Source organism: Oncorhynchus mykiss, chromosome 10, assembly GCF_057628025.1.
Source record: "Oncorhynchus mykiss isolate SJ-2025 chromosome 10, ASM5762802v1, whole genome shotgun sequence".
Lineage (NCBI taxonomy): Eukaryota > Metazoa > Chordata > Actinopteri > Salmoniformes > Salmonidae > Oncorhynchus > Oncorhynchus mykiss.
The window spans coordinates 40,392,100-40,680,457 of NC_143031.1; the positions used below are offsets into that span (position 1 = coordinate 40,392,100).

Consider the following 288,358-nt stretch of genomic DNA (forward strand, 5'->3'; position numbering starts at 1 on the left):
AAGCCGAAAGCTGATACCTAGAGAGAAAAAGTCCTTGATTGTCGGGAAAGAGTGTCTAGCAGTGAAGTGGGTGCTAGACATTCTCAAGTATTACCTGTCGGGCACCCATTTCATCTTGGTCACAGACCATGCTCCCCTGGTCTGGATGGCCAGGGGAAGGGACACAAACGATCGGGTCACAAGGTGGTTCTTGTCCCTTCAACGCTTCTCTTTTTCTGTTGTGCACAGGTCAGGGGCGAAGCATGGGAATCGCGGATGCCCTATCGAGAAGGGAGACATACATCACATTGATGACAGCCCCCTCCCCGACCGCAGGTTAGCCACCAGGGGGAGACTCGTTGAGGCCTGGTGACAGACGGAGTCTACATCACGCGGTGATGTCTCCCTCTGCTGGACTTTCCAGGTCTTGACGGGCTCTCCGGCCAGGACTGATTGCTCACCAGCTGGATGAGTCCCATAAAGCTGCCAGAAGGGCAGCCCACAGGGTAGGGACTGAGGAAGAGAGGTTACTCCCATATAGTCGTGTGCAGTAGCAAAGATAACGGAGGGAGCTCGGTTTTGTTCCCCACAGGATACAGCAAGAGCCCAGTTGACGGTTTCCTGGGGGATGTCTCCTGGTGGAGACCTATTCTTTTCTCTTTGTTTGTTATTTAAATAAACACCCTTGAATCCGAGCTAATACAATTCTGTCCATGTCTGATCTGTGTAAACATCTTGACCAAACCCCCTGGTCTGCCACAATAGATTGAGGAGGAAAAAAGTTAATTTAATACATTTTAGAATAAGGCTGTAATGTAACAAAAAAAATCTATGGGTCTGAATACTTTCTGAATGCACTGTGTATGGGCTGTATAATGCAACTATAGGCTATTGATAATTTGAGAAAGTTGCAAAAAAAAGTTTGTTGCCTCGGGGTTGACACACTATTCTTTCATCAAGTGATCATATTTTCACCCATCAGACTATTCTCAATTTAACCTTGTCTTTATTAATATATAAAATGTGTTTTGATTTAGAATGGCCCATTGTTAATTGTACAGGAACAGGGACAGGGTCAGGAACAGGGTCAGGAACAGGGTCAGGAACAGGGTCAGGAACAGGAACAGGAACAGGGGCAGGAACAGGAACAGGGGTAGGAACAGGGGCAGGAACAGGGGCAGGAACAGGACCAGGGGCAAGAACAGGGAACAGGGAACAGGGAACAGGGAACAGGGAACAGGGAACAGGGAACAGGGAACAGGGAACAGGGAACAGGAACAGGGGCAGCGGCAGGGGAAAAGACATGTCATCTGTATGCATTCTAATAGCGAATGGAGGCTGCTTTCCTGCTGGTTGCTTTTTCAATGATGCCTGTTAGGCTACTCCAGTTATTTCACTCCATGCATTAACCAAATCAAATCAAAAATCAAATCAAATTTATTTATACAGCCCTTCGTACATCAGCTGATATCTCAAAGTGCTGTACAGAAACCCAGCCTAAAACCCCAAACAGCAAGCAATGCAGGTGTAGAAGCACGTGGCTAGGAAAAACTCCCTAGAGAGGAACCAGGCTATGTGGGGTGGCCAGTCCTCTTTTGGCTGTGCCGGGTGGAGATTATAACAGAACATGGCCAAGATGTTCAAATGTTCATAAATGACCAGCATGGTTGAATAATAATAAGGCAGAACAGTTGAAACTGGAGCAGCAGCACGGTCAGGTGGACTGGGGACAGCAAGGAGTCATCATGTCAGGTAGTCCTGGGGCATGGTCCTAGGGCTCAGGTCAGTTGAAACTGGAGCAGCAGCACGGCCAGGTGGACTGTGGACAGCAAGGAGTCATCATGTCAGGTAGTCCTGGGGCATGGTCCTAGGGCTCAGGTCCTCCGAGAGAAAGAGAGGAGAGAATTAGAGAACGCACACTTAGATTCACACAGGACACCGAATAGGACAGGAGAAGTACTCCAGATATAACAAACTGACCCTAGCCCCCCCGACACAAACTACTGCAGCATAAATACTGGAGGCTGAGACAGGAGGGGTCAGGAGACACTGTGGCCCCATCCGAGTATGCCATGGGCTCTTCAAACGTGTTCCTGCATCTATCCAGTGCTTAATTTCTGAAAATAAGTTAAATCTGTTCTGGAACATCGAGAGTAACATGTTTTCACAACAAAGCATATTTCATTAAACTGTTGACAGCCCCTCTCTTGGCGAGCTCGAGAAAGAGATGAAGGAGAGAGAGGAGGAGATGGAAAAGCATGGTGCTGAGATATTCTGCAGCTAAAGGTCAGCCTCATAATGCCCTAGGCTATCAAATACAAATTCACTGTAATTGTAGGCTAACTCTGTAAGCCGCCCTGCACAATCAATTAACCAACAGCGTCACCTAGGCCTATACGTTCTCTCCCAAACTCATGGATAGAATGTTTGGAGCATAGCATAAGGTAGGCCTAACCAGTCCATCCAGTTTGCATAATACTCCACACTCAAAGGCAATTACTGGAATTTGTTTAATTTTTTAGTATAGGCTAGACCAACTATGTACCAAAGACACCTTAAATCAGTAACAAAATATATAGATTTTTTTTCTGCCATGCATAATATGCTGTAGGCTATTTATTGTATAATAGCACAATCTTTTAAAATTCCGGTAATTTTTGGGGGGGCATGCATAAGCTCTAATATGCATGTGAGTGTTTTGAATTAATCATCACCTTACAAATTGCTGTACATTTCATTGTGTCAGGCATTGAAACAACACCCACAATGACCATGTTTTCCACTCATTTTCAACCTGTTGTTGAACTACTTTCTTCAAATTGATCATCTCAGTGAGAAGAGTTTTAAAAGAACGACACTGTGTTTGAGTGTTTGATGTGATTTTGGATTGCATTGACATCAGAGTGGTTAGAAGGACCACAGGGCCCTGAGTACCAGGGCATCAGATCATTAGTTAGTTGGCTACTACCAATGCATGTCCAGAGTGCATAAGAGGAGATTACCTTGACGGTCACTTGGAATTTGACTGCGGTCATGACTCCTGACTCCCGGTGTGGTGGTGATATGGTCAATGCAACATCCCTAACGTCAATACATTATGGAATTCATATACATTCTATTTGGAATGTTATTAACAAGGTGTTTGATGTTCATTTTGGACTTGTCAAGCTGACATTACTGAGCTTGGGGATACAGTGGATCTCATTAGCACAGTCTGCTGAATCGATTGGCAGAATCCCACATGACCGGGAAGACGCTACTCACCATATATATGTCAGATAGAAGCATTGATCAGGGAGCTAACAGATGCAGCTCCCAGATGCAGAGTCCATGGGGTCACAATCACTATAGTTCAGTGTTGGGACTGACTGAGCAGGCTGGACAGGATGCCATACAGACATCTCACAGCCTGCTGCCATGGAAAGACAGAAGGTTTTTGGGAGCAGCAGCACTTCCTACAGATGTGGGATCTTAATTTGAGTCAGTTTTCTACAGCAGGAAAATAATCCTGCGTCAACAGGAAATGTGAATTATTATGTGGATTATTATGAATGGACATTTTTTGAGTTTTTGTGTTTTAGTTTTAAAAAGGCTTCTAAAGTTTGTAATTTCCACTTTGAAAATTCAGACTTCATTTGACCAAACGTTTGGTCAAATGAAGACTGAATTTTCAAAGTGGAAATTACAAACTTTAGAAGCCTTTTTAAAACTAAAACACACTACAAGTTTCCATTTTCTGCTGTGTAGAAAAATTGTCAGCAACAAAAGAGTGATCAAATTAACATCCTACATCTGTAAGTGCAGAATGCAACGTCTATATATATTTACTTCCCCTATCCCAGACGAGAGTGCTCAGTTTGATTTGGATGTGTTTCATCAGTGCATCAGCAGGACCAAGTTACGAGTCAGTCTTAGGCTAACAACGGCTGGGAGCCATTAACACATTGTGCAACCTGCTGGAGCCACACTGTGCGTAGGCTTGGGTTAAAGGGCTTCCCACCTCTCAATTCACACAGCCCTCCTAGGCATGGCCCCTATATACAGCTACATGATGATTTATGCCATTAAACCCATAGTGTGAGCTCTATAAACACATTCTCTAAATACATCCCTGTTCAGCAGGGCTGTAAGGAAGGAAAAGGCCCAGAAACCGAATCACACAAAGCCCATATAGAGGGCACAAACACTAGCCAAGGCATGGGTGAATCAATCGGCGATGGTGTTCACCGAAAAGCATCGCAAATAGATTGCATTTTCTGGGGAAATATTATTCAATTCCCTTGTTCTGCCAGATGGTCCGTGCAGCTAGAACGACTTCATCAGGAAGCGACTGGTGATCTATCCTGCGTGGAGAATGGGAATGTATTCAGGGGGAAAAGGAGCTTTATTAGAGCTCTGTGAGGGCACTCCAGCTTATTGAGACAAATACGGCTGGCAGCTGAGGAAGGGAACAGAGCCTGCAGCCGGGGGCCTGGAGCCCTAGACCCTGCAGACTGGAGCAGGCCACATTTGGGGCAAATAGGAGGGGAGGGCAGAACCACTTCCTTCCTGCTTCCTGCGTGTTCTCATCCCAGCTGAGTCAGGTGGGTAACCCTGTTGTTTTAAACTAGCCTCATTCAGGGTGACTCAGCTCCCATTTCTACTGCTCAGCTGGAGAAAGTCCATGCATTTAACGCAACTTGATGATGCACAGCAGTTTTTAACACTGGACTGGGCGAGAATGACTCCTCCTCTACGCTGCTGATGTAAGGAACACAGAATAATATTGCAAATAAGTTAGAAGCTAATGATAACCAAACTCAGGATAGAGAACATCTGTGTGCATGGTTATTCATTCAGAGCTAATAGATTTCTATACAATGGCCTAATGGCTGACAGTTGTTCAGTGAAAGTATAACTTAAAGGGGTTGCAGGAGTCAGCTCTATGGTATGAATGTGATGGGAGCTGATTACCCCAGCATGCTTTTAAGAAATCCCCTGGAGGGTTAATTCTAGTCTGTGTGGGTGGTAAGAGGCCCTCTGATACCATGTGACATCCTGTTGTCTGGTTTGGCTGAAACACAACAACAGTACAGATAAACATCTAGAACATTGCCTCCAGTTTGCATCTGTTGTGTGTCAGTTGCACGTGAGATGAAACGCAGTAAACCCCAATTACAGAAAACCTGGATTGCTGATGCTATATAATGGCAAATGAGAAGCTTTGAAGTCACTGGCCACCATAGGAATGAATGGAATTCTACGGTATTTCAATAAAATGTTTCAAAGAATGTTTCAAAATTACATATATGTATTTGTTGTAGTGGGGACAGTTTTTTTTTTTTTACATTTTCATGTTCAGTTCTTAATATAAAGCATGCATTAAGGTATTTGTAATAGAATAAAGTTGTCAAATATTAATGTCGACATTAATAAATGCATTTCTATAGCTTCCAAAATATATATATTTTTTACAATGTGGGGGACCAATATGGCTGCTTGGTGGCTTCAAAACAACACCACCCTGTCAGTTATCTAGGGTTAATACATATCATTGGTAAGCCCTTACTACCAATGCGAGAAGTGAGCTCAAGATGCTTTTAAAACATCATGCCATCGAATATTACCTTAATGCTTGTAGCAGCATGCCACTGATGTGCGGCTCATTACCTCTAGACATTGGCCATTTCATTTCACGGGCTCGGTTTTCATTAGCTGTCCGGGCCTCCTGCCCATTAACTAAATTAAGGCTTGGATGCAAACTTCTGGCTCCAAGCAAGACCTCTGGGCTGCTTAACTGGGCCAGTGAGCTTCACTGACAGAGGGACACATTTATTCCAAACCAAGGCCTGACTCAGCCATGAGAAAGGGGGTGGATGAGAGAGAGAGAGAGACAGGGAGAGAGAAAGGGAGAGAGAGACAGAAAAAGAAACGCAGAGAGTAAAAAAAGAGCTAGAGAAAGCAACGGAGGGGTGTGTCTGAGATGACCATAACATCCAATTTACATACATTACCGTCACACAGCCACAGGAAATGAAATAAACATAAGTCCCAGCAGAGAGTCCTAGCCAGTGAGTTCTTAGTGAGTGTAGATATCCCTTCTAGAGGAGTGACGGTGTAGGCAGGCGCTGCCTAGTCATCATGACACACCACACCTTCACTTATCAAGAGGATGACTGGAATGTCTAAGACAAATGGCTGTGGAGCAGCTACCAGGAAGAGGAAAAACATGTAGCTCCATGTACATTATGGCTTAATTTGGTTTAATGTCTCCAGTTAGGCATGATGCTGAAATAACAATAACTTGCATTCCTGGTACATTAGATACGATGGGTCCTGTTTGCTCCCTGTTAACCTATAGTTCCTGCTTCCCAGTCTTGTCTTCCTCTCCGTTTCTTTGTTCTTGTGAATGTTTTTTCTCCTGCATGATGGACCTGTAACGGCATGCACACCATTTCCGTCTCTGCACTACTTTATGCGCAGGCACATGGTTACTAATACTTTAGGTGGGAGCACTGAGGCTAAGTGAGTACATCATATGCATTGTATTGATGCAATCCATGTGGTGTCATAGCTCAATACCATCAAGGTGAGATTCCCACTCGGATGTGTTAATCCATGATTCAGCTTGTGAACCAGAGTCAGGCTAGAGGTGCATTTAACAGACACACATGGAAAATAAACCCATCTCACCATAGGAGCATGAAAAGAAGTACCTAGTGAACTATTGTACAAGGAGATACGACTACTTCAATACCACAGTGTACATGAGGCTCAGGCAAGTTGATTTATAATGCAGAATGTCCTCACTATTTCATTATTGCTACTGTCCATCAAGACAAGAGGCTACAGGGGTTTAACCACCAACAATACTTTATAATTCATGATTGTTCTACACAATTGATGAACTTTCCCTATACTGTTGGTTGCCCTTTTTAGTATTCAGTGAATGTTATGTGAGTTATATAAAACACTTTTCCCTTGTTGTTAACAGTAACTGATATAAATTACAACAAACACTGGAATGTAGCTATTGCTCACTTTTTTAGTTTTGATATATGCTTATCATCGAGTTCTCAAAATTATAGCAATAACATGCATGCATACATGCCAGAGTCATTGAAAAGTTGAAATATCTAACCACAAAAAAGCATGTGATTTGTTGCGCATTTGAAATGCACAGTCCTATACGGAGTAGTAACTTTTCCTCGGGGCGGAAGTTGTACCGTTTGCTGACGCTAGGAGCTGTCCATGGTGCTGAAGCGTCAGCACCGTATTAGCTGTCTTGACGGTGCTGACAGCACAGAGAGCCAGGAATCCGTTTACTGAGCGTTACAATTAAACGGGCTCTGCGTTTCAGTTGATTGTTGTCAGATCTACTTATTGCTCGACTTGCTAAATAAGTGCAAAAGCAGCACGGCTTTTCTCTGTGTTTCACAGACCTCACGGACATTTTATTTATCCGTTTGCTTATTTTGCTCTGGAAAGTATTTAATACAAGGACGTATTCTGTGAGCAGAGAGCGACTTCGACTTCAGTAGACATGTGTATAAGAAGAGACGACCAATTACACGTCATCTTTACGGTGTTGGTTCTCGCTGCTGCGGTGACAAGCATACATGGGCAAGGTAAGAAATAGATTCAGTCCTACGTGGAGTTCTGGGGAAAAGTACTATGTTTTAATGTCAGTCTGCTACGATAGTAGACTATTTGCGAGATCAGCCCCTACTGCTCTGCGTACGGTATCAACTGTTCCTGGCACCAGATCTACAAGTGTGTTTGTGCTCTTAGTATAGATCTATGTTTATATGCATAAGTCCATTAAGGACAAGGATCTGTATTCTGTCCCTGATATCCCCGCATGCATCCCAGTCTGCCTACAATAAAGTAAAATCCCCCAAAAGCCCTTAGTACTTGGAAGCAGAAAGAAAACGTCACAGGGACTTAAGTTACTTACTTAATTCCTTTAAAACATGATGTAATATTCAAAAATGTTTCACTGGGTGTGTTTGCATCATTATATACATTTAATCAAGCTAGAGCTCTACTTAGTCATACTAAACTCATGGAACAAAAGTTAAGCATGCCCTTAGTTAATAAATAAATATATACTATAAATATATGGAATACAAATGTAAATATTGCACCAAACATAACATACACTCTCAATTAACATAGTTACTGATCATATTGCTTAATTCATTCAAATGGGTAAGGGGTTTGTAAAAAAAAAAACATTTTAGGAGTCTACTTTGTACTCTCTATCAGTTTTTGACAACCGGATTCAAAGGACAACTGTAATGGAATATAATAATTATGGCATATAATACTGCCTTTCTGGTTAAGAAACATCAATGAAAAGTCCTATTCAATAATATAGCATACAATTAGGAGTAGCCTAGAACAACATTTTACGCAACACCGGGGTGAGCAGACCTTTACTGTTTGTGTGAGATGGTCCATGTGGCAGACGGTGAATAAGAGTCTAATCCTCAGGAAGATGAAGATTACTGACCGAGCTGTTTGACACAGTTGAGTGCTACAGCGGGAAGCGCCTCTACCCATTGCACAGTGCAACTGTCTTTAAAACAAATATATATATATGTATTTTTTTTTTATAGGTGCAATGGTCTCACTTATTTATGTTCTGTCTACACAATTTTATAAAGCCATGTCACTCGAACTTTGTAGTCTGTAAACAATATCCCAATCTTTCTTCAATTATGTGACTTTTAAATGTCCTAAACCAGTTTAGGCTAGTCTACTATTTTCTCTCCACAATAGTCATCCCCATGATTATGAGAAGCCACATTATTTTTTCCTTTTGCCTCTGAGCAAGTGAATATTTAACCTGTTTGCTTTCACCTGCAGATCTATGAGTTTAGTTTTTCAGTCGTCGTTTATTTTTCATAGAAACTGGATCGATATTGGACACTGCCATGAACTTCATCTGAGCCAGTCTATGCATCATGAGACATGCAATTTATTCTGTATCCATAATGCCATGTAAATAACTCATGCCATGCACTGTTCTGGCTCTCCACACAGAGATCCCATCAAATACTTTATGAATAAGACCCTATGAATTGCAAATTCCCCTTTGTGTGAAACCATTAGCTATTTGTCTAAGGAGCTTAGAGGATTGCGTATAGAGTACGAACTGTGAGAGTGTATAAACAGGCCGACAGGCTGCGTCAACAGCTTTCCCACTCTTCTCTCTATTGCAGTCATCCGGTACAGTAGACCAATATGTTCAAGGGGTATTTCAATGTCATACACTGATTTCTCATCGGCATAATGTGTTGTGTACGTTCCCTTTATTCACAGATGATGACATACCAATAAATACTTATATAACTAGATTTAATTTTTAAAAAGTCTTCACTCCTGGTGTCAAATTATGACAACTGACTTTACAAGCTATTGATTTGGTTGACCGATTCAGCTGACCAATTATTACATTACCAAAATAACAGTTAAAGACATGATATGAAGTCACAGTAGCTGTCAGCTGACACCAGGCATAACTGTTTATGTCATATGTTGAGTCATTATTATGACTGCATTATTTAGGCCTAACGACGGAGCATCAAGTAAACAACAACTTCTCAGTGTCGTGACAGCCCATAGTGCTTAGTATGAGATCAAATAATTGCTGACTGCTTTAAAGAATTACAACAGCCTCCCCGTAAACACACCAGCTGACCAGCATCCCTCGCTCACCGCTGAACACTCCTGGAAGAAGGAACAAAATGCACACATTATTTTTTTTGAGCAAAGTACCTTTGATAGTTTCCATTAGTGCATTCAAGGCTGAAGATATTTAATGATAACAATCAGCGGTGTAAATGGGCCCTTGTGGTGTTTTTTTCTGTGTAAACTTGAGCAATGTTTTTAATGCATGAGACTTTCACGGAGCAGAAAACCAAGCCTTGCTTCACTTTCCTTTGTATGGCTGATGTCAGCCTGGATTCAAAGCTTTGGCTAGAGACAAATTGCTTAACACCTTGAAATACAATGGAATGGTATTCATCTTGACAGGGTAATTACTGCTCAGTGATCACCATCTATCTTAAGCTATTTTAAGGTCTGACCTTTCACCTTTCTCCTTTGTCTTTAAAGAGCGGCTATCATGCATGCTATTCATGCTCTCTACAATACGTACGCACGCACGCACACATGCACGCATACACGCACGCATACACACACACACACACACACACACACACACACACACACACACACACACACACACACACACACACACACACACACACACACACACACACACACACACACACACACACACACAAACGATTTCCCTTTCTTTGTTTGGATATCTTGGTTTGTGTGTGGTAGTTTGTGTTTCCAACATTTTCACAGTAATTCGGAGCCCATTATCTCTGTACAGTGTCCCACATTATCTGAATGTGCTAACATGTGCGGGGTGGGATCTAGGAGATTGAGTTTGGGGATGTTTTATGTATCCTGCAGCTCATTAAATGAATTACGAGCCCCTCCTGGTTGATGGAGCTCTCCTTGACACGCCACTGTTGGTTTGATTATTGTACCAAAGATGAAAGTCTATGATTAGAATAATGAGCCATTCAACAGAGCCTTGTTGTGGAAGAATGGAGGATTATTACCCATGGTTTGTGCTAGATGGGGGTTCAGGGGCTGGAATATGTCTGGAAACAGGTACTCATTACTCTAAGGATTGCAAATAAATTTAAATTGCACAACAGAGGTTTTCACTAAAAGTCCATATTTTATTTTTGCTCTTGGGGACACAGTTATCCTCCCCAAGTTTTGTGGGAGCTTGATATTGAGACAGGGTGTGGGGTAGCTAGTTCCACTTTCAGATAGATGTACTGTAGACAACATAGAAAATAAAATATTGACAGATTCTCAGTAGAATTACAAGCTTATGTAAATTGATGTACTCTTAATCGATAGCATGCAGTCATTCAGTCTATAGCCTAAAAAAAATTCATAAAGCCACCATCAACTTAGAGATTAATGAGTGACACCCCCACCTCATTTTTGAGCGAGGAGAGAAAGCCTGTCATTCATGGTGATCTGGAGTAATTGTTTCCTCACAGCGTTTTTAGGAAGGTGGTGGGAGGGGGTGGCACACAGGCAGGCAGCAGACGTCCCATTCAATTATACTGCACGTTCTTGAATTCTGATCATCCTGTAATTTCAGAGGAGGGGATAGAAAATGTTCAACACCTGTTTTCTGGATTACTGGTGATTAACTTCATCAAGGGCCATTCAGCATCTGCACGCTGTCATAATTAGTTTCGCTTTCCTTCAGCTTGTCAATTGTAAATGAGAGTCATTATGCCAGAATGACCCCTTTTCCGGGCTTGGCGCCTGACAGTGCCGTTCTCTGCCTCTCTGCCTCTCTGCCTCTCTCAGCCTCCCAGGTGCAGCATACAGCCTGGCTTTATGCTGCCATTTGTCAGGCTTTCTGCTCTTACAGTATGTCACGTGCATTGTAATGTCCGTCATCATCTTTTTAAATGTGGTTTAAAAGGTTTATATTTTTGTGGAAACTATTCTGTAAATATCTCTTTTAAAATAATCTACATTTTATTTTACTCTGCAATGATTCTCTCTATTTGACATTTTGTTGCTGTATGTACTCAATGTAGAATTAATTCCGTTGTTCTGGTATAAATAAGGGGTTGCTTTAGTCGTCACAACCTTAGCCGAGAGAAAACAGCCTTTCATGGCTGTTTACCATTGCTTCACTCTAAGTGGCCCTGGGTATGGCTCTTTGGTGATAGATAAGGATTTGATGAGCAGGTTCTTCAGGAGGACTTATCATCCGTTTTCAGATCGTGATGGTTCCTCTCGTCACTCTCCTGGTAATCTCCAGTGGGGTGAAGCACATTTAGAGGGTTCACACCGACCGCAGCCCATTTCACCCGGGCCATGCGTGCAGCGACGGAAATAAGAAATCTCTTCAGAGGCGGATCCCATCACTCACAGCCAATCCTTTTATGATATATCACTCTCAACAGAGAGGGTCGAGGCAAGAAGCGGTTGAGAGAGGGTCAGGGATTGAAAAAACGTGACTCGCCAACATCAGTGGCAATGTAGATTAAGTGGATTCTCCCTCCATCTCTGCCTCTCGTGTCCACCTCCATTTGACCTCTGACCTCCATCTCTCAGCTGAATAGAGTGCTGCCTGCTGCTACCTCGTCAAGGCAGAGCAGAGTGGGCTGAGCTTTTAGCTGCCGTCCCTTGGGCCTTTTGCCTTATCAATCCTACAAACCTTGTCCCACAAAAAAAAACAGTCAGTGTGGTGAGCCCCTCCCCCAGTCCCCCACCCCAGTGTTCACGCTCTGCCAGGCTGCGTACACACCTCTCTAATCAGGAGTGGCGTGTGCTTGGGCTGCAGAGGAGCTGGCTCTCTGAAACAATTAAGCCCAGGGATAGCTCCAGCTCTCTTCCCCCTGTTCTGAATGCCAGATCCCATCTAGAAAGCACTTCATCTGGGCCGGCACAGAGGCCCTAGCTCGACTGGGTAGCACTGTGTGGAAGGCAACAGGTAATAGCTTGTGTAATGTGTTTGGAGGAGTAGTTTTAGTATTCACAGCCAACGTTGACCTCAGCCAGGCAGGGCCACCCCCACAGTAATTTCCTCTGAAAAGATGTAATTGAATTCATCAGGAAGGGTAAACATATTGTAAGTAGCAGAGTGAGATAATGATGTTGTGGATAGATCATGGAATGGGATAGCAGCTTCACAAGTAATTGAAAATGGGCAAAGCCAAACACAATGGTATTGGTAGTGTGTCTGACTTACGCACTTTTCTTTTTCAGACAAGCTAGCTAAATACTACCACACTTTGTGGTGTCCTACATTGACTCAGATGGCAGATTTCTTTTTTTTACCACACCAGCCATGGGAGCTGACTACGAAATTCAGCTTGACTACTAAAAAAGCTCACTCCAATCACTCCCCCTCACAAAACTAATTACATTTTAGGAGAACCTTTTTGTGATTTGTTTAAAGGAGGCAGTTTAAAGGACACACACATAAGCAAACACACACAACCGAACCTGCACACCCTTGCACAGGTACGCATTCAGACAACGATTGCAATCGGATAAAGCAGAATATTAGATTTTGGTTATCTGTTTTCTGTAGATATTGCTGTTCAAGTACAAAACAATTCAGGCTGTTATCTCAAACTGATTGACCATTGCAGAAGAGCTTTCTTCCCTGAAAAGCAGGCAGTCCAGTGGATGCCTATCCATCCAATCCTAATCTTAGGAAAATAAAACATATTAGTTTATTTCCAACTTCATACTACTTCTTGCTACATATCTATATATTGATTGTGTTGTTGTCCCCTGTGTAGGTTTGCTTGGCTTTTCTGTTATAGAAGAGTGCCACTCGGTTCCTGCCATTTACCTCCTATCATTCTCCCTACCTACCATTCTCCCTACTATGATGTGGTTGTGAGCATCTCATCCCTGTGTTGAGAGGTATTTAACCATGATCCCAGAGGATCCTGCCGCATGTATAATTGAGAGGTTTTCACATCTGCTGCCATGTCAGAAATATTGAACATTGTCGCTCAGGGGAACCACGGGGCAGCCTGTTCTGTTCTGTTCTGTCACTGCAGACTGTGCAGTGAGTGGCCTGTAATTAGGACGCTCTTCTTTCGATTAGTTAGCAGAGGAGCCGGATCTCTGTTAGGCCCTCACATTGATTGGTCTATTGGGCTTTTTTCAGGTTAAATCCGTCCTGTGGTAACCTAACGTAGCAGGCGTGAAAGAAATGCCTGAAATTACATGCTCCATATTCTGGTCATGACGAGAAAGGAAAAAAACTGTCGGGGGAGGTTCTCTTCTGCGCTGTCGTGTAAATGTGGAGGAGGAGTTAAGATGGAGTATCACAATTCCGGATGGAAACAACTTCAGAGAGCCAGCTAGCAAACGTGCCATAGCTAGCTGCTATACAATATGTATCACTGGGACTGTATGTAAACAGCGAGGCGCACGTCCAGAAGCAGAAGACGTGTCACAGGCTGTCTACCTTTTCCCCTGAAAAGTGGATGTTGCCTACTCAGCTGAAGGTGGTCATGTGGTGCCAGACGAGCCCAAGGCTTTCTGCATTTATTAGGCTATAATGACAAAGCCCAGCTGAGGTCTCCTGTGTCCCTCGTTGTTGTTGATCAAATAAAAACGTAAAGAGATGTATTGTCTGCATTCAGTCATTATATCATCGCTTTCATTCATTTAGGAATGTTTTCATCACTGAGTTGACCTATTGTTTTACCTTTCTTTTGGTTGACTGATTCAATATATTATGTAATATGGCTGCATTGGCTAAAAGTCAATTTTGTTGTACTTGTAAATAACAAACTAATAAACAAACCAATCAATTTTCCTTGGACTACCCACATCATTCACACTGAAACAAAACCACACACTCCCAGGACAGCCACAGCCTATATTTCTGTAGAGCAGCCACTGCAGTTGAGAGGATTGTATGTGTGTGGTGAGATGAAAGCCTGGTGTATATAGCCATTCTGCCCAGCCAGCGCCAGCAGCCCTGACGAACAGCGAGACAGGCAGACAGTGCTAAATGTCAGTGTGCTGAAGCTCCCTCTCCCTGCTCATTGCCAATGCATTGGAAAACAGAGAAAAAGCTGCCTTGGAGGCTGGTGTGATTATAGCGTATGTGAAATAGTACTCTTCTCTCCAGCCATGTTTAAAATGTATTATCTATCTGCTGTTCCTTGTGGAGCACTTGTATGTGAATGTGATCAGCCTACTTCACTTCAGGGACCTGGCTTTGAGTGGATGGCTCTCCAAGTAAATGTATGTGTGTTTTTATTTTCTCAAGCTAGATGATTCACAGGTAGAAAACAGAGGGAAGGGAGAACGACATGGAGACAGTGGTTTGTTTTATGATTTTTTATTTTCTTCTTTTGGTGTTCAATGATACATGTATGTGAGTGTGTTATTTTCCCAATCCCGCCCAACACCCACATAACATAGAGAAGTTAGGCTATCTGGTAGGTGTGTGTAAATCAGACCACTACAGACAACCACACAGGCTACACCTCTACATGTATATTGTAATTGTAAATCTCTGTACAGTTCATAGATCATTGGATTTAATGTGCTTGTTGGAGCCATAATTATTAGCTGTAGACCTTGTCAATAATTCACTCAATACAATTTAGTCTGCAGTTTATTTTCTAACGTATTACTGCAGTGTGATTTCCTAAAGTCGAGACAGGAACGTCACTCTATCGAACAAGCCTGACCGTGATGGTAAATCCTGTACTCTTGCATATTTATTTTTTCATTTGTCATGTTTTATTCACTGTTCAGAAAATATTGCAATATACAAAGCAACATATGGATGGATAAAGTGTGTGTAGGTCCGTGTGTGTCTATGCACAGGTGTGTATGTAGACTATTATGCATGCATGCGTGTATGAATGCTTGAGTTTTCAGCTAAATTGAATTCCTTGTATTTTTAATTTTTTTATTTAGCCTTTATTTAACTAGGCAAGTCAGCTAAGAACAAATTCTTATTTACAATGACGACCTACCCCGGCCAAGCCCGGACAACGCTGAGCCAATTGTGCGCCGCCCTATGGGACTCCCAATCACGGCCGGATGTGATGCAGCCTGGAATTCAACGTAAGATCATCAACAATTGCCACCATGTCATTGGATTTAGGTTAAACGTTGGGTGAAAAAAGACAAAATGTCCTTACAATAATGACTTTTTACAAATCCAATCAGTTTTCCACGTTGGTTCAACATTATCATGTTTTTTGTTGTTGTTGAAATGATGTGGAAACAACGTTGCTTCTGCCAGTTTTTGCCCAGGGTGCAGTGTGCGTGTGTGCACTCAGGGTCTTTCTGTCTGACTCTCCGTGCATCTAGCCCTCGGCAGCGTGTTATCAGCCCTATGTCGGCAGCGTGTTATCAGCCCTATGTCGGCAGCTTGTTATCAGCCCTATGTCAGCAGCGTGTTATCAGCCCTATGTCGGCAGCGTGTTATCAGCCCTATGTCGGCAGCGTGTTATCAGCCCTATGTCGGCAGCGTGTTATCAGCCCTATGTCGGCAGCGTGTTACCAGCCCTATGTCGGCAGCGTGTTATCAGCCCTATGTCGGCAGCGTGTTATCAGCCCTATGTCGGCAGCGTGTTATCAGCCCTATGTCGGCAGCGTGTTATCAGCCCTATGTCGGCAGCGAGTTACCAGCCCTATGTCGGCAGCGTGTTACCAGCCTTATGTCGGCAGCGTGTTATCAGCCCTATGTCGGCAGCGTGTTATCAGCCCTATGTCGGCAGCGTGTTATCAGCCCTATGTCGGCAGCGTGTTATCAGCCCTATGTCGGCAGCGTGTTATCAGCCCTATGTCGGCAGCGTGTTACCAGCCCTATGTCGGCAGCGTGTTATCAGCCCTATGTCGGCAGCGTGTTATCAGCCCTATGTCGGCAGCGTGTTATCAGCCCTATGTCGGCAGCGAGTTACCAGCCCTATGTCGGCAGCGTGTTATCAGCCCTATGTCGGCAGCGTGTTATCAGCCCTATGTCGGCAGCGTGTTATCAGCCCTATGTCAGCAGCGTGTTATCAGCCCTATGCCGACAGTGTGTTATCAGCCCTATGCCGGCAGCGTGTTATCAGCCCTATGTCGTCAGCGTGTTATCAGCCCTATGTCGGCAGCGTGTTATCGGAGACATCCAATCTTGTCACATCAAGCGAGGCCCCTGTCCCCTGCCACAATGGAACAGACTGACGTCTCCTGGCCGACGAGACATAGTGCTGTTCTGAGCTGTCATTTGAATGGCAGATGACAGCCCGTCAGTCAGTCACAGGAGAGATGCGTCGAGAATAGGGATGGCCAATCATCACATAGATGGCCTCACACCATCGCCTCTGGAGACACACTACGCCTCAGCAAGGGCAGGCTCAGATTCACACTCACAGCAGACACAGATTCTATTATAGTTTCTAATCTGGAGAGAAACACACATGCGCAATATTTCGTTGATGAAGCATTTTGCATGTTATTTATTTATTTGAACTTTTCCAAGATCAGATACACACACTGTTATTTTACTTGGCGATGACATATTCAGCTCTTTCTTGTCTTGTTGTGAAAGAGACAAAACAAGTATCAGTGAGTTTGTTATTTTCAATCAACTCCTCCCTGAATTGTGTGCAGGTTAAAGGGTTCAGTGCCCAATCAGAGGGAGGATGGTAATCAGAGGAGCGTTAGACCCTGTCCTGCTCAGTGAGATGTGGGGTCTGGATGGTTGAGCTCACTGGAACATTATCCAGATGTACCATGGTAGCATCTAGCTAACCCTGTCTCATAGTCTGCTCCATTAGACTACAGGCCTGTTATTGTAGCACACAGTAGTCAGAATGGCAGAGGCAAACAGACAACACCCTGAAGACTGCAATCTACTGGTCCAACCCAACATTGCAAAGTTTGTTAGATCAATTTTAGTCTGGTGTTTGGGAGTCGGAGTTACTCAAAGGATATTGTCTCAGATGTTCTCGACTCTATGAGGAAACACAACAATGGGCAATTGTTGTGTCAGTTTACGTATCACAATAAAAGTTATATTATAGTAGTGTGAGGGAAACCCATGTTGCAACACAGAGCTGTTCTCTCTCCAATATCATTTTAAGAGGACATTGAGATGGGAAATGAGGATAGTGGGGACTGGGGTGTATTGAGAGTTACCGAGCGAGTGTGTCTATCAGGCAAGTGTGGGGGAGTCTCTGCACATGAGCCTTTGCTGTGTGTTCATTCCAGGATTAAATATGGATTATGAAGGCAAACAGAGAAAGAGAACTATGACAGTAGGGGATGATCCTGGCCAGGGCTGGAGAGTGGGCTGCCCACAGTTCACACACAACACACACTGTCTGTATGCGGGGCTGGGGTAAAAATGCTTATTCTCTTGTCTATCTGTTAGAGAAAATAATATAGTTTGTTTTTAAGCTTTGCTGTTACAATTGGGAGTCAGGTAAACACCAAAAACTGCCTACCATTGAGACATGCATCAATTCAAACCCTAATATTCTCACATTGTGAGTCATCTTCTGAGAATGGTGGGGAAAGTAGGGAGGAACATAAGAGAAATCATTTTAATGGACTACGCGAGGCCCCAAAAGGCATGTAATGTCATCCCAAAAAGACAGTATGTACTATAATTGCTCTGGGTTGTTCTAACAAGCTCTTAGCCAAAGAAGAAACTTGCAAAAATATGCCTCTCTAGCAGATGGTGCCATTGTTGCCCTCTTGTTGCTTTTCACCAATAACATCAGTAGCATCATAGACGTAACTCCTGTGCCTGGTAGCAGGCACTTCTTTGAAATGACTGCTATAATGGGGAGCCCAGATGTTTATCGCAGACTGGCTGAGGAGCGGGACGTGGGAACGAATACTGTGCCAAAGATCATCTGAAGGCTTGATGTCCTTGATGTCGCTATCAACTCATCTCACATGCTTTTCCTGAATTTGCACAATTTGCTGCATTTCCCTGTAAAACGTCCCTCTCCTCTTCTCTGTCCTTTTAGCAGAACAAAAGGCTGCTATCACAGTTGTCTGTCAGTGTGTGGTGTGTGGAGAGGCCCAGAGATGGTCCAGGTACAGAGACTCAGATAAACAAGGCATGTCTCTTATCATTCCTCCCAAAAGACAGGGCCGGCAAAGGGCGGATTCTGTCCATCGATATGTGTTTTGTAATATTTTTTCTGTTGCTATTTATTTACCACAGTAGCACCAGATGTATCATAGCACACCATACACACACACCACATAGAAGCAGCAGATTTCACACCAACGTAAGTATAATAACATCTGTAATAAGATTACAGTAGTGGAGGCATGTGTTGCATTTTCATGGCAGGAATCGCACGATGGTTCATCTGAGGTGGAAGTTTGTAAACAATTTGACAGAGAAAGATAGTGAAAGGGATGAAGAGAGAGAGGGAAGCAAGAGATAAAGAGCGAGAGAGAGAGAGAGAGAGAGAGAGAGAGAGAGAGAGAGAGAGAGAGAGAGAGAGAGAGAGAGAGAGAGAGAGAGAGAGAGAGAGAGAGAGAGAGAGAGAGAGAGAGAGAGAGAGAGAGAGAGAGAGAGAGAGAGAGAGAGAGAGAGAGAGAGAGAGAGAGAGAGAGAACGTGGTACATACCCTTTGGGTAGGATGCCGACTCATTCTCTCTTGGGGAGGTGGAGGTTGTGAACGTGCTGTCTGAGATGGCACCCCCATAGGCATGCCTGTCATACAGTTGACTGCCCGTGCTCTGAGTCAGCACAGAGTCTGGCGACCCCTTTGACCTCTCTAATGTGGGGATGACTTGTTTCCTTTTTGTTTACTGCTATTAGCAAAACACAACTCCTTTATAGTCGCCTTCATTTTGAGAGTAAGTAGCAACCCTAGAGGGTTTTGAGACACTCGAAGATCTTACCAAGACGTGCCTGCCTGCCTGCCTACCTCACAGCTCCAATGCAATTACCTTCCGTTAATAAAGCTTCCCAGTCCTGAGGCTGGGTCGCCCTCCCCTGCTCCCCCCGTCCGTCCTCGCCCCCTAGACACTCACTGTGTAATCAAACTGACGAAGACCTCTGCTCGTGAGGCGCCAGGCTGTTTACCTTTGCTGCTGTGTGGATTGACGGCTGGGCCGTCTGACCTGAGGCATGGCTTGATGTGAAAAGCTCCTCGGTTTCTGCGGGATGGAGGGAAAGGCAGGCAGAGGCAGCCCTCCTCTGAGGGGGTAGGCTAACTGAGTTTGACAGAGCTGTTTCTGCTGAGAGGCTGCAGGGATGCTGCTTCCTGGGCCAACTCCAGGACCCTCAGCTTTGTGTCTGGATGTGGAGTTGAGGAAGTGGTAAATGGTAATGCAGAGGGAGGAGGCCCAGTAACCCCTCTGTGGACTGTCAGCGTGCAGAGGGCAGCAGCACATCACTCACTCCTCTCTGTGAATCTGCAGCCTTTCTGAATGTTCCCCTCTATTTATATTACACTAAAATGTTCTTGGTTCCCAAGAGCTTAAGTAAAGCTTTCATTTAGAAATCCTGGGCTTAAAAACAAAGGTGTCATTGTAAAGCTGATGATTCATGTTTTCTTTTAAATCCACAATGTGGATCCCGCCGCAGCCTCATAGAGGATCTAGACACGTTATCTAACCTCTCTGGAGTGTACTATATTATGTGTTGGCTCACAATTTTTTAAAAACTTTTACACTATCGTGTAGTATACCAATAAAATGGTCTGATGGTGATGTGGATATACTCAGTATACATATCCCAAAAGAAAGAATTAATCTCACTCTATTTAATAGAAAGTTAACAAAAATAGATAAGATCTTGCTGCCATGGAAAGGTAAATACCTGTCTATTTGTGGAAAAATCACCCTGATTAACTCTTTGGTCATATCCCACTTTACATATTTTTATATGGTATTGCCTACACCTAGCGCACAGTATTTTAAATTATAAAAAAAAAAAAAAATTTTTTTTTTACTTGGAACGGCAAGTTAGACAAAATTAAATGGGCTAATTTATATAATGAATATGAATTTGGAGGAAAGAAATGATTAAATATTAAAGCATTACACCTTGCAAAAAAGGCTTCAGTCATAAAAAAGTTATACTTAAATCCAAATGGGTTCTCTAGCAAATTAGTAAGAATGTCTCATCCTATGTTCAAGAATGGCCTTTTCCCTTTATTCAGATCATCTCCCAAATATTGCTATTTTTAAAACAAGCCGTTGGTTGCAATTTCAATTTTATCCAGCAGAAAGGACAGCACAAATTACACAACAAATATTGTGTTAAAACTCAAATATACTACAAAAAAAGGTAGAATCTTCATGAATTATATCATAGGACTGGTGAATTTATGTCATACATGCAGCTAACTAAAACATATGTAAATGTGTGCTTTACCCAAAATTACAACCAACTAATTACAGCATTACCGCAAAAATGGACGAGGAAGAGGAAGTAGAAAAAAGTAAAGAAATGGTCTGTCGGCATTAAAGACCTTAATTGGTTAAAGAAAGTATGCCAGTTTCATTTAAGGACCAAAAAATGGACAGGCGTGCCACATAGATCAATTTAAATTATTGTACAGAATTCTTGCAAACAACATAATGTTATTTATATGGCGGATACAACCTTCCCAGCTCTGCAGGTTTTGCTGCGAAGAGGCAGAATCATTAGATAATTTGTTTTGGTACTGTCCATACTGTATGTAACTTGTTTTTGGTCACAGATCCAGGAATGGCTGAAGAATTGCAATATTTACCTGGAGCTAACCCTGGAGATAGCTCTACTGGGCGATCTGAAAAGTCATAGTCAATTGATCAATAAAATAATAATATTTTTTGCAAAAAGTTTTATTTTCAATTTACAATCTGTAGAATCAATGAGAATAGAAAGGTTCAGAACTTTTCTGAAACATCACAAGACAAACATATGGCAAATATAAATCAAATATGGATGGCGTTAAGAGATAGATGGGAGGGGTTGAATGGAGCTGAAGGGTGGGACTAATAACAACAAACAATAACAAGATAACTAATGTAAACATACTGTGTCCGTAAAACGTTTATGGGTTAAGAACTGTTGTGAAAGAGCACAGTTTGAAAGATATGGCAAATATAAATCAAACCAGATGGACATCAGATATAGATGGGAGAGGTTGAGGGTCGAGGAAGGACATCAGATATAGATGGGAGAGGTTGAGGGTCGAGGAAGGACATCAGAAATAGATGGGAGAGGTTGAGGGTCGAGGAAGGACATCAGAAATAGATGGGAGAGGTTGAGGGTCGAGGAAGGACATCAGAAATAGATGGGAGAGGTTGAGGGTCGAGGAAGGACATCAGAAATATATGGGAGAGGTTGAGGGTCGAGGAAGGACATCAGAAATAGATGGGAGAGGTTGAGGGTCGAGGAAGGACATCAGAAATAGATGGGAGAGGTTGAGGGTCGAGGAAGGACATCAGATATAGATGGGAGAGGTTGAGGGTCGAGGAAGGACATCACATATAGATGGGAGAGGTTGAGGGTAGAGGAAGGACATCAGATATAGATGGGAGAGGTTGAGGGTCGAGGAAGGACATCAGATATAGATGGGAGAGGTTGAGGGTCGAGGAAGGACATCAGATATAGATGGGAGAGGTTGAGGGTCGAGGAAGGACATCAGATATAGATGGGGGAGGTTGAGGGTCGAGGAAGGACAGGAGTAGAAATAAACAAAATATACACTTGAAGTCGGAAGTTTACATACACCTTAGCCAAATACATTTAAACTCCGTTTTTCACAATTCCTGATCTTTAATCCTAGTAAAAAGTCCCTGTCTTAGGTCAGATAGGATCACCACTTTATTCTAATGTGAAATGTCAGAATAATAGTAGAGAGAATTATTTATTTAAGCTTTTATTTCTTTCCTCACATTCCCAGTGGGTCAGAAGTTTACATACACTCAATTAGTATTTGGTAGCATTGCCTTTAAATTGTTTAACTTGGGTCAAACGTTTCGGGTAGCCTTCCACAAGCTTCCCACAATAAGTTGGGTGAATTTTGGCCCATTCCTCCTGACAGAGCTGGTGTAACTGAGTCAGGTTTGTAGGCATCCTTGCTCGCACACGCTTTTTCAGTTCTGCCCACAAATGTTCTATAGGATTGAGGTCAGGGCTCTGTGATGGCCACTCCAATACCTTGACTTTGTTGTCCTTAAGCCATTTTGCCACAACTTTGGAAGTGTGCTTGGGGTCATTGTCCATTTGGAAGACCCATTTGCGACCAAGCTTTAACTTCCTGACTGATGTCTTGAGATGTTGCTTCAATATATCTACATAATTTTCCTCCCTCATGAAGCCATCGATTTTGTGAAGTGCACCAGTCCCTCCTGCAGCAAAGCACCCCCACAACATGATGCTGCCACCCCCGTGCCTCACGGTTGGGATGGTATTCTTCATTTTGCAAGCATTCCCCTTTTTCCTCCAAACATAACGATGATCATTATGCCAAACAGTTCTATTTTTGTTTCATCAGACCAGATAATTTCTCCAAAAAGTACGATATTTGTCCCCATGTGCAGTTGCAAACCATAGTCTGTTTTTATAGTGGTTTTGGAGCAGTGGCTTCTTCCTTGCTGAGCAGCCTTTCAGGTTATGTCGATATAGAACTAATTTTGCTGTGGATATAGATACTTTTGTACCCGTTTCCTCCAGCATCTTCACCAGGTCCTTTGCTGTTGTTCTGGGATTTATTTGCACTTTTCACACCAAAGTAAGTTCATCTCTAGGAGACAGAACGCATCTCCTTCCTGAGCGGTATGACGGCTGCGTGGTCCCATGGTATTTATACTTGCATACTATTGTTCGTACAGATGAACGTGGTACCTTCAGGTGTTTGGAAATTGCTCCCAAGGATGAACCGGACATGTGAAGGTCGGCAATTCTTTCTTTCTTTTTTTTCCTTCTTTTTTTCTTTTCTTTAGATTTTTCCATGATGTCAAGCAAAGAGGCACTGAGTTTGAACGTAGGCCTTGAAACACAGCCACAGGTACACCTCCAATTGACTCAAATGAGGTCAATTAGCCTATCAGAAGCTTCTGATGCCATGACATAATTTTCTGGAATTTTCCAAGCTGTTTAAATGCAGTCAACTTAGTGTATTTAAACTTCTGACCCACTGGAATTGTGATACAGTGAATTATAAGTGAAATAATCTGTCTGTAAACAATTGTTGGAAGGATTGCTTGTGTCATGCACCGAGTAGATGCCTTAACCGACTTGCCAAAACAATAGTTTGATAACAAGATATTTGTGGAGTGGTTGAAAAACGAGTTTCAATGATTCCAACGTAAGTGTACGTAAACTTCTGACTTCAACTGTAACTATTGCAAAATAGACTGTGTCCATAAAATATAAATAGTATGTATAAGCTGGTCGTAGAGGCCTAAGCGTTGTTGTTCACTCGTTTGCTTCAATTGAGGGAGGGGTGGCAGTGTTAGAAAGTAATAAAGGAAAATATATTGAAGAAAATATGTGTATATGCAGTACCAGTCAAAGGTTTGGACACACCTACTCATTAAAGGTTTTTCTTTATTTTTACTACTTTCTACATTGTAGAATAATAGTGAAGATATCAACACTATGAAATAACACTTATGGAATCATGTAGTAACCCAAGAAGTGTTATACAAATCATAATATATTTTATATTTGAGATTCTTCAAATAGCCACCCGTTGCCTTGGTGACAGCTTTGCACACTCTTGGCAATCTGTCAACCAGCTTTTCCAACAGTCTTGAAGGATTTCCCACATATGCTGAGCACTTGTTGGCTGCTTTTCCTTCACTCTGCGGTCCAACTCATCCAAAACTATCTCAGTTTAGTTGAGGTTGGGTGATTGTGCAGGCCAGGTCATCTGATGCAGCACTCCATCACTCTCCTTCTTGGTCAAATAGCCCTTACACAGCCTGGAGGTGGCATATCGCTGCAGAATGCTGTGGTAGCCATGCTGTTTAAATGTGCCTTAAATTCTAAATAAATCACAGAGAATGTCACCAGTGACGCACCCCCAAACCTTCACACTTCCTCCTACGTTTTTCACGGTGGGAACATGCAGAGATCATCCGTTCACCTACTCTGCATCTCACAAAGACATGGCGGTTGGAACAAAAAATCTCAAATTTGACCAAAGGACAGATTTCCACAGATCTAATGTCCATTGCTCGTGTTTCTTGGTCCACGTCTCTTCTTCTTATTGGTGTCCTTTAGTAGTGGTTTCTTTGCAGCAATTCGACCATGAAGGCCTGATTCACACAGTCTCCTCTGAACAGTTGATTTTGAAATATGCCTGTTACTTGAACTCTGTGAAGCATTTATTTGGGCTGCAGAGGTAATTCCGGGTCTTCCTTTCCTGTGGCGGTCCTCATGAGAGCCAGTTTCATCAAAGCACTTGATGGTTTTTGCGACTGCAGTTTAGGAAACGTTCATAGTTCTTGAAATGTTCCGTATTGACTGACCTTCATGTCTTAAAGTAATGATGGACTGTTGTTTCTCTTTGCTTATTTGAGCTTTTCTTGCAATGATATGGACTAGGTCTTTTACCAATTAGGGCTATCTTCTGTATACAACCCTACCTTGTCACAACACAACTGATTAGCTCAAATGCATTAAGAAGGAAAGAAATTCCACAAATTAACTTTTATGAAGGCTTACTATATGATTCCATATGTGTTATTTCATAGTTTTGATGTCTTCACTATTAATCTACAATGTAGAAAATAGTAAACATAATGAAAAACCCGTGAATGAGCAGGTGTGTCCACACTTTTGACTGGTACTGTATGTACTGTATGTGAATAGGTTTGTATCTATATATATCTATATATATATATATATATATATATGTATGTGTGTGTATGTATTAATATAATATTTGCAAAAAATATATGGGGGATTGGAAGTGATTTTCAATAGGTCAATTTATCCATTCCATAACAAACAAGTCCATTAAACATACAGCCAGACACACATTCTAGTGATTACCCTGTTTTGCTTTCTGTAGTGATGAGAGAGGTATATACAAATGCTAACGAAGCTTGCAGTATTAGTTGGCACGAGGCCATCCCTCCCTGACTTAACCATCTGTACCTGGGTATGGTCTTTCTCATCACTTCATAGACCTCTAGCCATAAGATTAAGGCTACAAAGTAATGCTTTAGCCATCACCATTTCATTTTCCAATGTCTGGGCTATAGGAATCACCATTCAGCTGTTCAATGTTTTGTTCTTTGCGTTTGTCTGTTCTCCGTCACAGAGTTGGATATGGATAATGCTTCCTGTGTTTTGGGACAGGGGATTGGGCAGGTGACGAGGCACACCAGACTTTTTAGGATCAACCAGCTTGTGACTTTTACAGACTCCCAACTGCCAAGGAGAGTGGATTAGCCGCCCGCTGTTATTTTGGGCTCAATTTATCCCCCTTTAGAGAATGGTCGAGTCGTCTTTCCGGCCTCTTGTTCTTGTCAGGCGCTCTCCCTCTCTTTGTTCATATCCATTTGTGTTGTCCCGCTGTACTATACAAAAGAAACAAGGGTAGACAGGGCTGAAATTACTGCAAAAAGCCAATATTTTGCTACTTGCCAAAATGTGTAAGTCACCAGCTACTTAAAGTGCTTCGTTTTCTGTTTCAATTTCAATACTTTATAAGTGATTTGTTTGACAATCAGATGAAACCATCATGACAGGTTGTGTTCATACCACATTAAAAGGTCATACATTTGTACAGTTAAATTACATGTCTTTCCTATAAAACTCACACTAGAACTGCTAAAGCAGTCATTTGGACTGTTCATTCATTTAAAAAAATATTACTCTGCCATTTTTAAAGTCATGCCCCCCTCTGTCCTTGACTTTTTCTGAATCAGTCTATAAAACACACCGTCTTTGTTATAATCTTAATATCACAAACAGAACTGGTGTTATAACCAGTTTTAAGAGGACATCATTTTTTTAATGGTTTTCCTCCATTGCCCCTGCTTCTCACGAACGTAGTTCTCCCGATAGTTGAAGGTGCCATGCCAAGTTGATAATTACCCCAATAATTGCCTCAAAATTTCACCTAAAAAATACCTAAACTAATTTCACACATACAGCACCAGTCAAACGTTTGGACACACCTATTCATTCAAGGGTTTTTCTTTATTTTTACTATTTTCTACATTGTATAATAATAGTGAAGACATCTACACTATGAAATAACACATATGGAATCATGTAGTAACCCAAAAAGTGTTGAACAAATCAAAATATATATTATATTTGAGATTCTTCAAATTGCCACCGTTGTGGATTTTATACAACTTTTGACCAGTAGTGTATATTTAAATTACAAAATGTGTATAATTTCAGCAAGAAGTTCTGCTTCTGATCTCCATGACCTTAGCTTTCCCTCTAGTGTGAAAACAATATCAGTTTACGGAGTGTGTGAGAGATGAATGTAGTGAGTGAATGGCTATGTGAGACCCAGATTAAATTGAAGAATAGATGAGTAAGCGTCACCTCTTCCTGGAACCCCTGCCTGTTTGTCTGTCTGTCTGTCTGTCTGTTTGTACCAGACAGACAGGAGGACTAATCCCTCCAAACAACCTCCCATGGAGCAGCAGCTTGTGTAACATTCACAATGAGATGGTAATCCTCCCAAATAAGAAATTCAGAAGGTCTGGCACTGTAAATATACAGTATGGCATCCCAGACAGGTAGATTATGCTAATGATGTTCTCCATGTTATTGTTTCATGTCAAAGCTAGATTAATGTTTAATAGCTGAAAAAGGGGTGAAATTAAAAGGCCCCTTTTGAGGTCATGAGGTTATTTCTGATGTAGAATAATCAGATAGATTAGAATTATCCCCATAATGTAGACCACAAATGTCATAACTGAACACTACTGTTCATTTCATTTCCAGAAACAGAAGCCCTGAGTGCCAAAAACAAATAAAATACCATACACAATGAGATACTCACCCAGAACCACAGTCTTTCTCAAGGCGATATGTTCTATGTTTGGGAAATTTTACAATAACAGAATGGCTCGGAGACTTAGATTTGTCACTTTAATAGTGTACCATACAAAAACCATTCATTGCTAAGTTAAACAAACCATACAACTCTATGCACAAGGACTACCTTTAACAATGTTCACTGAATACTATTCAAAAACACAGTGCAAATATCAAGTTTGGTAACAGAATGACGGTAAAATGTCCCACCTTTTTATATTTGACCATGTTTTCCAAAAACTCTGTTAAATATCTTCTCGGAATTAGGATTCAAAGATGTCTGCAGACACAATAGGGTGTCAGCTTCCCTACATGACCAAAAGTATGTAGACACCCCTTCTAATGAGTGGATTCGGCTATTTCAGCCACACACATTGCTGACAGGTGTATAAAATTGAGCTACAGTATGCAATCTCCATAGATAAACATTGGCAGTAGAATGGCATTACTGAAGAGCTTAGTGACTTTCACGTGGCACCGTCATAGGATGCTACCTTTCCAACAGGTCACTTCGTCAAATTTCGGCCCTGCTAGAGCTGCTCCTGTCAACTGTTAAGTGGTGACAGTGAAGTGGAAATGTCTAGGAGCAACAACGGCTCCGCCACAAAGTGGTAGGCCACACAAGCTCACAGAACGGTACCGCCGAGTGCTGAATCACGTAGCGTGTAAAAACTGTCCGTTCTCGGTTGCAACACTCACTGTGGAGTTCCAAACTGCATCTGGAAGCAACGTCAACACAATAACTGTTCGTCGGGAGCTTCATGAAATGGGTTTCCATCATGGGTCCCTGACATGTAATATACAGAAATGCATTATTTTGAATGTCATTCTCTTCATGATGATGTATCCTGAATAGGTACACAAAGGTAGACATGTAATATCCTTCTTTGCATGTTTAGGTATTATTCTACACACTGACTGGCTATAGACGGGTTGGTCGTTTAGCAACAAAACCGGAGCGGGCGCAACTATGGGGCAAAACAGACAGGGTTGGCTTGGACTGTTGACAACATGTCAACCATATTTCGTCTCCATTGTTTATTGAAAACAAACACATTTGCATAATGTCTCTCATATACATTGTTACCGTTGTGGGTTAGCTAGCGAATTTGAACCATTTCAGTATAGACGTGATATCAGTCAAAACGCCTAAAAACAAGACATGGTATGAAAACAAGATAAATGTAGCTGAAACGAGCCAGCTATGATTCCCCACATGGCAGCTTCTTGTCATTGTTGCTAGCTATCCAGAATCACAACCACATGCGGCCTTCTGCCCCATTGAAACGTGCACATAGTTTTCATGACGTTGTCAGCTACCTGTCTATGATTCTAATGAGCTCTGGCCCCAAACAGTATCAGATTTGTACCAATCATAGATGTCTATGTTTCACAAGTTTGGACATCACAGTACATCACACTAGAGCACAGTAGAGTACAGTACAGCACACTACAGTAGAGTATAGTTCAGTGCAGTAAAGTAGAATATATTTCAGTACAGTAGAGTTCAGTACAGTACAGTATAGTTAATAAATTATATTGTACTCTACTCTAGTGTGCATGTAACCCGATTACAAAAATAATGTAACTGTAATCCGTTTCAGTACAAACAAAAATATTCTAATCAAATTACAGATATTTTTGAAAAACTAGATGATTACTTAAATTCAGAAAGGATGTTTGTGAAAAATACCTTCTGAATGACATTCAATTAAGATTTGAAAAAGGTGCAAGTTTGTTCCACCTGAGCCAGAGACCGCTATGATGTCAGAGACCACTATGATGACACACCAAATTCAATTGGTGGATCCTTTTTGTTTTCTTATAATGCCCATAAAGGGAAAAGTATTCCAAAAGTAACTGAAAGTAACCAGATTACTTTACTGAGTTATGAGTAATCCAAGAGTTACGTTACTGATTACAATTTTTGACAGCTAACTAGTAACTGTCATGGATTACATTTAGAAAGTAACCTACTCAACCTTAAAGGGTTTTTCGACTGTTCCCATATGAGAACCATTTGAATAACTCTTTTTGGGTTCCATGTAGGGTTCTACATGGAGGTAATCAGATTACTTTACTCTGAACCTGTCATAGAAAAAAAGGTTTCTAAAGGGTTCTTTGGCTGTCCCCATAGGAGAACCCTATTTGGTTCCAAATTTCATCTACTTTTCTACGTCCATGGACATCCGGTGTTGATCGGTGCTCAGTGGGTGAGAGAGCTTGTTAGAGTAAATGGAAGGTGTGGGGCTCATGGGTAGGTGTCAGTAAGAGCCGGAAGAGTTGACATTAACAGGAGAGAGAGAGGGATGTTCAGACTGTTTTCACACTCTTGCTTTGACCACCATGTGACAAAAATAAAACATTGAGCTGAACATAACAGTATGCCAGTGGAAGGGAGGACAGTAGAAGGTCACCCAACTGTGTTTTGTGACTACTATGAATTCCCATTGTATCCAATTCAGTTGCAGCCATTATGTTACTGATTTTTCTGTCATTCTGTTACCGATTTGGTAACCTAATGTAGCAGGTGTAAAACAAACGCCTGAAACTAGGTTCCCTACATACTGGTCTTGACGAGAAGAAAAACAACTGTTGGGGGATGTTGTCTTCTACACTGTTGAACCAATCTAGTAAATGTGGAGGAGAAGTTAAGAAGAAGAATTGCCTTGGTAACCTCCAAAACGGGAAGTTGCGTCACAGGCTCTCTTTCCATTTCCCCTGAAAATCAGAACATTCGGTTGTTGGGGACTCAGCAGAGGCTAGTAACAGAATGACACGTTTTAATTGTTTAATAAATCATAAACCAAATTGTTATCACTAAAAACACCATAACTAATTGGTATGTCTACCTTTATTTCTTACTTCAGTGAACTTTCATTATCCTCCCTCCTCATAAGGGAGAGAAGTTAGAAAATATCTAAAAGATATGTGGGTTTTTGGAAACAGAATGACATTACACTAGGCAATATTTCTTAAACTTACAGAAGGCAAACAATTTCTGCATAACTAATTATAAATGTTGATATTAGTTGGCAGGCGTCTTCAACATTATTGTGTTTTGATGTATTTTAATACCTTTTAAGACCTTTTCTGGTCAACTTTTTCTAAGACCCCTTTTCCATCCGTTTGACCAGAAATCAACAGTAAATTGACTGTTAAAAGTATCATAAGTCCATTTGCTGTGATCCGGTCATGGAACTTGTTCCAGGGATGCATCTGCTCCACGTCAGTGACCACCCCTGGTCAGCCCTGGTTGATTGCATTGGCATAGGCATAAAGGAACTGTGGAGAGGAGACAGACAATAGGTACAGCAGACGTGCCAGTTTGGCTGCAGGGACACAAAGGAAATGACTTGTATTACAAATTGCATTTGCTGGAGGTTTAGCAGCTTTTCGTCTGTCATGGGGGGTAAGAAGGAAGGAAGGAGAGAAGAGAATACTGTCCATTTGGACTGGAAGGGAGAGAGCAGTTATATAAATTGTATTTAGAGACTAAAGAGTTGGCAAAGGTCTATTCATCTGTAGGATGCCTCATCTACAATAGCCTGAATGGAAGGTTGCTCTGGAATTGGACAGAGAGTGTATTTGTACAGTATCTTTAAATTTTGTGAATTACACAGACAATGCTGATTTTTTTTTTTACAGATTTGCCATCCAGAATTTGTCCTTGAGAAGTCTATAAAGTAGTCTCAAGTGTTTTCTTTCCACAGTGATTTATGCTTTGTTCCTTATTACCAAGGACAGCATTGAAGGATAAATATAGTAATAGTTGATCTGATTGATTCATTCTCCTCTGCTCTATACAGAAGGACAAAGGATGACTCACTCACTCACTCACTCACTCACTCACTCACTCACTCACTCACTCACTCACTCACTCACTCACACACACCCTCATAAAGATAAAAGAGCTTTGACTGTGTTGCCAGTTAATGTAGACTGTGGTACATCAGCAGACCTTTCTTCTGTGTAGGGACCACAGACTAGATACTCTGCTTCTCATCTATCAATTGTATTTCATTCTCTGTGTCTCTTTTTGTCCTCTATATTCTCTATCTGTATATGTCCTCCATATTCCTCATTCAAGAGAATTCCAGTTTATCACAATACAGTCGCCTTCACCCATATTTTTCCTGATTCATTTGTATCATTTATATTATACTGTAAATTGTTAGTTCTACTCATGAGCATACACAAGCCTCCTTCTCCCTCCCTAGTTGATATTCATTTGTTTAAACTAAGTTTGTTTCTTCCTTGTTTACCTAGTCAGACAGACAGACAGACAGACAGACAGTGACACAGTGAAGATTCAAATTCACATATTCATTATTCATTGCATAAATTGAATGGATCCACTGGGACAAAACTTAAAGTTGTTTCCATGGTAACTCAAGGGAGAATTCTCAACAAAGCAGGACCCTGAGGGGAGGTATAAATAAACTGGCAGAGAAACTTGAGAAAGTTAACAAGACACATAGGGAATACAGACACTACCATTAGCAGCAGAGCAGTCTCATCATTTCATGATGTCTGATGTTGGATGACAGTACAAATGACTGTTGAACTTCAAGTCTCCAACTGATGAAACCAACATAAACAAACCTCTCTCCATTCTTTGATTAACTGCACAACTCTGAACAATTATTTGTCATTGTTTTGAGAGAACCAGCGCAGCACAATAGCTCATCTGTTTTGTGTTCAATTTGATTTCATTGAGCTGACTGCACTTTTGCACTTTTTTGCTATGGCTGTATTCATCAATCTTGCAAGATAGCAATATGTGACCGACCGGCTCGTTTCGGTCTTATGTACCAACATTTTAAATTGTGTTTTTTTTTTACATAGTTAAAAAGTAGAGCTAGAAAATGGTATATCATACATGACAGTTAAGAAACAATGGGAAAGGATTTCTGCTTTTAAACTTGTAATCTCACCTTTGAGGAAATGGCACATAAATGTTTTGGTACACCTATTGGAGAGCTATTCTTTGTCTACACCCATTCAGCACAGTTCACACCCTCTTAAGCCTTAGCCCCACCCAACTCTTGAAGGATTCACATACTGTATGAGGTCATGTGCTAAACAGAGTGAATACGGTAGTGTACTAAACAACCAAAGATTTCAAGACTAAAGGCTGGTTGAAACTACGTCTATCCACATGTCTGTAGACTGTTGTCGCAGTGACATCGTGAACATTCGATTGTCATCCAAATAACCTGTCGTTGTCGTTATGACAAAGTATAAACACGAAAAGTACAGTCTGCATGACATCAGAGGCCTGGTGGTCCAAAATGGCATAACTGGTATATCTTAACATCAGTTCAAATATTGACCATATCATATTGCTGATCATGTCTTAACTTTAGCAAATTTGTATTCATTATTACAGGAAAATAAACTCACAACAGGATCACTATTTACAAGTTAATGGCGAGCTAATTACAGAAAAAAGCTAACGGTTGTGAGTTCTGAAGAAGACTATTGAAGGCCGAAATGTCAATCTTTTACACTTGTCTAATAAAACTCTTAATTTTTAATGGTGAGCGAGCTTTGCGCCTTTTCCTGTCCATGGTTGTGAGTGTGACGAAAAGCAGGGCATTTTACCTGAGAATTTTAGAACATGGACACTGTGTCGTTGGCCTAAAGTTATATCCTAATTTGACTTTAGTGCAGGTCATGTTGTTATTCACATTACTGTCTCTGGTAAACACACACTACATCAAATACAATCTATGTTTATTTGTCACATGAACAGCTCACAGAAGGTGTAAACAGTACAGTGAAATGCATAGTAATGAACCATAATCCCAATTTACTACCCTTCATGAATCTGCATGTGGCTAACCAACTAGGTTCAATGTTAGCTAACTAGCTACAATTAGGCTATAACTAGTAATGCAAATGGCTATCAGATACAAATAATATTACTACACAGATTATAGACGTAACGTTATCTAGTGAGCCAGCCAGCTAACTTTAGCTAACAAGCTAACAGTACTCTTTGCAATGAAGCCAAATTTCTGGCAAAATTTGAAACGTATAATATTTGAAAATGTAGCTAGCTAGACTGTCTGACCTGTATACATGGATGAATGATTCACCCTCTCTGTCATGGATGCCATGGTTGCCCTTAGTTTGAAGATGTAATACGGAGACAGGTGTTTTATAAAACAGCCTTCTGTGTGTTCTCTTTTCTACTCACTCTGCATATTTGCAATAAAACGCCAGAATTTTCTACATTTCCCTAGCTATCATACTCTGATTCCCCCGGGCATTCCACTGATTTCAAAACTCAGTCCTTCAGAAAGCGGAGAGCACCACTGTTGCAGTTCTTTGTGATATCTTTAAAAAAAGCCACCTTAGAAAGGATTAGCTACACATACTGAGGAGCTCATGTTATAGACAGACTCGTGCTACAGGGCAGACCAATCCGAACACATCTCTCGGCTTGTCCAGCCCAACCATTACCTCAGCCTGTCATGGCTAGCAGAAACGTTCCTGTCTTTTTCTGCCGCAAAAATTACTAGGCTTGTAATTGAATTTTTTTATTTGTATCTACAGATGGCATACACCTTTGTCATTAAGCCACATGAAAGTTCACATGTTCCAGAAGGCATTTCTGCCCTAAAACGCATTTTCTGTAAAGTACATGCGACATATGCCTAGTTTCCTGTAACGAGTAACAAATTGTGAATAATGTAGTTGTTTCCCCAACCCATAGGATCTAGTACAGTGGTTCCCAAACTTTGTATAGTCCCGTACCCCTTCAAACATTCAACCTCCAGCTGCGTACCCCCTCTAGCACCAGGGTCAGCGCACGCTGAAATGTTTCTTTTTGCCATCATTGTAAGCCTCCCACACACAAAATGTACAATACATTTATTAAACATAAGAATGAGTGTGAGTTTTTATCACAACCCGGCTCATGGGAAGTGACAAAGAGCTGTTATTGGACCAGGGCACAAATAATACTGTAATAATAATCAATAATTTTGTTCTTTATTTACTGGAGGCAGGGCATGAAAGAGATAACAAATTCAGTTGTTTGTGTCGTCCATTTCGGGAAAGTACCTGCATAATTGCACACCCAGCTCACTCAGGTGCTTAGCTAAATCACATTTGACATTGTCTGTATGCTTGAGTTCATTTGCACACAAAAAAATCATACAATGATGGAAAGACCTGTGTGTTGACTTCTGCCAAAGTCGATGCCTCTCCTTGTTCGGGCGGTGCTCCGCGGTCGACGTCACCGGTCTTCTATCCATCATTGATCCCTTTTTCATGTTCCATTGGTTTTGTCTTGTCTTCCTACACACCTGGTTTCAATCCCATTCATTACCTGTTGTGTATTTAACCCTCTGTTTCCCCTCATGTCTTTGTCAGAGATTGTTTTATGTCAGTGTTGTTTATGTTTGTATAGGTGCGCGACGGGTCCTCGTACCCATGTTTATTATGTATGTACATTTAGTGTTTGGAGCATGTTTAGTGGACATATATTAAAACGACTCCATTACACTCGTTTTACTCTCCTGCGTCTGACTTCCCTGCCACCTATACACACGACTCTGACAGTTGACAAGGGGAAATGTGCTGTGAAAAGAGCTCTTTTTCACTTTTTTTGGTTCATTGTAAGGATATGCAATGTGTCTGCCTCATACCTAAAAATATTTTTGAGTTCCGCAGAAAATACATTATTTACTTATTTAAGGTTTAATTAAAAAATTTTCATACAGGTATGAAAGTTATATATTTCGATCCGCATGATCGAGAGGAATCTGAAGAGTCCATAGCCATGTCTGTGAGTGACTCGGTCTGTATTACTGGTTTTCTAAGGACCCCTCTCTCTCTCTAAGACGCAGTTATGCAGAGTGATGGAGGGAAACATACTGTAGATAGGGGGTGAGAAAGAAGGAATGGGTGGTGGGGTGTGTGTGTGTGTGTGTGTGTGTGTGTGTGTGTGTGTGTGTGTGTGTGTGTGTGTGTGTGTGTGTGTGTGTGTGTGTGTGTGTGTGTGTGTGTGTGTGTGTGTGTGTGTGTGTGTGTGTGTGTGTGTGTGTGTGTGTGTGCATGCACTGTTCTTTCCCGGAGGAGAGCCAGTGAGTGGGGTGGCAGGTGGACAGGCTGAAGGGAGAGTGGGCTCCATCGGAGTGCCCTCATGCCTCCTCCCTCTGCCTCAGACCCCCCACTATCAGATGGCAGGCTTCTGATATCCTACAGCCTCACTGGCTCTCGCTGGCCCTCATGGACACACTGACCACTGAGACATGGGCTAGGAGAGAGCTCTCTGATGTTGGCAATTACTGGTTAGATTAAGACAGACATTTATTTTGATATTTTAGCACACAGTTCTACCAAAAGTAGTAAAAGTACTGCTTATACGTGTTCCATTGAAATGTCTTTATATTGTATCCTTGACATTATAGCAACATTTCCATTATGAATAACATGACATATTATACCTTCAATAATATGTTGCAGGTCTTTGCAGGTGCTCATCCTTGCTGCAATATTAATATGGGATTAATAAGTATCCCAAGCTGACTTCAGTGCTTTATACCAAACAGTTCCTACGAGAAAGGATATCGAAATTAATTATGTTTGCCTTATGAATAATTGAACTGTGGAGAATATAATTTTGTGTTCCACAGTGTATGAGTCAGGCCATTGTGGGTGTTTAAGCAGTGTGCTGTGCTGCATGTCTGGCTGATTTCACATTAAGAGTGTGACATGAGCATTAGCAGACAAATGTGCCTCCTGTTCCAGCCCTCCCCATGACTAAATTATTACCACTGATTGTCTCCTTACATGTGTCATTCTAACAAGTCCATGCTATTCCTGTAGCAGACCCACGTTTTCCCCCCTGCATCATTCTACTGGGTTTAAATTGCATTATAATAACATCTGAATATGGAAATAAAAGTAGTCATCGTAAGTTAAAGTAAAACATGATTTAAGACACTCTGGGGTCAACATGCCTACTTCATTTGCAATAGGAGAAGCACAAAAGGGTAATGAAGGATCACGGTGGAACACAGAGAGATTTAATTAGCTAAAGAGAACCATGCTGTTTGCAGCAGTATTGACAACTTTGGTACTGTTGCTATGGAGATTGAACAATCATTCAAATGGACCCAGCTGTCTTGGAGTAGACCATGATCAAAGTAAAATCTCTCAACTCCTGTATTCCTCTGCAGGGTATACAGACATGTCACTGGTTAGGGTGCAGTGTCCAGTCCAAAGAGTACCATGTAGTTCTAACTTGGCTTAGATCAGTAAAGATCCACGAATAGAAAGGGTTGTTGTATGATGCTCTGAATCTAATGGGATAAAAAAAACTTGACTAGATATGAAAAACATCTCAGTATCACTCTGAGCCTCTTGATAAAGCTTATGATGCAAAAAATAACACAACCCATTTGCCATCACAAGAGACTGTCATCTAAGTTTAAACTGCTGTTGATGTCTCTGTTCTCAGAGATAAAAATAGACTGTTCATCCGTGCTTCAAACTTGTAGTGGATTCAGTATAGCAGGAACAGAAACAGAGCTGACAGTTTCAATCTTTACTCCCCCCGAAAGTACATGAACATAATTCTGTGTACATGCACGCATGCTAATTAATAGATGTTATGAATAAAAACACTTTGATTATAAAAAAATGGTTGCCCTCCACCTCCTTGTGGGGTTGTCATTTGTATGAGGACACGTGTGGTGAATGACTAAAGCATCAGACCATCAGCACTGCCAGGAGCCTGCAGAGAGACGGCTCCAGATGCCCTCCATTGATTAAATCTCCCCCAATGTTTTATTCAGATCCTGCTGCATGCCCCATGCCCCTGCTGCCTGCCCCCTCGCCTCGCCCTCTGATTGGAATGGGTCGTGCCAACATGCGGGGCAGGGACAAGTGGAATTACGGGGGGGGGGGGGGGGGGGGGGCTGGTCAGGGGTCAGGCCCACTGACACCCTCATTGACAGTGCTCGCACCCTGTACCCCTTCACCAGGACCCTCCTGCCCTGTCATTTACTTTGACTGGCTCCTCTGGCACCATTGTAGCACCATGTCTTCTCTTTTTCACATTGTCTCCCTTACCTCTACTGTAGTATCCTGTGGTTCAGTTAAAGGTCTAAGAATTTATGTGGAAAGTGCTTATTCTTTCCCCATATCGTGCACAGTCAACATCGTCGTTGCCAATCTCGTCATCATCATGTCCCTCACATGAGACAGATTGCACAGCAGACACATGATTGTTGACGCTGTTGGGTTTCCTCATGCTTTATCGATCATGTGCCTACTGCCTGCCCGATAGCAGACCGTCATCACACAGTGTTGTATCTATTGTCCCTAAGCTGCCACTGATCGCACTGTGTCAACATCTGGTTCCCAGCCCAGCCTCCTCCTCCTCCCAGAGGGACCGGGCCCCCCTGAAGGAACCATCTGTATGTTGGACAAGGCCATTCATCAAGCTCCCTGTAGCGCTCTATATGGGCCTTTTCTGCAGACAACCTGTGGCAGCAGGGAACAGCTACATGTGTGCTTGTGGCGTATTGAGAACCCTTAAAGCCTCTGGCGTCTGGACTATGGGAAATCACTGAGACCCACCATCCCCTGGGTTGAGCCGAGCGGTACCCCTGCTAGTTCACCCATCCTCTTCCGCGCTAGCTCAGAGGAACTTGGCTAGATGTCTAATGGTCCAGATAGCAGCTCAGACGGAGAAAACAAAAAGCAATTAGCGCGTGACGGAGAGGGCAGTTGAGTCCTCCAGGTAACCCATGGTCTTGATGTCTGTCTGAGGGAAATAGTCAGTTTACTCCCCCTTCAGACTTCAATGTGCTTAGTACTGCACATCACTGTCTGACCTGACCATCTGTCTTCATTCCAAAGTGTTTATGTTACAGTTCTGCGGAGTGTGATCCAACAGAGAAACACTTCATTATATTGTGTTGGAGAAGAAGACACGTTCAGGAATCAAACAGCTTCAAGCCGGCAGGAATATACAACCAATGGCTAACTGTTATCACCTCCCTAGCTTTAAAGCAGAAACAGGAGACCTCTCGCCTTCAAGAGCCCTCACTGAGTTTACTGGGCTTACTGTCTTCATGCTTTACAATAAGTCCTGTGATATTTGATTTAGCTGAAGGAGTGTGTTTATCCTGTCATTGGTGTGAGTTATCCGGCTGCAGCATCCTCATCCTGGTCAAATCCTGTCTCAGACAAGTGTCTGCACGGCCGGGGCTCAAACCCTGTCAATAATGCATTTATGTGTTATACGAGAGAGAGAGCACTGAGAATCCACATGTGTGGCGCCTAATTCAATCAGCTTTAGCTGAATGGAGCGCGTTGACCGCGCCCCCGGGGGGCAGTGGGGTTTGGAGATGGGAGAAAACACTGCAGGAGAGATGGCAGGTTGGCAGGTGAAAAACGTCATATCCCACTGCTCTGGCCAGAGGAAGCTGCTTGCATTACTCAACTGACTTGGCCACTCACACACTAGCTATAGCATCACATCTAAGCTGGCCGAGTGAAGCCAGGCATTCACACACACAATGTATTCTTTTACCGTGTCCATATTTGTCAACATTAAATCACATTCTTTATGGGATTGTGCTCAACCCCTCTCACAACAGCCCAATATAATACCCAGGCAGGCAGCTGCGTTTCGGGCCTCTCAAACCGCCACACAACAACAACATCTCTAAATTGTTCTCCTCCCTCCTGTTGATGTGATTTGTGGTGATGGTCTTGCACTGCAACTGTGTAAGTGTTGCATCATGCACACACATGGTCTCTGAGAAGCACGGAGGTCCAAGGTTTATACGCTGGGATGGGGCAAGGAAAACCACGCATAGCCTCAGGACATCACATATAGAAAGGTATCATACCAAATTACATTTTCTGATCAATGCGCAACAGTAGAATATTTCAGTCTGTATTGGAAATCACGCTAAATAGCACTTGGAGTCGCATCCCTGTTGATACATATTAGCATGGCATGGCTCTGGAAGTAGAGGCGGGTAAGACTCAGTATGAGGCTCCCACACCTGTCAAATCACCTTTTTAAGAATGTCTCCTGACTGAGTTGCCATTACATGTCATTAGTGTGAAGAGAGTTATCCACACTCTATGGCTGTAGATGGACTGACTCAGAGGAGACGCAGACTCAAGGTCAACTTCGACTTTCTCAGTCAGTCTGTTACTTGCTCGGTGTGTCTAAGAGTGCACCAGTGTTCTTGCTCCTTTTCTATCTTGATCTTGTGTGATGTTCAACATTAAATGTAGCCTAGCTAGGTAGACGATTTAGTGAGTTGGAGTGAGTGATACCTTGAAATACACTATATATACAAAAGTATGTAGACACCCCTTCAAATTAGTGGATTCGGTTATTTCAGCCACACCCGTTGCTGATGTGTAAAAATCGAGCACACAGCCATGCAATCTCCATAGACAAACATTGGCAGTAGAATGGCATTACTGAAGAGCTCAGTGACTTTCAACGTGGCACCGTCATAGGATGCCACCTTTCTAACAAGTCAGTTCGTCAAATTTTTGCCCTGCTAGAACTGCCCCGGTCAACTGTAAGTGCTGTTATTGTAAAGTGGAAACATCTAGGAGCAACAACGGCTCAGCCCCAAATGGTAGGCCGCACAAGCTCACAGAACGGGATCGGCGAGTGCTGAAGTACGTAACGTGTAAAAATCGTCTGTCCTCAGTTGCAACACTTACTACCGAGATCCAAACTGCCTCTGGATACAACGTCAGCACAAGAACTGTTAGACGGGTGCTTCATGAAATGGGTTTCAATGGCCAAGCAGCTGCACACAAGCCTAAGATCACCATGCGCAATGCCAAGTCTCAGCTGGAGTGGTGTAAAGCTTGCCACCATTGGACTCTGGAGCAGTGGAAACGCGTTCTCTAGAGTGATGAGTAATGCTATCACCATCTGGCAGTACGACAGATAAATCTGGGTTTGGCAGATGCCAGGAAAGCACTACCTGTCCGAATGCATAGTGCCAACTGTAAAGTTTGGTGGAGGAGGAAAAATGGTCTGGGCTGTTTTTCATGGTTCGGGCTTGGCCCCTTAGTTCCAGTGAAGGGGAATCTTAATTCTACAGCATACAAAAACATTCTAGACAATTATGTGCTTCCAACTTTGTGAATACAGTTTTGGGAAGGCCCTTTCCTGTTTCAGCATAACAATGCCCCCATGCACAAAGTGAGGTCCATACAAAAATGGTTTGTTGAGATCGGTGTGGCAGAACTTGACTGGCCTGCACAGAGCCCTGACCTCAATCCCACCGAACTGAACACCTTTGGGAGAATTGGAACGTCGACTACGAGCCAGGCCTAATCACCCAACATCAGTGCCCAACCTCATGAATGATCTTGTGGCTGAATGGAAGCAAGTCCCCACAGCAATGTTCCAACATTTAGTGGAAAGCCTTCCTAGCAGACCAACTCCATGTTAATGCCCATGATTTTGGAATGAGATGTTTGACCAGCAGTGTAGTGTACGTTTATTTTTGGATTTGCAGCACCTTGCTCAGTTTTCAAGGTCTGTTGTGGTTTCATTCTATTCTCAGAAGACAGAATCTCTCTCTCTCTCTCTCTCTCTCTCTCTCTCTCTCTCTCTCTCTCTCTCTCTCTCTCTCAGTGAATGGCAGCTGGACGCACAGTGATTTGGAAGGCTTAACTTAATTCATTGATGATAGCTCGATGGCTTATTTTCATGTCATCAGCAATGGTTTAACATGCAGAAGTAGCAGAGAGGAGTGTGGGCCTTAGAGTGAAGCTGCTGGATGGGGAGAAGGGTGGGTGAAGTGATGGAGGGTAGGGGGTTGTCTATAATGGCGGAAATTCAATTTCTGTAAATAAACAAGAGTGCAGAGGCAACCACTGCAACAGATTGACCACATGTAGCGTTGGGTTTTAATCTATTCCTTCTCCCACATCAAACACAGGCTGTGAAATTAAACGCAGCACCCGCTGAGGTGATTGCTCTGGTTGTTTGGAGGGATGCACAAGTGCGTACACACACAGCAATTCAATTAGTGCATTTAATCATCTTCTCTACTCTGATGTGGTGTGAGATCACCATAGAGGGATATAGGCTGCACTTCACAAAGAGATGTTACGTGTTCATTAGGAGCTTTCTCTCCAATCCCTGCTCAATCAGGAACTTCATGAACTTCTTCTACATACTGTAGGAAAGTATGACTCCGATTTTTCACTTTAAAATATATGCCAAACAGAAATCATAGTATATTTCAATTCACATTTTACAACATTTACACATGTACTTTTACTTATTTTTTTTAGCAGAGTATCTGTAAAATCGCCCTCAGTTATTCTGTGACTACGTTTTCCAAAAACTCAAAGATTCAAAGATGTCTGCAGAAGGAATTGGGTGTCAGCTATGACATGACACCTGGACTTAAAAGAAATTGAACAGGAAGTGAAGTGGATTTACACCTGGTAGCAGAAAGACATCATGGGTCCTTGATCTGTACTATATAGAAATGTATAATTATGGATATGAATTTCATTCTGTTCATGGCAAAATACTGTAGCCTGAACAGGTACACAAAGATAGAAATATGCACTATCCTCCTTTGCATATTTGGGTATTATTCTACACACTGGCTATTATTTTAATGAGCTCTGCCCCCAAACAAGAACAAATTTGGTTGGTCGAGACCGGAACAAATTTGAACCAAGCATAGACTTCTATCTTTCACAAGTTTGGACATCAAAGTAAAGCACAGTCTAGTGTACTTTATAGACTGGGTGGTTTGAGCCCTGAATACTGATTGGCTGAAAGCCGTGGTATATCAGACCGTATTTTTACTTTTCTAATTAGGCTGGTAACCAGTTTATAATAGCAATAAGGCATCTCTGAGCTTTGTGGTATATGGCGTTGCGTCGTGCCAAAAACAGCCCTTAGCCGTGGTATATTGGCCATATACCAAACCCCTTTGGGTGTTATTGCTTAAGTACAATACAATACAGTACAGCACAGTACAACACAAAAGAGTAGAGTAGAGTTCAGTACAGTACAGTAGAGTTCAGTACAGTACAATAAAATACAATACATTATACTGTACTCAACTCTAGTGTGCTCTACTCTACTGTACATTACATTACAGAAGGAGATCCCAAACTTTTTCACTTAGACCCCCTTTCAGTATTGGGGAACATGCCTCGACTCCCCTAAGCGTGTGCACATGCTACGTCTATTTCTATGTGCACAAGCACTGTTCATGACACAAACTGTTCACACCACTCTTGTTGGTGGAGAGAACATTTTGCAGGTTTAAAGCAAATGTTCTTGCAATTCTATACATTTTCCCTTGTCTAATGTGTATTCATGTGACATTTGAGTGACTCAAACATTACAACACAATCTATGGGCTAAAAGACCTAGCTAAAAAATGTTAGTTGACGTGGGCTAGTTGATCTGCACATTTCTGACAAGTTATAAATAGCTCTCTTAGGTATGCAATGACTGTCACGACGAGGTAAACTGATGATGCACTTCCCATTACACCTTGTGCATTCTACTATTACAAATTTCAGGAGTAAATTGAAAGTCGGGCTGAGTTTCTTTCAGAGTTCAGGTTGAGTTCAGTACAGTAAATTGCAGTACAGTACTTTACTCTACTATACTGTACTCTACTACTGTACTCTACTGTGATCAACTGTACAGTGCTGTGCTGTCCAAACTTGTAAAACATCAACGTCTGTGATTGGTTCAGATATGGTCTGGTCCGGACTGGACCAAATCTGAGCCAATCATGGACGTCTATGTTTGAGCCAAATCAAGACCGATCCAGAACTAAAATACTAAAATGATGTCTGTGGACTTTAAAATCAAGGCCAGAGCAGACTGACCAAATTTCAACTACTTTTCAACATTCATGGACGTAGGGTGTTGGTCAGTGCTCATTGGTAAGGATGCCAGCAACCTGGTTATAGTAAATGGAAAGAGAGGGCGCTCATGGGTAGGTGTCAGTAAGAGCTGGGAGAGGTGATGCTAACTGGAGCGAGAGAAGAGAAAGAAGAGAGTAAGAGGTAGAGAGAGAGAGAGAGAGAGACAGAGAGAGGGGGAGGGGGGGGAGGGAGGGGATGTCCAGACTGTTTTTACTCTTGCTTTGATCAACAGATGACAGAAAGAGAAAGAAAACAGTTATGAGCTGAACATAACAGTATGAGAGTGGAAGGGAGGACGTAGCAGGTGACCAAACTGTTTGTTTTTAAGAAGGAAAATGGTTGAAAAATGTGTATTTGCCTTAAAGGAAAAATCCACTCAAAAACTGTTTTGGGGAATTTCTGTCATTAGTCCACAGTTTATATAGTCCCAAAATGCTTTGCATGTCAGCAGCCAAGTTTTCAAGATATGGGACTTTCAAAAAACGTGTCACTTGCCACTAGTGCTGAGCGATTAGGGCTTTTTGAGATTGGTTCGGTTTCAGTTATTAAAAAAGAATCACGCTTTTTGATTTTGGTTTCGCTAATTATTTTTAAACATTAAATGCATGATGAAATAAGTACGTTACAATTATTTAAGAGCTTTTAATGAAAATTCCAAAGCCAAAAATAATGAACCTTCAATTGCCAAAACATTGAAAACATTCCATTGTCTCTGTCAGGTCCACATTGGGTAGATATCAATAGAAACATAGGAAATTACTATGAAATAATACAATATTTCAGTTGTGTATATTACTTAGCTTTTATTTGATGACTTTATTATTTTTAATTCCTTCAAGTCGTCATCTCATCTCATCTCAGGTATTAGCAGCCAACCAGACAACCATCTAACGCTCTCTGTGCTCCCCATACTGTAGTCTTTAAGTCATCCTATTTAGCTAGGCTAGTAACTTGCTCGTACCTGCCTATGTATGCTGCAGAGCAGTCTGACAAAATAATTGTACAAGTTTTTCAAGGTACATAAGTCATATTGTACTTTCAAGACTGCTTCTTACAAACTACAAAAACTATCAATCCGGTAGTCTCTATCCCTGTTGTCTTTGGGTTGTGCACATTTCTCTCTCATGGGTCTATGTAGGCTATCCATCTGTCTGAGCTGGGTAGAATAGGCTCAATGGTCAACTAGTTCAGCACAGAACTGACCACATTTGAGTTGAATATTTGCCTAATGCAAACTACAACGCCCAGCGTCCCACATAGTTCTTGACCTAGTGGGCTCATTTGAGTGGTAAGGCTGAAGCAACTGACTGCAGATGAAAGTCGGGGGAGGTGCATCTGCTACAGACAAAAGTTGGACGGTGATGTGGTTTTCCAACAGCAAGGCTCAGTGCATGCAACGTGGCAGTTTTCCCATTGTATATAAAAGTGTTTCTTTGTAATGTCGAACATTACAACCCCATATCTCACATTCACAACTGTAAATATATGTGTACATTGTACTATCAATTGGGGAGAGAGAGCCTCAAATATCACATGAATTGTAGATATCCACTGTATACTGTACATATGAATCGAGGCAAAGGTGCTTCTTAATGCAGTCACATCTTTGGTCCTGTTTGCATGGGTCAAACAAAAACATTCTAATGATTGGTTGACAAATAGTGCCTCCCACAATGCACGTGATGGCTGCAAGTTGCAGCTGGTGAGGAGAAACTGAAGAAAATGTAAGTCGACTGCAGTCGAAACCTCATGACCTTTGATCACATGGTTGTTGTAAAGTTCATGCAGTCGACATGTAGGTGCAACTCTGACAATTTTTATGTCCATAATGCAACACTCTTTGAAAGGTGGTGGCCAACGATGGTCACCGACTTCACAAAAGTGATGCGCTCGAACATGCCCAATTTCTCTCATGAATGATTTGATTTCTCTCTAGAGAAATGGCATGTTGAGCTCACAAAAAAGCAGAACTAAATGGAAGTAATTGAAGCCCCCAAAAAATGGTTCATCGCTCAGCAGTAATTGATACATCATCATATGATGCAAAATATATTATGCAAAACAATTTGCTTTATGAAAGTCCTATATCTTGAAAACTTGATTGCTGACATTTATAACATTTTGGGAATATATCAATAGTGGAGTAATGAAACAAATACCAAAATATAGTTGTTTTAGAGTGGATCTTTCCTTTAATAAAACAATACAATACATACTCTTAGCTGTCATTTGACAGCAAATATGACTTAACATGGAAATTACTTGGTGTCATGGGTCGTTTACATGGAATTTACTTAGTGCTCTTGGGTCCTTTACATGGAAATGCCCGATAAGAAAATTCTAAGAAAATGCATGAAAAATTGAACTATAGAAACAGGACTCTGTGGTCCCCAAATCCACTACGAACCCTCCATACTGGTACCCCCCATCTTGAACTGGATTCAATATAAAATATTATGTCAGTGTTTCTGAGGAAGGCAAGTGGGCTATTGAAATATCAGAAGGATTAAGTTAGAGCAGGTAGGAGCGGGTAGTGCCAGGCGGCAGCAGCCTGCTTTACTGGAGTAGATACTCCTCCATAATAGAAATGTCAAAATGGGAGGGAGGAGGGGAAGCTGGGAGGAAGAGAAGATTAAGGATGGGAGGAGAGGATGAGGGGAGGAAGGGAAGATCGGAGGAAGGGAGGAGCAGGCAGGGGGTTGCCTTTCTCTTCCTCATTGCGGGGTTTAAAATCACAGCTGGCATGCAATTCATCATCATCTCTGCTCTCCTAAAATTGCCCATAAGACTGCATTAGCCTCTGGTCCTTTCCATCTGAATATTTATACAAGTTGAGCATGACAGTGAATTGGAGAGGCCAAAACCCCTGTTATTTCAGCCGAATTTCACAAATACACAGATCCGTGGAGAAAGGCAGTGTGATTGTGCCTTGATGCTTTTTAAAAACATAAGGAGCTCTTAAGTCACTGCTTGGTATGTTGCTGGAGGTATTCAGACTAGACTCAATGTGATGTCCAACATGGGAGCTGCTTGGTATGTTGCTGGAGGTATTCAGACTAGACTCAATGTGATGTCCAACATGGGAGCTGCTTGGTATGTTGCTGGAGGTATTCAGACTAGACTCAATGTGATGTCCAACATGGGAGCTTGTCAAATATTAAGATTATTTTGTATCTTATGAGAGTAAAGATTAAGCGTTTATGAGGCAAAGGACGCACACATTTTTCAAAATACTGCTGTTGCTACAATAGAACAGTTTATAATTCTGACTTGGCATGTTTTATATTACTCATGCAGTAAATCAGGTTATAAGTGGGTTATGTCTACTCTAAAAGTACGTAAATCAAAGCCTGTTGCTGTCTCGTGTCCATGTCACAAGATCCATGTCAATTAGCTGACATAATGTAGTATATTACTGGTTTAACTAACAGCCACGTTGAATAAGTGCTTTACTCGTTTTGAGACCAGAGTGGGTGTTGTTTCAAAGCCCTTTTTTTTTGCTCCTTTTATATTGTTTTATCTCTCCCTGAGCGATCATTTTGTCAGTATCAGTAATGCCAGTAAATCCTACAGTGGCAGGGATTTGTTTGGGAGAAGTGGAGCAACATTAATTAAAACTGCTCTCTCTCTCTCTCTCTCTCTCTCTCTCTCTCTCTCTCTCTCTCTCTCTCTCTCTCTCTCTCTCTCTCTCTCTCTCTCTCTCTCTCTCTCTGATTGTAGTTTTAAACCACTTACAACAATTTTATGATCTGATATAGAATGGAGAACTGTGTGCTATCTGAAGGGATGATAGGCTGGGGGTGAAAATTAATAATGGGGATAGTTTGGAAAAAATAAAACTATCTTATCACTATGGAGCTGTGGGGATAATGGGGATTATGGCAATGAGTACTGTTACCCTTGAACTATAAAATTAAGCTCCTGAAATCTGAATTCTATCACTGAACATTTTCTCCAGAATGTTGATTTAAAGTGGATTATTAAAAAAAATATGTTATGTTCTGACTTCTGAGGGAATACCAGCTTATAATGTTAAAATAATTACCATGTTCAACTTGTTTAGTTTCAACAACTTCATTCTGTTCTCAGACATCTGCCTGGTTTACAAGATAACTCCAAGTTTTCTCGACTGAGACAAAAAAATGATAAAGTCCAATCAGTCATGCACTCATTGATTTCAACTTAAAAGGCTAAACTGACTTTCAATGCAGCAGAAGACACACTAGTACATACACAGGTATCATTGCAATACGTGAAATAACTGGGCTATGTACAATATAGATATATATATTTTAATAGGTATATTACATGTTTTGTCCAATAGCAATGTGTTTCTATGGGCAATGTTGTTTTTTTATGTATGACGTACAGTATTTATGTGTTTCTGTTTTTGTGTATAATGTTTCCATGTCTAGATGTTCACCTATATCTAGATGTATATAATGTTTCCATGTCTAGATGTATAATGTTTCTATGTCTAGATGTTCACCTATGTCTAGATGTATAATGTTTCTATGTCTAGATGTTTATAATGTTTCCATGTCTAGATGTTCACCTATATCTAGATGTATATAATGTTTCCATGTCTAGATGTATAATGTTTCTATGTCTAGATGTTCACCTTTGTCTAGATGTATATAATGTTTCCATGTCTAGATGTTCACCTATGTCTAGATGTATATAATGTTTCCATGTCTAGATGTATAATGTTTCTATGTCTAGATGTTCACCTTTGTCTAGATGTATATAATGTTTCCATGTCTAGATGTTCACCTATGTCTAGATGTTTATAATGTTTCCATGTCTAGATGTTCACCTTTGTCTAGATGTATATAATGTTTCCATGTCTAGATGTATATAATGTTTCCATGTCTAGATGTTCACCTATGTCTAGATGTTTATAATGTTTCCATGTCTAGATGTTCACCTTTGTCTAGATGTATATAATGTTTCCATGTCTAGATGTTCACCTATGTCTAGATGTTTATAATGTTTCCATGTCTAGATGTTCACCTATATCTAGATGTATATAATGTTTCCATGTCTAGATGTATAATGTTTCTATGTCTAGATGTTCACCTTTGTCTAGATGTATATAATGTTTCCATGTCTAGATGTTTATAATGTGTCCATGTCTAGATGTTCACCTATGTCTAGATGTTCACCTATGTCTAGATGTTTATAATGTTTCCATGTCTAGATGTTCACCTACGTCTAGATGTTTATGTTTCCATGTCTAGATGTTCACCTATGTCTAGATGTTTATAATGGTTCCATGTCTAGATGTATATAATGTTTCCATGTCTAGATGTTTATAATGTGTCCATGTCTAGATGTTCACCTATGTCTAGATGTTCACCTATGTCTAGATGTTTATAATGGTTCCATGTCTAGATGTCTATAATGTTTCCATGTCTAAATGTTTATAATGTTTCCATGTCTAGATGTTCACCTATGTCTAGATGTCTATAATGTTTCCATGTCTAGATGTTCACCTATGTCTAAATGTTTATAATGTGTCCATGTCTAGATGTTCACCTATGTCTAGATGTTTATAATGTTTCCATGTCTAGATGTTCACCTATGTCTAGATGTTTATAATGTTTCCATGTCTAGATGTTCACCTATGTCTAAATGTGTATAATGTTTCCATGTCTAGATGTTCACCTATGTCTAGATGTGTATAATGTTTCCATGTCTAGATGTTCACCTATGTCTAAATGTTTATAATGTTTCCATGTCTAGATGTTCACCTTTGTCTAGATGTTTATAATGTTTCCATGTCTAGATGCTTATAATGTTTCCATGTCTAGATGTTCACCTATGTCTAGATGTTCACCTATGTCTAAATGTTTATAATGTTTCCATGTCTAGATGTTCACCTATGTCTAAATGTTTATAATGTTTCCATGTCTAGACGTTCACATATGTCTAGATGTTTATAATGTTTCCATGTCTAGATGTTCACCTATGTCTAGATGTTTATAATGTTTCCATGTCTAGATGTTCACCTATGTCTAGATGTTCACCTATGTCTAGATGTTTATAATGTTTCCATGTCTAGATGTTCACCTATGTCTAGATGTTTATAATGTTTCCATGTCTAGATGTTTATAATTGTTCCATGTCTAGATGTTCACCTTTGTCTAGATGTTTATGTTTCCATGTCTAGATGTTCACCTATGTCTAAATGTTTATAATGTTTCCATGTCTAGATGTTCACCTTTGTCTAGATGTTTATAATGTTTCCATGTCTAGATGTTCACCTATGTCTAGATGTTTATAATGTTTCCATGTCTAGATGTTCACCTATGTCTAGATGTTTATAATGTTTCCATGTCTAGATGTTCACCTATGTCTAAATGTTTATAATGTTTCCATGTCTAGATGTTCACCTACGTCTAGATGTTTATAATGTTTCCATGTCTAGATGTTCACCTTTGTCTAGATGTTTATAATGTTTCCATGTCTAGATGTTCACCTATGTCTAGATGTTTATAATGTTTCCATGTCTAGATGTTCACCTACGTCTAGATGTTCACCTATGTCTAAATGTTTATAATGTTTCCATGTCTAGATGTTCACCTTTGTCTAAATGTTTATAATGTTTCCATGTCTAGATGTTCACCTTTGTCTAGATGTATATAACGTTTCCATATCTAGATGTTCACCTTTGTCTAAATGTTTATAATGTTTCCATGTCTAGATGTTCACCTTTGTCTAGATGTTTTAGGGACTACAGATGGAAATTATGTATAAGCTAAATCTGGTGTGACATGTTTTCTCAGTCTCTGAGACTTTTTCTTGTGCATTTTCCCTACCAAATAAACATAAATACAAATAATGAATCAAACTTTAACTTTAATATAAAATGAGTGTCTTGGGTTTAGTTCTGATTTGAAGGTGAATGGTAATGGTGCAGTCTGAAATCTCATGCTGTTGCCCAACCCTGACCTTTAGTGAAAATTGTGGTTATTACTCTGCTTAAGGCTGAAGTATTTTTTATAGAATGTAAATGCAGTAAAGAGGGACACTTGGGGGGTGTATGGTATGCCTACACTTCAAAGCAGAATAGTATACAATGCAGTAGCTATTGACCTTTACATACTGTACAATCCACATTCAAAGTCATTTGACCCGATAAAGGTCAACACTTGAATAAGCATGGCAAATTACTTTACACCCCACTCCTCATTTGACCTATTGGTTCAGGCCAAACCACACAAAGTAAATACCTCACATGACATCTGTGGTTACTCTTTCTGGCCAGCATCTCAAACAACCAGGCCTCAGAATGAAAGTCCCTCTGTTGGAAACAGAAACCTCCAGGTAGACTGGCAACCTGTTTACCATGTACATCATAAGCCTTTGCCTCAAGTCAATGTCAGACTTTCAAAGCACAGAACATGCTTTTCATATGTTCTAATGACTTGACCTGTTCTGCTGCTTCCAACTGAACCCACCAACCAACCATTATTTTTATACTTGAGTCGGAATCATTGGTGAACAGCAGTAGACATTCACATTTGTTTGACATTTTTTGTCGACATTGGGATGAACCAAAGTTCTGAAAACTGACAGTGTAGAATTGACATGTGCTGTCTTTTTGGTAGAGGTGATTTCTAATTTCACTAGTTACAGACCTTTGATCTGTAGTTGACATTTAACCCTATCAGTTCCGAGACCCTAGCAAAAATCGTCTTTTCATTTATCTGCATGTCCAACCCTTATATTTAGGCTCACAATGAAATCTTTTACCTTTTTCTTTTCAGGACAACCAGAGTTACAAGTAGAACACAAAACAAATTGAAAAACAGTTGCATTCATGAATTTTAATGACAAATGTCAACAAAAAAATAACATCCGCGGAAGCAAAAACCTTTATATGAATACTGTCAATACATTTTTTTTTTTGTTGCTCACTGGAGGCTTCGTGCCATGGATCATCACTGGAGGCTTCTTGCCATGGATCATCACTGGAGGCTTCGCGCCATGGATCATCACTGGAGGCTTCTTGCCATGGATCATCACTGGAGGCTTCGCGCCATGGATCATCACTGGAGGCTTCGCGCCATGGATCATCACTGGAGGCTTTGCGCCATGGATCATCACTGGAGGCTTTGCGCCATGGATCATCACTGGAGGCTTCGCGTCATGGATCATCACTGGAGGCTTCGCGCCATGAATCATCACTGGAGGCTTCTTGCCATGGATCACCACTGGAGGCTTCTTGCCATGGATCGCCACTGGAGGCTTCTTGCCATGGATCGTCACTGGAGGCTTCTTGCCATGGATCGTCACTGGAGGTAGGAGACATTTGGGCAGTCTGGTATGTGGAGCTGCCACAGGGCTCAACAGGCTGGGGAGACATACAGGAGGATTAGTTCTGGGCGCAGGCACAGGACTCACCAGGCTGGAGAGACATACAGGAGGCCCTGTCCTTGGCAGAGGCACCGGATACACTGGCCCGTGGAGGCGCACTGGAGGTCTCGAGCTAAGAGCCTGCACAACCCATCCTGGCTGGATGGTGACTTTGGCCCGGTACGTGCGGGGAGCAGGCACAGGACGCACTGGGCTGTGCAGATGTACTGGAGACAGTGCGCAGAGCCGGCGCAGGATATCTTGGGCCATAGAGACCTACTGGAGGTCTGGAGAGCAGGGCTGGCAAAATCCGTCCTGGCTGGATGCTCACCCTAGCCCGGCAGATGCGGGGAGCTGGGATGTAGGGCACCGGGCTAAGAACGCGTACTGGAGACACCGTGCGCTCCACCGCATAACACGGTGCCTGACCAGTACGACGCCCGCCACGGTAAGCATGGGGAGTTGGCTTAGGTCTCCAACCTGGCTCAGCCATTCTCCCCGTGTGCCCCCCTCCCCATTTCTTTTGGAGTGGCCTCCCGGTCTTTAGTGCCAGCCTTGTCCCTGTGTAATCCCTTTTCCTAGCTGCCTCCGCCTTCCTTGCTGCTTCGACCTGCTCCCATGGCAGGTGATCTTTTCCGGCCAGGATCTCCTCCTACGTGTAGGATCCTTTTCCGGCCAGGATCTCCTCCCATGTCCAGTCCTCCTTACCACGCTGCTTGGTCCTTTGTTGGTGGGAAGTTCTGTCACGGCTGTTGAAAGGAGAGGACCAAGGTGCAGCTTGGTGAGCCTACAGTTTCGTATATTAATCAAAATGACGCCGGACAAAACAAATAACACTACAAAAACACACCGTGAAGCTCAAAGGCTATGTGCCATAAACAAAGTCAACTTCCCACCAAGAAAGTAGGGAAAAAGGGCTACCTAAGTATGGTTCCCAATCAGAGACAACGATAGACAGCTGTCCCTGATTGAGAACCATACCCGGCCAAAACATAGAAATACAAAATCATAGATAACAAAACATAGAATGCCGACCCCAAATCACACCCTGACCAAACCAAATAGAGACATTAAAAGGCTCTCTAAGGTCAGAGCGTGACAGTACCTCAAAACATTCTGACGTTTTTGTAAAAATTTGCCGGTCCCGGGCCCCTTCATGATCCACCCTTTTCTCACAAGTACTGCTCTAGCTCAGCCCCCGTTAATCACACAGACTAATGTTACCAACGAATGCAGAATAAATAGACTAATCCAATGGTACAACCCAGAAGTCTGTAGCTTAAACACACATTGTTTAAAAAGGTTTAACAGTCCCACAGTAAATCATGCCGGCGTGACTGTGGGACTCATTGGGCTAATACAAAGTAACATTGCCTCAGTGAGACTGAAGTTGCTGCTTTGTTTAAAATCAAGTCAAATTATTCAAACATCACAAAGTGTCAAATGTATTTCTCAAAGCCAGCTGTAGATGGCAGTTTAAGCTGATAGTGTATTCAGTGGAAGACCCAACGCTTTTGTGGTAATTAGTAATGAAAGGAGGCAGACGTACTCACATTCAGTACTGCAATTTCTGACCGTTTTTGTCAAGAAAGGAGTAAAGATAATTGTTGGTAAACAGTTGCGAATGAATTATTGATCACACCGACATTCTAAGGGACTATCTGAAAATGTTTCTTTAAAGACAAGTGTGTTTTTGTTTGTATTGTCTGACTCATTCTGTCTGTCTGTTGACATTGAACACTCCTCTGTCTCTACAGACTGGTGTAATAGCAGGCAAGCTGCACCTCAGACAAGGGAAGGCACACCTTAAAGTTAGCGCAATATATTCTACTCATATAACCCTGCACTGAGAAGTGAACTTCTCTATACTAGTTCTAATATCGGAGTCCTAATGTCCCACACTGCAGTCCATGATGTCACTGCTGTCCTTGAGTTGTGCCTTGAGTGGCTGAGATATGCCAGAGATCACAGCATAAATCTGTTGGATGGGTCCATCACCTAGTCCCCCCATGCCACCCACCCTGCTCCTCACCTATCAGAGGTAATGGAAGCATTAATGTGAGCTATGGACAGCTCCTTCTATTGCATCATCTCTGCTGTTACATTTACTGCCAGCTCAGTGTGACACCACCAGACATCTTCATTTGAATCAGTTGATATTTGGCAGAATCCCACTGCAAACAGCAATTGACTTTCAATACTTTGAACTCGCTTTTCTGTTTCTGTTGTGAAATCACCCCCTCGATCCCAAATGTGCTTTAAATTTGCCTTCTGTTTTCTCCACTGACTCAAGCTCTTTCATCTCACTGGCTGCCTATGAAGGCTTACCAATGACTGCTCAAGTTTAGATCCTCCCCGAGAAACAAACATAGCCTTCCCGTGACTCCCACAGACTTCACATGGGAGCCAGACCAGCATGGGGGCAGGGCAGCCATGCTGAGCTGCACATAACAGTCTGCCCCTGCTATCACCACCACCCCACCCACATTAAAAAATACTTAAATGTAGGGTACTAGGGGATAACTAGCCCCTCCTGAGAACAATGTCTAATTGCTGACACAAAAAAAGCTACGTTTTGGAAAAAAAAATGTTATGTGGATAAAGGTCATGCTTAGGTGAATATACTATAAAGAGAAGCATGTCTACAGTTGACACTTTTTTGGTTATTTCGTTAAATGTTGTTTTTAGAAAAGGGGCATAGGCATAGGCTGTTCAAATCCATTTAATCAGTTCTATTTATACATTCTTTAGTAAGTAATAGTTAAAAGCTAATTCTAGTTGTCTTATTTTAATTATTTAAATACGTATGGTGGGGTGGGGGGGTGGGGGGGGTGGGGAGTGTTGCACATGTTACCATTAATATCTGCACTATGAGAAGGTTTGATGTAAAGTCCCTCTTTTTAACTCACCTACACATAGATTTTCTTTGTTCCTTTTCCATACAGTTCATTATGTACAATTGCACTAAACATTATTTGAATAATGCAATATTTTAAATCCCATCAGTCTTTAAAATGACATTCAGGAGCCAAAGGTTTTCAATACTTGTTTTGAATTAATTAAAAAAATATTAATTGGAATATAATATTGGAATGGAATATAACTAATAACATTAAATACCATTGGAATATAACATTTAATAACAATAACGTGACTAAATTAATTCAGTGTAACATTAATGTGGAAACTCTCTTATGCTCTGCCGTTGCATGATTCTAGTTTGTACATAGGTCACAAATAAAGTGATGCCCCTAACACACTCATCCAACATATTACTACTTTACTCAAAAACATTTTCTCTCTAAACAAGTGTTTTTTTAATTTTAAGGTTTTCCTACTTATATATATATCAACTTCATTGGAATATATCGACAAACTTATGATAAACTTACCACAAAATCGTTTTGTTGAAATATCTCCAAACGTTGTGAAGACACAGAGGAATTTCTGTTGTTGAGCAAGAGCAGTGGAAGCCGGGGAAAAGGGTTGGGAAAATGACCCCCTAGTACCCTACTACAGAAAACTACAGTACTTACTATCAAATTCTGTAGTAAACTGTTGATTCCTATAGTAAATACTACAGTTTTATCAACAACAACAAAACACTGTAGTAAATAGTACAGTAATGTCTGCAAAAACGCTGTAGTAAATAGTACAGTAATGTCTACAAAAAACACTGTAGTAAATAGTACAGTAATGTCTACAAAAAACACTGTAGTAAATACTACAGTAATGTCTACAAAAAACACTGTAGTAAATAGTACAGTAATGTCTACAAAAAACACTGTAGTAAATAGTACAGCAATGTCTACAGAAAACACTGTAGTAAATAGTACAGTAATGTCTACAAAAAACACTGTAGTAAATAGTACAGTAATGTCTACAAAAAACACGGTAGTAAATAGTACAGTAATGTCTACAAAAAACACTGTAGTAAATAGTACAGTAATGTCTACAAAAAACACTGTAGTAAATAGTACAGCAATGTCTACAGAAAACACTGTAGTAAATAGTACAGTAATGTCTACAAAAAACACTGTAGTAAATAGTACAGTAATGTCTACAAAAAACACTGTAGTAAATAGTACAGTAATGTCTACAAAAAACACTGTAGTAAATAGTTCAGAAATGTCTACAGTAATGACTTTTTTAACTGAGGTAAATACGGTAAGAGCTGACATAACTTGTCCTACCTAACATGTTATAATTTGGCCATAACACTGTCATGACACATATATTCAGACCTGTTGTGACATATATTGCTTTATTTATGGATGGTTATGACACCAACATAAGAGTGTAAAAAAAACACAAAACCTACCACGGTAGTTATTTTGTGGTTGGTTATGATGTTATATATATTATTTTTTAATTTACCATATTCAATTGTAATTGTAATTGCGCACACATTGATGTCAGACATGCACCTGCCCAATGCTCTGTTGCTGATGACTGGGATGAATGCAGGAGCAGATTCTAGGAGCAGGACAAGACACATTCTTTTGACTGGTATACGGGTATGCACCAGATAGGTCTATCTGGCTTATATGATTATGATGGTCAAAATGTCTCTTGACAGTGTCATAAACTGTATTTTCTTAGTCCAAGTAAAGTGACACAGGATGGTCATAACGCTTTATGACAGTGCCATAAACTGTATTTTCTTAGTCCAAAGTAAAGTGACACAGGATGGTCATAACGCTTTATGACAGTGTCATAAACTGTATTTTCTTAGTCCAAAGTAAAGTGACACAGGATGGTCATAATGCTTTATGACAGTGTCATAAACTGTATTTTCTTAGTCCAAAGTAAAGTGACACACAATGGTCATAACGCTTCATGACAGTGTCATAAACTGTATTTTCTTAGTCCAAGTAAAGTCACACAGGATGGTCATAACGCTTCATGACAGTGTCATAAACTGTATTTTCTTAGTCCAAGTAAAGTCACACAGGATGGTCATAACGCTTCATGACAGTGTCATAAACTGTATTTTCTTAGTCCAAGTAAAGTGACACAGGATGGTCATAATGCTTCATGACAGTGTCATAAAGTCTGTTTTCCACAAGTTATTGAAAATATGATGGAAAAAACATGACTGTAAAGAATTCATTACAACAACAATAACGGATTTAAGAAACACATTTTCAAACGATAGAAAACTTCTTGACAGTGAAAAAAGTAATTATGTTGGGGCCATAACCAGCCATAAAATAACGCACTATATGTCACAACAGGTGTAAATATATGTGTCATGTGTTATGGCCATATTCTGACAGGGCCGTGTTATGACAGATTACATAGTTATGGCCGTGTTATGACAGATTACATAGTTATGGCCGTGTTATGACAGATTACATAGTTATGGCCGTGTTATGACAGATTACATAGTTATGGCCGTGTTATGACAGATTACATAGTTATGGCCGTGTTATGACATATTACATAGTTATGGCCGTGTTATGACAGATTACATAGTTATGGCCGTGTTATGACAGATTACATAGTTATGGCCGTGTTATGACAGATTACATAGTTATGGCCGTGTTATGACATATTACATAGTTATGGCCGTGTTATGACATATTACATAGTTATGGCCGTGTTATGACAGATTACATAGTTATGGCCGTGTTATGACATATTACATAGTTATGGCCGTGTTATGACATATTACATAGTTATGGCCGTGTTATGACATATTACATAGTTATGACCGTGTTATGACATATTACATAGTTATGGCCGTGTTATGACATATTACATAGTTATGGCCGTGTTATGACATATTACATAGTTATGGCCGTGTTATGACATATTACATAGTTATGGCCGTGTTATGACATATTACATAGTTATGGCCGTGTTATGACAGATTACATAGTTATGGCCGTGTTATGACATATTACATAGTTATGGCCGTGTTATGACAGATTACATAGTTATGGCCGTGTTATGACATATTACATAGTTATGGCCGTGTTATGACATATTACATAGTTATGGCCGTGTTATGACATATTACATAGTTATGGCCGTGTTATGACAGATTACATAGTTATGGCCGTGTTATGACAGATTACATAGTTATGGCCGTGTTATGACATATTACATAGTTATGGCCGTGTTATGACATATTACATATTTATGGCCGTGTTATGACACTTGGTGTCAAGTAAAGTGTTACTGTAAACACTTTAGTATTTCATTTGCATAAACCCTGCCTATTCCCCTCCCCCATATACCAATTTATCCCACCCATAAGTGATTAACCTACATGCCAAGTATAGACCATATATTGGGTTTCCTACAGGTTATAGAGCAGAAGCTCTGAACGATCTGTTCAGACCCCAGTCCTACCTATCTACAGGTTACGAAACATTTTCTCTTTTAGTATACTCCAGTAGATTTCCTAAAGGAGAAAGCCTCCACTTCTATGTTAAAGATAATGAAACAAAACAAAAACACTATAGTAAAAACTACAGTTATATCTGCAAAAACACTACAGTAAATACTACAGTATACTACAATCCGCAAAACACTACAGTAAATACTACAGTATACTACAATCCGCAAAACACTACATGAATAACTATAGTAAAATAAAACTTTATTATATATTAGAATAGTAATAATATAGCTAACTGTAAATACTACTAAAGTCTGCAAAAACACTACAGTAAATACTACAGTATACTACAATCCGCAAAACACTACATGAATAACTATAGTAAAATAAAACTTTATTATATATTAGAATAGTAATAATATAGCTAACTGTAAATACTACTAAAGTCTGCAAAAACGCTAGTATTTTTACCATAGTATACTATAGTATCTTTTCATGTGGGCAGCCACACTCTCTCTTCAAAAACACATCTCATCTATTGATGTTGCTGTTTCTAACCAGTCATGGTCTTACATCAGCTCTGCAGCTGAAAACAAGCTGCATGCATTATTTCATTTTTTTGCATTGATATTTGAAGTGAGGTGTTTCATAGTTTGAGGCTCATGGAGTGCTTTACATGACTGTAGAGCCAAAAGTACAGTACATAGAAAAGTGACGTTTTCCAATCTATTGGAGAACAGCTGTAAAGATTCAGCTACATACTGTAAGCAGAAACATAACTGCTTTGTAATGGCCTTTCTCTCAGAGAAATGTCCATCCTTGTCCACCATGGCCTTCCAGCTTGCTTTTCTCCACAATTTTTATTTAAAATTATCTCTTACATTTCTTAGATTTTCCCATGTCAGGAGATCTGCTGATGGGAATAGGTACTGTAGAGGTATAGGACAGGATGTTGTGTGTTTCTTTGCTGAGTTCCTGGATGAGTTATGATCTGACCACAGTTCTAATCAGCAGTCCTTTTCCAGGGACTCTGCATCTGAGTTGCTTTATGGCAACAGTGACCTTTTCTGAGCAATAAAACTTGTCTGCCAATGCCAAACTCTGTAATGTCTCAGGGTCATCACTTTGTCCCTTATCTCCCCACTAAAAACATGAGCACTCCTTAAACTCTCTCTCTCCAACCAGATGGATTGTTTTATCTGTTAACGTACGGTAGCTCCTGCGCTGTATACCACCAGACATAAATTCTCTGCTGATAAGAAGACGCTTTTACAGACCAATCGATAGGTCAGGGCTGTTTCTGTGGCCCGCTACGCTGCATGTCAAATAGGACATCAGGACGCTGTGCTCTGGAGCATCAGAAATAACCATTAAAACACACACAATACCTATCAAAGAGCTGAGACCAGACATATTTTTGGTCAGCAGTTGCTACGTCGCACACATTCCATATATCCAATTATGATTCTACGTTAATCTCCCAGGCTAATTATATTTCAATGGGGGATTTCAATATAATACAGTATGTTGAGGAGAGGATCCTCAGCAGTGCTTCCTATACAAAGCCAGTGTTTCACTGCATGGGTCTCCCACTGAGTTTCTGTTTAGTAGATGAATGAGGAGCTCTAAGAACCAACAACCTTGTCCACAGAGACATAGTGTAGTCAGCAAGGGTGATTATTGATGTTTTGATGTCATGGACGTAGATACAGTATCAGGTGCATGATCACAATCATTGTTAGATTCCCTAACGTCCCCTTTTGCCTTAACAATTGAAAAATGGCTATGCAGTCTGGAAAGCATACATTGCAATTGCTACAGTTTAGATTTATTCAGAAATGATTATGTTTGTTTGACAGAATCTAACTATCTTTTTTGGGGTGATTCAGAATATGTGTTCCATTCCTAAGAGATACAGAGTACTAGATTGTGTGTGGCAGATCAGTACCTATCCAAGTCCCCTCGAAATCTCTGCTCCCATTTGGGTGTAATTGTTCTCCTGGAGGTGCATATGAGACTACTGATCTGACGGCCTACTGCCAGATAAAAAATAACAAATCAAATCAAATTGTATTCATCACATGCTTCATAAACAACAGATGCAGACTTACAGTGAAATGCCCTTCCAACAATGCAGAGAGAAAGGAAATAGATGCAAAATAGAAAAGTAAAAAAAGTAATAAAATTATAAATACACAATGAGTAACAATAACTTGGCAATATACATGGGGTACCAGTACTGAGTCGATGTGCAGGGGTACGAGGTAATTTATTTAGATATATACACTGGCTACCAGTACTGAGTTTTTTGTATTTATTATTGTATTTTTGCACTGAATCTCTTGCACTGGGCTCTATGTACACTCACTGGACTCTACCCACACACTCACACATATTACACTGACACTCCAACACACACACACACACACACACAAACGCACACACACACACGTACACACACACACACACACACACACACACACACACACACACACACACATATTGACCCCACACAAACGCACACACGCACGTACACACACACACACGTACACACACACACACACACACACACACACACACACACACACACACACACACACACTTTCACATAGACACACTTTCACCCTCTTCACCCACTCTTCACATACTCTGCTGTTACTCTGTTTATTATCCAGCCTGATTACCCAGACATTTTTACCCCTTACCTCAATTACCTCAATTATTGACTTGGCACTGGTAGTTCTTCTATATAACCTTGTTATTGTTCTTTTATTGTGTTACTATTTCCCTTTTTTATTTTGCTATTTTGTTTAGCTTTTTAGCTCTGCATTGGTGATAAAGGGCTTGTTGCATTTCGTTGTAAAGTCTACACCTGTTGTATTCGGCGCATTTACAGTTTTTTACAATCGCTAGGACCCATTTCTCAATACTTACAGTAGGTCACTTTTTCAAAACTCTTCACACAGTTCTTCTAACCAACTTTCAGCTTGGCACAGCAGTTAATTTCACATCCAAAATGCACTAAACTACCAAAACACAGACATGTCTCAAATCAACTCATTCTTCCATAACACTAGCAAAGGTTGTCACTCAGCAAGTACACTTTGTCACTCATAAAACAATGACCTAAAAAACACCAACAACAGGTAGCATTACACAATGTTTTCTTTTGCAAAATGTCTTTACAAAACAAGAATGACACCTCTCAGACATGATGCAATATGCTTCAATATTTTTTATGTCATTTTTTGGCATTGAGTGATTCCAAAATACAAGAATTTGTGTATACACCATCTACCGATACAGATACAGTAGCAATGCTAGTCAACCCTGTCTTCTGCATTTGGCCACAGGTTCTCATCCACGTCACATCTTATGTCATCTTTGGCAGTACACCTAGGAAATTATATTTTGGCATGCCTGGTCCATCCTTGGCAATCTTCTGCAGATATGTCCAGGCATCCAGCATTCATTGCGTCCAAGAGGGACATTTGATCATGTGGATGGTGGTCATAAACCTCCCACCTCCATGAGGAACATAATTCCACTGTGGCGTTGAGGAATGGAGAGTAAGGTGGGAAGAAAAGTTACACCATCCTGGGATGGGCTGCAAACCACTCTGTGACTGCATGGTAGTGGTGAAATGCCACATTGTCCCATACAATTACAAACGTTGGCCGATTTCACCTCACTGCAACCCTTTCCTCACCTGGCACAACCCTTCCATAGAGGTCATCCAGGAATGAAATGAGATGCTCGGTGTTGTATGGCCCAATTAGCGGTTTGTGTAACAGCAATCCATCAGGATATTGCTGCACACATTGTGATGTTGGCCCTCTGGCCCGGGACATCCACTGTGGCTCTTTTCCCAATCACATTCCTTCCTCACCGCCGTGTTTTGGCCACGTTCAAACCAGCCTCATCCACAAAGATGAATATGTGCGATGTTTGCCTGGCTTCAATCTCCATGACTCTCTAAAATAAATCCACAAGGCAACATAAGAGTTAGGTAGTTTCCATTATACTTAAACATTTGCTATTGTGTGCCTCTGCCCTGTTTGTTTTTTTTCAAAACCAGTTCTGTATTTTATAGTCATCTTACCTGGACATATTGGTTCCTGAGGTGCTTGACTCGTTCAGAGTTCCTCTCAAAGGGGACAGTGTACAACTGCTTCATCCTGACTTGATGTTGTTTCAAGGACTCTAGAAATAGTTGTTATGCTTACATTGTGAATATTTCCAAATGTAATGTTGTCTGCCAACACTGTCCCGAATCTCTGTGAATTTTATGCCATTGTTTCTGATGACCATATCAACGATTGCAGTTTCCTGCACAGCAGTGAAAATCCTGCCTCTCCCGCCTGTGGGAGGTAACCGTTGGGTCCTAAGCAGAAATACAAAAACAAATACACAAAAGTGGGTTTGGAGGCTTTGCTCAATTTACTTCTGTAATGTGCAGCTCAGTCAGATGCCTTTGCAGAATGCACATCTTACCTATTGTTTTGCTGGAAATTTCTCTCAATAGATGCCAGTTTGGCTGCATTTTCAGACCAGCCTCTCTCATTGATAGACCATGATTTATTGCATGATCAATTATAGTAACCGTAATCTCATCTGAGACAGCTCTTGATCTTCCTCTTAGTCTTCTTCCACCACGCATATGTCCTCCTCTACCTCTCCCTCTCCCAGCCACTCTTCTTCCTCTGTCAGCCTCTTCTCTATCTCTGGCTGGGTCCATGTTTACATTATAGTACAGCATTATTCCTAAGATGTCCCCTTTTGTATAGATGGTAATGAAATTGAAAGACTAACACCTGGGTAGGTGTTCAGCTACAATGGAATCAGCTGTGGTTGGTCTAATTGTTTTGATAGTATTTCATTTTTTAGATTTGGAATACATTTCGATATGGTATTACTGTAGAAATGTAGCATATTGCTGTCTTAATCAATTTTGTGTTATGTTAGGTTTTGAACTTAAGTTTAACAGTTTTGAAAAGAGTATGTAAACATGTGCAAATTGGCCTGTAGGTGCATAGTGTTTTGGAGGTGGTTGTGTCTAAATGAGAAAATAATTCATGAAATTTGAAAGATGTAGTCATTGAATGCATTTTGTGCCAAAGCAATGAAAAAGGATCCACAGTTTAGCCCACATAGACTGCTGTTGTGCACACTGTGTGAAGAGTTTTGAAAAAGTGACCTAAGTATTGAGAATTGGATCCTAGCGTTTGTCAAAAACTGTAACAAATAACATTTGATTTGAGTCTATGTGCAGGACTATGAAGTAATTGAGGTAGATACAGTGCCTTCAGAAAGTATTCCTACCCCTTGACTTCAGTGGCAGTCGGTGTCGTTTAAGATGAGGGAGGACAGTTTTTTTTGTCTAATTTCTAGCAGATTGGATGGCTGTCATTCATATTCTATTCACCGAGCTCAATGTAACATCGATAGGTTAAGGCTACTACAGGATACTCAAATGTTGCCCTATACCCATTTGATCTAGGGTGTAATCATTAGTCCAACAGTTGCAAATGAGAGTTTCTATTGGACAAATTCAGATATGTTTATCAACCTTTTTGTTTACTTCCGTTTAAGAAACGTTTCTCAACAGAATCAGCGGAATGAATACACCTCTGATCACAGGCCTAAAACCCCTGTTTGGGGTTTTTGTACAGTACTTTGTGACATAAGCTGATGTAAGAAGGGCTTTATAAACAAATTTGATTGATTGATCAGCTCTCGGTGACCAGGGAAAAAAAACTTTCGAAGCCGAACCTTCATATCATAACCGCTAACCACTACACACAGTCTACATTGTTGTCACCATTTTAGCTAACGTCATAGTCAACATAGCTACTAGAGCTAATGGGTCAGTAAACCCGATGCAATCATGCAGTACAGTGTACAGTTAGCAAGCAGTTTAGCAGTTACAACTGTGGGCCCCGATGGCAATAAATTATTAAAACCAAAAGCTTTCAGTGTTGAATAGCCATAGCCAGCTAGCTAACATAGCATCCCTCTCTGTTTAAGGTGGTTGTTTGAGTAGGCTAAACTAGCTAGCTTCATTTGCTAGCTAAGTAGGTGAAAGTAAAAAATAAACTATGAAATATAGCTAGCTCTCTCTCAATCTCCCTCTCTCCCTCATTTTTGAATAAATTAATTTGTTCAAAACTGTTCAACTATTGTCTTTCTCTCTCTTTGAGTCAACTACTCAAAATCATGGGTTGGTCCCTCCTTTGCTGCTATTACAGCCTCCACTCCTCTGGGAAGATTTTCCACTAGATGTTGGAACATTGCTTCGGGGACTTGCTTCCATTCAGCTATGAGAGCATTAGTGAGGTCAGGCACTGATATTGGGCGATTAGGCCTGGCTCGTAGTCCAATTCATCCCAAAGGTGTTTGATGGGGTTGAGGTCAGGACTCTGTGCAGGCCAGTCAAGTTCTTCCTCACTGATCTTGACAAACCATTTCTGTATGGACCTCGCTTTGTGCATGGGGGTAGTGTCATGCTGAAACAGGAAAGGTTTCCCCAAACTGTTTCCCCAAACTGTTTCCCTAAACTGCACAGAATCATCTAGAATGTCATTGTAAGCTGTAGCATTAAGTTTTCTCTTCACTTGAACTAAGAGTCCCATCCCAAACCACGAAAAACAAACCCAGACCATTATTCCTCCTCCACCAAAGTTTACAGTTGGCACTATGCATTCGGGTAGGTAGTGCTCCCCTGACATCCGCCAAACTCAGACTGCCATCACTCTAGAGAATGTGTTTCCACTGCTCCAGAGTCCAATGGCTGCGAGCTTTACACCACTCCAGCCAACACTTGGCATTGCGCATTGTGATCTTAGGCTTGTGTGCGGCTGCTCGGCCATGGAAATCCATTTCATAAAGCTCCCGACGAACAGTACTTGTGCTGACGTTGCTTCCAGAGGCAGTTTGTCTCTCAGTAGTGAGTGTTGCAACCGAGGGCTATAGCACTTGGTCCTGTTCTGTGAGCTTATGTGGCCTACCACTTTGTGTCTGAGCTGTTGTTGCTCCTAGACGTTTCCACTTCACAATAACAGCACTTACAATTGACCTCAGGGCATACATTTGACGAAAGTTCCTCTTGTCCAGGTGGGAAAGGGTAGTGTGGAGTGCAATAGAGATTGCCTCGTCTGTGGATCTGCTGGAGTGGTATGCAAATTGGAGTGGGTCCAGGGTGTCTGTGATGATGGTGTTCATATGAGCCATGTCCAGCCTTTCAAACCATTTCATGGCACCAGATGTGATGGCTAAGGGGCGATAGTCATTTAGACAGGTTATTTTGTGTTTTGGGGCACAGGGACTATGGTGGTCTGCTTCAAACATATAGGTATTACAGAGTGGGTCAGGGAGAGGTTGAAAATATAATTGAAGACACTTGCCAGCTGGTCAGCGCATGCTCTGAGTACATGTCTTCGTAATCCATTTGGCCCTGCAGCCTTGTGAATGCTAACCTGCTTAAGGTCTTACATTAGCTACTGAGAGCGAAATCACACAGTCTTCCGGAACAGCTGGTGTTTTCATGCATGGTTCAGTTTTGCTTGCCTAGAAGCGAGCATAGAAGCCTTTAAGCTTATCTGGTAGGCTTGCATCACTGGGCAGCTTGTGGCTGGGTTTCCCTTTGTAATCAGTGATAGTTTGCAAGCCCTGCCACATCTGACGAGTGTCAAAACCGGTGTAGTAGGATTCGATCTTAGTCCTCTATTGACGCTTTGCCTGTTTGATGGTTCATCAGACGGGCATAGCAGAATTTCTTATAAGTGTCTAGATTAGTGTCCCACTCCTTGAAAGCGGCAGCTCTAGCCTTTAGCTCTGTGCGGATGTTGACTGTAGTCCATGGCTTCTGGTTGGGATACAGTATTTTCCAGTCTGAGCTATCAAAATAGTCCTGTAGTTTAGCATCAGCTTCATCGGACCACTTCCATATTGAGTGCATCAATGGTACTTCCTGTTTGAGTTTTTGCTTGAAAGCAGGATTCAAGAGGATAGAGTTCTGGTCAGATTATCACCTCGAGTTGCACACGTGACATGCTGTTAGATCTTGGGTAAAAATGGATTTAAGTTTTCCTGCATTAAAATCACCTTTGCTTATGGCCCTATACAACTCATTGAGTGCGATCTTAGTGCCAACATCGGTTTGGGGTGCTAAATAGACAGCTACAATAAAATATAGATGAAAACTCTCTTGGTAAATAGCATGGTCTACAGCTGTTGTTAACAAAGAGTCACACACCTCCTCCCTTGAGCTTACGACGCTGCCTTCCGATGCATAGAAAAAACAGCTAGATGTATATTATCCATGTTCTTGTTCAGTCACGACTACGTAAAACAGGATATTCCAGTTCTTCAGGTCCTGTTGATAGGATAGTTTTGAACAGAGCTAATCCAGTTAGTTCTCCAGTGATTGTAGAACAGAGGGTAAAGGCAGTTTATGTACTTGCCGGCGTAGTTTCGTCAGGTTGCCCACACGTCGGCCTCTCTTACGCTGCCTTTTTCTTTTCCGTGCCTCTGGGATTAGGGCCTGGTCCGGGTGAGCAGTATGTCCTGCGCCTCCGACTCGCTGAAGTAGAAATCTTCACCTAAATCCAGGTTAGTGATAGTTGTTCTGATGTCCAGAAGCTCTTTCCGGGTCATTGGAAATAATGCCGGAAACATGTACATCAAAAGTACATCAAAAGTTGGTCGGGAGCCCGTAAAACAGCTACTATCCAATGCAGCGCCATTCGTAACAGATCTCTCAGGTGTGCTAGTGAGGTTATGTGACTGGCCCCTATCAAGTGGATGAGTGACCTTGCAGTAAGCTCTGCTCCCAGGCAGAACTCACACACAGATGACGTCTGCCTCCCCTATAAGATGTAGTCTGGTGCTCTCTGGCTCTGTGCTGTCTGGCTCCGTCTATCTAGGGGCTGCAGTAACCGCCCCAGGGTAGTGAGTCCTCATCATTTAACCCACAGGCTCCCTTTAAAACCGATAGAACAGGCCCAGCTTTAGAACTTTAACCCTCCCTCAGGCTAACACCATTCTCTCCTCCCCTCAGGGTGGGAGCCATGCCTGTCATACGGAGGCTACTATACACCTGTGTATTCTGTCTCAGTGCTATACTCACACACAAATGACATTGAGTCAGTTCAAATCATGCAACATGCCTTATATTGACATCCTTTGCCAATGTCATTGGACTTGCTAGGTACTGTAGGAAAGGTCAGGACATTGTACAACACTTCCAAAATTATGTAAATTGCATAAGGAATTCTCTTGTGCCTTAAACCAACAAACAAAGATGGTATTTAAACTAGCCTCTCTGGTAGTGGAAAAAGATTGACACATTAAACAAAATAATATTGAAGGGAGGGTGAAGAACAAGCCTGGCATTTAACAATACATGCCACTGCAATTTCCTCCCGGCTCTCGCCTGTCAGTCTGTTTCACGCCATGTTGTGCTCTTTGTGTTTCATTTCACACCATTTTCACCTCTTACCCTATAGTGTATTTTATTCTCTACATTTTTTATGATACTTCTGGGATAGGATTGTAATGTTAAGCTATCGTCTTTTTCCCATTGGGTACTGAAGCCTGAGGCTATTAGCTAATATAAGCGATAGCGGTGCATATGGAAATGTTGCACATGCAAATGGGATTTACTTTTGGATAAAGAATTGCGAATGTTAAGATAATCATCAGTACTTCAAATTGAATATTGGATGAAAAAGTTTTAACATTTCTATGTGGAATTTTCAACTCAACTTTCAAAGTATACTGTACATAGTTCTGTTGATTATGTTGAAATTAGATTGATGTAACAACCTGTCAGGCAGGTTAAGTCAATGTATTAAGTTGAAGTTTTACCGTAATTTCAACGTTTACAATGCTGGCTGCAATCAGATGAAAACAGATGCTGACTTTTTTCAAATCCAATGCATTTTCCATGTTGATTCCACGTTACAATACATTAACAAATTAAGTTGGAACAACTTTGATTCAACCAGTGTGTGCCCAGTGGGCTCTGATGGACAGCTCTTAATCATTCACAGGAAGCGACGAGGAAACATTGTATAATAAATCAGTAAAGTTAAAAAGACTTGCCAAAGCCTCCCCCTTTTCTCCTTCACCCAAATCCAGATAGCTGATGTTCTGAAAGAGCTGCAAAATCTGGACCCCTACAAATCAGCTGGGTTAGACAATCTGGACCCTCTCTTTCTAAAATGATCCTCCGCAATTGTTGCAACCCCTATTACTAATATATATTTAACTGACTCTGTTGGAATGCTGTCTTTAATTTCCTTTTGCTGCTCTTTCGTTCATTGTGGTGCTTTATTTCCCTTTAATAAGTTGTCACTTCCCCCAGCCAATTGTCCTTTAAGAAAATTCCATGAATTATGCAGCTTGCTCTTGCCTTTGATGGTGCCGCTATCAGTCCAAATCACTTTGGAAAACAGAAGGGAGAAAAGTCTTGGGGTTTTGGGGTTCTTTGTTTGTGAAACCTGCTAGAGGGTGTAGCTGATGTGTTTTCTATTAAAGTGTCTCTCAATGAGCTCCCTGCACAGTAGCGGTGTGTGGGTATAATCACTGGGGAAGCCTATGTGTTGTGATAATTGCGTTGTTTGCTCTATAATATCCTGTTAATTCATATGCCTTGCGACCGTGATACACATATAGGCTAAAAGGCTGAAACAATAAGAAGACATTGTGGCAGAATAAATTCAACCACACCTTTGTTTTATCACATAATATCCGGATAGCAACCTCTGTCCAGTGAAGTCCACAAAGCATATTGCATGTACAGTAACAGACAGTTACATTACCTACAGCATGATCAAGCAAGTTAATGTTTCCGCCACTAAACAACTATTGATTTAGAACCACAGAGTTACAAAGCTGCCTCCACTATTCCAGCACCATTCAACTTCGACATTTCAACATCATCAAATCTCATCTGCTTAGTCTAATACAGTGACAACTAAAAGATACCAAAAAACAATTTAGTCCAATCAATGTAAACTAAATGTGATGTGGCTGTCCATGGTTCGGATTTCAGTGTGTGTATAGCGTGTATGTGTGTGTATAGCGTGTGTGTGCACGTTCGTGCAAGTAGAAAAACATACTGACTCACCCTACCTGTAGAGAAATGCCAATACCATCCTCCTCTCTTCCATGTTGACAAAACTATCTATCACTCTGTCATACAGTGCACGCTTAATTTTTGCTGTCCTAGGCTACCTGGCTAAAATGCTTGCTCACTAACCTAACTTCCATTTATGGGCAGTGTTAGCTAGTTAACATTATCATTCTACATCTAGCTACATATTGAACTTCCATCCGATCAGGCCAGGGGCACAAGAATGTAATGGTTGGATCAGAATCGGCGTTATTATAATTTGCCAGTACAGAGAATTATGTAAAACCATAAGTCCAGATCCCTTTCCCCATCCATTTCTAATTTAAGAAAGGGACAATTTTAGCTAGATAGCTATTGGAGGACAACAACACAACGAGATGCAACAATTCAAGTGTTTCTGTCAATGACGTATGCCCTCAATGGGATTTGATAGGAGTGACGCCAAAATTCATGCTGGCTTCCCTTGACACTTTTTTTGGTGGACCATTCACAGTTGAGCTCGCTCAAGTTTACCTCAACACTGCTTGCCATTTTTGTAATGCTTTTTTATCAAGGGAGGCCAAATGCTCTCTGGCTTCCCTTGCTTTCAATGCTACAGGCGGCAACAACGTCATACTCGTTTGGATGAGACAGCATCAGATAGATGGCCTACACGTCGAGACAGAGGGGTGCTGTTTCACTCGGACGCTTTCTCCTGTGAGATACATTCAGCCTCTTGCGAATTGAAGGAAAACTATGAAACACAGAGAGAAATGAAAGATTTAAATATATATATATATATATATATAGAGAGAGAGAGAGAGAGAGAGAGAGAGGAAGTTTCATCAGCTGAATTCACCTCTGTAAGCACAGATGGTTAGTGCTGACAGCAGAGGACAATAAGGCAATCATGTCAGTCTGTTTAGTGTAACTTTAAATGGCACATAGTGCTTACTTTTTGAGTGGGTGGGCACATGTGGGATGTAGTGAGATTATTGGTTGGTATCCTAGTTCTACACATATACAAAGCACAAGTGCACAATGTGCTCCCTCCACAGGTGGTTGGTGGCACTTTAATTGGGGAAGATTGGCACGTGGTAACGGCTATCATTAGTGGAAAGGTATTAACCAGCCATTCCATTCTCTCCGCTCCAGACATTATTATGAGCCGTCCTCCCCTCAGCAGCCTCCACTGCTCTGCTCTTACTTACACTGTGCAAGGTTATGATTGCCTAAGATACTGTACAGTATGTCTTTGGTGGGCCACACTAAGGTAAAGGAGAGCATAATATGGAGGATTGCAGGTGTATTGAAACCAATTGCACCTGGCAAGTCTCATTATAAAATTACTGGCTGTTGTGGGGAAATTGAGTGTGAACTGCGCTCCTGAATATTGTGGTGTGTTATGGCATCTGAAGCACTGTAATTATACATCAAGGCTAATCAGAGTGCTGTAACTGATTGTATAACACCGTTTGTTTATCCTACAGTGATGTCAGATCCCACCGGGGAGACATTACAGGAAGGTGGCTGTTGTGACTCGAGCGTGTCTGTGTGGTCTCAATTAGGATTACAAACACAAACAAACAGGTTCAGGTGTTGAATGTAATTTCCCCTGCATGTTTATTAGCTACATGATGATATGGGGTGAGGGTTGGTCAGAGCTGGTCTTTCATGAGTATACCTGCTGAGTTTAAAGGGTTTTGAAGAGCTCCCCAGAGTCTCAGTGCAGTTTGGCAGGATGGAACACGAGGGGAACCGAACAGAACGGTGGAGATCTGAGGGTTGGTAAATAAAAAGAGAGAGGCTTGCCCTTTCAACAGAGCTCTGTGTGTTGTGTGTGTGTGTGTAGTACTTGACCTTGCAATAACATTCCTCTAGATGTCTTGACATTTCTATCGTGAAGCAGGAAAAAGGGCAGCAGATCATCTTTATTATTTCTCAGGAAGTGATCTCTGCTCCCTGCTGTGTGGCGAGAGACCAAACCACATATAATTTACTGGATGCAGCCAGCCTGCCTCGCCGCTTCCCTGCCCGACACTCGCCTGCTGCCTCGCTTTGTTGATTTGCTTATTTTTCTGTGTGTGTGTGTGTGTGCGTGTGTGTGTGTGTGTGTGTGTGTGTGTGTGTGTGTGTGTGTGTGTGTGTGTGTGTGTAAAACATTCAGGGGATAGTTTCCTGCCTCAGTCAGTCTGGGGTGGACACAAGGAAATGTCCTTCTAGTAACCTCTACATTATCCCCCCAGAGGCCTTCATACATATTGATTGTAAAATAACCAATGCAGGTTTAGACCCCAGCGGCTCTAGTGGTCAGACTTGGATGAATGCCGCCTAATCTTTCGTAGCTGTCATTAGTATATGTGTGTGTGTGTGTGTGTGTGTGTGTGTGTGTGTGTGTGTGTGTGTGTGTGTGTGTGTGTGTGTGTGTAAAATCTGTTTTGTACAGTGTTAAAGCTGTATGCTCTCTAAACGCAGAAGAGTTGAAAATGTCTCTGATTCTACAGAGATAAAGACCCATTTTATCACCGACATTGTATTCAATCAATCATTGTGTCTTACCATTCAGATTACTTCCAGCAAATTTTCTGAAAAAGACCCACACAAAATGTCAATGGTGGGATTGCCTCTGTGCTTTACAACAAGGATAGATTGGTCCTGAAATTGTATTTGTTTGGAAAATTGAAATACTGTTCAGGGAAAATCTATAAGCCCCGCTGATGATCGGCATGCAATTTTGAAGACAGATTTCAGTCTAGGCCAGAGTGAAACAGATAGTTTTGCAAAGTTTAACTAATGCAGTTTTCTTGCTCTTGAATCTCTGTTGGAGACACTCATCTACCTGTCTCCATTTGACCTTTCAATCACAATGCCAGCTATAGCTATATTGTGTGGCAGGCATTGCTCATATCAATGACTGGCATGCATTGAAAAGCTAGATAAAGTGTTGTCCTTGGTGTCAATGTGGAATTTATACCATGATTTAATCGTAACCCAACGTTAATACCTGACTGCAACAAACTCTTTACCTAAGCTTTCTATTTGCTCTATTACCCTTTACATTATTGTCTGCAGAGACATTTGATTAACCTGATTGGATGAATCGCGTGTTTGTTTAAAGTCGCCCACACAAGTAGCAAACCCTCTGTGTGATAGGGTCAGTCGGCAACAGCACACTGCTGATGGTCTCCTCAGGCATTCTACTGGATTCTGTATCTGTATCTGCCTCTGCATATAATGTATAATTTATAATTTGTTATAGTTGCCATTAATAACTACAGTATGCAGGGGCAGATTTCTAACACACTGGCCCATTTCTGGCCCATGAGATCCCCACAATGGCCCATTTTATTCCTTGAGGCCCCCATTATTAGCCAGATCATTTTCATTTTGAGCAAAAAAACAACAAGTTAAACAGGCCCACTAGGCAAAAAAATTGACCAGACCATCTGGTATTTGCCCGAAATGCCAGATGTCCAATTTGCCCCTGACAGTATGTCAGCAATATCAGCAGAATGAACAGCATTCCACTAAAACCTTTACTTCTCTTGTTTCAAAACCTTCCATGCTGAACCACTTGAATCTTCACTTTATTTTTCATTTACTTGTTCTCCCTCTGACTCTCTCCCTCTTGCTCCACTTCTCCTTCTCCAGATCTTCCCGAGCTAGCCAGGCTTGAAATCCAATTTTGTTACAGTTCTATAGTGAAAAATCCTAATAAGCTAACATGATTCTTTTCATTACACAGAAGCCAATAGAAAATAACACTGTATTGTTGTATGTCTGTGATGCTAACAGATGTAGTTAGCGCAGTGGTAGGAGTCTGGGTGACTGTCTAAATGGATCTTCACAGCCAAAGCTTGTTTAGGGTACAGAACACTTTCTTTCTGAGAGTCTGTTCATTATCCAGACTCTGTTCTTACCATCTGCAGGTGCTTCAAATCAATTGGTTTGTTGATTTTCTCTAGCTTGCAGTACATGTAATATACAGCCCTTAGTAATTTTATATTAAGTACCTCTCACACCATCAGGCAGCTCTCTGCTTCTTGCAGCTAGTAGAAGTCCAACACAAAGATACAGTACCTACCATATTCACAGATAGTGCACAACAACATCAATAGTGCACATTCCACCATCAGAACCAGCAGATGTTTTTGCACTGGGCGACTGGGGTTCTACATGCATTCTATATGTGTAAGCTCTTACTTATTCCGGGCCTACACTACACGACTTTCAAAATCCTAACGTTGATGAGCGTCTTATGTTTAAAAATGCTTTTGTCTTGCCAATGTATTGGTGCGCACACTAAACAATGTGGCACAGACGAGGGTCACACGCTACAAGACTCTTCACTTGGTCGTGAGGATTCTTGAAACCACCACACTCTCGCGAAAACAAAAACGGAACATGACTTTGTTTGTCACAAGACGAGACAGACAGTGCCAAACGAAGATTAAGCTTGACAGTGAACAACAGCTGGTCGCACTTGTTGTTTGTGTACTGATTTGTCTGCCAGCTCTTCTCTTGGAAGCCATTTTGTTTTCCTTTTTTTGGGCTACGCTAGCTAGGCTACCTCACATGCTCTGATTGGCTAATGCTGATCACTGTTACCCGAACATTGTCGTTACACATCTCGCACTACAAAAGCATTGCAGATTTTGTGCCGATAAAAATACCGGGACGTCTGGGACGGCTCAAAGACGGGATCGAGAGCCGGGATCGAAAGCCCTCAGATTGCGTCTCTGACCTGCTCATACTAAACAGGCGTCGGTGATGGCCACACGCTACCGAGTAGACAAATCTTAAAAGCATAACCTCTAAAAATAGAGTAGTGTACGCCCGTCTTTGTTCTACCACACTACATGGTATTGGGTAGACGTAGGAATAGAGCGGTCTAGAGCAGAACTCCTGCAGTGCTGTCTCGGCATGGAAAGGCCGAGGATAAAGCACTTCAATCCTATTATTTGGATTATTACATTTACCGAAGACAGCTGTTTGTAAATGTGCGTAAGCTGCACTTCTACAGACACAGCAATTCCAACATAATTTAATAAGCTCGTCTCACTCTGACTTATGAAATGCAGTGCTATCGTCAGAATACACCATTCATTTATATAGTGGCTATGTGGTAGTTTAATTTATTTTCTCATTGCTTTCACTTTGAGAGATTGATATCTGCTTTCTCTGGGTTCATGTGACAGTTTGTTATGACAGGAGAAAATATTTGATATCCAAGCATTGAGAGAAGAGTTCTATTCTGATGATGATCAGAGAAATCTGAAACTTGCCTTTGAACAATACTTAATTGGCAGGTAACTACATTTCTGTCAGGGCCAAACCGCTACTAAACACGACAATGACAGTGGAAATACAGTTGGATACACAGGAATCATTCCAGACTCATAACAAGATCCTGCCTGACACGTAAATATTGGAATAGTATGAATTTTCAGCGGGCAGGGAAAACATTTATTTGAGCTATAGTGAGTAGCAGCAGCAGGCAATCTATTGGCCGTGGACAGGAGGCAGTGGGAGGGAAGGATGGGCTCTTGATCTCTCATAAATCTGCCAGCCACTCTCTCTTCCCACAGGCCTCCATATTTCTTCATTAAACTGGACTCTGTCAGGACCCAATTTGTGCCCAAGACCCAAGCTCTGGATGCTAACTGTAGCATTGTCACCAGCAAAGGGAGTCATGCTATACTGTACACATCCACAGACAGACAGACAGACAGACACACACACACACACACACATTACACATACACGTAAACACGCACACAATTGTGGTCAGTTGCTATTTCATTTTCATCAACGGCAACTTCTTCTCTGGCAGTAAATGAACTACTCCATAGCACTATGGTATTAAGCTCTGGTCATCCCCTAATTGGCCCAAGCTCCCATTAAACACTATGTACATTAACCAGAAACACATGGAATGCCTTGTGATAGGCCAGACACCTGCCACAGAGTTATCCCTATGGTATTCTACTTCCCGGTGGAGCTCAGCTGTTTTATCTAGACCTGTGCATCCATCAGTGTCAACTCTAATATTGGGTTTCCCCGGCTCCCAATAGGCACCTAATGTTTTTGTTTACGCCGTTTATGTTTTCAGACTTGTGTACTCACAGGCCCTCGCCTGGTGTTGCTCTCTGACATTCTCCTGCCAAACTGCGTGAAAGCAATTTCAGTGTTACATGCACCCAGCCTATTAAAATGCCTCAGCATGATGACATGCGTCTGCAGCTTTGCTCTCTCACTCCCCCCGGTGGACTGGGATCTTGACTTCAGACCAGCAGACAAGGAAAAAAGTCTCAAAATCCAGTTTTCCACCAAATTCTGCTCTGTCCCCGTGTCTAATCCTCCATGCTATACTTCACACTCAAACAGACCTCCCGGTGTTCTGTGGTGAACTATTAATCCACGATGCACCACAGAAACAGAAAGTGGTGAATTCCTCTTCAGTCTTTCAGAAGGATGAGGATTGTACACAAGGGGAGGTATTGGCTGAGGACTGGCCATGTTGACTGCTAATTGAGAGGCCTCATGCTGTCTGTCTGTTCCTCTCTGTCTGCCAACTCTGCCAGATCCCCTATGAAGATTCGCTGCCAAACACACACCTCCATGTCCTGCAGGTAGCAGACTGGAATGGGTGGGCCGGGCTGGAGGGATGGACTATTCTCTCAGTGTGGAAAGTTAATCATTTTTACGCTGCTACTCTCTGTTTATTATCTGTGCATAGTCACTTTACCTCTACCTACATGTACATATTACCTCAATTACCTCGACCAACCGGTGCCCCTGCACATTGACTCTGAACCGGAACCCCCTGTATGTAGCCTCGCTACTGTTATTTTATTGTTGCTCCTTAATTATTTGTTATATTTCTTTTATTTGTTCTTCTTCTTAAAACTGCATTGTTGGTTAAGGGCTTGTAAGTAAGCATTTCACGGTAAGGTCTACACCTGTTGTATTCGGCGCATGTGACAAATAACATTTGATTTGATCTGATTTGAAAAGCTGGGCATGGCTGGCCTGGTATTGCTGTATATGCGTGAACAGCCCAACTAGACAGGCCTGGTCACAGTGAGTGTAATGAGCTTTATGAGGCAGTCTCTGTCCTCTCCTCTCACTGGGCAACGTTGCTTCCATGTCATTTCAACCCCAAAAAGTCGATGTGATGACATTGAGTCAACGTGGAAAACTACTTGATTTTGCAAAAAAGTCATCAACGTAAGGGCATTGTATTTTTTTCACCCAACTTTTAACCGAAATGACGTGGTAAAATGTCTTGTTGATTTCACTTTGAATTCACGCTAGATGACATCTCAACCAAATGAAATCAAAACTAGATGTTGAACTGACGTCTGTGCCCAGTGGGCTGTCTGTCTGTCTGTCTACTGTAGGAGAACTCTACTGGGCAGCTGGCGCTACACTGTGCTACATCTGATCCAGCTGGGAGATGGAGAGATAAGCAAACCAGGAGAGAGGGGGTGCTGTGAGTGAGGGGGGGATATGGTGAGCTAGGGCAATAGAGGGAGGTAGTTGGATGGTGTGATTCAGGCCCTGATGTCAGAGTGCTGATGAGAGATGTGCGGGAAGTGCGACACATGAAGCATATCTGATCTGCTCCAGTAGCCCATCTGGGGGCCTCCGGCAAAGAGCTGCCCTCCAGACAAGGCCATTTATCCCACAGCCAGAGCAGCCCAGGCTGGCTCTGTTGCTGACATGCACACACACGAATACACACACGCACGCACGCACGCACGCACACACACACACACACACACACACACACACACACACACACGGCGAGAGATTGGACTTTCTCGTTTTTTCTATTTACCTAGATTATTACAGAGTGTGGCTGACATGTTCAATGGGACAAAATAAACAAATCCAGTTTACTTTCAGTTTATTTCTGTCCTTCGTGTGATTGTCACCTCCTTCGTGTCACTTTTTTCTAAGAATAATGTTTATGGCAAATGTACAGTTAATGTTGTGGGAATAGCAACAATCCCAAGCTGTCTCTCTCCTTCTCTCTCTCGCCACCTCTTATCCTACTTTCTCCCCTCTCCTTATCTGCTTCATTGGCCACACTTACGACAGGCGTAAAGAGTATAGGGAGAGTGCTTGTAGCGTTCATATTGCCCTCATTTTGGTGGATGAGATTTAAATTTGATCTGGATAACTCTTCCCTCAGTGAAGCGGGAGGGAGCGGGAGCCATTGAAGCTAATGACAGTACTTTATTCCCCATCACTCTGTTGGCTCCCCCTGGCTGTCCTGCTCTGCCTTAGGCCCTGGGCTGATTACACAGGCAGATTGATGCCTGTCATCAGTTCCCTGGGAATTGGAAAAGGATTCTACTCTTGACGCTCTCTGTGACAAGTCAACGATTGAACTAGTAGTCTGGTCCCGTGTGGCTCAGTTGGTAGAGCATGGTGTTTGCAACGCCACAGACGTGGGTTCAATTCCCACAGGGGACCAGTGAAAAGGAAAAAAAGTTTGCGTATGTATGCACTGCATAAGAGTGTCTGCTAAATTATTAAAATGTAAATGTTATATTGTCTCTAAACCCATAGAACCTGCAGTCAGCTACACTAACCTTCGTCTTGGAGTGTTTCAAACACCATAAGGTCAATGGTTGGCTTGAGGAGTAGATTTATTCTTAGAAGGGATTGGTTCTTGCCGTTGCTTTTCATCTGTCCTGATTGAATGGTCATAGCCATTGAGATCAGTGGAGGAGAGGGAGAAAGGGAGGAGAGAGAGGAGACAGTGAAATTAGTCAGGGAGCTAGAGGAGGTCTTTCTGTCAGATGAGAGGGCGATGCTCCATCTGTATTCACACAGTACTCTCCATCCTCTCTTCTCCCCATTCCTCGCTTTGTGTGCGTGCGTGCACATACTACTTACTGTATGTGTCATTAGAATGTACAGTACATGCTTTCATCACAGAGAATAAGACACAGACCCCAGAGGTGAACCCAGCAGAAGAAGCCTACTGGAGTGTCTTATGTACTGTAATTTACATACTCATATGTAGGGTTGCAATAAATTCCCTGGTTTTCCAGAAATCCCGGTGTGCGGATCCAGGAATCAGCAGGGAATAAGAAAGATATCAGGAAACCTCCAACCAGGATTTATGGCAACCCTAATCATATGGCATATGGGTTACATTTATGATAGATCAAAGTTATCACCGTACACAGAACCAGGCCGTACATACTTAAAATATATATATATATATATATATATATATATATATATATATATATATATATATATATATATATATATATTAGATTCATTTGAATTTATTGAGCTATTTGATACTGACAGAAAGCGACACCTGTGCATTTTCCATTTTATAACAGGGTTGGGGTGAATTCCATTTCAATTCCAGTCAATTCAGGAAGTACACTGAAATTCCAATTGGTTTCATGGGTTTTCATTGGTTTTCAATTATGAATTGACTGCATTTGAAAGGGAATTGACCCCAACCCTGTTACAAAATGGAAAATGCACAGCTGATGCTTTCTGTCAGTTCTCATTATTCAGTACTTCAGACAAATAATAAAGGTCAGCAAAGCATAAAAGTATTAAAAGTATATTTTATTGATCAAACGCCCTTTCTGTTTTCTGACAGCAAACTTCCACGATGAGCTACCCATAGCCCATTCATTTGCATGCTTTGCTTTGCTGTCAGGACGCTACATATTTTTTGCAATGAATAATTGTTTAGTCAGTGGAGGTACACCAGTCATCTCTTAGGATTCCTAGAGGTTTCACTTTTGACTCCCTCTTCCTGGGTTCATGTCTGTTTAGGGTTAGTCCATCTCTATCACAGTAGCTACATTACTCTAACACCCTGTACAGCTGTCATGCTAATGGTGGTGCTCCGTGCCTCTGCCTGGGTTCCGCTCCAGCTAAAGGTTGTGTCTGATGAGGTTATTGGAGCCATTGAGCAACAGTTTGTTCAAAGCCTGTCTGAAGGACGGCGGCTCGATGAGCTGGAACACGGATAGAAGCCATAATAAATGAAAATAAAAGTTTTGGTTCCACTTAATGACGCCAAAGGGCAGATGGAGGGTGTCTGGATGAAAGGGGAGGGCAGGTGTTTCAACTCAATGAACTGTTATCCTTTCCACTCTAAGGCAGTTGCCTGCCGGAGCTTTTGAAGGGAATTCTTGCTTTTCACATAAGGGTATGTCAAAGCCACGGATCCTCAACCAACACTTTTACTTTTATAAAGGCAATTACTGTCTGAGGGAAGAGAATGTGAGATTTTCTTTGTTAAAGGTTCCACTTTTCTTTCCGTGTGCTTTTCGTTCTTTTGTTTTCTATTATTTTATAGAATCCGACATGCCAAACAAAGTTTCCACTTGCAGTGCTACGCTTATTTTTCACTTCTCCATGCTTTCATTCTTCTTCATTCTTTCCGTATCACCCTGTCCCACCTGCACCATATCCTCACCAGCAGTAGGCAGCCATATATACAGTGGGGTCCAAAATGTATTGACACCATTGATAAAGATGAGCAATAGTGACTGTATAACATATACAATTCAGATAATGAAATTATATGATTTTATTCTAATAAAATAGAATAAAATCCGAAAATAGATGTTGTTTAAAAAGTTATACGACTAACCTCTCACCTTTACCAATAACAGTGGGGGTTAGCATGTCTTGGGGTTATGATCTTTGACCCTCTAACTTTCTCACTCTTCGTTATTCACGATTCATTCTTGATTATCCGTAATCATGGTAGCATCCACATTAAATTACAAGTGTTTAGAAACATACTCTATTCTTCTTAACAATAAAAGTAACTCCAAAATGACACAATACATTATTTACCATTCGTTTCAGTAGTGCACAAAATAATCTGAAACACAACCAAAACAAACTGCAAATGCCTCCAACAAGTCTGTAGAGTCCGAAGCTTGATCATTGTAGTCATTTTATGCTAGGAATATGGGACCAAATCCTAAACTTTTGACTACTTTAAGTATTACTTGTTCAACAACCTCTCTTTCTCTGAGCAATTGTATTAGTATAAAACAATATAATACAGCTTTGAGCATACAATATAGCTCAGTATTTGAATGATTTATTTTATACAGTCATTATTGCTCATCTTTATGAATGGTGTCAATCATTTTGGACCCCACGGTATAGAGCCCACTTGGCAGACGTCAGTGTAATGAACACGAGGGAGACAGAGAGCTGCTTTCAAGCGCAGAGTGCAACAGGTGTTTAACGAAAGGGACCATAGGAGGAGACTGGGTCCAGGGGCAGGCATACGCGGTAGGTCCAACAGTACCGGCAGGGAATAGGCAAAAATATTTGTGAGTGAGACAGGCAAAAACTATCATACACAGGAGGAGAGACGGACGGGAAAAACCAGCGCTCCGAAAAAAAGTGTCTCGAAACAAACAATACCTCACAGTGGTGGGGTGCAAGGAACTGAAGTAAATAGTGTGGGATGATGACATGCAGGTGTGTGAACAGGTGATTAGAATTCTGGTGATTGGGATCTGGAAAGGGACCTGGAAAGTGGGCTGCAGACGTTACAGTCAGTTCAACCTCTATTTTTCTTATTTACATTTAGTTGTCAACTAACGTCAATTCAATGTGAAATAAAAACAAATGCCACCATGTCATTGGATTTAAGTTCAAAGTTGGGTGAAAAAAAATACGTTGAAGACTTTTTGCAAATCCAATCAGTTTTCCACATTGATTCAACATCGTCACATTTCATTTTTTGGTAAAAATTACATGGAAACAACATTGATTCAGACAGTTTTTTTGCCCAGTGAGAGAGTTGGGCCAGGTTTTAGAATGGCTTCCATTATTCTCAAAATGTTGGTGATGTAACAATACTAGAGCACCTCCAACAATTCCCTATGAAATGACCCGCTGTAAAGAAGTTAAACAGAGCACCGAAATGAACAGACGTTTTTATGGTTTAGCATTGGGGATAATGTTAATACAAGTCTGTACAGTGTTGTAGTGCCAATAAATTGCATATCTGCTTTCGCTGGACATCTTCATCGGCTTTGAAAACCATCAGAAACAAACAGCACAACGCGGAAGCGTCAATTATCACTAAGCAAACGACTATGAAGGAGAAAGTGGCACTCTCGAAATGTTGAGAAAGAAACCGCATTGGCACAACTCTCTCGATTCAGAGCAATCTGAATGTATTCAGACTCTTTCACTTTTTCCACATTTTGTTACGTTACAGCCTTATTCTAAAATGTTTCTAATAGTTTTTTTCCACCCTCATCAATCTACACACAATACTCCATAATGATGATGTATTAAAGATAAAAAATTGAAATATCACATTTACAAAGTATTCCAATCAAATTGTATTAGTCACATGCGCTGAATACAACAGGGAAACAGGGAAATGCTAACTTATGAGCCCCCTAACTAAAATACGAGTAAGAAATAAAAAGTAACAAGTAATTAAAGATCCGCAGTAAAATAACAATAGTGAGACTATGCACAGATTAGATGATTAGATGTTCAGGAGTCTTATGGCTTGGGGTTAGAAGCTGTTTAGAAGCCTCTTGGACCTAGACCTGGTGCTCCGGTACCGGTTTCCGTGCGGTAGCAGAGAGAACAGTCTATGACTAGGGTGGCTGGAGTCTTTAACAATATTTAGGGCCTTCCTCAGACACCGCCTGGCATAGAGGTCCTGAATGGCAGGAAGCTTGGCCCCAGTGATGTACTGGGCCCTACGCACTACCCTCTGTATTGCCTTGCAGTCCGAGGCCGAGCAGTTGCCATACCATGCTCTCGATGGTGCAGCTGTAGAACCTTTGATCTGAGGACGCATACCAAATCTTTTCAGTCTCCTGAGGGGGAATAGGTTTTGTCATGCCCTCTTCACGACTGTCTTGGTGTGCTTGAACCATGTTGGTTGGTTGATGATGTGGACACCAAGGAACTTGAAGCTCTCAACCTGCTCCAGTACAGCCCTGTCGATGAGAATGGGGGCGTGCTCGGTCCTTTTTTTCCTGTAGTCCACAATCATCTCCTTTGTCAAGGACAAAGGATGATTCAGACCCTTTACTCAGTACTTTCTTGAAGCACCTTTGGCAGCGATTACAGCCTTGAATCTTCTTGGGTATGACACTACAAGCTTGGCACACATGTATTTGGGGAGTTTCTCCCATTCTTCTCTGCAGATCCCCTCAAGCTCTCTCAGGTTGGTTGGGGAGCGTCACTGCACAGTTATTTTCAGGTCTCTCCAGAGATGTTAGATCGGGTTCGAGTCCGGGCTCTGGCTGGGCCACTCAAGGACTTTCAGAGACTTGTCCCGAAGCCACTACTGCATTGTCTTGGCTGTGTGCTTATGGCCGTTGTCCTGTCTGAGGTCCTGAGCACTCTGGAGCAGGTTTTAATAAAGGATCTCTCTGTACTTTGCTCTGTTCATCTTTCCCTCGATCCTGATTAGTCTCAAAGTCCGTGCAGCTGACAAACATTGCCACACCATGATGCTGCCACCACCATGCTTCACCATAGGGATGGTGCCAGGTTTCCTCCAGACGTGATGCTTGGCATTCAGGCCAAAGAGTTCAATCTTGGTTTCATCAGACCAGAGAATCTTGTTTCTCATGGTCTGAAAATCTTTAGGTGCCTTTTGCAAACTCCAAGTGGGCTGTCATGTGCCTTTTACTGAGGAGTGGCTTCCGTCTGGCCACTCTACCATAACGGCCAGTTCAATTTTGAGTCTCATAGCAAGGGGTCTGAATACTTATGTAAATAAGGTATTTCTGTTTTTGTTTTTAACACATTTGCAAACATTTCTAAAAACCTGTTTTCACTTTGACACAATGGGGTGTTGTGTGTAGATTGATGAGGAAAAACGTGTATTTAATCCATTTTAGAATGAGGCTGTAATGTAACAAAATGTGGTTAAAGTGAAGGGGACCGAATACTTCCCGAATGCACTGTATATTACTCTGCCTCAGACCATTGCTCATTCTGACTCATAATGATCCAGGTCCCTAGCTACAACAGTCTGGCCAGCCCAGTCATTTAAATGAGTTCACTATGCATTCAATCCATCTTCAAGACCTCCTAAGGAGGGGGTGAGAAAGCCTGTCGCGTAGAGCCGTCTTGTGATGGCAACAATGTAACTTCAGACAAGCGGAAGGCCACTATAGATTTTTTTGTTGTCTAATGCCTCTCTAGAATAATAAGGAAATTAATGCCTGGATATTAGGGGATTGGTGCCAATCAGAGCTTGCCTGAAGCCTGATTAGTCTCCCAGTCCGTGCAGCTGACAAACATTGCCACACCATGATGCTGCCACCACCATGCTTCACTGTAGGGATGGTGCCAGGTTTCCTCCAGACGTGATGCTTGGCATTCAGGCCAAAGAGTTCAATCTTGGTTTCATCAGACCAGAGAATCTTGTTTATCATGGTCTGAAAATCTTTAGGTGCCTTTTGCAAACTCCAAGCAGGCTGTCATGTGCCTTTTACTGAGGAGTGGCTTCCGTCTGGCCACTCTACCATAAAGGCCTGATTGGTGGAGGACTGCAGAGATGGTTTTCCTTCTGGAAGGTTCTCCCATCTCCACAGAGGAACTCTGGAGCTCTGTCAGAGGGACCATCAGGTTCTTGATCGGGTTCTTGGTCCCCTCCCCTCCCTGACCAAGGACCTTCTCCCACGTTTGACTCTTGGTGGTTCCAAACTTCTTCCAAATAAGAATGATGGAGGCCACTGTGTTCTTAGAGATTTTCAATGCTACAGAAATGTTTTTGTACCCTTCACCAGATCTGTGTGTTGGCACAATCCTGTCTCTGAGCTTTACGGACAATTATTTCGACCTCATGGCTTGGTTTTGCTCTGACATGCACTGTCAAGTGCGGGATCTTATATAGACAGGTGTGTGCCTTTCCAAATCATGTCCAATCATTTGAATTTACCACAGGTGGACTCCAATCAAGTTGTAGAAACATCTCAAGGATGATCAATGGAAACAGGATGCATCTGAGTTCAATTTTGAGTCTCATAGCAAGGGGTCTGAATACTTATGCAAATAAGATATTTCTGTTTTTTTTTTAACACATTTGCAAACATTTCTTAAAACGTTTTCACTTTGTCACAATGGGGTGTTGTGTGTAGATTGATGAGGTACATGTATTTAATCCATTTTAGAATAAGGCTGTAACGTAACAAAATGTGGTTAAAGTGAAGGGGACCGAATACTTCCCGAATGCACTGTATATTACTCTGCCTCAGACCATTGCTCATTCTGACTCATAATGATCCAGGTCCCTAGCTACAACAGCCTGGCCAGCCCAGTCATTTAAATGAGTTCACTATGCATTCAATCCATCAGCAAGACCCCCTTAAGGAGGGGATGAGAAAGCCTGTCGCGTAGAGCCGTCTTGTGATGGCAACAATGTAACTTCAGACAAGCGGAAGGCCACTATAGATTTTTTGTTGTTGTCTAGTATTTCTCTAGAATAATAAGGAAATTAAGAGCTGGATATTAGAGGATTGGTGCCAATCAGCAGCTTCCCTGGAGCCTGTCCCGTTCTGCCTGATTAGTTCCCCTTCTCTCTCTCTCTCTCTCTCTCTCTCTCTCTCTCTCTCTCTCTCTGCTCTGATGCCGTACGGGGGAGAAATCCCTGTGATTTTTCACTCTTTGTCTTGCCGTAAAAAAAGAAAGACATGGAATGTACACAATGTACTGTACAGGATTTCAGTGCTAAGCAGAGGTTTCTTCCAATCAGAATGTCGCCCAACATAACACTTCCTTTGGCTGAGAGGGTTGAAAGGAATTGTTAAAAGATTCCCTCAGTAGGATCAGATAGAGTGAGACAGAAATTCAGGTATTACGCTGCAGAGCTGCTCTACAATTTCTCTGATTGCCTCAATCGATTTTTTTGTTCTCACCTTAACCAACTCTCTTTAACAATCTCTCTGTCTGTGGCTGAAGAAGAGTTCTTCTAGTGAAGCATTGTATTTTTCTTTGCCTCATTCTATCCTACCCTAGCTATGTGGTGTTTAGCACCCAATCCAAAGTTCTTGCAACCAGTCTATGGTGAGACAATCAGTGATTTTCTCTCTGCCAGTCAAATGCAGTCAGTGCCAGAAAGTCTCTAAGTAGAGCACAGCCAAGAAGAATCCAATAAAACAAAATACTGCCTGGATTAGAGTTTTTTAAGAGGAACAAAAACAATCCTTAATTGCTTTGCTATTCTGCAGTCTTGTTCAGGTCAGGATTTCAAATCTGCTGTCGTCAGGTTGACTGTCTGCCGCATCCTAAAAAATAGATCCAGGCTATTGCTGTGGAATAGCAATCCTAGATATTTTAAATGAGGTCTCAGAGGCTTGACATTTTCTTCATCGCTTAGCTCTCTCTGTGTCAGATCTCCACTGCCCCTGTGTAGCCCTTTCCCACACTATTACTTTGTGGAGGATACAGACCTGGAACCCTCATAAGCTGTTTAGTTGAAACAGTCATTTTGAGTTTGTTTACTTAGCTACCGTTTAGCTTTCACATTATGCCAAGCCTGATGATACACTGGAGAAACAGACTTCTGTCTCATGTACTTTAAGCAATCCATTCTCCTCTTTTCACACCCTCTCTGGTCTCATCACTCATTGTCCTGTAGACCTTGGTGTATTGTTCTTGACTGATCCCTGTATCTATGGGTAAAGCAAGTCATTCCCCCATCACACAGTCCCAGAATGGGCATGTCTGTCAGGATCACATCTATCTGACAGTGAAGCAGCACTCTGTCAGCCTCCCACTCCTGTCTCCCGTCTCTCTCAGGGACACTTAGATTAGTCGGCATATTACATTTACGCCTGATTGGTAAAGTCCTTCAACCACTCAAAGTCCTTGAGTACTCCATCCCTCAAAAATAGAAATCCCTGAACTTTTAATTGGTTTGTTCAACAGAATGTGTTGATCTGGGAAAAATGGTCACTGCAAGTTCACAGTTTAGGTTTACTGTACCATATGCGTATGTGTGTTTCTGCATGTCTCTCCACCTGCTCAGCCAATGACTAGGTTGAAGGATGGAAGGTGTTTCAGAAGGGGAAAGCATCTCCTCTGAGCAATAGCTTTAGCATATACAGTATGGACCCTTTACATTGGTCATTATGCAGATGATAGGAGGTGACCTTCACTATCACCACATAAGGACACAGCTAAACAGGGCATAGAGAATGGAAGTATTGAGCCATGCTCTCTTAAACTAGACCCTCCACCATGGACCACTACTCACAATCACCAATTGCAAAGAGAGGTTCCTTAGTATGTGTGCCATTTTAATGTTTGTTTCACACTGTTGCATGTCTGCTCTGATACTGGTTTGAGAGTGGATTGAGATCATTGAGATCATCAATTAGCCTAGCAGCTCTGACTCTGAGTGTAAAATCACCATGGTGATGTTTCCTGCCTGTCTTCACTGGGTAATGTTTCCCTGAACATTGATCCGCTATTGATCTGAGCATGAGAAACCCTGGTTTACCCGGGGGGATCAACTCCCACTCTCCACTCTCACTAAATATTCCCACTGAAGGGCAGGAGCTGTACGGTCACTGACCAACCTCCATGTTCCTTCTGTTCATACAGAGAGGGAGAAATTGAGTGAGAGAGAGAGAGAGAGAGAGAGAGAGAGAGAGAGAGAGAGAGAGGGAAAGAGAGAAAGAGAGGAGGAGAAAGAGAGTGAGATGAATAGTTGAAGAGATTTGAAGAAGTATATAGTCTTTCACGGCTATGCTCTGATCATTAGCTACATGACAATCCAGTTCGGAAATGGAGATGATTATGGAAAAACAAAATAATGAATGCCTCTCACATAGTTTTCAGAAGTCTGCTTGCAATCGTATATATATTCCTTTAGTGACTTCCTTTACATTTCTCAAGGCTTCCGTCAATACATTTTTTGGGGGCAATCATGTGTCTTGGGTTGGAGGAGGCAGGCTCATGTGTACAGTCAGACTTTATGAAGATCTTCCTTTACATCTTTTATTCTCTCTAGTTTGTGCGAGATGTCAAATGTGTTTAGTTTGCTTTTAAGAGCAGCTTGGGCTGCTCCTGTTGTGACAGAATAAGGCTACAAGGAAATGTTTCCCACTCCTAACCCAGAACATCAAAATACCTTTGAATTGCTTCTGTCACCCAGGAAGATTAATGACTGGTGTTGAGTCTGTCAGTAAAATGTAACGCTATGTGTCAGCTCTCTGTCAGCCAGAGAGAGGCTTTGTAAAGAAATTGTTTACTCTGCCTCTTGAATGGTGCGATCAAACTTTTTTATTATGGCACACACTATGGCAGCAGTAAAAGCACTCTGCATCTCTGCTTTAGCAAATGCTACATTGACTTATACGCCTTCTGTCTGGGACTGATGGGGGACGCAGTGCTTCTGAAAATTCTGAGACCATTCAGATTTTCAGAGCTAATGTTGATTCCATTTCCCATTTGTAATGTATGAATGTGTGTTTCTTGGTATGGGAGTCATTTCAGGATCAATAGAAACAAAGGGTGATTGCAAGTGAGAACATCTGGCCTCGGGGCAGAAATAATTGAGCATCTATTCGTTATGCATTGAAATCAACCAACCTCATGATCAATCCTTCCAAAATGACTTTGCAATTTGTGGAAAACACGAGCATAACAATTGAATGGCGCATTAATAATGAATCTGCAACTCAAGACATTTTGGGACAGACAGAGAGTTGGCAAAGAGACAGAGATGAAAAGAGAATTGATGGTTGTTTACTCTAAACTGTCACCACATCATTCCGGTGATACTAGACTCCATTTGGACATAGTTGTAGACATAAGTGCTATATTCCAGCTCATTGCCTTGAGTCCATCTAAACTAGTTTATAAACGTTATACTGTTGCCCAATTTGACCAGCTATGTCAAATGTATTGAATTTTTGGAAAAATCTAGTCTTCAATACAAGAGTACCTGCTGTATGTCACTTGCACAGTAAAGTATTATATACAGTTGAAGTCAGAAGTTTACATATGCACATCTTCAAACCATGATAAAGCCGAAGAAAACATGCGATTCTGGTGCAGCACATGCGGCCTACAAAGCTACAAGTATAGGCTAGCGGATTAGATTTTATTTTTTAAATATAATAAGGCAATTTGTATAATTAGTAGGCTAACGCATGTGTACAGTTGAAGTCGGACGTTTACATGCACCTTAGGCAAATACATTTAAACTCAGTTATTCACAATTCCAGGCATTTAATCCGAGTAAAAATTCCCTGTCTTAGGTCAGGCAGGATCACCACTTTATTTTAAGAATGTGAAATGTCAGAATAATAGTAGAGAGAAAGATTTATTTCAGCTTTTATTTATTTCATCGCATTCCCAGTGGGTCAGAAGTTTACATACAGTACATACATATAGTATTTGGTAGCGTTGCCTTTACATTTTTTTTTTTTACTTGGGTCAAACGTTTCGGGTAGCCTTCCACAAGATTCCCACAATAAGTTGGGTGAATTTTGGCCCATTCCTCCTGGCAGAGCTGGTGTAACTGAGTCAGGTTTGTAGGCTTCCTTGCTCGCACACGCTTTTTCAGTTCTGCCCACAAATGTTATATAGGATTGAGGTCAGGGCTTTGTGATGGCCATTCCAATAACTTGACTTTGTTGTCCTTAAGCCATTTTGCCACGACTTTGGAAGTATGCTTGGGGTCATTGTCCATTTGGAAGACCCATTTGTGACCAAGCTTTAACTTCCTGACTGATGTCTTGAGATGTTGCTTCAATATATCCACATACATTTTCTCCCTCATGATGCTATCTATTTTGTGAAGTGCACCAGTCCCTCCTGCAGCAAAGCACCCCCACAACATGATGCTGCCACCTCCGTGATTCACGGTTGGGATGGTGTTCTTTGGCTTGCAAGCCTCCCCCTTTTCCCTTAAAAAATAACAATGGTCATTATGGCCAAACAGTTCTATTTTTGTTTAATCAGACCAGAGGACGTTTCTCCAAAAAGTAAGAGCTCTGTCCCCATGTGCAGTTGCAAACCGTAGTCTGGCTTTTTTTTATGGCCAATTTGGAGCAGTGGCTTCGTCCTTGCTGAGCAGCCGTTCAGGTTATGTCGATATAGGACTCGTTTTACTGTGGATATAGGTACTTTTGTACCTGTTTCCTCCAGCATCTTCACAAGATCCTTTGCTGTTGTTCTGGAATTGATTTGCAGTTTTTGCACCAAAGTACGTTCATCTCTAGGAGACAGAACGCGTCTCCTTCCTGAGCGGTATGACGGCTGCGTGGTCCCATGGTGTTTATACTTGTGTACTATTGTTTGTACAGATGAACATGGTACCTTCAGGCGTTTGGAAATTGCTCCCAAGGATGAACCAGACTTCTGGAGGTCTACAATTTTTTTCTGAGGTCTTGGCTGATTTCTTTTGATTTTCCCATGATGTCAAGCAAAGAGGCACTGAGTTTGAAGGTAGGCCTTGAAATACATCCACAGGTACACCTCCAATTGACTAACATTATGTCAATTAGCCTATCAGAAGCTTCTAAAGCCATGACATCATTTTCTGGAATTTTCCAAGCTGTTTAAATGCAGTCAACTTAGTGTATGTCAACTTCTGACCCACTGGAATTGTGATACATTGAATTATAAGTGAAATAATCTGTCTGTAAACAATTATTGGAAAAATTACTTGTGTCATGCACAAAGTAGATGTCCTAACCGACTTGCCAAAACTATAGTTTGTTAACAAGAAATTTGTGGAGTGGTTGAAACCAACCTAAGTGTATGCAAACTTTTGAATTCAACGGTATTTCCTTGCATCACTGATTCATGCTTTTCAGCTTCCAGGTTGTATGGCTAAAATACACTCCACTAGAGAGGAAAAGGGGGATACCTAGTCAGTTTTACAACTGAATGCATTCAACTGAAACGTGTCTTCCGCATTTTACACAACCCCTCTGAATCAGAGAGGTGCGGGGAGCTGCCTTAATTGACATCCATGTCTTCGGTGCACGGGGAACAGTGGATTAACTGCCTTGCTCAGTGGCAGAATGACCAATTTTTACCTCGTAGCCTGGCGGGTAGGAGCGTTGGGCGGTAACCGAAAGGTTGCTGGATTGAATCCTAGAGATTTGCTTTTCTGTCAGTATTTTCAGCTCTGTGGCTTACACTGCCTCTTTGGGTGCCGTAGCTTCAAGAACCCCCCGCTCTGGGATATCTCACTCATTTTCTGTCTGTGTCAACAACACCCTTTCATCTCTCCCCATGTGAAGTGTGCTTGCAGCTCTCCCGCCTTGTTAAAACAAACTGTCACCCACAGAGCGCAAGCTAATTAAGGTGTCAAAATAGTCTCCAGATCCATGTGTGTTTGCACACGGACACACATAGTAATTCTGGACATCATTCAGCATCGGAAGATGGATAAATGATACAGTTCAATATGTACCAAGGAATTCCTTTTTGGATTTTTTGGGGGAAGGCAGTGAAGTCCATAGAGCATCAGTGGTTTTGTTCAGTGTGTCTTAATTGCCTTGGTGAAACGATTCATTCTCACCATTTCGCTTGCTCATGCGCCAAGTCACAGTTCTTGATAGAGAGATCCATTCCAAGAAATGGGAAAAGAAAGGAGAATGAAAAGGTGAAGATAGAGATGATTGGAGAGATGTACCAGGAAAAGAGAGAAAATAGGAGATGGTATGAGGGAGAGGGTGTCAACCTGTGAAAGAGCGTGAGGTGAAAAATAGATCGAAATCAACTGTGGTAACTGTCCCTGGGCAGCCATGCAGGCCCTGGGCGTGTTGGCTGTTGTACATTGTCCTGTGGTTGGTCCGCTTGCCACAGAGCCATCTCTGCCTGTATTTACTCTGATTCATAGACCAGGCTTCCCTCCAGCACTAAACACAGCCAGTTCAGAAGGGAGTTGTGCCCAGATGTCACCAAGCGGCTAGATAATGCAGCATGTGTTTGTGACATGAAGTAGAGATGGAGTGTTCTGGACAACTGAGAACAGTCAGAGCAGAGCTGGGAGATGTAGGGTGAATGGCTTTGTTTGATCTCTTTTTAGTCTACTGCAGCCCAATATAAACAGTAGTTACTGTAACTACAGGATAATGCATACAATATGAATGAATGATGTCTTATCTATTTCTGTAACAACTAATTAATGCAGACAGCAAACCAAAACACAGCCAACAGTTCAACCTGGGTTCAATTTTCTCTGCTATAAGTTACAGTTGTGTTCAACTGGCAAGCTGGAGTCTGCTTGAGGGCACACAGCTCAAGTAAAGCATTGTGTTTCTTATGATTGAACTATTCTGTGAGAAGTATTGTTTTTGATCGTTTGATCGGTTTTGCTGGTCTGTAGAAGTAAAAAATAAAAAAAAACATTTCACCCCGTTGGATTTGTAAAGGATTTGTTTATCCTAGTGCTACTGATGTGGAGTTTGTGTTTGTGGTTAATTTCTTCCTTACCAGCAATGGTAACTCCAACTGACTAAAAAAAGGTGGTAGAGATGTTGTCTCTCACCAGTAACAGAATGGTTGGATCCCCTGGATCGCTGTATTTTTCCCTCTGAAAAATATCAAAGCAAAGTCATTTCTAAAAGATCTAAAACTGTGAGTCAACGTCTCCATTTGAAAGGCTTCAGATAGTCCTGCTCACAAAAAGGTGTGCAAACATCTTCGTTTGACTCCTCACTGTCAACCCTAAAACTACCATTCAGCCACAGGGAGAGTTAGTATAATCCATAATACTTAGCGTCTAAAGAGTGTGTAGTAACACCTAGCATGAGTGCACAGTGTCAAGAGGCAAATTCAATTACAATGGCAGATAAGTCTCTGGAGGGAAGCTCAGGTCTGTTTCGGAATTGAATTGCACTCTGAAATTGTGATCATTATTATCGACCAAAATCGGATTCTCCTTAGTCATGGCGTGATTATTTCTAACAACAGCGTGAATTCACCATTGCTGATCAAATCTTGGAGGGAGCATAAAGCATCCGCTTACATGGCTTTGCCTCAAACTATTTTATTTAGGTTATTTATTTATTTATTATTTAGCATGTAAAGTTGAGAGCTGTAAAGAGTTTCTCTTTTATTTTCTCAGAGGATAGTGACATTGAGAAGTTTGAGATAAATGTCAGACTTACAGTACATGTGTAGCCTAGCGGTTGAACCATATTTTGTCATTCATCTTGGGTTAGATTTAGACATTAGACACTTCATAATCACAAACTTACTATACATTCATCCTACTGAATAGTTGTATCTCTCTATTTGTGACAGACCGGCTCAATTCGGTCTTATGTAGCAACATTTGAAATTGTTTTTTTTTTTTACATTGGATAAAAGTAGAGACTCAGAGCTAGAAATCATACACTACAGTTGATCAACAATGGCAAAGTAATTCTTCTTCGAAAGTTGATTAAGTTGTTAGTCCACTTTTGAGATAATGGCCCTTGAATGTTTTGGTACACCTACTGGAGCGTTTTTCTTTGTCTACACCCATTCAGCCTCTTTCACACCCTCTTAAGCCTTAGCCCCACCCATCTCTTCACATGTGATGCCATGTGCTAAACAGATTGATTACGGGAGTGTACAAAACAACCAACGATTTCATCCGTTTAAAAATGTATTTAGTATAGGTCAATCTAGCGAACCAGGCAACTTTCTAAACAACGTTTTGGTTAGTTTCTAGCTAGTTAGCTAGCTAACATGACGTTAACTGGCTAGCCAGTTCAAATAATGATCATATCATAAAGCTGACATCATCTTAACTTTAGCTAATTTGTATTCATTATTACAGAAAAATACTCACAACAAGATCGTTATTTTCAAGTTAATGGCTAATTACAGAAAACAGCTTACGGCTGTGAGTATGATGAAATAAAAGCAGGGCATTCTACTGGAAAAATGTAGAACTTGGACACTGCCTCGTTGGCCTAACGTCATATCCTAATTTGACTTTGGTGCAGGTCATATTGTTCTTCACATTCCTGTCTCTGGTAAACACACACCACTGTATATCAAATCAAATATATTGTTTAGACATGTAGATAGCTAGCTAGCTAGCTAAACAATAAACTATAATTCCTACTCATAACGCTAAAGCTAACCAACTAGGTTCAACCAACCAGCTAACATTATGCCATAACTAGCAAAGCAAATGGATCTGAGAAACAAATTATATTACTACAGAGATCATACATGTAACGTTAGCTAGCGAGCCATCCAGCCAGCTAACATTAGCTAGCTAGCTAACAGTACGCTTTAACTTGCAATGAAAATTATTTTCTGCCAAAATTAGAAATGTATAATATCTGAAAATGTAGCTAGCTAGACTCTCTTACCTGTATACATGTATGAACGCTTCTCCCTCTGTTACGGATGCCATGGATGCCATGGTTTGAAGATGCAATTCAGAGACAGATGTTTTATACAACAGCCTTTGTGTGTTCTTTTTTTGATTTCATCTGTATATTTGCAATCAAATGCCTGAATTTTCTAAATTTCCTTAGCTATTATCCTACTCCACCGGGAATTCCACTGATTTCCAAACTTGAAGTGGAGAGTGGAGAGCATTTGCAACATTATCACAGTTCTTTGTGATATCTTTCAAAAAGCCACATTAGAAAGGATTATCTACACATACTGGGCAGCTCATATTATAGACAGAAGTGTGCTACATGGCAGACCAAACCCGAACTCATCTCTCGGCATGTCCAGTCCATCCATTATCTCAGTCAATCATGGCTAACAGGAAGGTTCCTGTCTTTTTCCGTTCCTAAACCAACTAGGCTCGTAATTAAACAATGTATTCGTATTTACAGATGGCATACAAGTTTGGTATTAAGGCAAATAAAGTTTACATGTTCCAGATGGCATTACTGCCAAGAAACGCAGGTTTTTGTTCAAATGCCTCTCCTGTGAAGTAGTGACGCGCGACATGCACCTAGTTTCCTGAAACTTGTCACATTTGTCCACGCAGCACAACCATAAGTGTTGAAACTGTCAAGGACAATTAGTATATAAAATCCCAGCAGCATATCCTACTCTTTACGACAGATAAGGCAGTATTACATCAGAGAGCTTTTTGTAAGCCCTTTATTTCCATTTCACTGAGGTCCTACTCTGATAAAGGACAAGAGAAGTAGCCGTTATCACTGCTGTGCCATATCAATCTCTTCACACTGCCTGTTGTTTTGGCAGTTGTGTCTGGGGTTTTGGAGACAATCACAGTAGCTAGATAACACACTTTTCTCCATTTTCAAAGTGCTTTTCCACTACAAGGATTGTGTGTTTTCTGTGCTTTATCATGGTTTACTTCTTTCTCTGGCATGTGGTTAAGGAGTGTGGGTCAAGGGATTGTGTGTGTGTGTGTGCCAGTGTGCATGCATATGCACACTAGGGGTAATCTACATTCTGAAAGTCATGCCATCCTTCAGCTAGAGTCTGTCCTTTAGAAAACTTGTGTCTTTTAATCTTTTATCTCAGAAGTCAGACGAATATTTACATTTTCTTGATGAAATTCTCCTTTCAGTTCTTTCCCTCGCTCTGGCTGTGATTGCAGAGCTTGTCTGCGATAATGAACACTCATGCTGACTTACTGCAGGCTTCACAGTGAGGACTGTCATTATTAATCTGTCACAAAACTTTTTAAAGGCATTCCCTATACTAATGGAGATAAATGTAGAAGAGATGAAAGATGATCGTGTTGTTGCTCTTTATTAACCCTGAGAGACGTCCTCTGGTGTGTCTTTTGACACTTAAGCCGTCATTCCGGCAAAAAGGACCCACTTTCAAAAGCACTGTTCATTTCCAACCTTACTTCTTGAGAGCAAATATATTTAACACTGTGGTTTTGGATTCTTACAGAAATACTGTATGAGAGCAATTTGGAGCTATCATTATCATCCCTCCCACTTTTTGAATTTAGCACCCATACCCTGGGGCTTCCTGATTGCATCTTAACTGCTGCAGGTGGGAATAATTACTCTCTACGGCTCAGCCATTATTATATTTGGTAATCATGAGACATTCAGAGCAAAATCTTTACTTTGGCTAATTGGAAGAAGGAGGAATAAAGGTATTCAAATGAATCATCAAAGGGTTATCATGAGGGTTTTTTCCTGAAGGGCCTTTTCTAAGGGCCTCTTGTGGCAATTTGTCTACAGTAGTGGTTAGTTAATCAGGGTGGTTATTGTTCCACTTTACTCACTAGTCACTGCACTTAACCTTCTATGTAACAAGATATCCACTCATAATGCTCCTTACAGCCTGGTAAATGGGGGTCCCTAACCCTAGACTAAATCCTAGACTAACAGATTTTGCAATTACAACAATATGTATCCAATGTAGATTTTTGTTTTACTTATAAAAATGTCATGTAATATTTAGGAATCATGTTCTCTGGTATTATATTTCTCTTCTAGTATACTCTAATACCTCCCTGCTGTTGGTGTGTTTCTCTCCAGTGTCTTCTCTAGAGAATGGAAATGTTGGGGGCCAGAGGAGAGTCGAAGCAGACAGCGGAGCCTTCACACACTCGTCCACACAGGACACAGAGAGTGAGATCCACCATTTTACCACAGCATCCTCCATGAACGTCCCCAACCACCGACCTGTCTTCAGAGGCTTCGCCCTACATGAACTCCTGCTCACTAAAGATTTCCAGGGGGACCAGCGGTTTTTCACAGACCATGGAGATGTGGAAGGACATCCCACAATGCCCGGCTCTGTTACTGCCTTTGAGGCGGGGGATGCCTCAACTCGCCTGGTGCCACATGAGGACGCCCCTGCCTTCTCTGACATCGCCACTACTGCCACGGTGGCTGCCACAACCCCCCTCACCATCTCTGCTTCCACAGACCCTGGGCTACTGGTGAGCATGGCTCAGAATAACCAGTTTGCCAAGGACAAGGCCAGGGAGGCAGAGAAGGTGGCAGTGACCACAGACTCCCTGACCACCCTTGTAGTGGCAACCACTGCCCCTACAGTCAGTGGCCGCAGCCCCAATGCCCCCCCCTTCCTGAATGGAAGCGCCTATGGTCAGGGGGAAGTTATCATGGAAGCCACCCTGCCCCCCCCTGTCCTGACCACCTCAGTTAGGGCGGAGAAAGGTGAGTCAGAGGAACCAGGGGTAAAGAACAAAACAGACCCTGGCATCCAGCTCACTAAACTGACCGCCTTATCCACAGGAGAGGTGGATGAGGGAATGACCACCACAACCATCATCACAACCACCACCATCACCACCATGCAGACACCAGGTAACTTCTGTTTCCATTGGTCTCATACACACACACAGTATAGAGTGAAGTAGAAGTATGTAAATCCAATTACATCCATTTGGCAACTGCTGCTTTTCTGTAATGGCCCTAATGCAATGGCTTTAGATTAGCAGCTTTAATGCAGGTATCATCAAATCACTTAAACTATCAACAGTTAAAAATGTACTCGGAGGCTGTCCAATTCGAGGTGTCGTAGAAAAATGCACTCGCTTCCCCAATGTTGCAAATATTTTCACATGACCTTGAAGCGTTAGGTTCTAGGCACGCAAGGAAAAGCCACTAGGATCGGAGAGGAGGCAGAGCGTGTGTTAAGCTTTCCTGAATAACCGGGCCTGCTGGGAGCATACAATATGTGGCCACATTATTATAGGATGACTTGGGAGAATGATGATCTGCAACAGACAGCACATCTCAGTATCAAAACTTAAAATATATCCAGACTGGCCTGCAACTTTGCCTTTCTAGACCTAATAAACTGCCAAGGGCATACCCACAACTAATCCATATTGAATTAAATAATCAAATCACAGGGCTTTTGCATCGTTATTGAAATTACATTTTCACTGCAGTTTACAGCCTAGAGTATAACTTTCATTGCATTGTGGTGTTGTAGAATAGTTTGGGTAGGATAATTGTATTGTCCCTCTCTCTTGCATTTTTTTGTCTTCACTGTTCTTTTATGTGCAATGACGTACCTGGCCTCTCCACTTACATTGAAAATTGGTGCATCTTTGAATGATTTTACGTGTGGTATGATGCTAGTTAGCCTATTGCAGATCTGGAAAAACAATCCATCTACCACTATTGTCACTATGAATGTTGGATAGAGGGCAGGATAGACAGTTAGACTAGTATACTATATTGACTTATGGTATAGTAAAAGTTAACACCCAGAAAAGCGTAGTGCAGAAGTACCAAAACACCTTGATATAGGGGAGGGAGGCACATGCAAGCAGATTACAAAATTTGGCTGGGATGGAAGACATTATATAGTAAAACCTGCAAAAGGGTGAATGTAAACCAGGGGACAAATGTACTTCTGTAAGACCCGGTGCTGGAGATGAGAAGCAGGTACAGGGAGTGAACATTTAATTATCAACAGGTATCAGGTGTGCGTAATGATGGTGGCAGGAGTGCGTAGTGCTGGGTAGCCTAGCACCCACGAGCACCAGGGAGGGAGAGCAGGAGCAGGCGTGACAGTACCCCCCTCCCACCTGGGCGAGCCTGACTGGCCGTCCGAGGCATGGGCGCTGGACAAGCCGGCTGAGGGTGTAGAAGCCCAACAAATTGGCAGAGGCGTGGGAGCCTGGCAAACCAGCTGAGGCGTGGGAGCCTGACGATCCGGTTGAGGCGTAATGCCTGAGGATCCCGCTGGGATGTGGGAGCCTAGTGAGCCAGCTGAGACATGAGAGCCTGATGATCCGGCTGAGGCGTAAAAGTGCGTGAGGAGGGAAACAGGTGGCAGGAGTGTGTAGTGATTGGCAGCCAGGCGCCCACGAGCGCCAGGGAGGGAGAGAGGGAGCAGGCGTGACAACTTCCCTCTCCAGTGCCCAATAAAAAAAAACACACAACCTTCCCAAATCCAAAGAAAAGAGTATGACAACTTGGGGTTGGAACCAAAACTATTTTACAATCATTTCATTTTGAACAGAACCATTATTTTTTTGTTCCATTCCACTGTTACAAATAAAAAAAGTAACAGTTTATATCGTTCCTTTCTGTTACTTTTTAAACCTCTGAAATCATAAAAAAAAACATTTACTTTAACATTAAATTACACTACCAATCAGTGTGGATAGAGCAGCCTGCTTTTGAGTGTGCATTCGACAGATGAGTGTAGGGTGCGTGATGCGACTGAAATTTTGCTGGTGGGGAGAGTGCGAGAGAGGGTGGTGGAGAAGGCTTGGCTTGACACGCAGGGCATCTTGTTATGACATGCATTATCTGAATTAGGCCCACATAATTATACCTACAGAGGAGTGGCTTCTATGATGGAACTCTGAATATCTTTGAATGTTATTTTCCACACATAACGCAACAAAGTGCCTATGCAATTTCAGCAGGCAGGCTAGCAGACACTAGAATATGTTTCGTAGGGAAAGAGTAGGGCTTTGCATAGGCACTTTGTTGCGTTTTGTGAGGAAAATAATGTTATTAACTGGTTCCATGCATTTAAAATAATGGTTCTGTTCCGGAACAGTATATTTCACTTTCATTGACGGTTCTGATTTTGTTTGTCAAAAGAAATGTTGATTTTGTTCCATGACCGGTTCCAAACCCTGATGTCAACCCTTAGCATTAACCTAAAGTGGCCTGCATGACTGCCTCTCGTTTACAGTGTTTACTCAGATTTTAGTCAGAGTCTTGTACAGCGTGGCAGGAATAGCGTTGGAGAGGGCCAGTCAGTGTTTCTCATCCTTCCGTGCTGACAGCTCCTATTCATTTGGCACCCAGGATCACAAAGCTGATCATGCGGCAAACCAATCTGCAGAGGCCGGCTCCACCTGATCTGTGCTGCCTGGCTGTCCTCTCTAGTGGGTCTAGATGGCTGAGGGGCGGCGTGATCTCCAAGGCCCGGCTGAGAGGCAGGGAATCTGGGGAGTTAATGAGGGGGTTAGAGGGCCACTGAGACACAGATGGGCTGTCAGAGATGGATCAGTAGTCTGGGAAGAGGGATCACTTGTCTTTTCATTTCTCCTGTGCCAGGTCCCTGCACTGTGAATTTCACTGACCCCGAGGGCCACATCAAGATTCCACAGCAGCATTCTGCAGCATTGTTGTCCGACCCTGGAGTGGATTGCACCTATGTGGTGACGGTCTACCTGGGATACGGGATTGAAGTACAGGTCAGTGAAAACAGGATACTGTTTAAGTTGTCCCTTTTATGGGGTTCACATCCATACACTTTCCCACATCTCAAGGTTTTAATGGAAACCTGCTCAGTGTGTTAATGTTAATGGAAATGAAAGGAGGGCTGTTAGGTCCAGGTTTGCCAATAGGCCTTGGGTTAGTGTTGCTGGACACACTGTTTTAGCACCACTCTAGCACTCTCTATCTCTCTCTTCCCTACCTTCATTTAACCTAATTATCATGGCTGTCGTTAGAGCCAGCGGCTCTGATGAAGTGTTACACCTTTATGCTATTTTCAGCTGCCCAAATGCTAATGAGCTATGCATCTATTGGAATCTCAAACTAACATAACACTTCAGCTTGCTCATGAAACAAATGGCTCATGTCAACATTTATGAGTGCAGCTTATTTCTGCCATTACAAAGCCTTGAGCTTCACATGACTTCAAGGAAAAATACAAGAAAGAAAATCAACCGCACTTCATGTTTAGCAAGTGTCTTACTTGTAACTAGAGTAGTTTCAAAATAAAACCATTATAGTTATTCCTGAAAATGTTCTCTTGGAGTGGTAAGGGGAAATCTGAATTCAGCCAGGGCTCTTTGCTTGTTGTGTTTCTATTCATTCATGTGGAACTTGTTATCTCTGGGCTGTCACAGCAACAGTCCCACCACAATCAATACAGACCCAGCAGCAGAGACACCACAGCACAGCGAAATGTTTAGTCAGCCGTAATTTCATAATGATCTATTGAGACACAATGGCCTACTAAAATTGTTTGCGAAAGCGTGGGTAAAAGACAACCCCGAGTTCCATTTGCTAGCATGCATTCAGAGGGCCCTCACTTTGAATGCATCTCTTTCACTGCTCCCGTCTTGGCTGCATCCAATGTTTATCTATGGAAGCAGGCATCAGTCATTATTTTCTCCAGGGAAGGAAGGGATGGTGCGTCTATTTTCCCTAGCAAAAATAATAATAAGTTACTTGATGTATGTGGAGTCTACATTAAATAGGTCAAAATGCATTTAGATTCATTTAAATTTCCAGACAAAATGTATAATTCTGTATCGCATTAACAGTGAAGAGGCGACTCCGGGATGCTGGCCTTCTAGGCAGAGCTGATGCTCCAGATACTCAACTAGTCTAAATAAGGCCAGTTTAATTGCTTCTTTAATCAGGACAACAGTTTTCAGCTGTGCTAACATAATTGCAAAAGGGTTTTCTAATGATCAATTAGCCTTTTAAAATTATAAACTTGGATTAGCTAACACAACGTGCCATTGGAACACAGGAGTGATGGTTGCTGTTAATGGGCCTCTGTACCTATGTAGATATTCCATAAAAAATAATCTGTTTCCAGCTATAATAGTAATTTACAACATTAACAATGTCTACACTGTATTTCAGATCAATTTGATGTTATTTTAATGGACAAAAAATTTGCTTTTCTTTCAAAAACAAGGAATTTTCTAAGTGACCCCGAACTTTTGAACGGTAGTGCACTTTTTTGGGCTTATGCAAATCATCAGCCTGCGAAATTGGACCATGATTAGTTCTTGGCTTCCCACAGACACACATGGTAATGGCTATTGAATGTTTACTTCCTTATTTTTCTGTCCTTCCTGCAAAACGATCTCCACATTACCCCTTCCCTGGCATTTCTAATACTCCAAACACCTAATTTAATACGAAAGACCTTGAATGGTTGAGCTTTTTCATCCCGCCCGGCTCTGGAGGGCTAAGATAAGTTTAGGTGGAGGGTGTTTGTTTGTATGTATGTTTTTCTCCTGCTTGGGGTTTTGGATCTATGCTAAGGTTAATGGCACACACACACACACACACACACACACACACACACACAACCTCGCTCTCAGGCAAGCTTTTGATATAGTAGCTCTTGTTCTCTCTAGCCCCTCCAGTGGACTCCTATCTCAGCAGGCAGTCTCTGTGTAGTGGAATATAATGAAATGCTGGTGCTGGAAAGAATGCAGAGCCCTGTTTATCAACCCACATCACTGAGGCAGGTAGCCTGATGGGATGAATATGTCCATGTGAGGACCAACTGGACCCAGGGGCTAAAAGGCTCAGACCAGTGGATGAATGGGCAGAGGCCCTTGGACAAATGCGATAAAGGGCTGTACAGTCACATGCTAGGCCTAGTGTTCAGTTAGAGAGATAGAACAACTCAATAGACAGTCTCTCACCTCCCTCTCTGGTGACGGCAGATATTGATTGAAGCCAGGGCATGTGTTACCACTCCAAATCATCTGCCACTCAAGGAGGCTGTTCTGTCTGCAGGATGTCACAGGATCAATCTGCCCAGGCTCTTAGGACTGTAATGAAATGGACATGTAAACCTGGGTCATGACTGTCCACGAGAATCCAAATAGGTCAGATCAGGTTTGCAATGAATAACTTCAATCAGACCCCCTTTCAACCGTAGAGGGGTGAGGAAATAGCTAATGGGGATTGACACTCACGTCCTTTTGTAAATCAAAGCAGAAGATTCTGTCCTGTGCTCTCCAAATTCACCAAAGGAATGTTTTTTTAAATTTGATTTATTTAACCTTTATTTAACCAGGCAAGTCAGTTAAGCACAAATTCTTATTTACAATTTGGCCTTCCAAAAGACAAAAGGCTTCCTGTGGGGACGGGGGTTGGGATTAAAAATGTAAAATGAATCAAATCAAATCAAATCAAATCAAATTTATTTTATATAGCCCTTCGTACATCAGCTGATATCTCAAAGTGCTGTACAGAAACCCAGCCTAAAACCCCAAACAGCAAGCAATGCAGGTGAAGAAGCACATATTTATATCAAATATAAATATAGGACAAAACACTCATCATGACAACAGAGACAACACTACATAAAGAGAGACCTAAGACAACAGCATAGCATGGCAGCAACACATGACAACACAGCATGTTAGCACCACAACATAACAACAACATGCTAGCAACACAACAGGGTAGCAGCACAAAACATGGTACAAACATTATTGGGCACAGATAACAGCACAAGGGCAAGAAGGTAGAGACAACAAAACATCACACAAAGCAGCCAATACTGTAAGTATGAGTGTCCATGATTGAGTCTTTGAATGCAGAGATTGAGATAAAACTGTCCAGTTTGAGTGTTTGTTGCAGATCGTTCCAGTCACTAGCTGCAGCGAACTGAAAAGAAGAGCGACCCAGGGATGTGTGTGCTTTGGGGACCTGTAACAGAATGTGACTGGCAGAACGGGTGTTGTATGTGGAGGATGAGGGCTGCAGTATATATCTCAGATAGGGGGGATTGAGACCTAAGAGGGTTTTATGAATAAGCATCAACCAGTGGGTCTTGCGACGAGTATACAGAGATGACCAGTTTACAGAGGAGTATAGAGTGCAGAGATGTGTCCTATAAGGAGCACTGGTTGCAAATCTCATGGCCGAATGGCAAAGAACATCTAGCTGCTCGAGAGCACCCTTATCTGCCGATCTATAAATTACATCTCCGTAATCTAGCATGGGTAGGATGGTCATCTGAATCCGGGTTAGTTTGGCAGCTGGGGTAACAGAGGAGCAATTACAATAGAGGAAATCAAGTCTAGATTTAACTTTAGCCTGCAGCTTTGATATGTGCTGAGAGAAGGACAGTGTACCATCTAGCCATACTCCGAAGTACTTGTATTAGGTGACTACCTCAAGCTCTAAACCCTCAGAGGTAGTGATCATACCTGTGGGGAGAGGGTCATTCTTTTATACCAAAACACATTACCTTTGTTTTGTAGGTGTTCAGAACAAGGTTAAGGGTAGAGAAAGCTTGAAAGATTTGTTGTAGAGCAAAATCCGGGGAGGGGCCAGCTGAGTATAAGACTGTATCATCTGCATATAAATGGATGAGAGAGATTCCTACTGCCTGAACTATGTTGTTGATGTAAATTGAGAAGAGCGTGGGGTCTAGGATTGAGCCTTGGGGTACTCCCTTGGTGACAGGCAGTGGCTGAGACAGCAGATTTTCTGACTTTATACACTGCACTCGTTGAGAGAGGTAGTTAGCAAACCAGGCCAAAGACCCCTCAGAGACACCCCTCAGAGACCCTAATACTACCATATCAAAAGCTTTGGCCAACTCAATAAAAATTGCAGCACAACATTGCTTAGAATCAAGGGTAATGGTGACATCATTGAGGACCTATAAGTTTGCAGTGACACATCCATAACCTGAACAGAAACCAGATTGCATACCCGAGAGAATACTATAGACATCAAGAAAGACAGTCAGTGTGCTTTCTTCCCACTGAAACTCAAACACGTTCAAAAGAAAATACTGGAATAATCTTTCTAACGTAGAACATGGGGAATGGTCAGAGGCGATCTTTAGAACACTACTGTCATTTTGTTTGTTATTTTGTGATGTCATAAAAAAAATTATAAAGGAAATACGGTAATTTAAAGTATTCCCACTACATAGATGACGTTTCCATACTATGGGTTGTGCATTAAATATACAAAACGATGAAAGTGTTTTTGTTAAGAGAGGGGTGTGATTTGAGAAGTTATAAGAGATAATTGCTTTCCATAACTTTGCACGTTGAGTAATCACTGCCCCGAAGTGAGGAAAGGGAGCATGCCAGCCTGCTGGAACCGCCCCTGTCAAGCAAAAGGTGTAAATGACGGGTTATGAATTAACTAATTGATCCAAAGAAAGTGTGAAGCAGCAGCTGTGCATTTAAAATGGTTTGAACTTTGAATCTCAACACAAGGTGGAGACGATAAACTCACCTCCCGGACAATCAGGTACGGCTGATTAGCTGTCCTAAGTAAGGTATTTTCGAAAGCTAGTTTAAGTAGGACCATCCTGTTACTCTGCTCAAACCATCGTATTGCGCTACTCTCATCACCCCACTGGGGAACCTTCAATATGGCTGACTAGCCTATCTTCAAAGAAGCATCTTCAAGAGCGATTGGAAGGGTAGTGCTACAGAGGGTAGTACGTACGACCCAGTACATCACTGGGGCCAAGCTTCCTACATACTAGGTGTCAGAGGAAAGCCCCAAAAATGGTCAAAGAATCTAGTCACCCAAGTCATATACTGTTTTCTTTGCTTCCACACGGCAAGCGGTACCGGAGTGCCAAGTCTAGGACCAAAAGGCTCCTTAACAGCTTCAACACCCAAGCCATAAGACTGCTGAACAATTAACCAAATGGCCACCGGATTATTTACATTGACCCCCCCCCCCCCCCATTGTTTTTTTACACTGCTGCTACTCACTGTTTATTATCTATGCATAGTAATTTTACCCCTACCTACATGTACAAATGACCTCGACTAACCTGTACCCCTGCACGTTGACTCAGTACCGGTACCCCTTGTATATAGCTTCATTATTGTTATTTTATTGTATTACTTTTATCATTTTTTACTTTCGTTTATTTGCAAAATAATTTCTTAACTCTTTCTTGAACTGCACTGTTGGTTAAGGGCTTGTAAGTACGCATTTCATGGTAAGGTCTACACGTTGTATTCGGCGCATGGGACAAATAAAGTTTGATTTGAAAATCAACTCTGTAGTTCTGTTCAGTACTACACAACAAGTCACCAGTTACCGGACAACTACGAAGAAGGACAACAGTAGAAGAGTTGTTGGAACCATTTCGGACAATCAGAGCCTTACAAGCATGCCGCGAAAGGCCCAACACCCTTTCCAAGGCTGCCCTATTCACCGAGATCCCCGGCGAACACAGGCATTTCACGTAAATACATTAATGATTTCTTGCTCAAAGCGTGCGGCGGTTCGTGTGCAAAGTATATGGTTATTGTAGGTGAGAGTAGTTTCTGAATGTGGCTTTGTTAAGTGTCTCAGTAATTCTCTCTCCCTCTCCATCTCTTCTTTAATAAGCATCCATGTTGTTGTCATTCCACTAGGGAACTGTTTTCCGCGTAATAAGTCTCCAGTCAATAGAAAGTGCAGAGTGTGTGTGTTGATCCTGCGTTCTCGTTTAATTAGCTAGTAAATACATAATTAAACCAATTTCTGTACTACTGAATCATAAGTAAGACTCCGGCTTTTGCAGATGCAAGGAGGATACGACTGTTCAGAATGGTGATATGATATGAGGTTATGATTTATAAGTTGACTGTTTATAGATGTGACAGGTAAAAACCTTATAGAGTTTAATTCGGGAGATGGTAACTCTTTAAAGAACCGCTCTCGTGGTGCCCCAAATCCTAATGTTAATTGTTACATGATTAATTTAATCGGGTAACAATGAAACATACAGTAGTTAGTTAATTAGATAAATAACAGTCTTTAGATGAATGTTAAAGTCTAGTCATGACACCTGAGAGTGTCCTGCAGAGTGGCATGTTGTCCAAAATGTTAATGTCAGCTCTAGTGGATAAGGTGCCGGATTCTGTAGACAAGGACATATATCCAAGCCTGACCCACTGCACATGCATTGCATATCCTTGAATAGTAACAGGTGTGAGATTATGTTAAGGATTCAGTATCTCTGTTTATCTCTAATCCTTAACATAATCTCACACCTGTCACTTTAATTTCTATTTACTTCTCATATATTAAGTGAATTGACTAATAAAAATGAGTGAATATGCATTGTATATTGGTGCTGCCACCAGGGGCAACACAGGGTTGAAGCATCTCTTATGGATCACTTCTTCAGAATTACAGTTATTATGAGTTTGTATTCATCTCTCTCACAGCACTGCTCAATTATTAAGGGTTCTGTTCCAAGGTGCCTCCCATGTGCATATTTCTCTCTCGCTGTATAGATTCTGCTCGAGGAGGGATGTAATTACGATCTTCACTGTTGGATGAATCAATAAAACGCATGCATAGGCGCACACACATTAATTATATCTCATAGTAAACTGTATGAAAACACAAGCGCACACCACACACTCACTAAAATACATTTTGACCATGAAAAGTGAAAGGGAAGTGCAAACATGATTCTTCTTTTTATAGGACACATCAATTATAATGCCCTACAGTATGTGAAATAAAGAATGTTGTTCAGTAGAGCCTCAGGAGTTTCCTCATAAATCTTAGTCCCTAATTTTATTTTTCATAATCCAAGGAGAAAGAATATTTTTCAATGTTATGTGCTCTCAACATGTTACCCTTTGATACTCGTAGCTCCCCTTGTTTACAATCATTAACAGTCAGACAGTACATGAGATCATTTTCTTGACCAGAAATGTGGATTCTCCTCAGTTAACTACTGAAGGGCATTCTTGTAATGCATCATCTGTGTCTTTCAGCTTAATCACCAACTTTTACAACCCAAAACTCAATAAAGACTTGGCTTGGACACCCTGCCACTGATTGAGTAAATTGCTGTTGTTTTAACACTGCAGTTGAGGAACAATGGGAAAGTAATTCTGCTTCGAAAGTTGATAAACTTGTAACCTCACTTTTGAGAAAATGGCCCTTGAATGTTTTGCTACCTACTGGAGAGCTCTGCTTTGTCTACACCCATTCAGCATCGTTCACACCCTTTTAACTTTAGCCCCACCCATCTCTTTAAGGATTCATATTTGAGGCTATTTGAGCTGGTCAGTGTGTGTCTGTAATCCTGTCTAAGCAGCTTTTTAAAAATGTATTGCGTAGTTAAACTGCATAAGTGTTGCTCTAAACTTTCTGGAGGACCAAGTTTTGAAATCAGTGGAATTCGAGTATGATAGCTAAGGAGATGGAGAAAACAGCTGTCTCCGGATTACATCCTCAAACTAAGGGCAACCATGTCATCGGTGACAGGAGACGCGTCCATCCATGATGCATATGGGTAAAATAGTCTAGCTAGCTACATTTTCAGATATTACACGTTTCCAATTTGACAGAAGCTGGTTTAATTTCAAGTTAAAGTGTACTGTTAGCTAGCTAACTTTAGCTGGCTGGCTCGCTAGCTAATGTTACATGTATGATCTTATTATTTGAATCTCAGAGACATTGTCTTGGCTATTTAAAGCTTAATGTTAGCTAGCTAACATTGAACCTGGTTGGTTAGCTACCTGCAGATTCATGCAGGACAGTAACTTCATGAGTTGGGATTATAGTTCATTGTTTAGCTAGCTAATGTTTCGTGTGTGATCTTATTATTCATATCTCAGAGCCATTTGCTTGGCTAATTATAGCCTAATGTTAGCTAACTAATACCCTGATGAAGACAGCTTGTCTGTCGAAATGTTGGATATTAGGTTAAAAAATAATTGCATCTGAGCTCCTACAGTGTGCGGCTCTCCTTTTTCTAATGTTAGATAGCTAACATTGAACCTGGTTGGTTAGCTACCTGCATATTCATTCAGGGTAGTAACGTTATGAGTTGCAATTATGGTTCATTGGTTAGCTAGCTAGCCAGCTAGCTACATGTCTTAACAAAAGACTCCACTATGCAAGTAACCATTTTGGGTGCATTTCTAAATTCGGTATGTCCATCCACTCCAATATCAGAGCACTCTCGTCTGAGTGTGCCAGAGCGCAGAATAACTGCTGAATTTCCAAATGCTAAACACCCGTTGAATATGGCCGGTGTCAGTAATGTTGGCAAAAAAGCATAATTAAATTGTTGCCAGCAGCACAGTTGCAATCACCTACACTCTGGATAACATAAAAACAGACTAATTATGTAATTATGTTGAATGGCAAACAGTATGGCAAGTAGGAGTAAAGATGTGTTAAGCAACAGGACTTTGGGCAGTGGTTTTAAGCCCACACGTTGGTTCTCCCCTCTTTCCTTGCATATCCCTGTAAGTAGCAGTGTTGAGCAGGAGGCTGACAGGCCTGTCAGGAGGAATGGTGTGTGCAGCATGCAGGCTTCCTGCTGATAGTCACTCATCATTGAGGGTCACTGTGTACTGCTCTTATTGCTGTTTCCCATAGATAAGTGGGCCGAGAGGCTATCTGCAGCACAGAGTGCAATAGTATCATAATCTCAGTGACTCCCATTTCCCCAGTCAGTCTCTGCTATCACAACTGTTAGAGTCCAGTTCATTCAGATACCAGCTATTTACCTGTATTTCCCCTGGTGATGATTCTATAGATTACAGGGCTTTTTGAAACCTTTCCTTCATTGTTATCCTGCCTGATTGTAATATGAATGGTTCTCAGAAGAGCTGACCATCTTCTCCACACAGAGACTCCAGCTGGTTGTCAATCAGTGCACTGTTGGTCTAATGTAATTTCACCAATAATGAGCATTGATATTGCCAGGGGCGCCACTTTGGTTTTAGAAGTGGTGGGGAACATAACCTGCCGGGGGGTCTGCGGGACTTCCCCTGCATTTTTTGGACATCTAAAGCTAATTTCCTGCATTTTTACACAATCGAATATGCTGTCTCTATTTAGAATAAAAAGTAAGCAAAAATGCCCACAGTCATAAAGCTACGTAAGAGATCATTATTAAATATGTTTAAGTGATTAATAAGACTCAACTAGATCTAGGATAATTCAATTACAAATATTGTGCTGCACCTTTAACCAATAGCCTAACAAATGAACAACTCTTGAAAAAATACAGACTTTTGTTTTTCTTTATGAAGACATCCTCTACATCGAATTTCAGACCGACCAGCCAGCCCGAGCCGCCTGCACGACCGACCCCCACCAGTCTAGTCAATAGCTCAATTCTCTCTCAACACAATTTCCTTCCTAGTTCATGCCTTACTTTTTTTTTTATTCCCAAGTTAAAGGTTTAGAAACAAAAGAACTAAACAAAAAAAACACATATACATCAAATATTCATTAATGCACAGAAACAGCAAATCCTCTATAAAATGTATCTCATAGGACTAATAGTACTGTAGAGCTCTTTTTGCTTGCACACAATATAGCTGGTTCACGCCATCCCTGTCCCTAGGGGTCCACCACCCTGCAATGCCCAAACCCAACACAACACACCCCACTCAGCTTAAGGATCTTAGTGAAACATTGTTAGGCCAAGACCAGAGTGACGGGAGACTCCCAGGGCCAGGACTGATCAGCCCAGCAGCTAGGTATTGCCTAAATAGGTATCTCCCCTGATGTGGGCATGTTTTCAATAGAGACACCCCTTTGTCATACTGTATTCTATATGAGGCATCCAAACCTTGTGAAAGTTGCCCAATCTTGTAATAAATCATATCTAGTGATACATAACTTGACATTGTGGGATGATAACCAACCTTCCAATTAACGGCAATGCATTTTTTTGCCACTATAAATGCATGCCTAGACAGTTTCTTCACATAACAGTCTCCAGTATCATAATGTCCAAGCAAACTTAAACAGGTAGACATGCTGAGATAAAAGAACATACAACCTTCACAAGACCATAACATATGCAAATATGTCCCCTTTTGTGCTTTACACCTCCGGCAGAGGAATTACATTTCTGAGTGCAAGTAATTCAGTTTCACTGGCATATAGTACGTTCTATGGATTGTGTGAAGGTCTTCCTCACATTTTTGTTTTACATGTTGTATATCATTGGGAAAAGCCTCTATCGACCCATGATACAGTTTGGAAATCATCTTTGGAGGTTTGTCAGACTGCCTTAAAATAGCATCTGGCTTGTCCAGTGTTTGCTGTACAGAGAGAATAAAGTGTTGTATCTGAAAAAATTCCCCTCACCTCTGCCACAGGCTGGTTGCCTGGCTGCCTGACCCTGCTGAGACCCCTGTCACATTCTGAAAATGAGGCATGACAAAGAATTACCTTTGTGTACATTATGTTATCCAAGAATAGAAACAATGGTTCAATCATTGAAATGACCATTATTCCCAGATCCCAGACTGTAGCTTTAAGCTTAAACTGCTGTCCTGTAGCTACTGTAGGTCTACCCATCAGATCAAGATGGAACTTTGTGTCATTAACTGATATTGTTAATATAAGAATATTTTGAAGATTAATACACAATGCAGAGGATGAGAGGACTAGAGTTAATGATCAATAGGAGTTGGTTTTCAGTTCAACATCTGTCTAGAATCTGTGGAATGTCACTACTAAACTCAGAGCTACTTGTAACATCAATTGCTAACATTAATATACTGCAAAATTCACCTGAGCTCCATAGACTGGTCATCCCTTGCTGTTTGACCCTGCAGGGACACCTGTCACCATCTGATCCTGCTAAGACATGATGAGCATAGTGTTGTGTACTGACTGCACTAGAGTGTTGCATTCCCGCGGGACGCCTGCGGATCCCGACAGAGATCGTAGCGCTGTGGACGACATTTTTCATGCTACGGGCAGATGAAAATATATTTGTTGTCCCACAGATAATTTGTAAACGGTCCTCTTTCTGCGTTGTATGCATTAGCCTACCTAATGTATTGAAACCACATATTTTGCACATTATTCACACACTCGTGAATTCGTGAGAGTTCAAATGCGCCTAGTATTTGAAATAGAGTCACTTGGTAGTTAACTTGAATATGAAATGAAATTCAATATTATTAGACTACAGTTCACTAGTGTCTGTAAATAAATATGAATAATGGAAAGAAGTGGAGGGTGCTCAACCAACGTGAATCGAAATACAATAAAAAAATGTAACCATGGGCACACATAGGTTAGGCTACTACGGTGAGCGAGTGTTGCACCTTTTCATTTTCAATAAGTATTGATTACCTACGTATTTATTTGTCTCTGCCTGACAAATCATCTTCCTGAAAGGTAAGCTATATCCTATTGGCCTATACAAAACGTAGCCAGTGTTGCTGTCATCATTCTTGCTGCTTCCAGTTCAGTAGCCATACCTGCGAGATCAGGTGCGCATGTGGTCTCAGTTAAATAGAGTAGCCTATAGCCTATGCATGGGCAGAGAAGTACGGGGAAGTTATCTTTCCAAATAAATATACTTCCTAAATAGGCCTACGACTAGGCTATAGTTTACTACGTTGCCTAGAAATAGGCCTAAATGTTGATCACCCATATTTCTCCATCAAACAATTTTCCCACTCCTAAAAGGTAGGCTATAAAAATATAGCCCAGTAATACAATATAAGGGCCATGTGAATCTCTGGTAATTTAATTACATTTATTTTTGCACATTTTATATTGCCTATAGGGTGCTAAATTGCTGGGACCATGGCTTGCAAGTGAACTGCGTCACATTCACCTAAAATAACATTGCGGGACTGCAGTTGGGTTTGGGACTAGTTCTTGCGGTAGCGGGTGAGAGTCGAACAGAAAGCCAACAGATGTGGGCTGGAGCGGGATGAAGAAATCAGTCCCTCGCAGACCTCTACTGTGCACCATGACAGTGACGCCTGTAACGTTAGAGCTGTTTATTGCTGTGTCAATGTGAAAAGTAGGGAATTAGCTTGGGAAACTGAGAGATCAATAACGTTACATTGCCGTACTGACTAATACAACTCACATTGCACTGAAAAAATGGCAGAACATCTATCTTCAATCGTTTGACCGATGGTTTCATCGTTTTATTCAGGTCTAGTGTGATTGAGGCAAAAATAATAGCTAATGTTAGCAAACTTTTTGCCAGCTCTCTCTCGAATGGTACATCAACTGGCAAAAGCTAGTCAAGCTCATTTACTTCTGAATGAACAAAACATTTCCATATAAAAACCAGCTGTTAGCGATATGAGCTTGGCTATTATTACTATCTGACAGATGACAAGAGGCTAAATCTGACCTGGCTATGGTAGCTACTAACTAGCCTAGCTTATTAATTCCCCTCAGTCGAGAGGGGAGGAAACATTAGCTAACGTTACATGTCAGTTACAATACTAGTTCGTCGTATTTGTCAGGCAGAGACAAAACACTTGTTTTTTTCTGTTAAGTTATACAGCGATTACCTTGCTATCTACGTCAATCAACTAATTAGTAGCCAGTTTCTGCTCTGCTTGCTTTGACAACGCGGTGAAAGAGCGCAACACATACGCATTGAACTGTGCTCAGCTCTTCTGTGCTGGTCTAGCCAGCCTTCCAGAAGCTCTGCCTTCAAACAGGTTGCTCTATGGTGTCCGTGCAGTCCTAAATCCAGCTGGCTTTATACTCCAAACAGACTACCGGACCGCTCGGAGGCGTCTGCATGGTCCTAAAGCACACTTTTTTTTATATCACATGCAGTTGGGGGAGGGACAACATTTTTATTTCAGAATGTGGGGGGGGGGACATGACCCCCCCGTCCCCCATCCCCAGTGAAAGTTGCGCGCCTGGATATACCCTACCATGTCCTTGCAAATTGCTACTGAGCTTTTTGGAATCCATAGTGCTTCAATTGCACCAGACAGCACTGTTTAAAACTTTTGAAAATAGTTATCTCACCCTGGAGTTATTGGTATGGACATGCAGGGCAGAGAGATCAAGATCAGAGCTGATGGTGAATGCATATAGTCATTCTGCTAAATGTTTGGTTGATGTTCCTGAATATAGCCGAGGTATGAATCTTTGATCTTGTAGCAGCTGTGCCTACAGTATTTAGACTGTAGCTTAATTTTTTTTTTTTTAACTAGGCAAGTCAGTTAAGAACACATTCTTATTTACAATGACAGCCTACTGGGAAACCTTGTTCAGGGGCAGAACAACAGATTTTTACCAGCTGGGGATTCGATCCAGCAACCTTTCGGTTACCGGCCCAATGCTCTAACCACGAATCTACCTGCCGCTCCTAAGCTTTGCTTAGTGGATATAGTTTAGATGTACTTCTGATGGTGATGATATAATCTTACATGCTAGACTAACGTACTCTTCCCTTAAAAGCCACTGGCCATTTCTTCTCAGTAAAAGTAGACATACATTGAGTGTAAAAAATATTAGGATCCATTATTGATGTCACCTGTTAAATCCACTTCAATCAGTGTAGATGAAGGGGAGGAGACAGGTTAAAGAATCATTTTGACGCCTTGAGAAAATTGAGACATGGATTGTGTACCAGTCAGAGGGTGAATGAGTAAGACAAAATAATTAAGTGCCTTTGAATGGGGTATGGCCAAGAACTGCAACACTGCTGGGGTTTTTAAGCTCAGTAGTTTCCTGTGTGTGTCAAGAATGGTCCACCACCCAAAGGACATCCAGCCAACTTGACACAACTGTGGGAAGCATTGGAGTCAACATGGTCAGCATCCCGATGGAAAGCTTTCGACACCTTGTATGCCCCGACTAATTGAGGCTGTTCTGAGGGCAAAAGTGGTGCAACTCAATATTAAGAAGTGTTCTTCAGTGTGTATCCTTCTCTGTGCATACATAGACACAGTATGTTACATAGACCTAGCTCGTTTAAAATGCATTACATAAACCGCAAAACAAATCTCTTTATTTACACCCAGAAAACAGAAGCGCACATATTCAGATCATATCAATTAATAACACCAGAACTTTTTTTTTATTTTTAAAATCTGCGTTCTCTCTGCCCCTTCAATTTAAGAGCAGATTTGTGTCAGTTATTTATGTAATCTTTTCAGACACTAATCTCTTTTTCATCATGATTGGAGATAAAGGAGGACAGATTAAATAGATTGCTTCTGCCTTTCTGATCAGCCCAGTGTGTCTCAGGGTGTCCTCCTGGAGTTTAGAGTTAAGCACTGGATCCACTGGGGCAGAGACATCCGCTCATGTTATCTACGAGTTTTCTACTTGATTATAGAGATTGGGTTTTGTGATAACCAAGTAGTATACAATTAGATTAGAACGGCAGTGGTAACAACGACAGTGTTTGTTTTTTAATTCATCCACCGCTGTCTAATTTGTAATCAGTAATCCAATTTAATGTGCCACTGTTGTAATGTAATTGAATAATGTGGTAATCATACCATTTCTCAAGCATGGATGTTGCAGTGCATATTCATCACCTTCGATACACTCTTAGAAAAAAATGGCTTTCTAGAACCTTAAAGGGTTCTTTGGCTTTCCCCATAGGAGAACCCTTTGAAGAATCCTTTTTGGTTTCAGGTAAAACCATATTGGGTTCCATGTAGAACCTTTTCCCCAAAGAGTTATTCATGGAACCCAAAATAGTTCTACCTGGAACTAAAAATGGTTCTTTCTACCTGTAACCAAAAAGGATTCTACTTTGGGGACAGCTGTTTTGGAACCCTTTTTTTTCAGAGGAGGGTACAAACCAAGATAACAGAACTGGATCAGTGTGAGACTTTATATAAATCCTCAAGATGCGTCCCATAGACCATCAAGTTCTTTCTTCAGACCTTTTATGTCCCATATATTATATTGTCTTGTTTATTCATCAAACGGTTCAGCTGCAATAGATTTACCAGGTCTGATTTCTACAAGTGTTAATGATTGGATTGTTGCGCTATATTTAGGGTGTTAGCCACTATCTAGACGTAAGAATGTAAATAGCTGTTTTTTATTCAGTATTTACCACAGCGATCAAGTTTCATGAATGACCCCTCTCGAAGTTGATTTCCTGGACTCTCTCTGCCTCCTCTCCTCTAACAGACAGTAAACAAAGAGGAAACGCCTCCCCTGAGTGAAACAGTAGGGACACTAGCAAGCCGGCTGGCTGTTCCTCAGTACATACTGTTGAAGTTGTAGGAGGGAGGGAGCCTCCTGTTGAAGTGTAATTGCAGAAAAACCTTGTGGAGCGTGCTTCTCTCCGGGGCTCTGCTCTCATCCATGCGCCAGCTGCCTTGCTCACTATCCCCACAGACAGACAGGACAGTAGAGGTGAGGGAGGAGCGGAATGGAGGGATGGAGAAGATGGAGAGGCAAAGGCCACGGAGTAGAGTTGCGCTGAAAAATATTTGTTATCATTAGGATTCCTCATGTTGCTCCGCCGTAATTACACCGAAGCCCTATCGAGCGACACAGCTGGTAGAGTTTCTAAACACGTATAGAGCTGCACCCTGAGACCTCTCGGCCCCTCAGTAGCCCCCCTGATATACCAACACACCAACGAGTCTGGGGGAGGGAGGCAACACATAATCAAGACGAGACCTTTTCTGTGTTGGGTCTCCTCTCAACACTCTCGGAGTCTTGCACAGGAGGGCAAGTGAGGAAGAAATATGTATCAGGGACATTGACTGCAATTAGCTTGGTGGCTCAACCTCACTGCTGCAGCTATCAACAGTGAATACATTTTACGTTTTTGAAGATCTGTCTATTAGGTTAGGGTTTCCCAACCCCCCACCCGGGTGCACGTTTTGGTTTTTGCCCTAACACTACACAGCTGATTCAAATAATCAAAGCTTGACAATGAGTTGGTTATTTGAATCAGCTGTGTGGTGCTAGGGAAAAAACATAACCTGCACCCAGGGGGGTGGGCCCCAGGACTGAGTTTGGGTAACACTGTCTTAGGTTAGTTAATGTTCACCATACCGATCACTCATTAGTAACCAGTTCTCAATAAGTGAGTACATTTTGTTACAGTGTTGGATGCAGCAGCATCCAAATAGAAAACGGCAGATAGGTTGAGTTTGGAAAACAGAAACTCATTACTTTGTTTCTATTCTTGTTCTTCTCCACCTCTCCACATCACCTCAGATTAATTGTTTTTTTAGGGGACAGGTGAAGAGTTTCCAGAGTTGGCCAGAGCATCTGAACTATTTCAAGTCCGTTAAGGAGTGTTTCTGATCAAATAATGCCTGTCGGTTAGCTATCAGCTCTCTCCAGGCCACCTTGATCTCTCTGATACATTCTGTTCCCCTGCCCACTCGTCTACCTGGCCCCTTCTTTAGAGGTTACCATCTGGAAAACTCCTGTTATACACTCCTCTCGACTCTCCAATCTCTCTTCAGACGGGCCACCTCCTGTTCCCCCTTCTGATCATACAGGGTCCGAATGGACAGAATGGAGAGAGGGGATCAGAGAGGAGAGAGAGAGAGGAGAAAGATAGCATAAGGGGTTTGAGGGGAATGAACCTTGGAATCTTTGAAGCTTTTCAGAGTCATGGAAACTGGATGTGGTTAATTTCACAAAGCATGGTTTGGAAAAGATTCCATTTTCCATGAGGTTGGAGTCAGCATCATTCAAAGCAGAAAGTAAAGGGGGATTTGTCACACAGGCTGCTTCTGAGGTCAAGGTACACTGATATCATCTCAATAACACACTGCGATTAGTCCTACTCTCCAGCACCGCACAGCTATCTTTCCACCCCTCCCTCTCTCTTTCTCCTTCTCTCTCTCCTCTTCACTCTCTTACTTCTTCTCTCTCTCCTCTTCACTCTCTTACTTCTTCTCTCTCTATCTCGCTTTCCCTATTTCCCCCCTCTCTCGCTCTGCTATTTTTCTCTCTCCTCTCTTTCTCTCTCTTCCTGGCCTGATTTGACAAACACTCAGGGATATATTATTGGGAAACAGGGACCAATTAAAATGAAGGTATATCAGGCTCTCCTTCAGCTATGCTAGATACATCATTGAGAAAATTGGGTTGAGCTATTAAAAGCTGAGTAAGTGGTCTGAATGGCATATTTCCGTGGATATATACAGTGCCTTCGGAAAATATTCAGACCCCTTGACTTTCAAAATGTTGTTACGTTACAGGCTTATTCTAAAATGGATTAAATAAAACATTTTCCTCAGCAATATACACACAATACTCAATAATGACAAAGCAAAACAGGTTTTAGAAGACTTTGCAAATATATATATATATTTAAATTTAACAGAAATACCTTATTTACATAAGTATTCAGACCCTTTGCTATGAGACTCAAAATGTTGTATTTATTTATATATTTTTCCAGGTAAGTTGACTGAGAACACGTTCTCATTTACAGTAACGACCTGGGGAATAGTTACAGGGGAGAGGAATGAGCCAATTGTAAACTGGGGATTATTAGGTGAACATAATGGTTTGAGGGCTAGATTGGGAATTTAGCCAAGACACCGGGGTCAACACCCCTAAGTGCCATGGGATCTTTAATGACCTCAGAGAGTCAGGACACCCGTTTAATGTCCCATCTGAAAGAAGGCACCCGACACAATGCCCTGGGGCATTGGGATATTTTTTAGAGCAGAGGAAAGAGTGCCTCCTACTTGCCCTCCAACACTACTTCCAGCAGCACCTGGTCTCCCATCCAGGGACTGAACAGGACCAACCCTGCTTAGCTTCAGAAGCAAGCCAGCAGTGGTATGCAGGGTGGTATGCTGCTGGCAATTGAGCTACGGTGCATCCTGTTTCCATTGATCATCATTGAGATGTTTCTACAACTTCACCTGTGGTAAATTCAATAGCTTGGACATGATTTGGAAAGGCACACACCTGTCTATGTAAGTTCCCACTGTTAGTTCATGTCAGAGCAAAAACCAAGCCATGAGGTCGAGGGAATTGTCCGTAGAGCTCCGAGATAGGATTGTGTCAAAGCACAGATCTGGGGAAGGGTACCAAAAAATATCTGCAGCATTGAAGGTCCACAAGAACACAGTGTCCTGCATCATTCTTAAATGGAAGAAGTTTGGAACCACAAAGACTCTTTCTAGAGCTGGCCGCCCGGCCAAACTGAGCAATCGGGGGAGAAGGGCCTTGGTCAGGGAGGGGACCAAGAACCCGATTGTCACTTTGACAGAGTTCTAGAGTTCCTCTGTGGAGATGGGAGAACCTTGCAGAAGGTCAACCATCTCTGCAGCACTCCACCAATCAGGCCTTTGTGGTAGAGTGGCCAGACGGAAGCCACTCCTCCGCTTGGAGTTTGCCAAAGGCACCTAAAGACTCTCAGACTTTGAAAAACAACATTCTCTGGTCTGATGAAACCAAGATTGAACTCTTTGGCCTGAATGCCAAGCGTCACGTCTGGAGGAAACCTGGCACCATCCCTACGGTGGTGTCAGCATCATGCTGAGTGGATGTTTTTCAGCGGCAGGGACTGGGAGACAAGTCAGGATCGAGGCAAAGATGAACGGAGCAAAGTACAGAGAGATCCTTGATGAAAACCTTCTCCAGAGCCCTCAGGACCTAAGACTGGGGCGAAGGTTCACCTTCCAACAGGACAACAACTTTGGGACATGTCTTTGAATGTCCTTGAGTGGCCCAGCCAGAGCCCAGACTTGAACCCGATCAAACATCTCTGGAGTGACCTGAAAATAGCTTTGCAGCAACGCTCCCCATCCAAACTTACAGAGCTTGACAGGATCTGTAGATGAGAAACTCCCCAAATACAAGTGTGCCAAGCTTGTAGTGTCATACCTAAGAAGACTTGATGCTGTCATCGCTGCCAAAGGTGCTACAGCAAAGTTCAGAGTAAAGGTTTTGAATACTTATGTAAATGTGATATTTCAGTTGTTTTTAAAAAATAAATTAGCAAGCATTTCTGAAAATGTGTTTTTGCCTTCTCATTGGGGGGTATTGCGTGTAGATTAATAAGGGAATTTAAAAATAGTAATAATAATTTAGAATAAGGCTGTAACGTAACTAAATGTGGAGAAAGTCAAGGGGTCGGAATACTTTCCGAAGGCACTGTATGTTCATGTATTGCTGTTATGTAGAATAATATACTGACCTCAGCATTTTTCTTCTTGTGGAGATTAATTAAGCATTCATAGAATATTAAAACAATGCTATATATATTTCCGGTCCTGCATTAAGTGATGTGCAGTTTATGAAGGCTTCATAAAGCCTTCCTAAAGCCTTCATAAACATAAATGTGTTACAAATCATCTATACATTTATTTCCTGCTTTATAGGATTTATAAATGTGACATAACTGTGTGACACAACTGTGTGACATAACCACCAATGTCAAATATGACATAAACCTGTGCTTTATAAAGGGTGGGATAAGCACAGCTTAATAAATTAAAGCTTTATAAATCATATTAAATTGAGGATTCATAAAGCTGTTATGCATTTTGGTAGAGCATTGCAACGCCAGGAAAGTGGGTTCGATTCCCAAGACCACCCGTACATAAAAATGTATTAATGCATGTAAGTCGCTTTGGAATAAAGTGTCTGGTAAATTGTATATATCATATTACTTTAAAACATTTCTAGGATGGGCCAACCTCTATCCCTCTTGGGTACATAGTCAATATTGGACCTGACCTCAACCTTTCCTAAAATGCTGTGCTGCAGGATGACACACACTCTAAAGTGTGTCTGGTATTATTTTATTTTTTATTGTGTATGTGCCCTTTAATTCAGTGGGTATACCCTGCAATGTGGTTTGGTTAGTGGGGTTTTTGTAGTGCAATAAGCACACGTGATAATTATGTATTCCATATACAGTGAACCGCATTGTGGCCACCAATGGAAATGGTGGAGTAAAATGCCAGCAACACTCCGTATTATTCAGAGCCCCGCTAAATGACACCATATAGATTCTACTGAGTATTCCCTATAATACTTTTACTGCGGCACCTAGAATAGTTCTCTCTCAGCCAATATGTATTCCATATACAGTGATTTGCATTGGGGGCATTTATTTAACCTTGGAACATGTTTTAAAACACGAATGTAATGCAAATGTCACTTAAATAGGAACACATATGAATAATTGTTCATGTTTAGTCAATTATTTTTCATATATCATGAATAACTACAGGTTATTGACACATTTCTACTATTACATAGGGCACTTTTATTTAGAAACTTCCAGAAATGTTGTAACCCGGAGGTACTAGCAGGCTCAGCTAACTAAAAATTCCCCTCGATACAGCCACTTCTCATAGTCATATCATGACATTTGTAAATGAAAGAGGAACATAATCATTTGAATCGAATGGAGTTTCCCATCTCCCCATTTAGAGTTTCTGGCGCAGCACAGAAATGCCCTTATCCAGATGGTGTGACAAAGGTATTTCCTAACAGACCTGAAAATGTTCTTTGCTGCTTTTAAGGTTGGAACCAACATGCAGTACCTCCTTCAGCAGGCACAGAGGCAATAATGATTTGTTTGCCAGCTCAGGGACAAGCTACACCATTCACAGCCCTGTGTAATGTTCAATTGCTGGACCTTTTGAAGCTTGCATTGCATTGTTGGACCTTTCGAAACTTAATGTATTGTTTTGTTTAAAAAATGTACAGATAAAAGGAAATATATGGTTTAAAACGTCTTGATACTCCCCATCCGAAAATATTCCTATTCATGAAAATCACAAGTGAAATATATTGAGACACAGCTTAGCCTTTTGTTAATCACCCTGTCATCTCAGATTTTCAAAATATGCTTTACAGCCAAAACAAGACAAGCATTTGTGTAAGTTTATCGATAGCCTAGCATAGCATTATATCCAGCTAGCAGCAGGTAACTTGGTCACGGAAATCAGAAAAGCAATCAACTTAAATCGTTTACCTTTGATGAGCTTCGGATGTTTTCATTCACGAGACTCTCAGTTAGATAGCCAATGTTCCTTTTTTTCAAAAATATTATTTTTGTAGGCGAAATAGCTCCGTTTGTTCTTCACGTTTGGCTGAGAAATCGACCGGAAATTGCGGTCACGAAAACGTCTAAAGATATTCCAAATTAGCTCCATAATATCGACAGAAACATGGCAAACGTTGTTTATAATCAATCCTCAAGGTGTTTTTCAAATATCTATTCGATAATATATCCACCGGGACAATTGGTTTTTCAGTAGGACCGATTGGAACAATGGCTACCTTTGTATTTTACGCGAGAATAACTCTGAGAGCCATCAGGTGACCACTTACACAATGTAGCCGCTTACGGGTATTCTTCAACATAAATGCGTAAAACTACGTCACAATGCTGTAGACACCTTGGGGAATACGTAGAAAAAGTTATCTGGTTGATAGCCCATTCACTGCTCAATAGGGACGCATTGGAACGCATTACCTTCAAAACATGAGGCACTTCCGGATTGGATTTTTCTCAGGCTTTCGCCTGCAATATCAGTTCTGTTATACTCACAGACAATATTTTTACAGTTTTGGAAACTTTAGAGTGTTTTCTATCCTAAGATGTCAATTATATGCATATTCTAGCATCTTGTCCTGACAAAATGTCCCGTTTACTTTGGGTATGTTATTTTTCCAAAAATGAAAATACTGCCCCCTAGTCACAACAGGTTTTAAACATGTCTTTAATGTTTATTTGTTTGAACTATTAGTGATAAGTGTTACTACATTTGTGTTTACATCATTAATTCTTTATGCATGTGTTATGAATGACCAAAGGTGTCTGACTTTAAATTAAGCACAGCGTCATGCGATATAGTCTTTATGGACGTGTTATGAATGACCTAAAGTGTCTCACTTCAAACAAAGTATTACAGGACACTACATAACGTGTCAATAAATAGGTTAATAACGTTCTGCTGGTTGATGAGGGTTCTCTCATGATCCAAAGGTTACTGTAGATTGTGAGAGGTATTTAAATGGTTTGATGGACCTGCAAATCTTGTGTACATCAAAACCAAGATGATTTGGAGTAGTCCAACCTGAGACGACCGCACAACATTTTGTGGCTAATCTATTGAATGTGTCAAAGACCTGACTGCGCCCAGCACCGCACAGTATTGCTCGTTGTGGTTGTGTGCGTGTTTGTGTACTGGGGAATATGTAACTTGGTTCCAGAAGAAAGACACTTTCAATTTCTTTAGGTTGGGGGCTTTCGTCAAGGTAAGTGTTTCTTTGTGTAACATCGTCCCCAGGCTATTGCGAACACAGCACATATAAGCCTGCGATATAAACCATTCAAAGTTGGCCTTAGTGGGTGCGACCAGTGGCGGTTCTAGCTTGTATGGCTCCCTGGGTGAATCCCACCCCTTCAGCCCCCCACCCCCAAAAAAGCACCATACTACACTAACTGTAATTTTATTCAGACTTTTGGAACAACACAAATAAATAATCATAACATTTAAAACTATATACAGTGGGGCAAAAAAGTATTTAGTCAGCCACCAATTGTGCAAGTTCTCCCACTTAAAAAGATGAGAGAGGCCTGTAATTTTCATCATAGGTACACTTCAACTATGACAGACAAAATGAGAAAAAAAATCCAGAACATCACAATGTAGGATTTTTTATGAATTTATTTGCAAATTATGGTGGAAAATAAGTATTTGGTCACCTACAAACAAGCAAGATTTCTGGCTCTCACAGACCTGTAACTTCTTCTTTAAGAGGCTCCTCTGTCCTCCACTCGTTACCTGTATTAATGGCACCTGTCCACAACCTCAAACAGTCATACTCCAAACTCCACTATGGCCAAGACCAAAGAGCTGTCAAAGGACACCAGAAACAAAATTGTAGACCTGCACCAGGCTGGGAAGACTGAATCTGCAATAGGTAAGCAGCTTGTTTTGAAGAAATCAACTGTGGGAGCAATTATTAGGAAATGGAAGACATACAAGACCACTGATAATCTACTCGATCTGGGGCTCCACGCAAGTTCTCACCCCGTGGGGTCAAAATGATCACAAGAACGGTGAGCAAAAATCCCAGAACCACACGGGGGGACCTAGTGAATGACCTGCAGGGAGCTGGGACCAAAGTAACAAAGCCTACCATCAGTAACACACTACGCCGCCAGGGACTCAAATCCTGCAGTGCCAGACGTGTCCCCCTGCTTAAGCAAGTACATGTCCAGGCCCATCTGAAGTTTGCTAGAGAGCATTTGGATGATCCAGAAGAAGATTGGGAGAATGTCATATGGTCAGATGAAACCAAAATATAACTTTTTGGTAAAATCTCAACTCGTTGTGTTTGGATGACAAAGAATGCTGAGTTGCATCCAAAGAACACCATACCTACTGTGAAGCATGGGGGTGGAAACATCATGCTTTGGGGCTGTTTTTCTGTAAAGGGACCGGGACGACTGATGTAAAAGGAAAGAATGAATGGGGCCATGTATCGTGAGGTTTTGAGTAAAAACCTCCTTCCATCAGCAAGGGCATTGAAGATGAAACGTGGCTGGGTCTTTCAGCATGACAATGATCCCAAACACACCGCCCATGCAACGAAGGAGTGGCTTTGTAAGAAGCATTTCAAGGTCCTGGAGTGGCCTAGCCAGTCTCCAGATCTCAACCCCATAGAAAATCTTTGGAGGGAGTTGAAAGTCCGTGTTGCCCAGCAACAGCCCCAAAACTTCATTGCTCTAGAGGAGATCTGCATGGAGGAATGGGCCAAAATACCAGCAACAGTGTGTGAAAACCTTGTGAAGACTTACAGAAAATGTTTGACCTCTGTCATTACCAACAAAGGGTATATAACAAAGTATTGAGAAACTTTTGTTATTGACCAAATACTTATTTTCCACCATAATTTGCAAATACATTTATTAAAAATCCTACAATGTGATTTTCTGGATTTATTTTTCTCATTTTGTCTGTCATAGTTGAAGTGTACCTATGATGAAAATTACAGGCCTCTCTCATCTTTTTAAGTGGGAGAACTTGCACAATTGGTGGCTGACTAAATACTTTTTTGCCCCACTGTAAATATAAAAATATTTACAAATTTGAAACAAATTATATATAAAAATGTCATATTTATGGCTAAACCCTGCCCGTTTCCACAATTTCTCTTTAAAATGTATTTTAAACCAACCTTAACTACTGAACATTAAGATTGATGTGTTGGTCCAACAGACCATTTGGGCAGAAGTGTCTGGGAAGGAGATTAGGTGTAATGGGACTGACATTGCTTCACTTTAGAGCGTGTGCCATCCTTCAGCACAACAGGTCACCCTTTATAAAGCGCGTCTATCATATTCAACATAGTGGGTTATGTCACATGTGACATTGGTGATTATATCACACAGTTATGCCACATTTATAAATCATGAAATACGGTTGTAGATGCATTGTATCACATTTATGTTGTGCTTATGAAGGCATTATGAAGGATTTATAAAGCCTTTATAAGCTGAACGTTATATAAAGCGGGACTATATTTTGTAAGACTGAACTGTCAAGTCCACTCTCTTGATTTTGTTTGTAAAATGTGATGGTTGCCACCAATCGGTTGATTTATTGGATGTGATGCGGCATGGAGAAGTGTTCACAGCTCAGACTGAGTCAAGGGTTAACGATTGCTGTTTGACGGTGCCTCTGGGGCCCTGTTCCTCTGACTCTGATCAATAGTCATGTTAATAAACATTGCCAATAGCTGACACGTTGCTTCTTTCCCATGCAGAGAGAATTTCTCTATTGATTCCAGCACTTTCATTTTAATTCCACTGTTTCTGACAAAGGAAGCTAAATGTATCTGGCATTGACCCTGACAAACCATGGCAAGATGAAGAGGGAAATGTCAGTGTGTTTGTCAGTGATGTACGCCTCCCCATTCAGCTAACAAATTAATAGTGGAGACAGGCAATACATTTCGCCAAGACTCCAGCTGGAGGAACTTTTAAGCCTTTTCTCTAACAAACAGTCCAGGAACTCCTGCGTTTGCAAATACACACCATCGATACCTCTTTCGTAAAACAAGATCACATGCAGAGTCCCATAAGGAGCCACAGTAACAGCCTACCGACTACGTTTGACAGCACTGACCACTTCTGAGGGAGACCTTGTACTATTGAATAATGTATGGACACGTTTCACCACGATGGGGAAAAGGGTTTCAGTCAGTTAGTTGTTCTCCCTCCAGTCCTGGTCCAGTTGTACCTCCACCCACCCACCCCCTCCCCACAGCAGAGCAGGCCACATTGACTGGGGACTGAGGAACGAAGCCAGCTCCTGTAATGTAGGCTCTGAGAGCAATGGTGACTTTAATGAACTTGAGATGAGATGAGGAGAACCTTTCATCCTGTGCCTTGGGCCTGGGGGAATGGTGGCAGGACCAGGGCCGGCCCTAGCTTTTTGACTATTTTTCGAGATTTGGTGGGTAAAACATTTTAGAACTATTAAAGTTAATTTCCTGCAATTCTACACATTTTGCCATGTGGGCTGAGGGCCCCCTAGCGGCTGGGGGCCCTAAGTGCCTGTTTGTGTCGCTTATTGCCCAGGGCCGGCCCTGGGTAGGACAGAAAGGAGGGTTGTTTGGTCCTGATGAGCTTTTTAGGGTGTCAGGCCTGGGCTGAGATGAGTTTTCATCGGTCCGTCCCCTCCCCAGAGGAATGCTTTCAGGTGACACTAATTGCTCCTCCAACCTAGCTAGCTGTCATAAAAAAAGAGAAAACTGTCTGTGAGAATACTCTGCCCTCCATCTCTGTCAGCTCTGCAGGAACATCATGAGGCGTGATGAAGAGGGACGAGGAGAAGCAAATGCAGGGAAATAAGCAGAGAAATCACAAATGCATGTATTAAAGTCATGCAAATGTTTGGTCCTGAGCGGCATCTCGGGAAGCAGAAGTCCATTACTCATAGCGGAAATCAACTATATTTTTTTTAAATATGTAGATGGTCTTTAACCTCTGTCCCGGCTGAAAAAGACTGCCACAGTGAGACAACATAGACTTTAATTTAACTAGGCAAGTCAGTTATTGAGAACAAATTCTTACAATGACCGCCTACCCCGGCCAAACCCGGACGACACTGGGCCAAACCCGGACGACGCTGGGCCAATTGTGCGCCGCCCTATGGGACTCCCAATCAAGGCCAGATGTGATACAGCCTGGATACGATCCAGGGACTGTAGTGACACCTGTGCCTTAGACCACTGCACCACTCGGGAGCCCCTTAAGAGTGTACCTAATGTTGGGGATGTCATTCTAAGTGTAAATTCAGTTAATTTATTAACGTGTGCCCTGTCAACCACTCCCAATCCTGGGTTTCATTTGTTTGTTTATAACTTTTACATGCTTTGCAGAAGAACGATTTCACTAATAATCCTGTTTACATGGACACATCTGAAATCAGTCTACTGATGGGACTTCTGATAAAATGTTTGCCGAAAATCTGCAATCAAACTAAACATTCTACCACAGCAAAGACTATTTGAGTTCAGACATATGACGTTTGAATGTGAATACTATTTATAAAATGTATACTTTCAGTTTTTACGAACTCACTTCACTTGCGCATAAGACGCAAGCTTGCGCTACCCGGTCCTGGCACAGATCAAATACACCACTGGAATTAAGCTCTTTACATGTCCTAATAATTTGAAATGTTGCTCAGAAAACCAGATGTTTGTGACCTTATACAGATTAAGATAAGCAGAGTAAGGTGTTTACATGAATCAAATCAAATTAATTGATATAGCCCTTCTTACATCAGCTGATATATCAAAGTGCTGTACAGAAACCCAGCCTAAAACCCCATACAGCAAGCAATGCAGGTGTAGAAGCACGGTGGCTAGGAAAAACTCCCTAGAAAGGCCAAAACCTAGGTAGCAGGCGCACCGGTAGTAGGTACCAGGCGCACCGGTTTGAGTGTGACAAGAACTGCAACGCTGCTGGGGTTTTCACACTCAACAGTTTCCCATGTGTATCAAGAATGGTCCACCTTCCAAAGGATATCCAGCCAACTTGACAGAATTGTGGGAAGCATTGAAGTCAACCTGGGCCAGCATTCCTGTGGAATGCTTTCGACACCTTGTAGAGTTCTTACCCCGATGAATTGAGGCTGTTCTGAGGGCAAAAGGGGTGCAAACTCAATATTAGGAAGGTGTTCTTAATGTTTTGTACATTCAATGTAGTTTCCATTTCATGCTTATTTATGCCTCTCTTTGTGGAAATGTCTGGAGGTGCTCACAAATAATAATAATAGTGAATGAGTGAGTGAGTGAGTGAGTGAGTGAGTGAGTGAGAGAGAATGGGTGAGTGAGTGGGAATGGGTGAGTGAGTGAGTGAGTGAGTGAGTGAGTGAGTGAGTGAGTGAGTGAGTGAGTGAGTGAGAGAGAGAGAGAATGGGTGAGTGAGTGGGAATGGGTGAGTGAGTGAGTGAGTGAGTGAGTGAGTGAGTGAGTGAGTGAGAATGGGTGAGTGAGAATGGGTGAGTGGGTAAGTGGGTGAGTGGGTAAGTGGGTGAGTGATTGAGAATGGGTAAGTGGGTGAGTGAATGAGTCAGTGGGTGAGTGAGTGGGTAAGTGGGTGAGTGAGTGAGAATGGGTAAGTGGGTAAGTGGGTGAGTGAGTGAGAATGAGTGGGTAAGTGGGTGAGTGAGTGAGAATGGGTGAGTGAGTGAGAATGAGTAAGTGGGTGGGTGAGTGAGTGGGTGAGTGGGTACATGAGTGAGTGAGTGAGTGAGTGAGTGAGTGAGTGAGTGAGTAAGTGGGTGAGTGAGAGAGTGACACCTTGCAATTTGGACAATGTTGGATGAGCAGACCACCCAGACTGTCAGAATGCATTCAATTATGCCTGTACAGCATTCTCCTCTCCAGTCATGTTCAGGAAGAAACACAGTATCTGCAGGTGGTAAGCAGTTTCAGCATTTTGATGACAACCCTGCTGTTGGTGAATATAACAACGTTTATTTATGTAGCTTAAGACCTACATTAATCAGGCCTCACCCATTTAGTTTGCACAGGGACCTATCCTGCACCAGCCAATGGCTCCTCAGAGACATTTTGTATTTTCATAGCAGCATACCATCAAATATTTTCCACAGTGAAATTAGCAGGCAGAGAGCCTCCAGTGAATGTTATCTTAGCCATAATGCATTCGCTAGGTTGTAAAATGATTGATACACCATGAGTGATAGTGCCATAGCTTTTACACCCTGATGTTTATGCAGTCACATTTTGGGCTGATGTATCTACAGATATGTGGCAAATGGTGTACTGCTATCTTTAAGCCTTTCCTATCAAAAGCATTGTACTGCATTTCTAACAGAAGATGCTCACCATTTATATGTGGACTGATAAGAGCTAGATGTAAACTCATCTTTGTATTTGATATACGAAGTCTGTTATCTTCATCAAGAAAACATTTATCTGCTGTATTGAAGCAGAGGTCAGATAGCCGAACTGACCCTTGGCGCAGATCAGTGGGTTGTCCTGGTCGTAGTTAAAACAGCATGCCAACTCCCTGTGTATCACTATGTGTAGTGATAAGAAACTCTCTCCATTCTGTCACACTTTGGACCTTCTTTGGGGTGGTCCTGGTCCTTATAATATTTAGAACTGTGGTTAACACAGACCATGAACACAAAAATATGTGCTTTACTAATGCAAATATACTTATCCTCAGATCAACCCATATACAATTCCAATACGAGCATGTATGCTATACGTGAAAACTGTCAAGTCAGATTTGCGTACTCTAATATAACATACTGTACGTACTTTACGTCCATTATGTATTAACATGAACTTTAGGTCACAACTGGTTGTCTGCATTCACATTGTATTTGCTGTTTCTGTACTCTATGATTTGTCCAAGGTCTATTGTAGGCACTTTATCCTTGCAAAATTGTCTGTTCGTTAAAATATTTTGATTGAGGAGGCAATGGCTGGGGGAGAGAGATGACCCTTCACAAAGCCATGTTCACCCATAATTGTGATGTGAGCTTTGGAAGAATTTTAACGGAATACTGAAAATAAATTGAACTGAAATGGCACCTACCCAGAGGACAGGACATTGAATTATGTGCTCAGCATTTTAATGCTTTAAATTGCCTTCTTTATTTCTTTATTTTTCACCTGCATATTTGTTTTGGAACATAATACACACTTGTGTTTAATGAAAAGAATGGACTGCACATGTTACCATGAAGGCTTGTTTGGTTTGGAGAATAGCTAGTCATGCTTGCAGGTTCCTCACTCATTTAAATATTGTGCTGTGCTTTTAGGTTTACAGGCTACTGTTCGTTTAGCGCCCAGTGGATCAGTGTCTGTTGATAGAATCAGTTTGTGTTGTCTGTCATGGAAGCATGGAGATTGTTTTATGATTCACTTGTGAAACATATTGGTGGGTATGTAGATTGAAATGATTGTGTAATGTATTTTTGGCTCTGAAAGAGGCTGGGCAATCATTGAGGGGAAATCTCCCTACTGCACCTGGCCTTATTGAAATGGCTATTCTATGGTCTGTCTTGTCTGTCTGTCTGTCTGTCTGTCTGTCTGTCTGTCTGTCTGTCTGTCTGTCTGTCTGTCTGTCTGTCTGTCTGTCTGTCTGTCTGTCTGTCTGTCTGTCTGTCACACACTCACACACACACATCTGGAAACCATCCAAGCCAATTTCCACACCACCACCCAATCATTACTTATTTTCATTTAAGTCTATTTGACTCCAGTTATAGTTATTTCCTCTCAATTATAAGCCAGATGCACATTTTCAGCATTTCTGAAGAAGTATTTTGACATTGTATTTTCCGGCCTAGCGCCTGTAAGCCCATCACAGATGCATATACCGTGGGCTGCCATCACTAAGTACACACAACCCCCAAAAAATAACAACTTCAAGTCTCAACAGGACCCAAAAATGGAACAATAACTCTTGGTTCAAAACTACAGAAACCCAGAAGCTTGCCACTGTTTTTGTTTACTTGGACCCAGCTACCCTGGGCTATTGTCCCAATGGGATCCATTTTGTTGAAAGCTTAAGGGGTATAAGCTAGGTCTCATTATGATCCTGTAGTAGCAGTACACTGTACTGTGTGTGTATAATCTGAGTTCTGCTCCCTGTGGTCCCCTGGCTGCAGTGCTGCTAGAGATAACAGGGCCTGATGTCTCCAGACATGGACAATGCTTCATAATTGAGCCAGGACAGCTTTTCCTGGCTGTAGTGACAGGTCTCAGGGTGGATGACGGATGACAGGACCCCAAGGACCCATACTATTTTCCAGTACAAATTCCTGCTGCCTGCTCGCCTGTCCCTCGGGTGGCTGTCGTATACATGTACACGGTGTGATGGCACAGGTCAGAAGACTATGCTCTAGTTTATCCCCTGTTTCCATGTGAAGAGCCTTAGACCCATCACTTCTAAACACTCAAACATCCCAGATTCTATTACAATGTACAATATGTTACTGTAAACGTTCACTATGTTGTACAGTGGGGTTTCGGAATTATTGACACCCTTGTTAAAGATGTGGATTAATGACTGTATGAAATAAAGAATTTCTATTGGGCACAAAATCATCTGAAACACAACCAAAACGAACTGTAAATGCATCCAGCAGTTTGAACAGTGACAAGCTTGACGTAGTCAATGTGTGTTAGGAATACGGGACCTAATACAACACTTTTGACTACTTTAGTCATGAGAATCTTTAGTGGTCTCAATAATGTTGACCCCTACCTTTAAAACAATCTATATATATTACTTGTTAAACAACATCTCTTTCCCTGAACAACTTTATACTATTAGTATAAAATAATATAATTTCCCCCAAAATGTTTTGGCATAAGATATAGCTCAGTATTTGAATTATGTCTTTTATACAGTCATTATTGCTAATCTTTATCACGGGTGTCAATAACTTCAGACACCACTGTATGTGCACATGCTCACATAACCTACCCCTCAGAGCATGAATATTGTTATCACGTATTGCACACAACTCTTACACTGCCATAGCACTGTTTTCCCCCCTGTCTGAAGACCTGGCTCTGAATAAAAGGACGCCGGGCCACCGAGAAAAATAGAGTGCTTTAAACTTCAATGTAATTTCTTTGTTCCCCTCCCTTTGTCTCTCAAGGTTCCTGCATATCTCAGTGGTTCCACATCCTTGTGGAGATAAAGTGAAATGTCAGCCACAGCAAGAACATTCTCAAATCACAATGAATGAGGAAGAGGAAGAGACACTCGTTCCAGTCTTCAGTCCTTCAAGGATGTAGTCATTAGGATGAGCAGAGCTGGATTTCCTGGGCAGATCTGCTGGCACACATATTGAGTTCCCTTTGGGAGGAATTGCTGCCCTGTGTTGTGTAACACTTCTCCTCCATGGGTAATCCAGCTCTGTGCTCCTTTGACCTTTCATATGGGATTGAGAAGCCATGTCAACCCTCAAGTGCCCTGCAACTAGACTGAGGATTATCAATACGATACGGAATTTTTTTTTTTTTAAGCCAACCATTTCCATGTGTGTCCTGCCTCGGATAACAAACAGCTTACTTTTACCTGCAGATAAAAGGGATTAAAATTGGACTTTTCCTCATATTATTTCAGGTTCTTATGGAGTGGCTTAGTTGATAGTGGGCAGGATGCCAACTAAATCGTATAATGTTTTTTATACACTCACAGGCCTCAACAGTGTAATCATTTCCTTTTTTTGAAAGTATTGTATTTATGAATTGTGAAATAAGACACTGGACATTGCACGACTGTAACATGAATAAATGTGTCTGTATCTGTACAGACCACTAGAGTTTGCTTGATCACCTCTAAGAATGTTCCAGTTTTATTCCTCCATGACACCCAGCATCATGCCTTAGCTGTCATTGGAGAGGCCGCGAAGGTTCCAACAGTGGAGCAATCCTGTCTTCTTACCGGGTCCTATTGCAGAATCATTTTAGAATGAAGGCATTGACTTTGAGTGGTGGTCTGATGTTTGTGGAGCTAACGCTGACTGAAATATGTATGAATGTTGCATGGCAGAGGCATGGTTGAATGTCAACCATCTCTCGTCGATCTAACAAATATGCATAATAATAGGAGAGATGGAAATGAGAGAGAGAGAGAGAGAGAGAGAGAGAGAGAGAGAGAGAGAGAGAGAGAGAGAGAGTTATGAAGGAAGTGAATAAGTTCAAGGCTTAAATACTTTGTATTCTTCCTCGCTTCCCAGATAGATAGTTGGTATTTAGACTTACTATATGCAGGTGCGTAACGAGCTTTGCAGGTGTGACTCCCTGGCGTGAATAATTTGAATTCAACCACGGAAAACCATCCCACTTGTTGGCCAACACATTTTCTCGTGGAGATTTCATTCACTATAGTTTTTTGTACATTTAGCGGAAAACATCCCTTTAAACATGGTGTACGTTTTAGTTTGATCTATGTCGACAGACTCACTGAATATACAGATAGAATGGGTTCATAATAGGGATCAATTAAATACACTCATACTCGTCTGTAACGATCTTCGTCTTCATCGGATGAGGAGTAGGAAGGATCGGACCAAAACACAGCGTGGTAAGTGTTTCATGATTATTTATTATACCAGAACATGAAAATACAAAATAACAAAGTGAATATAAGAAATTAAAATTGAAACAGTCCTGAAAGGTGAAAACACAAAACAGGAAACAACTACCCACAAACACCAGGTGGGAAAGGGCTACCTAAGTATGGTTCTCACGGTAGACAGCCTTCTCTGATTGTGAACCATACCAGGCCAAACACGTAGAAAAGAAAACATAGAAAAACAACATAGAATGCCCACCCCAACTCACGCCTCGACCAAACCAAAATAGAGACAATAAAAAGGAACTAAGGTCAGGGTGTGACATCGTCTACTTTTCAGCACCAATTGGTAGATCAAAAAGGATGCTGTCACATGCAATAGGCAAATATAGGGTCAACCAGTAGTCCTATAAATCTACCCTAATAATCCTCACTAATTATGTAACTGTGATGACAACGGTGCAGTCATCGTGAAGGTTTAACCTGCTACATATGGTCTGCGTTCCATAATGTTTCAAATAGGCTACATGTTCCAAATTATTACACAACTTGTAATATGCTAGCATAATATGATCCAGTTTTTGTAGAGATCCTCAGGATCAACCACACAAACTTGACAGTGGAAAGTGTAAGGAAACTACTAAAGTGACAGTTATAAATGTATGTTGGTATAACAGACAGTGGCTACCGATAGTGGCTAATATTTAACACGATACACATTGTAAATAATACAGTAAAAAGTCATATTATATAATTAAAATATTCTAGAAATCAGAAATCAACTCGGTAGGTTTGGCCCTATATTGTCATTTGCAACTTTATCTGTTGCATCATCACACGTAAAGGCGATGTAATTAAGTCTCCACCACACCTTCATTTCTTTGATTTCCATCCAAAATTAATAGAGAGAAAGGTGCATAAAAAGGGAATTAAGTTCCATTTACACACGCTTAACTTGGGCCAGATTTGGCCCCATGAGATCACATGCCAGTCTTGGGGGTAAATGCATAGAATAGTGATGGCTTGATCAAGTCTGGTGTTATTTTCAATCTTCACATTATTCACGAGAGGCGTGATTGTCAACACAATGTTAAATTAATTTGGATATGTAAAGATTCAAAAAATACTAAATGGCTTCAATTTACACCTGTTTTCTGTACAGTATTTGATTGTGGGAATCAATTAGATGAGTGTTACGTCCGTCGTTAGTGGTAGAATGACCGGACCAAGGTGCAGCGAGGAAGGCGTACATTTTATTTATTAAATGTTTCACCAAAAAAACAATAAACAACACAACGAACGTAAAGCTTCGGAGTGCAACACATGCAACAAACAAAGACAAGATCCCACAACCTAAATGTGGAAAAAAGGGCTGCCTAAGTATGATCCCCAATCAGAGACAACGATAGACAGCTCTGATTGGGAACCACACTCGGCCAAAAACAAAGAAACAGAAAACATAGAATGCCCACCCAAATCACACCCTGACCTAACCAAATAGAGAAATAAAACCTCTCTAAGATCAGGGCGTGACAATGAGGCTTACAATTATTATAATTTTTTAAGTAGTTTGATGACCTGGGAAAGCTTTATTTTTGTGTAGCATTCTGGGTAAGAACAAAAGGAGGTTGACCTCAGTCTTGGCTGATGTCTGATGGAGACAGAGTAACAGACAGTCGCATTTCAGCTCTGTCTGTGAGAGCGGTAGTAAACCCCCTCACACCCATCGTTGGCATCCCCTCAACCGAGTGACAGGTTGTCAGTGAGACCAAATTCATTCTGGTGCCAGTGACTCGCCTGGTGATCCTCCGCATCGCACTCTGAGCTCCCTCAGTCTGCCTCAGTGACACTCTCATTCCCCCTGGGAGAGCAGCCTATCTGAAGGCCACAGCACGCTCCCACTCCCACACCACACTCCAAGCCTGAAGTCTGGAACAGGCGACAGGCTACAAGATATCACTGGGACAGTAGATGCACTGTAGTCTGGTGCATTTGTTCAAGATGATTATCAGATCCCTGGTAGTCTTTCATTTCTGATTCACACTGCTACACTCTAGATAATACATAGAGTTCTGAGGAAACTGCAGATGTTCCCCTCCCCTAAATGAGGCTTATGCCAAAGCTACATTATTCAACCAGTAAAACTACAGCACATTCTCTGGAGTGGCCTTCAGTACATTCAGCTGCAGCTGCTGTTTCAGCCTGTTGAAGAGATAAAACACAGCTGTCACAGAGGCTGACAGAAAACTGGAGAAAGAAACACACTGGTTTTAATTACAGTTACAGGGCCTGAATAATACTGAATGGGTAAGCCTTTACCAGCCATACTGTGTAACGAACCATGCATGGAATGATCCAGACAAGCTCTGCAGTCTTTCCAATCATATTCTCTGATAAAATACACCCTGCTGCCAGTTTGTTAATGGAAATTGAACAGAAGGAGGCCTATCTCAAGTGGCCCATTTTTCAAAGCAAACATTAAGAGACTGGCTCTGAGACAGGAATGATGGGGGTGTCAATTGAATTAAAATCCTGTCTGATGTGAGCCGTGACCACACAAATGGCCAGTCAGGGTCGAGTGATGGTTTCTGGGGCACATTCGCCTGCAGTGATGTACAAAGTGGGAGGGAGGCAAGCTAGGTGGTAAGAGGGACCGGATTATGGGGTGGAATATGGGCCAGACCCTCAGTCCTAATGCAGCAGTTGTGGGGAATGATGAGGATATAGGTGGCAGTGTTTCTGATGATATCTTGTATTAAACCTCATCTACATCTCAAGCTGGACATGAACCATTCATGCAGTGTCCCATTCTGCTGTGTGGTAATGAGCGTTAACTAGTTTGTCTCCTGGACTGCCGACAGCTGTAGCTTGAGAAGCAAAGACACAAAAAACACATTTTACCAGGCTGTTTGGACACATCACATAATGGAAACAAATGCGACGTTGGACTGACCTGTGTGGTGTGTGCGTTTGCAGGTGCTGAACGTGAGCCTGTCTGAGGGGGAGGTGATGACGGTGGAGGACATGGGGGGACGGGAGTCCTCCATCCTTGCCAACGAGACCGTCCTGATGAGGGGTCTGGTGGTGCGCAGCTGGAGCAATCAGATCTCCATCCGTTACCGCAGTGACCAGCAGCCTCGCTCCGGCTCCCTGCTGCTGCTGCGTTACCAAGGTGAGGTCACAACACAGAACCACACGACCACACACACCAGGACACCCTCACACAGGTCTCCTCCCTATCAATTACTCCATTCTGATTCACCCAATGTGCAATGAAAATGTATCTGAAACAATGTGGTCCGGAGTAGTAAGGTTTGATGTATAGAGGTGGAAATCCTCCAGTAGCAATTGGTTCAGCCGCAGAGCTCTTTATGCCTATAGCTCTCATCACTAGTCAACGCGGCTTGCTCATGTCAGGCTGAAAAATCACAAGGGCTGTCATTTCAGCGATGTAATTACATAGGAGAAGTATTGTGTTAATAGACATTTACAGAGCTGTCAGATAGCAGAGGGCTGTCGGGCCCATTGTTTCTCATTCCACCACGGTCTTTCATGTGACAACACCAGGAGAAGGGGAAAAAACAACACAGCATTAAGCCAAAATCTTTTGTCTCTGCAAACGAATGAACTATGACAGGCTTGCAGAAGAATAATGCATTCTAACATGCCTCTGATGTGCCTGGCAAATAGAGTGGCACCCCCTTGCCCCTCAAACTCCCCCTCTGTCTCTCCTCCTTCTCTCTAATACAGTAGATGGCAATAATCGGTTACAGTATATGTCCAACAACATTAATGAAACCCTTCCAACAAATTGGCAACCCAATTCATGCCTGAAAGACTTTAGGATTGTAACTGACATGGCTCCTGACAGAAAATCTGCCATTTTCAAGAGTATGATTCATATATCATACACATGACATAACAGCTAACTGTTACTACTTGCCTGAGCCTGAGGCTCAGTTTGTCCAATCACATCCAGTCCACTTAGGAAATAGTTCATCAGTGTTTCTAAATGGCCCTGTGTGTCTTTGTTTGGCCTGTCTGAGAGCTGGCACTGCCAAGGTAATAACCCCACATTACACTGTGTTAGAGCAGGGAGAGGGGGGGGGGGGGGGCAGATGGGGACCACAGTGGGGGAATGATGAAAGCTTTTACCAGGCTTCTAATGGACCAATTATACATGTGACCTGTGTCCAGTGCATGGCCAATCACAATGAGCCATGGCCTTTGTGCATCCCAAACAACCATGGAAAGAGAAGCTAATGCAGTAATGTTGCTGCTCACCATGTGTGATTAGACTCTGTCCCTGTAGGGTTGAAATGTATTGTTGGATATATGAATAGGTTTTAAAGTACAGCCTTTAATGCGCTGATTTCACATTGTCCCATTGATTATACAGAACTGTGTGGGAAAAAAGCCCCCTTCAGAATAGTAACCAATAATGAAGCAGTGGGTGATGTGGAATTCTATTCAACTCTCCCACACACATCCACACGTCACTGTTAGTGCCTATATAGACCATGTGATCTCCATTAGACTGGCAGCACAGAACACTGGTTACTGAAGAAGCGGGTGAACTTTAAAGATTCAAGCCGCTCAATCATTCCCAAAGAAATAGGAGAATAGCAGCCATGCTCCGGAGACTCAGAGCAAACAGACCACGAGAAAAGTGAATGTAGATCCAACAGTAAAGGGGTGTAGAAATATTATATTTATTTTGGATCAGATACGAGTGAGACCACCTCATAAGCAATTCGTCTGAGTACAGTACACGCTACTGAGTGGCTATCCATTGAAATAGCAAAACAACCATCACCTACTGGATATTCAAAAATATCACAGGTATGTATTAACAATAGCATTGTATTAACACCTACTCACTGAATAATAGACAATACATCCAATTTGAATAATAAACCTTGCTCAAAATAGTCTTTCCTAATATCCTGTTGAGGGTGAAACAGATTGGTTTTGTAAAGCATCACCCAACAATAAACCAAATCTGTGCTCATAAAATGACTTGTCTCTCATCCATACACATCCTGCATGAGAGCAGACACTGCAAGGGTCTCCTGTTGAGCAGCTCCCTCTGGCTCCAGCAGCACATGATCATTTCCCCTCATACTCAGACAAGTGAGCCCAACAATCAGGCTTTATCCTCAAAAAAAACTAAGCAAAGAACACCCTCAAAAAATAGACTCTTTTTAGACTCTGTTGAAGCATCTGTGGGTGTGCAGAAGGCAACCACATGTTTAAGTCATTCGGTGCTGTAAGTATTGTGTCAAATATTTATGTCAGGATATTACATTCTCTCTAATTGATATCAAACATTATGGCAGTATGATATGCTTTCACATTGTGCCTGTGAAATTGTTATGCTCATCAAAGCAACAATAGGGGCCTATATAAAGTCATCATAACGTATGGTGTCCCATTAGTTATACAGAGCTAATGATGTTGTGGAACAGCAGGTCTGAATGATAAATCCCTTTCACAGTAACGTTAAGCCGATTTGAAAATGCTACTTGAAATCATTAGTCTATGGAAAAAAGGTACTTTTCAGAAAATATTTTTGCTTTCCATATTAAACTAATTCCAATATGGGAATGCAGCTATACTCTTTTATAACCGTTAGTGCACAAGTATGACCGAAACATTTACCTTTTTTCCAGCAAATTTCAACAGCTGTCGCAATTTAGATATTTCAGATATTTCCATTTGCGCTCATCTCCATGGTATGCGCAATCACTTTGTCCTCTTATAATGGGGTGTGAAAAATGTGATGGGATAAGCGTTGAGAAAGAGACAGATCTGTAGAGAGATAGATCTCAGCTCTGGGTAATTAATATCTGCAGAAGGCGTTGGTGCTAGCTGAGATGACAGGCTGATGAATGTTGCAGTAGTAATAGTAGCAGACCAGTTACCACTGGGGAGTGATGATATGTCTGTGTTACAGCCTGCAGACCTGTTTGTGTGTCTAGAATACCAGCCTGGTCTCATAGACTAGACGTAACATAGTACATGTAAATCCAGGACACTTAAATTAGTTTCATATGTTACGCTTGATATGGTTACATAAGACAGATGGTTACTTAAGGCGAAAATGAAAGTAGGGTGGCTGGTCATGGTGGATGTGAATGTCTAGCAACTAAAAGGTTGCGAGTTCAAATTTCATCAAGGACAACTTTAGTATTTTAGCTAATTAGTAGCTTTTCAACTACGTACTACTTTTTAGCTACTTTGAATGTTAGGTAACCCTTCCCCAAACCCTAACCTTAACCCTAACCCCTATAATGTCATGTGAATTGCAATTTGTAACATATTGTACAAAATGGGTGATGGACATCCACAAATTAATATACAACAAGAAACGTAATATATCATACTAAAGTTTTGTTTCTGATTTACGTACTGAATAATACGAAATGCTCTGAGACCAGGTTGAGAATACCCCTTTCTTATTCAACTCTCCTGAGGGTTGTGCATGCTGTGTGTGTGGTACATACAAGAAAGAGTGGTCACCCAGGCTGATATTGGTGAAAGCAAAAATAGACTAAGCCCTGTTGGAATTCCTTTATGACATGCCTGATCCCTCACACTGAGGTCGACATTTAATGAGTGTCTAGACAAGTAGAGACATAGTTATTGCACATGCCTAATGAGAAAAACGGTCTATTCATCACTGAAATAGATCATGTTGTTATGGTTCATGTCATGTAATGCTTTTTACCACTCAACTATCTCCTTCCACCCACGTATGAGTCTTGTGAATACTACAGATGACTCCTAGAGGTTTCAGTCATGTGTCTCTCAGTGTGTCTTCTCTGTAATGGGGACATCTGTTGATGTGACACCAGAGGGGAGGAAGAGGAAGACAGGGCCATTTCCTACTAACTCCCTCATCACTAAACAAAGTATCTCTGCATGTCTTAATTGATACTCAGTCCCAAGTGTAGAAATTAATTTTTCATCTGGTCATGTAAAATACAGGAGTCTGTAGATTGGCCATGACTATGGTTAGGAGATGGATGGAGAGGTCTGCAGAGCAGAGGGATACATACCCCAGCCCAATCAAGTTATCACCACTAAGTCACTATGCAATGAGTGGCCAATGAGATTACAATATTTCACATGGCAAAGAAAGCTATCCACTCAAATGTCAAGTGACATTATGATTTGATCCACAGCCTCAAGGTCCATTCGATTCAGTTTGATTGCCTGCCCATGGACAACATGTGGTTTTGTGGTTCAGCATCATCAGCATATTTTGAAAGCTAAGTGAAAGGTCTGGTGAATTACTCTGATTTTAAGGACATGTGGGCCTTGCTCCATACGAGCTCACTGGTTAAACTCTACCCTTAAACAAAGATCAATAGTGTTGTCCCTGGGAAGAAAGGTTCAATCTGAGAGGACCCCGACCACAGTCCTGCTGTGATGTATTGATATTTATGTGGTTGGGTTGAACACTCAATTCCAATGGTCAACTACTCAATAAATGCTATTAAAGATAAATAACCTTAGACTGCAGCCGGCCCGGTCCCATCAATGAGGGCTGGTCTACTCTGGACTGATGAGTAGTGTGCTAGCAATTCTATAGGAAGAAAAAGACTGTAGATTCCTCTTACAACAACTTTATTATAAGATTTGCAAAAATGAAGCAATCAACCATTACCAAAAATGGTTCAGAGTTGAAAGCTTAACAAACATAGCCGGGTCTCTGCTTTCATAGAAAAGTACAACCTCTTTTGTCTAGGTGGCAGTTTAGCAGATGTGTGGAAACAGGGGCAGAACATATTGTAAAAGGCAATTGGTTTGTCTGTGCAGATTAAGATAGACCGAGGTTGATATCATGATGGCTCAACCGTATAACTGTGTTTTGTTACAGTTCACAGTATAATGTGCTCCTTCCTGCAATGTTCCACACAGCTGACTTTCTGTAGATAGTAAACTCACGGGATATCTCACATATCTCACATGCTGCGGTCGCACCTAACGGATCTTAGCTATACACCCAGTCTTGTGACTAAGTCACACAAAGACAAGTTTGTATCAGGTTAAAAAAACACTAGCATATAACAAGAGACTATTCTTTAAGCAGCAAAACACGGGATAGCATGACTAATTATGTAATTTTCCATGACATTTCCTCCCTTTTGAGACTAAGTGTCAACCAAATAGAAAATAATTTACAAGCATTTTCATTAAACACACATTAACATGAGGTAAAAGGAAAGACTTTCTCACACTTCGTATATCACCATTGTAAATACCCGCCATTGTTATTGGCGTTCCATCACTTCACGTAGTGCAATCCATTCTCAGAAGGAACATATGAATTTAAACATCAGTACCTACTTCATCACCACACACAAGGCAATCGCTTCGTTGAGACTGTCCATATTGCCACAGGGTCACCATGACAGTAGGCCCTTAACTCTACCTTGGGAGCACTATTCACATAACCCCCGTCGTGATCATGGCCTATGGACATGCTGAACCATTAACCTGTTGAGTGTAGGGGGTATTTTGATGTTTGGATGAAAAACGTATCCAAATTAAACTGCCTATTTCTCAGGCCCAGAAGCTAGAATATGCATATAATTCAGATTAGGATAGGGATAGAAATTAGGATAGAAAACACTCTAAAGTTTCCAAAACTGTCAAAATATTGTCTGTGAGTATAACAGAACTGATATTGCAGGCGAAAACCTGAGTAAAATCCTCTTATTTTGAAAGCTCCCTGTTCCATTGCATGCCTTCCCTCCATTTAAAGGGATATAAACCAGATACCTTTTCCTCTGGCTTCCACATGGGGTGAACAGTCTTTAGACATAGTTTCAGCCTTTTATTCTGAAAAATGAGCGAGAACGATCACATCGCATCAATGGATGGCTGGGTGCCAGCAGAGTTTTGCATGTGCAACAGCTTGGAGCAGACATTTTCGCTCTCTCTCCTATTGAAAAAGCTACGGTCCGGTTGAAATATTATCGATTATTTATTGTAAAACAACCTGAGGATTGATTATAAAAAAACGTTTTACATGAATCTTTATGGAACAAAAGGAACATTTATTGTGTAACTGGGAGTCTCGTGAGTGCAAACATCCGAAGATCATCAAAGGTAAGCGATTAATTTATTGCTTTTCTGACTTTCGTGACCAATCTACTTTGCTGCTAGCTGTTCGTAATGTTTGTAATGTCCTTACATAAATGCTTGGATTGCTTTCGCTGAAACATACCTTAAGGGAACATTTCGGCATTTCGTCTATGATTAGTGAAAAAGTCCATATTGCAAATGTACGGTCCCTTACTAGACGTCCGAAATCGTTTGTAAAATTTGCGGTCGGCGTCGGGCCATGCGGTAGGGCCGGACCTACCGGGAAGTCATCGAATGAACTTTGTCGGACATTCAGTTTCCGTTTAATAAAATAAACAAGTTTTGGACCATTTTTCCGCTATCCCGGAAATTCCCACAAGAGGGCATACGGAATCATATGGCAATTTGGCAAAACATCACGAGTCACGCCGGGAATTATCTCAAAAACGGAAAATATTTTGAAGCCGAAACTTGGTGAGCGTAGGTTTGGCATAATGGGCAGTTGGCCCCGTACGGGATGGCGTCTAGGCCTCAACGGTTTTTGAGTTATCGCCATTTTTCTGGGATTAAAGGTCCAAAATGGAAATAGAGAAATTATTTTTCCACTTCAGGTCAAAGTCAAGGAGCCTCCGGTGTCAATAAAAAAAAGAACCAGCCATTTATCTATCGTCATTTAAGAGAAACGGAACAATGACAAATTGGTGATGTTCACAAATAGCCGTTTTTTTTCCACAGTTACAGATCCAGTTGCAGGGTGTTCATACGAATATTTTTAAAGTGTGCTGCGGAGCTCTGCGACATTTCTGTGATTTTCTATGATTTTCTGAAATAACACAATAACTCAGTTCTTAACGTAAAGACTTAAAACTCAGGATTATGTAAAGGCATACCCCAATCAGGATATGAGTTTATTTATAGCTTCCTGTGCCAACCAGAAGTGCCTTAAATGGTGTCATAGTGGCTGTTTCCAAGGGTTAAAAAGGTCAGATCTTTTCAAAACTTCATATGTGTGATTAGGCAACCCCCATAAACTGTAAGTCAGTCATTTCTCCCAACAGATGTCAAAGAAAAGCTCTCACACACACACACACAGCAAGGATGGAGTGACAAAGCGTGGTGCTTAAAGACACAGAGAGCAGGAAATGGCATTACCATAATCCCTAGGCCGTGCCGAGTTCAACGAGATATCCCGCTTGACCGTAGCTCGCTCGGTCTAGGCGCAGCGACCATTAGAATAGTAGGCCCAAAATGAAGCCTGCCCCACAATGTCATTTGATTTTGGGTGAGAGTGAGAGAACCGTTAGGGTGAGAAGAAAAATTCCACCACAGGAATGTTCCTAAGGTCCTCCCGATCTGTGCAAGCCTAACCTTGACCGTGTGGCATTAACCCTTAATAGTTTAAAGAAGGTGTTTACATCAAACAGTTTGCATTGACTTCTCTCCCCATAGGAATACATTGCCTGCACCCCTAATTTCAACCTGAAGTCTATATGGGTTATGAATGCCGTATGAACCTGTCTTCGGTACCAGTCCATCAGGCCACTATCAGGTCTACCTGTGTTGATTCTAAGCTTCCTGGACCAACCGGAAGTGGTTAAAATCACCCTAAATGTGTTTACCCATACCCTGCCTGCAGTTTGATAGACATAGTGCATTCAAGCCTGTGTAAATCAGTCAGTTCTTAACGTAAGGACTTAAAACTCAGGATTCTGTAACAGCATACCCCAATGAGGATATGTGTTGATTTATAGCTTCCTGTGCCAACCGGAAGTGCCATAATTGGTGTCTCAGGGGCTGTTTCGAGGGGTTAAAAAAGTCTGATATTTCCAAAACTTCATATGTGTGATTAGGCAACCCCCATGAACTGTAAATCAGTCATTTTTCCCAAAAAAAATTCAAAGGAAAAAAAAATCACACTAAAACACAACTTGGAAGGAGGGACGTATTGGGGTGCGTAGAGACAGACAGTGGCTGCAATAGTTAGCTTTGTTCGAGCTAAAAAAGAACCGTCAGACCTAGAGTTCCGAAACTTTAGAAACCTGTTCTAGACCTCCCGTCGATGGTGCGTGGTGAGTTACGTGGCTCTAGACGGTTCTCGGACCGAGAAACAGCCTCGTACATTTGCAATACTTTCAATTCATTTTTGCATCACGAAAATGACGACATTTAGAAATGTCCCAGAGTCGCAAGACTAGGTGCATTGCGAACGTCTCAGCCCATATAGACAGACCCCAACGTTTCTGTCCGATAGCTCATTCAAGGACCCCGTAGCAAGTCATGGAAAATAGTGGATTTTCAGCACCAATTAGGCTTTTTCTCGGACACCAAATGACCTATCGAGCCGAAACTTGGGATTCGGGGTCGCCTCAGCTAGGCCAACACATAACATAAGAAATGGACCCGCAGCTAGAACGTAACTACGTGTTTTATGGTTTTTTTATGGTTTGAACCGAAGGCGTTGTGAATTTTGGGCCAGCTCTGAAGTATGTAATAGTTGGCTACTAAACGAGTTGGAAAAAGTGGGTTTGGTGTCAGTTTGTATCAGTTTGGTGTCAGAATGATATCTAATTGACGGATGGACTCTTGTCCACTTGACTCTTGTACATTTGCAATATGTTTAAACAGTGAGGTACCATCACAAAAAGTGACATTCTGAAATCTACCCTAACGAGCGATTGAGATGAACCAGAATCACTGCAGAGCCATCCCGAGTTCATCGGGCCAGTCAATTTCACATTCCTGCAGGATTTTTATAGCATGACAAATTCGTGATGGTACCTGCCCATTAAAACATATTGCAAATGCACAGTGACTTTGAAAAAGTAAGGAAACATAAACAAAAAAAATCCCAATTTTTTGGGGGGGGGATTACCAGTTGCACATTTTAGATCACCAGTTGCACATTTCAGATCACCAGTTGCACATTTCAGATCACCAGTTGCACGGAGGAAAATCGTTACTTTTGACTTTGACTTTTGACTTCCTATGACATCATATTGCAAATGGAGAAAACATATGCCTTATGCACAAGTAAAACAAAAAAAATTATGATAATACAAGTTGACAAAGGTATAGTTTGAGCAAAGTATAGTTTGAATTTTGAGCATGACAAATTCGTGATGGTACCTGCCCATTAAAACATATTGCAAATGCACAGTGACTTTGAAAAAGTAAGGAAACATAAACAAAAAAAATCTAAAAGATTTTTTGGGGGGTTACCAGTTGCACATTTTAGATCACCAGTTGCACATTTCAGATCACCAGTTGCACATTTCAGATCACCAGTTGCACGGAGGAAAATCGTTACTTTTGACTTTGACTTTTGACTTCCTATGACATCATATTGCAAATGGAGAAAACATATGCCTTATGCACAAGTAAAACAAAAAAAATTATGATAATACAAGTTGACAAAGGTATAGTTTGAGCAAAGTATAGTTTGAATTTTGAGCATGACAAATTCGTGATGGTACCTGCCTATTAAAACATATTGCAAATGCACAGTGACTTTGAAAAAGTAAGGAAACATAAACAAAAAAAATCTAAAAGATTTTTTGGGGGGTTACCAGTTGCACATTTTAGATCACCAGTTGCACATTTCAGATCACCAGTTGCACATTTCAGATCACCAGTTGCACGGAGGAAAATCGTTACTTTTGACTTTGACTTTTGACTTCCTATGACATCATATTGCAAATGGAGAAAACATATGCCTTATGCACAAGTAAAACAAAAAAAATTATGATAATACAAGTTGACAAAGGTATAGTTTGAGCAAAGTATAGTTTGAATTTTGAGCATGACAAATTCAAGGATGGTACCTGCCCATTAAAACATATTGCAAATGCACAGTGACTTTGAAAAAGTAAGGAAACATAAACAAAAAAAAACAAAAATATTTTTTGGGGGGTTACCAGTTGCACATTTTAGATCACCAGTTGCACATTTCAGATCACCAGTTGCATATTTCAGATCACCAGTTGCACGGAGGAAAATCGTTACTTTTGACTTTGACTTTTGACTTCCTATGACATCATATTGCAAATGGAGAAAACATATGCCTTATGCACAAGTAAAACAAAAAAAATTATGATAATACAAGTTGACAAAGGTATAGTTTGAGCAAAGTATAGTTTGAATTTTGAGCATGACAAATTCGTGATGGTACCTGCCTATTAAAACATATTGCAAATGCACAGTGACTTTGAAAAAGTAAGGAAACATAAACAAAAAAAATCAAAATGTTTTTTTGGGGGGGTTACCAGTTGCACATTTCAGATCACCAGTTGCACATTTCAGATCACCAGTTGCACGGAGGAAAATCATTACTTTTGACTTTGACTTTTGACTTCCTATGAAATCATATTCCAAATGGAGAAAACATATGCCTTATGCAAAAGTTTAAAAAAAAATATATATGATAATAAAGTATGACTAAAGTATGTTGATAAAGTTCTTATACATGTGTTATTGACACAAAAATCAAAAGAATTTTGAAAAACGGTCCAGAAAGCACTTTTTTAAGGATGTGTGAAGTTTTTTACCAAATTTTGACATTTTTGACTTTTGACTTTTGACTTCCTATGAAATCATATTCCAAATGGAGAAAACATATGCCTTATGCACAAGTAAAAAAAATAAAAAAATATGATAATAAAGTATGAGTAAAGTATGTTGATAAAGTTCTTATACATGTGTAATTGACACAAAAATCGAAAGAATTTTGAAAAACGGTCCAGAAAGCACTTTTTTAAGGATGTGTGAAGTTTTTTACCAAATTTTGACATTTTTGACTTTTGACTTTTGACTTCCTATGAAATCATATTGCAAATGGACAAAACATATGCCTTATGCGCATGTAATTAAAAAAAAAAAAATTATGATAACAAAATTGGACAAAAGTATATTCATACAGTTCTTACACATGTGTAATTGACAAAAAAATCGAAAGAATTTCGAAAAAAGGTCCAGAAAGCACTTTTTTAAGGGGTGATAAGTTTTTGAAAAAAAAATCATTTTTTCAAAATTTTGCTTTTGGATGTTGACTTGGGTTGCATTTCCAATATGAAAAACCCCGGTGGAGCGCACACGCCCCCTGTTGGATTTTTGAAGTGTTACAATTGGCAATTGCCATATGGCATTTGCAATATACTTTGAACGAATCAACGCCGCTTTGGGTGGTATTGGACATCGTGTATATGGTTTGTCCAATGCCAATATTTTGCCATTCATTTTTGTACAATTCAGGGGGGTATTCCCTTACATAAATGCTTGGATTGCTTTCGCTGAAAAGTTTTTTTGAAATCTGACACGCCAGGTGGTTTAACCTTTTTGAGATAGGAGGCAGCATTTTCACTTTTGGATGAACTGCCTCCTACTCTGTCCCAGATGCTTATATATGTATATTATTAGTAGTATTGGATGTAAAACACTCTGAAATTTCTAAAACTGTTTGAATGATGTCTGTGAGTTTAACAGAACTCAAATGGTAGGTGAAAACCTGAGAAAAATCCACCAGGAAGTGGGACATCTGAGGTTTGTAGTTTTTCAAAGCTTGGCCTACCGAATACAAATTGAGATAAGGATGAGGTTGCACTTCCTAGGGCTTCCACTAGATGTCAACCGTCTTTAGAAACTGGTTTGAGGATTCTACTATAAAGGAGGGGCTCATGAGACCTCTTTGAGTCAGTGGTCTGGCAGAGAGCCTTGGTCTCATGACGCGCGTTCCCGACTGAGTTACCTCTCGTTCCAGTGCTTTTCTGAAATCAAAGGAATTCTCCGGTTGGGACATTATTGATGTTTTATGTTAAAAACATCCCAACGATTGATTCCATACATCGTTTGACATGTTTCTAAAGGACTGTAATGGAACTTTTTGAGTTTTTGTCTGGATGAAGTGCCTGCGCCTCATGAAGATGGATTACTGGGCTGAACAAGCTAACAACAAGTGGCTATTTGGACATAAATGACGGACTTTATGGGACTTTATGGAACAAATCAGTAATTTATTGTCGAACTGGGTTTCCTGGGAGTGCCTTCTGATGAAGATCAAAGGTAAGTGAATATTCATGGTGTTGTTTCTAACTTTTCCCAAGATGGCAGATATTCCTCTGGCTGTTTTGGGTTCTGAGCGCCGTTCTCAGATTATGCTTTTTCCGTTTTTTTGAAAACTGACACAGCGAGGAGAAGACTATCTTTAATTCTGTGAATAACGCTTGTATCTTTTATCAATGTTTATTATGAGTATTTCTGCAAAATCACCAGATGTTTCGGAATCAAAACATTACTGCACGTAAGGCGCCAATGTTAACTGAGATTTTTGGATATAAATATGCACATTATCGAACAAAACATACATGTATTGTGTAACATGATGTCCCATGAGTGTCATCTGATGAAGTTCATCAAAGATTAGTGATTAATGTTACCTATATTTCAGCTTTTTGTGACCCCTATCTTTGGCTGGAAAAATGTATTTTTTCGACTTGGCTATGACCTAACATAATCATATGTGGTGCTTTTACTGTAAACGATGGGTAGATTAACAAGATGTTAAAACGGAGCGATTTCTAATACACAAAGAATCTTTTTGGAAAAACTGAACATTTGCTATCTAACTGAGAGTGTCCTCATTGAAAACATCAGAAGTTCTTCAAAGGTAAATGATTTTATTTGAATGCTTTTCTTGTTTTTGTGAAAATGTTGCACGCTGAATGCTACGCTGAATGCTACGCTAAATGCTACGCTAAATGCTACGCTAGGCATCAATACTGTTACACAAATGCTTGTTTTGCTATGGTTGAAAAGCATATTTTGAAAATCTGAGATGACAGTGTTGTTAACAAAAGGCTAAGCTTCAGAGCTAGCATATTTATTTCATTTAATTTGCGATTTTCATGAATAGTTAACGTTGCGTTATGCTAATGAGCTTGCGGCTATAAATAGGATCCCGGATACGGGTTTGCTCGTCGCAACTGGTTAACATGTTGGTAGCAATGGGAGGGGGGAGTATGCCAAATTATAGGTGACCATTGCTGTACATTCATATCCTGGGGTGACGGTAACTTGAATATTGCAGTGGAACATCTGAAAGAGCTCAGACAACAATTGGAATCCGTTTGGATGGGTTCAGTCATTATTTGGAGTTATGGGAGCTACAATATTTCACTGGTTAATTTATGGCTTAGTGATCTTATTTACAATAATGCTTATTATAAATTATAAATTGTTCAGCAAAGCCGTTGAGACTATTCTTGCCATGCCATTACTGACCCCTGAAGGAGACACCTCAGAACTCTATTTACCTGATTTATTTCCTATGTCTGATTACATGTCTGATGAAGACTATGATAATCCATAATACCAAGGTAAAAACATTCAGTTAAATTTAACAAAGATTCTAAATGATATCCTAATTGATCGAAATCATGGCCATTTTCTGATGCCCCATACCAAGGAAATAATCCGCACCAAAAACGTTTCATGTTTCGAGGATCGTCTTGACTAAATTGGAACGTCATTCAATTGTGAAATGCTACTTCAATCCCGTCTTAATCTGCTTGGAATGGAGGAGTTGGTTTTATGCATTACAACAATAGAGATTTAGTTGACCAAAAACACAGCACCCTGTCCAATTTGTTGGTAAATAAAGATATGCCTTCACCACAGATCGAATAATGATCAGTAAACGTGGCTGAGATATATTGATGTGGAGGCCTGAAATCTGGAACAGGGGACAGGCTACAAGATATCACTGGGACAGTAGATGCACTGTAGTCTGGTGCATGTGTTCAAGATGATTATCAGATCCCTGGTTGTCTTTCATTTCTGATTCCCACTGCTACACTCTAGATAATACATAGAGTTCTGAGGAAACTGCAGATGTTCCCCTCCCCTAAATGAGGCTTATGCCAAAGCTACATTATTCAACCAGTAAAACTACAGCACATTCTCTGGAGTGGCCTTCAGTACATTCAGCTGCAGCTGCTGTTTCAGCCTGTTGAAGAGATAAAACACAGCTGTCACAGAGGCTGACAGAAAACTGGAGAAAGAAACACACTGGTTTTTACTACAGTTACAGGGCCTGAATAATACTGAATGGGTAAGCCTTTACCAGCCATACTGTGTAACGAACCATGCATGGAATGATCCAGACAAGCTCTTGCAGTCTTCCCAAGTCATATTCTCTGCTGCCAGTTTGTTAATGGAAATTGGACAGGAGGCCTATCTCGAGTGGCCCATTTTTCAAGACAAACATTAAGAGACTGGCTCTGGTTGGAAATGAGACAGGAATGATGACTGAGGCATATTGATGTGGAGAGTGAATGTCTGCTTCTGCCTGAATAGTGGTGTACCCCACATTCAGTTTAATGGGAATGCTAGAAGCGCATGTTCCATTTATCCAGCTACATCCTATTTGAGAAGATATTGTAATTAACACGTTTGCATTCTCAGATAGGATTCATTGAATTGTGTTATGGAGATATTACTTGGGTTGTGACAATGGCAGGTTCAGGAATGGAGTTTGCCGGGGTTGGATTAGAATAGGCTCTGGTACACGATGTCTGGGTTCTAAAATAATTATGGTGCACCAATGTGCACAATCAAATCCACCTCTCATATGTTTTGCTGATGGCAAATCACCATTAATGCATTTTCCCCTAAAAGTTTTACCCTGTGAAGGTTTACTTCATGAAGTTTCATTTGATCAAATCAAATGGTATTGGTAACATACACCTGGTTAGCAGATGTTAATGCTAGTGTAGAGAAATGCTTGTGCTTGTAGTTCTGACAGTGCAGTAATATCTAACAAGTAATCTAACAAATTCACAACAACTACCGTATACACACAAATTTAAAGGGATGAATAAGAATATGTTCATATAAATATATGGATGAGCGATGCAGTAGATGGTATAGAATACAGTAGATTATATAGATTATATATTATTAAAGTGGCGTTATCTAAAGTGACTAGTGATACCTTTATTAAATCCATTTATTAAATGTATTAACCTCTAGCGTCGAGCAATCCCGTATCCGGGAGCGTAATCATAGCCTCAAGCTCATTACCATAACGCAACGTTTCCTATTCATGAAAATCGCAAGTGAAATGAAATAAATATATTCAAACACAAGCTTAGCCTTTTGTTAACAACACTGTCATCTCAGATTTTCAAAATATGCTTTTCAACCAAAGCTACACAAGCATTTGTGTAAGAGTATTGATAGCCTAGCATAGCATTAAGCCTAGCATTCAGCAGGCAACATTTTCACAAAAACAAGAAAAGCATTCAAATAAAATCATTTACCTTTGAAGAACTTCGGATGTTTTCAATGACGAGACTCTTAGTTAGATAGCAAATGTTCATTTTTTCCAAAAAGATTATTTGTGTAGACGAAATAGCTCCATTTTGTTCTTCACGTTTGGCTAAGAAAAAGACCGGAAAATGCAGTCACTTACAACGCCAAACTTTTTTCCAAATTAGCTCCATAATATCAACAGAAACATGGCAAACGTTGTTTAGAATCAATCCTCAAGGTGTTTTTCACATATCTATTCGATAATCTATCAGTGGTGGCAGTTGGCTTCTCATCAGAAGCAAACTGAAAAATACTACAGCTGGAGATTACGCAATAATTGCAACGGAGGACACCAAGCGACCACCTGGTAGATGTAGTCTCTTATGGTCAATCTTCTAATGATATGCCTACAAATACGTCACAATGCTGTAGACACCTTGGGGAAAACGTGGAAAACGTAAGCTGACTCCTAGCTCCTTCACAGCCACATAAGGAGTCATTGGCATGAGGCGGTTTCAAAAAATGCGGCACTTCCTGATTGGATTTTTATCTGGGTTTCGCCTGTAACATCAGTTCTGTGGCACGCACAGTTAATATCTTTGCAGTTTTGGAAACGTCAGGGTGTTTTCTTTCCAAAGCTGTCATTATATGCATAGTCGAGCATCTTTTCGAGACAAAATATCTTGTTTAAAACGGGAACGTTTTTCATCCAAAAATTAAAAGAGCGCCCCCTATATCCAAGAAGTTAAAGTTGCCAGAGATTTGAGTCTATATGTTGGCAGCAGCCACTCTATGTTAGTGATGGCTGTTTAACAGTCTCTCGGTCCCAGCTTTGATGCACCTGTACTATCCTCGCCTTCTGGATTATAGCAGGGTGAACAGGCAGTGGCCCAGGTGGTTGTTGTCCTTGATTATCTTTTTGGCCTTCCTGTGAAATTGGGTGGTGTAGGTGTCCTTGAGGGCAGGTAGTTTTCCCCCGGTGATGCGTTGTGCAGACCTCACTACCCTCTGGAGAGCCTTGTGGTTGTGGGCGGAGCAGTTTCCGTACCAGGCGGTGATACAGCCCGGCATGACGCTCTCGATTTTGCATCTGTAAAAGTTTGTGAGTGTTTTAGGTGACAAGCCTCCTGAGGTTGAAGACGCGCTGTGGCGCCTTCTTCACCACGCTGTCTGTGTGGGTGGACCATTTCAGTTTGTCCGTGATGTGTACGCCGAGGAACTTAAAACGATCCACCTTCTCCACTACTGTCCTGTTGATGTGGGTAGGGGATTCTCCCTCTGCTGTTTCCTGAAGTCCACGATTATCTCCTTTGTTTTGTTGATGTTGATTGAGAGGTTATTTTCCTGACACCACACTCCGAGGGCCCTCACCTCCTTCCTGTAGTCCGTCTCGTCGTTGTTGGTAATCAAGCCTACGACTGTAGTGTCATCTGCAAACTTGATGATTGAGTTGGAGGCGTGCATGGCCACGCAGTCGTGGGTAAACAGGGAGTACAGGAGAGGGCTGAGAACGCACCCTTGTGGGGCCACAGTGTTGAGGATCAGCAGGGTGGAGATGTTGTTACCTGGGGGCGGCACATCAGGAAGTCCAGGACCCAGTTGCACAGGGCGGGGTCGAGACCCAGGGTTTTGAGCTTAATGATGAGTTTGGGGGGTACTATGGTGTTAAATGCTGAGCAGTAGTCAATGAACAGCATTTTTACATAGGTATTCTTCTTGTCCAGATGGGATTGGGCAGTGTGCAGTTTGATAGCGATTGCGTCGTTTGTGGACCTATTGGGGCGGTAATCAAATTGGAGTGGGTCAAGTAGTATCAGGTAGGGTGGAGGTGATATGATCCTTGACTAGTCTCTCAAAGCACTTCATTATGACAGAAGTGGGTGCTACGAGGTGATAGTCATTTAGTTCAGTTACCTTAGGTTTCTTGGGAACAGGAACAATTGTGGCCATCTTGAAGCACATGGGCAGAGTAGACGTGGATAGGGATTGATGGAATATGTCCGTAAACACACCAGACAGCATGCTCTGAGGACGTCGCTAGGGATGCCGTCTGGGCCGGCAGCCTTGCGAGGGCTAAGGCGTTTAAACGTTTTACTCACGTTGGCCATGGTGAAGGAGAGCCCACAGGCTTTGGCAGCGGGCCAGGTCAGTGGCTCTATATTGTCCTCAAAGCGAGTTGTTTAAAACCTCTTGGAACTTCCTCTCCCAGATCTGGGAGAATTGTCATCAACTGACACTAATTAGCATAACGCAACGGACAACAAATATTACTAGAAAATATTCATATTCATGAAATCACAAGTGAAATATATTGAAACAGAGCTTAGCCTTTTGTTAATCACCCTGTCATCTCAGATTTTGAAATTATACTTTACAGCCAAAGCAAGACAAGCATTTGTGTAAATTTATCGATAGCCTAGCATAGCATTGAACAGAAATGTAATGGTTCATTGGATCAGTCTAAAACTTTACGCATGAACTGCTGCCATCTAGTGACCAATCTAATTGGAACCTGGGCTGGAATAATACATTATGGCCTTTCTCTTTTATTTCAAAGATGATGGTACAAAAAAAATACAAAACGCCCCCTTTTTAAAATGTTCACCTAAAATGACATACCCAAATCTAACTGCCTGTAGCTCAGGCCCTGATGCAAAGATATGCATTTTCTTGGTACCTTTTGAAAATAAACACTTTAAAGTTTTTGGAAATGTGAAAGGAATGTAGGAGAATATGACACATTAGATCTGGTAAAAGATAATACAAAGAAAAAAAAGTTTTAATTATTATTATTTTTTTTACCATCATCTTTGAAATTCAAGAGAAAGGCCATAATGTATTATTCCAGCCCAGGTGCAATTTAGATATTGGCCACTAGATGACAGTAGGGTATGTGCAAAGTTTTAGTCTGATTCAATGAACCATTGAATTTATTTTCAAAATGTTGTATCAAAGCTGCCCAAATGTGCCTTATTTGTTCATTAATAACTCTTCATGTTCAAAACTGTGCACTCTCCTCAAACAATAAATAGTGTGGTATTATTTCACTGTAATAGCTACTGTAAATTGGACAGTGCAGTTAGATTAATTTAACAAGAATTTAAGCTTTTTGCCAATATCAGAATGTCTATGTGCTGGGAAATGTTCTTGCTACTTACAACCTCATGCTAACGCATTAGCCTACGTTAGCTGAACCGTCCTGCAGGGGACTCACCAATCCTGATGAAGCAGTGACCACCAAGTGTTTCACCTTGTGATTCAGGCTGTGATGCTCGTCAAGTGGATGCATCGATCTCCTGCTTCTTCTGATATCAGTGTGGCTATTGTTTGCTGGACTCAGGTCCTGAGCCTGCCGTTGGCTTGAGCTGGAGCGGCTGTTATTTAAGTCCCACCGTGGGACTATGCTGGTGCTGTATACTTCAGTTGCATTGTGGCCAGTTCTCGCTCTGGACTGTTATGCTCCTCCCAGGGCACATACAACAGCTGCAATGAGAAGACTGACCACAAAATCAACAAACATGATGCGTAGAGTCCGGTCCTGGTCCTCCCTTGGAATCTGGGGTTGCCTACGACAGGACATCAGCTGGTACATCCTCGCAGTAGCTTACCATTTGATCCTCGCAACCCATCAATGTCAACCTGTTCTGTGGGAATGGAGTGTTAAGCATTCTCATGGGTCTTCCTTTGAGTATTTCATGAGGTGCTAAACCAGTGGTACGATGTGCGAGTCCACGCATGTACATCAGAGCCAGAGGCATTAATGTTACCCATGGCAATCCGGTCTCAGTCATCAGTTAAGTCAATTTAATTTTCAGTGTTTCGTTGGCTCTCTCAACAAGACTGTTATTGGCTGGATGATATCTACAATGTGTTCGTAGGTCAATCTGCAAACTTTCAGAGATGTTCTGAGTAACACTATTTACAAAATGAGAGCCGTTGTCTGACATTAATTTGGCCGGCAGACCCCAACTAGGGATGATTTCCCTTAGCAGGTTCTTTGCTACAGCCATTTATGTGGCATGCTTCTACCCATTTGGAGAAGGCATCAACCACAACCAGGCAGTACTTATTCCCCTGGCATGGAGTAAGCTCAATGAAGTCCATCATTATGAGCTCAAATGTCCTGACATAGGCATCGGAATGCCTCTGCCTGCATTGTTAGTCATACAAATCAAACACTTTTTTGGAGAGTGGGGGAAACAATCAACATGGCAGCTACTTTTGCAGCCATATCAGCCATAGCATTCCCTTTAGAGATAGGATAAGATGCATTAGTGTGAGCTTGGCACTTGCAGACAAAAATGGATGTTGGCAAAATAATCGCTTCCATCAGGTTCGCAATCAGTTTAGAATGTAAAATCATCTTACCAGATGAGGTAAGGAACCCACGATGCTGACACAATGTTCCAAAATCGTGCAACACCCAAAATGGGTATATGCTATCAGTATAAATCGTAAAAGTTTTATCCTTAGCTAGAATGCATGCCCTTGTCAGTGCAAACAAATCTGCAGCCTGAGCTGACAGATGTGATGGCAGATTTGCTCTCTCTAGAGTATCTACAGCTGCTTACTTGGATTTGGACACTTTCTAGCGAAATGTACTTCTTAAAATTGTTTTTATATGTACAGTTGAAGTCAGAAGTGTATATACACCTTAGCCAAATACATTTAAACTCAGTTTTTCAGAATTTCTGACATTTAATCCGAGTAAAAATTCCCTTTCTTAGGTCAGCTAGGATCACCACTTTATTTTAAGAATGTGAAATGTCAGAATAATAGTAGAGAGAATTATGTATTTAAGATTTTATTTCTTTCATCACATTCCCAGTAGGTCAGAAGTTTACAAACACTCAATTAGTATTTGGTAGCATTGCCTTTAAATTGTTTAACTTGGGTCAAACGTTTCCCACTAAAAGTTGGGTGGATTTTGTCCCATTCCTCCTGACAGAGCTGGTGTAACTGAGTCAGGTTTGTAGGCCTCCTTGCTCGTACACTCTTTTTCAGTTCTGCCCACAAAATTTATATGGGATTGAGGTCAGGGCTTTGTGATTGCCACTCCAATACCTTGACTTTGTTGTCCTTAAGCCATTTTGCCACAACTTTGGAAGTATGCTTGGGGTCATTGTCCATTTAGAAGACCCATTTGCGACCAAGCTTTAACTTTCTGACTGATGTCTTGAGATGTTGCTTCAATATATCCACATAATTTTCCTCCCTCATGATGCCATTTATTTTGTGAAGTACACCAGCACCTCCTGCAGCAAAGCACTTATACAACATGATGCTGCCACCCCCATGCTTCACGGTTGGGATAGTGTTCTTCGGCTTGCCAGCATCCTGTCACGTTCTGACCTTAGTTCTTTTGTTATGTTTTAGTATGGTCAGGGCGTGAGTTGGGTGGGTTGTCTGTGTTAGTGTTTCTATGATTTGCTATTTCTGTGTTTGACCTGGTATGGTTCTCAATCAGAGGCAGCTGTCAATCGTTGTCCCTGATTGAGAACCATATTTAGGGAGCCTGTTTTCTATTGTGTTTGGTGGGTGATTATTTTCTGTTTTCTGTTTTGTGTCTTCACCAGACAGGACTGTTTCATTTCGTTCATTCTCCTTATGTTGTTTAGTGTTCTCGTGATAATAAATTATCAATATGGACACTTACCACACTGCACCTTGGTCCCCACCTTCTTCCACCAACCACGGCCGCTACACCTCCCCCGTTTTCCTCCAAACTTAACAATGGTCATTATGGCCAAGCAGTTCAATTTTTGTTTCATCAGAGCAGAGGACATTTCTCCAAAAAGTACAATCTTTGTCCCCATGTGCAGTTGCAAACTGTAGTCTGGCTTTTTTTATGGCGGTATTGGAGCAGTGGCTTCTTCCTTGCTGAGCGGCCATTCAGGTTATGTCGATATAGGACTCGTTTTACTGTGGATATAGATATGTTTGTACCTGTTTCCTCCAGCATTTTTACAAGGTCCTTTGCTGTTGTTCTGTGATTGATTTGCACTTTTCACACCAAAGTACATGCCTGTAGGAGACAGAACACGTCTCCTTCCTGGGCAATATGACTGCTACGTGGTCCCATGGTGTTTATACTTGCGTACTATTGTTTCTACAGATGAACGTGGTTTCTTCAGGCATTTGGAAATTGCTCCCAAGGATCAACCAGACTTGTGGAAGTCTACAATCAGTCTTGGCTGATTTCTTTTGATTTTTCCATGATGTCAAGCAAAAAGGCACTGAGTTTGAAGGTATGCCTTGAAATACATCCACAGGTACACCTCCAATTGACTCAAATTATGGAAGTTTCTGAAGCCATGACATCATTTTCTGGAATTTTCCAATCTGTTTAAAGGCACAGTCAATTTAGTGTATGTAAACTTCTGACCCACTGGAATTGTGATACACTGAATTATAACTGAAATAATCTGTCTGTAAACAATTGTTGGGAAAATTACTTGTCATGCACAAAGTAGATAACCGACTTGCCAAAACTATAGTTTGTTAAATATGCGGAGTGGTTGAAAAACGAGTTTTAATGACTACAGCCTAAGTGTATGTAAATTTCAGACTTCAACTGATATATATATATATTTATATATTCTTAATTATTTTATGTAATATTTTATTTTATACCCACATGGTAGTTTCTCTTAAGCAAATATGCAATGTAGGTTTTACATTCATAGCTGGTTTCCCAATCATAACCAACTGTTTTACCACTACACTGATTCATTAATTTTCCTTTACAATATTTTTCTAACCTGCAGGAATATTTTCTTATTTCTATCTCAGAATTGTGCCCTGGGATCACATTACTCGTAACCGTGTCATGTTGTCCCATGGCCACTTCTCTGCTTCAACAAAAAGATCCCACCCTACTTCAACAGGATGTTTGCCCTAAAATGACTTCTTTAATTAAATATATCTTTGTTTTATTGTAAGATTTCCTAATGAAAGATTCTAGGACATCCGCTATTCAGAAATAACTCTGCTACAACTAGTGGTATCTTTTGCTCCAACAAAAGACCTAACGTGCACAACCTGTTGCCAGAACAGGATTTTCTATGATGTTTAAAAGAAAATCAGTCTCACCCTATAATTTATTTTATCTGTCTGCAATGGCGTATCCACTCACTGACGCTCCCTGCCGGTCCGAGGCGGGTCCCTTTCTGCTCTATTTTAGTTAGAGTGTGGGCTCCCTTGCGCGCAGTTAACCTCGGTCTCCTCAGGAGCAATCAGCAAGCGGAGTTAGCCATCCCATCCTCATCGCCAAATTGTGGTAGCAATTCTATAGGAAGAGAGAGACTGTATATTCCTTTTGCAACACCTTTATTATAAGATTTGCAAAAATGAAGCAATCAACCATTACCAAGAATGGTTCAGAGTTGAAAGCTTAACAAACATAGTCGTGTCTCTGCTTTTATAGAAAAATCACAACCTCTTTTGTCTATGTGGCAGTTTAGCAGATGTGTAGAACAGGGGCGGAACATAGTGTAAAAGGCGATTGGTCTGTGCAGATTAAGATAGCCCAAGGCTGATAATACAAGGGCTGAACCGTATAGCTGCGTGTTGGCACAGTTCTCACCATAATGTGCTCCTTCCTGCAAGGGTCCACACAGCTTACTTTCTGTAGATAGTAAACTCACGGGATATCTCACATGCTGCGGTCGCACCTAACGGATCTTAGCTCTACGCCCAGTATTATGACTAAGTCACATAAAGACACGTTTGTATCAGGTTAGAAAAAGCACTAGCATATCACAGGAGACTATTCTTTAAGCAGCAAAACAAGGGATAGCATGACTAATTATGTAATTTTCCACGGCATTAGTAGAGTGACTCTCCTGAGCACCCAATTACATTACCACTGATGCTGTAGGCTGCCCTGCACCTGTGATTACTGCTGATTAGTTGATGAAGGCACCTTGATGCCGAAACGTTGGTAAATACCCATTAAATTGCTGGGAGATTATACATGGAGTGTGCAACTTTCTTTATTTTGAAACTGCTGATTGGTTGCCATGAATCAGTAATGATTTGTAATCATTGTCGTCATCATCCATACCATTGATTTGCCGTACTTAATAAGTAATTCAATATGCAATACATGACAGATTACAAATTCAACCTGCCATAATAGGTTAGAGGTCAGGTCAATATTGAGTTTATTAGACTATTTTACTCAGTGACATGCCATTCCAAAGGCATGTGATTATTGTAGCCTAATGCCAAAGTGGTGGTCAAACCTACGACTAGCCACCATTGCCACTAGTAATAATCCTTTATCCACTTTGGCTCTGTGCATCAATACCTATTGACCCTTGACTGATGAAACAGCAATTGTGATTGATGAGATAGGATGTCATTCGAACTCCCAGGACAGCTGTCACTAAGGGCAGAGATTAGGATCACACTTCCAGTCGTTCCCTGCACTTTTCATCCCATTTTTCCTCTCTTCCAGGGCAGAATAATCAAGGACATTACCTCAACATCTGTTGCCTGAGGCCCTACCATCAGCTAATATGCCTGACTGCATTCACTGTGGAGCCATTACTTGTAATAGCAAAACAATCAGGCTTTATGGCCCTATACGACGACGTACAATGGAATGGAGGCCGCATGTAATTTAATTCTTAAGGGATTGGCTCCACACATTAAGTCTTTGCCTGCAGCATACACACTGTACAGGCTCAACAGAGATGGAAATGGTGGTATGATAATGGCAATAACTGGGCTCAGTGGAGCCAGCGATAAACTAGGAATTGAATGGATGACCTAGGGCGGCTGGACTCTCACTCTGCGCCTCATTGATTTACTGTAGAGAGCTTCCTGCTTCATTATGGCGGACATATTGGTGCGGGAGAAATCCACGTGTTCATTTGATTAGAACCTATGTTAGCACACCCAGCCCTGAGGCCTTTCTTCAGGGTGTGGTTTGTAATTTAAGTTTGATGTATTGACATTTGATTGGTATTTGGTTAATAATAGTTCAAAACCTTTCAAAAGCTGCAGGGAAAAACTTAGTTAGTTGGACTTCAATATCCTGTTAAAAGGTCAGAACCAAATACAAATAGACAAGCCTTAAAAAAAAACTATTGCTCTATGCTTAAAACTTCTTAAGGATCAGTGGGACGCTGATGGCAGAGCGCCAAATTCAAATTAAATTACTATTAATATTTAACTTTCATGAAATCACAAGCGCAATACATCAAAATAAAGCTTAACTTGTTGTTAATCCAGCTGCCGTGTCAGATTTCAAAAAGGCTTTACAGCGAAAGAAAACCATTTGATTATCTGAGGACCTCGCTCAGTACACAAAACATTACAAACAGTTAGCGGCCAAGTAGATTAGTCACAAAAGTCAGAAATAGCAATAAAATTAATCACTTACCTTTGATGTTCTTCAAATGGCTGCACTCACAAGACTCCCAGTTACACAATAAATGTTTGTTTTGTTCGACAAAGTCCCTCTTTATATCCAAAAACCTCAATTTTGTTGGCGTGTTTTGTTCAGTAATCCAATGGCTCAAATGCGGTCACAAGAGGCAGACAAAAATTCCAAATAGTATCCGTAAAGTTTGTAGAAACATGTCAAACGATGGTTATAATCAATCCTCAGGTTGTTTTTAGCCTAAATCATCGATAATATTTCAACAGGACAATAGCGTCGTCAACATAAAAGAAAAACAAGAAAGGCGCACTCTCGGGATTACACACCAAACAGGACTTTCCACTGGCCTCTCATTGAAACTGCTCATTCTCCATCATTTTTCAGAACAAAGGACTGAAACAATGTCTAAAGACTGTTCATGGCTAGTGGAAGCCATAGGGAATGGAATCTGGGTCATATCCCTTTAAATGGTGGATAGGCTTTCAATGGAAAAACACCTATTTCAAAAGAATAGCACTTCCTGGATGGATTTTCCTCAGGTTTGTGCATGCCATTTCAGTTCTGTTATACTCAGACATTGTTTTAACAGTTTTGGAAACTTTAGAGTGTTTTCTATCCAAATCTACCAATTATATGCATATCCTAGCTTCTGGGCCTGAGTAGCAAGCAGTTTACTTTGGACACGCTTTTCATTCAAAATTCTGAATGCTGCCCCCTATCCCAAAAAAGTTAAAGAGAGTCTGTTGTTAGCCTATGGGAGATACAGTGCATTCGGAAAGTATTCAGACAAATACTTATTCTAAAATTGATTACATTCAATGTTTTCCTCATCAATCTACAAACAATACTCTATAATGCCAAAACCAAAACCCCATATTTAGACTCTGTGGAGATGGGAGAACCTTCCAGAAGCACAACCATCTCTGCAGCACTCCACCAATCAAGCCTTTATGGTGGAGTGGCCAGACGGAAGTCACTCAACAGTAAAAAGCACATGACAGTCCGCTTGGAGTTTGCCAAAGGCACCTAAAGGACTCAGACCATGAGAAACAAGATTCTCTGGTCTGATGAAACCAAAGTTGAACTCTTTGGCCTGAACGCCAAGCGTCACGTCTGGAGGAAACCTGGCACATCCCTACGGTGATGCATGGTGGTGATACATCATGCTGTGAGGATGTTTTTCAGCGACAGGGACTGGGAGACTAGTCAGGATCGAGGGAAAGATGAACGGAGCAAAGTACAAAGACGTCCTTGATGAAAACCTGCTCCAGAGCGCTCAGGACCTCAGACTTTACAAATGCACTGTATCTACAGTATGGGCTTTTGAATGCAGTGTGTAACAAATAATTTTATCTTTATTGGTTCTGTGCTGTTCCTATAGCAGTAATGCAAACAATACATGATAGTCTCTGGATGACAAATGTTTCTGTGTACTCTTGGTACCCTAAGCGGTTGTTGATCCACTGAGGCAGCCAGGTAAGATGATAATTTAACACCCTATTACTGCCCGGAGAGTTATGTACAGGTTTATGAGGGCATTTGTGATAAATCATGGCTGCTGCACACTACAACCACATGTAGTACATCAAGAAGAAACATAACAACTTCCTGCAAAGTATACCATAGCACAACAGTGTTAAAAAGTACAATGATGTATAGTACACAACAGCTAAAGTGGATCCTTAGTAAATCGGCAGACACTAAAACCCCATGCCCTTGTCAGTCTTATTGAGTTAGACTGCTGTGGGAGTGCGTCCTTTGCTTCAGCACTAATATCCAAATAACTTATGGTAGGGAGGGAGAGGGCTTGAAATTAAGTTGTGGGCTGTAAAACTGTTAGCTTTAATGTTGACTTTCATATGCATCCATGATGAGAGAGGTATTTAAAAAGCAGTGATTATACCGTTTGAATGGTTTCTGTAATGCTTAACCATTTATCGACAGCCTAATGCTCTGGTGCTCAGTCTCTCAGCCTGGTCTCATAGACTAGATGTAACATAGTAAATGTATGATATATAATGTTTGGTATGGTTACATTAGACAGAAGGTTACTTTAGGCTATTTTAGATAATTAGAAACTTTGCAACTACTTACTACTTTTGAGCTACTTTGCAACTACTTAGCATATTAGCTAACCCTTCCCCTTCCCCTAACATAGGACTGTTACTGTGACCGTATTACCGCCACACCGGTGGTGACGAGTCATAATCACAGTCAAATTCCATGTGACAGTTTAGACACGGAAGCTGATGCTGCTGACGGTGGTCTACCAAACTTGCTAACTGCCTGGTACTCAGCAATCTATTGTCCCTCTAATCACTCTGACATGAATGCAAATGTGGTCGAAAATCGAAATCAAACACTTCATGAGAGCCCATGAGCTGATGTTGTACAGCATTTCTAAAGGCTATGGAATTACATGAGAAAACAGAGTTTTGGTGGCCTCTTTTAAAAAGAGGAGAATCCCGTCAGCTTTCTATAGGCTAGGCCTACTTTATTTATTTATCCACTTTTGATGGGTGACACTATTAGCCTGTCACTTGTGAATGACATATTATAACTATTGAATGATGGCCAGCGTGTGAATTGTGAATTGTTCAAATCATAGACATAAACCTCATATAGCCTACCCCTGTATGTTTTGATAAGGTTTGTATCACAACTAAAGTAGCCAAATAACTTCTCAAAATTAAGCACATTAATCTGCTTTACAACCGGTGTAGAGCCTAACTGCTATACATAGGCAACAGTGAATTTCAAATTTGGTGAAGATAATTTTCACCATAAAAATACACCTTTATAATAAAGCATTACATGCATAATTACATTTGCGGTCACTTTTGAGAATGGTGATTTCCCGCTAATTGATTGCATTTTGGAACATGATGCGCTTGTAGCCTACTGCCAGGTGTGCGTTGCTGCGCTTATAATGTGAAGAAATAGCCTAATAGTTTATCAATGTTTTAAACTAAACGTTCTGATCTGTTGCATCACCCTCATTGCTTTTAAACACTTTTTTGATGCTAATAGGTCTCTTTTGTACTATGAGGGATTGTAGATTGACATACGCTAATGCTTTTTCTGTTCGTTAGGCCTACTCATCTTGTTGGTTGACAAAAAGTAAATGTGGACAGTTCTTCCTTCTAACATCTTCAATATGCACCTCGGATGCGCGCAATTGCGTCCCCAATGTGTCTGTCTTCACTGTGAGAAGGACCCAATCTCATGATGGGCTTTGGCTAATAAGAATTGAGATATCTGAGAGAGCCATGTGAGTGAGAGGTGCTTTGGACCCTAACCTTAACCTTTTAAGCTAAGCCTTCCGCTAACCATAACCTTAACCCTTTAATCTAACTCCTAAAAGTAGCCCTAACCTTATCCATATCCCCTAACCTAGCTGAAGTTAGCCAGCTAGCTAATGTCAGCATTAGCCACTTAGCCACCTAGCTAACATCAGCCACAACAAATCAGAATTCGTAACATATCAAACGTTTGGCAAATTCGTAACATGTACATTTTGCAAATTTGGCACATATCATACAAATTGTAATTCGAAACATCCACAAATTAATACATACCATGCAAAATGTAACATATCATAGTATATAGAGCATCTGGGACTTACGTACAGAATAATACAAAATGCTCTGAGACCAGGTTGAGTGTCTGCACACTCAGCCCCAAAAGTGGTTGTCTCAGGAGCAGCACGCTACACTGTGCCTTTTAGTCCTGTGTCTGGGGGAGCAGGAACGGAAGAGGTACACTCTTCTGCTGTCCCCATAGTATAACCCTTTTTATTCCAGGTAGAACCTTTTTTGGTTCCATGTAGAACTCTTTTGGGTTCCACGTAGAACCCTCTGTGTAAAGGGTTCTACATGGAACTCAAAAGGCTTCTACCTGAAAAAAATAGTTATTCAAAGGATTCTCCTATGGGGACAGCCAAAGAACCCTTTACGGTTCTAGATAGCACCTTTTTTTTCTAAGAGTGTAGTGACTGGTTTAAAGCAGGAGAGCAGTAGTGTAAGCTGAAATGAGAGCTTTGTTTAAAATGTTTCCACCTGCGTGTTGACAAAACCTAACAGCTCATTTCCACTCCGACTGTTCCTCCAAATCATATTAATGAGTAAAGGATTGAGTCAGACATACTAAACAGTAGGGATCCCCCACGGGGTCCTTGTCTTTGCTTTCTGTTTTTAATGATGGCTGTCACCCTCTGGCTGTCACGCTCTGCAGACACTGAGTCTATTTCTCAGCTTTGTTATGCTTGATATACAGACTACTGTTGAAATTTACAGTAACAGCAATCCGATTCAACAATCAAAGATGCCACACATTGTTGGTATTAACACACCTACAGTAGATCTCTTGGAGTGAGGCAGGCGTTTTGACTAACTATCTTATCTTTCTAGGCTTTACCTTAGACCACCTCTGTCTGTCACTATCGCTTTATTGTTGGTCCGGTGTTGTTAAAAAAGTATATTTTTGCTGTCATGGTGTTTTTTCAACAGACTCCAGGTTTTGGTGTTATCTGTACTGGACCTCAGGAATATAATCTCAGAGAGGATGCTGGACCAGTGAGGCAGAGCAGAGTGGGCCTGCGCTCCGACAGGCAGAGGCCTGTTTTATAGCTCCTATTACGGACATGGTTAGCTCAATCCATCATCCACGCCAACTAATGATTGCTACCATACATCCTATGTAGCACAATTCTTTTAAGGACAGAGAAGTTGAAGCCCATTCATCTTGCTGCTCTGGACTAATAGCGGTTTGACAACTGGTACAGAGGCAATTCTTCTCCCCACTATAACATTAACGGACCAGCTCTGAAATGGAACTGGGCCTCGTTTCCCAGTAACTTAAGCATTACAATGATTGTAGCAGATACATCGTTATTTACGAGACAACTTTTGAAGAGTGTTTCCCAGACAAGCATGCAGAGAGAAAATTTGCTAAGTGCATTGTTAGGCCATGTGTCGATACTGACAGGATCAAAAGAAAAGCAGTGCTGCCCTCGGATCAGCTTTCTCCATTCAAATCTCACCTTATCATTAGAATCATTAACACCTATTGCTGCAAATAGTCTATTGAGGCGGCTTATTATACTTACCCAATAATAATGCAGTAAATCACAGTTTGGGCACATCATTGCGCACATGTTGTCACACATCATGAAACACATTGAGGCACAAATTACAGACAGTAGCCTAGTCTCAAAGTAGAACTCAATTGGTTGAACATGAAATTGATTTCAATATGATTTAAATAGCCTATAGTATATAGATCCATGTAGACTATGTATCTTTTAATACAGTCATTTCGTTTTTCTTTTGAAACATAATTTTATTCTTCACTTGTTTGTAAGAATTGCAACAATTTTAGCAACTTTGTATTTGTAGCAGTGGTGTAAAGTACTTAAATAAAAATTACTTTAAAGTACTACTTAAAGGAAAACACCACCCAAAGACTATCTTTTGGTATTTGTTTCATTAGTCCATTGTTGATATAGTGCCAAAAGGTTTTGCTTGTCAGCAATCAAGTTTTCAAGATATGTGACTTTCAAAATACAGAAATCATCCCTGCATGATGCATTTCCATCATATGATGCCCCGTTTTGCATCATATGATACAAAATGCATTGTATGGGATGATTTCTGTATTTTGAATGTTACATATCTTGAAACTTGATTGCTGACAAGCAAAACATTTGGGTGGAGTTTTCCTTTAAGTAGTTTTTTTTTAGGGTATCTGTACCTTACTATTTATATTTTTTACAACTTTTACTTCACTTCATTCCTAAAGAAAATTGTGTAATTTTTATTCCATATATTTTCCCTGACACCCAAAAGTACTTGATGCATGTTGAATGCTTAGCAGGACAGGACGAATTGTCAAGTTCACACACTTATCAAGAGAACATCCCTGGTCATCCTACTAAACACACATGCTTCGTTTGTAAATTAAATTACATTTTGTCTGAGTGTTGGAGTGTGCCCCTGGCTATCTCTACATTGAAAAACAAAAAAAATGGTGCCATCTGAAATATAAGGAATTTGAAATAATGTATACTTTTACTTTTGATACTTAGTATATTTAAAACCAAATGCTTTTGGAATTTTATTTTAATGGGTGTCTTTCAATCTTACTTGAGTAATTTTCTATTAAGGTATTTTTACTTTAACTCAAGTATGACAATTGGATACATTTTCCAACACTGATTTGTAGTCAACTTTGTTCTGAAGTTATCTGGGAAGCAAGGCCCTGATCTGCATCTCTACTTCTACCCTCTAAACCAAACCTAAAGTTCCCTGCCACAGCTGTGTGTGTAGACTTGCACACTAAGACTCATTAGTCATTGCAAACATGTCACAATCTATTTGCAAATGTACTTTTAAACTGCAATTAATTGTAGCAGCTGGAGTGGAGTATTTATAACCCAAGTAGAATACTAATGAAAACAGCTCTGCTTGACCAATTATGCCACATTTTTCATACACAACATTTACTGTGTGTGTGTGTGTGTGTGTGTGTGCAGTGTCAAATCAAAGTTTATTTGTCACATGCACAGGATACAGCAGGTGTAAACAGTAGGGTGAAATGCTAACTTGTTTTCTCTTGAGAGCTCTAATGCAGTATTAGATATCAAAGGTAAGAAAAAAAGATAAAATACAAACACACAACAAATAAAAACACACAAAAATGTACTCTATATACAGGGTCAGTACCAATACCTTATCAATGTGCAAGGATATTGGTGGTAGTTTAGGTAGATATGTACAAGTAACCAAGTGTAAAAATGTCTGTTAGCAGGAAAAATAATAATGATAATACAGTTTTTTTTAATTGCTTTGGTGGAGTTTTGGGGTACATTTTCACAACAGATCATCAACAAGGCAGTTGTTTCAGAGCTCTAAGCACATTTTTAATTGACTAAGTACACACAAAATCATACAGTCACTTTTTCACCAAATTTAGTCAGTGTTTAATCTAGAAATACATGTTCCACATTCCAATGCATTTTCATGTAAAGTAATTGCTTTTCACAATGCAATGCTCACTTTACTTTTGATGCGATTCTCTTCTCTTTAGTTAAAATACATTTTACTATTACTTAATCCAACTGATCTTTTAAAAAATGGTCTTCATTCTACACACGATACCCCATAATGAAAAAGTGAAAACAGGTTTTTATAAAGAGAAATACCTTATTTACAAAAGTATTGTTATGCGACTCAAAATTGAGCTGAGGTGCATCCTGTTTCCATTGACCATCCTTGATATGTTTCTACAACTTGATTGGAGAACACCTGTGGTAAATTCAATTGATTGGACATGATTTGGAAAGGCACACACCTGTCCATATATGGTCCCACAGTTGACAGTGCATGCCAGAGCAAAAATCAAAACATGAGGTCAAAGGTAATGTCCGTAGAGCTCCAAGACAGGATTGTGTTGAGGCACAGATCTGGGGAAGGGTACCAAAACATTTCTGCAGCATTGAAGGTCCCCAAAAACAGTGGTCGCCATCATTCTTAAATGGAAGATGTTTGGAACATCCAATACTCTTCCTGTCAACTCCTTAAATAGACAGGTGTGTGCCTTTCCCAATCAATCGTATTTACCACAGGTGGACTCCAATAAAGTTGTAGTAACATCTCAAAGATGATTAATGGAAACAGGATGCATCTGCGCTCAATTTTGAGTCTCATAGCAAAGCGTCTGAGTAGTTATGTAAATAAGCTTTTTTTGTTTTTTATTTTTTATAAATCTGAATATTTTCCGAATGCACTGTATGTCAGGCTTGGCTTCGCCATGTCAAAATGTTTTTCCCCAGATGCATGAACAATGAGGATATTTACTGTGATTTGGACGAGAACCGATGGCCAAATGTTCAAGACAGGCTTGATGCAAACTAGTGCCAGCTAAACATTGTTTCTTTAATTTGTTTCATTGGTTACATTGTAAAATATGTCTTCAATGATCACACCTTTGATCACACATGGGATAGAAATTATATAAAATTTGATGTTCAGACAATTTTAATGGGTAGTGTAAGTGTATTGCCTAATGTGAAATCAGTGTAATGTACAGTACTGTAACATACTACATTCAAAGGGTAATTTATAAACATGTATCTTGAATGTTTTGCTATTGGATTAACTGGTTGTTAAAATAACTAAATTGAGAAGATATCATTATGTTGTGTTTTTTTGTGATTAAATCAATGTACTCATTATATTTCACAGTAAACTTATATTTTGGATTGAAATGTATGGTAAAAATGAATGCATAATGAAAGGTTTGGAATGTACTGTAAGACTGGCTGTGTGACAAGTGTTACCAGTTTGGAGTTTTGTACTTAGAGTTTTGAAAATTAGTACCAAAACTATAGACAAAAACTGTTATAAGAAATAGTAGCAGCAGCGCATATGGTGAAAGTGTGTGTGCATGTGTGATTCTGTATGGGTGTCAACATGTGCGATAATGTCAGTGTCAGTTTAAACTGTGAATTTGTTGGTAGAGACCTGTGAGTGTGCATGGAGTCAGTGCAGATAGAGTCAGTGCCGACAGTCCGTGGGTGACGGTGGGCAGCCATTGATTAGCTGTTCAACAGTCTTATTGCTTGGGGATGGAAGATGTCTGTGAGCCTGTTGGTCCGAGACCTGATGCTCTGGTACCGCCTGCCGGATGGTAGTGGAGAGAAAAGTACATGGCTGGGGTGGCTGAAGTATTTGGCAATTTTCCCGGCTTCCTCAAACACCGCCTGGTATAAATGTCCTGGATGGCTGGGAGCTTGCATCAGCATACATATAATTCAAGTAAAATGGTGTCACTAAGATAACAACTGATTCCACTTCGAAACACCATTTCAATGAATTTTATCATATGAAATCATATCAATCCAGTCATGACTGATTCAATCTTAATTATCCCTCCCTCCCACTCTCTCACTCTCTCCATCTAGCCTTCGTTCTAAGCTGTGCCTTCCCTAAGGAGCCAGCCAATGGGGAAGTATCAGTGACTCACCTCCATGCTGGGGGAGAAGCCTACTTCCAGTGTCTGACCGGATACCAGCTGCAAGGCCCCACCATGCTCACCTGTCGTAACGCCACTACACCTTACTGGAGTGGAAAGGACCCCAAATGCCTGGGTAAGAGCCAACAACATTGCTTCCTTCCTGCCAAACACACACACACACACAAACACACACACACACACACACACTATTAAAGCTTCTAGGAATAGTGGGTGGTGGAGTCAGGCGCAGAGAGCAGGTTAGTTCCGAACGTGGATCTTAATTCCAAAGAGTGAAAACGGACATGCCAAACACAAGGGCGCATGAAATAACCCGTCCAAACAAACAGGACTAAATCTGTCGGAAAAATAGAGACAACAAAATAATCAGACACCATGAACAGAGAACAAGCCCGCACAATAGCCAGCGGGCCTAGTGCCCTTAAATAGCCTACAAACAAAACTTAACTCAAAACAGGTGTAACCAATTAGACCAAACTAACAGAAACAAAAGAAAGGGAATCGATGGCAGCTAGTAGGCCGGCGACAATGACCGCCGAGCGCCGCCCGAACAGAAAGAGGCATCATCTTCGGCGGGATTCGTGACAGTACCTCCCCCCTGACGCGCGGCTCCCGCAGCGAGCCGACCCCGGCCTCGAGGGCGACCCGGAGGGCGGGGCGCAGGGCGATCCAGGTGGAGGCGGTGTAAATCCCTCAAGAGGGAAGAATCTAAAATGTCCCTCCCCGGTACCCAGCAACTCTCCTCCGGACCGTACCCCTCCCAGTCCACGAGGTACTGCAGGCCCCTCACCCGGCGTCTCGAGTCCAGAATAGCTCGTACTGTGTACGCCGGGGACCCCTCGATGTCCAGGTCTCCGGTACCTCACCTTCTTGTAGGGGACCAGCTACCACCGGCCTGAGGAGAGACACATGAAACGAGGGGTTAATGCGATAGTAAGAGGGAAGTTGCAATCTATAACACATCTCGTTTATCCTCCTCAGGACTTTGAATGGCTCCATACACCGCGGCCCCAGCTTCCGGCAGTGCAGGCGGAGGGGCAGGTTTCGGGTCGAAAGCCAGAACCTGCCCCCTGGTGCGAACACAGGGGCCTCACTGCGGTGGCGGTCAGCGCTCTTTTTCTGCCGTTCACTGGCCTGCCTGAGAGAATCCTGGACTGCCCGCCAGGTCTCTCTAGAGCGCTGTACCCAATCCTCGACCGCAGGAGCTTCGGTCTGACTCTGATGCCACGGAGCCAGGACAGGCTGGTAGCCCAGTACGCATTCGAATGGCGACATGTTCGTGGATGAGTGACGGAGTGAGTTTTGGGCCAAATCTGCCCACGGGACGTACCTCGCCCATTCTCCTGGCCGGTCCTGGCAATACAACCTCAGAAACCTACCCACTTCCTGGTTTACTCTCTCCACCTGCCCATTACTCTCGGGGTGCTAACCAGAGGTAAGGCTGACAGAGACCCCCAGACGCTCCATAAACACCCTCCAAACCCGGGACGATCAGATACGATGTCCTCCGGAACCCCGTAGTGCCAGAAGACTTGGGTAAATAGAGCCTCCGCAGTCTGTAGGGCCGTAGGGAGACCAGGCAATGGGAGGAGACGGCAGGACTTAGAGAACCGATCCACAACGACCAGAACGGTAGTGTTCCCCTGAGATGGGGGAAGATCAGTAAGAAAATCTACCGAGAGATGAGACCATGGCCGTTGTGGAACTGGGAGGGGTTGTAACTTCCCTCTAGGCAGATGCCTAGGATCCTTACTCTGACCGCATACCAAACAGGAGGAGACATAGAGCTTCACGTCCTTAGCTAAGGTGGGCCAATAGTATTTCCCCCTAAGACCCCGCACTGTCCTCGCAATCCCCGGGTGACCCGAAGAAGGTAGTGTGTGAGCCCACCGAATCAATTGATCACGGACACCAAGCGGCACGTACCTACGACCGGTCGGACACTGTGAAGGCGCAGGTTCAACCCTTAACGCCCGCTCGATGTCCGCGTCCACCTCCCATACCACCGGGGCCACCAGCCAAGATGCTGGAAGGATGGGAGTAGGATCGATGGACCGGTCCTCGGTGTCATAGAGACGGGACAGCGCGTCGGCCTTAGTGTTAAGGGAACCTGGTCTATAAGAGATAGTAAATCTAAAGCGCGTAAAGAACATGGCCCACCTAGCCTGACGCGGATTCAGTCTCCTCGCCGCTCGAATATACTCCAGATTGCAGTGGTCAGTCCAGATGAGGAAAGGGTGTTTAGCCCCCTCAAGCCACTGTCTCCACACCTTCAGGGCTTTTACCATAGCTAGTAACTCCCGATCCCCCACATCATAGTTCCGCTCCACCGGACCCAGCATCTTAGAAAAGAAAGCGCAGGGACGGAGCTTCGGTGGCGTGCCCGAGCGCTGTGACAGCACGGCTCCAACCCCAGCCTTGGACGCATCCACCTCCATTATGAATGCTAACGAAGGGTCCGGATGCGCCAACACGGGAGCTTCAGTAAACAGCGCCTTCAACTGGTTGAATCTGCCAAAGGGAATCGATGGCAGCTAGTAGGCCGGCGACGACGAACGCCGAGCGCCGCCCGAACAGGAAGAGGCACCATCTTCGGCGGGATTCGTAACACACACATGCTATACTTCCAGCACCAACAGAGATGGCCGCCTCGCTTCGCATTCCTAGGAAACTATGCAGTATTTTGTTTTTTCTATGTGTCATTATTATAGGAAATCGTAGGTTTTATTACATACAGTCTGGAGGAACTATTGGATATAAGAGCAACGTCAACTCACCAACATTACTGACGGAGCGGTCTTCTGGTCAGGCTCCGTAGACGGGCACATCGCGCACCGCTCCCGAGCATGCTACTCGCCAATGTCCAGTCTCTTGACAACAATGTAGACGAAATCCAAGCAAGGGTTGCCTTCCAGAGAGACATCAGAGACTGTAGCGTTCTTTGTTTCACGGAAACATGGCTCACTCGAGACATACTATTGGAGTCGGTATAGCCACCTAGTTTCTTCACGCATCGCGCCGACAGAAACAAGCATCTCTCTGGTAAGAAGAAGGGCGGGGGTGTATGCCTTATGATTAAGGAGACGTTGTGTGATCATAACAACATACAGGAACTCAAGTCCTTTTGTTCATCTGACTTAGAATTCCTCACAATCAAATGCGGACCACATAATCTACCAAGAGAATTCTCTTCGATTACAATCACAGTCGTGTATATTCTCCCCCAAGCAGAAACATTGACGGCCCTGAAAAAACTTAATTAGTCTCGATGTAAACTGGAAACCACATATCCTGAGGCTGCATTTATTGTAGCTGGGGATTTTAACAAGGCTAATCTGAAAACAATGCTCCCTAAATTCTATCAGCATATTAATTGTACGACCCGGGCTGGCAAAACCCTGGATCATTGTTATTCTAACTTCTGCGACGCATATAAGGCCCTCCCCTGCCCTCCTTTCGGAAAAGCTGACCACGACTCCATTTTGTTGCTCCCAGCCTATAGACAGAAACTAAAACAGGAAGCACCCGTGCTCAGGTCTGGTCCGACCAATCGGATTCCTTGCTTCAAGATTGCTTCAATCACGTGGACTGGGATATGTTCCGCATAGCGTCAAACAACAACATTGATGAATACGCTGATTCGTTGAGCGAGTTTATTAGCAAGTGCATCGGTGATGTTGTACCCTCAGCGTCTATTAAAACATTCCCAAACCAAAAACCGTGGATTGATGGCAGCATTCACGCAAAGCGCGAACCACTGCTTTTAATCAGGGCAAGGTGAATGGAAACATGACCGAATACAAACAGTGTAGCTATTCCCACCGCAAGGCAATCAAACAAGCTAAGCGTCAGTATAGAGACAAAGTAGAGTCGCAAATCAACGGCTCAGACACGAGAGGTACGTAGCAGGGTCTACAGTCAATCACGGACCACAAAATAAAAATCTGCCCCATCGCGGAACATGATGTCTTGCTCCCAGACAGACTAAACAACTTCTTTGCTCGCTTTGAGGACAATTCAGTGCCACTGACACGGCCCGCTACCAAAACCTGTGGGCTCACCTTCACTGCAGCCAACGTGAGTAAAACATTTAAACGTGTTAACCCTCGCAAGGCTGCAGGCCCAGACGGCATCCCCAGCTGCATGCTCAGAGCATGCGCAGACCAGCTGGCTGGTGTGTTTATGGACATGTCCAGTCTGCTGTTCCCACATGCTTCAAGATGGCCACCATTGTTCCTGTTCCCAAGAAAGCAAAGGGAACTGAGATAAATGACTACCGCCCCGTAGCACTCACTTCCGTCATCATGAAGTGCTTTGTAGTGACTAGTCAAGGACCATATCACCTCCACCCTACCTGACACCCTAGACCCACTCCAATTTGCTTACCTCCCCAATAGGTCTACAGACGACGCAATCACATTCACACTGCACACTGCCCTAACCCATCCTGACAAGAGGAATACCTACAGTATGTAAGAATGCTGTTCATCGACTACTGCTCAGCATTTAACACCATAGTACCCTCCAAACTCGTCATTAAGCTCAAGACCCTGGGTCTCAACCCCGCCATGTGCAACTGTCCTGGACTTCTTGATGGGCCACCCCCAGGTGGTGAGGGTAGGTAACAACATCTCCACCCCGCTGATCCTCAACACTGGGGCCCCACAAGGGTGCGTTCTCAGCCCTCTCCTGTACTCCCTGTTCACCAACGACTGCGTGGCCATGCACGCCTCCAAATCAATCATCAAGTTTGCAGACGACACTACAGTGGTAGGCTTGATTACCAACAACGACGAGATGGCCTACAGGGAGGAGGTGAGGGCCCTCGGAGTGTGGTGTCAAGAAAATAACCTCACACACAACGTCAACAAAACAAAGGAGATGATCGTGGACTTCAGGAAACAGCAGAGGGAGCAGCCCCCTATCCACATCGATGGGACAGTAGTGGAGAGGGTGGAAAGTTTTAAGTTCCTCGGTGTACACATCACGGATATACTGAAATGGTCCACCACACAGACAGCGTGGTGAAGAAGGCACAGCAGCCTCAACCTCAGGAGGCTGAAGAAATTCAGCTTGTCACCAAAAGCACTCACAAACTTTTACAGATGCACAATCGAGAGCATCCTATTGGGCTGCATCACTGCCTGGAACTGCAACTGCTCCGCCCACAACCGTAAGGCTCTCCAGAGGGTAGTGAGGTCTGCACAATGCATCACCAGGGGCAAACTACCTGCCCTCCAGGACAACTACACCACCCGATGTCACAGGAAAGCCAAAAAGATTATCAAGGACAACACCCACCCGAGCCACTGCCTGTTCACCCCACTATCATCCAGAAGGCGAGGTCAGTACAGGTGCATCAAAGCCGGGACCGAGAGACTGAAAAACAGCTTCTATCTCAAGGCCATCACTAACATTGAGTGGCTGCTGCCAATATTCTGACTCAACTCTAGCCACTTTAATAATGGAAAATTTGATGTAATAAATGTATCACTAGCCACTTTAAACAATGCCACTTTATATAATGTTTACATACCCTACATTACTCATCTCATATGTATATACTGTACTCTATACCATCTACTGCATCTTGTAATCTTCATATAATAAATGTATCACTAACCACTTTAAACAATGCCACTTTATAGAATGTTTTCATTCCCTATATTACTCATCTCATATGTACTGTATATACTGTACTCTATACCATCTACTACATCTTGCCTATGCCGTTCGGCCATCACTCATTCATATGTTTTTATGTACATATTCTTATTCATTCCTTTACACTTGTGGCTAGTTGCTAGTTGTTGTGAAATTGTTAGGTTAGATTACTTGTTAGATGTTACTGCATGTTCGGAACTAGAAGCACAAGCATTTTGCTACACTCGCATTAACATCTGCTAACCATGTGTATGTGACAAGTGACATTTGATTTGATTTGACACACACACAGACAGAAAGACACACTTTAGCTCTTCAACCGCAGGATCCATCCAGCCGCTCACTGAGAACCAATGAGAATATATAGTTACCCCCTCAGAGAACTCCAACTTTTCAGCTAAATGATTAAAGTAATTAAACTCAGTTTAAATGGACTGGGTGTTATTTGTCTCCCACTGCGCAGAGGTTAATGGAGGTTTCTTGTATGCTTTCTATGGTAGGCCATCCAGACTGTTCTCATAGACTAGATTTAACATAGTAAATGTAGATCAGGGAGAGTCATCACAGACAACTTTAGCATTTTAGTTGATTAGTAACTTTGCAACTACTTACTACTTTTTAGCTACTTTGCAACTACCTAACATGTTAGCTAATCCTAACCCTAACCCAAACTTTAACCCTTTAACCTAACTCCTAACCTTAACCCTAGCCTTAACCCCTAACCCCTAGCCTTGCTAACGTTAGCCGGCTAGCTAAAGTTAGCAATAGCATTAGCCACCTAGCCAACGTTAGCCACAACAAATTGGAATTTGTAACATATCAAATCAAATCAAATGTATTTATATAGCCCTTCTTACATCAACTGATATCTCAAAGTGCTGTACAGAAACCCACCCTAAAACCCCAAACAGCAAGCAATGCAGGTGTAGATGCAAGCAATGCAGGTGTAGTCCTCTTCTGGCTACAACAGAACATGGCCAAGATGTTCAAATGTTCATAAATGACCAGCATGGTCAAATAATAATAATCACAGTAGTTGTCGAGGGTGCAGCAAGTCAGCACCTCAGGAGTAAATGTCAGTTGGCTTTTCATAGCTGATCATTAAGAGCATCTCTACCGCTCCTGCTGTTGAAAACAGGTAGTCCTGAGGCATGGTCCTAGGGCTCTGGTCCTCCGAGAGAGAGAAAGAAAGAGAGAATTAGAGAGAATTAGAGAGAGCATACTTAAGTTCACACAGGACACCAGATAAGACAGGAGAAGTACTCCAGATATAACAGACTGACCCTAGCCCCCCGACACATAAACTACTGCAGCATAAATACTGGAGGCTGAGACAGGAGGGGTCAGGAGACACTGTGGCCTCATCCGATAATACCCCAGGACAGGGCCAAACAGGCAGGATATAACCCCACCCACTTTGCCAACGCACAGCCCCCACACCACTGGAGGGATATCTTCAACCACCAACTTACCATCCTGAGACAAGGCCGAGTATGGCCCACAAAGATCTCCGCCACGGCACAACCCAAAGGGGGGCTCCAACCCAGACAGGAATATCACGTCAGTGACTCAACCCACTCAAGTGACGCACCCCTCCTAGGGACGGCACGGAAGAGCACCAGTAAGCCAGTGACTCAGCCCCTGTAATAGGGTTAGAGGCAGAGAATCCCAGTGGAGAGAGGGGAACCGGCCAGGCAGAGACAGCAAGGGTGGTTCGTTGCTCCAGAGCCTTTCCGTTCACCTTCACACTCCTGGGCCAGACTACACTCAATCATATGACGAACTGAAGAGATGAGTCTTCAGTCAAGACTTAAAGGTTGAGACCGAGTCTGCGTCTCTCACATGGGTAGGCAGACCATTCCATAAACATTTAGCCATACAGGAGAAAGCCCTGCCTCCAGCTGTTTGCTTAGAAATTCTAGGGACAATTAGGAGGCCTGCGTATTGTGTACGTGTGGGTATGTACGGCAGGACCAAATCGGAAAGATTGGTAGGAGCAAGCCCATGTAATGCTTTGTAGGTTAGCAGTAAAACCTTGAAATCAGCCCTTGCCTTAACAGGAAGCCAGTGTAGGGGGGTAACATATCATGTGTTTTTACAAAATGTTTACATATTGTCCATTTTTGCTAATTCTTAACATATTGTACGAATTTCAATTCGTAACATATTGTACGAATTGCAATTTGTAACATATCATATGAAATGGATGATGAACATCCACAAATTAAAACTTGTTAGGGCTAGGGGTTCCGCTAGCGGCAACATCCGCTAAAAAGGCAGAGCGCGAAATTCAAAAATATTTTTTAGAAATATTTAACTTTCATACATTCATAAGTGCAATAGACCAAATTAAAGCTTAACTTCTTGTTAATCTACCCATCGTGTCCGATTTCAAAAAGGCTTTACAGCGAAAGCACACCATATGATTATGTTAGGTCAGAGCCTAGTCACAAAAACACAAACACCATTTTCCAGCCAAAGAGAGGAGTAACAAAAAACAGAAATAGAGATCAAATTAATCACTAACCTTTGATGATCTTCATCAGATGGCATAGGACTTAATGTTACACAATATATGTGTGTTTTGTTCGATAAAGTTCATATTTATATCCAAAAATCTCAGGTTACATTGGCGCATTATGGTCAGTAATGGTGTGCCTCGAAAACATCCGGCGAATTTTCAGAGAGCCACATCAATTTACAGAAATACTCATCATAAACTTTGATAAACGATACAAGTAATACTGATACCCGCCATGTTGTGGAGTCAGTAAAAGTCAGAAATAGCGTTATAAATATTCACTTACCTTTGATGATCTTCATCAGAATGCACTCCCATGAATCCCAGTTCCACAATACATTTTTGTTTTGTTCGATAAATCCATAATTTATGTCCAAATACCTCCTTTGTTAGCGCGTTTAGTAAACAAATCCAAACTCACGAGGCGCGGGCAAGTCCAGGCGAAAGTTCAGACGGAAGTTCAAAAAGTTATACAGTTTGTAGAAACATGTAAAACGATGTATATAATCAATCTTTAGGATGTTTTTGACATAAATCTTCAATACTTTACCAACCAGAGAACTCCTTTTTTAGAAATGCAATGCAGGTCGCTCTCACGGGTGCCTGCGTGATCAGCTCATGGCCTTCTGCCAGACCTCTTGTTGAAACAGCTCTCATTCGCACCTACTTCACAGTCGAAGCCTCAAACAACTAAAGACTGTTGACATCTAGTAGAAGCCTTAGGAAGTGCAATATGACCCCATAGACACTGTATATTTGATAGGCAATGAGTTGAAAACCTACAAACCTCAGATTTCCCACTTCCTGGTTGGATTTTTCTCAGGTTTTTGCTTGCCATATGAGTTCTATTATACACAGACATCATTAAAACAGTTTTGGAAACTTCAGAGTGTTTTCTATCCAAATCTACTAATAATATGCATATATTAGCTTCTGGGCCTGAGTAGCAGAAAGTTTACTCTGGGCACGCTTTTCATCCGAACGTGAATATGCTGCCCCCTATCCCAAACAGATTTTAATACATACCATATGAAATGGGGTATCTGATTTAAGAACAGAATAATACAAAATGCTCTGAGAACAGGTTGGCCAATCAGGTGTCTGGCTTACCACTGTGCAACTTAAATTCTCTCACTGTAAACTTCATCCCGTTTTACAGACTTTTTAAAATAGAAATCCAGGGTTAGGAGCAATACTGCACTGTTAGGCATTGTTACTTGAGCAACTAACTCAGGGTGTTCTTCAGCAATTTCTTTTTAAAAATCACCGGAAAGTTGAGATTTGAACCTTTCTTGGAGTATGCAGCATTACTAGTTAATGTTTATGGCCCTCTCATGATAAATCATTACTTTAGGGGATTACATAGTTACATTTTAGGTTACATTTAATTACACAGAGTTTTTTAAATGTTACTCCAAAAATGGTTCACGGTAAGCAATTAAATCCATGTGGTTAAAGGCAGTCTCAGCGATATGACAGATGCAGAAAGTCAACAGCATAGTGGGTCAATTTCTGTTTCAACTAAGAGCATTGAAGTGGGAGGTTCAACTTCGCCGTTGTTTTGGGCCTATGGCTAACACGCTGTACACCAGGGGTGGGCAAACTTTTTGGCTCGAGGGCCAGATCAGGATTTTGAAATTCAACGGAGGGACGCATTTTTTGGGTGACCAATTGTTTGTTAAAACAATTTGCGGCGTTCTCCCGAGTGGTGCAGCGGTGCTTGAGGTTTCACTACAGACCCGGGTTCAATCCCTGGCTGTGTCACAGCTGGCCGTGACTGGGAGACCCATGAAGCAGAGCACAATTGACCCAGCGTCATCCGGGATAGTAGAGGGTTGTGCTCATGCACCCTGACATGGTCGCCAGGTGTACGGTGTTTCCTCCGACACATTGGTGTGGCTGGCTTCCGGGTTAAGCGGGCATTGTGTCAAGAAGCAATGCGTCTTGGCTGGGTTGTGTTTCGAAGGACGCACGGCTCTCGACCTTCGCCTCTCCCTAGTCTGTACGGGAGTTGCAGCGATGGGACAAGACTGTAACTACCAATTGGATACCATGAAATTGGGGAGAAAAAAGGGGTAAAATAAAGAGATTAAAAAAAATATGTATATATATCTTTTTTTTGTATGTCTTTTTGTATATATGTTTTTTTTGTATGCCGATGCTGCTGGTGGAAACGTAATTTAGCTGAGTCTACCTTTAAGCTGAAATAAATGTAAACGCTTACCTTGTTTTCCTCGTATTTATTTGACGCACCAGAGTTATGGATGCAAGGACTAACCATCCAAGATATAACAATTACACACCTTTATCCATGTTTTGAGGCTATACAGTGTTTGCTCACATTTACTTTGTTTACAAACGTTGGAGTATAACAAGCTTATATTTGGGTTCCAACGTGGTACGATAGTTGAACTAGGCTCATGAGGCATATATAAGCTCTTCAAGAATCAATGGATACATATCATTCATTTAATAAGGGCTCCCGAGTGGCGCAGCAGTCTTAGGCACTGCATCGCAGTGCTAGAGGCGTCACTACAGACCCTGGTTCACTTCCAGGCTGTATGACAACCGGCTTTGATTGGGAATCCCATAGGGTGGCGCACAATTGTCCCAGTGTCGTCCAGGTTAGGGTTTGGCCGGGGTAGGCCGTCATTGCAAATGAGAATTTGTTCTTAACTGACTTGCCTAGTTAAATAAAGATTAAATAAAAATGTATATATCAAAAACTGGATGTGGCATCAGCAGATGGCCCCTTTAAACCAACCCTGAGACAGATGCTGAATTGCGATTGGACGATATCCAACGCATGACAAATCATGGCGTTCTAAACCATTCAGTTTTCAGGGGAAAAACAGAGAAGACGCAAAGCCTGAAAATCAGGTTTCTTTAAAACCCTCTCAGGCGGTTCTTTTACACGTGCTACGTAAGGTTATTCGAAGCAGAGACATTTCACTGGTTAATTCTTTCTGGTGTGGTGGGTGGGGAGAGAGGGAATGGAACAATAAGTAGACCAGAGCTATCTGTTATTGTTTAGTTTCACACATGAAAAAATCCTGTCTGTGCAAGTGGATGTTCCCTTTCTCACGTGAGCATGGTAAACTGAATTTATCCACTTTGGTTCCAAGGATCCAACCTAAAATAATGATTTCCTGCTGTGGCCAGACATGGAAAGGTTTAGCTATACTTGCAGCTGTGTAGCCAAATTGCTATCAGACATTGAGGTCTGGGTTAGGTTGTTAGTGCTCTGACTTATGTTGCTCTTCGTCCTGTTAATTATTTTGTAAACATTGTAGGTAGGCCTACTTGACTATTGTTTATATTAGTAATAGCCCTCACTGCGACGGCTAACTTCACATTGTGTAAAGCCCATGCCTCCCTGTATACCAGTAATAGATTGTACTTAGGCCTTAAGTGAGCTTTTACACCATGTCAGTTGAGCATCATCATTAAGATCCAAAGTTGATTGGTTGTGCTGTGAGGCCTGGTTTCGTAGTGTCTGATTACCAGTATGGCAAGAGGGAGCAGTGCTACAAAGACGAGACCTAGCTAGTGGCTAATACTATAGTAATCAGGAGTGGGCTACATGACTAACGTTTACCTGCTCTGGGATAGGGATGATACCTAGTCAATTGTACAACTGAATGCAAACAACTGAAATGTATCTTCCACATTTAACCCAACCCTTCTGAATCAGAGAGGTGCTGAGGGCTGCCTTAATCGACATCCACATCTTCTGCGCCCGGGGAATAGTGGGTTAACTGCCTTGCTCAGAGACAAAACGGCAGATTTTTACCTTGTCAGCTCGGGGATTCGATACAGCAACCTTTCGGTTACTGACCCAATGCTCTAACCACTAAGCTACCTGCTGCTCTATATAGCACCATCTCTTCAGCCAGCCCCACTCTCGCTCCCTACAGCTGTTCTGCACTGATACTATTCTGCTGCTATGCTCTCCTCACTAGTCCATCATCACACACAGTCAGAAAGTCAGTCAGTCCCTGGTGAGATGGCTATTCGCCAGACCACTATACAGCTCCCAGACTCCCAAACATTCTCCTTCTCTTTCAGTACAGGAATGGAAACTTTCTTACTCCTGACCTCAGGTTCTATGTACTGTGATATTACACAGCAAAGAGAGAGCAGAAAACCAACAGTGTTATAGAAAATAAGCCTTTCTTCAAAGGGACATTTAAGTTATTTTTATGTCTAACTTTTTTTCTCTGTGTCCTATCCTTCCCTTCCTCTCTCTCTCTGTCTCCTTATCTCTCTAATCAAATCCATCCTCAATACAGCTTCCTGTGGTGGTATGATTAAAAATGCCACGTTTGGCCGTATTGTCTCTCCTGGATTCCCTGGCAACTACAGCAACAACTTGACGTGCCATTGGGTCCTGGAGGCTCCTGAAGGCCACCGGCTTCATGTACACTTTGAAAAAATGGCTTTGGCTGAGGATGATGACAGGTAGAGTACACAGAAAGATGGATGGAAGCTGTGTGTGTGTGTGTGTGTGTGTGTGTGTGTGTGTGTGTGTGTGTGTGTGTGTGTGTGTGTGTGTGTGTGTGTGTGTGTGTGTGTGTGTGTGTGTGTGTGTGTGTGTGTGTGTGTGTGTGTGTGTGTGAGAAGGGGGGTGTTGGTGCGTGCTCAAGTGGTAGAACTTGGAGGCGTCTTCTTTATTTGTTGCTAATTAGTTTCCAGTTGGGCTAGATATGGCAGCTTTTACCTCAGGCTGTCAGAATGCAATGCAACACTGGGCAACAACACCTAGCCTAATTGTATGCCTTAAATAGGCATATGCTTGCTAAGGCTAGGCAACTAAATCCCCTATGTGAGTCAAATTTGAACGGGTTGGAGGATGAAATTGAAACGGCTTTATGTCATTTCAAATAATTAACTGTATTTCCTCATGCAAATTAATTGATGGACTATAGAGGCCACTCAGACGCGGGGAGACAGTATTTAATTACATTTTTGTACCATAACTACTATGTCTCAAGGCTGTGGTAACAAACTGACATTTAATGAAGCCGCTTGCTGCCGAGTTGTGTAGAATCTTATCACAGGGTTATTACAGCCACAGATGAAACAATGAGCGCCACTTCAGAACCACTGACCACTCCCTTTGGATGTTTCTCTTAGTCCTCAATGGCAAGTGTGTCTCATTCCCCCTCCCCCATTTTATTAAGCACTATTTTTGATTGTGTTTCAGACTCCTTATAAAGAATGGGAACAACATTGACTCCCCTCCGGTGTATGACTCCTACGAGGTGGAGTACCTGCCCAATGAGGGCGTGGTGAGCACAGGCCGTCACCTCTTTGTGGAGTTCACCACAGATGGGACGGTCACCTCTACGGGAGCAGCAATCAGATATGAAGGTTCTTCAAAGAATCAACAGAATACTAACATTTATTCTACCTATGCTAACTAATGTCAAATAGAGAATTGATGGTGACTTATTGTAACAAAAAATCCACATGTGATTTCTGTCCTGCAGCTTTTGCAAAGGGCACATGCTATGGGCCCTTTGTGAAGTATGGCAACTTCACCAGCAGTGACACGGCCTACGGTGTGGGTGCGGTGGTGGAATTTGCCTGTGACCCTGGCTACACTCTGGAGCAGGGCTCAGTCATCATTGAATGTCTGGATGCAGAGAATCCCCAGTGGAATGAGACAGAGCCAGCCTGCAGGGGTGAGTCCTCATCCCATTTCAAAGCCAGGCCACAGAATTTCCCCTGCTCATGTTTGGCTAATTCTCTATCAGCATCTGAGTACAATCTAGGAACCCCAGTCACAATAAAACCAGTCTCCCAGGATCTGATCGTCAATGACTTTTCAAAATGTAATGCGTCCTAGCCCATGTGTTTCCAGGGCAGGTTTCAGTAGTGCTACAGACTGAAGGTATTCCCCTGTGCAGTCTAGGCTACACACTGAGTCATATGGCCAGTAGCCATCAAAGCCTAGGTGTATTCTCTCTTTCTCCCTGATGCTCTCTCTCTCTTTCTCTTTCTTTCTTTCTTTCTTTCTTTCTTTCTTTCTTTCTTTCTTTCTTTCTTTCTTTCTTTCTTTCTTTCTTTCTTTCTTTCTCGCTCTCTCTCTCTCTCTCTCTCTCTCTCTCTTGCTCCCTTTCCCCCTTTACTTTAGCTTTTTCTCTCTCACTCTCTCTCTTTCCCACAGACAGACACACACACACTGACCTCACAACCTCTTACACTTTATCTACTTCCCCCGCACTGCCCCACACCACACTGCCCTTGATCTTACAGCTCTTCAGCAATGGTAGACATTAAAGGATTCAATTTCTGCTGAGCTACAGTACTGTATTTTACAGAGTTAGCCATTTGTAATGGTTCTATACCACCCCTCTTGCTCTTGAGTTTTCAAGGAGCATGGAAAGTCATTATGAATGGTATTCTGTTCAGCAGTGATGCTCTTTCATCGCTGTCACTTATTTACCCATGTGAATTCACATGGCATTTGAAAGATGTCCCACAGTCCCCAGACCTAAAGCAAAACCACATATTATTTCATATCATTAGCTCAGCTGGCACTGACATTTTATATGTTCAATCACTTTACTGTGAGTAGGCCTACATGTTGTTAGTTTGATATTGGTGTTTACTTTTGAACTATTTTGGATTATCACAAAAGTGTTGGCCATGAATGTATGTATTTCTCAGTATTTGGATTTGACTCTGTGTTTGTGTGTGTGTCCCAGCTGTGTGTAGTGGTGAAATCACAGACTCAGCCGGGGTGGTTCTCTCTCCAAACTGGCCGGAGACCTACGACAAGGGCCAGGACTGCATCTGGGGCATCCACGTGGAAGAGGACAAGAGGATTATGCTGGACATCCAAGTGTAAGAGACAGCTCTCCGCTCCAACAGCAGCCATAGTGGTCACTGCTCAGCTAGCACATAATGTTCTGACAACCATCTGTTTCTTAGAGCTTGGTGAGAGCGTGGTTGTCCTTTGGTTATTTAGCGTACAGCTTTCTGTGAATGGTGCAGGATAGTTGCTTGGCTTTGGAACATTGTTAGTGCATTTAACCCTCTGACACATACTAACACAGGTGTGATCATTCTACGTGGTCCATGCAACATATGCTCAAACCGGTGTGATTAGAACAGTCATTTAGAACGTTCAGTTACGATAGACACAGCAGTCAGCGTTTGAGCTGGCCACACTGTTTTTACACAGAAACATTTAGCATAAACAGTCTTCACACCGTTATGTCCTCATTGTGAGCAGTTTAGTTTTGGATGCAATGTTCCGACATTCACGGAAGTAGTAACAACATAGTATAACTCTCATCCAGACCGGAAAATGTAAGCTGTATTAGATGTAGCTCTTACTGAGGAAAGAGTGACCTAACACAAGCGGTCCTATTTAGCTCTTGACTGACAGAAACCATAATATGAATTAGTTAACAGCAATTAGTATTTACAATTCATCACGTGTGAGCTCACCAGTGGTTGACATAATTGAGTAATCCGACGATGGGTAGTTTGTGCGCGCTGCCATGTTTGTTTTTCAAGTCATCCAAATTTTAGAGTTTGATGATGAGTTTGGTCTGTTTGCAGTATGTAAGTTGAAGGGAGTTGTGTAGTCTACCATCATTCACTTCCATCATTCACTTACGGAAGTTAACTTGAAAGACTAATGAACCATCCCTTCACATCTTTGGTCTGACGTTTATGTGACAACAGAATGCATTGTATGATGTCAACAAGCATGGCCCCACCCATTGCTGGCAATTAGCTTAGCATTACCTCATCATAATCAGAACAACCTTCAAAAAAGTACATCACAACCTTTCAAAATGCACATCATTTGTGTCCATCACATTCTATTCAAGAATCAGAATGCATGATTTATCACCAGAACTTGAAACCGTGAATAAAACAGGTGATACAGTTTGCTCCATACGTACAAAGGGTGTGCTGCAGTGAAAAAGACAACACGATATACAGAAACAAGCTATAATGATAACACAATAAGGCACTTACTTTGCACACATGTCCAAAGTTATTAGTAGTAAAGACAACAACAATGAAGGCAATGCAAGCGCCAGACAGAAAATGTGCCAGAGGGAAAATGTTTGCGCAAGTTCTTTTCTGGCAATAGATACACAAATGTCTGCATACTTGATCTGGGGAAATACTGGAGAAGTGCTTGGGCTCTGTCAAAGAGAAACATTTGTCCGGCTCAGTAATGCCTCAAATGTAAATTGTCCGCAATAATGAAATGTGCTACTTCTATGTGAATTAATGAGGAGGCAGAACACACCTTAATTCAAATAAAAAAAATGTATTGATAAGTTGAAACAGCCTGTAGATAATTATCAGCGAGCGTGCCTTGGTTTGAGAGCAGCATGCATTAACTGTTATGTAACAATCACATTTTGGAACAGTGAGTGCATTCTGACATCACACGCATAAATAAACTCACTCTGGCTCGACAGTTAGAGATATTTGGAACTCCCATGTGAATAGGTTAAGTAACTTGACAAAAAATATAACATTATTTTCATTGTATTTCATTACTTGAACACGGTGGTCATCAATGTTTTCTGAGTCTCTGATCACTTTCTGAGTCAAAATACAAACATGACATGAACTTAAGCCTATGCAACATTAACCCGTTAAAAAAAGTACTGTCGCCATGAGGTTTGTGCAGTAGGCTATAGGCTATTGCCAATGCATTGTTGTTCACAACATTTAAAAATACAGTGCCTTGCGAAAGTATTCGGCCCCCTTGAACTTTGCGACCTTTTGCCACATTTCAGGCTTCAAACATAAAGATATAAAACTGTATTTTTTGTGAAGAATCAACAACAAGTGGGACACAATCATGAAGTGGAACGACATTTATTGGATATTTCAAACTTTTTTAACTAATCAAAAACTGAAAAATTGGGCGTGCAAAATTATTCAGCCCCTTTACTTTCAGTGCAGCAAACTCTCTCCAGAAGTTCAGTGAGGATCTCTGAATGATCCAATGTTGACCTAAATGACTAATGATGATAAATACAATCCACCTGTGTGTAATCAAGTCTCCGTATAAATGCACCTGCACTGTGATAGTCTCAGAGGTCCGTTAAAAGCGCAGAGAGCATCATGAAGAACAAGGAACACACCAGGCAGGTCCGAGATACTGTTGTGAAGAAGTTTAAAGCCGGATTTGGATACAAAATATTTCCCAAGCTTTAAACATCCCAAGGAGCACTGTGTAAGCGATAATATTGAAATGGAAGGAGTATCAGACCACTGCAAATCTACCAAGACCTGGCCGTCCCTCTAAACTTTCAGCTCATACAAGGAGAAGACGGATCAGAGATGCAGCCAAGAGGCCCATGATCACTCTGGATGAACTGCAGAGATCGACAGCTGAGGTGGGAGACTCTGTCCATAGGACAACAATCAGTCGTATATTGCACAAATCTGGCCTTTATGGGAGAGTCGCAAGAAGAAAGCCATTTATTAAAGATATCCATAAAAAGTGTTGTTTAAAGTTTGCCACAAGCCACCTGGGAGACACACCAAACATGTGGAAGAAGGTGCTCTGGTCAGATGAAACCAAAATTGAACTTTTTGGCAACAATGCAAAACGTAATGTTTGGCGTAAAAGCAACACAGCTCATCACCTTGAACACACCATCCCCACTGTCAAACATGGTGGTGGCAGCATCATGGTTTGGGCCTGCTTTTCTTCAGCAGGGACAGGGAAGATGGTTAAAATTGATGGGAAGATGGATGGAGCCAAATACACAGGGCCATTCTGGAAGAAAACCTGATGGAGTCTGCAAAAGACCTGAGACTGGCACGGAGATTTGTCTTCCAACAAGACAATGATCCAAAACATAAAGCAAAATCTACAATGGAATGGTTCAAAAATAAACATATCCAGGTGTTAGAATGGCCAAGTCAAAGTCCAGACCTGAATCCAATCGAGAATCTGTGGAAAGAACTGAAAACTGCTGTTCACAAATGCTCTCCATCCAACCTCACTGAGCTCTAGCTGTTTTGCAAGGAGGAATGGGAAAAAATTTCAGTCTCTCGATGTGCAAAACTGATAGAGACATACCCCAAGCGACTTACAGCTGTAATCGCAGCAAAAGGTGGCGCTACAAAGTATTAACTTAAGGGGGCTGAATAATTTTGCACGCCCAATTTTTCAGTTTTTGATTTGTTAAAAAAGTTTGAAATATCCAATAAATGTCGTTCCATTTCGTGATTGTGTCCCACTTGTTGTTGATTCTTCTTCTTCTTCTTCTTCTTGAAGCCTGAAATGTGGCAAAAGGTCACAAAGTTCAAGGGGGTCGAATACTTTCGCAAGGCACTGTAGACCTAAGTTTACATACACCTTAGCCAAATACATTTAAACTCAGTTTTTCATAATTCCTGACATTTAATCCTAGTAAAATTTCCCTGTCTAAGGTCAGCTAGGATCACGACTTTATTTTAAGAATGTGAAATGTCAGAATAATAGTAGAGAGAATGATTTATTTCAGCTTTTACTTCTTTCATCACATTCCCAGTGGGTCAGAAGTTTACATACACTCAATGAGTATTTGGTAGCATTGCCTTTAAATTGTTTAACTTGGGTCAAACATTTCAGGTAGCCTTCCACAAGCTTCCCACAATAAATTGGGTGAATTTTGTCCCATTCCTCCTGACAGAGCCGGTGCAACTGAGTCAGGTTTGTTGGCCTCCTTGCTCGCACATGCTTTTTCAGTTCTGCCAACAAATTGTCTATAGGGTTGAAGTCAGTGCTTTATGATGGCCACTCTAATACCTTGACTTTGTTGTCCTTAAGCCATTTTGCCACAACTTTGGAAGTATGCCTGGGGTCATTGTCCATTTGGAAGACCCATTTGTGACCAAGCTTTAACTTCCTGACTGATGTCTTGAGATGTTGCTTCAATATATCCACATAATTGTCATCTATTTTGTGAAGTGCACCAGTCCCTCCTGCAGCAAAGCACCCCCATAACATGATGCTGCCACCCCCATGCTTCACGGTTAGGATGGTGTTCTTTGGCTTGCAAGCCTCCCCCTTTTACCTCCAAACATAACGATGGTCATTATGGCCAAGCAGTTCTATTTTTGTTTTATCAGACCAGAGGACATTTCTCCAAAAAGTACAATCTTTGTCCTCATGTGCAGTTGCAAACCGTAGTCTGGGTTTGTTATGGCGGTTTTGGGGGAGTGGCTTCTTCCTTGCTGAGTGGCCTTTCAGGTTATGTCGATATAGGACTCGTTTTACTGTGGTTGTAGATACTTTTGTACCTGTTTCCTCCAGCATCTTCACAAGGTCCTTTGTCTGGGATTTATTTGCACTTTTCGCACCAAAGTACATTCATCTCTAGGAGACAGAACGCATCTCCTCCCTAGTATGACAGTTGAGTGATCCCATGATGTTTATACTTGCGTACTATTGTTTGTACAGATGAATGTGGTACCTTCAGTCATTTGGAAATTGCTCCCAAGGATGAACCAGACTTGTGGAGGTCCACAATTTTTTTTCTGAGGTCTTGGCCGATTTCTTTTGATTTCCCCATGATGTGAAGCATCAAGAGTTTGAAGGTAGGCCTTAAAATACATCCACAGGTACACCTCCAATTGATTCAAATTAGGTCAATTAGCCTATCAGAAACGTTAAGAAAAAATGATCTTTTGTGGGAATTTCAGTACTTCAGCACTATGTTTCCTACAGCTTTTCTCTTGGTTCTATTTAAAGTTGTTCTCAAATTGTTCCGGAAACATTAAGAAAACTTTCCATAAACACCACAAGAAAAGCTTAGTAATGTTCAGAAAATACATTCCACAAATACATTCCATTCTCAGTGTCAACATAACTCTTTCGTCTGTTTGTTCAGGTGTGTTGGCCTCATCCACTAATTGGCCACAGTTGCTCTTAATGAGTGTTTGTTTCCTTAGAAATGGGGTCTGTTTGAATAGAGTAAAATAATCAGGTTTTTATGTGTAAAAAAAAACCTTGCCACATTCTGGTGGCGCAGTGGAGTAATTCCATGGATAGAGAACAGAAGATTACAGGTTTGAATCTCAGTGATGTTGTGTCACAATAATGTGTTCTATCGGTTCTTGGAGTTCAAAAAAGTTAACCCAAAATAAGCTAGCAGTCTTCCTAAAACTATTTTTTTAAATTCTTGTGAAGGTTTTAAGGAAGCTATTTAAAAAAACTCAAAATTACCTATAATTTTGGTTTTCAGAGCGTTAATAAAACCACCCAGGAAGCCTTTAAAGGTACTGGAGTAAAATATTCTCAGAATCTCCCTGCAACATAAAAAGAAACGTTCACACAACAGGTGAAATTTCCACTTCCGTTTTCAGAACGTTTCAAAACTTTTCTGTTTTACCGGTCAGGAAGCTAATGGCTTCGTTCCCAGAACCAATGTGAAACCAAACATTGCTGGATGCAGTTCAAGCCAACCTTACGTCATTTAAGGTCACAACTTGCTTTTCTTCTTTTATGAAAAACATAAAGAGTAGATGTCAAGTCCTGCTACTGAGTCTTTTTCACTCGCACACAAAAACGTGCACACTCATGGACACACTCTCAAACACAGGCAAAGGGATGCTGCAAGTACACAAGGTAAAATCTCAGATTGTAGAACTATCCTAAAGGGAGAGCATTGCTACTGATGTTGAAATCTATGTTTTCGTCCATTGTATTGAATATTCAGCACAGCTTCCAGCACACTCTCTGACCAGATTAGCCACTAAGCCTCCATGCTCTCCCTTTCCCTAGTGTGTGTCTCAGAGTTGGCTTTGAAATGAATATGCTCTGGCAGTGAGACCACTCTGAGCCACTTACCCAGCCCTCTCAACAATGTTAATTCACCACTTAAACACACATACACACACACACACACAAACACACACACATACACACACACACACACACACACACACACACACACACACACACACACACACACTTGCAGCACTTTCAATAGGCCTGGGCCCCTCCAATAGTCTCTGGTGCTCTGTACATCTTCCTCTGCTGTCTCTTCTGTCTCTTCCAGTTTAGTTGGACCTGATCAGAGAGCCTGCCTCACTCATCTTATACTGTATACACTGTGTGTGTGTGTGTGTGTGTGTGTGTGTGTGTGTGTGTGTGTGTGTGTGTGTGTGTGTGTGTGTGTGTGTGTGTGTGTGTGTGTGTGTGTGTGTGTGTGTGTGTGTGTGTGTGTGTGTGTGTGTGCGTGTGTAATGTTTAGTATGGGTTTCATATGCTAGCGTCACACTCTAGTTGTTTCAACTAAAAATAATTAAATAACTGGTTCCACAGCCTTTTTATTATTTACTCAACTTTTCGGTCAAAATGTTACATGAACTTAACATTTTTTGTTGGACCCAACATGAGAAAACATACACTGCTCAAAAAAATTAAGGGAACACTTAAACAACACAATGTAACTCCAAGTCAATCACACTTCTGTGAAATCAAACTGTCCACTTAGGAAGCAACACTGATTGACAATACATTTCACATGCTGTTGTGCAAATGGAATAGACACCAGGTGGAAATTATAGGCAATTAGCAAGACTCCCCCAATAAAGGACTGGTTCTGCAGGTGGTGACCACAGACCACTTCTCAGTTCCTATGCTTCCTGGCTGATGTTTTGGTCACTTTTGAATATTGTCGGTGCTTTCACTCTAGTGGTAGCATGAGACGGAGACTACAACCCACACAAGTGGCTCAGGTAGTGCAGCTCATCCAGGATGGGACATCAATGCGAGCTGTGGCAAGAAGGTTTGCTGTGTCTGTCAGCGTAGTGTCCAGAGCATGGAGGCGCTACCAGGAGACAGGTCAGTACATCAGGAGACGTGGAGGAGGCCGTAGGAGGGCAACAACCTAGCAGCCTGACCGCTACCTCCGCCTTTGTGCAAGGAGGAGCACTGCCAGAGCCCTGCAAAATGACCTCCAGCAGGCCACAAATGTGCATGTGTCTGCTCAAACGGTCAGAAACAGACTCCATGAGGGTGGTGTGAGGGCCCGACGTCCACAGGTGGGGGTTGTGCTTACAGCCCAACACCGTGCAGGACGTTTGGCATTTGCCAGAGAACACCAAGTTTGGCAAATTCGCCACTGGCACCCTGTGCTCTTCACAGATGGAAGCTGGTTCACACTGAGCACATGTGACAGAGGTGACAGAGTCTGGAGACACCGTGGAGAACGTTCTGCTGCCTGCAACAACCTCCAGCATGACCGGTTTGGCGGTGGGTCAGTCATGGTGTGGGGTGGCATTTCTTTGGGGGGGGGGCGCACAGCCCTCCATGTGCTCGCCAGAGGTAGCCTGACTGCCATTAGGTACCGAGATGAGATCCTCAGACCCCTTGTGAGACCATATTCTTGTGCGGTTGGCCCTGGGTTCCTCCTAATGCAAGACAATGTTAGACCTCATGTGGCTGGAGTGTGTCAGCAGTTCCTGCAAGAGGAAGGCATTGATGCTATGGACTGGCCCGTCCGTTCCCCAGACCTGAATCCAATTGAGCACATCTGGGACATCATGTCTCGCTCCATCCACCAACGCCACTTTGCACCACAGACTGTCCAGGAGTTGGCGGATGCTTTAGTCCAGGTCTGGGAGGAGATCCCTCAGGAGACCATCCGCCACCTCATCAAGAGCATGCCCAGGCGTTGTAGGGAGGTCATACAGGCACGTGGAGGCCACACATACTACTGAGCCTCATTTTGACTTGTTTTAAGGACATTACATCAAAGTTGGATCAGCCTGTAGTGTGGTTTTCCACTTTAATTTTGAGTGTGACTCCAAATCCAGACCCCCATGGGTTGATAAATTTGATTTCCATTGATAATTTTTGTGTGATTTTGTTGTCAGCACATTCAACTATGTAAAGAAAAAAGTATTTAATAAGAATATTTCATTCATTCAGATCTAGGATGTGTTATTTTAGTGTTCCCTTTATTTTTTTTGAGCAGTGTAGATAACATTCATTCAACTTAAAATGATGTTTTTGCTCAATTTGTCTCATATGTTCATTCAACTAGAAACTATTATTTTGCCATCTTACCTAAAATAAAAAAGGCTGTGGAACTAGTTACACACAACAGTGCTTTTAACATACATTGTTTTCAACTTACATATTTGGCACACATACACACCCCCAAGCCATAAGACTGCTGAACAGTTAGTCAAATGGCTACCTGGACTATTTACCTTGACCCCCTTTCTAATGTATTTATCTTAATTGATTTGCTTTGACTCCCTTACACTGGCTCTATGCACACTCACTAGACTCCACTCACACGTACTACACTAACTCTCCAACACGCACACATTTACACAGACACACTACATACGCTCACACACACACACATACACAAGCACACACATTGACACCACACAAACACACTCACACATAGACACACTTGACACATGCTGCTGCAACTCTGTTTAGTATCCTGATTGACAAGTCACTTTTACCCCTACCCACATGTACAAACTGTTCTACCTCAATTACCTCAACTACCTCGCACATTGACTCGGTACTGGTACTCCTTGTATACAGCCTCGTTATTGTTTTTATTGTATTACTATTTCCTTTAGCAAATATTTGTCTTACTTTTTAACTCTGGACTGTTGAGAATGGCCTCGTAAGTATGCATTTCACTGTAAAGTCCTGTTGTATTTGGTTCATGTGACCACTAAATATTTATTTGATTGTACATTTTCATTCATACAGTAATTGCTAATCAACATTTCCTCACCTGGGATCACAACCTCTTGGTTCACAGCATGCTGAGTTTCCTGCTACACCACCATGTCCAGGTCAATGACCAATTTCACCTGTATTGCTACACTTTGCACTTCAAAGTAAATCTCAGCTATGTTAAAAGTACACTCAAGGAAAACTATTTGATTTATCATAGTGATTAAGGAGTAACTTGAAAATATTCCCCACCAACATTAGACAACTATACAGAAAAAACTCAAATTGCTGAACTAAGTAAATCAAATCAATTATGAAAAAATTGTCAGATTGACTGATAATTGGCACCGACATGGTGGCATAGCCATGGCATGAACCAAGAGGTTGTTGAATAATAACTGCTGTATAAATTAACATGCACAGTCAATGAGTGTTAAATATTTGAGTTTAAAACATTGTATTTTCAAAGCACTGTGTGTGTAACTAGTTCCACAGCCTTTTTTATTTTAGGTAAGATGGCAAAATAATAATTTGTAGTTGAATTAACATATGAGACAAATTGAGAAAACACATCATTTTTGCATACGCTTTCTCATGTTGGAGCGAGGTTTGGTCCAACTAAAAATGTTAAGTACCGGTAACACTGACTGAAAAGTTGAGTTAACCAAAAAAAGGCTGTGGAACCAGTCACTTAATAATAATTTGTTGAAACAACTAGATTTGTGAATTTTACTTTTATTTTTTACAGTGCATGCTGTACACAGAGTATATAGCAGTTTAACTCCCATGAGAGTGTGCACTGTACATATTTCTTCTCATCAGATGTGAAGCATGTTTTTGCCTGAAGCAGTAGCAGAGGCAAAAGCTTTGAAAGGTTAACGTTAAAGCATGGAGGAATACTTCATGTTCTTCACAGGGTTGAATCACTGCAAACACGGAGGACATGAAGTCAAGTCGCTACTCAAACACATGAATGGGCTGATGCAGTGCCTGCCTGTCGCCAGCAGATTACTCAGGCAGATATACAGTCATTTCCTGTCCTGATTGATATCTGCTTGTTTGTTATCGTCTGCCTATCCATTGTTCCATCATTATGTTATATCATTAGGGTAATAGATGACATGTCACTCCCAATCTTGGAACAAGTACAAGACGTCCCGCTATGACCTCCGCAGAGTCAACAAACGAGCAAAAGGAAAATATAGGACTAAGGTGGAATCATAATACACAGGCTCCGACGCCCTCCGCATGTGGCAAAGGCTACAGTCCATTATGGATACAAAGACAGATCTGGCCGTGACATTCCCAACGATGTCTCTCTACCAGACAAACTCGATGCATTTTATGCACACTTTGACAATAGCAACACCCTGCTGTGCGTGAGGGCCCCTACGGACCCAGAGGACTGTCTGTTCCCTGAGGCCGACGTGAGTAAGGTCTATGATCAGGTCAACATCTGCAAGGCCGTGGGGCCGGACAGTATTCCAGGGCGCGTTCTCAGAGCACTCACAGATCAGCTGGCAGGCAAATTCACGGTCATTGTCAACCTCTCATTGTCTCAGTCTGTACTACCACCATTTATGTTCTTAAGAACTCTAAGGGACTTACATTCAGTTCAAGAGCATTAGTGAGGTCGGGCGCTGATGTTGGGCGATTGGGCCTGGCTTGCAGTCGGCATTCCAATTAATTCCAAAGGTGTTCGATGGGGTTGAGGTCAGGGCCCTGTGCAGGCCAGTCAAGTTCTTCCACACCAATCTCAAAAGGCCATTTCTGTATGGATCTCGCTTTGGGCAGGGGGGTATTGTCATGTTGAAATAGAAAAATGGCCTTCTCCAAACAAAATAGAAATTCATTTCAAGAAGCTCCCGATGAACAGTTCTTGTGCTGACGTTGCTTCCAGAGGCAGTTTGGAACTCGGTAGTGAGTGTCGCAACCGAGGACCGACGTTTTTTACACGCTATGTGCTTCAGCACTCTGTAGTCCTGTCCTGTTGATTGTGTTTTACCTTTCAAATTGATGTTGATTGCTGCATTGTTGGTTTTAGAGCTTGCAGGAAAGGCATTTCACTTGACTTGTGCATGTGACATTGAAACTTGATTCAACTACATATTCTTATTTAGTGAGTGGAAATTGTATTGAAAGATGTTGAAAACTGGTTAAAAGACACAACGCTGGTCCCTGCAGTTTCCTCAAAGAGAGAGAGAGAGAGAGAGAGAGAGAGAGCTGATATAGAGGTGAAACAGATGGAAGGACTGTGGCCTCCTCCTCTCAGGATCAGTCTTACCCAGCATCCTCCCTGTTGGGCAGAGTGAACCTCACGCCCCTCACAGCCCCTCACAGAACCAAAACTCTCCAATTTGTCAACTGGCATATGGAACATTATCAGTGAGGCACATCAAATGAGAGCCACAGATGGAGGGGAATGATAGCGGCAGGGTGTGCCAGTGACACACAGGGGTTTAATTGAGGGGCTTTGGGGTTTAAATCACATTTCAGATAGTTTAGTTAGGGGTCAATGCTACTCGTGAGCACCTCAAACAGTAGACATTTGTCTGGCTAAGGTACTGTTTTAGAGCATTGAAAAAATTCACTAATTATTTTGTTTGAATAAGGATGTGAGAATCTTTACAGAGAGTTTACTGACTGATGAAGTTCCCTGGGTTTTGAATATCAATACCATTCTTAGCCACATAACCTTCCATTAAATTGACCCTGCCCTACGCAACTCCAGCTAAGCTCCAACTTAGTCAGGAATAGCCTACATGGCAAAAACCCACTGCTTTCCTGACCCCGCAAGACCCCACCACCACGCTGTTGGCCATTTATCTGAAATGAGTTCGCTGCTCTTGTCTCGTTCAGGGAGTCCCAGTGCGCTCACTGTTTTAGAGAGAGAGAGAGAGAGAGAGAGAGGGGGTGGGGGGGTAGAGAGAGAGAGAGAGGGGGGGGTAGAGAGAGAGAGAGTGGGGGTGGGGAGAGAGGAGGGTAGAGAGAGATATGTGGGGAGAGAGGAGGAGGAGAGAGGGAGAGAGAAAGTGGGGGTGGGGAGAGAGGAGGAGGAGAGAGGGAGAGAGAAAGTGGGGGTGGGGAGAGAGGAGGAGGAGGAGAGAGAGAGAAAGTGGGGGTGGGGAGAGAGGAGGAGGAGAGAGAGTGCATGTAAGTGAGTGGGGGCACCTGTGTGTGTAGCAGGAAGGGAGAGGCCTCATTATAAGGGTGGTCAAACACTTTTCCCTGTTAATGAGAATGCTTTCACTCTTCTACTATCATTCATCACTGTGCCTGTGCTCGCAATTACTGAGGAACAGTGTGCATAATGAGGACTGATTAATTAATTTAGGCCAAACTAGGAGGGCTGGCTCACTTCTCATTAAGACAGCACACTTGGGGCACGGGCAGGCGGCAGCACAGGTGACAGTCATGCACACCTGCCTGTGACTCACACCGCTGGGTACAAAATGGAATGTCTAGGTTAGAGGCCAGATGAAGATGTAAGTGTTGTAACAACCTCCATCCATACTGCAGCTAGCTACCTTATGTCACTCTGACAAACACTTGGTTTGTCTCTTCCAATTAGATCTTCTGTGTTGACTCTGCCATGCAGGAACAGTATTTAAATTGGTAAGACCCAGAGTGGCTCTCTCTCTGGTAACAGTAACAGAAGCAGACCTCTGACTCTCAGGGCACCTTGGGTCCAGAGACTCATTCAGTGGAAGCTCTGGGACTTACATGTTTAATACTGACACAATAACTGGCTTGTACATCAGTTTACCTACTGTCAGTGCAATAAGTTATAGTCATCGTAGAGAGATGTATCTAGGCTGAGATGTACCTCTCCAGGCTGGCAGGGTGCCTGTGCGCAGGGCAGCGTGGTGTGAGCGATGCCCCCAGGGGCACAGGGATTTGGCAGGATTGTCATTAATAAGACATTTTTCAAAAGCCCCCTAACCCGGGCACCAAGCCAAAGCCCTGGCCTTTAAAAACAAATACTTAACTTTCTAATTAAAAAGAGAAAGCTAAACAAACGGGAAAACCTCATTCTGCTTAATTGTTTTGATAGAACTAAAGTCCTGGTAAAGCCGGGTGGGAGCGAAGAGATTGAATTGTGCTGTGTCTACCTACCATCTCAGATGTGTTCACTGTGTCCAGAACAGCCAAGGAGGCTCTGCCAGCCATGACCAGTTTCTCCATTAAGTCTGAGACAGGAACTAACAATGGAACGGGTGCGTGCTGGCTCTCTGCTCAGAAAGTGTCCCAGTCTCTCAGCCCAGTGCCCTAGCGCCAGCGTGCAACGGGGCCAGCGCAGCACACAGCCTTCCTTAGTCTCACAAGACTCTTCCACTGAGAGAGCTACTCCATGGATCCACAGATACTTCTAGAGACAATTTCAACACTCTTCACTGGATGCTGCTGGCTGGGTAGCATGCCAGCATTCAATCCCTGAGAGCAATCACAATTACCTGTACACGTGTTTGAAATTAGCGAAAGTGTGTGTGTGTGTGTCCGTGTGTGTGCGCGTGTGCGTGTGTATGTGTGTGGACATGCGTGTGTGTGTGTGGGCATGCGTGTATGTGTGTTTGTGCTTGTAAGTGTCCAACATTTCTGGGGAGCTACAGCAACAGCTGCCCACAGGCTTACTCCATAATTGCCCGAGGCGCAACCTCAACAATGTGTTGTTGACAGCATAGCATCACATCCCATCACTCTCTGGCTGTCCATCTTCATGCATCTACTTCTGCTTGTGGAGCTGACAGTGCAACATGGGGTCTTTCAGCTTCGGGACCAACACCATTCAAGGTGCATGTGTAATTGTCTCCATGTTGGTTGGTGCATGATGTTGTTTCCCCATGAGGATTTGGATCAGTGGACTTAAACACTGGCTTAATCAGGCAGTTGATCCATGTCAAACCTGTCTATTGCACAGCCTGTCATTCCTATCCATCCTACAGGCGTTTGTGTTGGAGTGTCTCGCTCCAGGGTTTTAGTGGGAAAATGGAGGTCTAATTTGATTTCTTGCCCGTCCTGCAGACTAGAGGGAGTATTTGTCAGGCTTCACCTCGTTTGGCTCTCATCGCCGTCTTTGCCAACCCTGATTTGTATTCTGGAGTTGTAGCCCCGAGTTAGTTAAGCCCAAATCTGTCCACAGGCATACTTGGTAGACACGTGGTGGCATGGGCTGCCTTTCTGCTAATGTCTGCCTACCACCTCGCTAACATCAGGGCCTGTTTAATAAGAGCTGCTTAAGTTTAAGCAGCGGATTGAAATGGTCTGCCACAATCCATCAACATGCACACAGAGACACACAGTAAAGTGCTAGTCTTCACCTTCAAGGACGTATGAAGGATAGCAGAGGCAGAGAGAAGGAAAGGGGGGGGGGAGCAGAAGTGAGTCAAGCTGGGCGGGCCGCGCCCACCCATGGCTTCTGAGGGACAGATTTGCAGGCAGAGCAATCAGGCAGGATTAATCTGCGTGAAGGGAGGGGGTCCTAATGACCATTTAAAAGTCAGTCCTGTGGGTGCCCATCCTTAAAAAAGTCATGTGCACTCAATCATGTAAATGCAATCTGGATGCAGAATAAATATGGTAGCGGATGCAGGAGACAGGTGATTGATAGGTACAAGAGGATTGCTCTTACCCATGGCTGTCTGGAGAACGGAGCCCCCTCCTTTATTGTTCTTAAGTGCTCTCCTACACACAGGCTGTGAATATTAACCTGCCCCATCCGTGGGCACAGACATCTGCAAAGCTATTCTGACACATGCTCCAAGGTGCACACTGAACAGAGGAACTATCTCTGCTGAAATCATCTTTGGGGGGACTAGAGTTTTTCGCTGCTCATCATCTATGGGGGACTAGAGTTTTTCGCTGCTTATCATCTATGGGGGACTAGAGTTTTTCACTGCTTATCATCTATGGGGGACTATAGTTTTTCGCTGCTTATCATCTATGGGGGACTCGAGTTTTTCACTGCTTATCATCTATGGGGGACTAGAGTTTTTCACTGCTTATCATCTATGGGGGACTAGAGTTTTTCACTGCTTATCATCTATGGGGGACTAGAGTTTTTCACTGCTTATTTTCCCATGATTTATTCTATGAATAAAGGTCAGGCTTTGCTCTTGCTCCGGAAAGAGAGAGGGCAATGAGTCTAAGTTCTCTGTTTGGAAAGGTTAATGCATTCAGAAGTTAGGCAGAGGCAGCTGAGCCCCCAAGTCAAGATGTGACTGGCTTTATGTGTGTTATTATGTAGATACATTGCAGCAATGACCATGGGAAACGGGGCTGATTCCTGCCACTGATATAATGACAGTATTTATGTATTCAATGACCTGATTTGTTGGCTTCCACCCTCCTTCAGCGTCTGGCCTGCTTTTCTATTGTTCAATTTATTTTCTTGTTATGATGCAGTTTTCTTTTTGTTAGTATGAATAATAGTCCAACTGTTTATCTTATTCTCTCAAACATGTGGCCCTTTTAACTGTCTAGGACCTGTCCAGTTTGAGGCTCTTTCCCTCTACCAACCATCTATCAATACCACTCAACAGTTAACCAGCAGGCATTATTCAGTAATCTAATTTACCCAAGAGGCTAAACTACCTCCCCCGGAGTGAATAGCGATGAGGAATTGAGAGTTCTCATAATACTTTCACTTCAGCAAATACATCTTCCAGTACATAGAGAGAGCGAGAGAGAGCGAGAGAGAGCGAGTGAGAGAGCGAGAGCGAGAGAGAGAGAGAGCGAGAGAGAGAGAGAGCGAGAGAGAGAGAGAGAGAGAGAGAAAGAGAGAGAGAGAGAGAGAGAGAGAGAGAGAGAGAGAGAGACACAGACAGACAGACAGACAGACAGACAGACAGACAGACAGACAGACAGACAGACAGACAGACAGACAGACAGAGCTCTGTGGAAAGTCAAAGGGAGCAGAGGCAAATTAATGCTGAATTATTTAGTGTTTATTTCGCATCAGATCCATCCAACGTAAACATAATTTAGATTTCCTGCAAAGGTCTGACATTTCCCTGCAAGACATCTCTCACCCTCCCTCTGCAGTCTAATTTTGACAGAAAAACCAGACTTTTTTGGAGAAATTAAGCATTCCTCTCCTCTGCTCTGCATGCTCTGTCTGTTGTTCTTATATACAGATATACTCTCTGTTTGTCAGATGTGTTGACTGACTGCTGCTTCTACCTCTCCTTGCAGGCTTAATGTGGGTAAGAATGACCTGTTGACTTTCTACGATGGTGATGACCTAACAGCTAACATCCTGGGTCAGTACAGTGGCACCAGGTCTCGCTTCAAGCTCTACACCTCCATGGCTGATGTCACCATCCAGTTCCAGTCGGACCCTGCCACTAACATCTACGGCTACGGCAACGGCTTCGTGGTCCACTTCTTTGGTGAGGCAGTACTAAGCTGCTGTTTAGTTGTACCTGCACACTGTTTCATGAGAAATTATTTAATGGAAGGATTCTTGGAAGATGGCTTTTTAAAATGTATTACAATAAATCCTCTATTCTCCCATGGCTGTGACAAAATTGTCCATACAGTACATGGAATACAGTGTTCCCTTTTTTTTGTAGACTATCACAGGCAAACAATGATAATAACTTTTCCTTGACTGAAAAAATATCCTCTAACAAGAGGCTGCTGGTAGCAACCAGTGAGAGAGGGAGAATAATACTACATAGAAGGAATTATCGTGCAGAGGATGGCAGGATACAAGAGAAAACGTGTTTTACAGTATCTGCTGTTCTCTCCCTCTGAACAGCCACCTTATGGGACATCAAACACAAAAACACAATTATGTGGCCTGCTTTGTCCACATCCTCTGTATTTGCCGGGGGCTGCACCCCCGGCCGTGTGTGCCATAGTGAAAGAAGAAGGGCAGAACGGGCAGTGCCAACCCACCCACTGTCCTCCCCTTAGCTGGCTCACAGTGCAGTGTACAATCACTGCAAATTGATGACATTCTCTTCACACACCAGAGCCTAATTCACATGCAGGTCGCACCAAAGGATTCCCTGTGCCTGTCACTGCTGTGCTGCTGAACTCAATTGTCATTTATCTGTTTTTATCAACCACACACATCAGTACAGTCATAGATTTTGGGCTTTACTTGCTGTGTATAAATCAACCTGTTTCTAGATTTGATGAGCCTATATTATTAGAGCAATCTCTTGTTCAGATTAATGGATAACCCATGTGCAGTTGAGGGACATTTTTGACAAGGATAACATCTCGACACACCCTGCTCATTCTATCTCTGTCTCTCTTAATATCCGTCCTTCCTCTCCATCTCTAAATCCCTCCAACCTGCCCTGGCTCTTCGCTCACAGAGGTCCCCAGGAACGATACATGCTCTGAGCTGCCAGAGATCACCAACGGCTGGAAGAGTACCTCCCACCCAGACCTGATCCACGGGACAGTGGTCACCTACCAGTGTTACCCAGGTTACGAGGTGCAGGGCTCGGAGATCCTAATGTGCCAGTGGGACCTGACGTGGAGCGGAGATGTGCCTAGCTGTGAGAAAGGTGAGTTGGGAAATAACAAGCTCCCACAGTGGAACTAACCATGATTCTCTGCCTGCTTACAAACAATGTCTCCCATAGCGTTTAGGAGATAAGGGACAGGATTGTACCAGTATGTCTACTTATTTTCTGTTTAGTATTTTGTGTCTCATTTGGATAGACAACGGACCAGAGACAATTTGGTTAAACATCTATATTGAAAGCCTGGATTCAACGAGTTCCTAGAATAACTGTTCATGCAAGTCAGAGTCACTTTTACACCCTGCTGGTCACTGGTGCTTTGATTGACATTCCATGTAATGTGTGCTGACTTCTGAGCAAAATGGTGTAACTAGTGTCATGTTGTATCAGTCTGCTGTGTGAAAGCAGCATACCTGCAGCCATCTTCTAGAAACACAGTAATACACACATAACCCCATTTCTGCATTAAATAGCTGCCTCATTGCCTGGATAATCTCCATCAACACTTCCTATAGATGATAAACTGTGTTATCAAACCCAGAGCAAAATGCAATGTCAGACTACACGTTTTTTTGTATCACATGGCACTACAGCCACTGCTACACCAAAGCAATGGTCATGCCACATTTAACCAGACATTTTAAGTGAGAACATTGTTTTATGAATGTCATTCTTTTAAAGCACTCGGGTGAACTTAATTGCTGTCTGAAATCTGATGCTGAAGGGTGGGTGAGCAACATAAAACTAAAATGGTTTAACTGCCACCTACAGGAGAGAGAACATACTGCATACAGCTGAATAATCTGACAATTACATCATACTAGAGTTCATAGCCACTGGAAGTAGTTTGGGGGCGGGGGTGGAAATACGTTTTTGGCTGCGCTGACAGCTACATCGGTCCGCTAATATAGGACCATTAAAGGCGCAGTGCACTACTTTTGTGATTTATATTTTATTACATTTTATATTCTTGTGAATTTTCAGGGGGTGCTGCAGCACACACACCACACCTACTTCCCGCAGCTATGCTAGGGTTGAATATTTTTCCAGTATTTTCAAAATCTCGAGAATAAATCCCTTTTCTCCCATGTAACCCGGTATTTCCCTCCAAATCCGGAAGTGTCATTCAAAAGCATTATAAAGCATATAAATATGTCAGGATTTGACTAGAGCTTTGATCAGTATGACAATTCTAACCTGATGCTACCTGAGCCTGATGAGTCATATATTAACGACGTTTAATGAGCCCAAGCCCAAAAATTCCCAAATGATTGTGCCATTGTCCATTACATATCTGATATAGGCTAGTCCGCATTATGCACGACATAAAAACATAAAAACCCATAGATGTATATGCTCTCTTGGGTAAATAAATGAAACTAGCTCCAGTAGGCTAATATTTTTGAGTGTGTACTGTATTACTGTACTGTACTGTATTATACTGTTTTATATGGACTGGAATTATGCACATCTTCAAACCATGATAAAGCCGAAGAAAACATGCAATTCTGGTGCAGCACATGCGGCCTACAAAGCTACAAGTATAGGCTAGCGGATTAGATTTTATTTTTTAAATATAATAAGGCAATTTGTATAATTAGTAGGCTAACGCATGTGTACAGTTGAAGTCGGGCGTTTACATACACCTTAGGCAAATACATTTAAACTCAGTTATTCACAATTCCTGGCATTTAATCTGAGTAAAAAATCCCTGTCTTAGGTCAGGTAGGATCACCACTTTATTTTGAGAATGTGAAATGTCAGAATAATAGTAGAGAGAAGGATTTATTTCAGCTTTTATTTATTTCATCGCATTCCCAGTGGGTCAGAAGTTTACATACACTCAATTAGTATTTGGTAGCATTGCCTTTACATTTTTTTTACTTGGGTCAAACGTTTCGGGTAGCCTTCCACAAGATTCCCACAATAAGTTGGGTGAATTTTGGCCCATTCCTCCTGACAGAGCTGGTGTCAGTGAGTCAGGTTTGTAGTCCTTCTTGCTCGCACACGCTTTTTCAGTTCTGCCAACAAATGTTCTATAGTATTGAGGTCAGGGCTTTGTGATGGCCACTCCAATACTTTGACTTTGTTGTCCTTAAGCCATTTTGCAACAACTTCGGATGTATGCTTGGGGTCAATGTCCATTTGGAAGACCCGTTTGCGACCAAGCTTTAACTTCCTGACTGATGTCTTGAGATGTTGCTTCAATATACCCACATCATTTTCCTATCTCATGATGCCATCTATTTTGTTAAGTGCACCAGTCCCTCACGCAACAAAGCTCCCCTCTCTAGGAGACAGAACGCGTCTCCTTCCTGAGCGGTATGACAGCTGCGTGGTCCCATGGTGTTTATACTTGCGTACTGTTGTTTGTTGTCTGACCCACTGGAATTGTGATACAGTGAATTATAAGTGAAATAATCTGTCTGTAAACAATTGTTGGAAAAATTACTTGTGTCATGCACAAAGTAGATGCCCTAAACGACTTGACAAAACTATAGTTTGTTAACAAGAAATTTGTGGAGTGGTTGAAAACCGACTTTTAATGACTCCAACCTAAGTGTATGTAAACATCCGACTTCAACTGTACCTTTCATAATATTTCCCCTAATGTTATTAGCCTACCTCCTCTTTCTCTCTCTCTATTGTTGCTTCATTCCTTCCTCGCTTTCAATTGTTAAATGAAATAAGTTTTGTTGTCCTTAGCGTCATAATTCTAATGACATCCTTGAATAACATAGGACAAGAATTAGATGCAGAAGGCTTTCACTTCTCTTCACAAAGATTGAATGGCTGTGGGTCTGAATAAATAACTGCTATAGCCTACAGCCATTGCATGTTTATTGGGCTGCTGTATTTAACATTCAGCAAAAAAGGCTTTGAGCCCCTCTTCAAATGTCCAGCATCTATTCTAGTCTAGCTTTCCCTGCATGGGACTCCAAGAGCTAAGAAGCGTTTTTTAAGGAGAGGCCAGCGGAGCATAGGTGCATGCAGCGGCGCAGCGTTGGTTTTATAAGTGGGGGGGACACAAAAATTATTGTAATCATTTTTTATCCAGTCGGATAAACACTCCAAACAGCCTACCAGACCGTGTTGCCTTGCTTTGTATCACATTCCAATTATTAAACTGGGGGGGGACAAAAATAAAATTTCTAAATGTGGTTGAATGGTGTCCCCAGTGAAAGTTGAGTCCCTGGGTGCTTGCATATTGTGCAAGAGCCAGAGGCTATATGTTAGAAACTTATGATGCATAACCCATCATTAATTAGCTAAATATAATGCTAATACTGCATTGAATGTGTTGCCTGAAAGAGGTAAGCTAGGACATTATTTAAAGGGCTATATAGTATCAATCTAGAACAGGATTATCTATTTTGGATGCAATTTGAATGGAGTTGAAGGAGAGCGAGAAAGACTGCGAGGGTGCTCAGCATGCACTGATTTAAAGCAACGATATTCGAATGATAGGATGTTTTAAAACTCTGCAGCTGCAATTGAAAATAACATATCTTTACAATTAAAAAATAAGGTGACCCCGAAAGCCATATGGAGATGGGTAAATTAGATGCGCATTCGGTCTTTATATTACTGTAGCATAGTCTATCTGTCACATACCTGTCACAAGAAAAACAGTTACCATGATGAGTAGGTCTACATGCACCCTGAGCGTTGATGAGTCATCATACAGAGGCCATAGAGTAGCCAGATTTAGACATCGCAAATCATTTAGTAGTTCCATTTCACTCCATGCTGTTCATAGAAATAATTTATTATCATTTACCGGTTTCTCGCAGTCATTTATCCCGGGAAAAGAGAGTCGTTTTGGGCGGTAAATCTCGGTAACCGGGTTCCCGCCATTCAATCCTACATCATACTAAGCAATATTAAAATATTATATTTAAATACAGTCAATTACAGATGAAAACCACAGTTATAAGAACCTCCATTTTGTATGGGTTCCTTGTTGTTTTGTGGCACATTTCAACCCCAGCCTCCAGTGTGTAACATTACTGGAAGTAGTCTCTGTGTGTTTAGTGACATCGATCCATCTGCACATCTCTGATACATATTACAGGCATATTACAGGCAGACCCAGTGCTTTTCTCTGTGTGGAGGTCCCTTGGGCTGTGGGCTGCTATGCCTGGATGGCTTCAATATCCAGCCCTGTTCTTTTTAATGACCTAGATCGATGGCTGCTATTGAATTAGAAGGCTTTGGGTGTCATCTACTGGGTTATTGTATGAGACTGGGCCTTTATTGAGGGAATCACTGAGGATAAGATGTGGTGTGACTTGACTAATAATGATGATCGTGAACATACTGCACTGTAGTGGTTATGCATTGGAGTGGTTATCAATTTGCCTGTGTTTTCCGCCTGTGTGTGTGTCTGTGTATGATCAGTAATGACATGTCCGGACCCGGGGACTGTGGAGCACAGTCGGAGGGTGCTGACGGGATCCCGCTTCATAGTGGGATCAACGGTGCAGTATGTGTGCAATAAGGGCTACTCCCTGTCTGGAAGCACACTGCTCACCTGCTACAACAGAGACACAGCTAACCCCAAGTGGAGTGAGAGGCTTCCCAAGTGTAACCGTAAGTCAGGAAACTGTATCTGAGCAAATACACACGTACGCGTACACACACACACAGTGTTGTTTATTTTATTCAACCAGGATAGTCGTGGTCCTCCTCTCTAACAATCAGCACTGTTTTTCAAGAGTCCGCAGTATTCCTTTAGATAACTCAGAGAAGTCTGTGCCAGGTGATCTTGTGGATGGTCTCAGTACGTTCTGCAAAGTTGTAGCCCGAGAGGACATGCTGATTTCTTCCACCTAACCTCCAGAAGCCCTCCAAAAGCATTGATGACCTGTCATCCCAGCCTCCTCACTCCCTGCCTCAGATAAAAGGCCTTGTTGGAGAATGATCTATTGAGAGGAAGATGATGCATGACACAGCAAGTATAGCCAATTAGCATTGGAGAAACTTGAGGAGAGAACTGGAGAGAACAGGTGCAGAATCAATATGGCCTATGTAAGAAGAGCTGGACCTGCTGTTCAAACAGAGTGGTGATGAGACACTCTCTTCATTGTTTCAAAGTAATTAGACAGCCTGGAAACTGTCCCAGGTAAATTACAATGGGGAAATGAGCTGAGGGACTGACACTGGTTGTCAGGTCAGGAACTATCTGCACAATGAGATAGTGCCTATTGATAGCCACATCTGCCTGTGTCAAACATCATTACTTTTGCGTAGAGAGAAAACACAAAGTGAGGTAGCTGCCTTATGGAAGTGGTGGCAGTATGTGTATCTATGTTGGAAATTATGCATTTGATAATGGCACTCTGCTGTCTAAGAGACATTGAAACACCCATTGTGACAGCCATGGTGTGTGTGTGTGTGTGTGTGTGTGTGTGTGTGTGTGTGTGTGTGTGTGTGTGTGTGTGTGTGTGTGTGTGTGTGTGTGTGTGTGTGTGTGTGTGTGTGTGTCCTGGCAGCGGAGAGGTACGAGCCCTGCAGGAACCCTGGCGCCCCATCCACCAGCGTGCAGAGCTTAGAAAAGGCCTTCTACCAGGCCGGGGAGACCCTGAGCTTCACCTGTCGTACCGGCTATGAGATGCAGGGGGAGCCCACCATCCGCTGTGTCCCTGGACACCCGTCACAGTGGAGCGGCACACCACCCACCTGTAGCGGTACACTGTCTGCTTCCATAGCACACATATGCCTCAACTTCGAATAACTTATGACGCCCAGTTCCATGACGTGTAAAATTATTAGGGTACACATGAATATTATCTTTCTTTTTTCCAGCATCCTCCTCGCAGTATTTGAACGAGCGCAAGTTGGATGGTAAGTATATCAGCTAGTTGTAACCACAGTGTGAAGTATGGTGATGCCAATAGAGGATATGCTTATGCTATACTTGTTTTTAGGTCATTTCTAGTTATGTATATTCTATGTTTTTATTTAGTTGCTAGTCCTGACTATGGTATGGAAGGAAGCAACATTGTCATTGCTGTTCTGATTCCTGCTGCGGTCGTACTGCTAGTCATCCTGGGGATTTACCTCTACTTTGCAAAGTGAGTATGAGAATGAAAGAAGGGGAAGTAACTGCATGACGCCCATCAATTGATAACATGTGTAATTCAGTTGAAGGCCTCAAAGCCGTTTCAAGACACTTTGCGTTTCTCTGTCCCTCAGACTTCAGGGGAAGACCATCAGAATGCCAACATCATCCTTGCCGCCGTATGACAACATGACAGAGGAGTCTGCCTTTAATAACCCAATCTATGAGACAGGAGTAAGTATGGATGTCATGCACATGAATCTCCGAGACGTGGACTCCCAGAACACCATAGTCCTGTCCTGATCCATCTCATCGTCATCTGTCTGCCTGTCATCTCATGTTTAACCAGCTGAGGGCACTCTTCACACCGTCTCCCACCGCAGACACGGGGGTCTGAGCTGTGCCTCTCAATTTGTGGTCTTGTGTTGAATGCAGACAAGCACCTACAAATTATCTCTCTCAACTTTGAAGCGTGGAAGCCCTACAGTTTACTTAGCTTTAAAGCTTTATAAAAATATGTGCATTTTCAGTGGATCAATAGGATTGTACAAGCACTCAATCAGTGGATTGGATAAGGGACAGATGTAGTACACTACACATATGCGTTTCCATTTGTGATGACCTCTGTAGGATCCATTTTTAGCTTTGCACAGTGCTTCTGTTCGGACTATGCTTCTGGATAGATGAATGTAATATTTTACTGCATGAAGGTGAAAAAGCTTGAACAAAAATGCTTAATGTCAACTTCAAAGACACTTTAAAGCTCCTCCATCTTTGTGTCATCGTCATCATGTCATTCACATGGGATTGAGTTCATTGAGTCTTATCCATTAATTAGTTTGAATTACTTTTGAAAAGTGTACATTTATGGGCCCTATCAGGGGCGCAACTTTGGTTTTAGAAGTGGGGGGGACATATTTATTATTATTTTGTATTACATGTTTTTTTTTATCCATTCGGATAAACACTCCAAACAGCCTACCTGACCGCTCAGAGATGTCCGCATGGTCCTGAAACACATCGTTGCATCGTTTTGTATCACATTCCATTGATAAAACTGGGGGGGCCAAAAATTTAATTTCAGAATGTGGGGGGCATATTACCCCCCGTCCCCTGTCCACACCCCGTCCACACCCCCCTATTCCCCGTCCCCAGTCCCCGTCCTCAGTGAAAGTTGCACCCCTGGACCCTATTATAAATGATTGTTTTTGAATCACATAGGCTATAACAAATGTCAATGTACAATAATAGACTGTATTTACATCTACACTTAGTATTGACGTTACTTTTATGTGCTGCACACAGCATTTCAGAGCACTTAAAATAACAACCAAAATCCTTAGATTTGACATATAGTTTGTCAGGAATTCTTGTACTTGTCTTACATATTCCTTTGTCCATAAGTCCTTCATATCTATATAGCTGTGTGTACAAATATATCAGTTACATGTATTTGATAGGTCATTTAAATGTATTTGTTTTATTTAATGTGAGTGTTGGATTTGTTGTGCAATGTCACAGGCACATTGTGCAAGCAACAGAATGCTGCCATGTCTATTATTGTGTTGTGTTAAACTATTCATCATCTCTGTTACAAATGTTAGTGATGCATACAATTCTCCTAAACTACAGCAACTTTGTGCTTGATAGACCATCTGACTTGAATCACGCCCTTGATTCAAAATGTTTTCCTATTAGTCACTCTGCTGTGGGACTTGAGCGGATGCTTTGTCTCTCTCATTCTTTACTTTCATGTTCTGGACTCCATTTTGACTGGACCATACTCTCCTCCTCCACCTCTTCTTCCCATCAGCCCCGGCAGGCATTCTGTGATTACTAATGACTGTGTCTGTCTGTCCCTCCTTGGCTGCCTGCAGAAGAACAACGAGGTAAGGCCTTCTTCTGATGCCGACTGTCCATCTTAAAAGGCACACCTAAACTACACCTCAACCACTGTCATCTGTCACTGCATCCACTTCCAGCCAGCTGTCCACTGTACCGAACTGGTGTCAACACTTCTGTCACTTCAGTCAACAACTTGTGGGGTTCCTCACAACACAGCTCCCTGACCCTCACTTCATCTCTCATTCTCTCTCTTTCTCTCTCTAACATGTACTATTTACTTCAGTTGGAAAAGAAAATACCTTTTCATAACATCTCACTGTTATTGAAAGTAAAGTATGGGGTGTCAGTAAAATGTGAAGCTTAAATGTACTACATTATTGTTGTTGCACTGATGTCCTGTCTTTTTCATGTCCTCGCACTCCCTTGTCAATCAGTTTGAAACAATATTAAAGAATTTCTGTTCTGATCATGTTGTTTCTACTTTTTATTTCTACACGATTTGCATGATCCAGTTCTGGCCATTGACCATATTCTGTCACATTTTCATAATCCACCTTTTAATGACTGAGGAACTGCTGTGTGATTATGACACAGAGTTAGAGCTTTTGGCTAGTAAGAACTTTTGATGAGTGTATTTGTCTGGTCTTTACAGGGCAAAGGAGATTATGAGGTGACCATTTGAAGACCTTACAGCTAGGGGAATTCAGGGGTTTCTTTTTGGGACCCTCTCTGCACCTCTCATCTTACCTGCAATGACTTCAGCTCCTATTCCTCCCTCCTTCCTCTTTCTCTTAATTCACTCCTTTTTGTGGGCTTTTGTAAATATGTCTTTCCAGAGGACTTCTACCAAAACTGCAAAGATGGTGGATCAACATGGTGTTATTTTTGTAGACCTTTGACGCAGATGGCCTTTCTTTAGTGTTTGTACATTTTCATGTCATAACTGAGCCCAGGACTGGTAACATTGTGGGGGGGATACATTTAGTTCAAATGGTTTAGGTTTTAAGATTTACACAAGAAATGTGAAGAACAAATGTACGGTTTATTCATTGTCATGGGTCTTGAAATATACAGTATACATGAAAAATACAAAATGACCCAAAGTTGTTTGAACATTGTCCAAATATCAATTTCACATTTACCCTGAGTGAACATTTGTATTTTTCAATTTTGCTACTAAAATTCAACCATCCAGTCTATATATGGGTTTTAAATATCACTTTGTAAATAACCTGCCTGTCTAATATGAGGGTGTCTGCGACTTGAGGAAACAAATTAGTGCTTTGTTCAATTTGACTCACAGTTTTGTTGAGAGACATTTTCTGTGCTAAAACAACTATAAATATACACTTCCTGTCAAAATTTTTAGAACACCTACTCATTCAAGGGTTTTTCTATATTTTGTACTATTACCTACATTGTAGAATAATAGTGAAGACATCAAAATGATGAAATAACACATATGGAATCATGTAGTAACCAAAAAAGTGGTAAACAAATCCAAATATATTTTATATTTGAGATTCTTCAAATAGCCACCCCTTGCCTTGATGACAGCTTTTGCACACTCTTGGCATTTCTCTCAACCAGCTTCATGAGGAATGCACCTGGAATGCATTTCAATAAACAGGTGTGCCTTCATAAAAGTTCATTTGTGGATTTTCTTTCCTTCTTCATGCATTTGAGTCAATCAGTTGTGTTGTGACAAGGTAGGGGGGTATACAAAATATAGCCCTATTTGGTAAAAGACCGAGTCCATATTATGGCAAGAACAGCTCCAATAAGCAAAGAGAAACAACAGTCCAACACTACTTTAAGACATGAAGGTCAGTCAATACGGAACATTTCAAGAACTTTGAAATTGTCTTCAAGTGCAGTCGCAAAAACCATCAAGCGCTATGATGAAACTGGCTCTCATGAGGACCGCCACAGGAAAGGAAAACCCAGAGTTACCTCTGCTGCAGAGGATAAGTTAATTAGAGTTTACCAGCCTCATAAATTGCAGCCCAAATAAATGCTTCACAGAGTTCAAGTAACAGACACATCCCAACATCAACTGTTCAGAGGAGACTGTGTGAATCAGGCCTTCATGGTCGAATTGCATTAAAGAAATCACTACTAAAGGACACCAATAAGAAGAAGAGACTTGTTTGGGCCAAGAAACACAAGCCAAACAACATTAGACCGGTGGAAAATTGTCCTTTAGTCTGGAGCCTATATTTCAGATGTTTTGTTCCAACCGCTGTCTTTGTGAGATGCGGTGTGGGTGAACGGATGATCTCTGTATGTGTATTTCCCACCATAAAGCATGGAGGAGGAGGTGTTATGGTTTGGGGGTGCTTTGCTGGTGACACTGTCTGTGATGGATTTAGAATTTAGCATGGCTACCACAGCATTCTGCAGCGATACTTCATCCCATCAGGTTTGGCTTAGTGGGACTATCATTTGTTTTATACAGGACAATGACCCAGCACACCTCCAGGCTGCGTAAGTGCTATTTGACCAAAAAGGAGAGTGATGGAGTGCTGCATCAGATGACCTGGCCTCCACAATCCCCCGACCTCAAGCAAATTGAGATAGTTTGGGATGAGTGAAGGAAAAGCAGCCAACAAGTGCTCCGCATATGTGGGAATTCCTTCAAGGCTGTTGGAAAAGCATTCCAGATGAAGCTGGTTGAGAGAATGCCAAGAGTGTGCAAAGCTGTCATCAGGGCAAAGGATGGCTACTTTGAAGAATCTAAAATCTAAAATAGATTTGGATTTGTATTAACACTTTTTTGGTAACTACGTGGTTCCATATGTGTTATTTCATAGTTTTGATATATTCACTATTAGTCTACAATGTAGAAAATAGTCCAAATAAAGAAAAACCCTTGAATGAGTAGGTGCTCTAAAACGTTTGACCGATAGTGTACTTGTAATGTATAGCCCACAGTGTTAAGCTCCTCCTCATGGCTGGTATAGAGTTGGCGAATACTCCACTATCTCCTTGATTAAACTAACGTCAAATCCCAACAGCTTTCTCTTGTCATGCCATCTGCATTGAGAGTATGCATCAATTCAATGAAGGGAGGCCATGAATATAATATGCCATCTTCTACAAAGTGCTATTCTGTAAAGTACACCATCTTCATGTACATAGGAATGCTCATGGGCTACCCCTTGATTATTGCTGTCATTAGTTTCTGTCTTTCCACACAAGAAAATGCACTGCTTAAAAGTGCAATATGCAGAAATCGCTCTGCCATTTCCTGGTTGTTCTAATTCTAATAGTTTGCTTAATTTCAGTTAATGTGACAAAACAAGTGACCTAATGTGTAGAGAAACATTGTACCATCTAAACCTCTGTGAAATATATTTTCAATTGTATTTTCAGCTGTTTGAAGCTGGTGTACAAAACCGAAAGTAAAAGATGTGAAAACAAAACGGGAAGCATAAAAATAGCGCACATCTACAGCTTCTTAGACTTGCTTTCAACGATAATGACAGATCTATCACTCACATTTCTACATCAATTTGGTCGACCAAAAAATGACATACTGCAGCTTTAAAGTCTTGAACTCCAACCACAACACTTGCTGACGTCAAACAGCATGTCAGATATTCAAACCTTGTGTACTTTTCTTCTCTTTGTAAAATTAACAATCCAATACAGTCCAATTTGAGTTTGCAAAGTAACAACAGGTTTTATTTTGATTGTTTATCTTTGTTGTTGGCTCTATAAATGTTAAATGTACTCACTTCTTTGGTATCATTATGTACAGTCTCTTTGGTCATTAAGTGGGGTCCGAAATTATTGACACCCTTGATAAAGATTAGCGAAAATGACTGTATAAAATATCTCATTCAAATATTGAGCTGCTGTATATTGTATGCAACAAGAAAAGTGGGAAATTATATTAGTTTATACCAATACAATTGCTCAGAGAAAGAGATTTCGTTTTTTTGTTTAATTCCTCAAAAAGGTAGGGGTAAAAATGATTGTCTCCCCTGTTTTCAATACCTTTCAATACCTAACGGCACTGAGCCTTTTTCTAAAATGTTTTATGAGTTGGAGAACACTTTGGGAGGGATCATTCCTCCTTACAGAATCCTTACAGATCCTAGATATCTATTGCACAGATGCCCTTTTCAAATTTAAACCACAGCTTGTATTACTAAAAATCAGAAATTAGTTGAACACTTCGCAATGGCCATCTCAGTCTACACTATGGACTTAAAACCCATTAAAAACCTGTGTTTTGTATTGAAGGGATATGTCCATGAACACAGACAAAGGATATCAAGGATTCAGACTTCTACCTTTTTGAGATAAAAAATATTACATTACTTGTTAATATTTTTGTATATAATTTAGCTTAGTATTTTAATAATTTATTTTATAGTCATTTTTGCTCATCTTTATCAAGGGTCTCAATAATTCCGGACCCCACTGTTTAGTACAAAACGATGATTGCCCAACAATTGTAAATTCAGAGTAAGTTGTAGGGTGGGTGTATATTTTATTACTCAAAATCTGAATAAAAAGAACTGCATTACTGTGAAATATTCTCAGAGAGTCAGATCATTTAAAAATTATTTAGAGAATTGCAAGAAATTAAGAACCTTTTCTGACAGAGAACTGTCATATCCTGCTGATTGATTGCATTGATGGTCCAAAATAAATGTGAAATGCACCTTTACATGAGTGAGTCAGTCAATTGACTTTGAGTGTGTTAAAAGAGAAGAATAATACAAATAAAGTTGGCAAGATATCTATTTACCTATGTGTTTGTCTTTCATTTCTTGTGAATTAGATGTGATAAACACCATGATATTAAATACTAATACATTTTATAAATAAGTTATGCATGGTTTTTCACTCTGACACTCTGGGGGGGGGTTGTCGTCATTATGAATTTATTTTCCAGTTTTCACAACTTTATTTATGCACTCACACACTGCCTAATTCCTCTCCAGGATATCCATATTTCCAGCATTTCCATAGGGAGTGATTTGGATGGATTAATATACCAGGTAAGCAGTGGCGACCCGGGCTGCCCCACCTGTTTTGAGCCCCACATTTTATTTTTTATTTTTTTACAAATAACACAAAATATATGCCTGTTTTGCATGTTATTTTGGCATTAATACTTGTCACATATCAGTTTGCAAACAATGTAAAAAATAATATATATCATTGAGTTAATAAAGAAGCATACAAACATGGTCTCTTTTTTGTTTTCTTGAGTAAGGCGGCTCCACTGAGCTTTCTTGAGTAAGAAAGCTCAGTGCTTTCTGTGGTGGTGGTGCAAGCCAGCACTCATGGGGACACTACTTCACCGCAAAGTCTAAGAGGAGACCTCAAAAATTCTAGCCCTTCGGGTGCTGCCATAGAGTTAGAAGTGCCCATCCAAGAAGGCTCAAGGTCATTGGCCACAGATAACATGACATCAAATCACATTATATGTACAGAAGCTTTGATTGGACTGATCATGTCAACATCATACTTTCTAAATCTTAGCTAGCAGTCATCGTCATGAATAAAGTTGACTATCTACTGGCAAATCCTTTTGAATCCTAATCATATGAAGAGATATAGTGAAGAAAAATTATAAATAAAACGTATCGGTGCTCTTCAGCCATTGGACATAAACATTACACAACAAGTTGGAAATCACAAATTCAATGTGGCTTGAAAGGAATCAGTGACAGTGTCTGTGTGGTCTCAAATCTGGGATCAAGGGGCTCTTTTCCAAGTTTAAAATGATAAACATTCAACACCGGCCATGCTTTCAATGAAGCATGATTTGTGCCGCGCTCAAAACAACTGTTAACTCGGAACTGCGAAAACTTGACTTCAGTGAGTTCAAGACAACTGGGAAGTCAGGAATAAACAAGCTCCGACTGGGAAAATACGTTTTGAATGGTCATCCAACTCGGAATTGTAAATCCTGCCTCCAGATGTTTTGAAAGCAACATAAATCCAGAGAATGCCAGACTTTGATGACAAAATTGGCTCACAAAGGTCCGCCGCGCCACCTTCCTTTTCAAGTGAGCACAGCACAACAAGGTGAGTCCAAAATTGTATTGTATGTTGCTGCATAAATGATGTGATATGCCAAGGAGATATGTCTACTGTAGCTAAGAAAGTAATGCTAAGTGTATGTTGTGTAGTAAGATGTTAGTGGCCTGTGGGCCTCACCCTAATACTTTGGTCTATTTACCCCTCTTAATTTTGCCTACTGTTCTGACTTGGTGGTGCACATCTAGCCTATAACCTGTTTAAGAGAAATGTAACCATAGAATGTTGTAAGAGCTTTCATTGTCTGCTTATATGCTCCCTTTATTTATCCTACGGTTCTGACTTGGTGTACAGGGAGAACACTTTAAGAACAGCCCATGTTCTGAATTCTGTCGCTGTACATTTCAATATCTAAACAAATATTTATATTGACTAACGTTACTTCCATCCTAGCTCGCTCATTAATGTCTTAATTGAAATTACAGATTGCCTCTTATGCGCTCGTCGTCCCCTTATGCCATAGTTTGTACATCTCAATTGTCAGTAGAAACCACATTTGTTTAAACAAGTCAGCCATATCAGCTATGTTTTTTAAAAAGGCAGTAAATGAGGCTAAATTAACTGTTTCGCTGCCAGACAAGGCTCCGCTGTTAGCCAGGTGTAGCAGTGGTAAGATGTTGGGACTGCTGTTGGGACAGCTTTATGTAGGCCCTAACAGTTTGTTGCCGTTATAGTGCATGCATCCCACTTTTTGTATTTTTTACCCCACCAAGATTTATGTGCTAAATTCGCCACTGCAATTAAGGTGAGTGAACTAACGCTATTAGGGCTGCCCATTTTCAGATTTCTCTCTGTAACTGTGAGTGAATAGAGGTAAGGAAAATACATTTTAGAAGATTGTTGGGACAGATTATTGAATGTAGGCCCACTTAAATCAAGAGCTCCAGGACTTTTTGGAAATGATCATTTTCACCAATTTAAATAAATCCTCATGAATATAATTGGTCCATTTCTAATTTATTCCACGATTTCCCTTAATTAAAATTGAAAAGGGCAACACCCTCATGAGGATTCCTGGGAATAGTCAATAGGAAGATTGAATGGAATTTATACTGGGCCTAGACTACCCCCCCGTCGGTAGGACGAATAGAAGGATGCAGATTTACTATTGGAACAAGGGAATTATGAGTCGTTTGTTTTCTGGCCAGTTACAGTTGCCAAAGTCAATAAGCTTGCAATCATTGTTCACCCTAACAGAACAACCAAATTCCTGATATGATTTATGACAATTATTTTCCACGGATGACAATATTTTGATTATGTTCTAGGTTATCGTGTTCCTTGTACCCAAAGCTCAAGCTGCTACTCGAAACGCCCATGTTTGCCTCTACCAAGAACAGTGCGCGGTTGTAGAGCGCATGCTCAAAACGTCGTTTTACGCAAATTTGCGCCAACTCCGTGGTGAGGCTGAAGGAAGCAGTATCAGGGGTGATGCTTAGCAAGCTAGCTAGTGTTTCTTCACAACAACAATAACCATTTAGCTTTCTAGAGTTTCGGCACTGTTTTTACCCGTATATAAGGACAGTACTTCATCTATTTGCAAGTATATGTCAGGTATGTGAGATACTGTGTTATTTTATAGCCGTATTTAATATGGAAGGGAACAGATATGCCTCTGCCTCTATAAACAGCATCATAGCTAACGTTAGCTTCAACCACCGGCGTAGGGACAAGCACCATAATGTACAAAGCTAGGCCTCAGTAGTAAGTCCAAAAGCCGAATATCTGTGGTATTGTACCTTATCTTTTCTCCAATTTGGCAACAAGAGAAGTACTGTTTTGTCTTTTTTGCATTACACAGTTGGGACAACGAAGCGGAAGAGAACCTATTAAGGACAACCATGCTAACGTTAGCTAGCTAAGCCAAGGATTTCATGAAGAAAGGACTTCGTCTTTGAACTGAAGGGAGGCTTTGGATCTTACTGGGATCAACAGTGTGTTCTCCATTTCACTAACAATTAGCAAACTAACCAATAGGAACTTGTTTTTTTTTCAAGACAGCGTTGTTTGGGAAATAATCTGCTGACAGTGAGGATATCGCCTCTTGTCAGACATTGCTTGAAGTATTCGTTAAACAGAGCTGATTGCTTGCTCACTTCGGCTGTGTTTGAATGTGGGATAAAATGGAGACCCCAACGATTGTCTACGATCTTGACACTTCTGGTGGTCTTATGCAGGTAAAGCCTTTACTATTACTATCATGATGAGAAAATAACTAAGAAAAGTTTTGTTCTCTTTTTTTTGTTTGTTTCTAGTAGAAGCTTGCTAGGTAGTTGGTTAGGGCCCAGTGGCCAACGTTTGTAGCTAGCTTTCTAGCTAACTCTACAGGACGCCATTGCTCTCTAGCTAACCTCTGCCAGAAGTCATGTCATCAAAAAGTATCAAGTCAAACCATTGACTGAAGGTGTTACTTTGTAGCTAGCTCATTAAATTGGTTTGTTGTTGTGTGGCAGACTTGACACTACAGTAGATACTGTGCAACAATGCAGATAATCAAATGTATCCCTGTACTCGTTTGCTGATACTTTGTAGCAAATACAAGCATTGCTCGCGCCTCCCAAGTCTGAAGATGGAGAAAAAAGAGGTCGGAAACCAGATAAAAACGCACGGAGAGCGGGGAGAGCCACGAATCACGACACCTGTGACAGTTGCAGAGAGGGGGGCGACCTCCTCTGCTGTGATCATTGTCCCGCCGCCTTTCATCTACAGTGCTGGTATGTTTATGATTGATATCTTTCCATTTACAGTAATGACTTCCCAGTGTTCCTACCAAGGTGCAAGGCAGCATTTGTGGTTGACTTAACTTTGTGGGAAGCAGTTGACCATTGTCAGCTAATCTAATGCACAATAGTTGCCACATTGGGGCGCTGTAGCTCAGTTTTTCAACACCACGAGACGTGTATTCTGCCACCCTATTGGTTAGGTCTACATGGTGTTTATTCCGCCACCCTATTGGTTGGGTCTACATGTTAAAACTGTAGCTTTGTACTTGTATATAACTACTGTAGCGTGTGTTGTTGACCATTTTATGTACAGAAGACATGTCTGCACTAAATTCTGCACTTAGCTACTTAGCCATGCTTCTCTTCAGTCAAGGAAGACATATTTTTGGCATACATTTAGCTCATTCTCCAGTCCACACACCACTTACTACTCTCCTAACAGCCATTTCCAGTATTTAATGAGCTTGCAGATGTTGGTGAGATTTAGTTGAGCTTTCTGCTGAGGCAATGGGGAGCTCAGGGAACCTGACTGTGCAGTGTGCTGCCTCATTGACAGTATAAATAATCATTAACCATGGCATGTGCTGCTGGGACAGTGGCCTGAGCAGATCAGGGCTGCTGTTTGGTGCCATGAAGCACCTCCCAGGGCCTTTCTACTCTTAGCCTGGACTACAGTTCGACAGAGTTAATTGTTTTGTTGTTTTCCTTCTAGAATAGTGTTATCAATGCCCTTGGATTGTTGCCTTAACAGTTTCATAGAGCATGAAAGGTTTTTGCTGAGGAAAGTGAATTGTTTATTTATTATGGTAGTGCTCCTCTTTTTAAATCACTGCAGTCGGTCTTTCTTGGAAAGCTTGAATGAGTCGATGTTGGTTTTGGACCAACATCCTTTTCAATAGATTCAACTCATACCTTTGCCACGGAACTGTGAGACTGTGCCCAGGGACCTTGGCACTCTGCCCAAAAAGAGCCCTTAATATAATTAATTCCCTCTCCCCTGGCTTTCATCAGCTACAGGTCTCTAGCATTTCCACAGTTATTTCAATGTAGGAAAATATCCTAAACGCCATACCTCTGGAACTTGTAAACCAGGTTACATTGTGAGGGCATTGGACGTTATGAATTGCTGATTTGCTGATTTGCGTTGAACTCCCTGCAGCAACCCACCTCTGAGTAAGGAGATGCTGCCCCCTGGAGACTGGATGTGTCATCGCTGCATGGTGCGTAGGAAGGTGAGTCAAATCTATGTTAACACCACCACAAACTTCCCATGTTTTATGTTGACTGCTTCCGTCATTTGGATATGTGACCTACTTTTTGTGTGTATGTACTGTCATGTACACTACATGACCAAAAGTATGTGGACACTTGCTCGTGCTCGTCGACATCTCATTCCAATATCATGGACATAATACGGAGTTGGTCCCCCCCTTTGCTGCTATAAGAGCCTCTACTCTTCTGGGAAGGCTTTCCACAATATGTTGGAACATAGCTGCAGGGACTTATTTACATTCAGCCACAAGCATAAGTGGGGTCGGGCACTAATGTTGGGCAATTAGGCCTAGCTCGCAGTCGGCGTTCCAATTCATCCCAAAGGTGTTCGATGGGGTTGAGGTCACGGCTCTGTGCAGGCCTGTCATGTTCTTCCACACCAATCTCAAATAAAAAAAATTCTGTATGGACCTCGTTTTGTGCACAGGAGCATTGTCATGCTGAAACAGGAAAAGTCCTTCCCCAAACTGTTTCCAAGAAGCTAGAAACACATAATCTTCTAGAATTTCATATGCTGTAGCGTTAAGATTTCCCTTCACTGGAACTAACAGGCCTAGCCCCAAAAATTTAACGGCCCCAGACTATAATTCCTCCTCCACCAAACTTTACAGTTGGCAGTATGCTTTCAGGCAGGTAGCGTTCTCCTGGCATCTGCCAAACCCAGATTAGTCCGGACTATCAGATGGTGAAGCATGATTCATCACTCCAGAGAATGTTTCCACTGCTCCAAAGTCCAATAGTGGCGAGCTTTACACCACTTCAGCCGGCGATTGGCATTGTGCATGGTGAGCTTAGGCTTGTGTGCGGCTGCTCGGCCATGGAAACCCATTTAATGACGCTCCCGATGAATAGATCTTGTGCTGACGTTGCTTCCAGAGTCAGTTTGGAACTTTGTAGTGAGTGTTGCAACCGAGGACAGGTTCTTTTTTTACGCGCTTCAGCACCCGGCGGGCCTGTTCTTTGTGCTTGTGTGGCCTACCACTTCGCAGCTGAGCTGTTGTTGCTCCTAGACGTTTCCACTTCACAATAACAGCACATACAGTTGACCGGGGCAGAAATTTGACAAACTGACTTTTTGGAACGTTTGCATCCTATGACGGTGCCACGTCAAAAGTTACTGAGCTCTTCAGTAAGGCCATTCTACTACCAATGTTTGTCTATAGAGATTGCATGGCTGTGTTAAGTCTTTTGTATGTAATGGCATTTTCTTTATACGTTGGACACTAGTAAGACTAGTTACCGCCATTGGCGTCGGCTGATGGGGATCCTAATAAAAATCAAAAATAGTTTGAGACTGGTTTAATCAGGGCTGTTCAGACTGTTAACACATTGTGTTTCTTGTGTCATAGAAGCGGGAGATAAAGAAGGAGCAGATGAATGGTCTGCTGGACCGCCAGCTGTCTAAGCAGTCTCCCTCTCCTGCAGCAGAGTTCGAGCTGGCCCCGGGCACCCTGAGGCTGGACCCCACGGCAGCAGTAGGAGGCACCACAGGCCTGAGAGCTGCAGCTGTGGCCCAGGTCCGTCTCCTGGAGAGGAGGCCCAGCAGTAGACCCAACACCCCAACCTCCACCGCCTCCACAGACACCGCCACGCCCTCGGAGCAGAACGACATGGATGATGACATGCTAGACGTGGAGGACGACTCGCAGGGCTCAGAGCCCGAGAGCTCCACCCCACACCTCAAGAGGCCCTTTGATCTTCTGATAGCAGCAGCCATGGAGAGGAACCCCACGCAGTTCCAGCTTCCCAATGAGCTCACCTGCACAACTGCACTTCCAGGAACCAGTAAAAAAAGGAGGAGAGATGAGATGACAGGGAAGAATGTGAAGCGACTGCAGCATGAGCTGGACCACAATGGGCTGGTCCCACTACCGGTGAAGGTCTGCTATCCCTGTGGCAGGTACGGACAACAGCAAGGCCATTGTTTTAATAACCATATATCAGTGCCTTTCTTTTAATAAACCAAATGTTTTTGTGTAGGCTAACTGGGATTTTTTGGTACCAGATGTTACATACATTACTAGGCGTTGCGAACAAATCCGGAAAGGAGATTCTTTACCCAATTATATGCAGATCACACATTATTTCACAGCTGTTTTGACACTCATTTAAAAGGCATATAAATTATTGCATGGTTTACTATGAAAATATACAGTATACTACTGTTGGGTCATATTAACATTTTCATACTTATTTTCATACCGTTTCTGTACATGTGTATACCGTATTATCATAAGTGCACACAAGGGGTGCTATATACATGTATATCTGTGCATTCAGAAGTTCTGACCTTTTGCCCCAAGAAAATTGTTATTCTAAAATTGATTAATCGTTTTTTCCCCTCATCAATTTACACAATACCCCATAATGACAAAACAAAAACAGGTTTAGACATTTTTGCAAATGTATAAACAATAAACTGAAGTATCATATTTACATACAGTGGGGCAAAAAAGTATTTAGTCAGCCACCAATTGTGCAAGTTCTCCCACTTAAAAAGATGAGAGGCCTGTAATTTTCATCATAGGTACACTTCAACTATGACTGACAAAATGAGAGAGAAAAAATCCAGAAAATCTCATTGTAAGATTTTTTATTAATTTATTTGCAAATTATGGTGGAAAATAAACTTTTGTTATTGACCAAATACTTATCTCAATACTTTGTTATATACCCTTTGTCGGTAATGACAAATGTTTTCTGTAAGTCTTCACAGGGTTTTCACACACTGTTGCTGGTATTTTGGCCCATTCCTCCATGCAGATCTCCTCTAGAGCAGTGATGTTTTGGGGCTGTTGCTGGGCAACACGGACTTTCAACTCCCTCTAAAGATTTTCTATGGGGTTGAGATCTGGAGACTGGCTAGGCCACTCCAGGACCTTGAAATGCTTCTTACGAAGCCACTCCTTCGTTGCCCGGGTGGTGTGTTTGGGATCATTGTCATGCTGAAAGACCCAGCCACGTTTCATCTTCAATGCCCTTGCTGATGGAATGACGCTACAAGCTTGGCACATCTGTATTTGGGAAGTTTCTCCCATTCTTCTCTGCAGATCCTCTCAAGCTCTGTCAGGTTGGATGGGCAGTGTCGCTGTACAGCTATTTTCATGTGTCTACCGAGATGTTTGATCAGGTTCAAGTCCGGGCTCTGGCTGGGGCCACTCGAGGACTTTCATAGACTTATCCCGAAGCCACTCCTGGTGAACCTTTGCCCCATTCTGAGGTCCAGAGCACACTTCATCAATGATCTCTCTATACTTTGCTCTGTTTATCTTTCCCTCGATCCTGACTAGTTTCCCAGTCCCTGCTGCTGAAAAACATCCCCACAGCCTCTACCATGCTTCACCGTAGGGATGGTACCAAGTTTCCTCCAGATGTGACACTTGGCCTTCAGGCCAAAAAGTTCAATCTTGGATTCATCAGACCAGAGAATCCTATCCTAAGCGTGCTGTCATGTGCCTTTTACTGAAGAGTGGCTTCTGTCTGGCCACTACCATAAAGGCCTGATTGGTGAAGTGTTGCAGAGCTGGTTGTCCTTTTCAAAGGTTCTCCACAGAGGAACTCTGGATCTTTGTCAGTGTCCATCAGGTTCTTGGTCCTGAACAAGGCCCTTCTCCCCTTCAATGCTGCAGAAATGTTTTGGTACCCTTCCCCAGATCTGTGCCTCAACACAATCCTGTCTCGGAGCTCTACGGGAAATTCCTTTGACATCATGGCTTGGTTTTTGCTCTGACATGCACTATCAACTGTGGGACCTTGTATAGACAGGTGTGTACCTTTCCCAATCATTTGAATTGACCACAGGTGGACTCCAATCAAGTTGTAGAAACATCTCAAGGATGATCAATGGAAACAGTATGCACCTGAGCTCAATTTTTAGTCTCATAGCAAAGGGTCTGAATACTTATGTATTTTTAATAAATTGGCAAACATTTCTGAACACCTGTTTTCTCTTTGTCATTATGAGGTATTGTGTGTAGATTGAGAAATGTTTTTAGTTAATCGATTTTTGAATAATGCTATAACATAACAAAATGTGGAAAAGATCAAGTGGTCTTAATACTTTCCGAATGCACTGTACATGTGTTTGCTTTCCTTCTTTTTCTGGGGAGATATATATATATATATATATATATATATATATATATATATATGACTGACCCTTTTATTTTTTTAAATATTCTTTAGAGGGGTTGTAGAGTTTGTCTTGACGTTTATTTCAGCAATGCACCAAAATGTTCTGTAGTTTTGTTTTTTTGTGTTACCACACTCTCTAGAGTGCCTCTGTGCTGGCATCAGAGCCTTGGCTATTCAGGAATACCACAGAATGCACAACCACATGGCTGGCCAGAGAGAAAGGGGAATTCAAACTATCTCACTGAGCATTTCATATATTCTGGAATGATGGGGCTTGGCTTAGGGTCTCTGCCACAGACAGTGACTGCCAGGATTCCAGACAGTAACCACATTTCCATCCACAGTTTTCATGCAAGTAAAGTCATTCCGTATAAAATAAAAATCACTGCAGCTGTGATGGAAACAGGAAATGTTGGTATAATTTTATAAATTAAGAGAATTTGTTAATTTGACATAGTGGGACATTGTTTTGTCACAATGGTGTGTGTGTGAGATCCTCCCACTACGACTCAGGAAACCATGCAGTTTATTAGGCTAGGCTACATTAATTAAGTTGTGATGAACTTCACAGGGCGTTGAAAGTGCATGTTATGAGCTTGATGCTCCTTTCCAACAAATATCAAGGTGACATTATGCTGGTGACATGATCATCGCCGCTTGACTGCCTTTTGACAAGTACACATTTTCTCGCTCTTATCCATAATGATCTCGTTATGTTGACTAGCAAGCGCTGTTTTTTATCTGCAACAAGTCGGTTTGGTGGAAACCCCACTGCAGGGAAATGTACATGTTTTCTTTATGCATATTTTAGAATATTTGCATGAATGACATGGATGATCACATGCTAGACGTGGAGGACGACTCCCAGGGCTCGGAGCCCGAGAGCTCCATCTCACACTCCACTCCATTTGGATGGAAACCTAGCTAGTGTGGGTTGGAAATCCATTCGTCTCTGGCCCTCAAGTGATCCCCTCTTTCCACCAAACTATTAGCGCAGACTACCTAGCTCTATTTTGAGGATATTTTGCAGTTTATTTGTTTGTCATAAATCTAACCCGTGTTTTTGTGAATCTCCTCTGTGCTGTAGGAGCTGCAGGTTGGCACCATTAATCCAGTGTGACTATTGCCCCCTCCTGTTCCACATGGACTGTCTGGACCCCCCTCTTACTGCCATGCCTGTGGGCAAGTGGATGTGTCCCAATCACATAGAACACATGGTGGTAAGTAAGCTAAAGCCTGTACAAACCTCTTTTTATTTTATGGTCACATCTACGTATTGAAAACGTTGATGTTGTTTTAATGGTTGTGCCCCTCTCCCAGCTGAAGCAGAGGAGCCTGCCGTTGAGCGGTCGCTGCCAGCTGTTTGACCAGTTTCAGGACAGGATGTCCCAGCATGCCGTCAAGGTGGACTTCCTGCAGCGGGTGCATCGTCTCAACACCCCCGTCCGCCGAGGAGCCCACACACAGCTGAAGAAAACCCTCAAGGTCAGCCTGCTAGTCTCTGTACTACTACGACTGTGGGTTACAACAGTGCTTCCTCTGACAGATGAGGTGACATGTATAACACACCACTGTGCTCACTGTTGTCACATCTTGTAACTAGACACGTGTGTGTGTGTGTGTGTGTGTCTCTCGACAGGTCCCTGATTCTATAAAGTCCCAGTACAAGTGTCCCCCGGCCATGATTGCCCCGGCAGGGATCCGCAACGGGGAGCTGGTCTGTAACAGCAGTTCAGAAGCCCCTCAGCAGCACTTTACACCCTCTCAGCACTTAACCAGTGAGGATGAGCAACAGGAGGTAGGTAACTGGTGTGTTACCCAGCAGTGATATACAATGTCTCATGAGAGTAAACAAATCCCACATCTTTAATACTGATTGAATGTGTTCTGTTTTCCTGTGTTGTCTCCTAGTGGCTCAGAGACGTCATCACACTCCAGTGCAGCATAGTGAGACATCTGTCAGCCAAGCAGAAGCTGTCGTCCGAATGGGACTCTGGGAAGACGGACAAACCCTGTGTCACAGCAGAGGAGGCTAGTGCTGTGTGCACTTCTAACCAGACTGAGTCGCCAGCCTCCAAGCCTAAAGCTGACAGTGCAGCAGTTTGCCCCCAGGGGGCGCCTGCACTCAAGGAAGGGAAGTGTAGCATGTGTACAGAGAAGCCTTGTCACAACTGTGGGCCCAGTAATGTTAACGGTCCCCTGGAGGAGCAGCGGGCTTGGACCAATGGGAGTCCAGAGGCCTGCAGACAGGACAACCTCCACAAGCTGAGAGAGCCCTCAGGTCTTGATAGGCCTGTTCCTCAGACACCAGCAGCTTCCAGCCCGGAGTCACCCAACCACACTGGTAAAGCTGTGGTCAAGACCGAGAACACCCTCTTAAGACCCTGTGAAGGGACGGCCTCCTCATCCACCTGTCCCTTCAAACCAGACCTCAGAGGCCCCTCTCCACCTCACAGACCCTCCCCAGGCACACAGGGCCCTGCTCTAACCAGTAGTAGCAGCAGCACTGTGGGGTCCTGTGCCCTCACTCCACCCAGAGCACCATACCAGATCAAGAGGATGACCAAGCTGGGCTCCACCCCACCAGCAGATGGGAAAGTCAGTCGTGATGCTGTGACCACCAGGAGTGGTCCTCTGCTCCCCAGCTCTTTCTCTATGGTAGACCTGTCCAGCCGTCTGAAGGCTGTGGCAGACTGCCATGGTGGTAAGTCTCACCTGATTTTAATAAGACACATTTTAGATTGGTGAAGAAAAGTTGGATCCACACTGAATTCATTCTCTTTTTGCTAACAACATGATAATTTTCCAGAGATTCAGATGAGTAGTCTGGATGAGAAGTTCATTGAACTCCTGGCCTGGCAGAGGATCCAGCAGCTGTTTGGGCCTAAAGCCCCTTCCCCTCCACAGAGCAGCTGTATCAGCCTACCTCCTGTTCCACAACCCCAGCCTACAGAAGGTAAGAGAACCTTTTTCATTATCAACACCATTTTGTATTCCCTATATTTCTACCTAACTGACTCACTGTCCATTCCCTCACTAACCTTACCATCTTCACTCCTATTCTGTCCATTTATATTGATGTCCATTACTTATATCCCCCTTTTATGTTTGTAAAATCATCCCTTAGTTAGTTTATCCTGTATTGTTACATTTGACTGCTCTGTATATTGCAGCATTGTGAGGAAGAGAATGTGTTATCTTCTTTCTCAGCACAAAACAAGAATATCCAGGCCAGGGCTGTGTTTTATCCTTTGACTGGGAAAGGAGGAGCAGTCCGTATGTGCTACAGAAGCCTGTACATAGGAACTGGTAAGATTCACTCCCAATCCCAAATAACACAACATGACCCAATAACAGGACCTTCTATTCATGTAAAGGTGTCTTCCATCCCTGGCAGATTTTGCTGACTTGAGGTTATGTCTTGTTATTTGCAGGCGCTGACATGGACGTGTGCCTTACAAACTATGGTCATTGTAATTATGTTTCAGGAAAACATGCCTGTATCTTCTATGATGAGGTGAGTGGGTCATTTCACATTTAAACATGTACTTGGTTTTGGAATACATTTTACAATAATTTGTGAACTGTGAAGAAATACAGTATAAATACATTTGATATTAATTTTTTTCTTGTTTCGGGGATTTGTTTTAGAAGCTGCTCTGTGAATTAAATATTGCATTCTGTAACTGCTCTTGCCTTGATCAGAACACCAAGCAGTATGAGCTCCTCAACTACAGTGAACATGGGACAACGGTGGACAATGTGCTGTACTCCTGTGACTTCTCTGAGAAGACTGGGCCAAGCCCCTCCAGCAGCCTGGTCTCCAAAGTGCAGAACATTATCAGTGAGTGGAGCTCCTCTCATGGCCTCCTATAGAAACAGGAAGCAATTAACATTTACCTCTGATAAAGGACCATGCTCTGACATGCCATGTTTCCTAATGTTGTTAAAAGCAGAGACAGGTGATGGTGTTCAAAGGTCTGAGTGTTTTGTAATGCTTGTAACCCGCAGAGCGCTGCAAGAGGAGGAAGCAGGAAGAGGAAGGGGCAGCGGAGCCCATGGTGCTAGAGGAGGGGGTGATGAGACCGTGTCAGGTGACTCCTTCTAGCCCCTGCTGCGACTGCAAGGCCAGCAGCTCCAGTCTGATCGGGGGCAGTGGAGCAGGCTGGGAGGGCACTGCCCTGCTCCATCACGGCAGCTTCGTCAAGCTGGGCTGCATGCAGTTTGTCTTCAGTATTACAGAGTTTGCCTGCAAGCAGCCCAAAGAGGAAACCCTTAACAACCCAACTACCACCACTGCCACCCCCCAGTGCCAGGAGGGAACAGAACCCTCTGACAAGCACACGTCCACCTCCCAGCTCCACCAAGTGCCAGTGCTGCACCCTAACCCTGTCCCCTAGCCCAATCATGTCCCCTCAGCAACAAGAACCAGCCTCAGCAGCTATACTTGTATACTGCATCAAAAAGAGAGAGCTTTTTTGATGTTCATACATTTGCATGAAATGAAGTATTTTTCAGTCTCAGATTTTGTGGGCAAATTGCACATACAATTTGTATTGTTATTTTTTGTAACTGGACAATTTTCTGAAAGTTTTTGAATTGGCTTTGAAAAAGGGGGATGGTTTATCGTTGACATTATGTGAAGAAATGTAAACATCACCAGGTTTCCAGCATACTTGTAAAGAACTCCAATCATTCTATTTTTGCCAGTAATGATGGCATAAACTTTTTTTTTTCCTCTGAAAATGCAACTTTTATTTACTTTTTATAAATTTAGTTTGTGTACTGTATCTGAAAATGTAGTTGTGTTCAGATGTTTGTTTTGCTACTATTGCACTCCAGTAGCACTATATTCAAACATACGTGTACACATCCATGCTTATGCATACATGTTGTATACATGGTCGTGTGTGTTGAAATACACACACACAAAATATACATGATTAAGAATAATTTTAACATAGAACAAGGGAAGCATAGGATTCTGTATGCAAACTTAAATTATGGCCATTTTGGCTTTTAAATCTTTCCAGTGCTTCATGTGAATTTGGTGCAGTAGTTTTCAAAAGTTTTAGTCCAGTTTTTTTTTCAAGTGTCTGTTTTTAGAAATAATTCATCTGAACTTTGTCATGTACTCTGTAAATACAAAGCAACTTTGACTTGGTTTCTTGTCTGTCATAGTCACTGTAAATACCTAAAGATTTTTAAGCGTCAGTGAAGACTGTGGCTTCTGTCATTTCATTCGTCGCTAACAACCAATTGGGCGATTCCATGCCAGCATAGCCCGAAAATATTTTTGGTATCTGATTGTTCTGGCAATTCTCACATTGGGAGGAAGGATGTTTGACATGTTTTTTTACATTTTGTATCACAAACTTTCTTTTTTTTTATTTTTATCAAGAATGTGGCCATTTTAGGCTGTTTTTAGACCTATACATTCCTTCTGTAAGACCTGATGTCTGAACTGTACATAATAGACATCTTGTTGTCATTATACTCCTCATAGTGTAACTCTATTATATGGAATACAGTGGGTATCATACGTGTTCATCCCTTTTGGAATTTTTTTCACATTTTTGTTGCATTACAAAGTAGGATGGAAATGGATTTTATTTTTTATATTTTGTCATTGATCTACACGAGATGCTTCATGTCAGTGAAATAAAATTCTACAAATTAATAAATGAAATAACTAAAATATAGTTGTTGCACAAGTATTCACCCCCATTTGTTTAGGCAAGCATAAATTAGTTCATGAGTACATTTTGGCTTAACAAGTTATATGGGCTCACTGTGTGACATGGTTTTTGAATGACTACTCCTTCCTCTGTCCCCCATGCAAGGTCCTTCAGTCAAGTATTGAATTTCAACTACACAGACCAGGGAGCTTTTCAAAAACCTCAAAGAATGGCCGTGATTGATAGATGGGTAGCAATAACAAATCAAACATTGAATATCTCTTTAAAGAGATACTTTTGTATAAAATAAAAAGTACTGTAGCACTCACAAGCCAAAAGTGGTCCCCGAACTAGTCACATGCAGATATGTGCACCATGTCATTGTGCTCTTTCCTGCTCTGCTGGGTGCATCTTGCTAGCTGCCATTGAAATGGTAAGGGGCAATGGTAAGGGGCTGAAGCTAGAATTGCTAGGGGGCTGGCCCAGGTGAGGGAAAATGTTGCAGCACAGCTTCCAGAAAACAGTTGCTTTCAAACTAGGGATTTCATGGCTAATTGAGGTAAGACTCCTTCTGGTCATCAATTATGCATGTATGTCCTACATATTCACACCAGCCCAAAGTTGGAGGTTTACAAAAATACTGGTTGCCAAAGTTCTGGAGCATGTCTGTAAGCATGGTGAGGATGTATTAAACCACCCAGACACATCAAAGATACAGTTGTCCTTCTGAACTGAGCTGCAGGACAGGAAGGAAACTGCTCAGGGATGTCAACATGAGGCCATTAGTGGTTTTAAAACAGCTACAGAGTCCTATGGCTGTGATGGGAGAAAACAGAAGGATCCACAACATTGTAGTGACTACAGTGATGACCTAAATGACAGTGAAAAGAAGAATACAAATGTTCCAAAACATGCATCCTGAATGCAACAAGGCACTAAAGTAATACTGCAAAGGAATACACTTTTTGGCCTAAATGCAAGCCTTATGTTGGGGAAAATCCAATACACATCACTGAATAACTGCCTCTTTACTGTCAAATATGGTGGTGGCTGCATCATGGTATGGGTATGCTTGACATTGGCAAAGACTGGGGAGTTTTTCAGGATGAAAAGAAATTGCAAAGACTGGGGAGTTTTGCAGGATGAAAAGAAACAAGATGTCGTTAAGCACAGGCTAAGTCCTAGAGGAAAACCCTCCTCAGTCTGGGACACAGGGAGGGGATTCACATTTCAGCAGAACAATAACCAACAACACAAGGCCAAATCTTAACTGGAGTTGCTTACCAATTTAGAAGACAATGTTTGGAGTGGTTAAGTTGCCGTTTTGACTTAAATCTGCTTGAAAATCTATAGCAAGACTTGAAAATGGCTGTCTAGCTATGAACTCCAACACCTGGACAGAGCTTGAATTTTGAAAAGAATAATGGGTAAATATTGCACAATCCATGGGTGCAAAGCTCTTACAGCTGTAATTGCTGCCAAAGGTGATTCTAACATGTATTGACTAAGGGGGGTGAATACTAATCAAATCAAGGTATATTAGTGTTTTATTTTTAAAATGTTTGATCTTTTATTCCACTTTGACATTACAGACTATTATGTGTAGACCGTTGATTAAGAAAACTACAATTAAATCCATTTTAATCCCACTTTGTAACAATAAAATGTGAAGAAATCCTAGGGGGGGGTGAATACTTAAGATATTGATACCCACTGTATCTACCTTCTGAAATACACATTTCCACAATTTATTCAAAATAAAAAATATGACTATGAATATCTTAAAAGTACCCTTTTTAATTTAGTTAATTTCAAGACATTGGTTGGAACAATATACTAGTCTACAAGCACATCACATTTCTAGAGTGGGCTCTCTACTAATTCTGATGAAATGATACATTTTATGAGCGCCACCAGCTCAATGAATGGCAAAATGGATCTGTGATTGGTTAATGACCTATAATGTACATTTCTATGTTTAAAATGGGTCATATATCTTAAAAGTACCAGAGAGCCACTCTGGAAATGTTATGTGTTTGAAGAGTATATTGTTGCAATCAATGTCAAGAAAAAATAAGCCAAATCAACAAAGGTCATTTTTTAGATATTCAGATGAATATTTTTTTATGTTGAATAAATTCATGTGTAAACTATCGAAATAAAGAAAGTCGCACACTCCATATATAAACTCCCTGTAATTTATTTGTTATTTGCCAACGTTTCGGCATCACAGCCTTCTTCAGGGTCATAAATGAATGTGGGAAAATGTATTTCAGAATCTTGACATACTACATTTTTGAGAGCACACTTTAAAGAGTGTGATGTTGTCAGTATCATGGATCATAAGGTCTTCCAGGAGGCATGTATCGGTCTAAAATTGACACTTTAATCATGACTTTCTCAAAAATGGGGTGTGATACAAATGTAAAAAGCATGTAAAAGAAATCCTTTCTCCCAATGAAGTTTCTATGTGAGAAGTTTACAATCTCCCCTAAATGGGTTAACCCTATTGGAGCAGTAATTAGCAAACTTGCCTAAGGAATGGGAGACCTGCAAGGGACATTGCACGTTGCTGTTTGCTACACCGGTGTCAGCAGTGGGATGGGATGTTGCCTGTTAGGCCATCACAGAGGCATGTACAGTACATGTGAGGGACTTGGTAAAGTTATTAGTGGGGACATGCTCTAACAAATGGAGCGTGATAGTGTTGCAACCTTTGTTTAAGGCTTGGGAGACCAGGGTTCGAGACCCAAAAGGGGCGTTGCACTGTCGCTTTTTCGGCACAATACAGTTACAGTATACCTTTGAGCTCAACACTGAGTCAACTTATATTTTTGTTATAGCGTGTGATGAAGTCAGTATTTAACCACTAGGCTACCATGGGGTGGCAGGTAGCCTAGCGGTTAGCTCGTAGACTTGTAACCGAAAGGTTGCAAGGTCGAATCCCTGAGTGGATAAGGTAAAACACTGTCGTTCTGCCCCTGAACAGGCAGTTAACCCACTGTTCCTAGACTGTCATTGAAAATAAGAATTTGTTCTTAACTGACTTGCCTAGCTAAGTAATGATAAAATAAGCACTAAGTGGTGCAAAATGTGAATTTTTGTCAAATTCAAATTCGTGCTTTTTGCTTAACTTTCTTAGGAGTCTCACGGTCAAGACAAAACACAGCACATGTTGTCAAAGGGCGGGTTCATTGCGCAATAGATAAATATATTTGAATTCCACTGTTGTTCATTCTTATGTATAGAGAAAGATAATACATACAGTCTGAATATATTCACACTGCTTTTTGTCAACGCTAGACTCATCGCAGGTTATGTACTTCTAAATTGGCATCTCAATCTACCAAGATGCAAAAGCTCTACCAAATTGCATGAAAGTTGAGTTGGTTCGTTATAAAACAATTTGTGACACTTGAGGTGGGCAATTGTTCTGCATCATCATGTACAGTCAGTGTCCGATCTAATGTTATGTACCGTTGTGACGACCCTCCCACTAGGTCTGCCGTATTCTGTCTTTGTTCTTGTTTCCTTATTAGGATGCCGGTGGGCGGAGTTGAGAGGGTCGTCAGCTTCATGGGAAACACCTGGGTCAGGTGTCTCCCAGGATAAATAGACCTCTTCCACATTCATGGAGGAGTCTCTCTCCATGCAGACACCTTTGTAGATTGTGTTGTGGTTCTTGGTGGTTTTTGAGTTGTTTGCTTTAGCATCTTTTCAACACCCTGCATTTTCACATTCATGCATGCAAAACACTCACTTACACTACTGATTACACACACCATTGTATATTTTCCTTAGTTGCTTTAGTTAATAAATATATATTTTGTTACTCCTTATCTCCACGTTGTCTCCCTTTGTTACGGGCTTTGAGCCGGTTCGTGACAACCGTTGTTATTGGTGGTAACATGAGACTGATTCTACATTACTTTGCGCAATACATTTTTTGGAATGCCATTTATTGTACATTGCAAAATATATACTAATGGACATGAACTCGAGATTCGTGTGGGTGTGTCCTCTCCAGGATCTAACACTGGCATTGGGAAAACAACAGCATTAGATCTGTCCAGGAGAGGTGCAAGGGTTATAATGGCCTATAGAGATAAGCAGAGGGCAGAAGCTGCCATCAGTGACATAAGAGAAGTGTCCGAATCAATATTCATTGATATGTCTCACATGACACTGTCTGGTAAACAGTGGAAAAACTGCAGTTACATATCCTTGAATGAGGATGACGCAAGTGGATCATACATGGATGATATTACTGTAATTCCATATCACTTAGTCATGTTCGCATTTCCTCACACATTGTCCGTCTCATTTATATTTGACCGTTAGTTGTGCTCTGGTCACTTTAACTGATCCATTTGTTTGAGCTTCACCTTGTCAGAAATTATATTTGTATTTTTTAACTATTTTTTTCCCCAATTGGTAGTTATAGTTAGCAACTCTCCTACAGACTCGGGAGAGGCGAAGGTCAAGAGCCATGCATCCTCCAAAACACAACCCTGCCAAGCCGCACTGCTTGGTCAACCCAGAAGCTAGCTGCAGCAATGTGTCAGAGGAAACACCATCCAGCTGGCAACCTTCGTCAGCTTGCAGGCACCCGGCCCGCCACAAGGAGTCGCTAGAGCGCGATGGGACAAGGAAATCCCGGCCGGCCAAACCCTCCCCTAACCCGGACGACACTGGGCCAATTGTGCGCCACATCATGGGTCTCCTGGTCATGGCCGGCTCTGACACAGCCTGGTATCGAACCCGGATCTGTAGTGACACCTCAAGCTAATGGACATGAACTACACCGCTGCGCCACTCGGGAGGCCATGTCAGAAAGTCATTGACGGTTTATCAGACTCTATTAAGTGAGGGACACACAGAGCATCTGACTGGTCATTATTTTCTCTCAGGAAACTGGGAACAATGTTGTTGTTCATGGAGCTGGACCTTTGAGTCCTCCAGTCTGTGTGATCCTTTTCTGAGAGCTTCCTGAAGTCTAAATGTAGACTAGATATTCTTATCAACAACACTGGTGAGTCATGTATTGCTCTGGGTCCGGTTTTGAGTGTGATATTTGTTTCACATAGCATTATATTGAACAACTGATATTTTTGCATGTTGCATCCTCCCTCGAGCAGAGCAAAGGCCAATGGATAATATGACTGGTTGGTTTCTTAATTAATATACACGGAGTATACAAAACATTAAGAACACCTTCTCTTTCCATGACACTGACCAGGTGAATCCAGGGGAAAACATTGATCTCTTATTGATGTCAGTTGTTAAATCCACTTCAATCAGTGTAGATCAGTGGTTCCCAAACTTGTTATTGTCCCATACCCCTTAAAACATTCAACCTCCAGCTGTGTACCCCCTGTAAGCCTGCCACACACACACACACACACTATATGATACATTCATTAAATATAAGAATTCATTTTTTGTCACAACCCAGCTCGTGGGAAGTGGACCAGAGCAAAAATAATAATATAATAATCAATAATGTTGCTCTTTATTTAACCATCTTACATATGTAAATGTATTTGTTCATCGAAAATTCGGTTTCTCAGTTTTTACCCCACCCAGTAGGTGGCAGGAATACACCTCTTTGGATTTAGACTGCTAATAGAAATTCAAAGAAGAAGAAGAATTGGGCTGCCTGTGTAAACGCAGCCTATGTGTAGCCTGTAGGCGAAACATTACATTAGATGAGATTTTATGATGTGAGATTTTGTGGGTGATGGGAACATCCTGAAAATGTGTTGCTTTTCCTAATACCTTTGAACAGATATGTATTAAAGTCCAACTCAATGCTGGAAATCTGTTCCTTTCAGTTTAAGTTTAAGCATTTGGAAGTAGGTGAAAAGTCAAAGTTGTAGTGCAGAAATTCAATACAGTTCAAATTTTGGCAGGTACACCAAGTCTTTAAGTGCACCCTGTAGGCTACTAGTGAAATGTACGTTTGATGAAAAGTCTACAAGGCTTTACACAGCAGACTAGGTAGGCCTATTCATTATTGTTCTCAACACCGGGTGAGATACAGTGCCTTGCGAAAGTATTCGGCCCCCTTGAACTTTGCGACCTTTTGCCACATTTCAGGCTTCAAACATAAAGATATAAATGATGTATTTTTTTGTGAAGAATCAACAACAAGTGGGACACAATCATGAAGTGGAACGACATTTATTGGATATTTCAAACTTTTTTAACAAATCAAAAACTGAAAAATTGGGCGTGCAAAATTATTCAGCCCCCTTAAATTAATACTTTGTAGCGCCACCTTTTGCTGCGATTACAGCTGTAAGTCGCTTGGGGTATGTCTCTATCAGTATTGCACATCGAGAGACTGACATTTTTTCCCATTCCTACTTGCAAAACAGCTCGAGCTCAGTGAGGTTGGATAGAGAGCATTTGTGAACAGCAGTTTTCAGTTCTTTCCACAGATTCTCGATTGGATTCAGGTCTGGACTTTGACTTGGCCATTCTAACACCTGGATATGTTTATTTTTGAACCATTCCATTGTAGATTTTGCTTTATGTTTTGGATCATTGTCTTGTTGGAAGACAAATCTCCGTCCCAGTCTCAGGTCTTTTGCAGACTCCATCAGGTTGTCTTCCAGAATGGTCCTGTATTTGGCTCCATCCATCTTCCTGTCCCTGCTGAAGAAAAGCAGGCCCAAACCATGATGCTGCCACCACCATGTTTGACAGTGGGGATGGTGTGTTCAGGGTGATGAGCTGTGTTGCTTTTACGCCAAACATAACGTTTTGCATTGTTGCCAAAAAGTTCAATTTTGGTTTCATCTGACCAGAGCACCTTCTTCCACATGTTTGGTGCGTCTCCCAGGTGGCTTGTGGCAAACTTTAAACAACACTTTTTATGGATATCTTTAAGAAATGGCTTTCTTCTTGCCACTCTTCCATAAAGGCCAGATTTGTGCAATATACGACCGATTGTTGTCCTATGGACAGAGTCTCCCACCTCAGCTGTAGATCTCTGCAGTTCATCCAGAGTGATCATGGGCCTCTTGGCTGCATCTCTGATCAGTCTTCTCCTTGTATGAGCTGAAAGTTTAGAGGGACGGCCAGGTCTTGGTAGATTTGCAGTGGTCTGATACTCCTTCCATTTCAATATTATCGCTTGCACAGTGCTCCTTGGGATGTTTAAAGCTTGGGAAATCTTTTTGTATCCAAATCCGGCTTTAAACTTCTTCACAACAGTATCTCGGACCTGCCTGGTGTGTTCCTTGTTCTTCATGATGCTCTCTGCGCTTTTGACGGACCTCTGAGACTATCACAGTGCAGGTGCATTTATACGGAGACTTGATTACACACAGGTGGATTGTATTTATCATCATTAGTCATTTAGGTTAACATTGGATCATTCAGAGATCCTCATTGAACTTCTGGAGAGAGTTTGCTGCACTGAAAGTAAAGGGGCTGAATAATTTTGCACGCCCAATTCTTCAGTTTTTGATTTGCTAAAAAAGTTTGAAATATCCAATAAATGTCGTTCCACTTCATGATTGTGTCCCACTTGTTGTTGATTCTTCACAAAAAAAATAGTTTTATATCTTTATGTTTGAAGCCTGAAATGTGGCAAAAGGTCGCAAAGTTCAAGGGGGCCGAAAACTTTCGCAAGGCACTGTATGTAATACCCTGCTGAGTTTGAGAAGACTAGATTACAAACCAAGGCCTACTTTTTGCTACATGCATGTAGACTCGCCTGAGTCCAGATTTAGGAGACATCCGCACACAATGCGTCCCTGACCACCTCCTGGTCAGCCAGATTTGAACACAATCAGACCTCAGACTACAATGCAAATTTTGTGCGTCTAGATCAGGTTGTGTCAGTGTGGTGTTGCTGAAAACGAGGAGAGACAAACGAGGAGGAAATGGTGGAAGCGGAGGTCAGATTTGAGTCTGATGGCGCTAGCAACAATGGGAATGACAAAACTGATAAAAATACTGGATGGAGTACTGTCGCTAAAGCTCAGATAAAGAGAGCTAAAATTACAGTGGAAAACGAGTCCGTATGTAGTGGGAGTGCGGTTTATTGATAAGAAGATGTACCTGGGGATCCATTTGATGTTTCAAGGATGGTAAAGAAAGCATTGGGTCTGGGGAGTCCGTGAGGGTAACCAGAAGTGGAATTGTTTTGACATTCTGTGTACTGGAACATCAAAAGGAGTACACGTTGGGCCACACCAGAATGTTGGAGAAAGAGGTGACTTGCTATTCATTTTTCAGAGCAGGGCACTAATTAAGGGAGTGATTTCTGGGGTCAGTGGGAAGTTGAGGTTGAGACGATGAAGAGAAATTCCTGGAGTAGTAGGTGTTCGTCGGTTGTCTCATATGGTCAGTGGAAGAAAGGAGGATAGTAAGTCTGTGCTACTGTTTTTAGATGAGGAGGCTCTTAAGATGGGCTATATGAATTATTGTGCAAGAGCATTTGTTCCCAGGGTATTGCAATGTACAAACTGTAAAGCGTTTGGACATGTATCAAGTGTTTTTAGGAAACTGGATATGACTGATCATTTTGCTAAGATAGAAGAGGACAACTAATTTTGGAATTGTGGTGGGGAACATGCACGAGTCCCCTGAGTGCCCTCTTAGGGTGAAAAAGGAAGAGATTGCCAGGCTAAGCACTGTCCAGCATGTCTCCTAGGCGGCGAAAATAGTGAAAGAAAGTGGGAGTGTGTTGGTCATCATGGTGGAGGCTCCGCAGTCTAGTGCTGTGGGTGCCGTTTGCCATGTGCAGGATCCAGAAACCCTCAGAGTCCTACTGAAAAAATACTTACTGTGTAGGGCTCTGAGTGAATTTGAATTACTGAGGTTAACTTCTTATTTTTTTGTGTGATGTTCTTCTTCCCCCTCTTCTTATTTTCTGAATCCAGTAGTGGGGAGCAATCAACCTTCTCAGGTTGTAGAAGAACAGGTTGTGTCAGGTACACCAAGAACATGGATATACTGACAAGATACATGTCTCTCCTCCCTAAATATGGGAGATGTTGTCCACAAAGCGGCACAGCGGGCTGTCCAGCTCCCGCTTATCCTTTCTTTGAATTGGTGGATACATCTCATTATTGTAATCCCATTTTTAAATATTCAATGAGGGTTGTTGACGTCAACCACCTGTATTACATGGAGAGAGATGCTATGCTACTAGCCCTAATGCCATGAGCCATCTGAAAACATTTCCGATAAAGTGTTTTTTCTCAAACTTGCTGGGATGTCATGTGTCAGTACACTCGTACATTCAAAAAATTAGGGGTTCAACTAGGGTTCTTCTAAGATCCTCAAAGTTCTTTGAAGAACCTTAGGGTTCTTGGCACTGAAAATGGCCCCCCAAAGGTTCTACCTCTTCAATGAATATCCCATAGGCCTCTACATTATGGACAAGGTATGTGTATGAAAACCATGATCAAAACTGTTTTTTTTTCATTCACATTCACCACAAAACCAAGGTATGAATTCTGTCATGTGCATGTTTTGTTAATCATCTGTACAATTACTATTTTTAGGATTCACAGACTTCACCCTCCCTACACCTCTGATGAATATAACAGAAAACCTGTTCTATCACCATGCACTGCAAAATCATTTTGGTTATGGATACGGAGAACATCGACACAATAATATCACCACACCAGAGGATATATCCATTGGACTTGCTAAGAGTTTACCTCGTATTTGGATTTTTTTATTCTGCTTTGCCACTAAAATCATAATAAACACTGAGAACTACAATATAGTGTTATTGTTGTTATGCATATTATTATTATTATTAATAAAACTAATAGCTGGGGAGTGGGGTAGTTAATAAATTAACCCCAAAGGGTTCTTCAAAAGATTAGTTGACGATCCATTAAAAGATGTTCCCCCACAATTTAAAATTGAAGAACCTGTAAAGGATACTCCAGGAACCTTTTCTTTTTAGAGTGTAACAATTTACGGATTAAGTCATTTGTATTAGATAAACCTCACGTAGAAAATAAGCCATTCATTTTTTTGTCGACCAAATTCGACACTCTCATTGACCTTAATTCAAAAACTTCTTGCTTGGTGGGCAAACAACGAAAGACTGCCCCCTGCTGGAGAACGACAGATTTTCCGCCGATTTGGGCCTCTCTCTTCCTCTTCCTTTCTGCTACGACGCAATTGTATAGATCTCTAGAAGTAAATGGGGAAACACATCAACACCGGTTTGGTCAGAATATTTCACCGTGATCAATCCGAAGTGGGGGACGCAATTTAATTAACAGATCTCTCGAAGTAAATGGGGAAGCACATCAACACGGGTTTGGTCAGAATATTTGACTGTGATCAATCGGAAGCAGGGAACCGGTGGGACAGGTAGGTCTGGCAGGTAACCTAACAAAAAGCCTGCTCCGCAACAAACTATGTTTTATTCACTGGTTGCACTTCCACGAGTAGAGTTTGAGTCGGGACACCAACGACCGGGCAAAAAACATCATGTTACCTTTACTAGTTGCAACTGGTGTTGTAGTTGCAGTGTATATTGTCCTTGTTAAAACTATTTTCAAAAGCTCCAAATTTAAAGGAAATGCAGCGATGGCAGGGAGGACTGTAATAGTAACAGGTACGTTTGTTAGCCTTTAAACATGTTTGACTGCTTTGTAAACATGTTGGACTGCTTTGTAAGTCTGATAACATTTAGGATATTTACCTAAATAATACATTCATTGGTGTTGTCTGTCTGACGCAGCCTATCATATTTATCTAATTTGGGTTTTTAATCCGGTTTGTTTTGCCTCTGGAACTCCGAATTGTATTTTAATATTTTATGTCAAAGTCAATTTTATGTCAATGTTTTGTTCTACCTGTAGGTGGCAACACTGGCATTGGGAAAGCCACTGCTCTGGAGCTTGCCAGGAGGGGTGCAAGAGTAATCCTGGCATGCCGCAACCAAGAGAAAGCAGAACTTGCTATAAGTGATATAAAAAGGGTACAAGAATCTTATAATAATCAATAATTCCACATTTGTATTCGAATATTCATTAGTTAGATGTCACGTTATCATTTGAAAATATTGTATGCCTGTAAATATCCGACCTGGATTCAGATACTATTTAGGGTATTTCAATTACTTTCAAAGGCATTTGGAAGTAAGAATTTAGATTATTTTATTTTTATATTGAAGTAGTCAATATTGGAATATATTTGGAAATACACTGAGAAATTATTTTTAAAATACACAAATACACTGATTCAAATACACTCCCATTCATTTCACCATTTAACCCAGGAAAATACTTTCAAATAGTAGGCTATTTATAGGAAATTATTGAAAATATTTGATTTGGGACACAACATTTAAATACAATAAAATAAGGTCTGGCAAATATAGGCCTAACAAATTGTGATTTCAGGAGACAGGCAGCACTGATGTGGTGTACATGCAGTTGGACCTGGGGAGCCTTCAAGCAGTGCGTTCTTTCACCGAGACCTTCCTGAAGACCGAGGCTAGACTGGATCTTCTCATTAACAATGCTGGTTAGTGGTCATATTTTTTTTCTCTTAATTGTGTTCGCAAGAAAACATGAGTAGAAAAAGGCTATTGAACCATCTGTGGTCTCTCCTTCAGGTCTGGTGGCAGATGGGCGCACTGCTGATGGCTTTGGTATTGAGTTTGGGGTCAACCACCTTGGCCACTTCCTGCTGACCTGTCTGTTGCTGGACCGCCTGAAGGAGGGCACTGGGGGCCGTGTTGTCACACTGGGCTCCATGGCCTATCGCTGGGGCAACATCGACTTTGATGCCCTTATCACTAATAAACACCTGGGCACTGGGAGGTACAGCTGGCAGTTCTTCCACGCGTACTGCAACAGTAAACTGTGCAATGTTCTCTTCAACCACGAGCTGGCCAAGAGACTGAAGGGTACCAATGTCACTTGCTACAGTGTTCACCCAGGTTGGTCATTTCCTTCAAGATTATTAAATGGTATATCTGTCACTATGAATCACAATGAGTCCTGATACACATCTACACATCCTAGGATACATGCTAAGGGTATTTGTTTTCCTGTGTTGGATCATTGAAAGTTCACCTGTTTTCTTTTTCTTAACCTATTATGTTTTTCCCACTGTAGGAGTAGTGAAAACAGAGCTATCCCGAAACTGCAGCCTGTGGCAGAGATTCATCATTGAGCCAATAGCTAGACTGTTGTTCCTGGATCCAGAATCCGGTGCCCAGACCACTCTCCACTGTGCCCTCCAGGAGGGTATCGAGCCCCTGAGTGGACGCTACTTCTTCTGCTGTGCGCCGCAGGACGTGGTTGCCAAGGGCAAAGACGACGCTGTGGCCAAGAAGTTGTGGGAAGTTAGTGAACGGCTGAGTGGCCTGTTCTAGGAAAAAGGCACATTGTTACACTGCTTTTGATTTGGTGGGTTTACAGATCTGGGGGAAAATGCTTATTGAACACTCATCAAAATGGATCAATGTGACAAGAAACTGCTCATACATTAGCTGATCGCCTTTTCACTAGAGCATTGATGTTGGTGACATCCTGTTTGTGGTGTGTCTTGTATTGATGATGATCAGTGTGTAGTAAGTGTGCCAGTTCAGTCTAAAGACTTAGGAAGCTCTTGTAAAAACTGTTTGACTTATTATAATAAAAAAGATTCCAAGTGATTGGGCTTGATTGGATTTCCTTAGGCTTTGACTTATTGTTGCCATCACTGTATTATCAAATAGAATAGAGCTCTCTATTGGATATGAAACGGTGACTAATTCCAGCATGTAACCGAACTAGTGATTGTATTGGGCCTATGCATGTAGTGTAATTAGGCTGCATACTCTAGCTTGTATAACTTTTATTGGAGCTTCTGTAGTGGGCTCATGGTCTCATGATGAGGCCTCGCCTGAGACTTCAAAATCAGTTGCCCTCGGCCCCAGAGGGGGTCTAATAGTCGATACGTTTTTTTTTTCCCTGTGGGACGCTGCCGTGACATTGTATTCCTTGACACCAGAGGCATTTGCTTGGGTGTGACGAAGTGACTGGCTCACTGAAAGAACATCCTTCACACACCCTTCACCTTAATCTTTGCATGAGACCGTATATCAGCAGTCAGACAGGTCACACCAGTTTCTCAGAACAGCTCTGAACCTTGGCCTCATTGTCTCCAAGTGCTCTCATCACTTAACTACTCAACAATGTGGTTTAAGCACCTGCTGCAACAGGGCCTGCCTTTGTCTGCTAGGATGGGTGAGATGGTAGGGCCTTGTCAAATGTGTTCACTGTCAATCATTCTATCAACTATTTTCTACACAAGTGTATTTTGTTGACTTTGCCTAAGGCACATACAGAGTGGGGTAAAACGGAGTTCCAGTTCTCTTTGCCTTCCATTTTGAACTAGCTACAAAAGGACTTGAAATTACAGGAGCTCTTCTCTCTGAATGAGTTTAAAGCTAGGGTAAAAACTGTGGTTGACAATGAAGCAGTGGTGGAAAAAGTACTCCATTTTCATACTTGAGTAAAAGTAAAGATACATTCATAAAAAAATGACTCGAGTAAAAGTGAAAGTCACCCAGTAAAATACTACTTGAGTAGCAAACCAGATGAAACAAAGCAAACCAGCAAGATTGTATGTTTTATTTTTTTTATTTACAGATAGCCAGGAGCACATTCCAACACTCACACATCATTTACAAACTAAGCATTTGTCTTTAGTGAGTGTGCCAGATCAGAGGCAGTAAGGATGACCAGGCATGTTCTCTTGATAAGTGCATGAATTGGACAAATTTTCTGTCCTGCTAAGCATTCAAAATCTGCTAAGCATTCAAAATGTAACAAGTACTTTTGGGTGTCAATAAAATTGTAAGGAGTAAAACATACATTTATTTAGGAATGTACTAGAGTAAAAGTTGTCAAAAATATGAATAGTAAATTAAAGTACAGATACCTCAAAAAACTACTTAAGGAGTAAAACATACATTTATTTAGGAATGTACTAGAGTAAAAGTTGTCAAAAATATGAATAGTAAATTAAAGTACAGATACCTCAAAAAACTACTTAAGTAGTACTTTAAAGTATGTTTACTTAGGTACTTTACACCACTGCAATGAAGTGGGGGGCTATCACCTCCCCAAATAACTTTTGTCTGTTCAATGTGTACATTTATGTTTTTAAACTGTAGTGTTTTATGTTGTAAAAATGTGTTTTAAACTTTGCTGCTGTTTTGGCCAAGTCTCTCTTGAAACATTTATGTTTATCTCAATGAGACTAACCTGGAAAAATAAAGGTAAAATAACATTGAACGGTAAAATAAGATTATGCTTACCCCAAAGTATAATAATACAACTGAAAAACACTATATTTATTGAATTTGAACCAAAAATTCAAATTTTAAAACTATTTGTGACATGTATGGCCATGCAATATCATAAATGGACACTAGAGGATAGTGTTGAATCTCGTAGTAGGCATTTTCACCATAAAGGATGAAGAAAAAATATTGTTTACTTCCTGGAGGAGGCAGTCTTGAAAGCGTACAGACATGCTGGTTGGATAACAGTTCGTGTTAGTGATGACTGGCACTGTTCTGGATCTTCAGAAAAGTACAACATCAAACTAATTAGCATAATATGTTTAAATTCAGATCATATTTTTTTGTAAGTTTATTTTTCACGATGTTGTGTCCAGTGTTCACACCTTTTAGTAGCTTTGGGACACCAAAGATAAACTTTTAGCAAGCTGGTTGGCAAGCATGCCTTGCTGGATCCTTGATGCTGAAGGACATCTGCCTACCTGATGGTAGAGGTAAAAGTTTATTTATTTTATAGCTATCATTCCAGCGTTCTATAAGTTGACCGTCCAATCACTGTTGCTAGAGCCATTCATGTCTTCTCAATTTATAAACATGGCAACTTGGAATTTGGCTTGTAAGTGCTCCAGGATGTTTGTACACAGTAGACTGTTGACTTTCGTGTCAGTCAGACATGAAAGTGGGCTCTCACTCTGCATCCTACATTTCCACTAGTGCTATCCTCTGGGATAAAGGACTGATGTGAGGTAGCAGAGAAGTGGCGACGCAGTGTCTTAACGACAGAACAAAAATCTGGAGGAAAGATACTCAAGCATCCCTGGAGAGGAAGCCCAATCCAGACAGCAGAGTATCAGCTGAGCTCCGGAAGCTCAGCCGTGATGACTTTCCAGAGGATGGTGAGAGGCTAGTAAAGGCCTCCAGAGAAGGACTATCCAGAGAAGAAGACAGGAATTATGAGAAATTGTTTGGTGTCTCCTGGATCTTACCCAGAGCAGAAGAAGTCCCACAGGCTTTTTGTGAAGGAGGGTGTGGCCTCCTGTAGGGCCTCTGTAAGGCAGGTGTGTGAGGAGGCCCATAGACAGTGTGTGCAGATCCAGGGGGTTAGTAGAAGGACTTGGAACAAGATGAGCTCAGGGGGGGTCCACCAGGGTTTATGCCTGCATGCCAGTCCTCTGGGTTATCTGCCAGAGGACAATACCGCCAAGCCACCCAGGGACGGCAGTCGCATCCCCCTCTGGCTACTCTTAGATGGAGTGCAAGACCCAATTAACATTCTGCATATTTTCTTGGGGTGGATCGAGTTGGCGGAAGTCTTTTTAACAGCTGGCCAAAACTAATATTGAAGATCTGACTTTGTTTTTTAAGAGGTCTCATCTGATCAACTGAAAATCAATTGTAATGGCGTTTATGGCTGTGTTAAATGCATGATGTTGCTTTGCTTTTAGCTGTCCATTGACACCAGTCTTGAGTAAAGCCAGCACAGGTGTGGATGGAGGACATTGGAGTGTATGGCTATGACAGCCTCATACTTATGCTGATATTGTCCCAATGCATTTTAGCCTGGTCATGCACTGGTCAGCTTACTTTCAGAATCTCATTGTTTGGCTTCAGTATTTTATGAGAACTTTAACACGTTTTTACTTTTGTCTTTACTGTTAGCACTTTTGACCTACAGTACCAGTCATAAGTTTGGACACACCTACTCATTCAAGAGTTGTGCTATTTTCTACATTGTAGAATTAACAGTGAAGACATCGCAACTATGAAGCAACACATGGAATCATGTAGCAACCAAAAAGGTGTTAAACAAATTAAAATATATATTATATTTTAGATACTTCAAAGTAGCCACCCTTTGCCTTGATGACCGCTTTGCACACTCTTGGCATTCTCTCAACTGATAGAGAACTTAGCATTCAGTTCTCTGGCAACAGCTCTGGTGGACATTCCTGCAGTCAGCATGCCAATTGTACGCTCCCTCAACTTGAGACATCTGTGGCATTGTGTTGTGTGAAAAAACTACACATTTTAAAGTGGCCTTTTTATTGTACCCAGCACAAGGTGCACCTGTGTAATGATCATGTTTTTTTTTAATCAGCTTCTTGATATGTCACACCTGTCAGGTGGATGGATTATCTTGGCAGTTGAGAAATGCTCACGGATGTAAACAAATTTGTTAGAATAAGCTTTTTGTGCGTTATTTCAGGTCATGAAACATGGGACCAACACTTTTCATGTTGTTTATATTTTTGATCAATATTTACATACCGTTCAAAAGATTGGGGTCACTTAGACATTTCCTTGTTATTGAAAGAAAAGAAAAAGAAAAAAAAAACATTTTAAAATAACATCAAATTGATCAGAAATACAGTGTAGACATTGTTAATATTGTAAATGACTATTGTAGCTGGAAACGGCTGATTTTTAATGGAATATCTACATAGGCATCACTCCTGTGTTCCAATGGCACATTGTGTTAGCTAATTCAAGTTTATCATTCTAAAAGGCAAGTTGATCATTAGAAAACCATTTTGCAGTTATGTTAGCATTAGAGGTCGACCGATTAGGATTTTTCAACGCCGATACCGATTATTGGAGGACCAAAAAAAAAAAGCCGATACCGATTAATCGGACGATTTTTATATGTATATATTTGTAATAATGACAATGAAAAATGAACACTTTTATTTAACTTAATATAATACATCAATAAATCAATTTAGTCTCAAATAAATAATGAAACATGTTCAATTTGGTTTAAATAATGCAAAAACAAAGTGTTGGAGATGAAAGTGCAATATGTGCCATGTAAAAAAGCTAATGTTTAAGTTCCTTTCTCAGAACATGAGAACATATGAAAGCTGGTGGTTCCTTTTAACATGAGTTTTCAATATTCCAAGGTAAGAAGTTTTAGGTTGTTGTTATTATAGGACTATTTCTCTCTATACCATTTGTATTTCATATACCTTTGACTATTGGATGTTCTAATAGGTACTTTAGTATTGCCAACCTAATCTCGGGAGTTGATAGGCTTGAAGTTATAAACTGTGCAATGCTTGAAGCATTGTTAAGAGCTGCTGGCAAACACAGGAAAGTGCTGTTTGAATGAATGCTTATGAGCCTGCTGTTGCCTACCACCGCTCAGTCAGACTGCTCTATCAAATCATAGACTTAATTATAATATAGTAACACACAGAAATACGAGCCTTAGGTCATTAATATGGTCAAACCCGGGAACTATAATTTCGGGAACAAAACGTTTATTCTTTCAGTGAAATACCGAACCGTTCCGTATTTTTATCTAACGGTCTAAATAAGTCTAAATATTGCTGTTACATTGCACAACCTTCAATATTATGTCATAATTACGTAAAATTCTGGCAAATTATTTCGCAACAAGCCAGGCGGCCCAAACTGCTGCATATACCCTGACTCTGCTTGCAATGAACGCACGAGAAGTGACACAATTTCCCTAGTTTAATTTTGCCTGCTAACATGAATTTCTTTTAACTTAATATGCTGGTTTAAAAAAATATACTTCTGTGTGTTGATTTTAAGGAAGGCATTGCTGCTTATGGTTAGGTACATTAGTGCAACGATTGTGCTTTTTTTCCGCAAATGCGCTTTTGTTAAATCATCCCCCGTTTGGTGAAGTTGGCTGTCTTTGTTAGGAAGAAATAGTCTTCACACAGTTCGCAACGAGCCAGGCGGCCCAAACTGCTGCATATACCCTGACTCTGTTACACAGAACGCAAGAGAAGTGACACATTTTCCCAAGTTAAAAGAAATTCATGTTAGCAGGCAATATTAACTAAATATGCAGGTTTAAAATATATATGTATTGATTTTAAGAAAGGCGTTGATATTTATGGTTAGGTACACATTGGTACAACGACAGTGCTTTTTTCACGAATGCACTTGTTAAATCACCCATTTGGCCAAGTAGGCTGTGATTCAATGATAAATTAACAGGCACCGCATCGATTATATGCAACGCATGACAAGCTAGATAAACTAGTAATATCATCAACCATGTGTAGTTAACTAGCGATTATGTTAATATTGATAGTTTTTTATAAGATACGTTTAATGCTGCACTCGTATAACAGGTAGTCAGCCTGCCACGCAGTCTCCTCGTGGAGTGCAATGTAATCGGCCATGATCGGTGTCCAAAAATACAGATTACCGATTGTTATGAAAACTTGAAATCGGCCCTAATCAATCGGCCATTCTGATTAATCGGTCGACCTCTAGTTAGCATAGCTGAAAACTGTTATACTGATTTAAAGAAGCAATAAAACTGGCCTTCTTTAGACTAGTTGAGTAGCTGTACCATCAGCATTTGTGAGTTCGATTACAGGCTCAAAATGACCAGAGTTTCAGCAGAAAGTTCTTTGTTTCTGGACATTTTGAGCCTGTAATCAAACCCAAAAATGCTGACGCTCCAGATACTCAACTAGTCTAAAGAAGGCCAGTTTTATTGCTTCTTAATCCGCACAACAGTTTTCAACTGTGCTAACCTAATTGCAAAGGGGTTTTCTAATGATCAATTAGTCTTTTAGAATGATAAACTTGGATTAACTAACACAATGTGCCATTAGAACATAGGAGTGATGGTTGCTGATAATGGGCCTCTGTACGCCTTTGTAGATATTCTATAAAAAATCTGTCGTTTCCAGCTACAATAGTCATTGTCTACACTGTACTTCTGATCAATTTTATTTTATTTTAATGGACAAAGAATGTTTTTTTTTTTCAAAGACAAGGACATTTCTAAGTGACCCCAAACTTTTGAACGCTAATGTATGATCTCACTCGGTGTGATTTATCCATACCCTTTCTTCCTCTCCTCCCCTCTGTGTTCTCCAGGCATCCTGCTACACTTCCCCCTGTCGTCCTGTAGAGATGGCCATCGATGACCGACTAGACTACACAACTCAAGGTGTTTACTTTGGATGCCCTCCCAGGCACTCCTCCCAGGGCTTAATGACTGGATTTACTGCATCAATTAGCCATCAGGGTCTCTGAGAGGCCTGGCTGGCTGATCGATTGTTCTCTAGCAGCTGATGTCCCCTTGCCGTGCTGTTCTGCACTGCTCTGGACCATGCTAACTGCTTGTCTGAATGTAAACCTAGTACAATGTAATTAAATTAAATCAAATCAAACATTTTCTACTCAAAGTTATTATTGGATTCTTTCTAATGTTTATTCACTCGAGATGTTAAGATTTTTGCATATGTGCATGTTGAATCCATAAAAAGATAAGGGTTTATGAGAATGTAGCACCTGGCGAAAGAGCTACTGTTGTGCTATTATCAGAATGGGTTAGGGGATTAGGTTCAGCTAAATTGATTGCCAATGCTGGTTTTGAGTAGGAAGGGGGGGGGGGGGGATGGCCACAGTCTCTGGGCTATTGTTTCTGGTCAGTGACTGTTTAAAATTGATCATGGGAACAAGCGGCTGCTATTGATAGGCAACATTTGCCCTTTGACTGTCGCTCCACGTTTAACCCAGGGACTAATTTATCATTCATGTGCACACAAGAATATATATGTGTGTTTGTATACTGTATATAGTTTGTGAACATTGTCACATCTTCAGCATTTACCATCAGTTTCATTGCTGGGGTTTGTTCTTTGCTGACCAAACATTTAGCTTTTGCCTCAGACCATTTATATGCATGTGTGTTTTAATAGATTGACAAATATTTATCAATTCATGTTACAAGGATTGCATCGTTACATCCATTGAAAAAAAAATCTAGTTTCCACTACAGAGTAAATACTCTCCTATAACATTGAGCAGTGCAGTAGTAGTGGCTTTATAATCAGGCCTGTTTGTTCTTTCCCAGTGTGCTGCAGTGCTTGACCATGAATTGGCCTGATGTACTTGATTACTAATTATGGAAAACAGGAGGCATTGTCTCTCTTAGCCCTACAGTTTTGATAAGCTCTGCATACTCATCAACATGCACACAATTAATTGGTGTTGATTGCTTTTGGCATGTTCAATAGTTATTGATCGAGGGGAAGAGGTGTCCTTCAGCTGACTGCTTGCCTGGAGCTGACTCTATTCTTGGCTTGAGTCAAATGTCTAGTTGATATCTGGCAGGGAATTTCACAGGGTCACTGCTCTCCTAGGGTTTGCTTCTAGGACATTGGGATATTATGAAGTGGTATCTAATTCACATGCATAAGAAAGTAAACTGTTAACAACATATTTTGTTTGGGTATAAAGGGAAATGTACTGCATTGGTTGCTGCTATTGCCTCGACTGTGAGTTCCATAGTTGCAGTTTGATGTTTATTGTCATGTCTTTCCCTGGAGGCAGAACTGAGCGCGTAAGCTGCAAAGTCAAAATTGTCTGTATCGTAAAAATTAATGAAAACAAAAGTAGCTTTTTTTGGCATTAATTTATGGTGGTTTTGGCATTAGGCAAAGCAGTGTGGTTAGGTTTAGGTTTAAAATCAGATTTTATGACTTAATGGCTGTGCCAGCTATTGACCACTCTGCAGAGCTGCCTCCAGTACATGAGTCATCTCAATAAATGTCAACCTGCTCTATAGTTGCTGTCTCAAGGCAAGAAGGGTTTCCCATTCCGTATCCTTAGATGGGATCCCTACCAATCTGGCCTTTGTGTTTTAGTGGGATCCCTACCAATCTGGCCTTTGTGTTTTAGTGGGATCCCTACCAATCTGGCCTTTGTGTTTTAGTGGGATCCCTACCAATCTGGCCTTTGTGTTTTAGTGGGATCCCTACCAATCTGGCCTTTGTGTTTTAGTGGGATCCCTACCAATCTGGCCTTTGTATTTTAGTGGGATCCCTACCAATCTGGCTTTTGTGTTTTAGTGGGATCCCTACCAATCTGGCCTTTGTGTTTTAGTGGGATCCCTACCAATCTGGCCTTTGTGTTTTAGTGGGATCCCTACCAATCTGGCCTTTGTGTTTTAGTGGGATCCCTACCAATCTGGCCTTTGTGTTTTAGTGGGATCCCTACCAATCTGGCCTTTGTGTTTTAGTGGGATCCCTACCAATCTGGCCTTTGTGTTTTAGTGGGATGTCGGTAAGGTGTTCTGAGCATATAGTATAAGCTTAGAATCTGGCAATGATGACACACATTTGATCAGGTCATTAACAAAGACACTAATTAATAAGGAGAGGTTCCTAAAGTGTTTGAACACTGTCTTATGTCTTAGCAGGCTTTGTGCCTGTCTGCAGGTCCTGTGCTGATATGAGATGTGCATTGTCTCAGGGGGTCGCTCTGAACACTCGGGGAGCGGTCACCTGCTGTTTCGGCTGAGCTTGCACTCTGATGCAGAGGCACCAAGCAGCTCTACCTATTAAAATGTAAATTCCCTGTGCACTCAGTGGGGCCAGACTGGAGGAGGAGGAGGGAGAGGGGATCTGCTCAAGGGTTTGGGGATGTGTCAGCTTGTCCCCTTCACTTCACATGTTAATCACAGAGAGACAGGCCCATATGTCGGCTGCCACCGACCTGGAGGAGATGTGTGGAGCAGAAAAAAGCAATTAGAAAAAATGTAGCCGCTTATGATTTGTCATTTTAAATGATCAGAGATATTATGCATTGTAACTGCAATTTTTTAGAATTGCCCAGAGGGGTATACTACAAAGCAGGATCAAGTTATCCAGCTGACTTTGATAAACAACCAGAAATACATTCATTTTCAGGTTCATCAAGAAAGCTAAACTTATGTTATTTGTTTTTGGTTGTTGAGTTAAGTAGACCACGCCCATTTCAAACATTTAAAAAATATTTATTTAGGCAAGTTAGCAGGCTAACTCCAGGATCCTGCTTTGTAGTATACCCCTCTTTAAAGATATTACAGCATTATTCAGGTTTTGACTTGGATTTCTATGAAGGAATTTGAATTGGAATCCCATTTCGTCTGTGGCTGTAGGCCCATGTAGTGGCCCATGTAGTGGCCCATGTAGTGGCCCATGTAGTTGTCATGGCAGTTGTTATTAACAGTGATCAATGTCCCCAAAAGTTATTCTGTAAATGATTGTGCTAACCACATATCTGCTGTGCACTCTGAAATACACATACACATCATGTTCTGAAGAATAATCGGTGATCGCACAATCAAATGGGGGAGTTTGTTGTGGGGTAGTGGAGGGGATTTTATAGCTTTTTGAACCCCAGGGTTCAAATATCATCATTACGGCTTCTCTCTTTGCACTTGTCAACAAATACTGTTATTATTTCTGATTGGAAATACCACAAGGAATCTTTTAAAAGCACTGAAGCTCTCTGAACTGCAATTGTGCAAAACAACATTTGGAAAAGTGCGGCAATGGAGTACATCATATTTTTTTTTTTCCAAAGCTTGGCACACAATTATTTTATTCTCAATAACATAGACATCTGAGCCACAGCAATTTGAGGTGGAATGAAATGGTCAGCGGTTCACAAAATGAGGTTGCTCTCTAAATGCCCTGCATTTATAGTCATCTTACACTGAAATGACTCTTCTAGAAAATGAGCTCTGTGGATTGCAAGGAGCACTTCACCAAGGCAGTCGTATTGGTCGGACATTTGATTCCTTCATCGGTCGTTCTTGCAAAGTTGATGACATTTAAGTATTAACGCAAAAATCATTTGATTTAGCACACAACAAAAAGAGGAGTTTGCAGGACAAAGCCCTCTAAAATGAACTGGTGTGTTGTGCTCTATTGAGTGTATGTGGTGATGATAGCAGGATGGGACTGTAGTGACCAATTACTGTATGGTCCTCCAGTTCCCTGTTAGAGCATGGGCTGCTCTACACTACAGTCCTAACTCCCCTCTCATCATGATGGAACCCTAAGTGGCCCAGCTTGCTGTTGTTTGATTGCATTCACAGAGTTGGTTGGCTACGCTACATTCTCCAGTTGAGAGACAGACATCTATTGTGCTCCTCTGAAGTTCAACTTTTTGTCAATGTACCCATGTTTTGCTCAATCAACCAGTGGTGTAAAGTACAGTACTTAAGTAAAAAATACTTTAAAGTACTACTTAAGTAGTTTTTGGGGGTATCTGTGCTTTGCTTTACTATTTATATTTTTGGCAACTTTTACTTTTACTACATTCCTAAATAAAATAATGTACTTTTTATTCCATACATTTTCCCTGACACCCAAAATGTTGTTACATTTTGAGAAGAAAATGGTCCAATTCATGCGCTTATCAAGAGAACATCCCTGGTCGTCCCTACTGCCTCTGATCTGGAGGACTAACTAAACACAAATGTTTTGTTTGTAAATTATGTCTGAGTGTTGTAGTGTGCCCTTGGCTATCAGTCAATTAAAAAAAACAAGAAAATTGTGCAGTCTGGTTTGCTTAATATGAGGAATTCTAAATTATTTATACTTTTACTTTTGATACTTAAGTACATTTTAGCAATTCCATTTACTTTTGATACTTAAATATATTTAAAACCAAATACTTTTAGACTTTTACTCAAGTAGTATTTTACTGGGGGACTTTCACTTTCATTTTCTATTAAGGTATCTTTACTTTTACTCAAGTACGACAATTGATTACTTTTTCCACCACTGTTAAATTCCTTAAGAGTCTATTGACTCACCCGTGCGTCACTCTAAGTAGCGTAATAAAAAAATACCCGCAAAAATCTGTCAGTTTAAACTAGAGATGTCTGTTTTTTTGCATGGGCTCTGTCTCAAATCGCAGCATCCTCCTAGGTTGGCCTTCCGCATCAGCGGTGGAAGGTGGCCGAGCTATAGCGGTGTTTGTCAGACCACGAGACATCCCGAAAATGTATCTTCTCACAAAAACGTTGTGGCGTCTGAACGGTTTGGCCTACAAACTAATGTGACCCCTCTATTGAAAGATGAGACTTTCACAAACACGGTGGTGTTCTGTGTGACGGGACTCGTCTGAATGTAACCCATACAAATAAATTAATGGATGTATTGAGGTAGTTTTGTGCCAACAAAAACAAGGAGTTAAATATGTGTAAAAAAAAAAAACTTTAATATTTCCTGAGCTTTCTTATATCTCCTAGATATAATGTATAATGCCACGTTGACGTGCTAGTCAGAACTAGGAAACTCAGACATTTCTGTCTTGCTAACTGTTTGTAATTATACACGTGCCGCGTTCAACCATTTAGCAACATGGACATTTCTGAGTTTCTGGGTTTCCTAGTTCTGACTAGCATTTGAACACTTCGGAAATGGCAAAAACCCACAACCCACATGAATTATGGATTTGTCTAGCACCCACTGACCCCTGCTGGTCTGTCCCAGCCATGAGGTTGCCCAGTCTTGCCTGTCTGGTGTTGGTGTTAGAACATGTAGATGTAGCCGGATGGCAGTGCAGGCCCATGGAGGATTATGTTGATATGAAAATGACAATGTAAATGCAGGTTTAAGTGTTCTTGCCACTGCTTGGTTCAATACTAGGTGGGGCTCTTGTGGTCATGGCAGTCAAGAGCAGCACACCAGGCTCCATTCATGCTGTCTGGCTCTGCATTTCAATTGATGGCCCCAGAATAGGAAGTGCATGGACACACATGGAGCCCTGGTCTGTGTGACACGGCTCTGTCTCACTAGGGCCAGCAGAGGTAGAAAGGTCAGTGTCACACATCAGATAATTCATTTTCAGCACTGGGCAGAACATAGACTTATTGTGTCTATGATCACTCGCTCAACATTATGGAGGCTTTTGAATTCATAGCTATAGTGGTTATTTGTTGCAACAGGATCATAGCTATATATGTTTTATATGGGCATAGTTATTTTTCTTAATTAACCATGTTACATATTTCTATGCTCCATGTGATTTAGTAAACATGTGGTCTTTACTGTGTTTTGGTGTGTCTGCTAAAAGTCTAGTGTCTTACCTCTTAGGCTACCTATCCCCACCAGGCTCACCCTAACAGATGGTGACAGCCTCTGCAATTCTGAGTCCAGCCCCACCATTCTCACATAAGGGTGTCACTTCCACCTAGGCTGATTGCCACTTTCTCTCTGAGTCGACGAGGAGTTCGATATAAGGTAGAAAAGGTCATAAGCCAGTTTTTATCCCTGCTTCTCCCTCTCCCAAATGACTTGTCTGCCTCTGAGGAGAATGAGAAGGGACAGGGCCGGCCGGGTGGGGATGGAGGAGTGGGGGAGATAATCCTCTGGACGGTGGAGAGGAATGCCAAAGAGGGAGTGACACGTGGGAGAGGAGCAGGGGGAGTGGTTGAGTTCTGAAATAGATGAGTCTTGAACAAGTGATAATGAATGAGTGGGAGCACAGCAGAGAGGATGTGAGAGGAACAGAGGTAGAGGAGACTGCTGAAGGACTGGACACAGAGGCGAATGGGGGGGGGGGGGGGTGAAGGACAGCATCAAGAGTCTTGTCGGAATTGGAGTCTGTGTCCAAAGCACCCAAGGCCAATAGGAAGACATCCCCTGAACATATCTGATATTACAGGGGCAAGACTGATCACTTTTAGACTGTCTATGAATAGTATGTTTCTGTGCGTCATTGAAAACAGGTGTGTAGAGTGAGAGCCAGCAGGTGGTGCTCTAAGTCAGTATTCCAGGGTGTCTGTCTGTCTGTCTGTCTGTCTGTCTGTCTGTCTGTCTGTCTCCACGCATCATGAAGGACACCTCTGACACGTAATCCAGCTCCATGCACCAGTGACTGGCTGCTTAGTGGGGTTATGGAACGGAACGGTTCACAATTAAACTAAAACGGGCTCCACTCGCAATCCAACGGAGACCACGACAGGGCAATTAACCCGCTAATACAGTAGGCCATTAGACCTCCTTCTCTGTGCCGGGAGCCCCAGGGCACGGGCCTGGCATGGGACTGGGGGATATTAGAAGAGATGGTTTAATGTAATGACCCATTCTATGATTTTTAGTGCAGAGAATGATTTGTAGTGCTGTGTGAGGTTCTACAGAATGTAGGCCTATCTCATGATCCAGCTTCACTCCTCAGTGCAGTCTTGTTTCCTAGCAAAGCTTGGATCATTTCTTTGTTGTGTACAGTGGGGATCCCTATTTGAAGTGTAGACGTTTGTTGCAAAAATGATAGTTGAATCAATGTCAATAGGCCAAGACTTGAGGACTGGTCTGGGTGCTCGTCAGCATTCGCAGTAGTTACTGTGAGAGAGAATTTTCTTAATTAATTTTCTTCAACCATTCCCCTCCATTGATCCCACTGTATGGTGGCTTAGGTAGTCTATGTGGCCTCCTTTTTCCTCACTCAACTAGTAGAGAGAATAAATATTTACTAACTGTCTGTTTTCCCCCTGCGCTGCATGTGAGATTTAACTCTGTTTTATCAGCTCTGACGGTTCAGCCAGGGGCTTCTTTCATTTTCTGCTTTTGTGTTTTTAGCTGAGATTGACAGGCCGCTCTCTCTCCCGCCCTGGAGCGGAGTGCAGCCCTGTTCTATTAATCTGTTTAATATGCCAGGGAAACAGTGGAGCGGGAGAACTGGCAGCTCGCTAATGGAATCTGGGCAGGTTAGAGCGGCCTTGCATATCAGACAACGCAGCAGCACAAGGTGGAGGCCAAATGAATGGCTTGCTGTGCAATGGTGTCGCATCGCCCTGGGAGACGGAGGGGGTCACATCTCGCTCCTCACCCTGCATTCTGACCCTCACATTGGTGACCTTCCCTCATAAAGACTCCATTCTGTTAGGGAGTTACCTCCATTCTATTAGGGAGTTACCTCCATTCTGTAGGAGAGTTACCTCCATTCTGTTAGGGAATTACCTCCATTCTGTAGGAGAGTTATCTCCATTCTGTAGGAGAGTTACCTCCATTCTGTAGGAGAGTTACCTCCATTCTGTTAGGGAATTACCTCCATTCTGTAGGAGAGTTACCTCCATTCTGTTAGGGAATTACCTCCATTCTGTAGGAGAGTTACCTCCATTCTGTTAGGGAGTTACCTCCATTCTGTTAGGGAGTTACCTCCATTCTGTAGGAGAGTTACCTCCATTCTGTTAGGGAATTACCTCCATTCTGTAGGAGACTTACCTCCATTCTGTTAGGGAGTTACCTCCATTCTGTAGGCGAGTTACCTCCATTCTGTAGGAGAGTTATCTCCATTCTGTAGGAGAGTTACCTCCATTCTGTAGGAGAGTTATCTCCATTCTGTAGGAGAGTTACCTCCATTCTGTATGAGAGTTATCTCCATTCTGTTAGGAAGTTACCTCCATTCTGTAGGAGAGTTATCTCCATTCTGTTAGAGAGTTACCTCCATTCTGTATGAGAGTTACCGCCATTCTGTAGGAAAGTTACCTCCATTCTTTTAGTGGAGTTACCTCCATTCTGTAGGAGAGTTACCTCCATTCTGTAGGAGAGTTACCTCCATTCTGTATGAGAGTTACCTCCATTCTGTAGGAGAGTTACCTCCATTCTGTAGGAGAGTTACCTCCATTCTGTTAGAGAGTTACCTCCATTCTGTTTGAGAGTTATCTCCATTCTGTATGAGAGTTACCTCCATTCTGTAGGAGAGTTACCTCCATTCTGTAGGAGAGTTACCTCCATTCTGTAGGAGAGTTACCTCCTTTCTGTATGAGAGTTACCTCCATTCTGTAGGCGAGTTACCTCCATTCTGTTAGGGAGTTACCTCCATTCTGTAGGAGAGTTACCTCCATTCTGTAGGAGAGTTATCTCCATTCTGTTAGGGAGTTACCTCCATTCTGTAGGAGAGTTACCTCCATTCTGTAGGAGAGTTATCTCCATTCTGTAGGAGAGTTACCTCCATTCTGTTAGGGAGTTACCTCCATTCTGTAGGAGAGTTATCTCCATTCTGTAGGAGAGTTACCTCCATTCTGTTAGGGAGTTACCTCCATTCTGTTAGGGAGTTACCTCCATTCTGTAGGAGAGTTACCTCCATTCTGTAGGAGAGTTACCTCCATTCTGTAGGAGAGTTATCTCCATTCTGTAGGAGAGTTACCTCCATTCTGTTAGGGAGTTACCTCCATTCTGTAGGAGAGTTACCTCCATTCTGTAGGAGAGTTATCTCCATTCTGTTAGGGAGTTACCTCCATTCTGTAGGAGAGTTATCTCCATTCTGTTAGGGAGTTACCTCCATTCTGTAGGAGAGTTATCTCCATTCTGTAGGAGAGTTACCTCCATTCTGTTAGGGAGTTACCTCCATTCTGTAGGAGAGTTATCTCCATTCTGTAGGAGAGTTATCTCCATTCTGTTAGGGAGTTACCCCCGTTCTGTTAGGGAGTTACATCCATTCTGTTAGGGAGTTACATCCATTCTGTAGGAGAGTTACCTCCATTCTGTTAGGGAGTTACCTCCGTTCTGTTAGGGAGTTACATCCATTCTGTTAGGGAGTTACATCCATTCTGTTAGGGAGTTACCTCCATTCTGTAGGAGAGTTATCTCCATTCTGTAGGAGAGTTACCTCCATTCTTTTAGGGAGTTACCTCCGTTCTGTAGGAGAGTTACCTCCATTCTGTTAGGGAGTTACCTCCGTTCTGTTAGGGAGTTACATCCATTCTGTTAGGGAGTTACATCCATTCTGTAGGAGAGTTATCTCCATTCTGTAGGATACTTGCATCCATTCTGTCAGAAACTATAATTATAACAATAATTTTGCACGCCCAATTTTTCAGTTTTTGAAATGTTAAAAAAGTTTGAAATATCCAATAAATGTCGTTCCACTTCATGATTGTGTCCCACTTGTTGTTGATTCTTCACAAAAAAATACAGTTTTATATCTTTATGTTTGAAGCCTGAAATGTGGCAAAAGGTCGCAAAGTTCAAGGGGGCCGAATACTTTCGCAAGGCACTGTATCTGGCAACATCTCTGGTGAATATTCATGTAGTCAGCATGCCAATTGCATGCTCCCTCAAAACTTGAGACATATGTGGCATTGTGTTGTTTGACAAAACTGCACATTTTAGGGTGGCTTTTTATTGACCCCAGCACAAGGTGCACCTGTGTAATGATCATGCTGTTTAATCAGCTTCTTGATATGCCACACCTGTCAGGTGGATGGATTATCTTGGCAATGGAGTAACGCTCACTAACAGGAATGTAAACAAATTTGTGCACAACATTTGAGAGAAATAAGCTTTTTGTGTGTATGGAACATTTCTGGGATCTTTTATTTCAGCTCATGAAACATGGGACCAACACTTTAATTTTTGTTCAGTGCAGTTTCTATGAAAACATGTAAATATATATTATATTACCCCCAGTGTCCTTACCTTGATACACCTGTGCCTATTATGAATGTCAATCCTCTTGTCTATACATGAGCTTACTTATAAGCACAGAAATATTTATCTCTTTACTATATGTGCTTTCATCTCCATATCCCTGTTGCAGTGATGGGAGCTCTCCACTGTTTGGTTTTCAAGACCGTTGAAAGCGCTGCCATTTGCAGTGACATCTCAATAGGACTTCATAAATGTCACACATCATCCAAATGTTGAACAGACATGGCCGTCTAAGTTGCAGTAGGCTGTAGGATGCTCTCACTCCATAGGTTCTAGCTATATAATTAGCAGTCACTGGTCAGTACCAGGCTCATATCGAGTTGTTTGAAGAAGAGGGTGCAGACCGGCCCCCTCCTACCTACTACTTCTAAATGACCAGACTCATTTACACAAATGAAAATGAGAAATCCCTCATACATTTTACATTACAATGTTTTAGTTCATTATGGGTGGTGAGTTATTAGCTAATTTGCTCTGTGAAATTCACAGTCACTTTGACTGAGCTGGTATGTCATAACGGAGCTAAATGCAGCGTGCGTTATAGATGGTAACCAGGAGGAGGGGAGAGGAAGAAGATACAGTTAAACCCAGGTGTTGGAGCTGTGCACACTAAGAGGTATTGTCCCCAATACATCAATTTCACACTAGTGTAATACCAATTAAAAGTGTTAAATATTGTTATAAAGGTATCTCGTTTTTTTAAAACCTACCTTTACTGAAGAGGGCACGACAAAACCTATTCCCCCTCAAGAGACTGAAAAGATCTGGCATGGGTCCTCAGATCCTCAAAAGGTTCTACAGCTGCACCATCGAGAGCTGGTTGTATCACTGCCTAGTATGGTAACTGCTCGGCCTCCGACCGCAAGGCACTACAGAGGGTAGTGCGAACGGCCCAGTACATCACTGGGGTCAAGCTTCCTGCCATCCAGGACCTCTATAACAGGCGGTGTCAGAGGAAAGCCCTGAAAATTGTCAAAGACTCCAGGCACCCTAGTCATAGAATGTTCTCTCTGCTACCGCACGGCAACCGGTACCGGAGCGCCAAGTCTGGGTCCAAGAGGCTTCTAAACAGCTTCTACACCCAAGCCATAAGTCTCCTGAACATCTAGTCATCTAGTCATCTAGTCAGACTACCCAGACTATTTCTCACCCCCTCTTTACACCACTGCTACTCTCTGTTGTCATCTATGCATAGTCACTTTAATAACTCTCTATCTACATGTACATACTACCTCAAATAACCTGTGCAACCGCACATTGATTCTGTATCAGTACCCCCCTCTATAGTCTCGCTATTGTTATTTCACTGCTGCTCTTTAATTACTTGTTACTTTTATCTCTCACTCTTATCTGTATTTTTTTTAAACTACATTGTTGGTTAGGGACTCGTCGGTAAGCATTTCCCTGCAAGGTCTCCCCTGATGCATTCGGCGCATGAGACTAATACTGTCACGCCCTGACCATAGAGAGTCTTTTTATTCTCTATTTTGGTTAGGTTGGGTGTGACTAGGGTGGGTAATCTAGGTTGTTTTATTTCTATGTTGGTCTGGTATGGTTCCCAATCAGAGGCAGCTGTTTAGCGTTGTCTCAGATTGGGGGATCATATTTAGGCAGCCATTTCCCCACTGTGTTTTGTGGGATCTTGTTTTTGTGTTGTTGCCTGTGAGCACGCCAGATCGACACGTTTCGTGTATTCTTTATTGTTTTTGTGCTGTTCACTTCAAATAAAATATGTCGAACCGATTTCATGCTGCGCTTTGGTCCGAGTGTTATTACGACGATCGTGAGAAATACAAATTGATTTGATTTGATTTACTGAGAGTTTATAGTCTTAAGGCCCAGTGTGTAGCTTCCATTGAATTTAGAGCAATTTCCAGCCTCCCTGTTCTATGATAATTGTGCATTGAAGTCTACTATACAGTACATTCATTGTCATCAGATAAGTATCAAGAACCCAAAAAGTTAATAATTTATCATCATATGTTTTCCGATGTCAGATGAGTTTTTGCTCTGAAATGAGGGATTTCAGGGTTTGTCTGTCTCCTCCTTTCCTCCCCACTCCTCCTCTCTTCCCTCCTCCTTCACTGTCTATCGCCGTGCCAGGGACATCCATCCTACAATTTGCATATGTGCAGCTCACCCGGGGGCGGCGGGCGGGCAGACGATTGTGCTGTCGAGGCTGGCAGCCATGTCATACCACACCAGAATGGAGGGGCTCACCGTGTTTGTTAGTGAAAATTGCAGCCTCAGGAATCCATTTGGCACAAAACAAAGAGTGAACCCAGGCATCATGCTACCTCCTCTGGCACGGAGGTGTGTGTGCCCAGACGCTGTCGTCTCTCACTCTCTGTGGTCCGCAGGGGGCCGGGGATTCCCTAATGCCTCAAATTGCTGAGACATGTAAACAAATGGCCTCCTGAATTAGCACCTGGTCTACAAGCCAAGCGTACTACTGGCATTGGTAATCCCACCCCTTTTTCCATCACCTCTCCTCATCTGCATGACACACAGAAATAGATGAAGCGAGTCATGCAGACCAGAGAGGACATAACGCATAGCTTTTTCTGACCATATTCATGGAGCAGGTTTTTGTCTGGAAGTAGGAGGGGCTGCATTAGAGAAACCACACTCTTTCAGGAATGAACACTTCTTCATTACAGCAATATTGTTCTAAAAGTGTCTAAACAGTCTTTATTAAGTGTGACGTTACAACAGGTCTCTCTCAGTGTTTAATGCTCGTTGTAGCTAGGTTGCCAGCCTTCATAAAATGAGCACGGTCCAGCATGTTAACGGTCGTCTGTTAACACTTACGCAAATTGTCTCAAGCAAGAAGCAAGTCCAGGAAACTATTATTTAGAACATTTTCAAAGTCTTAAAAATGGTTTAAAAGGGAATAGTGAGAGGAGCAAGGTTGTTTGTATTTGACAAGAGAGAGAGAGGGAGAGACGGTGTCTTTCTCACAGGGTCCTGGGAGTGGGGTGTGAGGGGTTGGGGGGGAGGGGGAGAGGGGGAGTGGATGAGCCGGTGAGATGATAATGCAGCATGACACCTCTGAAATGAGACCCTGGTTGCCATGGCAAAGAGGCTGGAGGGGACAGTCTCTCAAGAGGCTGAAATAAAACAAGCTGTAAATGATGTTTGATCAGTATTTAGATCATGTAGCTGCTCAGGACAGACCTTTTGTCAGCTGCTTGCACGCCCATGCCTCTGCAATTGTTTTCCACTAGACTGACTGACTCTCTTCTCATCTTTATTTATCATCTTCTTTGCCCCCCCCCCCTATTTTCTTCTCCATCCACTCTCTTAGTTTACCCACTTCATTTTCAAACGGACATAATATTAGCATGTTGCTAGACTTAAATCCCCATAGCCAGAGCTTTGTCAATATTCACATTTCTCTAAGTTGTTAGGTTTGGTCTTTTATCATTTGTATTGTTTTTGTTTCGTTTTTTCTTTGTCTGTCTGTTTTTTCTCCTTCTGGTTCGCTCCCATTGAAACATACACGAGTAGGTATTGTATCATGTTTTATGTAACTGTCTATGACATACAATGTAAAACAAATAAATTATTGTTCGCAAAAAAACATTCACACCCGAATACACATTGGCCTTCTCTCTCTTTCCCTCTCTCATGGATCATGACCACCGCTTTCAGAGAAAAATACAAACCAGTAACCAGTTTCTTCAGCTCTGATTTTCTTTGTACCTTCCCTATACCATCAAGGTCCATGATTATACACACAGCTGTATTCCATCCAGACTACCTAATGTTCAGCCATTCCTACTCCATGGTCCTGGTCCTGGGGTGTGTAGAGGGTGAATGGGGTGCAGGTCCACCGTGCATCATGCCTATACCATTCTATATTCTATATGCACATGGCTGTTCTGTTGTGTGATGTTCTGTTTGCGCAGGGCTTAGCAGCAGGGAAGGATATGATCTGTGTGGTACATTTGTAAATACTGGGGAAAGTGCCTGATCTCTCTTCCACAGTTGTATTTGCTCATGCACCCGAGCATGCTAAGTAGGATTTATTCGAGTTATTTGCCAAGCAACATGCACACCCACCTACACACACAAAACATACGGAGCCCTTTTAGGATGTGAAATCTCTGACTGTATTTCATTGTATTATACACTGAAGACTTGCCTGCAGACAAACATTTTCATGTTTTGCTTGTTCTTTTCGGATGTTGTCTGGAGTGGTGGTGCTGTGTTCACAACATCTCTACACCCAGTCCATCCTACTGCTCTCTGAGTGACAATCCCTTTGTCCAACTTCATAGTTGATGAGTTTCCCTTTCGAAATGGGAATAGAAATTGGGGTCAGGTGTAAGAATAGTGAGAGGTTTATTAGCTGAATCATGTGTGGGGAATACGACACTGTTGTCCTATTTTTGCTGGGGGAAAGCAGCATGCTGGAAACACCTGCTGTTCATCATGAGTGAATGCAGTATGTATCCTCATTGCTTGACACAGAATGGAAAATAAATGAGAATATGGTGATGGATATATATTTTGTTCTGAACCAACAGCTTCCCCAGTCCATTTCTGCTGCTGCTTTACCACTTCTGTTTTCTTCTGTCAGCTTTGCCCTTGATGGACTGCTTACCAAGCCAGAACTAATCACCTCTGACTGCTATCTGTCTCTGTCAATTACACAGTAGCTGCCTCATGCCCTTCTGCCACCTCAAAGGGGTGAAATACATATATCCCACACATACAGTGGCCCACCACTATCCTCTTCTGAGGGTTCCCTCCATTTTAAATTTAGACACATGGCTACATATTACAAAACTCTTATTTTGCCAAATAAGTTGCCATATATAAATAGCAGACTGGCAGACACATTATGGGTTCATTCATTAGAACATACAGTATCAGGTTATGGAGATATGCACTGAGTGGACAAAACATTAGGAACACCTGCTCTTTCCATGACATAGACTGACCAGGTGAATCCAGGTGAAAGCTATGATCCCTTATTGATGTCACTTGTTAAATCCACTTCAGTCAGTGTAGATGAAGGGGAGGAGACAGGTTAAAGAAGGATTTTTAATTCTTGAGACAAATGAGACATGGATTGTGTGTCATTTAGAGATTGAAAAGATTGAAGTGCTATTGAACAGGGTATTGTAGTAGGTTCCAGATGCACCGGTTTCAGTGTGTCAAGAACTGCAACGCTGCTGGGGTTTTCACGCTCAACTGTTTCCCATGTGTATCAAGAACGGTCCACCACCCAAAAGGACATCCAGCCAACGTGACACAACTGTGGGAAGCATTGGAGTCAACATGGGACAGCATCCCTGTGGAACGCTTTCGACACCTTATAGAGTCCATGCCCTGACAAATTGAGACTGTTCTGAAGGCAAAACAGGGAGGTGCAACTCAATATTAGGAAGGTGTCCCTAATGTTTTGTCCACTCAGTGGATAACATATTAGGTAGGGGGGGGGGGGGGGGGGGGGGGGGGGTAGGTTCAGAACACGTGACAGATGGATGTGATGTACACGCCACACAGCAGGTATTGGACAAGGCACTGTTAGAGGTAGGTGTGGAGGGCAATAGGGTTTTACTGCATCTGAAAGTGAAGGTGTTCACATTTCTTCCCAGGAGCCCTGCTACAACAACTACCCCTGAAGGCAACTCAATATTGAAAACAGTCAATATGATAGATCAGATACATGCATGTCCAGTCAAGTTTGCTCAGAAAGATGACAGATGTGCGTATGAGTGTGACATCAGTGTGTCTGGTAGAGTTTGGCTACTCAATGGCAGACATCTGTAATCACAACAGTACTGTCCAGAGAGATGTCCAGCGGACGGCTACTCGACATGGCTACCGGTACCTTTTACTGATCCTGGGTCTGAGTGACGTCGAGTCTGAATAAGTGAGAGGAATGTACGGTGATAGGAGACAGTCATTTAAACGTTTGTCGTCTCTTTTCTGTTGGATTCTCATCTGTCAAATGTAGGCTACATTATAGATCATTGTGCAAATTTGCATATTCAAGAAATGTCATATGGATCTTCTTTTTTTATTTTTCCCCTCCTTTTTGTCTTCCATTCAAGGTATTAATTGAGAACATTCCTGTTAAGCTGAGTTGAGCTGCTGTTATCTGGAATCAATCGGGCCCTGCCTCTAATGATGGTCTACATTAAATCAAAACCCATCAGCCCCACTCCATTGTGAAACCATCTTTTAATTGGCAGTTACATTCTGGTTAATAGTATGATGATTGGAAACATCTAATAGAGGCTCCATTGGGAGCTGCCGGTCTATTATTCTGTGGACGGACAGTTGTTTTGTGTTTCCCGGCTTTCAGAATTCCATCGCTGCAACATTGTGAAGAGGTTGTGTACTGGTTGTAGCAGATAAAAACGGAAGTGCTCTTTCCTCCTCAATGCTTCATTTTGATCTCTATCTCATATATTTGATCTTCTCCCTTCCCCTCTCGCCTCCATTTCTCTCCTTCATCCCCCTCTCTCTGTTTCTCACTGTCTGCTTGGTGTTACGTGGACGGAGATGGCTGGCAGAGACAGATCGCTCAGCCCCAGCTTAAAGGTGACTGCCTCGTTCCTTCTGCCCAACAACGCTGGATCCTGGGATTCCCTCATGGACACCGCACTCCACTCAGACACATCACATAGGATGGAGAACAACAGAACGGGGAGGCAGAGATGAGAGTATTAGATGAGAAAAGGAGGGATGAGAATAAAGAACCAGAAGAGACTGAGTTACATAGAGGATAGTCTAGATATACACTGAGTTTTAGAATGGAATGAGAGACACAAAGGAGAGGTGTGGGGGAGAGAGCAGTAGAGAGAGAACGGTGTTTAGGGGGAGACGGAGGTGGGGGCCGGGTGGGCTTATATGAGTGGGGGGCATTCATCATTATTGGCGCACACCTCCATCCCTTGCTCACCCTGATGTCCCCTCCACTGCTGACATAAATCATGATTTCCCCATAATAGATCCCCCCTCTGCCATACAGGGGAAGAGTGCCGCTCATATCGATTTCACCCTCTCCTCCCTCTGCCTTTCCCTTCGGCTCTGTGGGCTCTGACGCAAAATCAATATGAAACATCACTGATTTGAAATTCATGGGATACTAAATAAAGTTTATTTTTTTCTCCAGCTAAATTTTGATGCATGAGAAGCAAAGGGAGAGTAAATGAGAAGTAACGATATTGAGATTACAGAGTGTGTACAATGCCATTATCCTCCTATTGATTTGTGTTTGAAGCACATGTAATGAGAGCCAGTGGAGGGAATCATAAACAGCCGAGGACAGAGAGTGAGAGAGAGGACTGGATGGACCGCAGGACAGAAGAGGGGCTGGTTGACAAACTGAGCACACCCATGAACAGGTTGACCCTGTGAGGCCTTGATGACTCAGTCACACCAGTATCTTTGGTTCAACTTGGCTGTGATGTTATGACAACCTTTCCCCTCACATCCTGTACTGTAGATAGATGTAGACTAGGTGTTGTTCAAAATCACTGTGACGTATATATCACACAGGCTGGTGTCATTGGGTTTTTATTCCTAATTCCAGTTTAAATTGACTGAATCAATTGGTGAGGAAAGGTATATTATATGACGTGTTTTGTGCGCGCGCTGGACTGTACATGAAGGTGTCTGTGTCTGTGTGTTGCTGTTTGAGCCAATTCGCATTTTTACACCTGTACTACTTACCCCCCCCCCCCCCCCCCCCCAAACGTAAACCTTCAGATGATATTCCATGGTTCTCTCAGTAAATAAGCGTGGGGATGGCTGATGTGGCCACTTGATACATGACCAGGGGAAGCTGGCCGTGGCCTGGACAGGATTATACGTGGAGGATTGGAGGGATATTAATGTAAAGAGGGGGGACAAGGGTGCTCAGGTCCAATTACTATGCACCCTGTTATCTTCAAGCAGGCCAAACTGTGCTGAGGTGGAAGGGATTAATGGCCTTGGACGCTGGCCACAGTCCGCCACACCACCGGGCCAATTATGGAGCCATATTGGCTCCCTGCGTGTCCACAGCCACTGCAGCAGTCTGGTGGGTGAGAATACTATGTGAAAACTCTAATGGGGGTCAGAGGTCAGGGTGAGGCAGGGAGGGGATAGGGCTTGACGATATAAGGATATTGGGGTGGGGTGGGGGTTTACATTTGGAGTAATGCGTAAAACTTTCACTTTTATCTGTTGAGTAAACAACAAATAGTCGACTTTTTTTGACAGATTGGAGAATGTTTTGGTGCATGTTCATCTGGGCTTTCAGCCTGGAGGCTGCACTGTTTAGTCTGCTATCTTTGCTAAACAAGTTTTAATAAACAATGCCCTTTTAGGGAGAAATGAACAACAACGTGTGACACTTTATTACGCGCATGAATATTATGAAGTGCTAATCAAATGTGACCTTTGTTTTTCAAAGTCAGCTGTGGAAACAACATTAGCACTACAAATGAGTCTGCCAAATTAGCACCTGAATGATTAAAAGTTGTAAATATTTAATTTCACACCTTTCTATAATTAGATATGAAAATTTAATGTGTTAACCAGAAGGCAAAGCTAGACTGTGTTTTACTCATGTCTTGATTAATTACTCACCGGCAAATGCATATATTTTCAATTGACATTGTAATGTGTTTCCTCGTCTTGCCATCGTGGCTGAACATACATTACTAACGGATTACTGAGGAAGTTGCTCTTGGATCGCAATTCATTTTCATGGCCCATGTTGTATGGTTGCTAGTTTGGATTTCAGTCTTAAGTGGGCTGGTGGTAGAATCACCTGATCACTGACAGGAGTGTCTCTTTTTAATATGATTTCATTGCAGTGGGCTAAATCACAGGCACACAGAGTGTTTCTTGGTAGTCTTAAACAAACCTACTTTGAAACAAAAGTATACACCTCACACACATGGTTATGGGATTCAAAAAGAGAAGGCACCTGCACCATTGATTTATTTTAATTTAGCTTGGCAAGTCAGTTAAGAACAAATTCTTATTTACAATGACGGCCTTCCCCGGCCAAACTCTAACGATGCTGAGCCAATTGTGCGCCGCCCTATGGGACCCCCAATCACGGCCAGTTGTGGTACAGCCTGGAATCAAACCAGGGTCTGTAGTGACGCCTCTAGCACTGAGATGCAGTGCCTTAGACCACTGCCCCAATGTCAAATATAGCGTTCCAGTATTACGTTTTATATACATAACAGAAGACTGAATTATAGCGAACCATTTGACATAGAAACACTGGATTTTTAATAATAATAATAAATAATAATAATAATTTAATAATCTTTATTGATTAAACAATTCTGAAAAATATGAATAGCATTCCACCCCTGAGGTCACTAGGTCATTTGACTGCAGGAAAGGGTCCTGCATGGTCCTAGACCTACATACTGTATGTTGACATTAGGGAACTATTCCTTGTGCTATAAAAACATTATTTTCTAGAGAAGCAGTTCCTCCTTCTTTCTTCTGAGAAACAAAACGAAGCCAACGCTTTAGTCCAGGTCAAAGAGCAGCAGAGCAGGTTAGACCCAGCCGGCTCCCAGAGCACCTTGCCTTGTGTGATCCAGACATTTTCTCCTCTGGTCTGGTGCCACGCTGCATACTCTAATGTGACTGATGTTTCCCCTCAAAGTCCTCAGTAATAAATGGAGTGCCATTTTGCGGCCGTGGCAAAGCCAGGCCTCCGTATTGATTAACTCTCATCATCGACTCTCTCCCACTTCCCTGATTTATGAGCCTCTGTTATTTTTACATTAGCCATCAGATTCATCTCCTGGCCTGGCTGGGGTTGGTCGCGGCTGGGCAGCATATGAGGCTAATTCCCCCTGAATGGGGTGCAGCTGACAGGCTCTCATTCTCTGTTTGCATGTGGTGTTTATTGGTCTGGGCCACGTGGAGGAGCACTATGTTGCTACCGTTCATATCATACGGCAGATCTAGTACAGGACAGTCTCCAGCTGTGCACTAACTGTATATTAAAATGTACACTGAGGTGCATAATATATAGTGGTAATTGGTAAACGGTTAATATTCTTGCGTTGCCTGTACATTAATTGAAACATGGTGGTTACTTTAGATCCTCCACTCTCCTGTGTCTCTGTTCGGTGTCCTCTGGCGTGATGAGCAGGTCACGGTGTATGGGTCTTCCAATGCTAACCTAACCGAACTGCAAGCTAGATTGGTTTAAGTGGAAACAGTGGTGAGAGGAACAAAAGACGGCAGGCGCTGTGCTGTGGTATAGTGGAGGATCAGTGATCCAGAGGATGAACCAATCTGGTTCCCCCCTGCACCCTGATCCACATCAGGTACATTTATTAGGCATCAGGCTGCTGGAGAGACACTCCCCTCCCTCCCATCCCCACTGACTGGGTTACTTAATGATGCCCGTGTTGAGCTGTGGGTTGAGCTGGGCTGTGCTGTGCTGTGTGGGCCCTAACGGATGGTGGCCACCCCTGATAAGCACAACCTAAATAAATGATTGGAGGGGTAATTGCACTGTGCCATGCAGGCTTTGTTAATAGAGACAACTGTACTAATGAGAGAGGGTGAGCAGAGCGTCTCTCTCTCTCTCTGAAGGACTTCTCTCTGTCTCTCTGTCTCCCTGTCTGTCTCTCTCTGTTGCTCTCTCTCTATCTGTCTTTGTCTCTCTCTCTCGCTCTGTCTCTCTCTCTTTCTCTTTCTCTCTCGCTCTCTCTCACTTTCTCTCTCGCTCTCTCTCTCTCTCTCTCTCGCTCTGTCTCTGTCTCTGAATGACTTCTCTCTGTCTCCCTGTCTCTCTCTCTCTCTCTCTCTCTCTCTCTCTGTAGGACCTCTCTGTCTCTGTCTCTCTCTGTTGCTTTCTCTCTCTGTCTTTCTCTCTCGCTCTGTCTCTCTCTCTCTCTCTCTCTCTCTCTCTCTCTCTCTCTCTCTCTCTCACTCTGTCTCTGTCTCTGAATGACTTCTCTCTGTCTCCCTGTCTCTCCCTGTTGCTCTCTCTCTCTCTCTCTCTCTCTCTGTAGGACCTCTGTTTCTGTCTCTCTCTGTTGCTTTCTCTCTCTCTCTCTCTCTCTCTCTCTCTCTCTCTCTCTCTGTCTCCTCTCTGTCTCTCTGTCTCTCTGTCTCCCTGTCTCTGTCTCTCTGTCTCTGTCTGTCTCTCTCTCTCTGTGTCTCTCTGTCTCTGGCTAGGTCGCTGTCTCTCTCTCTCTGTCTCTCTCTCTCACTTGCTGCCTCATTGGTCTCCTTTAATTTTGTGTGGAAATCTTCTTCACACTTCCTTGGTTATCTCTGCTCTCTCCAAGATAACCTAATTAGACCAAACAGGCACTAATGAGATCTTTAGCGGGAATTATTAGATAACTATAATAACACTCTCTTACTAGGAGATAGGTGGAACAAGGTGAAAGGATGATGTCCTTTTGGTTCACACTGGCACTGTATTTACGGTCGGGATGATATCTTGATTGCATTGGCTTGTGCAAAAGAGACTTGAAGAAGAAGGAAAGCTCAGCTGTGACTTTAAAGCCATACTGGCAACATAGTATCATGGTGCTCTACAGTGTCACTTTTACTTCCCTGTTCCCGGTAGTTTAATTGGCTGACATTTACATGGTAGCAGTTTACAAGATCCGAGTGGCCAAGCGGTCTGCAGAGGAGAATGGTTGGGATGGAGTGATGATTTAACAGAGGATAACGGAGGGAGAAGAGCATGGTTATAGGCCTCCTGAGGAAACCTGTTCCTCCATCTATGTCAGTTCATCCTTTAATGGCCAATGAGTGTCTTTGAGGGGGACATGGGGTGGTGTTTCACTACTTAGCCTGCTGGAAGTGCAATGGAGCTTATTAAACCCGCTATTAGTCAATCATTTCAATGTAATGTGGTCTCGGAGCTCTGATCCAATAGAAATGATGTTCTCACTTCCTACTTCCTTATTTCTGTCTTTCTCACTCAATCATCATTTATCTCAATCACACTCTTCACCTCGTCAGACAGTTGGTCTAATATAACAGTGTTTTATTTTGAATGTTTGAATTATGGGTACTTTCTTTGTACTCTGTTGTATTCTACGTCGTAGATTCTTCCTGTTCATTTACTTCACTACCCAAGAGCACTTGCTACAGTATTTGGGTTGTAAATTGTGTCTGCTGACATTTGTGTCACATTTAAATGCCAACAGTACAGAACGTAATTTACTGAATATAGGGTCACTTGCTGGAGAAAATTAAATCAGCTTACTCATTGCTTTTGTCTCCAGGCCAGACTTCAGTTATTTCTCTGACAGGGGTAATATGTAATGAAGAGGTCTATTGATTCAAGAAAAACCAGGCTACCTCAGGTCACTATTCCTGGGTAAGCAGTTGGGGAAGTCAATATTATGTGATGTGTGAATGAATGTATATTGTATAGATGTCAGATTCAGTGTCTTTTTGTGTGATTAGTACTGTACAAAAAATGTGAGTGTTTACTTCATAGAGCTAATTAATAGAGTCTGTCATTTTCAATGGATTGAGAAAACATACTGTACGAAACAGTATGGTATTTCAAATACTGTCTACAATTATAATCCACCTCACTTTATATAATTACAATGTAGTATACACTTCCTAAATGTTGTGAGTATGTAATGGTGATATATACTGTGTGCAGTGGAGCCTAGAAGGCTCCTGTTCCCGACCCCTGCTTGTCCTTCACATAAAGCCAGGAGAGGGCCGTCGTCATCAGCCTGGCAGTTGGTGCTTTTATATCCCTTGAATTCACCAGGAAATATGGCCGCCGTCTGTGGCAAAGGCCACAGAGGAAGCAGCAGAATTATGAGCGCTTTTATATGACAGGCCAGAAAAGGGGGATGCAGAAATATTGATGCTCAGCTGGCAGGCAGGCCAGGCGGGCTGTGTCCCTCTTACCTCTGCACTGGGGAGTGAGGATGAGAAGAGGTCTCTGTCTAACTATTTTTCATGTGTCTAATATATTAACTAGCCAGTAAACACACTCCAGGGAATGCAACAGACTGACAGCTCCTGAACGAAGCTCCCCTGCTGGCCCCATCAAACAGCAATGTATTCCGTGGGTAAAGTCGTCCCGGGATTAATTTAACTCTTTATACACTGATTTCTCATCAGATGCATGGCAGCTGAGGAAGGCTTGTATGAAAACAAGGGGAACTCTCTTCATCAGATTTTCTTGACATCATTCCCATTTTAGACTACTATCTAATATTGTTTTGACATGTGAACTGCTTGCGAAGGACAAAGAGTTAGGATTAGGATGTTTTTGATGTAGCCAGCTGTCTGTAGTTTTTTGCTCTTCGTTGATCAACATCTTTGTCTCTGAGATTAGTTGCATTTGTTTTTAGTATTTTTGCTTTTCATGAGAAACTGTACACCAGAAAAGGTCTATTGTTAGCTGTGTCTGTCAGGGCAAGCAGGCGCAAGCAATCCATCCTGTTGGATTGAATTCTATTCATCCACTGTCACTATTATTATTCAAGGCGAAAACCAAAGTCTAACATTCCCACTTTCCCACATGAAATATTGTCTTTATGTGTCTCAGACTCACATGAACAGCCTTTGTGGGGAATCCCACCCAATGATTTACTGTGGTGGAGGTGCTGTCGTGGCCTACACTTCACCGCTGCCCATGAACCCCATTCCCCCATCCTCTGTCTGTGTGTGTAAGCACCATTAGCCTGACGACACCTCTCCTCGGTCAAGCACGGGCACTGTCATAAAGGTGCTTGAGTTTGGAATGAGCGTTTCCCAGTAATAGAGGTCCATAGGTCCACATCAACACCGTGGCACCTTCATCCATATGTGGCTTGGTGCAGCTTGTGCTGCAGCATGTTCTGTAGCTTCCTACCACTACGTTGGTGATCTTTGTTAGCGGCCCTGTTGTCGTCGAGCTCTACTGTCTATTCATTTTATTTTACTAACACCTTTTTCTACCGTGTCCTCCACCACGTCTTATTCCTCACTATGAGATGTCAATGCGGAGTAGATTATGGCTATTTAAATCACTTGGGTAATGGATAGTGTGACAGTTGTCCTTCTGCCACTCCTGACCTGCATAAGGAGCCATTCCCCTACAGTCTCATCATGATGGCTGTGATGTGAAGTGAGGCCAGCCATCAGCTGGAGAGTCAGTATTACAGCTACTTAGTGCTGAGTACCACTGCCTAGGCTTCCTATGTGTAATTGTTCTAATTGCAGTAAGTTAGAGAGCCGTCCCATCGCTGTGTCAATGAGACGCTCTTTACAGAAGGGCCCTTATTGTTAATTAGGCAGAATTGAATTCAATAGCCACTACACGTTTCCCATTGATACTGTATGTGTCCTTTAATCACAGGTGTTGTAAAGGAGGAAGCACCCCCCCCCCCACACACACACACTAGGCTTCTCACATGTTGTTCTCTTGACCAAAAATGGAGACATCACTGTCATGGAAGTGCTGGGACTGAAAAACATGTACTGGTAGCAGTAAAGTAGGTCATGCCTACAAAAAAATTGCATTTTTCGAGCAGCCCTTACTTTATTACAAAATGCATTAATCAAAACAGTCATGTCAAATTGTGTTTTACAATGTAGACCAACAGGTAAATAGGTCCCGAAGCCCACTACAACTCCTAGTCATACAAATGTATTTAACAATACAACAACAGTCAGCAAGAACAAAGGTGTATCCAGATGAAACACAAGTAAGCCAGCAAACTGCCCGGAAATGACTTGGTGCTCCTAACCCGGAGTAAAATGGGATGTGAGCAGTTAGGTGTTGCTAAATGGAGAGGTGATTATGGCAGATTGCAGTGGCTAAAGCACAGCATAGTGCACAGTTCTCTTCCTCCTGCTCTCTCTCTCTCTCTCTCTCTCTCTCTCTCCATGCTACGCCGCAGAGCACAGAAAGCCTCTTCGGCTGTAATGACAGTTTACAGAGCAATGAGGCACCACAAACATGTCATAATGTGCTCTAACAACCACAATTATGCCTCTTATTGATTCAGCCACATATTAAATGGGAGCAGCAACACGTATCGTGAGTGGTTAAAGTTGTTGAACGAAGGAAATCGTTGAATTGCCCTCTCTTCATTGGCACTGGATGTGTCCCTTATAGCATAATGTGTCTCCAACAAAGAGGGGTGAAAAGTGCCACAACAAAAGCAGCACAGACAGCTGGACAAAGGCAACCAACATAGAAGGAAAGGAGTGAGTTTTGTCAACAAATCCAAAGTGGGTCAATTGTTTTCTTCCTCTTTTCATGGTTGAAGCGTTGGTTGTTTCTGAGAAACAGTCAGACCTTGCTGTCCTTTCCACCTCTCTCCTCAAGCAGAACCTTTGTGCTGTAGTACATTTGTAGGACAGAATTACCACCGCATTTCACTGAGCGTAAACCATTACATTGCTACGGCAAACATTTAGTAGACAGAAATTCAGAGAGCATCATGGTGCTCTCAGCTACTATCCGCACATTTGTAGGCATCATTTTGTCAGCTGTCTTGACTAATGATGAATGCTTTATGAATCAATGTGAATGCTCTGAGAATGCTAGCTATACAAATCATTGACATTCTGTTCGTGGCATCATTCTGATGTTGATAGAATTATTGTATGCACTTCCATTTGTTGGAACTCTGTGTGGATCATTGACATTAACTTCATTGACTTATTGTGTATGCTTCCAGGTGTGCTCCTGTCACAGGTGTTAAGATTGGTTTATTGATTCATGGATTTTTGGGATAAGTCATCGGTGCACCAGAGGATGAGGAATAATGTGTGTACAATATATATTGTCACACCTTAAACTACAGCTGTCTCCCTCAGTGAAGTAAGACCTGCTGCAGTGAGGGGGTTAAAACTGCCCCAGTCTCCTTGTGCTTTAACATGGTCCCTCTCAGGAGGAGTTGGTCACAGTGGAACAGCAGTCTGCTCCAGTACAGTAGCGTGGTGGAGTCACTGGAGGTAGACCTGTTTCTCATTCACAGCATGAAACCGCTCGCTCTCTAATAATGGATAAACAAACAAGCGTGACGACTCTGATGTGTATCAGTTTATAATTTAATTACATTTTGATAGTTAGCACTGTGGGCGTTTGAATAACCGTGGGGGGTAGGTCTCTGTAGACCCCACGCTCTGCTGGATACTATGTTTAGCATACTGCACAAATAGCAATGGCTTTCCATGAAATAAATCATGTTTAATAATCGCACTCTGGCTGTTTCAAGCACCTGTACAGTATTTTTGTGTTTGAGGTGGTTGTGTTTAAGGTGGTTGTGTTTGAAGTGGTTGTGTTTGATGTGGTTGTGTTTGAGGTGGTTGTGTTTGAGGTGGTTGTGTTTGAGGTGGTTGTGTTTGAGGTGATTGTGTTTGAGGTTATTGTGTTTGAAGTGGTTGTGTTTGAGGTGGTTGTGTTTGAGGTGGTTGTGTTTGACGTGGTTGTGTTTGAGGTGGTTGTGTTTCAGGTGGTTGTGTTTGAGGTTGTTGTGTTTAAGGTGGTTGTGTTTAAGGTGGTTGTGTTTGAGGTGGTTGTGTTTGAGGTGGTTGTGTTTGAGGTGGTTGTGTTTGAGGTGGTTGTGTTTGAGGTGGTTGTGTTTGAGGTGGTTGTGTTTGAGGTGGTTGTGTTTGAGGTGGTTGTGTTTGAGGTGGTTGTGTTTGAGGTGGTTGTGTTTGAGGCGGTTGTGTTTGAGGCGGTTGTGTTTGAGGTGGTTGTGTTTGAGGTGGTTGTGTTTGAGGTTATTGTGTTTAAGGTGGTTGTGTTTGAGGTGGTTGTGTTTGAGGTTATTGTGTTTAAGGTGGTTGTGTTTGAGGTGGTTGTGTTTGAGGTGGTTGTGTTTGGGGTGGTTGTGTTTGAGGTTATTGTGTTTAAGGTGGTTGTGTTTGAGGTGGTTGTGTTTGAGGTGGTTGTGTTTGAGGTGGTTGTGTTTGAGGTGGTTGTGTTTGAGGTTATTGTGTTTAAGGTGGTTGTGTTTGAGGTTATTGTGTTTAAGGTGGTTGTGTTTGAGGTGGTTGTGTTTGAGGTGGTTGTGTTTGAGGTTATTGTGTTTAAGGTGGTTGTGTTTGAGGTGGTTGTGTTTGAGGTTATTGTGTTTAAGGTGGTTGTGTTTGAGGTGGTTGTGTTTGAGGTGGTTGTGTTTGAGGTGGTTGTGTTTGAGGTGGTTGTGTTTGAGGTGGTTGTGTTTGAGGTTATTGTGTTTAAGGTGGTTGTGTTTGAGGTGGTTGTGTTTGAGGTGGTTGTGTTTGAGGTGGTTGTGTTTGAAGTGGTTGTGTTTGAAGTGGTTGTATAACAGTTCCAAATGACTTTTGTGTCTTGATTCTTCATTTGGCTAGAGGTGGTTTGTTACATATAAAGCATCCTACCACAAAATGATCAGTTTAATCAAAAGTCAATATGATTACTCATTGACCATTATGAAACGGAGAAACTGCGTAGCACAAATAGCAGTAGCCTTCCTGCCCTTTTTTGTATGCATTTTATGTCTGTGTTGTGTGTTGGGTGACCTTCGAGCTGTGAATAGGACTGCGGCTTGCTCCCTGTGCGCTCCCCAGTGTGAATGAACAATCCTCATGCGCTCTGGCAGACATGTTCCTGATAAACCACTGATCTCCCAGGGCACTTCAAATGAGCCTGACTTCATTTGCATGATACGATTTGGCACAATGTGTGTGAGCATGTTGGGGCTAGACAAGCTAGCTAGATCACTGTGGCATTAGATGGAAGCAAGTTACCATGGGGAGGGTGAGTGCAGATACCGAGGGATGCAGATAGTGTGGATTGGGTTCATGTTTCCTAGTCCTCTTATCTGAGAGAAGAAGATCGACATGCTGAAGGCTCAACCAGGGCGCCTTAAAGAGACAGAGTTCTGTCAGAGGTACAGTGCTGGGAGATGAACAGTAGATATGAGGGAATGCATGGTGTTGACATGAAACAAATCTCTCGTGGAAAGATTCTGTGTGTAAACCGAGAGAATCTGTAGGGACTGAATGGGATGCGTAGGATAACGAGCAGCAGTAGTTCTGGTGTTTGTTCTTTTGTCACTGGTTATTTGGACAAATCACAATTTTGCAGGTGTTAGCATCTTTTGCATTTTGGAAGGGGAGGGATATTTGGCCCGTAACTTGCAAAGAGAGAGGGTGGAACTCATTGTTCCGGTTCCGCTCCTCGTTTTAGTATTTCTTCATCTCTTCTCTTAACACGTATGGACCCAGAACTTCATCGAGCAGCGGACCAACTATGCGAGACATTGGTCCCGGGTTAACCGAGATTAACATGAAACTAGACTCTATAAAATATGTATGGTGATGATTTGTAGAAAAAGTGTATATTATGCATATACCTAAATGGCACATACAGTACCAGTCAAAAGTTTGGACACACTTACTCATTCAAGGGTTTTTCTTTATTTTGACTATTTTCTACATTGTAGAATAATAGTGAAGATATCAAAACTATGAAAAAAAACATATGGAGTAACCAAAAACCAAAAAACACACAGGTAGTAACCAAAAATAGTGTTAAGAAAATCTAAATATTTTTTATATTTGAGATTCTTCAAAGTAGCCACCCTTTGCCTTGATGTCAGCTATGCACACACTTGGCATTCTCTCAACCAGCTTCATGAGGTAGCCACCTGGAATGCTTTTCAATTGACATGTGTGCCTTGTTAAAAGTTCATTTGTGGAATTTCTTTCCTTCTTAATGCATTTGAGCCAATCAGTTGTGTTGTGACAAGGTAGGAGTAATATACAGTGCCTTGCGAAAGTATTCGGCCCCCTTGAACTTTGCGACCTTTTGCCACATTTCAGGCTTCAAACATAAAGATATAAAACTGTATTTTTTTGTGAAGAATCAACATCAAGTGGGACACAATCATGAAGTGGAACGACATTTATTGAATATTTCAAACTTTTTTAACAAATCAAAAACTGAAAAATTGGGCGTGCAAAATTATTCAGCCCCCTTAAGTTAATACTTTGTAGCGCCACCTTTTGCTGCGATTAAAGCTGTAAGTCGCTTGGGGTATGTCTCTATCAGTTTTGCACATCGAGAGACTGACATTTTTTCCCATTCCTCCTTGCAAAACAGCTCGAGCTCAGTGAGGTTGGATGGAGAGCATTTGTGAACAGCAGTTTTCAGTTCTTTCCACAGATTCTCGATTGGATTCAGGTCTGGACTTTGACTTGGCCATTCTAACACCTGGATATGTTTATTTTTGAACCATTCCATTGTAGATTTTGCTTTATGTTTTGGATCATTGTCTTGTTGGAAGACAAATCTCCGTCCCAGTCTTCTTCTTCTTCAGTCTTCTTCCAGAATGGTCCTGTATTTGGCTCCATCCATCTTCCCATCAATTTTAACCATCTTCCCTGTCCCTGCTGAAGAAAAGCAGGCCCAAACCATGATGCTGCCACCACCATGTTTGACAGTGGGGATGGTGTGTTCATGGTGATGAGCTGTGTTGCTTTTACGCCAAACATAACGTTTTGCATTGTTGCCAAAAAGTTCAATTTTGGTTTCATCTGACCAGAGCACCTTCTTCCACATGTTTGGTGTGTCTCCCAGGTGGCTTGTGGCAAACTTTAAACAACACTTTTTATGGATATCTTTAAGAAATGGCTTTCTTCTTGCCACTCTTCCATAAAGGCCAGATTTGTGCAATATACGACTGATTGTTGTCCTATGGACAGAGTCTCCCACCTCAGCTGTAGATCTCTGCAGTTCATCCAGAGTGATCATGGGCCTCTTGGCTGCATCTCTGATCAGTCTTCTCCTTGTATGAGCTGAAAGTTTAGAGGGACGGCCAGGTCTTGGTAGATTTGCAGTGGTCTGATACTCCTTCCATTTCAATATTATCGCTTGCACAGTGCTCCTTGGGATGTTTAAAGCTATCAACTATTCAGAGGAGACTGTGTGAATTTTATTTTTTTACCTTTATTGAACCAGGCAAGTCAGTTAAGAACAAATTCTTATTTTCAATGACGGCCTGGGAACAGTGGGTTAACTGCCTGTTCAGGGGCAGAACGACAGATTTGTACCTTGTCAGCTCAGGGGTTTGAACTCACAACCTTCCGGTTACTAGTCCAACACTCTAACCACCAGGCTACCCTGCCGCCCCGGTCTTCATGGTCGAATTGCATTAAAGAAACCACTACTAAAGGACACCAATAAGAAGAAGAGACTTGCTTGGGCCAAGAAACACGAGCAATAGACATTAGACCGGTGGAAATCTGTCCTTTGGTCTTCGTGAGATGCAGAGTAGGTGAACGGATGATCTCTGCACATGTGGTTCCCACCGTGACGCATGGAGGAGGAGGTGTGATTGCGTGGGGCTGCTTTGCTGGTGACACTGTCTGTGATTTATTTAGAGGTCAAGGCACACTTAACCAGCATGGCTACCACAGAATTCTGCAGCGATACGCCATCCCTTCTGGTTTGCGCTTAGAGGGACTATCATTGTTTTTTTAACGGGACAATGACCCAACACACCTCCATGCTGTGTAAGGGCTATTTGACCAATAAGGAGAGTGATGGAGTGCTGCATCAGATGACCTGGCCTCCACAATCACCTGACCTGGGATGAGTTGGACTGCAAAGTGAAGGAAAAGCAGCCAACGAGTGCTCAGCATATGTGGGAACTCCTTCAAGACTGTTGGAAAACCTTTCAGGTGAAGCTAGTTGAGAGAATGCCAAGAGTGTGCAAAGCTGTCATCAAGGCAAAGGGTGGCTACTTTGAAGAATCTCAAATATAAAATATATTTTGATTTGTTTAACACCTTTTTGGTTACTACATGATTCCATGTGTGTTATTTCATAGTTTTGATGTCTTCACTGTTATTCTATTATTCTTTATATTGTAGAAAATAGTACAAATAAAGAAAAACCCTTAAATGAGTAACAGTGTCCAAACTTTTGACTGATACTGTACATGATTCAATACACACATGTATGTACCACATAGAACCTGTACAGCATATAAAGTGATGAATTGATTGACCTACTACTGGTAGGTAATGTGTGGTTGGTTGCTTTCATGATGAAAGTGTAGGCTACTTTCGACTAGCCCACCACCTTACATCTCAGGTCTCTGTCAGAGCTCCCAGCAGGCAAGCCTGTACCACACTCTCCACCCTGTAATTTACAAGGGGACAAGAGGTGCTAATTTCTAGTTTACTGCTGGTGCTGCTGTTGAGACATGGCGAGGCGGACATTGGAGGAGCCAGCCCCAACAGTGATCCACATGGGGCTAACTGGCTGCCGGGGAGGGGGGGCGTTATGAGGGCAGCCAGGGAAGGGGGCAACACACACACACAGAGACACACACAGTCACACACACACAGTCTGAGGGTTGAACTCAGGGCCAGATGGCCATCATCACTGAGGAGCAACAGTAGGGATGCACTTCCTGTCAAAGTGTAAACCATCATTAACACCCAGTCAGCACAGCAACACTGTGTGATGACAACAGCGTTTGGCAGTGTCTGCAACGTTGTAATAAACCACCCCTTCTCCTCTATGGAGAAATGGGTACTACTACTAACAGTAGAGGATGAATCATTGTGGGTCTGCCATAACTACAAGAAAAGGAATCGAAATGTAGATGTTTTAAATGACTTCATTAGATTCATATGGAGCATAACAATTTTAAGGTTCAGTTCATGCATCTGTTGTCTCCAAGCTGTACTGCAGGTGTGCATTGCCAGAGGCAAATTGGGTCTCCCACAATGACTCCCAATCATTATACACTCACTGACTGTTAGACCATATGCTACAATCATAGACGTGACAATACAGAGGCTGATTGCTTACTCTATTTCACATCAAATGTATTTGTGTTGAAGAATACAATACAGCAAGGCCAATGTTTCCCAAATGGTGGGTAACCGTTACAGTCATGTATTTTCGCTCCTATCCTGATGGGCCAAAACAAAACTCAAAAGCTGTAAGTGGGTCCCCAGTGCAGAAAAGTTTGTGAACCACTGCAGCAGGCTCATCGGTTCATCCACTGCCATACATCCCTCTCTCTTTTTCTGCACTCCCTCTCTCTCCCAGGCAGATGCCAAACCTCAGTGTGTGACACTCCCTGTATAGTGTTGGAGGAAGAGAGAAATCAGCTCTCAAATCATCTCCTCTCCACTGTACCTGGCAGCGCTTCCTGTCCCATCCTAACGCGGTAGCACTTGGGCATGACCAGGGCTGCTCTTCATTTTCACTCCCCCTAGGGAACAAAAAGAAAAGGAACACAAATGACCTTTAACAGTATTGTCTGGCTGCTCTGTAAATGTAGGTAATTATCACTTAGATAATGGGAGCCTCTTCCTTAACTCAGGGATTGGAGAGAAAAAAGTCCAATCTCCCAGCTTCATCTAAATGGAAATGGGATGAATTTCACTGTATTACTTGAACCACTGGGAGCAGCACAGTGCACTGAAACCATTGTGCTGTCTTTGTACTGGAGCAAGAGTGTGTCAGGGCTCTAATTGTTGATAAATGGTAGTATTTAAAGCATTAACACAGTTCATTTTATGGACAGCCTCAGTCAGGTGCACATTGTGTTTCTCTGTAATAAATAATGTTGCTCTTGATCGGTGGAGAGAATAAAGAAGTCAACCATCCCTGTTTATTGTGAATAGATATTAGTTGGTATAAAAGAAATAGAGCCCACACACTCACAAGCTCCACCACGCACCATCACTAATAAACACAATGTTTGGATCAAGCAAGGATCTTCGTCAGGTCAACTGGGGAAATGACCTGACGAGATCCTTGCAGGATGGAAACGTAGTGTGTTTTATACTGACTCTCTGGGGCTCTGCACCCCATTAAAGGATGTGCCTATTTGGTGCCTTGCTTCATTCTGCAGGACCAGTCAAGTTTCAGACCAACCCTCTGATAGAATATTGACCAAATGGATACTATGATGTCAGTCAACAGGCTAGTCACTAAGATCCCCAGCTCAGAAAGAGGAGCCGTTTAGTTTCCCTATTAATCCTTTGTGTCTAAACATTGATAGCCTGAAGGCATGTACATCATTCTCACCCTGGCGTGGCCCCACGAGCCAGGCTGTGTGTGTCTGGCTGGAGAGGAGAGAGTGCTGCCAGGATGAGGAACAAAAGAGGGCTGTACCTCAGGCCTGTCGCCAGGCAGCCAGCCCAGAGCCTGGGACTGGGAGACCCACTCTCCTTTCTCCAGAGACCTCCATGGAGAGGAGGGGGGTGACGGATGGACTCCCTCTGCCTCCTTTCTCTTTCCCCCAACTCCAGCCCCACCATGGGGGCAGGATTAACCCCCTAGCCCTACAATGGGGACACATGTCTCCCTAGCCTCTACCGGCCCATTCAGACCTGGTTACTCACAGTCTAATAAGGATTAAGCTTAATGAGCTGCAAGGAGTTAACAATGAATGAAGAAGTCCTTAAGCAGCCGCTAATTCTATTCTGCTCTGTGTCACTTTTCATCCCCTCCATTCAGCCCACTCTGTTTGAACACAAGGTGTAATCCTCTTGAATACAAAGGTGGGCAGATCAGATGAATTTAGACATCGCCACTACTGGTCTGTGGGCACATTATGTACCGCGAGGAGACCCCGACCTCGCCATCTGCTCCCCCTCTCTTCACCTGCCGCTGACATACCCCCCTTCTTCACCTCCACTCATTCTCTCTATTTCTCCATCTTTTACTTTCTCCGTCACTCTCCTCCATTTAATCCTCTTTCTCCTTTTTCAGACCTTCCCTCGAGTACTGTTTGAATCTATTCACAGAATATATGGGAAAGAACGTTTCAATCAATGAGATTCTGAGTACCTCTGTGTGTGTCCTGGAGTTGAAACGAATGAAAGCTTTTTCTCATCTTTTAGGATTATGAGTGTAAGCAGCAGAGAGAGGACTGTAGGCTACTGTACTATGTTTAAATCATGATACTGCGTTGCACTTGCACAAGCTCCAGTAACAACAAAAGCACTTTACTTTACTGGGATATACTTTACTGTGATATCGGGGCCATAAACTAAAACGCCAGACAAGTAATATCAGACGATCTTGTTTGTTTTTTTATGGAAAACTAATGGTCCATCTGTCTTTCACTGTTTCTCTGCTGTATCAGGATGACCTTCTCCCCCATCATTTTCTACTTCGCTATTCACAGGTAGCCTACCTCTGAACTCGTACAACAGACAGTGATTATGGTGCTTGTGGTGCAATTCCTCCTGCTTCTAACTCAGTACCTGTTTCTCCCAAAGATCTGGATGATGGCATATGCAAGACTAGACAGCCATCAGATAGCATCCAAGGCCATACAGATATCATCTACCCGTCTCACCTTCATCTCATCTCTCCTCCCTTCACATCTCTCTTTCACCTTTACTGTTCTTTTTTTCCCCCTTCATTTGCTTTTTTTTGTGCGACAGAATTTTAACAGACTCTTGTCAGGTTATTCAACTGTAATACGTTTTGTTGGATTATGTTCATAAAGTGCTGTCCCCTCCGAAGGCATAGTGAGTGACCGTGACTCCTCACAGAAATGTACAGATCTTAGCATGTTTATCCAGCCTTTTAGGGAATGGAATCACCTACCAGGACAATGGATAATGTTCCGCATTTGAAGTGTTTCCCTCTGTCTGCCAGAGCTATGGTACGTCTTCATGTAGAAATGAATTATCCAGTGAGTGGCAGCACTGTGTCCAAGGTGTTAAACAGCTAGCTGAAATGGGCTAGAGGGGAAAGATATTGTTGATTAAATCCACTGAAAGTCTTAAATTTACAATATTGCATTTCCCCTTTCAACCTATGGCCTACCCGGCGAGACAAATGGCAATTTATGGCACTTATTAAACTGAATATAGAAAGGTTATTAGAACAAGTCAGCTCACAGCTTTCCCTGAGACAATTCAATTACCTGACTAGCTAGAGGGAACCCGGCAAGAAAAATCTGACATTCTTCTTGAAAAACAAGTAATAACGTTTGCATGGTTTTAGGTGGAGACGACTGAGAAGCAGGGGAATGCGTACACACGGAAGAAGTAGGGAGTGCTGCCCTTTGAGATAGCAACTGTAAATGTCAAAATAAATCCATTTTATAGAAGCTACAGTACTATGTTGACTCTTTGGAATGTATTTATGTTTTACTGTGCTCACGTTCATAAAGTATTGTTTATATATATTCAATAAATGCTTGGTATTGATTTATAATAGTTGTCAGATTTGTTTGTTTGAATTGCTACTGTCCATTATCAATCCTGTTGCCTAGTCACTTTACCCTTACCTATATGTACATCGCTATCTCAATTACCTCGTACCCCTGCACATCGACTCAATACGGGTACTTCCTGTATACTGTATACCCATGTTACTTGTACTCATTACTGTTATTTGTTATTCATGTGTATTTATTCCTCGTGTCTGTTTATATTTTATCTTTAACTCTGCATTGTTGGAAAAGGACCCATAAGTTGCCATTTCATTGTTAGTCTAACATTCGATTTATATTTTGTATCAAGGCACAAGGTGAGACCCAGATGCAGAATCAGGAGGCAGATGGTTGGAGTCTTGCAATGTTTATTAATCCAAAGGGGTAGGCAAGAGAATGGTCGTGGACAGGCAAACATGTCAAAACCAGATCAGAGTCCAGGAGGTACAGAGTGGCAGAGAGGCTTGTGGTCAAGGCAGGCAGAATGGTCAGGCAGGCGGGTACAGAGTCCAGAAACAGGCAAGGGTCAAATCCAGGAGGACTAGAAAAAGGAGAATGCAAAAAGCAGGAGAACGGGAAAACCGCTGGTTGACTTGGAAACATACAAGACAAACTGGCACAGAGAGACAGAAAACACAGGGATACATACACTGGGGGAAATAAGCGACACCTGGAGGGGGTGGAGACAATAACGAGGACAGGTGGCTCAGGGTGTGACATTTTGTTATCATCTGCATTACCAGAGAAGAAATCATGTCAATTCTTATTCTTACGGTGTACTTTGGCTTCATGATGGCAATATTAAGATGCACGTCTTGCCTACTCTGGGTAGCAGTAGGGTTCACTCTGAGGGGTGATGAGTGTTAGAGTGAGAGGCATTGTGGGATTGATGTGTGTTGTTTACCTGCCGGAGTTTTTGCTTTGTCCATCTTCATCTCCACACTGACAAACAGCTGTGGTCTGGGATGCACAAGCGTACTCCTCTAATGTGCTCCTAACTAAAGCAGCACAGACGAACCTTCAATGTAATACAGGGAAGGACAAACAAAATGTTATGTTTTGATCTTTGACCTGTGACAATACTTTCAGTTGTTTGTGTCATGAGCTTTCCCCAAAGGCCTTGCCTCTTTGAGTTCAAACGCACACATTGTATAACCAACATTATCTCCATTGAACCTATACAGGGAAGGAAGGATACCTATCAATACAATCTCCAAATGATGTCAGGGATTGCTCAGGGAAGCTATAGAATGACAACAAACACAAACAAACCCACACACAAGTGCATGAGCTCGCACGCACGCACACACACACATGTTCACACAATAGCCTTTTTCCAGACCAGGTGAATTGAGTTCTGAAACACTATTGATTTTTTCTTACCTTCATAAATAAAGGCTCAGACTACAAAGGGAGAAGCAGCAGATTTTTTTTTTAGGGCAATAATGTGGCGAAACGCTTCCCAGTGTTGAAAAAGGATTGGAGAGGATATTACATCCAACGTGAGATCCAAGTAGAAGGACTGACACACTAAGATGCTGTGCCGGGTCACACCTCTCTCTCTCTGCAGCCTCTCTCTGTTATCTGCAGACAGAGGAGATGCCGGCCTGCATGTCCACTGTCAAGCCCAACTTTCTGTGGCTCCCAAACAAAGCCAGCTAGGCTCAAGGTGAGATGAGCTGAGGAGACTGATAAGGCCACTCCTATAGGCCTTTGTATAGTCCTCTCTTATTATTGTGCAATGCAGGAGAAAGAATCATGGCCAACATATGAATTCTCAACATGAATTCTCAAACATGGGTCTCTGCTCTAGTGCAAACCCAAATGTTGCTAAAGTTAACATAGAAAAGACTAAATGAAAATGAATGAGGAGATGAGGGGAAGCTGACATGAGAGATAATTATACATTGAATGCAGAAAACATTAAGGACACAGGCTCTTTCCATGACATAAACTGACCAGATGAATCCATGTGATTATTGATATCACTTCAATCAGTGTAGATGAAGGGGAGGAGACTGGTTAAAGAAGGATTTTAAAATATTGAGACATTTGAGACATGGATTGTGTATGTGTTCCATTCAGAGGGTGAACCGGGTATGGTAGTAGGTGCCAGACACACCAGTTTGTGTCAAGAACTGCAATGCTTCTGTGTTTTTCACGCTCAACAGTTTTCCGTGTGTATCAAGAATGGTCCACCACCCAAAGGACATCCAGACAACTTGACACAACTGTGGGAAGCATTGGAGTCAACATGGGCCAGCATCCCTGTGGAACACTTTGGATACCTTGTAGAGTACTATTTTATGGAATTTGCTGGAATTCTTGGTCTTTTCTCTCCCTTTTTATACTGACTTTAGTTTCAGTGGAAAAAAAGGATACCCCAACCAATGAGCATTCAATACCACAACCATAAGTTAACAAATCTACAAACATTTTGGCTTTTGCAAATAGGTATAATTGAGAAAAAAAGGAAGAAAGAGAGAGAGAGAGAATGGGTTATAAAGTGTTTGAGGGCAAGGACGTGCACCAAGGTCAGAGGGATACACTGAGAGAGGAAGCGAGCACTAGGGAGACGAGCCCATTTCTCCTCACCATTGTTGTGCCTATCCTCTGGTGCCTCCAACTTCATTTCCACTTCAATTTTATCAACCTTCTGCTGGCCTCTCAAGGAGATAGGATACACACTCTGACATGAATTAGCCCCAGATTGACTGATACTGCCCGGCCCAGGGGGATTCATGGCAAGAAGAGCCCCTGGCTTTTCTCCTCCTTTGCTCTCTTTTTTCCCCTCCCCTCCTCTTTCACTCCTCTCCTTCTGTCTTGTTCCCCCCTGGCTCGTCCTTGTCACTCACCTGTCTGTGTGACATCACCCTTCCCTCTGGCGTGACGGACAGGCGCCGGCAGCATCTGACGGAGTAATTTGCCACGAATTTACAAAACACGTTGCATCAGAGAGATGTCAGCCGGGGTGGCGGGGAAGGCTGTAGCGCTGAGGAGGGAGCTGAGAGGTCCATTTCCATTCATCACCATCACTGACAGATGGTCCCACGACTCATTTTCCCTCTCCCTCCGTTTCTTTGACTCTCTCTGAATCACTGACTCTCCTGTTCTCAAGATCTCTCTTTCTTTCTCTCTTTCTCTCTTCCTCTCTCTCTCGTGATGTGTTTTCAGACAGGAGGCACCACTAAAAAAAATTCAGCCACTACTAGCTGCTCCTATCTTGCTGCTAGACCTGGAGAGTGGGCACACACTTCTGGGTCCTGAATTACATAATATGTATAGAGAGGACTTGTCTTTTAACCTCCCTCCACGTCCTGTACAAACTTCGCCAATACTGTCATCATATCCACCCTGTGCACAAATCCTTGAATCAGAGCCAAATGCAGAGTTGAATCATGGCAGCGATTTGACATAATATCGTATTAATGAACACTCTAAATTCAAAGTCAGCTGCTCATTTCTCGCCCAGTCGCTGATTTAAAGGGGAAGAAAGTGACCTTCTTAAAAACATGCCCTGATGGATTTGGAGGGCCTGTGGCCCCAGGGCAAGCCACTTGTTTCATATTTTTTCAATCAATTTATTATATGATTCTGTGTTTTTGGGACAAGATGGTGGATTTACCTATTGGCTCGATGTGTTTCCTCCACTCTACCACTTTGGGGACAAAATAAAAAGGAAAGAACAACATGTATCATTTGAAGTTGGTGAAATGATTCTCTGGCCCACAGTGTCTGTGGACCTCATGTTGACCAGATCTGGTCCTAGGTCCAAGGCCACCAGGCGTGTTGATATAACCAGACAAACCAGACATTGGTATACCACTCGGCTAACAGAGTCTCATCATAGAGTCTGGTTGAAACACACCACTGGTTGCAACGAAGCATTGTGAAAACAGTACACAACAGACCAAATTACTGCAGAAATGTACTCCACCCGATTCATCATGTTAACGCTTTAGAGATGCTACTGTGACAAATACAAGCCATGTCATGCCAATCGTGGATTATCTAGGCTTCAATCAAAACGGGGAATTAAGAAAATAGAGAAAGAAAATGTAATGATGAAACAGCGTACTGAGTATGGAGGCAAAGGTATCTCAAATTACAGGAGAGTAAACAACAAAATAACAGAACAGATGCCTGTTAATCCTGGGACTGACACACAATACTTAGAAACACCACTTTTGCTGTTGAGGGAGTAAACTGGAAAATAAAAGCCAGGTTTTACGTCTTATTCGTTCCCTACAGAGAGCCTCGTTACTGTCGATGTTTCTTTCATCTTATATCGAAGAAATGTGTAGATTATCGGTTGAATGGCAGCTTGGATCTGTTCCATGAATGCAGATTCAATTAAAAAGTATTGTGTTTATGTAGTCTTGTATTGATGTCAGAACCAAGGCCCTCTATGCTGTTTATGTTCGTAGTTTATTCATCAATGTTGACGCCGTCTCTTCTATCTGCTCTGTCGATATTCATTTCCCATCCCCAATCA

At 41.9% G+C, this 288,358-nt stretch overlaps 3 protein-coding genes and 1 pseudogene across 16 annotated transcripts; all 4 read left to right on the forward strand.

Annotated features, from left to right (window-relative positions):
• Window positions 1–7,189: 7,189 nt before the first annotated feature.
• On the forward strand, window positions 7,190–214,104 carry LOC110533874 (seizure protein 6 homolog). Of its 9 annotated transcripts, XM_090186632.1 has the most exons (19): window positions 7,206–7,586; window positions 95,766–96,410; window positions 96,489–96,560; window positions 99,288–99,427; window positions 135,226–135,421; window positions 169,002–169,187; window positions 181,550–181,718; window positions 182,464–182,630; window positions 182,750–182,944; window positions 183,971–184,109; window positions 200,146–200,342; window positions 201,282–201,476; window positions 205,836–206,027; window positions 206,930–207,124; window positions 207,243–207,281; window positions 207,403–207,511; window positions 207,633–207,732; window positions 209,312–209,387; window positions 209,996–212,212. In XM_090186632.1, exons 1-18 carry the CDS (start codon window positions 7,502–7,504, stop codon window positions 209,336–209,338), a joined length of 3,048 nt encoding a protein of 1,015 aa, XP_090042758.1. In that variant the 5' UTR covers window positions 7,206–7,501; the 3' UTR covers window positions 209,339–209,387; window positions 209,996–212,212. The 9 variants fall into 9 exon arrangements, with proteins under 9 accessions (XP_021474119.3, XP_090042758.1, XP_090042757.1 ...); XM_021618444.3 differs by having other exon boundaries at window positions 7,190–7,586; window positions 95,766–96,560; window positions 209,996–214,104; XM_090186631.1 differs by lacking the exon at window positions 209,996–212,212 and having other exon boundaries at window positions 209,376–209,809.
• A 2,489-nt stretch (window positions 214,105–216,593) lies between these two features.
• On the forward strand, window positions 216,594–229,233 carry LOC110533875 (PHD finger protein 12). Of its 4 annotated transcripts, none has more exons than XM_021618446.3 (14): window positions 216,750–216,960; window positions 217,208–217,583; window positions 217,939–218,120; window positions 219,289–219,361; window positions 220,751–221,301; window positions 224,623–224,755; window positions 224,856–225,020; window positions 225,175–225,333; window positions 225,447–226,239; window positions 226,345–226,491; window positions 226,746–226,844; window positions 226,970–227,052; window positions 227,241–227,379; window positions 227,547–229,233. In XM_021618446.3, exons 2-14 carry the CDS (start codon window positions 217,518–217,520, stop codon window positions 227,933–227,935), a joined length of 2,979 nt encoding a protein of 992 aa, XP_021474121.3. In that variant the 5' UTR covers window positions 216,750–216,960; window positions 217,208–217,517; the 3' UTR covers window positions 227,936–229,233. The 4 variants fall into 4 exon arrangements, with proteins under 4 accessions (XP_036846158.2, XP_021474121.3, XP_021474124.3 ...); XM_021618449.3 differs by having other exon boundaries at window positions 216,786–216,960; window positions 217,408–217,583; XM_021618448.3 differs by having other exon boundaries at window positions 216,794–216,960; window positions 217,404–217,583.
• A 10,046-nt stretch (window positions 229,234–239,279) lies between these two features.
• Window positions 239,280–241,868, forward strand: LOC110533877 (dehydrogenase/reductase SDR family member 13). Of its 3 annotated transcripts, none has more exons than XM_090188617.1 (5): window positions 239,280–239,569; window positions 240,064–240,182; window positions 240,607–240,730; window positions 240,822–241,148; window positions 241,327–241,868. In XM_090188617.1, exons 3-5 carry the CDS (start codon window positions 240,634–240,636, stop codon window positions 241,584–241,586), a joined length of 684 nt encoding a protein of 227 aa, XP_090044743.1. In that variant the 5' UTR covers window positions 239,280–239,569; window positions 240,064–240,182; window positions 240,607–240,633; the 3' UTR covers window positions 241,587–241,868. The 3 variants fall into 3 exon arrangements, with proteins under 3 accessions (XP_090044743.1, XP_021474125.3, XP_090044745.1); XM_021618450.3 differs by having other exon boundaries at window positions 239,314–239,816; XM_090188619.1 differs by having other exon boundaries at window positions 239,320–239,582.
• A 2,308-nt stretch (window positions 241,869–244,176) lies between these two features.
• On the forward strand, window positions 244,177–245,124 carry LOC149980015 (rRNA methyltransferase 1, mitochondrial-like; annotated as a pseudogene).
• The last annotated feature ends 43,234 nt before the right edge of the window (window positions 245,125–288,358 follow it).

Bases quoted from the DNA above. Each gene is read 5' to 3' on its own strand.
- LOC110533874 (XM_021618440.3), top strand. From the start codon at position 7,502: ATGTGTATAAGAAGAGACGACCAATTACACGTCATCTTTACGGTGTTG. The intron at 201,477-205,835 runs GTGAGTTGGGAA...GTGTATGATCAG, and splicing joins TGTGCCTAGCTGTGAGAAAG to TAATGACATGTCCGGACCCG. The intron at 207,282-207,402 runs GTAAGTATATCA...GTTTTTATTTAG, and splicing joins GAACGAGCGCAAGTTGGATG to TTGCTAGTCCTGACTATGGT.
- LOC110533875 (XM_036990263.2), top strand. From the start codon at position 217,518: ATGTGGGATAAAATGGAGACCCCAACGATTGTCTACGATCTTGACACT. The intron at 217,584-217,938 runs GTAAAGCCTTTA...GATACTTTGTAG, and splicing joins CTTCTGGTGGTCTTATGCAG to CAAATACAAGCATTGCTCGC. The intron at 226,240-226,344 runs GTAAGTCTCACC...ATAATTTTCCAG, and splicing joins TGTGGCAGACTGCCATGGTG to AGATTCAGATGAGTAGTCTG.
- LOC110533877 (XM_021618450.3), top strand. From the start codon at position 239,690: ATGTTACCTTTACTAGTTGCAACTGGTGTTGTAGTTGCAGTGTATATT. The intron at 239,817-240,063 runs GTACGTTTGTTA...TTCTACCTGTAG, and splicing joins GAGGACTGTAATAGTAACAG to GTGGCAACACTGGCATTGGG. The intron at 241,149-241,326 runs GTTGGTCATTTC...TTCCCACTGTAG, and splicing joins TTGCTACAGTGTTCACCCAG to GAGTAGTGAAAACAGAGCTA.